A 288358-nucleotide genomic window follows, 5' to 3' on the forward strand; every position below is an offset into this window, starting at 1 on the left:
TTCCCATGTGGTAGGCGGACACTATCCATTGAGCCAAGTCTGCTTGCCGCTTCTAAGCTTCCTTATCACCAGTCACATTAAGATCTATTCTGGAATATGAAAAGGTAACAAAAGTATTTTTCAGAAAAAAAATAACATAGATAACCTTTGCTACTATGAGAATACCCAGATACTTAATACTCCTACAGCTTTTTATTTGTACTGTGTCTAGTCTTCAAAAGCTTTTTGGAAGATGGCAGTGAGGAAAGACAACTTCTTATTGATGTTGATTCTTACGGGATGTTAGTACAAATTTTTATAAATATTTAGTGATCCCTTTTTGGGGAAATGTTTTTTCTTACTATGGTTAGAAAGTGAGTTAGAAATTTAAGCTCAGTATTTATTTTATTGTTCAAGATTGTGTACTTTAAACATACGTAAAAATCAGAGCCACCACCACTGTAGCCCTTGGGAGAATAGATGGTTATCACGGTTCATTAACATTAAATAATCTTGTGCTAGAGCATGGAGAAATGTTTACATTACTCAATGGAATGGTAGCTTTAAAAAAAATAATAACTTCAGGTTTGCTCTGCTGCTATAAGAAGCATGAAGCTTCTGGGTAATGTAGGATATGTGGGGTAAGTATAAATTGGTCTACTAAGCAAGACTGAATTTAACCAGAGGCTGAATCCAGATAGTAAAAATAATGCACATGTGCTTAAAATTGTCTTAAATAGATGTGTTTTTCTCCCTTTTCCTTCCCACTGAAGTTTTACTTTAGTTTTCAAACTTAAAGGCCTTCCCTAGAACCTTTTAAGTGAAAGAATTCAGATTTATTCGAATATTTCTCAGTAATAAACTTAAATAGAATTACATTGGAATTATATGCTGTGGTATTGAGCTTTGGTGTTTTCCTCTTTCTGGTTTTACATTGTGCATACTAAACCGGTAATTACAAGGGAAAAAATCATCTTGTGTCTTTTATAAATTAATTTTCCTTTTTGAATTTTTAACTATTTTAGGAACTAGAAAGGAGCAAGTACTTACATTGTATCTACCTGATCTATTGAATAGAATTGCTGAATGATACTCTAGTATTTAAGTAACATTTTAAATATCCACATTTACTATGTGAAAATAAATACTTAGCTCCTAATTGTGTATCCTAGATAATTTGCTTTTACTTTGGTTCAGTAGTATTTCAACTCTTTGTTCATTCATTCAGTAATTCCGAGTACTAAACATGTGCTGTGGGGTTTGGAGCTATGTACCCCAGAAAAACATAATTCCTCTGGGATTCGTCTTTGTTAAGAGGGACCTTTTTTTTTCTGAAGGTACCGGGCCAGAGATTGAACCCAGGACCTCACATGTGGAAAGCCAGCGCTCAATCACTGAGCCACATTGGCTTTCCTGAGTTGGTTTTTTCGTTTGTTCTGCTTTTTTTTTTAATTCAGGAGGTACAGGAAACCAAACCTGGGACCTCCCCTGTGGAAGGCAGGTACTCAACCACATGAGCCACATTGTTCCCTAAGTAGGACATTTTGATGGGGATACTTCAGATAAGTTGTGGTCCAGGATGGGTCTTAATCCTATTATTGAAGCCTTTATAGGGAAGGTAACAGAGAAGACTCAAGGAGCAGCCAGAAGCTGACAGTAATGGATCAGCAGCAGCCAGCCCCAGAATGCCAGCCTTTGGAAGAAAGTATCACCTTGATGACACTTGATTTGGAATTATAGCCTTTAAACTGTGAGCCAATAAATTCCCATTGTTTAATTAAGCCAACCCATTGCATGGTATTTGGTATTTGCTTTAGCAACAAGAAAACTAAAATGTGCCAAAATTGTACTAAGCTCAGTCATGATAAATAGTTCTACCCTTTTAGAGCATCAAGTATTATGATCAGTGCTGTGGTAGAAATTTGCCAGATGTGCTAGATATCTCCATTTATCCCTCCAGCACCATTCTCAATTCTTCTTTCTGCCTTACAAGATTGACCTAAGAGACCGTAGTGGTGGACTCATGCCTCATGGCTTCTGGGTGAGTGGGGTCAAGGGGTGCCCTGGTCAAAAATCATTCTGGGGACAGTCAGGGTTTTTATTCTCTTGGCTCTCTCCCAGTGAGGTTGCCTTGGCAGCCAAAGTTCACCACTTCTCCCATACTTCCCTTCACTACTTGCCTTCCAGTTACCACTCCTTCCTCTCTGCTTCTGGTCGAGGGGCGATGAGAGCTCTGCTGTTACTAGCTTTGAGTTGTTGAAGCTACTCTCCTTCCTTTTGTGTTTCCTTTACACCCACACCTTTGTAAGTATCCCCTCAAAGTATCTTAATTTTAAAACCATCTGTTTCCTCTTGGAACCCAGGTAATAAACCAAGGAGAAATTCCTGGATAGCAATAGTTCCAATGAAGACCATACCCACTTAGATAGTTCCTTGTCACCAAACATTAGAAAGGTTCCCACAACCTTACAGAGTATGTCCTAAGAGTTTGGATAACCAAAATCCTATTCTAGTAGACATATATGTAGGTAACTGCACAAGATGAATTAAAATGCTTTTTCTCTGGTCAGTCCTTAACCAGTGTCTGCAGCATTTCATTGTGAGTTTTGAGAAGGTCCAAATGCACTCACTCTTCTTCCCCCCAAGAAGATATCTTTTAGGTTTCTAGTTCTATCTCATGTCTGAATTTATTAGCATAAATTTAGCAAGATGCATGTGTTATTCGAGGCAATAGTTTATATCTTACTCCTACAAAAATCCAAAAAGTTTTATAACAAACTTTTTTAAGTGGGGAAAGAGGAGAGGGATTTTATGCACACTGAGATTTACCTTTCAGTCATTCAGCAGTCTGTTGTGAGTTGTTTACTATGTGCCAAGCATTGTGCAATCACTGAACTGACAGAGCTACAGTTTAGTGAGGGAGAGACAAGTAATTGTGCAAACATTTGCAACAGAGTGTATCTATGACTTGCTTCTAGAAATGAGTACCCAGCCCAGATTAGGAGGCTGAAGAAAGGCTTACTATAGAAGTATCAGGAACTATATAGATCTTGAAGAATGAGTTAGCATTAGCCAGGCAAAGGATAGAGGAAGGCTAGTCTGAGCCAATGGAGTAAGATGTGCAAAATAAGAGACAAGGGAGTGAGTGATGTTTTTAAAACTGAAAATAGTTCAAGTGCAACTAAAACAAATGAGTCTGGAGAGGGGTAGAGGAGACAGGTCAGTGTTTGCTTAGAATTCTTTCCTTTGGAAAACACCCCTTCCCCTCCGTAGTACTCTTCATTCCATTCTAGGGTAACTGGCCCCAAGAAAGGTACATGAACCAATCTAGGCCAGTCAAAGTCATCTTACTTCCTCCAGGATCTAGAGTTCTAAGGACCACATGGGCATAGAGATGCCAATGCTATGTTGTCTCCACATGGACAGAACTGCCTAAAAACAGAATCAATAAGAAGAGAGCAGAGCCAAGAGGGTGGATCAGGAAAGACTAGGCCTTTATGTCATTGTTGAGCTCCTAGATCTAACCCTGCCTAAAGCTACCCTGGACTTTAAGTTACATAAGTCAACAAATTCCTTATTTTTGCTTAAGCTATCTTGAGTTAGATTTCTGTCACTTGGAACGAAAGATCACTGACTTGTACACACTGGTAAGTGAACAGCGGCACTGACGTACTTTTGCAGGATATGACATAAATCAGGAAAGTGACAATCAGATTTGCATCTTAGACCACACTAGCCATGTAGTGAATGTTGGCAAGTGGTAGTGAATATAGTGAATGTTGGCAATCTAGAAGGAATGAGAATGATGTGGCTATAAAAGTAATCATCAAATTCCTCCCATTATTTCTAAATTCTTAGATTTCCACTTTCTAACCACCACAATGCTCTTGTTTTTAAAATAACTAAAGTTTTTTCTTACTACAGAAAAATCAGAAAATGGAAACAGAACTTTCTTTTTAGAGTGTGATGGTTAATTTCATGTGATAACTTTGGCAAGGTTATGGTATCCATTTGTTAGGTCAAACATTGGCCTACTTGCTAGTACAATAGTATTTCATAGATGTGATTTGCATCTACAATTAGTTGACTGCATCTACAGTCAACAAAGGAGATTGCTTTCAGCAGTGTGGGAAGTTTCCTCATCCAATCAGCTGAAAGTCTTAAAAGCCAGAACTGAGAATTTCAGAAGTCAGAAGTAGAATTTCTACTTGAACTTCAACATTGGCTCTTGCTGAATTTCCAGACAAGCTTCATCTGAGGAATTTGGACTAAGGACTTTTATCAGAGTTTCCAGCTTATGGTCTGCCCTAGAGAGTTGGACTTGCCAGCCCGTTGTGTAAACCAATTTCTATTTTAATCTCTGTTGGTTCTGTGTCTCTGGAGTACCCAGAATAATAAAAACCCCCAAACCTATCCTCCAGAGATGATCACTGTTAAAACTCATATATCTTTCTAAGCTATTATGTGTGTTAATAGAGGTGGGAAGACATTTCAAATAAATGGGATCATACCATTCTTACCTTGCATTTAGAATATACAGAAATTGATGATCCGGAAAAGGAACACATTGTGAAACCAAAGACCACATTTTTCCAGCTTATGATTTTAAATTATATTTCTGCCCATCAACTTCATGTTTTGAAATGAGAACTCATGTTCTCATAGGCTAAATATTTGCCAATGCATGTTACCAACCAAGTATTTTACATTATAATCTATGCAATGTATCAACATATGGGGGAAGGGTAGTATAGGAAGATTTCATGATTAACTTTTCCATATCTACAAATAGAATTATGGCACTTTGCACTGCAAAGAAAAAGTAAAGCTCAGTAACAAGCAAATTAGTCTACCACTGAGGACAAGGGCAATGAGGTATGTAGAAACATCTGCATTTATACAGAGAGTCTGTGTGAGGCCAAAACTTTGCTTGTGGCAAAGAAGCATTATGAATTTACTAGCTAAGAGCTTAGAAAAATTTAAATAACAATAGAATGTAAAACATACAAAGGCTGTCACCAAATAGTACTTGATTATGCCTCAAGTGAGTGGTATAGACAGTATCCTGTGAGTTTAAATGGTCACAGTAAGTTTCATAAAGTATATTAAAATGTACCCCAGAGAAAAATAGACTTGCTTGGATAGAGGGAGAGTAGGAATGTGAGCAAAGATCTGGGATCCTAAATGTTTCTCTTCTCTCAGCGCCTTGCAAACATTTGAGACCTACTTCTACAGAAATCATTCACAGTATGCCCCACCCTACTCTAAGACTGGAAGAACTTAAGGAGATGGGAAGAGAAGGAACACAAGAGGCTGGCAGGTCTAGGAAGAGGCCTTAAGTCGCTCACTGAACAAGATTATTTGGATTCACAGATTATACTCAAGAGGTAGTTTCTAAGCCTACCTAAGGAGGTAAAGAGCTGTTGGGTGCCTCACAAAGCAAGGAAGGTAAATGGTGTCAACATCGTTGCTTTCTAGTTGCATATCCTCTGCAGGATTTACAAAACTGAAATCCTTATTTTTAACTTTTTTTTTCCCCATGGACCTTCAATAAAGGAATCTCTCAAGGTTTTCATCTATTTTCCACTTCTCAAATTCTAGTGTTTTCTATTTTCACCTTTCTTCCCACCCTCAACTTAGTCTCCTTCCAAAGGACTGATTGCAAATGTTATTTCTTAATAACAAACATCTACAAGGAATCTGAAGCTGTCTGGTGCTTCCCTCAGTCTCCAACAAATGTTATTTTTTAAGTAACAATATTGAAGGGGGGGAGCATGGGATGTTTGGTTTTAAAGGACCCGTCAGTGCAAGTCACAGGTGTACACAGGTAATTTCCCTGTAGCATGGGAACTAACTCCTGGGAAATATGCCCAAGTTTTCATCCCCATTGCCCCCTCATATTTTTTTTTTCCTACCTGATATGCATTGAGAGAAGTATTATGATCAGTAGAGTAGGGGTTATGGTGTTTACATTCCCAGTATAGACCATTGACTGCTTTTTTCAGGAGGTAGAGTTTTCTGCAGCCATTCAGGAAGTGGGCTCTCTGAAGAATCTTGAAACTCAGAGACCTGATCCACCATCCCTTTCTTTCTTCAGGCAATATTTGTTGAGGCCCCAGAAGGTGCCATACGATAAGACTACAAAGATAAGGAACCTATAATCCTTGCCTCAAGCAGCTCAGAGCCCAAAGAAGGAGCAAGCAACCAGTCTGCTCACACACAAATATGAAGCAGGAGATCTTTCTACCCTAAGAAGTATAATCTCTCATCTAAAAGCTCCAGCCTAACAGGGGATAAGACAAGTAAAAGAAGAACATAAGATAAAGAAGCAAACAAAGAACTGTAAAGCTTTGAGAACTGTAAACCTTTGAGAAATTAAGGCTTTTTGAAGGAGAGATTGGAGAGGCTAAAGAAGACATAGCTCTGCCCAACAAGCAAGGATTTTACAGCCACCATCACTCCTTATTCCTCATTTGTCCTTTTTGTCATTAACAGATGATATCCATGACTGGGAATATTGCCCTCTAGGAATCCATAAATCAAAGTAAAAAATAACCCCTAACTATTGAAGTGGAAAGGAACAGAATAAAAGAATAATTCATTGGACCTCTTTGTTTTAAAGGCTTCTAGAAGAGAAACCTAACATCCAGGATAACAGATTACCAGTCTGTTCATTCATTCATTCATTCATTCATTCATTCATTTATAAGAACCTTTAGATTACATTAAGTGTTACATCAAAATATAGGGAATACCCATATACCTCACCCCCTCCCGCTCCCACACTTTTCCCCATTAACAACATCTTTCATCAGTGTGGTACATTTGTTAAAATTGATGAACACATAGTGAAGTATTGCTACTAACCATGATCTATTATGGTTTACACTGCACTACACTGCACAATTTTCTATAGGTTTTGACAAAATGTATAATGGCCTGTACTCATCATTACAGTGTCATGCAGAATAGTTCCAGTGTCCCAAAAATGTCCCATGTTAAACCTGTTCTTCTCACTCTCCCCCTTGAATCTCTGGTTACTACTACCTTTATATCAATGTTACAAGTTCCTCCATTACTAGAATAAAGATAAGTCTACGTTAGTCCATAGTTGCATTCCCCCCCATTTGTTTCTTCATTCCTCAGTCTTGAGGATTTTGGAATGGTGATGCCCACTCTGCTGCTGATTGAGAGGGGGCTTATATCCCATGGAGCAGGTGGGTGGAACTGTCTTGCTTGCAGTATACTCTGTTTTTTGGGTGAGTGTTGTCCATCATCATCCTTCTATTGTCATGGGCAAGTCTGATGAACTGGAGAGTAGATAGGTGTTGGCTGCAACTCTTCTGAGATTCAGGGCTCAACTGGCATATCAACAGCTAGAAGATGTAAGCCTCTGGGACACATATTTAACAGGTTGAGTGCTCATTTTAGGTTCATATAAAAGGGACAAAAGAACCATGTGTAGAAAAGTTATAAATGAGTCTAACTCCAATATATTCGGAGGTAGGTTATCATATTTTCCAAGTTAAGGCCCACTGACAGGGTGCTGAATTCCTGGGGTTGTCTTCCCTACCTATAGTGTCTAGATGTCTCTAGAGCCCACAAGAGCACCCTGCTTGAGGCACTGTTTACTGTGGTAGTCAGTGATTTTCTTGAGACATGCGTAAGTGTAACCTCTGGAATGACCACCTGACTCACTTTGAAATCTCTTAGCAATAAAAACTCATTCGTATTTAATATTTCCCCCTTTCAATCAAGGTCTTTTCCAAATGCTTTGCTAGTTGGCACTTGGGAATAATCCCGCAGTGCCAGCGAGGCTTATCCCTGGGAGTTATGTTCCATGCTGGGAGAAAGGTAGTGAATTAATATGTTGAGTTTGGCTTAGAAAGAGTCCACATTTGAACAAGGAGACTTTCAGGAGGTAACTCTTGGGCAATATCTATTACTAGGCTAACTTTGAATTTCACAAGAACAAGGTTCATAAGTACAAGCATCATTATCAAGGACCTGACATGTTGATCTGTCCTCCTTTGCTAGGAAACTTTATTTCTTAGTATGTCTTGTGCATATCATGGTTGACGTTAAACCTAAAGTCATGAGAATGCCTATGTCTTCACCTTACAAAAAAGGACTCCAGACATTGTTCATCCCACTGAGAACAATCCCATTTCCCTCCTGTTGGCTAACTTTTCTTTATAGAACATCCAGACATTGTTCATCCCACTGAGAACAATCTCATTTCCCTCCTATTGGCTAACTTTTCTTTATAGAACATGTAATTGTGGGTATGTTTTTCTTAATTTGAAACAAATTAAGCTGTCCCTCCTGTGGCAACAGTAAACTCACCTGTGCAACCTCAGCAACCAGAGTTTGCTTTAACATCATGTGTGACTAATTTCCTGTTATCTTTTAATGCCCTTCTCCTACACATACACCTTAATTAGATAATTAGAAATATATGTGGTACTGATTTTGTTTCATTAAAACATACAGAAGGGGTGGCAGACTTGGCCCAGTGGTTAGGGCGATGTCTACCACATGGGAGGTCCGCGGTTCAAACCCCGGACCTCCTCGACGCGTGTGGAGCTGGCCCATGCGCAGTGCTGATGTGTGCAAGGAGTGCTGTGCCACGCAGGGATGTCCCCCGCGTAGGGAAGCCCCACAGGCAAGGAGTGCACCCCATAAGGAGAGCCGCCCAGCGCGAAAGAAAGTGCGGCCTGCCCGAGAATGGCGCCACACACAGCTGACACAAGATGATGCAACAAAAAGAAACACAGATTCCTGGTGCTACTGATAAGGATAGAAGCAGTCACAGAACACACAGCAAGTGGACACAGAAAGGGGGGCGAAGGGGAGAGAAATTTAAAAAAAAAAAAAAACCTAGTTGATTTTTTCCTTTACTGCAATCTGTTTAAGGGCATGACACAAGCAGAGCTAATCAATTTTTTTAAAGATTTATTTCTTTTTAAATTTATTTCTCTCCCATTCCCTGCCCCCACCCCAGTTGTCTGCTCTCTCTGTCCAGTCGCTGTGTGTTCTTCTGTGTCTGCTTGTATTCTAGTCAGCAGCACCTGGAATCTGTATCATTTTGTTGCATCATCTTTCCACGTCAGCTCTCCATGTGTGAGGCGCCATTCCTGGGCAGGCTACACTTTTTTCGCACTAGGTGGCTCTCCTTTCAGGGTGCACTCTGCACATGGAGCTCCCCTACGCGGGTGACACCCCTGCATGGCAGGGCACTCCTTGCGCACATCAGCACTGCGCGTGGGCCAGCTCATCGCACGGGTCAGGAAGCCCTGGGTTTGAACCATGGACCTCCCATGTGGTAGGCAGACGCCCTATCGGTTGAGCCAAATCTGCTTCCCGTCAATTTTTTTAAGTAAAGTGCAACATACCTACAAAAAAAGTTCACAAATCACAAGTGTTTGGCTCAGTGAGTTATCACAAAGTGAACACCCCATGTATCCATCCCTTAGACCCAGAAGTAAAATACCAGCACCTAGAAGCTCCTCTGGGGCCCCTCCCAGTCACCTGACCTCTCCCCTGCTCACTATCCTCACTTGTCACACAACTTTTGCACCTTTTTAATCTTCATGTAAGTGGAATTATATTATGTACTCTTTTGTGTCTGATTTCTTTTTCTCAACATTGGATGATCTATATTGTGTGTAGCAGCAGTTCATTTTTCTTTGCACAGATCCATCACAAAGTGGATGGAGGAGAGACCTACACAGATGAGCACGAGGTGTCCCACAGATGGGACTCCAAGTGCAATTCCATTTCTTCATCTCCCAAGTTGGACGAACAGAGCCATCATTTTATGCTGTGGGCACATCTCGTAGTTAGAAGAATAATTTCCAGAGAACTCTGACCATTGTACCTCAATCCTTATTAAGAATTTTTCGGTTCCCTTCACTTCAGCTAGTAGTTGCTGAGCACCTCCTAAATGTAAATCCTTGTGCTGCAGGGAAAACATTCCGAGTCTTCAATGAGAATTTAAAGGTAAGACCAGTACACAAATAAATATAGCTCAAGGCATCTGATTAAAGATAGTAAGAGAAGATACATGGGGCTTTGGGAATTATAAAGTCAGAAAAAAATCACATCCTCTTAAGGAGTGAGGAAAAGGCTTCAAAATGGTATCTGAACCTTGGAGGACTTGTGGGATTAACAGGATGATCTCTGGAAACATTGAAGGCCAAGGCTATACCATGAATTTAGAAAACAAAAAACAGAAGAACAGGGCATTTTGTGGAAATATGCTGTATCCTGAGTTGTCTTACTCATGTATTGGGATTTGAGTCTAGAAAGCCAGAAGAGCTTTGCAGAGACCTTAAATGTCAAGGTGAGGAAGTTTACACCATTCTCGGGCAGGTTCTTCCACTGGTTTCTGCCCAAAAATGTGCTCAATTCTCCCCTTTCCAGCAACTAGCTTTGTCTACCTTGTTTCTCTCTCAAGTGTCTTTCTCCCTCCCTTGTCCTTCCCTTTTCCTTTTTAAGGATTCTTATTCTCCACTTTGAATTAATCCACTGCAAGCGGGTTTCTCTGCATACCATCTTATGTATTTCTGCTGAGATCTCTGAATGTCTTAAGAGTCCTTGGCTACAAAGAATTGAGCCAACTCTAGCTAGAGAAAGCAGAAATGGGATTTATGGGAAATGATGTTGGATGGCTCTCAAGTTTGAAGGGAAGTCCAGAAAAGGCTTAGAAAACAGGAAGGAATGACAAACTATCTAGCAGACTGATATCTAGCCACCAGAACAAGCTAGTCAGTCCTTCATTTCATTTGAGTCCTCCCACTACATCTTTCCTGAGATTGAGCTGACTGCTCCAACCCTTTTCATCACTCAAAAATCAATGTCCAGGGAGTGGATGTGACTTAGTAGTTGAGCATCTTCTCATGTATGAGGTCCTGGGTTCAATCCCCAGTACCTCCTTAAAAAAAAAAGTCCTGGGTAAGGAGTATCCTGGCTGAGCTTGGATCATGGGCCTAGCCTCTCATCCAGGGACCAGGAAGAGTAACTATTTTACCTCTGTCTCTCAGCTTTTTAGTGACTGGCAGAGTTCCCCAAATAGTGAAGTGTTTAGATGAGTAGTACAGCCTTTCCCATCTGCCAAAACAAATGGCCTCTCAATTTTCATCCCACTTTATTTCTGCATCATCCATCTCCATCAGTCAGCCAATCTCCACTCACACCTTAAATTTCCTTCTTCTCTTAGCATAAAAAACAAGGCTTTTTCATAGGTCTTCCTACTTCCAGCCACTCTTTATCCTCTATCTACCTCTTAATTGTTGGGCCTTCCAAAACACCTTTTATGGTCCATGTTTATTTTATATACTCTCTCTGGTGATTACATTAATTTCCTTGACTGCAACCATAACCCTAAGCCTTTTGCCCCAGCCTTGACTCCCATCTTGGGCCCAAATCCAAGTCACCTCAAAATCAATATATCCCAAATACAATGTTACTCTCCATCCTTGCAGGTCTGTTCTCCTTACTAACCTTAAGTTACAATCGACCCACCTAGAAATTCAGTCATCCTCTGTCCCCATGAAGAATCAGTCACCAATTTCTATTCATTCTACCTCAAAAATATCTATTTACTGAAGTATTTTTAAAGTGTCTTTATGCTGCCATTCTGCTTCTCAATTACCTCAAACCCTTATCATCTCAGGCCTGGTAGTAGTATGAGGGATTGAGACAAGTTAGGTGCAGGAATGACTAAGATTTTAAAAGATGCAAATATAGATTGTTTACAAGAGAGAGAGGACAGAGTCTAGGATGATTCCAGGTTTCTGGCCTGAGCAAATGGATAAAACCAAAAGGAAACAGTGGACTTAAGAATATTTGTGTGGAAGGTAGGAAAAGATGGTTCAGTTTGGACAAGTTATGTTTAGGAGGGACATCCAGTTGGAAATGCCCAGCAGGCCATTGATATAAGAATGTGAAGTTTGGGAGAAAGGACAGAGTTGGAGCCCAAGATTTTGGAGGCATCAGATCAGATGTCAAGTGATGGGTAAAGTGAAATTTGGTGCATTTAACAACAGGGAGCAAACACAGAAGAGCAGTGAGCCAAGGTTGAACTCTGGAAACACTACTACTTCAGGACAGGCAGAGAAGGAGGAGGAAAAGCTCCAGGAGGTAGAAGATAACCAGGAACCATAGTGTTACAGACGTCAGAGAAGGGAGAGTCAAGAACAAGTCTGCTAATTAGTAGAGTCCAATGCAACAGGGAGTTCAGCTTTGCTATATGGAGATCAATGTGGCATGCCTACAAGAGCAGTTTCTGCAGAGGCTAGAAAAGACCCAGATCACAGTGAGTTCATGAGTGAATGGGAAGTGGTGAGCAGCTAGTGCAGTCTTTCAAACGCCTGGCTGAGAAGGAAAAGAATTAATAGGGAAATAACTGAGAGGAGAGTAGGACTGAAAGAGCCCCCTTTTTTCAAGGATGGGAAAGATAAACTTTTTTAGAGTGAGTTTATTTTTGAATTTCATTTTTTATCATTCACATGGTTCAAAGCTAAAAAATTATAAAATTTATACAGTAAAATAAAATATCTCCCCCTTACCCTCCATCTACCCAGTTTCCCTCCCACCCCTGCTTTAGGTGCCCCTCCAGAGTTTCTTTATGCATACACAATAAAGTACACGTTATTCTTATCCACTCCCACACCCACCCCACACCTTTCTTTACCCAAAAACTATTCACTATATCCTCTTTTATATCTTACATTTTGTTACCTAACAATTTACCTTGGAGAATCTTTCCTTATCATTTCATGAATGGCTGCCTTATAGCATTTTCTTAATGCATTAGTGTTATAAATGCCTGAAAAAGTTGAGTTATACGTATCTTTTCATTCCATCTGGTTGAACTGCCTCATTTAATACTGTAATAGGCATTTCTTTTCTTTCTTTTTTCTTTTTTTTTTAATACAACAGATTGGACAATAATTTGATGGAAATATTAACCAGCTTTGGTCTTTATATTCCAAATCAGCTCATTACAAACCCAATCACTTATAAGAGTAACAGAATTTAAATATCAAGGACTATTTTTCCACAGGAGAAGACAGGACCCTATAACATTTCAGGATAAATATTCTGTTGAAGTGGAGGGCAGAGGAGGTGGAATGAGGAAAATATGAAGAAATCAGTCTTTCGGTTAACACAAGGAAATCAGCAGAAAAATGAGGCTGATCGTGATCAGAACTTGGGATCTTGGAGAGATGGAACCAACAATTCAGTTAAGCTACTAGAAAATGTCACCATGAACCAAGGGCAACTGCAGAAGTGGATCTGGTTAGAGCTAAGTAAAACTCAGAGCTGTCAAACACCTTAATACCTACACTGGTGACTTGTTATTTTCTTGAAAGAAAATAAGCAGAAGCATTAGTTGCCTCTCCAGAAATGTTTGGATGGGAAAAGATTTATTTGAATTGGACTTTGTGTTTTGAATAAAATTTTAGGATTATATATCAATTTTAGCTACTGTAACAATAATGCTGTGTAACTATCACAATTCAGTGGTCAGATGTGTATTAGCTGAGCTTGGTCAGGCTCATGTAGGTGGCTTTGCTTCAAGCTGCGGGCCCTCTGAGCTTGACCTCCCTCGCTGCTCCACCTGGGTTCATTCTGGGGCAACCATCATGCAGGGGAAGCTCTTCTCACAGTGTTGGCAGAAGCACAAGAACGCAAACCCAACCATCCAAGCATATGTCAAGCCTCTGCTTGAGTCAAATCCATTAAAGTCCCATTGGTCAAAGCAAGTCACAAGTCTGACTCCATAGTCAAACCACGTATAATCTGCCTCTTGTGGAAGAAGTGCAATCATATCTAGAAGGAGGAATGAAGAATTGGAACCAATAATTCAGTCACCCACAGATACCTTCTCTTTTTTAGGTATCCTTTCTGTTAAATGGCCAGTGGACATTCTCATTATTCTTCAGTCTATACCCTTCATATATCACTGCCATATTTCACTGATTCTAGGAAATCACCTATTGTAAAGCATGCCCTTGTTTATATACCACTAAGAAAGAAAAATTCTGCTGATTAAATTATGATACAATGCCTTAACAATCGTCCTGACATTTGGTGGTTAATTCTGTTTTCAGCTGCATTGGTTAGTATGTAATAGGCAATCCTTCCGTATGTATTTCACTAACAATATGTAATCCAGCTTCATCCACTTGTAATATCTTCCTTTCATAGGTCATGGAAAACACCTGGTTCTTGCTTTGCAAAAAAATACAGAATTGCAATCATTCCTCCAAATACAATTTACTTTATTAACTAATATCAAATTTATACTTTGCTCATACTACCATGCTTTCCTGCATACCAATAACTTTTCTTTTCAGTGCTGAATCAAAGCATCAGCTTTTGAATATCTATCAAGTTCTAGACAAAGTCAACACAGCTATTTAGAACCAACAATACAAATTTATTGCATTTGTGTACATATACATATTTGTAATGATAGGCAGAATTTGTACTTTTTTGCTCCAGGCAATTATTTTACAAGAAAAACAAACAGAAAGATGAAAGAATAGTATTTCCCAGGTTGCAGAGAGGAACTTACATAATCTTAATGAAATGGACAAATTTCTAGAACACCATAACATACCAAAGTAAACACAAGAAAAAATAGAATATGTGAATATTCTTTAATCATTTAAAGAAACTGAACCCAATATTTTAAAAACCTTCCCACAAGAAAATTCCAGGGTCAGATTATTTCACTAGTAAGTTCTTCAAAATACTTAAGGAAGAAATAATACCAATCTTACTGTCGCACTTGGCAAGGCTGCTATCACAAATATCATATACTGGTTTATCCATTGACTCATAGTTTCAGTAGCTAGACGTCCAAAATCAAGGCATCAGGTTGGCCATACTTTCTCCCAGGAGCCTGTGGTGGTCTGGCACTGACTTGCTGCATCCTTGTGATTCCTTGATTTGCATCTCTGCCTCCTGTCACAGGGAGATCTCTCTCTCCTTGTGTCTGCTCTTCCAGTTCCTTTGATTTCTGGCTTCTTCCATTTGGCCTTCTCTTGTCCAATGTTTTTCTCTCATAAAAGACTACAGTAATACAGATTAAGGCCCACCTTGATTCCACTGGGCTGCAATTTAAATAAAATTAACATCTTCAAAAGTCCTATTTACAAATGAGTCCATACCCCCAGGAACACAGATTAAGAACAAGTCTTTGGGAAGCGAACTTGGCCCAGGGTTTGGGGCATCCGTCTACCACAAGGGAGGTCTGCGGTTCAAGCCCCAGGCCTCCTTGACCTGTGTGGAGCTGGCCCACACGCAGTGCTGATGCACGCAGGAAGTGCCATGCCACGCAGGGGTGCCCCCGGCGTAGGGGAGCCCCACGCGCAGGGGGTGCGCCTGAAGGAGAGCCACCCAGTGCGAAGGAAAGTGCAGCCTGCCCAAGAGTGGTGCTGCACACACAGAGACTTAACGCAACAAAAAGAAACACAGATTCCCGTGCAACTGACAACAGAAGCGGACAAAAAGAAGAACACTCAGCGAATGGACACAGAACAGACAACTGGGGTGGGAGATGGGGGAAGGGGAGAGAAATAAATAAATCTTAAAAAAAAAAAAAGAACAAGTCTTTGTTGGAGTACCTGAGTCTACCACACTTCACACACTTTTCCAGAAAACAGAAAAAGAGAAAACATTCCCCAATTAATTTTATGAGGTCAGCATAACCTTGCTATCAAAATGACAAATACATGAAAAGAAAAAGTACAGACTGTTTTTATCACATATGCAAAAACGCTAAACAAAATTTTAACAAATCAAATCTGGTGATGCATTATGTATCTATAATATGTATGTGTATGTACATATTATATCTGTAAATATGTATATTAACATGTGTGTTTATATAATCACAAAAAAGTAAGTTATTCTAAAAATGCAAGGATGATTTATCATTTGAAAATAAATCAGTGTAATTCAGCATTTTTACCCAAAAAAAGAAAATTTTACCATCATCTCTGTACACTGAAGTAAAAGCATTTGCTAAAACTCAACTCTATTAATGACTTTTAAAAATACTCAGAAATATATGAGAAGAAAATTTCCTAAATCTGATAAAGGGTATATACAAAAATCAGTAGCAAAAAATATATTTAAAGATGAATTTTGGGAGCAGGTATAGCTCAGTGGTTTGAGCGCCTACTTCCCATGTATGAGGTCCTGGGTTCAATCCTTGGTACCTCTAAAAAAAGAAAAAAAAAAGAATTTTGAAAAAATTCCCCTAAGATTGGGAATGAAATAAGAGTGCCTGCTATTGAACTTTATACTTGAAGTCCTAGCCACTGCAAAAGGAAAGAAAAAAGGAATGAAAGGTATAAGTATTGGAAAGGAAGAAATTATCTGCAGATTGCATGATTATAGCCAAAAATATAATAGAATATACAAATAAACCTTTGGAATTGGGAGTGCTATTGGATAAAGTTTAATATATAATATTTTAAAAATAAATGAAATTTTGGGAAGCGGCTATGGCTCAATCAGATGAGCTTCCATCTACCGTATGGGAGGCCCTCAGTTTGTGTCCCAGGGCCTCTTTGTTTTTTTTTTGTTTGTTTGTTTTTGTTTTTGTTTTTGTTTTTTTTAATTTTTTTATTTTTTATTGACTTTGTAATAATATTACATTAAAAATATATATGTGAGGTCCCATTCAACCCCATCCCCCCACCCCCCCCTCTCCCCCCCCCAACAACACTCGTTCCCATCATCATGACACATCCATTGGATTTGGTAAGTACATCTTTGGGCACCTCTGCACCTCATATACATTGGTTCACATCATAGCCCATACTCTCCTCCATTCCATCCAGTGGGCCCTGTGAGGATTTACAATGTCCGGTGATTGCCTCTGAAGTACCATCCAGGGCAGCTCCATGTCCCAAAGACGCCTCCACCTCTCATCTCTTCCTGCTTTTCCCCATACCCTTCGTCCACTATGTCCACTTTTCCCATTCCAATGCCACCTCTTCTATGTGGACATTGGATTGGTTGTGTCCATTGCACCTCTATGTCAAGAGGAGGGTCAGATTCCACCTGGATTCTGGATGCAATCCTCCCATTTTCAGTTGTAATCACTCTAGGCTCCATGGTGTGGTGGTTGTCCTTCTTCAACTCCATCTTAGCTGAGTGTGGTAAGTCCAATAAATCAGATTGTAGGTGCTGGAGTCTGTTGAGGCTCAGGATCTGGCTATCACATTGTCAGTCCAGAGATTCAAATCCCCTAAATATATCTTAAACCCCAACATTAACTGCACCTCCAGCACATTGGCATGAAAGTCTTATGAAGGGAGATCCCATCTGAGTCCAGATTCATCACACATAAACACCATTTCCAAAGAGGGGCCATCTGCCCTGGTAGTTAACCTCATCGGCCATGACCATAACTCCCGTGGGTCTCTTTAGCCCTCAAAGGAACCAATATCTGGGGGTTGTATCTGCTTTATCTGTCTCTCTGACTCTGCTCAGTTGTGCATGAGGGCAATCCTTCTGCCAGCCTCCAGACTCTTTTTTATAAACTCGTAGCCATATAAACTCATTTCTCCTTTCCATTTCCCCCTTACTTTAGGTCAAACAGCATTTTAAAGTCATGGTATTTTATGTAGACATGGATATTCTGCTGATCCGCATTGAACCTTCCGTATAAGGTCATTTTCCAGTTGCATCATCAGTTGGTAGTTGATAGTGGTCCCTCGTTGCCAGGGAGGCTCATCCCCGGGTGTCATGTCCCACGCTGGGGGGAAGGCATTGCATTTACATGCTGAGTTTGGCTTCGAGACTGGCCACATTTGAGTAACATGAAGGCTGACAGGAGGAAATTCCCAGGCACAAAGTTGTTCTAGGCCTTGTTCTTATTTTGGGTTTATCAGCTCACAAGCATAGTCATTAGCATCAGGGGCTCACTGTTGAACCCTCACTCCCTCCCGGTCCCCGCCACTGTACCTGGGAGACTGTCGCTGCTCCCCTAGGGACCACGACAGAGCACCACTGGCCAGGAACCCAGTACCCCCCCTACTGTGGTTTTTAATTGTTGCCACTATGAGTATATCCAAACATTACCATGCACCCTGGACATATGTTCTGTACAGCTCCCTGTCAGCCATATATCACCTGTCATTGGTACCCCATACCAGTATCCCTCCATTGCCATTGTTGAAACACTCTGTGATCCAGAACTCCCCGAAATTTGAAGGCGGGGCCTCTTTGTAAAGGCAGGCTTGCCCACATGCTGTGGAGCACTGCCAGGCCCGCAGATGCCGCAGAGAGCCAACTCAACAAAAAGGTGACGCAACAAAAGAAGGGAAACAAGCAAGAACACAAAAGAGCCCGCAGCAAATGGAGACAGAGAGCAGACAGCAAGCAAGCTGCAATGGGGGAGGGGAAATAAAATAAAATACAAACACAGAAGAACATACAGTGAATGGACACAGAGAGCAGACAGCATGGAAAAAGTCACAAGGGGGGGATAAAAAAAATGAAATTTCTATATACTAACAACCAATAGAAACTGAAATTTAAAATAATACCATTTACAACAGCATCAAAAAATATCAAATTGCCTAAGATTAAATCCAACAAAATGTTTACATTTACAACGTCTACACTGAAAACTGGAAAACATTGAGAAGAAAAGATCTAAATAAATGAATTGATATACCATGTTCATGAGTTAGAAGACTCAATATTGTAAAGATTTTGGTTCCTGAAGTTGATATTTACATTCAATGAAATTCTAGTCTGTGAGCTGCTATTCCAAGTTAGCAACCCCTGCTGTGGGCTGCTATTCTAAGTTAGCAACCCCTGCTGTGGGCTGCTATTCTAAGTTAGCAACCCCCGAGGACCGGGCGGGCTTCCACGGCTCGGCGGTGAGCCCCTAGGCCAGCGCATAGGCCTAGGTTCTCCAGGCATGGGGGACGCGCGGTAAAAACCACGGAGACAGCCTGTGAGAATGAGCTAGTCCAATTTATTGCGGAAATACACTTGATTATATAAGGTCGGGTCAAGGGAGGGGTAGGAATTGGGGCGGGTAAACTACGGGGCGGTAGTGGATAGGCGGAACTGTGCAGGCAGCTATGAAGTAGGCGGTGATTAAGAAAGGGGGCAGATTATGAGTTGGCTAAGTGGACGGGACTGGCGGGAAGGATAGCAACGGCTGGAAAAGGGAGATAACAAAAGGGAGATAACAAAGGCAAGGAGGAGGGGTGAAGGGAGGCAGCAACACTAGTCAATATCTCAACAGGGATTTTTTTAAAAATGGAAATTGATGAGGCTATTCTAAAGTGTTTATAGAAATATAAGGGCCAAAAATATCCAAGATAAACTTGAAAATAAATAATCCCCACACTTTTACAGTCACGTGATTTATGACAGAGGTGACACTGCAGTCCAGGGGGTGAAGAATGTGGGTCAAATGGATATCCATATGGAAAAAAGTTCATCTTGACTCCTGAATCACATGATACACAAAAATCAATTCCAGGTGACTGTAGATATCAATATGAAAATAAAATGAAAAGTTGTATGAAGAAAATAAAATATCTTCATGACTTTGGGGTATGCAAATCTGTCTTTAATAGGACACAAAAAGCACACCATAAAAGAATAAGAAAGATACATTACTTTAAAAGTAAGAACTTCTCTTCATCAAAAGACACCATTAAGAAGGTGAAAAGATAATCACTGAGTGAGAGAAGATATTCCTATCCTTATATCTGACTTGTATCCATTTCCCAAAAACAGGAGGAAGAGATAGGCACTGACTTCAGCTACTAATTTGTAATTTTGACCAGCTAAAGTATAATCCAAAGAACAGCTAAATTTTGAAACTTTCCAAGTCAGAAAAAGGCTGGTAGCTGCCATTTTAACTCCACCCTTGGCATGAGGAGAAGCAGAGCTGATTGAAAATCACAGTGGTGGTAGGGACCAGCTTCTTTCCACCTAGATTGGATTGCAGCCTTAACCAAGACTCCAGCCCCACTTCAGGCAGGGAAGAAGCTGCGGGGACCTGCACAAGCCTCTCTGAGCAACTGCAGGCACTTTTGGCCAGCACAAAATGCTTAGTCAGATACCTGGAGCTCCACCCCACCCCCTAGAAAGATAGGGGGAGCTATGTATTCTAGGCCTTTCTGGGAAACTGCAGGTGCTTTCAGCCCACAAGAACTGGTTTGTTGAGTGCTTTTGATTCCATCCCACCCCACTCCCATAGAATAGGAGGGGACTGGTGTTTCCTCAGCCTCTCTGGGCAATTGCAGGTGCTTTTAGCCCACACAGATTGGATCCTTGGACACCTGTATCTCCATCCCCACCCCCCAATAGGATAGAAGGGGGACTGTGTTTCCTCAGCCTTTCTGGGCAACAGCAGGCACTTTCAGCCTGCACAGACTGGACTGTTGGGTACCTGTGGTTCCATCACAACCCCTTAAAAGGCAGAGGGGACAGTACTCCCTCTCCCTCTCAGAGAAACTATAGGCACATATGGCCCACATGGATTAGATTGTTGGACACTCCAGCAGGCCCATTCCCACTCTGGTAGGGTAGGAATGTTACCATAAGTACAGCTCTTTCCAATAGACAGGCCCACATAATCCCATGCTACAAAGGACAAACATCTTTTAATGAGAAGGTGACATATTGCCAGTGCACAAGCAAGGAACTGGGGGAATCTTCCCAAAACCAGATCAAGGTTAAAATGGGAGCTAGGGTTTTAAAGAAAACAAAATTAGCTGCAAAGAAAACACAAATTAAAAAACAAAAACAAATGATGCCAGAGGTCTTATGAGGTGGGTATGTGCAATTTCTCAGTTCTGTGTTGTTTCAAGCATGTCCAACTTGTCCTTGATTTCAGTAGGTGCAAGGCCTTCATGGCTCTTTCACAGACAACCGCTCAAGGATATCAAACTTTTTGTCTCTGGGAAAAGTTAACAGATTTAAACTGTTCTGTCTGGTTTTGTTTTGAGACATTATCTTATTCCTATAAGAAACACTGAGACGGTCTGGTTAATATCCTTCCGGGAACTAAGTGCAAAGAATAAACTTCTAAAATTAGATTAATAGAAAACCAACTCAATTAGTTTTAGAATTTTCAAAGCTACTTAAGTGAAGACATTTTAATAAGCACATTTTCCAGCTATCAGGAGGGTGGCCAGTGCTATGTCACTCTACCTGGGCAACTGTGGTAAGTTTTGACACCCATGGTTTAGTTTGCTGCCCATACCTGCAGCTCCATCCATGACCCAGGAAGGAGAGAAAGGGGTGTGAAGATGCATCAGTCTTTCCAGGCAATTACAAACTGTCTGGGCCTACATGGCTTGGATTACTGCACACGGCTGCAGCTCTGTCCCTACAGAGAGAAGCTGCATCAGTTCCTGGGGCAACATGGGCAACTTGAGCCTCCACAGTTTACAGCACCAGCTGCATCCTCACCTACTACACAACCAGTGAGAGAAAAATGGCAAGAAAGCCTAAACTAAAGAAACTGCACCCAGTATGTATACATCTAGTAAGCCGGATGCCAAGACATCAACAGTGTCCTTTTTTTTTTAAGATTTATTTTTTATTTATTTCTCTCCCCTTCCGTACCCTCCCTCCCTCCCCAGTTGTCTGCTCTCTGTGTCCATTTGCTGTGTGTTCTTCTGTGTCCACTTGTATTCATGTCAGCGGCACCTGGAATCCGTGTTTCTTTTTGTTGTGTCATCTTGTTGTGTCAGCTCTCTGTGTGTGCGGCACCACTCCTGGGCAGGCTGCACTTTTTTCGCCTGGGCAGCTCTCCTTACGGGGCAAACTCCTTGCACGTGGGGCTCCCCTATGCAGGGGACACCCCTGCATGGCATGGCACTCCTTGCACACATCAGCACTGCACGTGGGCCAGCTCATCACACAGGTCAGGAGGCCCTGGGCTGGACCTTGTACCTCCCATGTGGTAGGCGGATGCTCTATCCGTTGAGTCAAATCCACTTCCCAACAGTGTCTTCTTTTTTTTTTTTTTAAAGATTTATTTTTATTTATTTAATTCCCCTCCCCTCCCCCGGTTGTCTGTTTTCTGTGTCTTTTTGCTGCGTCTTGTTTCTTTGTCCGCTTCTGTTGTCGTCAGCGGCACGGGAAGTGTGGGCGGCACCATTCCTCTGCAGGCTGCTCCCTCCTTCGCGCTGGGCGGCTCTCCTTATGGGTGCACTCCTTGCGCGTGGGGCTCCCCTACGCGGGGGACACCCCTGTGTGGCAGGGCACTCCTTGCGCGCATCAGCACTGCACATGGGCCAGCTCCACACGGGTCAAGGAGGCCCGGGGCTTGAACCGCGGACCTCCCATGTGGTAGACGGATGCCCTAACCACTGGGCCAAAGTCCGTTTCCCAACAGTGTCTTCTTGATGTCCTTTATTTCTTCAACCATATTGTCTTTCAATGCATTAATTTGATTTTGGAAATTTGTATAAATCTCATTGATTAGTTTTCTCAAATCTTGTGTCTCATCTGGGGCTTTATTCCTTTGCCTGGGCTACTTCCTCCATTTCCTTAGTATGGCTTGTAATTTTTTGCCAATGTCTAGGCATCTGATTATGATGGTACATATATTCTGATGCTAAGTTTCCTCTCTTTTCTAGGAATTTAGTGGTGGGAGACTGTTATTGCCATTCTTTGATTCTTTGTTCAGCCTATTCTAGGTCTTTAATATTGTCCCTGTTGGTTGTTCAAATCTGGGCTCTGGACCCAGTAAAGGGTTGCAGACCTGCTTCCAATGGCCTTGGGGAGGGAGGCTGTAAAGGCCGGAAAAAGCCTCTCTTACTTATTTACTTTTAATTTCCTCACATGCCCTCCCTTGGTCAGCAGCAGATGGTGCTCTTCCGCAGGCCTCTCAGTTCAAAGTCTGCTGAGATGGATGTGGGCATTACTGGAAGGTGCAGGTAGGAAGAACAGGAAATGGATTATCTAATGAGAATCACTGTGACAAAGGATCCTGCCTGGAGGCTAAGAGCCTTGCAAATCAAACATTCTCAGAGACAGTTCTCCAAGCTTTGCTGTCAGCCCCCTCTTTTTTCTCCAGTTAGGAAATAGTTCCATTCCCCTCTGCATCCTCAACATCCAGCCCTGGTCAGTAGAGAGGGAGATTGAAAGTGTCAGATGTCTTTAGTACCCAAGCTGATTCCCAGGGCAAAAAATGGTGTGGCCCCTCCCAGCCTGGAAGTGCTCATGGAACACAGCAGACCAAACATGTGGATCAAAAGCTGAATCAGCCTTATGCTGCATCTCTCCCCTTTCCAAGAAGATGGATCCCTGTGGCCCTCCCTGTGGCCATGGCCTAGAATTCAAAGCTCTCAACTCATAGGGGATGGGAGGGACACACAGTGACTGCAGCTGCAGCTTCTTCTACTGATGGGCTTATCACCAAGTTTCTTTTCCTGTGCCCCTCTCTTTTCTAGTTATGTCCAGACTTCCCCTGGTGTCCTAAACTCCAGACCTTTTTATTTTCCAGGCTGTTTCTGCCTGTCCTCTAGCTATTTTTCTGGGAGAGAGGAGTCCTTTGTCTTTCTAATCTTCCATCTTCTCAGAAGTCCTTATGATTTGTTAAGTGGGACCAAAACAGCATTTAGTCTAAAGCAGGGGTTCTTAACCTTTTTTGTCCCATGGACTCCTTTGCCAGTCAGGTGACAGCCGCAGGCCCCTTCCTAAGTCCACACTATGCTGTGTATTATTTAATAAATGTATCACACCTGCACCAACATGTCCCCACAAGAATAATGGCTTTTTTGTTTCAATTCAACCTCACGACCCCTTGTTAAGAACCTCTCGTCTAGAACTAATGATTTTCCATTACGGAGGACCCATTAACTATGAGGTTTTCACACCTGGCTAAGGGGACAGGCACTCTTCTAGCCCCGTGTTGTGAGCTCCTTGATACTGCTCTTTAAAATCCTTTGTGTCACCCATCTCTCCACCTGCAGGTAGTTTTTTCACACACTTCTGCTAATCAGGACTCTACTGAATACTCAAGGTGGAGGCTTTGCTGATGTGTGAGGTTTTCTCTCTGTGCAGCTCTTTCCTGTCCACTTGGAGTCACATGAACTCCAAGTGCCTTGGTCTCCCCAAAATTCCAGTTCTATCTCCTCAGCGCAGTCTGCCAGACTCCACCTGGATTTGCCCTCCCTACTGTAGCCTGAAAACTCTGAAAGTAGTAGGACAAGATATTCATCAGACTCACTTTGTTTCTTGTTTCTCTGTGATCATAGTCCTTCAATGCTGATTTCAAATTTCAGTATGCATCAGAATCACCTGAAAAGCTTGTTATAAAAAATATTCCTGGTCCCTGCCCTCACTTTCCAATTCACTAGGTCTATATTTGGGCTTGAAATTTTGCATTTCTAACAAGTTTCTAGGTGACCACATTCTGAGAAACACTATTTTAGAGTTTGGAGGTTTTTTCCTTTGCGCAACTCTATTTCTCAGGTGTTGGTTAGTAATTGGGATTGGCCTTTTTTTTTTTTTTTTTGGTGTTGATTTTCCTCAGATGTTTAATTTATTCTTGGCTGTGTGTTTATCTGAGTATTAGAGATTGTTTGAGAGGCCATCTGTGACTGCTTTAGCTGTATACACAGCTTGCACCCAGTGATTGTGTGGGGGAGGAACATAAAGTGCTGCCAGGTGGGGTGGGCCAGGCCCTGCCCTTCAGAGTGCTGGGGCTCCATGTGCCTTCAGATGTCACCAGCCTAACAGTGTTACAGATCCTGTCTAGCTGGTTGAGGGCCCACCCCATTGCTGCTCACTTCTTGTATAGGAGACGGTGGGAGGGGAGCGATGAACCAGGTTGCAGCAACTAATGATAATCTAACAGTCACCAGATTATTCCTTTCCTGCTCTCTCCCCCCTGCATCTTCCAATAATGCCCCCTCCAATAATGCCCCCATCCATCTCAGCATCTAAGCATACATTTCTCTGCTGCCATCCTTCAGTCCCACACTATTTGGTTTTGGTGTTTTAGGTATTCCACATAGAAATACCACCTTTTCTCATTTTTTAGCATTATAGACTTCTAAAATATATACACATTTTTATTGTCATATTTAGAGATTTGAGATGGCAGAGAGGGAAACGTATGCTTAGTCTGCTGCCACTACTGTATTTTTTAAAAATTAAAGGGATTTCTAGTTGACCAAGATGGTGGTGTAAGATGCTCCAGCCTTCTGTTCCTCTACAGAATCTTTGAACAACTAGCAAAAAAGCTGAGCCATCTTCCTCTAAACTCAGGAAATTCTTAATGGCTGCAGTAACTGGTAAAGTGCTGAATCAAGAAAATACAACTTACAAATGATAGGAGAATTTTATGGTATACCCCAAAGGTACCTCCCCTGCCCCCTCTGTCATGTGGTGTGGCGCCAGGTGCACTCCCATTGTGGGTCTCTAGCCTAGTCCAGAGAAAGCAGAGTAACTTCCATATGCATCCTGAAGTGACTGTATGTCAGTGACAGCCTATCAGGTGGCAGCCTGAAATATTGCACTAGGATACCAGTCTCTTCCCCTAGAACTAGCCCTCCAGGCAAAAGTAGCTTGCTGACAACTAAGTAGTATAAGAAACAATTAAATCAAAGTAGCCTGGGGCAAAGGATTACCAGTTTTAAGACACAGAATAGAATATGGAGAATGTCTATTTCAGAGGGAGGCAAGGGTCATTTGGATTCCTGTAAATGGGGAATTTATTAAGGCCATGAATGCAATCCAGGACAAGATGCAGGCTTAGAAAAGATGGAAAGAACCCTGCATTTTCACCTTGGGATGATTCTTCTTGAGAAGAGGGCTACACTCTGAAAGATAGCACCAGACAACACAGAGCCAATTTGCAAAGACTGTGAAAGGTATTTTTTTTTGGCATTGATTTGTTTGTTTTTATTAGCTCCTGGTACTCAAATAGTTCTCTGTTATATCACTAGCTGTATACAAACCTAAGGAAGAGCCATCACAGAGACTAAATTCCAGAGTTAACACATTAAAATATTAAAATGTACCTATGTACAACAAAAGATTGCAAGACAAAGAAACAGTAATGATGGCCCATCCAAAGGAACAAGATCAAACTTCAGAAACTATTGATGAAGAAGACCATCCTTTGGCTGTACAAAACAAAAACTAAAAAACTAAAAGCAAAACAAAACCAAGCAGAAAAACCCTTTCAATAAGCAGAAAGAGATAATGGAAATTGAACTAAACTGTCTTAGAAAAATTATAAATGAGCAATACGAGAATCTCAATAAAGAAATAGAAATGTTTAAGAGGAATCAAACAGAAATACTGTGATTAAAATCCACAATAACTGAAAGATTCCCTGGAGGGTTTTTTATTTTTTCAGATTTATTTTATTTATTTATTTCTCCCCATCCCCTCACTGTTTGCACTTGCTGTGTCTTTTCATCTTCCTTGTTTCTTTAGGAGGTACCAGGAACCAAACCCAGGCCCTCTGATGTGGAAGGGAAGAGCCTAATTGCTTGAGCCATATCCTTTCCCTACTTTTGTTGTGTCCCTCATTATGTTTTCCCCCTGTGTCTCTTGTTGTGTCATCTTATTGTGTCAACTTGCAATCTTGCTTGTCTTCTTTAGGAGGCACCAGGAACTTCTGCTCCCTGCTTTGTTGTGTCTCTTATCATATTTTTCTTCTTGTGTCTCACGTTATGGCATCTTGTTCTGTCACCTTGCCATGCCTTCCCATTGCACCAGTTTGCTGTCTTCTTTAGGAAGCACCTGGAACCAAACCAGAATCCTCCCATGTGATAGATGGAAGCCCAATAGTTTGAGCCACATCTGCTTCCCCTAGAGTGTTTTAATAACAGATGAGAGAAGACAGAAAAAAGAATCAGTGAACTTGAAGATAAGTCAATTGAAATTATTCAGGCTGAAAAGCAGAAAGAAAAATGAATGAAAAAGTGTATAGCCTGAGAGACTTGTGGGACACCAAGTACCAATATATGCATTATGGGAGTCCCAGGAGAAAAGAGAGAAAAGGGCAGAAGGACTATTCAAAGAAGTAATGGCAGAAAACTTCCCAAATTTAAAGAAAGGCAAGAATATACACATTCAGGAAGCACATCAAACTCCAAGCAGAAAAAACTTGAAGAGAACTGAGAACTCTAACAGTTGAAAGCCTAGGACAAAAAGGGAATTCTGAAAGCTGCAAGAGAAAAGCAACATATTATGTACAAGGGAGCCCCAATAAAATTAGATGCTTGCTGATTTCTCATCATATCCCAGGGAGGCAAGAAGGCAGTTAGATGAAAATAACAAGTGCTGGAAAGGATGTGGAGAAATAGGAACCCTAGTGCATTTGTTGGTGGGGTTGTAAAATGGTGCAGCCACTGTGGACAACACTTTGGCAGTTCCTCAGAAAGTGAAATATAGAATTAACATATGACCTAGCAATCCAACGTCTAGGCTTATACCCAAAAGCAATGGAAAGCAGATGCAAACAGGTATTTGCACACTGATGTTCATAGCAGCATTATTCTCAACTGTTAAAAAGTAGAAACAATCCAAATATCCATCAACAAATGAAGATGGCTAAACAAAATGGAATATTTTCAGCTGTAAAAAGGAATGAAATTCTTATACATGTGACAACATGGATGATCCTTGAAGACATCATGTTGAGTGAAATAAACCAGATACAAAAGGACAAATATTTCATCATCCCACTTACATGAAATAATGAGGATATGCAAATAAAATAATGTTTCATCAGTTTTAACAAAGGTACCACACTAATGCAAAATGTTAGTAATAGGGAAAACTGTGAGTCCATGTGGTGGGGAACAATATGGAACTGTACTTTCTGCATGATTTTTCTGAAAACCTATGACTGTTCGAATTAAAAAAAATTAAATGGACTGGGTATCAGTGACTTGTGGGACAGCTTGAGGAGGCCTAAAATGTGTGTACTTGGAGTCTCTGAAAGGTTTGGCATGTGCAGAGACGGGCAGGGTGCTAAAAAATTTTAGAAGAAATAATGGCCAAATTTTCCTAAACTTAGTAAAAACCTTAAACCCTCCAAAGATCCCAACAAATTTCAAGCAGGAGAAATATGAAGAAAATGACACCAAACTGATCATAGTTAAATTGCTCAAAAACAGGGAGAAAGAGAAAATCTTAAAAGCAGCAAGAGAAATAGACACTTTTACAGAGAAACAGAGATAAAGATGACAGCAGATTTCTTATTAGAAATATTGCATGTAAGAAGACAGTAAAGGAATGTCTTTAAAGTGAAAAACAAAACACAATTGTCAACCTAGAATTCTACCCCAGTGAAAATAGCCTTCAAAGGTAAAGACAAAATAAAGTCTTTTTCAGACATGCTGAAGCTAAAACAATTCATCACTAGCAGATCCATATTACAAGAAATGCAAAAGGAAGTCCTTCATGTTTGAGGAAAATTATGTCAGCTGGAAATATGGATCTACATAAAGAAATGAAGAGTACTGAAAATGGCAGCTGTTCTTAAAGTATGGTTTGGAACTCCTGGTTGTTCCCTTCAGGAGATTATCAAGGTCAAAATTATTTTCATGATAATGCTAAGATATTATTTCTTTTTCACTCTCCTGTCACAAAGGCACAGCTGCTGAATTTTTCCATGTGATATGGCAACAGATTGAATGTAGAAGCAGATTTTAAAATGTCTTCTACTAAGGCAGACATTCTAGAGGTTAGAAATGTAAAATAGTGCTCTTCTCACAAAAATTTTTGTCTTGAAAGATATATGTATATTTCAAAGAACATGTTATTTCTGTTTACCCAAAATCTTTTATTGTTATTTTAAAGTAATAAATATTTTAAAACTTCTGTTTTAATTTCTAATGCAATAAATATTGACAGATAAAATTCATATAAGCAGAAGCTCTATAGGGTCCTGAAAAATTTTTAAGAATAGTAAAGAGATCTTGTGACCAAAACATGTGAGAATTGCTATTCAAATGCAGCTTAGCATTAAAAGGTCTTTAACAAATATGACTGAAAATAAGGAGGACTGGATGACCCATAGAGATCTTGGGTAACAATAAAGACTGAAGGATGGGCATTCAAAATGGAGACAAACAGAATAAGTCAAGAAAACCCCAGATGAAGGTTTCTACAAAAGGCAAGAAAGGTAAAAACTTTGAAGAGATTGTCTCTGGAGTGTAAATCATTTACCTGCCCACCATGGACCAGTCGTGCCTGGCAAATATAATTGCCAGGCAACCTGCACTCTTAGTTGCCTGAGACACAGATATGATTGTGGATTATGGCTGCTTTTAACAATAAGACAATTTAACTTGCATCCGGCACATAGGGACATTCTCCAAAGCCCAGGTGGCATCAATATTGTTATCTTTCTGCAATCATGTGTCCATTTTACTTATGAAGCAACTGAAAACTTGTAGAAGAGAGACTGGGGGACTTTAGATTCAGGAAGCCTTGGAATAAACATCCTGTCTAATCCTGTCTTCATCTAGAAATTGTTGTGTGAGATCATAACCATTTCAAGCTGGCACCACTGAAGGTACTTGCCCTGGAAGCAGCAGTGTCTACATCAAACATCTCCCATGTCATGACTTTGGCTTTGGGTCTGTGTGTGGCTTCTGTTGTTACTGCCTGAAATATGAATCTAATTCTCCAGCTTTTCCAACAAGTCTTGGAGCCACTCAAACTTTTACAGTAAATTCCTTTTCCTCTTACAGTGATGAATGAGGGTTCCAGTTTCTCCACATCCTTACCAATACTTGTTATTGTCTCTCTTTTTAATTATAAGCATCCTAGCCAGGGTTGATTTCTATTGTTTGCAACTAAGATGGCTGAATGTGGATGACAGTTTGAAGCTGGGTGGACCCCAGAAAATCATGTCCTTAGAGCGAATCCATTCCTGGGCATGTAAGCCTGTTATAGGTGGGAAATTTTGATTAAATTACTTCAGTTAAGGGCATTTGATTAGATTGCATAACCCAGCTTGTGTCTTAATTCTCTTACTGGAGCCCTTTATAAATGGGAAAAACATACAAAGATATTAAAGAAGCTGAGAAAGAAGGCCCTGGGAGCCAGAAGCTGAAATCAACAAAACACAGAAGCTGAGAGGAAGCCAATGAAGCCAGAAGCTGAAAGCAATGAGGCCTGAAAGAGAGAGAAGAGACCAGCAAGGAGCAGACACCACCATGTGCCCGATCGCCCAAAGCTGAAGCTCAGGTAGAAATCATTTCCTGTTGATGCCTTGATTTGGACACTTTCACAGCCTCAGAAATATAAGTTTATAAATTAGTAAATCCCCATTGCAAAAGGCAACTCATCGCTGGTATATTGCCTTGGCAGCCTTTAGCAAACTAAAACTGTGGAAATCTCAAATGAATTAAATCATAAGCACTTCATGGAAAGCCCTCACTATATAATGCTTTATCTTCCAAATTTAGGGAATTCTTTGGATTTGTGTGAGGACAGAGCAGCAAGATGTCAATTTGTTTAACTCCAGAAGGCAAGTAGCATTTGCCCATAAAGAACTTTCCACACTTTTGGAATAGATAGGTCCTGAAAATATCTGGGCTCAACTTCCAAGTGCTGACACTTGCAACTCTATGCGTGAAGGCTCTCTCTGGCTCCTGGAGGCAACACACAGATTAGAACACAAGTTCCAGAGAATTAATACATCCCAGGAACAACCTTCAACCAATTACTGTTGGGACTCAGTGGATAAATACTTCAGCTCCCTTGCCCCTCAGGTAGGATATTTTTAAATTAAGCTTTATCTCTTTCTTTTTTTATTGAGATATAATTCACATACCATAAAACTCACTTTTAAAGTGTACAATTCAGTGGTTTTTAGTATATTCAAAGTTGTGTAGCTAACACTACTAATTCCAAAATACTTTCATCATACCAGAAAGAAAACTGTATACCTGTTAGCAATCACTCCCTTCCCACTGTATCCCAGCCCTTAGCAACCCTATGGATTTGCTTGTTATAGAAATTTCATATAAAAGGAATCATATAATGTGTGACATTCTGTGACTAGCTTCTCTTACTTTGCATAGTGTTTTCAAGGTTCATCCATGTTGTATTGTGTATTGCTGAATAATATTCCATTGTGTGGATATATGTTCATATTTTATTTACCCATTCATCAATTAATTGACTTTCCCTACCACCACCACCATCATTTTTTTAGCTATTATGAGTAATGATACTATGAACCTTTGTGTACAAGTTTTTGTGTGGACATATGTTTTCATTTCTCTTGGGAAAATACATAGGAGTTGAATTGTTGGGCCATATGATAATTCTGTTTAATATCTTGAGGAACTGCCAAAGTATTTTCCAAAGCAGCTGCACCATTTTACATTCCTTGAGTGGTAAATAAGGGTTTCAATTTCTCTAAATTCTCAATAATAGTTATCTCTTTTAAAAACATTTTTTAGCTTTTTATTTTAAAATAATTTCAAACTTACATGATAGTTGCTTTCAAATTCTTCTCTGTGCTCATCCGATGTCTTCTTAATATCCCTAATCTCTTTAACCATCCATTGAATTTATTAAGGAGATTTGTTTGAACATCTATGATTAGTTGTCTCAACTCTTTCATGTCATCTGGAGGCTTATCTTGTTCCTTTAACTGGGTCATATCTTCCTGTTTCTTGGTATGAATTGTAGATTTTTGGCAGTGTCTTGGCATCTGGCTTACTATTAAGAGTTGTAATTATTCTGGGGGCAGTTTCTCACTTTAGTTTAGGACTTTCTTGCCCTTTTTCCCTTGTTGGTTGTGTAGTAGGAGACAAGGATGTAGTTGGTACTGTAAGTTGTGGAGGATCGAACTGCCCAGGTTGCCCCAGGAACAGATGAAGCTTCTCCCAACTTTCTCTTTTGCCAGGGGTAGGGACAGAGTCACAGCCATGTGTAATGATCCAAGCCATGTGTAATGATCCAAGCCATGTAGGCCAAGACCATCTGTAGTTGCCCAGAGAGACTGATGACACATCATACCCCTTCCTCCTCTGTCTGGGGCAGGCATGGAGCAGGTGTGGGCAGTAATCTATGCTGTACAGGTCCAAAATGACTGCAGTTGCCCAGCCAGACTTCCTACTATTCATTCTGTGCTGGATGAATGTACCTGCAATTATCCGGAGAGGCTGGTGCAGGTCCCACCAGCTTCCTCCCTGCCAGAGGTGGGGCTGAAGTCTAGACTAGGGCTGCAGTCCCATCTGGGTAGAAAGAAGCCAGTCCCTATCATCACTGTGATTTTCAATCAGCCTTGCTTTCCCTCATTGCAGGGGTGGAGTTAAAATGGTGGCTACTGGCTCTTTCTGACTTGAACAGTTTCAAACTTGAGCTGTTTTTAATGTTATATACTTCAGCCAGCCAAATTTATTAATCAGTAGCTGAAGTTGGTGCCCAACTGTCTCTTCTCCCCCATTTTTGGGAAATGGAGCTTCCAATTCCAGCCACAGAATAGCTCCCAAGGGGCCTTGCACCACCAGTGGAATATGGAATAGGCCTCAGCCTTGTCAAGTGCTCTACTCACGAATCTTCTGTGCAAATGCACAGTCTCCTCCTTCCATTTTTTCAAGGATATTGCAGGATGCTCTTCCAGTCTCCTGGAGCCTCTGTAGCATAAGCTGACTCTAGGAGCTCCTTACTCTGCCACCATCTTGCTGGTTATCTGAATGGTTTATTTTTGGCTCTATGCTATGATCTAATCATGTACTTGTATCTGGCCTTCCATGAGGTGATTCAGGGACTTTCACCCCTTTTATTTAGTGTATCTACCAGCCCCTAGGAACTTAGGGTCCTCAGCTCTGCATCTGGCAGCTGAAGAGCAAATGTATTTGTCTTATTTATAATTATCTTACCAGGTGTGAAATGGTATCTCATTGTGATTTTGGTTTGCATTTCCCCAATGACTAATGATGTTGAGCATCATTCATGTGCTTCCAGGCCATTTGTATATCTTCTTTGGAAAAATTCTATTCAACTTCTTTGCCCATTTTTAAACTGAGTTATTTGTCTTTTTATTGTTGAGTTGCATCTAGGAAGATAGTTTTTGAGGTACCAGAGATCACTAGTAAGGTTAAGATCCAGTTGTACACAGTGGTAACTTGCTTGATAACACACACTGTGTTGGCTGCCTTCCTTTCCTTGTCCGACTTCTACACTTTCCCAGTTGTTGTTTACTGAGATCACCTCCCAACAAACTATATGCAGCTGAATCCTTATCTCAGGGCCTGCTTCTAGGGAAACCACATTCAAGACAGACACAAATTGTCAGGGTCTTGCTAGGTTTAAAGGCTATCATCACTTCCATGTCCTCTGGTTGCTTTCTTTAGACAGGGTTGAAACTTCCAATGACACAAACACCTCTTAAAAGAAGCAAGGACTGGAACTATGAATTCATTGGCCACTTTGTTTAAGACTTTAATATTACTTGGTAATCCTGGGAAGGTGGGGGGTTGAGAGAAGAATTTGTCTGTCAATCACATTTTTAAAAATTCATTTCTGGTGACTTTTTCAACTCAAAAAAAAATAGGTACCAATGATTTTTGCTATTTATGTGGATTGAGTATAGGCACTGTCTAAATTGCTGGTTGAAAATGGGGTACTTCACTATTTGCCTTCCCCAGAACCCACATCAGTTGTTTTTGATGAACTGACGTCTTGAACTTCTCAGCACATGCCGAGCTCTCATATATATGCCTTTGTCCTGGCCATTTTTTCTATCCCATCAACAATTCAAATCCTCATATGTCCTTTACGTTTCATCTCAAATGTCACTTCATATTTTTAGCCATTCTCAAATTGATCTCTTCAGAGTGAATTCCAGGACCTGTATAGTAGCTACCAGTCCAGAAAGGCCAGACTACTGGCAGCCATTTTCCCACCATGTGGAGCCTGAGAATGAAGCCAACATGTTAAAGAGAAATGGAGAGAAGCCAAGTCTTGGAAACATCATTTGAATCCATGGATCAAACGTTGCCAATGACTTTGACATTTCAGTGACATAACTCAAAATATTTACCTTTCACTTAATTCAATTTGAGTTGGGTTATAGATTTTTTAAAATTAATCTAATACTCTAACACTGAATTATCCATGAAACATGACTTCTAAGACATGGGCAAGAAAACTGGGGTCTTTCAGCATTACACTTCATCATAGCAGGGTTCTGCAATGACACAACACCTAACTCCTAAGTCAAGTCTCTTCTGGGAAGAACATTTTGTGAATTAAATCAAATAACATGGAAATTTCTTTTATGTAATGACCTCCAAAGCAATAATCCCTAATGTTTTAAACAAGGGACTTGGAGTAGCAGATATTCAATTAAGATCTCTAGATGTGATTTTTTTTCTACTTCTTAGAATATAGAATTTTGGAACTGGAGGAGATTTTAAGGGTAACAAAATCTGCTGTGCTCATGTTATAGATGAGGAAATATTTGCCCAGAGAGGTTAAATGACTTTACTAAGGTCATGCTGCTAGCTGGAAGAATAGAATCCAGGTCTCCCAATTCCCACTCCAATGCTTTTTCACTATTCTTCTACTCAAAGCACCTATCACCAAACTAAGCACATTGTAAGTGCCCAGCTAATGAAGAAAGAGTTGATAGCCTGCATGGCCTGCAGTTCAACTCAGGTGGAATTCTGAGAGGGTCAGCCATGAGACTTCTCTAAAAGGACGGGATAACTGTTTGAAGGGCTTCCTAGCTGTGTAGATTAGGAGATGGAAATGGGAAAAGGGAGCAGGTTCAGATTATATTTTTAGAGGTAACAAGATTTTCTTAGAAGCATATCCTAAACACTTTCAATAGAGTCTCCTATGCCTTGATTTGTAATGGACTCATTATTAACTTGCAAAGAAATTAAGGTGAGACTGTCCAAATTTTCTGTTAGTTTCCTACTGCTGAGACAGCAAATAACAAACAACTCAATGGCTTACCACAACACAGATTTATTAACTTACAGTCCTGGAGGTCTAAATGAGACTCACTGGGCTAAAACCAAGCTGTCAGCTTTCTGGAAGCTAAATGGGAGAGCCTTTTCCTTGCCTTTTCCAGCTTTGAGTCTGCCTGCATTCCTTGGCTTGTGGCCCCCTTCCAGCTTCAAAGCCAGCACTTACATCATTCCTACTTCTGCTTCTGTTGTTAAATCTTCTCTGACAGCTGCCTCCCTCTTTCATTTATAAAGACACTTATGATTACACTGGGACCATCCAGATAATTTAGGATAATCTCCCCATCTCAGGATCCTTAATTTAATCACATCTGCAAAACCCCTTTTGCTATATGTTAAGGTAACATATTTGTAGGTTCTGGGGATTAGGATGTGCTTTTCTTTGGCAGACCATTATTCTTCCTACTCCAGTTTTATAAATTATCAAATATCCATTGATATACTAAAGAAACACTACATACCAAAACAGTACTTAGAAGGAACTCCATTGGCTTAAACAATTTCATTTTTAACAAGAATAATGAAATTAAGGAATTGAAAACGTCATCTACAAGACAGAACAACTATATAAAACAAGGGAAATTAGAAGTAAAACACAAAATAAAGCTGAAATTCAGGAATTTCCCCCTTGTTGCTTTGCTTATTATCACATTTAACTATCTCTAAAACTCTGGAGTTCTTTCAGTTAGTTGTTCATTCCTTCCTCCCCTCTTCCTTTATTTATCAACCATTTTCTGAACACCTACTATATGCCGAGCACTATGCTGTGTATAGTGTAGGTACAGCTATGTATCTAGACTCCACTCTCAAGGAATTTAGTGTTCCTGGATAGCCTTGTTGGTCCAAAGCAAAATGAGCTACGCTTTATGAAAGGACACTCCAAATGAACAGAGGTCTTGCAAATGGCAATTGCCTTGTTTACACTGCATTTCTACTGCTGTGGTCACTAAAAATACCATCTAAGACTCAGAAGGAAGAATAAATCAATCCCCCAAACCCTGAGTAAGCTAACAACAAACAGTATGGTCCAAGATTTGAAGTTCTTGTTTTCACAAAGTATCGGACCCGGTAAATGGACCCTGAGGCTCCAGTACTGCACATTCTTCCAGCTCTTACCATCTTTTATCATCTACTCTTTCATCATCTCTCACCACCCTTTATAGGAAAAATGCAACTTTCTAGAAAATATTAGAGTCATTTTTTGGCAAATGTCCCCACAAACCAGTCACAAGCAATGCTTGCCAAAATAATTGGTTCACAGAGAATTCTTATCTTTTAGAGATACATCCTGAAATATTTACAGATGAAATAATACATAGGCTGGGATTTGCTTCCGAATAAAACAAGGTGAAAGTGTTGGAATATAGATGAAACAAGACTGGCCATGAGTTAGTAATTGTTGAGGTTGGGTGATGGGAGCACAAGAGCTCATTATACTATTCCATATTTTATATAATAAATGGGTAATAGATTATATATTAACAATTAAATATTACTTAAATATTTAAATTTTCCCATAATAAAGAGAAGTTAAGGGAGAAAAAGGCCCTACCTTCTATCTTATGTTATTAAAACAAAACTTACCATTTGGATATATTTTATTGACTAAATACTTGGCTAGATATAAAAATACATAAATATAGGTATGTAAATATGTGTCAAAGCAGCATTTTCTGTGGTCACTGGAGTTAGAGCAGGGATGAGAAAATGCTAGATATTTGAACTGCTGCTTGCCTTGAAACCAAATGGCCCTGTCCTCCAGGGAAGGAACACATAAAACTCTTGAACATCATTCTAGTAATTGGATTTAATGCGCTAAAGATACCATCTGGGAATGGAGAGTGTAAATTCATTAAGAGATAATTATGGTTCTTTATTTTTATTTTTCATTTCTCTCCCCTTCCCTGTCCCGCAACCCGCCCCCCCCACCCCAAAGTTGTCTGCTCTGTGTCCATTCACTGTGTGTTCTTCTGTGTCTACTTGTATTCTTGTCAGTGGCACCCAAAATCTGTGTCTCGTTTTTTTTTTTGTCGTTGCGTCACCTTGCTGCGTTAGCTCTCCGTGTGTGCAGCACCATTCCTGGGCAGGCTACACTTTTTTCGTACTGGGCGGCTCTCCTTATGGGGCACACTCCTTGTGCGTGGGGCTCCCCTATGCGAGGACACCCCTGCATGGCACGGCACTCCTTGTGAACATCAGCACTGTGAGTGTACCAGCTCATCACACGGGTCAGGAGGCCCTGGGTTTGAACCTTGGACCTCCCATGTGGTAGGCAGATGCCCTATCCATTGGGCCAAATCCGCTTCCCTTATGGTTCTTTATGATGGAGGTGATAAACCAGTTCAACCTGTCTCAGAATTTCCATACATTAATTTCCAGGCAGCATTTTAGCACCAGAGATCCTTTGGATCATGAACCTGTTGTTTTCAGTATCAGTACAAATTTGAGCAAAACTGTGAAATGTATAGTATTTTGTTTGAAACTTCATCTCCCTTTTTAGCATTCCCTCCAGGTGACATTGTATAGTATAGGGATTTTTTTCTTCTTCTTTTTTTATAATTATGAAAAAATTTAAATATAGATGAAAGTAAAGAGTATAATGAACTCCTATATACCCATCACCCAACTTTAGCACCAAAGAAGTTTACTTCTCTCTCAAATACTTAACTGCTATGTGATGTTGGGCAAGTTACATAACTTCTCTGAACCTAAGTTTCTTCAACTATAAAGTGGGCCCAATGTGGTATAAGATAGACTGTGGTGAACAGTACAGATATGAGTGTTCTCTCATGAATGATAACAAATATACAATACTAATACATAGTGTTAATAATAGGGAGTGTATGGAAAAAATATACCAAGTGTATGGTATGGGCCATAGTTAGTGGTAACAGTCTGATGATATTCTTTCATAATCCGTAACAAATGTTTTACAACAATGTAAGGTTTTGGTGGAGGGGTATTCTGTACATTGTGCATGATTATGTTGTAAGCTCACAACTTCTCTAATTTAAAAAATGAAAAAAAAAAAAAGGGCGCAATAACATTCACTTAGCAGGCATGCTGTGGGAGTTATGGGTATTATATGTAAAATGCCTTTCCTGTTACAGAAAATTAATTATAACTTATTGTATTTATAATTGCGTTTTCTTACCCCACCCCACATCTCCTAATTCAGCTCTTGGCACATAGTAAGAATGCAATAAATGTTTGCTGGATGAAATTAAACCTTTAGATGGTAGGTAGAGAGAGTTAGTGGGAGGAAATAGTAAGACTATGCCAGAATCCTCCCTTGGCAGAGAATTCTTCCTCATGAGGGCTTCTCCACTTAACTGTTCATGCCAAAAAGCAGTGACTTATTGCTGACATCTGCCTCGTCCTCATCCTTGCATTTAATCAATGATCAAGTTCTATCTCTTCAAATTCCCAATATTGCTAGTATCTTTCCACTTCCCTCAAATACTGTTACCACCTTAGCTCAAGACTTTATCTTCTCTCTTACCTGGTCTGCAGCAAAGGCTGGTCTTCTCATGTCTGTTCTTTCTCCGCTCCAATCCTTTCTCGTGACTGTAGCTTGAGGGGGGTTCTTTTTTTCTTCTTCTATTTTAATTTTGAAAAAAATTCTAAATATTCACAAAAGTAGAGCATATACTGAACTCCCATATACCCATCACCCAGTTTCAACAATTATCAACGGAGGGCCAATTTTGTTTCACATACACCCCACTCACTTCCTCCAATGCTCTTGGATTATTTGAAGCAAATTCTAGATACCATAACTTTTGGGGAGTGGGGTGGGGAGTATCTTTTAAGACCTTGTCACATCCCCACGTAAAACCCTTCAATGGCATTCCATGCAATGAGAGTAAAATCCTAAATCCCTTGCGTGGCTTCCTTGCAAGACTACATGTGATCTGGTCCCTGTTGACTTCTCTGACTTCAGATCATGGTTTGCTATTATTCTCTCTCACTGACACAGTCAGACCAGGCTTGTTTTAGTTCCTCCAATGTTTTATGTTTTCTTCTTCCAGTCCTGAGACCTTCAAGCTGTTTTCAATGCCCAGAAAGCCCATTCTTCACCCTCATTCACCCTCTTTGCTCAGCTCCTCTTCTGTTAACATCCTCAATGTCACTTCCTCAAGGGGCCCCTAGGCTAAGGTTAGGTGACCCCTTGACTGCTCTCTCAGTACCCTGTGCTTTTCCTGCAATTACCTCTATCTATATCTGTACTTACATCTATTAATATATCTATATCAATATCTATATGACAGTCATCTAATTATTTGAAAATTGCTTATTTCTTCATACTGTATTTAGAACCAGAATATTTAATTAACCAGATAACCTATAAAGTGACAAATAACTAAGAATAAACAGGAGTTTGTTGTTAAAATGATAGCTGACATTTACTAGGTCTTTCCTTTGAGCCAGGTATGGTGCAAAGCATTTCTCATATAATGAAACCTTATGTAAGAAATGAAGATTAGTTTAGTTTTCACATAAAGGAAGAAAATATTAATTAATGTAACTTGGCAGGCTACTGCCTCAGTCTCCCACTCCTGGGTTAAGCAGGAACAAAGAAAACCAGCTTAAGCCAGTCCTATACACAGTAAAAAAAAAAAAATGCCCAAGAAAGAGCTAAGTCAATACCAATTCAGCACTAAATTCCATTCCTTATTTGGCAAAGGGGAGCAGGTAAAAACTAAAATGGTTGGAATGTGATGTGGGAAGCGGTTAATCACAAACTTTTGCACAGGAAAGTAAGATCTTCTCGGATAGGTTGTAACCTCTGAAGTGTCCAATCTATGGAAAAACAAAGGAAGTGCTTGCGTGCTAGGCTTAGAGGTATAAATTGTGTCATTCTTCTTTGTTCGGGGCGCCAGCCACGTTTTCTGGCTGTGTGCCCCTTCTTGCAAGATTGAGAATAAATTCTTTTCTTCTTCACAATCAGGTGAGCCTTATTTTCTTCCAGAAGATTCCTTTCTTACACCTTACAACACCTTTCAGATATGCCTTAGTATTCCCATTTTACAGATGAGGGAAACGGACTTTGGCCCAGTGGTTAGGGCGTCTGTCTACCACATGGGAGGTCCGCGGTTCAAACCCCGGGCCTCCTTGACCCGTGTGGAGCTGGCCCATGCACAGTGCTGATGCGCACAAGGAGTGCCCTGCCACGCAGGGGTGTCCCCCACGTAGGGGAGCCCCATGCGCAAGGAGTGCGCCCGTAAGTAGAGCCGCCCAGCGCAAAAGAAAGTGCAGCCTGCCCAGGAATGGCGCTCCACACACTTCCCGTGCGGATGAAGACAACAGAAGCGGACAAAGAAACAAGACACAGCAAAAAGACACAGAAAACAGGGAAACGGACTTTGGCCCAGTGGTTAGGGCCTCCGTCTACCATATGGGAGGTCTGCGGTTCAAACCCCGGGCCTCCTTGACCCATGTGGAGCTGGCCCATGCGCAGTGCTGATGCGCGCAAGGAGTGCCCTGCCACGCAAGGGTGTCCCCCGCGTGGGGGCCCCACGCGCAAGGAGTGCGCCCGTGAGGAAAGCCGCCCAGCGTGAAAAGAAAGTGCAGCCTGCCCAGGAATGGCGCCGCCCGCACTTCCCGTGCCGCTGACGACAACAGAAGCGGACAAAGAAACAAGAAGCAGCAAAAAGACACAGAAAACAGACAACTGGGGAAGGGGAGGGGAATTAAATAAATAAAAATAAATCTTAAAAAAAAACTAGTGAGGCATTATAATGTTACGTAATTTTTTTCTAAGTCTACCTGGATTTGAAACCAGAGATTTTGACCCCAGAAGGAGCACCCTTGCCCTCTAGGCTAGTTTGATGAGTAATATTTGAATATGACTGCAAGAAAAAAAAAAGGTCACATTTCAATTAATCAGTGCTTTCCTCTTAGTGTCCTGTTTCAGAGCTTTGTGTGCACACATCCACAGGAAAACAGCAAATGTTAAGAAATTTTACGCATAAGGTCAGGTTCTTATGTGCCCAAGGCAAAAACTATTGAATTTGGACTTTATACCAAATTTATAGAGACAAATAAATTAGAAACTCTCAAGCTTAAATCTACTGCTGTTATGGATTGGGTTATGTACCCGACAATGCCATGTTCCAGTCCAAATCCCTAGTCCTGTGGCTCTTCAAAGTTAAGATGAGACCAAAATAAATCAGGGTGGACCTTAAACCAAAATGACCAGAGTCACTTTAAACAGAGGAAATGGGAACACAGTAGGAGGAGATAGGGAGAGACATGGCCAGGCGCCAGAGGCAGAGTTTGAGTTACAGATTGTGGGTAAGTCAACACCAGAATGCTACGGACTTCAGAGAAAGCGTGATCCCGCTGAGGCCTCTTTCTTGGACTTCTAGCCTCCAAATTAAATTCCTGTTGTTGAAGCCAACCAGCTGGTGGTATCTGAAATAACAGCTCTCACAAACTGAGACAACGGCCTACCATGAACTTAGTCTGTCCTCTTACCCAAATCGAAAGCTCCCATTGTTCTCCTTATTGTACAGTGTATCTATCATGTTTGCTTACCTACTATTTGTACAGATGGGTTCTGACTAAGAGGAAATAAATTACATTTCAAAAGACAGAAATTATTAGGATAAGGTATAGGTGTGGAACCCAAACCATGAAAATTTGGGAAATTATTTTTTTAATTATTAAGGAAAATTTCAATTATATAAGAATGTAGACTGAATAGTATAATTAACTCCCATGATCCAACACCCAACTTCAACAATTATCAATTTATAGCCAATCTTGTTTCATTTATTTGGCATCAACTTCTACCCATCTTATTTTATTTTGAAGCAAAGATGTGTTTGGGAATATCTGGAGTGTTATACTCTGTTGATAAGGAGCAGACTACAAGGAATCAAGAGAATGAAATAAATATGACATGGTCAGCAGGATATTTGGGGAAGCAAGAACAAGAAAGAGGAATATACTGTGTGGTTTTGACCACAGAAAAGTAGGTCTATGGGCACTGGAGACATCTACATTGACAGACAGAACACAGATGATAAAGAATTTCTGTAAAATCTGTGAGAGTGACTCACCAGATAACGTACAGTGAGCAGAACATATGTCAGCGGTTCCTAAGAGGTTCTTTACTAACAACAAGTGTGGTAAAGTTCAGTGGCTCTAAACATTCAAATCCTGGTTCTGTTATTTACAAGCTGTGTGACTTGGCAAATTGTTTAATCTCACTGTGTACTGGGTTCCTCATCTATAAAATGAGGATAATAAAATTTAGGATGGCTATAAACATTAAATGAAGTAATACATGTAAAACATTTAGAACCATGCCTGACCCATGTTAACCTCTCTAATAAATTTTAACCATTAAAAACAAAAACAGGTAAGAGGATTTGGCCCAACGGATAGGGCGTCCACCTACCACATGGGAGGTCCAAGGTTCAAACCCAGGGCCACCTGACCTGTGTGATGAGCTGGCCCATGAGTGGTGCTGATGTGGGTAAAGAGTGCTGTGCCCTGCAGGGGTGTCCCCAACATAGGGGAGTTCCACGAAGCAAGGAGTGCACCCTGCAAGAAGAGCCACCCAGAGCAAAAAAGGTGCAGCCTGCCCAGGAATGGCACCGCACACACGGAGAGCTGACGCAGCAAGATGATGCAACAAAAAGAGACACAGATTCTGGGTGCCACTAGCAAGAATACAAGCAGACACAGAAGAACATACAGCGAATGGACACAGAGAGCAGACAACTGGGTGGGGGAGTGGGCGGGGAAGGGGAGAGAAATAAATAAAAAATAAATCTTAAAAATAAAAACAAAAACAGGGAAGGATATGTGGCTCAACCAGTTGGACATCTGTCTACCACATGGGAGATCCCAGGTTTGGGTCCTGGCGCCTCCTAAAGAAGACAAGCAGATGCCTGCACCCACCACAATGAGCCAGACACTGCAATAAACTAGATGCCACAATGAGCTAGAAGCTGCACTGCCACAATGAGCAGACACCTAAACAAGCAGATACCACAAGCTAGCAGACACTGCAGCCTGCAGGGAGCAGATGTGGCTCACGCCATTGGGCACTCACATCCCATGTGAGAAGTCCTGGGTTCAGTACCTGGGGCCTCCTGGAGAAGGTGAGCAGACAGATGAGAAAAGCATCTGGCTGGGGGGAAGAAGGGGAGGTAAATTTTAAAAATAAAGTAAAATAAAAAGTAAACAAATCTTAAGAAAAACACAAGCAAAAACAAAGCAAAACCAACAACAGAAATGTGGGCAAAGAGGGAAATGAGAACTGAATAAGAGCATGATAGGACTGATGATAAAACTGAATTCATACCCTTTTATTTTCTCTGGAGTCTGAGTTCCAGCTTAGTGGAGTTGCTTGGAGGTGGGAGGTAGAAGAGAGAGGAAACCAATCTGACTTTGCATGTGCTGTCTAAAGTCCATGAAGCAGAGTTAAAACACAAAATCACTAGAAAAAGCATCTATTGTCTGGGAATCTTTAAAGGTCCCTGCAATATCCTCCTACCTGAGTGATTTGCTTACTCAGTGGGAGTTGTACCATGAGTAAAGTATAACATAGATAACTTGGAGAAAGTACTCTGAAACAGTGTTTTCATTGTAAAGCTGTCAACTACCCCCCAGCTCACTGTACTGATCCTCTCCAAATTGTTTCACATATAGAGATGCATTAAGTACAGAAAGAATGCAACTTAAGTTGTTTACATAGTACAGTCAAAAGAAAAAAAGACAGATATAGAAGAGTATTTCAGAAAAAATACTTCTCTCTCAAAATAAATTTAAAAGAACCTATAGATTCTTTGCAAAAGAGGTCCAGAAAGAAATATGAGAGATCAGAGGGGGAAAGACATGAAAGAATACATAAAAAAACATTTCAGAAATGAAAACCACAATAGAAGCAGTAAATATCACAGATACTTCCAGGGGGAAAAACATCAATGACATGGAAGATAGGCTTGAGAAAATACACAAGGCAGAGGAAAAGAAAAGTCAGTAATTAGAGATTATAGAAACGATCAGAGGCTGGACTCAGATAATATGCCACCTATCAACCCTTCTTGAAAAGTTACTTCCAAAATTAAGGCAATCGAGAGAGAATTCAAGATAAAGAATATGAGAATAGGGAAAACATTGCGTTAATGGACTGTTGGTGAGTAAGCAATCCATTTAAAGATCACACTAAGGTAAACAATAGCAAGATTTATAATGACAGAGCAGAATGAATTGCAGGGTTTGCATGGTCAGTGTAAATGTTAATAATTAACGATGTGGTCTATGAGGGCAAGCTGGGCATCTGGGCAAAGAGACACCAGGTGTGGTGCCTTTGTCGGAACAGCCACCTAGGTGTGGTTCAGCATTGCTCCTATCTGCAGAGGTGTGCCTGGCTCTCTAGCCTGCACACCGGTTCTAGGAGTGTCCCAATATTCTTTTAAAAAAATTTTTTTTCCCTTAAACTAGTTAGAGTCAATTCTGTTGTTTATCATTAAGAAATCTGATTAATAAACCAGTCAAATAAAATTTAGGAAAGAAAATCTAATGTTGTTCCAACCCTTTGAAAGGGTGATTTGGTGGGGCAGATTAAAAATTTAAATATGAAATCCTCTAACCCAGCAATTCTACTTCTAGGAACTTATCATCCAGATTTAATAGTACTTTTGTTCATTCAACAAGTATTTATTGAGCACTCTTCTAGGAACTGATACTTAGCAATAAATCAAAGAGTCCCCACCCTCTTGTAACTCACATTCTGAGGTAGAAAGACAGAGGCAAGACAGACAATAAAGTAGGTAAACATATAAAATTACTATTTGTTAGCAAGTCAAGAGTGCTGAGGGAAAGGAGAAAGCAGAGAAGAGGTCCAGGGGCTGTCCAGCACTTCATAATTTGAGATCAGGTGGCCAGCAAAGATTCATCTGTGAGTAAAGACCTGAAGGAAGTGAGGGGTTAGGTTCCATGGTATTTGGAAGAAGAGAGTTCCAGAGAGGAAACAGCAAGTCCAAAGGCAGAAGCAAAAGACAGCAAGCAAGCTGGCGTGGCTGGAGCAGACAGTGCTGTGGAAGGAGATGGTTCAGAGAGATGACAGCAGGCGGGCAGACAGCATAGCCTCATAGCCCGGTGCAAGGACCTAAGGTTTTATTCTGAGTAAGAGGTAAGTCATTGAAAGGTTTTGAGCAGAGAGGGGTATCATCTGACCTACATTTTAACAAAATTATTCCAGCTGCTGCATTGTCAATGGGTTGAAAGAGGGGAAAGGCAAACAGAGGAGACATTCAGGAGGCTACTCCAATAATCCAGTCAAGAAATAAAAGGTGGGGAAAGTGGATATGGCTCAAGTGATAAGGCCTCTGCTTACCATATGGGAGGACCCCGGTTCCATCCCTGGGGCCTCCTGGTAAAAAAGAAGAGAAAGCATGCCTGCGCTGCAAGCGAGGGCCCACATAGCAAGCCAAGTGCCCACGCAGTGAGCCAGTGCCTGAGCAAGTGAGTCACACAGCAAGATGATGATGCAACAAATGAGAGACGAAGGGGAGTGTCAAGGTGAAGCGCAGAAGAGACCAGGAACTGAGGTGGTACAATTGACAGGGAACCTCTCTCCATTATCAGAGGTCCCAGGATCGAATCCTGGGAAATCCCAGAGGAGAAAGACAAGAAGAGAAGACAAAAAGAGAAATAGATATAGAAGATCACACAGTGAATAGACACAGACAGCAAAAATAGCAGGGTGGGGGAGGGAGGGGAAGAAAAAAAATCTTAAAAAAAAAAAAAGAAAAGGTGGCTTGGACCTGGGGGAAGCAGTGCAGTGATAAGAGGTGCTCAAATGGACAAAAGTGTATGGACAACGATATTCAAGGCAATGCTGTTTATAATTGGGAGATGCTAGAAATAACCTAAATAGCCATTAATAGAAGAAAGGTTAAATAAATTATGGTACATCCATGATTATTTTTTACTTATAAACTTCTGTACTGATTTAAAGCATGCACTGTTTTATAAATTCAACTCCTAATTGAATACTATTTATATTTAATTCTATTCAACGTCAGCCTAGAGGGATATGTTATAGTTTCAAAAGAAGTATGTTTCTGGACCATTAAAAGATCTTGTTTGGCAATTGAAAATATAAACCTAGAAGCACTGAAATTAGAGTTCTTATTTTTTTAAAAGTTATAAGTCAAATAGAAACATGCACCTGCACCTGTGAAGCTAATGTATCAGTAATAATTCATGCAGGTCACAACAAATAATGCACTTTTATTCTTTTCTTTTTTAAAAAAAGTTTTTAGTAAAGCAGACATCATTTAGGACACAAAGATGCTAATAAGATGCTAGATGAGTGGTGCTTTTGTAGTTTTGTTGTTATATAGAATTTAAGATCTGAAAAGGCAAAAATATTAGTCGAAGGGATCAATCTGGAAAATGAATGTGGCATTCTGAATCTACACATTAGGCAGGGATCCATTTGTGGGAGGCTAGAAACTTAAATAATAATAAGAGCAGGAACTGAAAAGGAGGAGAAAAAGGGTGGCATCTGCATCAGAAAGGCAAAACCTTTACCAGGACTCCCCCCTAGACTTCCTCATAAATCTCATTGGCCAGACTTATGTCATGTGACCACCCCTAGTGCAAGGACATCTGGGAAAGTAAGCATTTTAGCAGTGCAGACTGACTTTCAACAAAATCTGGGTTCTGTGAGAAAGGAAGAAGAGGAGAACGCATATTGAGGAGGCGGCTGGCAGTGTCTGCCGCAAGATTATCTGACAGGTCAAGGATGTTGAGGGAGAAGCCTGCTGCCCCAGGATCAAGTGGATTCTGGAAGCTCTGGGCACGACTGTTGACGAATTATGCTGCAAAGGAGGTTGGAAAATGGAAACTTTGTTCAAAGCAGCCCTGTGCTCAGCTTCAATTCTATTATTATACAAGAAAGAGAGAATGACTACTGGGGACCGCTCGGGAGGGAATCTGGCGGGCTTCTGGATCTTCTCTAATCAGGAAGGGTATGGAAGCAATTGTCGGCATAGGTTCTGGCAAGGGAGAGAGTGCGCTGGGCGCTCTGGGATACTTGAGGATGCTGAGAACATTTGAAGAAAACAAATCCAGCCTCCCGGGCTGAGCCTGAGAAAGGAATTAGGAGTGCAGGCCTGCTCCCCAGAATCACCTCATTTGGGCCCTCCTTCCTGGGCTTCATTTTCCTCTTCTGTAAAAGGGGAGTAATTACGCTGTTGACACAATGGCCCCCTGCCCACCCTTCCTTGCTAGGGAGATGGGCAGATCCTTTGGCTGGGACTCGGTCGTCAGGGCCCGGCACAGGGGTATTGGGAGTTTTCCTTAAGCCCCTGGCAGCTCCTGCCTCCCGAGGCGTCCCAACTGCCAGTTATTGCCCCCAACCCTTCCCGCAGGCCGGGGGTGGCGGCCTTGGTCACCTCTCGCCGCCCAGCCGACAGGCGGCGCCCTCCCGCGGGTCTCCCACAGGGGTCGCGACGGGGTGTGCGCGCTCCAAGATTGCCCCACGCGAACCTCGGCACTTCCTGGTGGCCGACGGGCAGAGAGCAGCGGCGGGGTCCGGGGGGCCGTCCCCTCCGCCTCCCCTCCGCCCCCGGGGAGCGCTCCGCCCCGCCCTCGGGCAGTCACCTGGGGACGCGCGCGGCCGGTGCTCGGGAGGCGGCCTCGCTGTCGGATGGGGCGCCCAGGGCGGCGGGAACGTTAAATTTGAGGCGCTGCGCGTGGGGTGAGTGCAGGGGCCGGGCGACGCGGGACGCGAGTGCAGGTCCCCCGGCGTGCTCTACACTTGCTTCCCCGCTCTGGATCCGGGTCCTTAACCTGTACCCGCGCGCCTCGGGGCTTCCCCGGCTGGGCGCTCAGGACATCGGGGAAGGAGAGTAATTACCTTTCCTGGAAGGACAGAGGACCTCTGGGAGTTCAGGGGCTGGGGCTACGCTGTTACTTGAGGGTCCCAGGAGGTGGGGCGGAAGCCCGAGCCTTCACGCTTTGGTTTGGGGTTATCGCTGAGCCTCGACCGTGGAGATGTGGCGTGCGTCGGGGGCGGGGGTGGGGGGATGCAACCTGGTGCCCTGGGCTGGGCGAATACACCCACCACAAACGCCACGCCCCGTTTCCAGGTGAAATGATTTTTAAGCATTATAAAACAAGTGATGATGACGTGGGTGATTTTTAACTCTCCTTCCTGTACACCGAGGTTGGCGTAACAGTCGCGCGCGCACACACAACGGGTATTCCTCGGAGCCAATTTGCCTCCCTTAGCGCGCTGGGCGCAGGGATTAAGCCGCAGGGATTTGCCGGGCTGTTTGTTCTCGGAGGCCGTGGCGTCCTGGTTGTTTCTTCGGTGGCCAGGCTGGCTGGCTCAAAATTACCTCTAGATTATGTGGGACCGCACTCCGGAATTTGGCGACAAGCTCATTTTCTTACCTGGGCAGGTGGCGTTGGGAGGTGGCGGCAGAGCCCGCCCCTCGCATTCCGGAGGCGACCGCCCGGACCTGGCCAGCGAAGGACGGTCCTGCTAGGTCCGGAGGAGGGAGTGCGCCTGCTGCGTCCCCACTTGTGTAAATGACTAGCGTAGGTGGAGGGTGTTATTAAAATCCGGGAGATAAACCCACACCAATCAATTTCAAAGTAGGTGAGGAGTGTTTGACTCCCAGGAGTGCTGATTGCTTCGAGGTAACTCGTTTCGCGTGTACTCGTAAGATTATTCAAAAAACAAACATCTTCGACCACTATTTGATAGCCTCTGGAATTTTCTTTGTGGTTTCTCCACAATTATAATTTTTGGAAAGAAAGGGCCAGTGGGGTGATCAGCCTGGCAGCAATGAGACTCAGAGCCGGGTAGTTTTTAAAGGCGATGCAGTGTGTGCACCTCGGCTGGATCTTAATTTGATCAAAAATGTTTTTTTAAAAATTGAGAGGATAAAGGAAATCTGTAGTGTTTTTTTAATAGCATTAAGGATATTTAGTTAGTTGTGATAATGGTATAGTGCTTATATTTTTTAAGACCCTTTATCTTTTAGGTATATATATTGAAGTTGAAATAAGAAGTTGGGGATTTGCTTCACAATAATCTGGCTTTGGGGGCTCTGCTGGGGGGAAGTAGGGAGGAAGAGATGACAGCAGATTGGCCATGAGATTAATTGTTGCCCCTAGGTCTATGAGTGTGTAAATTCTTGTGCAAATGCTTCTACTTTTGTATATGATTGACATTTTCCTTAGTAAAACTAAAATCTGTGGAGCGTTTTAGAAACCGAGGGTGGGTATGGCAGGCACCACAAGTGAGTGCAGGATTTGTAGTTTGGGTTTCAAGGTTGCCTCTTCATTTCTTTTTTCCCTCCTCCGGATATTGCTCTATTTTGCTCGGAAAGCACTGGGTGTTTGCTGAATGTGATAAAGTTGTTGCCGGATCAAGTTGATGCAGGTGAATGCTTTGTCAGCTTTTTTTATACAAAGGGTATTAGCAAGGTCTGGGACTTGAGTTGCCTCCAACCTGAGCTGGTTGTGTGAAATGTGTTAGCAATTTTTCTGAACTGCCCAGATCTCTTCGAAGTTATGCTCATCAAAAAAAGAGCCCAGAGTAGTGAACATGCCCTTGTGCATTTAAGATTTGTTTACACTTCTGAATGTATTATATACATCAAGAAGTTTATATTTTAAAAACAGCACAAGGTGAGTGTAGGTGTACTTATTACTTGAAATGGATCTTATCTGTGCGTGTAGCCCTTTCCATATCTTTACCTTGTTTGCTTCAGGGAACATGGCATTCCTTAAATATTTAGCAAAGAACCAACTCCTAAAATTTTTGCAATATTAACACTGTTCTTTGCCTTTTCAAGAACCCTGCTTTGTGTGTGCATGTGGACGGGATACATATCTATATATTCTTACAACTTTTTTCCTTCTGATTTATTGTACAATTAACTCATACTCTTTCTGTGATACTTGCTTAGTAGTTTGAACAAGTAATGATTCTCAGAGGCAGCTATTGAAATTCTGTAGAGGGAGAAAGAGCAGGCATACTCTCGAAAGATAAACCCATATTTCTGAGAGGCTTCAGTGCAACTGAATTTAATGCCCCTTTGATTTTAAGAGAAAACAAGCCAAGTAAATGATATCTATGACCAGCGAAAAGTTGAAATGTCAGATGAGATGAATCTCCTCTGCCTGGATCTTTCCTGTTTAAAAGAAGTTGTGAAGTCATGAGTGTTTGCTACAGTGTATGGGAAAATAAGGAAAGATGGACAAAAACCCCTTACAGATGGGTAGTATCATAATATGATTTCATGGTTGTATTTGAGTGAAAATTATTGGCTCGTAGCTCAGTTTTCTTTTTATTCATCAAAGAAGTATGCAGCTGGGTATTGACTTTATTTTCAACCTCATTTTCCTCACTAGTTCTCTAGAACAAGAGCACGGAGAGAGAAAGAAGGCTTGCCTGGCCCTCAGTGGCCAGGCATCACCTAATGTTTCCTGTCCTCTGTGTGAGGATGGAGAAACTGGACTCTTTGGAGGATTGACCGCTAATAGCTATTTGAAGGGATTACCACAAATATTTGACACCATCTTCTGCTGCATTTTATTGAAGGGTATAAACACATTAGAAACCAAATTGCTCTTGTGTCTGGAAATGAGAGGATAGGTTGTTAGCAATCAAAACAACTATTTCTGCATTTGTACAGTACTCTGCTTTCATCTACATCACTCCATCTTGTTAGGTGGGGTGGCTTTGCTGGAGGGTTAGTTTGGTTTTTAACAGATTGGAACTTTGAAATCTAAAGAAACTTGCCTTAAGATATTTCTTTAGAGATAAGGGGGAAGGGAATTTAACAAGTATTAAGTCCTTGTAGCCTTTCCACACTCAGGTTTGATGTTTGTTCGTTTGACCTTGTGCTTGTATGTGGGAAGCCAAGCCAGAGATGGGAAGCCAGCACTCAAGCACTGAGCTACGGAACTACATCAGCTCCCCTGAGTTGGTTTTTTCCTTTGTGAGCTTGTTTGTTTTTACCAAGGATTGAACCTGGGACCTCCTATGTGGGAAGCAAGCATTCAACCATTTGAGCTACATCTGCTTCCCTCCACACCCATGTTTTTAATTCTCACACATCTCTGAGTTGGGTATTATTAACCATTTTGCAGATGGGAATTGTTGCTTAGAGTGGTGAATCCTTCACCTGAGGTCTCACAGCTAGTAAAAGTAGAGCCAGTATGCAAACTCAGGTCAGTCTGGTTTAAGAGTCTACACTCTTTCCAGTGCCTGCTGTTCCACTCTACCTTCAGCAGGTAGCAGAGCTACATACGAGAATTATTCTAGGCAAGAGTTTGAAGCTAGCTTTATGTACCCCAGAAAAACGTGTTCTTAAATTTAATCCATTCTTGTGGGTTTAAACCCACTGAAGTAGAACCTTTTGATGAGGTTACTTCATTTAAGGTGTGGCATAATTCATGCAAGATGGGTCTTATTCAATTACTGGAGGCCTTTATAAGCAGAAGGAAATTCAGACATGAGAGAGAAAGCCACAGAGGGAGCAGCCAGAAGCTGAATTCAACAGACCACCAGCTAAGGACCAAGGATCGTGGGAGCCAGCCCCAGAATGCTACAGTTTTCAGCATTACCTTGATGATGGCTTGATTTGGACTTTTTTCTTAATCTCAAAACCCTGAGTCATTAAATTCCCCTTGTTGAAGCCAACCCTTTGCATGGTATGTGCTTGAGTAGCTGAGGAAACTGAAACAGCATGCTGTTTTTCACCACACTCTACTGCCCTGGCCATATTTTGGGACCACGGCCTATATCCACCCAACATATTTTATTGGGCCAGTGTAGAGTTGAAAACTGAGCCAGTGTTGAAAATTGGGAGACTTCAGATAGTCTACCCTATAGAATTCCCAAAGGCAGTACTGGGGCTGCCTCTTCTTTAGAGAGGGGTAGTGCGCTCTAGTTCTCCCCATCTCCACCCCTCCCTAAAGCCTCCCCCATCCTTGAGGGTGGGGTGTTTTGCATTTGCACTGTCGTTTCTCTCCTGCCTGCTATATTCATTTTCAAAGAACTTTGGAGTTTGCTGTCCCTGCAATGAAACAAAAATGCAGTACATGTGTGGGCAGGCTGCTGTAGCTGGATTTTATCTAGGTTCTTGACTATGCTACAGAAAATGAATTTCAAGAGCATGTTGGGTTAGTTAGGCCAATAATTTATTAAGGTATGGAGGAAAGAGAAATGGGAGAAATTAACATCATGACTCCCAGGTAGAGAGGAACGGACTGAAAACTGAAAGCAGGCTGATTTACAGACTACAATTTCCCATTATAGACTTATAAATGCCCAGGTTTTACTTGTGTGGTGACCATGGCAGGGGAAAAATGGTGAGAGCAGGGCGCAGAGGGCAGGAACAGGCACCGGGACAGGACGAAGGCAAGAGGGCAAAAGGCCTTCGTGCTTGCTTTTTTTTTTCTTAAAGATTTTTTTTTACTTATTTCTCTCCCATTCCCCTCCTCCTCCCCTCGTTGTCTGCTCTCTATGTCCATTCACTGTGTGTTCTTCTGTGTCCACTTGTATTCTTATCAGTGGCACCGGGGATCTGTGTCTCTTTTTCTTGAGTCATCTTGCTGGGTCAGCTCTCCGTGTGTGCGGCACCATTCCTGGGCGGGCTGCGCTTTTTTCGCGCATGGTGGCTCTCTTTATGAGGCGCACTCCTTGTGCATGGGACTCCCCTACGCAGGGGACATCCCTGCGTGGCACGGCGCTCCTTGCGTGCATTAGCACTTTGCATGGGCCAACTCATCACACAGGTCAGGAGGCCCTGCGTTTGAACCTGGACCTCCCAAATGGTAGGTGGGTGCTCTATCAGTTGAGCCAAATCTGCTTCCCTTGCTTTTTAAACCATTGAGTATTCCACGCCTTTGCTAATGGCATAGGAGGAGTCCCAGCTGTTTGCTGTTTTGATTGCTTACCCCTCACCCCATCAATCCCCTGGGAGGGCTCAGTGATAAAGTCCTTGGGGAATATCCAGGGCTTCTCCTGGCTTCCAGAGGAAATCTCATTCCACATGGGAGAATCTCGTGAGGGTCTTCCAGCAGCCACCTTGGCAGGTATTGATGTCTGCATGGACTTTTTGCCAGGTTCCAGAGCCACTGTTGATTCTCTTATTTTACTAGCTGGTTTCATTACAGTAGAGAAAAATGCCTCCCAAATCTCAGACCATTTGCTCTTTGTGAAGGGAAGTCCTTGCGCACCAAGATGCCTGCCCCCCACTTTAAACAGCCCGACTTTGGGTCCAAATGGATCCAGAGGTTGTGCATGAGTTCTCTTAGCTGATCTGACCTGGACGTCAGCCACTTGGTGAGTTTCTTGGGGTTTGTAAAAGGCTTTTCCTTCCCCGATTCCCTTCTCTGCTCACCCCACGCCCGCTAAAGAAAGTCTCTTCTAACACGCTGCCTCAGCACAGCCCGGTAGAATGTTTTGCAGGGATGAGGAACTGCGGCCTCACAAGGCTTCTGTGGCGCAAGTCCAAGGGTGGCTTAATATCCTCTTTATCATGAAACTTTCAGTTAAGGGTTAGAACAGATAGACGTTAGAACAGATAGATGTTCTCACCTCTGTGTGTATATGTCTGGGGTGATCTGAGTTTATTACAGATGAAGCTTCTGTTTAGATCTTTGTTTCCTTCCCCCTAAGTCTTGAGTGTTCAGAGCCCTGTATGTGTGTCGGGGGAGGGGAGTTGGGTAACAACAGGGAAGAAATACCACAAATGTGGCCTTGTGGGGTGGTTTCAGGGAATCAGATGCTGTTTTGGGGCCTTTATCACTAGAACTGTCAGTCTTGGTGTGTATATCCCCCAGGGTGATGTGAAAAATAGAATAAACGAGGGGTGCAAGTGATACGTCTTGTTTTGGGTAAACGAATTAAGTTTAAAGGCAAGACCAGGTCCCGCGAAGACGCCGGCCCGGCGGAGCCGGAACGCTGTGGAGGCGGGGGGGGGGGGGGGACACGGCGCGCCAGGCGGCCAGGCGGCGCCCTGAAGGGAGGCCGTGGCCGCGCGCCCGAAAGGGTCTGAGCCCCGCGGCCCCTACCCCGAGCTGTCGCTGGCGGCGGTGCGGCCAGTGTCTGCGCACGTACTTGGACCTGCGTGGGGAGGCGCGGACGCGGGAAGCCGGCGAGAGAGACCCCGGCGGAAGCCTGCCCGCGAGAGGCGCGCACCATGAGCGGCGGCGAAGTGGTCTGCTCCGGATGGCTCCGCAAATCCCCCCCGGAGAAGAAGTTGAAGCGTTATCAGAGCTACTGTATGCAAACTGCACATGAAGATATAAGTTGCAAAGGAATAGAGCCTCTGAGGAAATGCATGGAAGAGGAGATGGTTTGTGTTACGCAGTGGCCGTTTAACTGGAGATCCAGATGTCTTGGAATATTACAAAAATGATCATGCCAAGAAGCCTATCCGTATTATTGATTTAAATTTATGTCAGCAAGTTGATGCTGGATTGACATTTAACAAAAAAGAGTTTGAAAACAGCTACATTTTTGATATCAACACTATTGACCGGATTTTCTACTTGGTAGCAGACAGTGAAGAGGAGATGAATAAGTGGGTTCGTTGTATTTGTGACATCTGTGGGTTTAATCCTACGGAAGAAGATGCTGTGAAGCCACCTGGTAACTCCTCACAAGCACCAGCTGATTTACCATTAGCTATAACTACAGCCCCACCATCCACCCAGGTGGATTCTTCCTCTGCTACTCTACCTCTTCCATATCAGCTAATTAACCTTCCAACACACCTGGAAACTTGCCATCCAGGAGGATCCTCAAGACTACCTCTTGCTAATCAACTGTCAAAGCAAGAAGCCTGAACCCATGAGCCAAGGGTCATCTTTTGTTTCTGAAGAAGGAGAGGAATACCTGCTACTAGAAGACTTTGAAAGCAAAGCGATTTCATTGCAAACACATGCTGATTCTTCAAAATCCACCTCTTCTGAAACAGACTGCAATGATAACGTCCCTTCTCATAAAAATCCTGTTTCCTCCCTGAGCAAACAAGGAGTGAATGGCTTTTTTCAGCAGCAAATGATGTATGACTCTCCACCATCACGTGCTGCATCTATTTCTGTAGACGCCAACCTGTATAACCTGCCCAGAAGTTACTCTCACGATGTTTTACCGAAAGTATCGCCATCGAATACTGAAGCAGATGGAGAACTCTATGTTTTTAATACCCCATCTGGCACATCGAGTGTAGAGACTCAAGTGAGGCATGTGTCTATTAGTTACGACATTCCTCCAATACCTGGTAATACTTACCAGGTTCCACGAACATTTCCAGAAGGAACCTTGGGACAGACGTCAAAGCTAGAGACTATTCCAGATATTCCTCCACCTCGGCCACCGAAACCACATCCAGCTCATGACCGATCTCCTGTGGAAACGTGTAGTATCAAACGCACGTCCTCAGACACTGACAGTAGTTACTGTATACCTACAGCAGGAATCCCTCCATCACGTAGCAATACCATTTCCACTGTGGATCTGAACAAATTGCGAAAAGATACTAGTTCTCAAGACTTCTACGATATTCCACGAACATTTCCAAGTGACAGATCTAGTTCACTTGAAGGCTTCCATAACCACTTTAAAATCAAAAATGTGTTCACAGTGGGAAGTGTGTCAAATGAAGAACTGGATGAAAATTATGTCCCCATGAATCCCAACTCTCCACCACGACAACATTCCAGCAGTTTTACAGAACGAATCCAGGAAGAAAATTATGTGCCAATGACACCAGGGACATTTGACTTTTCTTCATTTGGGATGCAAGTTCCCCCTCCTGCTCATATGGGCTTCAGGTCCAGCCCAAAGACCCCTCCCCGAAGGCCCGTTCCCGTTGCAGACTGTGAACCACCGCCCGTGGACAGGAACCTCAAGCCAGACAGAAAAGCCAAGCCAGCACCTTTAGAAATAAAACCTTTGCCAGAGTGGGAAGAATTACAAGCTCCAGTTAGATCTCCCATCACTAGGAGTTTTGCACGAGATGCCTCTAGGTTTCCGCTGTCCCCCCGACCAGATTCAGTGCATAGTACAACTTCAAGCAGTGACTCACATGACAGTGAAGAGAATTATGTTCCCATGAACCCAAACCTGACTGGTGAAGACGCAAATCTTTTTGGCAGTAATAGTCAGGATGGAGGAAGCAGTCCTATGATAAAGCCCAAAGACAAACAAGTGGAATACCTAGATTTAGATTTAGATTCTGGGAAATCCACGCAAAAGAGCAGTGGCTCCAGCAGCAGTGTAGCAGATGAGAGAGTGGATTATGTTGTGGTTGACCAACAGAAGACCCTGGCACTAAAAAGCACCCGGGAAGCCTGGACTGATGGGAGACAGTCCACCGAATCTGAAACACCAACCAAGAGCTTGAAATGAAACTATTTCTTTACCATTTCTTAATACCAGAGAACAGAATTGTTAAAAAAAAAAATCCTGATAACAGAACCACATCCATAGCAGTGTTTGACTGAAGGTGACTTGAGACTTCTACTCTAGGTAGATCCTCAAATGAGTAGAGTTGAAGTCAAAGGACCTTGGAGACATAATCAAGCAGCAGCGATGCTAAATGGTGCTATGTGGTATCTGAACAATTCATAACATGTATATAATGTACAAAAATAGTATTGTTTAGCTCCCAGAGAAACATTTGTTGCCCATTTAACACATTTGTACTATTATTACTGTATTTATGCACTTTTTCATTTAAAATATTGGTTTGGGTATTTCCAGTGTACCTTAACATAATTCCTTTGGGAGTACTGCTTCTCCTCACACTACTCTCTATAACAATAATAAGTTAATTAAGCTACTTTTAGATTTGGAAATTGTTGTTTAAACTACAGTTTAACATTAAATGAGAAGTGGATTTACAATTGAACTTGCTACCTGAAACATTGGGTAGCTGAAAATACAGAGAGTATAGTTGGACTTGTCATGCATTGCTGAGGATAATGTACTGATTTCAGGACCTAGCTCTCTTGTTCGTGTACATTTAGGTTTTAATGGTGGAATTTTATTATATTTTGTTAATTACAGTGTTTTTGGTTCATTGGGTGAAGATTCTGCCGGGTGGGATCTTGCACTCTTTAAAGGCTGAAGAGTTAAACTATCCAGTAAGCCTATAAATCACTGCTGGCATGCAGTGATGATATGCTTTCACACTTGTTAACATGTATTAAGCTTTATATTTACAAAAGGTAGATTATATAACTAATCAGGTACGTACCAGGCACTCAATGTGCTAATACACTGATCAGGTTTAGACAATGAGCTTTAGTTGTGTTCTTGTTAGTCCTAATATTGGTTTCCAATTTGGAATTAAGGAAACAGTTGGCATTCACTGTTAGTTACAGCAACATACTGTGATTTTTAATTAGGCAGTAATTCAGATTTATTACTATAACAATGAAAATTCTCTTTTGACACCATAGTGCCCTTTTTGTGATTTTTTTTTTTTTTTTTACTTAATATTCTTCTTGGCCTTATATTTAAATCCCTATGCAATTAATACTTTATATCTTCCTTTTTGGAAAAAATAGAGGTTATATAAGTGATTCTTATATGTAGCACCTGTTGCTTTTCCAGTAAAAAAATTAAGGATTTTGTACTGTGATTATATTCACTGCCCCAATTCAACAAACATTGGAGCCTTGGTATAATGTGAAATCTTATAGTCATGGGCCCCTTCCAACCGTATTTCTGAAACCACCAAAGGAATCTTATAATTCTTTCTCACCTATAGCATGGTCCTGTGACGTATGGGTAGCAAAACCATAAATTAGAGTGAGGCTACAATTTTGTTCATCTGTTTTGGCTTTGCAGTGTAATTTAGAAAGCAAGTGTAGTTGTTCTCTTTTGCTTTGTTACATAGGATCTCTTCTGCATTGACCTAGTGCTTATACGTTTTGGAGGGGCCACAGAGTTGAATGCCCCCAGCAGAGGTGTGACTCCCTCAGATCAGACCTTTGAATGTTGCCTGAGTACACAGACATGCCCTGATTTCTGGCCTGTTGGACCAGAGTACTGTGCCTAATCAGTCTAGTGGGTTTATTTCCCCAATCCACAAACTAAAAATGTTCGTAGCAAGATGAATTGTAGACTAGTAACATTTGATGCATTTAATGTTTGCTTCTTTTAAACAAAAACTAAAACCCAGAAATGAATTTTGAGGTGGATTTTTAAATAAAAAAGATTGTTTGAGTTTGGTGTATAAGCTGTTTTATAATGAAACCACAAAATAAAAATTAAAGTCATTGAAAAAAAAAAAAAAAAAAGGCAAGACCAGCTGGTTGATTGGCTCCTTTCAGGAGAACTCTGGGACTCAGGTTTGTGGATTACCCCTCACTTAAGGGGTAATTACTAACTTCCCTGCCACATGGGCAGGCTACAAGGACCAGTGGCTTGATTATTAGCCAGAGCAAACAAAGGCAAGGCAGAGTGGTGATGTGTGGACTCTTTCCAGATCACTGAGTTTTATTTTTGGTTCTTCCACCACCTAGCTGTGTGACCTTGGCCTATTTTTTTTTTTAAAACCTCTCCATCTCAATTTCATCATATGTACAATGGAATTAATAGCAATTGCTACCTCGTTATATCAAGTGTTTTGTTTTTTTAAAATTTTTCTCCCCTCTTCCCCGTTGTCTGCTCTCTGTGCCCCTTCAGTGTGTATTCTGCTGTGTCTGCTTGCATTCTTGTCAGCGGCAACAGGAATCTGTGTCTCTTTTTGTTGCGTCATCTTGCCACGTCAGCTCTCTGTGTGTGCGGCGCCACTCATTGGTAGACTGCTCTTTCTTAGTGCAGGGTGACTCTCCTGGCGGGGCACACTCCTTGCATGTGGGGCTCCCCTACACAGGGGACACCCCTTTGCGGCACAGCATTCCTTGCATACCTGAGCACTGCGTGTGGTCCAGCTCACCACATGGGCCAGGAGGCCCTGGGTTTGAACTCTGGACCTCTCATGTGGTAGATGGACTCTTATCAGTTAAGCCAAATTTGCTTCCCTGTTTTTAACAGTGCCCAGCATGGCAGAAGTCCACGGGTTGGCTGCTGTTGTCATTAGAACCCTTTCTCCTTCACTTTTGCTTTTATTTGAGAGAATTTAATTTTTCCCCTTAACTTTAGAAGGAAGCCTGCAGGATGGAAATGCTTTCCAGCTGACCTCCCTATTTTCAGACTGAGCCATGGGCTGCCTGTCTCCATGACAAGTGCTAACAGGGCATTTCATAGAGCAGCAGCTTTGGAATCGATGAGGAGAGCTAGGCCAAAACCCATGGCTTTGAATCTAGGGCTTTGGCTCTGTTATTTTGGGATTAAAATCCACACTGACTATAGAAAGAATGGAAATCCTTGGCATTCTGTGTGGGCATGGGTGTCATCATGGAAAATGGGGCTAATACAGGCTTCCAACTGAGATGTACCTTCAAGGCAGGCTGCGTTATCTGGACATCCGGTGCCTCTTCTGTCAAAGGGATGAGCTGCCTCATAGGCATACAGGGAGGGGCTAACAACATTTTGTGAAGACCCAAGAGCTTTAAAAATCCCATACAGACACAGCAAAGTCCTGTGTTTGACTTGTTCCTCAGTGATGAAATTATACAATGGATACACCGTGAGTTTACTTTTTAACTTGGAGAAGTGATGTAGATGCTCTTAACAATTTTTATATAGTATTGTTTAGTTTTTAAAAGGGCTGTCTAATTTGATCTTTTTTTAAGTAGTAATGCTTCAGTATTTATTCCTAATTGGTAATAAATATACCACACTATCGTAAGATGTCATTAATAGGGGAAGATGTGGGGAGGGTGAAGGGTGGGGTGGCATCTGCTCTTCTTCTTTTAGGTGGCACACGGACCTGAACCCAGGACCTCCCATGTGGTAAGCAGTAGACTAAGGGTTGAGCCACATCTGCTTCCCTATTTTCTTTTATCATTTGTGCTTTTAACATCATATCTAAGAAATATTTGACTAATTTTGTACAAGTCTTTTTGTGGACATATTCCCATGCATCATCCCTCCACCAACACCTTACATTGTTGTGGAACATTTGTTAAAGATTGTAAAAGAACATCATCAGACTATTACCACTAACTATGGTATGTAGCATACATTTGATATATTTTTCTATACACCCCCTATTATTAATATGTACTAGTATTATACATTTATAGTTCATAAGAGAACACTCTGATATTTGTACTGTTGACCACAGTCCACCATCTACCACATGCTTTACTGTGTTTTACAGCCCCATTCTTTGAACAGTCTATCCAAAGTGTACACTCAGTGGCTCTCACTTTCATCATAGAGTTGTGCAGTCATCACCACATTAACCTTTGAATGTTTTCCTTAGTCCAAAAAAAAGAAATCCCTTACCCACTTATTATGAACCCTTAGTGTTGACATTGATGCAAGAATATTACAATATTACTGTTAACTATAGCCCATAAGTTACATTAATTGTATTTTTCTATGCATCACCATATTCTTACTACCTTGTAATAATGATATACATTTGTTCCAGTCCATAGAACATTCTTTTATTTGTACTATTAACCGCAGTCCTCTTCCACCTCCAGATTCACTGTGTTATTCAGTCCCTAGATTATTCTCCAGCTTTCTTTCAACTGACATTTATATCCCTAGACTACCCCCGTTTAGCCACAATCCCATTTATAAACCAGCCATGTTAATTATACTCACTATAATCTATTACCATGAACTTGATTCATTTCCAGACTTTTACAATCAAGCTAATTGAAAATCCTGCATACATTAAGCTGCAGTGCCCCTTCTTAGCCCTCATCCTATCTCCTAGTAACCTATACTCTAGGTTTTAACTCCATGTGTTTATTCTTTGTATTTAGTTCATATTAGTGAGACCATGCAATAATTGTCCTTTTGTGTCTGGCTTATTTTACTCAGCATAATGTCTTCAGGGTTTCTCCATGTTATCATATGTGTCCAAATTTCATTTCTTCTTGCAGCAGCATAGTATTCTGTCATATGTATATACCACATTTTGTTCATTCATTGGTTGATGGACACTTGGGTTGTTGCCATCTTTTGGCAGTTGTGAATAATGCTGCTGTGAACATTGGTGTGCAAATGTCTGTTTGCATCAGTTTTCAGTTCTTCTGGATATATTCCAAATAGAGGGATTGGTGGGTCATATGACAGGTCTATGTTTTAACTTCCTTAGGAACCTCCAAAATGTCTTCCACAGAGGCTGCACCATTCTACATTCCCACCAACAGTGAAGGAGGTTCCTATTTCTCCACATTCTCTCCAGCACTTGTTTTCTGTTTTTTAAATAATGACCATTTTATGAAGTGTGAAAGGTATCTCATTGTAGTTTTGATTTGCATTTCCCTAATACCTAGTGATATTGAACATTTTTTCATATACTCCCTGGCCATTTGTATTTCCTTTTTGTAGAAATGTCTGCATTTTTAGCCCATTTTAAAAATTGGATTGCTTGCTCTTTTATTGTTGAGTTATATGATCTCTATATAGCATAGAAATCAAACCTTTATCAGATATGTGTTTCCAAATGTTTTCTTCCAGTGAGTGGGTTGCACTTTTACCTTCTTGGCAAAGTCATTTAAAGCACAAAAGTGTTTTAAGTTTGAGGAGGTCCCGTTTATCCATTTTTGGTTTTGTTGCTCATGTTTTTGGTGTGAGGTTTAAGAAACCACCATTTACCACCAGTTCTTGAAGATGTTTCCCTACATTTTCTTCTAGGAACTTTATGGTTCTAGCTTTTATATTTAGGTCTTTGATCCATTTTGAGTTAATTTTTGTATAAGTTGTGAGATGGGGTCCTCTTTCTTTCCTTTGAATATGGATATCCTGTTCTCCCAGCACCATTTACTGAATAGACTGTTCTGTACTAGCTGGGTGGGCTTGAGAGCCTTGTCAAAATCACCTGATGATAGATATGAGGCGCTGTTTCTGAACCATCAATTCAGTTCCATTGGTCTAACTTTTAGTTACTTTACTGATATAATCATCATTTTTAGACTCTCTTCCAAGTCTCTCTTTCCTGTCTTTTCAGGCTGTAGCACTCCCTTTAGTATATCCTGAAAAGCCGGTCTCTTGGTTACAAACTCTTAGTTTCTTTTGATCTAGATATATCCTAAAGTTGTCCTCATTTTTCAAAGGCAGTCTTGCTGGATTTAGGTTTTGTTTTTTTTTTTTAAATAACACTTAGCTCTTTTTTTTAAGATTTATTCTCCCCCCCCCCCACCCTGCTGTGTTTTTTTGCTTTTCATTTTCTCTTGTCTATGATTCACTGGGATTCAGACCTGGAGACCTCTGATGGGGAGAGAGGTTTCCTGTCAATTGCACCACCTCAGTTCCTGGTTTCTGCTGCGCTTCACCTTGACACTCCCCTTGTCTCTCTTCTGATGCATCATCATCTTACTGTGTGACTCATTTGTGTGGGCACTCAGCTCACTGCATGGGCACTCATGTGGGCACTGGCTTGCCACACAGGCACATTTTCTCTTCTTTTGCACCAGGAGGCCCCAGGGATCGAACCCTGGTTCTCCCATATGGTAGGCAGAAGCTCTATCACTTGAGCCACATCCGCTTCCCTGGATATAGGTTCTTGGTTGGCAGTTTTTCTCTTTCAGTATCTTGAATATGTATCACTGTCTTTTTGCCTCCATGGTTTCTTATGAGAAGTCAGCACTTAATCATATTGGGAATCCCTTCTTTGTGATAAGGTGTTTTTCTCTTTTTGCTCTCAGGATTCTCTTTATCTTTGGCATTTGACATTCTGATTAGTATGTGTCTCAGACTAGGTCTATTCAGGTGTGTTCCAATGAGAGTACGTTGTACTACTTGGACACATAAACTATGCCCTTCAATAGGGTTGGGAAATTTTCTACCATTTTTTTCCTCATATAATTCTTCTGCCCCTTTTCCATCTCTTCTCCTTCTCTGACACCTATGTATATTTGCATGTCTCTTGCCATCATTTAGTTCCTTGAGACACTGCTCAGTTTTTTCCAATTTTTTAATCTGTTTTTTTTAATGTTTGCTTTTGTAGGCCTTGTCTTCAAGCTTACTCATCCTTTCTTCTGCCTCCTCAAATTTGCTGTTATGTGCCTCCTTTAAAAAAATACAAAACATTTATCCCCTCCTCATATGAATCTTTCCTCTTTCTTCTCATTGTCTGCTTGTCTTTTTTTTAGGAGGCACTGGGAACCAAACCCGGGACCTCCCATGTGGGAGGCGAGTGCCCAGCTACTTGAGCCACTTCTGCGCTCTGCTGGTTGCATCGTCTGCTGGTTGTGGCATCTGCTCATTGCAGCATATTGCTGGTTGCGGCTTCTGCTCATTTTCTTCAGGAGGCACTGGGAACCAAATCCAGGACCTCCCATATGGGAGTCAGGCACCCAGTTGCTTGAGCTACATACACTACCTCCAGTGTTTTGTTTTTTTTTTTATTTTAAGGATTTATTTTATTTCTCCCCCACCCCTCGTTATTCGTGCTGTCTGCTCTCTCCAATGTATTTTTTAGTTTCATTTATTCTGTCTTTCATTTCCATAGGATCTGCTATTTTTCTGTGTATACTTTCAAATTCTTTGTGATGTCCTTAATCTCTTTAGCCATCTCATTGAATTTATTAAGGAGATTTGTTTCAACATCTGTGACTAGTTGTCTCCACTCCCTTATGTCATCTGGAAGCTTAGTTTGTTCCTTTGGCTGGGCCATAGCTTCCTGTTTCTTGTATGTATTGTAATTTTCTTTTGTTGGTGTCTTGGCATCTCATTTACCAGAGGTATGTATTCTGGACACAGTTTCATTCTTTAGCCTAGGACTTTTTATTTGATTGATTTAGTGCTTCCACCCCTCTTTGATACTTGGCTCATCTTAATTTGTAACTTTATAGTGGCCCATGTTTAGCCAATCTGAAATTTTTTCAGCTCCTTTTCATGTTTCTGGCCCTTTCTCCCTTGCTGGTTGTGTAGTAGGAGCCAAAGATGAAGTTGTACTGTAAGCTGTGAAGTCTGAAACTGCCTGTTTTGCCCCAGCTACTGATGAAGCTTCTCTTCCTTTTCTTCCCTGCCCAGGGTAGAGACAGAGCCACAGCCATGTGTAGTAATCTAAGGCATGAAGGCCAAGACCATCTCTAGTTGCCCAGAGACACTAATGAAGCTCCAGCCCCTTCCTCCCTTGCTGGGGGCAGGGATGGTGCCACAGGTTGGGCAGCAAACTAAGCTTGCATGCCAAAACTGACAGCAGTTTCCCAGGTAGACTGAGGAATCTCTGCCTCCCCGCCTCCAGGGGCAGGGATGATGGAGCCTCAGGTGTGCCCAACAATCTAGTCAGTGTGGGCTGAAAGTGACTGCAGTTTCCTGGAGAGGGTGATGGAGCACTGTCTCTCCTGTTCTGTCAGGGGTAGGGGTGGAGCCACAGATGTGTCTGCCAGTCTAGTTCTTGCAGGCTGGAATCAGCTGCAGTTGCCCAGAGAGGCTGAGGGAGCATCGTCCCTTATACGCTGTCAGGGGTGGGGAGGAAACCACAGGACTGCCCAACACTCTAGTCTGTATGGGCCAGAAGCACCTGTAGTTGCCCAGAGAGGCTGGTTGGTGCAGGTTCCCCCAGCTTCTTCCCTTTTGGAGGTGGGGCTGGAGCCTTGCTAGGGCTGCAGTCCAACTTGGGTGGAAAGAAGCCAGTCCCTACTATCACTGCCATTTTCAGTCATCCCAGCTTCCCCTCATGGTAAGGGCAGAGTAGAAATGGGAGGCTACCAGCCTCTTTCTGATTTGGACAGGTTCAAACTTAAGCTGTTCTTAGGATTGAACTTCAGCCAGCCACATTTACTAATCAGTGGCTGAAGTTGGTGCCTGATCTCTTTTTCCCATTTTTGGGAAATAGAGCTTCCAACTCCAACATAGAATAGCCCCCAAGGTGTCTTGTGCCACCACGGGGCGATGGGCACTGGCCTCTGCTGTGTGGAGTGCTTGATTCACAAATCTTCACTGCAGATGGGCAATCTCCTCTTTCCATTCTTCAGAGGATGTTGCAGGATGCTCTTCTGGTCTCCTGGGCCCCCCAAACAGGTGATTTAGATAGATCTGGCTGATTACTGACTGCACTGTAGGGCAAGCTAGACTCTTGGAGCAACTTTCTTTGCTGCTGTTTTGCCCCTCTCTCCACCTCTAGTTTCTTACACTCCTTTTCTTATTTCAAGCTGCTTTCACTGGAGGGCAAATTCTGGAAGGAGGGGCATGTCAAAGAGGAGTTTCCCAATTCAGTCTTTCCCAGATGAAGCAGGGCCAGGGAGCCACAATGGGACACAGACTGGCTCCCAAGTGCCCTGGGGAGGGGTTCGGGAGGGGCACCGGGAACTTCTTCCACGGGTCCCCAAAGCTGAGCTTTCCTGACCTGACTAGCAAATACAGCCTTTCAGCTCACTGTCCCCCACAGCTCTCAGGAAGTGTAGTGTCTTTTACTGCTGCCTTTGTCGGAGCAGGATGGAACCCTGACCACCCTCGAAGCTAGGCCCCAGTGATCCAAACATGCTAATCAGCAGCTGTGCGCTGAGATTGGCCATGCTCACCCCTACTCTGGAGGAAGAGGATTGTTAATCCCCTTCTGTCACCTGGGAGCTAGGCAGGGGCTGGATGCTTTGGTGGCTTGCCATTAGGGTGGGGATGGGTGATGCTAACTGCTGCATAGAGAGAACAATTTACTGGTCTTTACCATAAGTTAGGAGCCTCTTCTTCCCACTCTTCCCTGTATGCTCTACAGTGTTCTGCTGGACTCTGGAGTTTAAAAATAGTTGTTTCAGACTGTTCCTGCCTGCTTATAATAGTTGGTTTGGTGGAACAACTAAATTCTAAAGCTTCCTACTCCACTATCTTCCCGTAGTCTTCACATCAGGCTGCTGTGATTTGATTCTTACACTGATTTGGTTGTCCTCAAGCTGCTTCTCTGTGTAGGGCAAGTTCTAAGACAGCAAGCCAGAGGTGAGTGTTCTAATTCTGTCTTTAGGCTCTTACCAGATTGAAGTGGCATAGAAGTGTGCACCCCAGTATGTGGCTTGGCGTTACTCTACTCCCTGTGGAACTAGGACCAGGACCTGCACTGAGAGCATGGGCTGGCTCCACACTGGGCCAAGGAGCAACAGCACCGGGAGAGTTTCTGTATTTAAGTTACCTTTTTCTTGTTTCAGTACTTGCCCAGTTGTTGCAATCCTTTAACTGTTTTCTGAAATTCTGAGAAAGATGGGCCCGCCAGATTTTGCTAGTTGTCGAAGATTCTATGGGGGAATGGGATCGTGGAGACTCTGGCTTCACCATCTTGGTTGGCCACAAATCCTGTGTCATTGTGGTTTTAATTAGGATTTTCTGGATGACTAATGATGTTGAACACCTTTTAAAGTGCTCTTGACCATTTGTACAGTTCTTTTTGAAGTTTCTAGGTGTTTTGCCCATTTCTGTTCTGGGTTTTTTATTTTTTTACTGTTTTTAGGTACTCTTTATATAGTCTGGACACAAGTCCTTGGATTTATGTATATGTGTCATGTATGTTTTCTCCCAATCTGTTTTTTGTCTTTTTGTTTTCTTATGATGAGTAGGAAAAAAATGATTCCTCAATTTTAAAAAGTCTACTTTATCCATTCTTTTCTTTTTATGGGTGGTGTTTTTTGTGTGTTCTCCTTAAGAATTCTTTACCTGCCTCAAGGTTGCAAAGATGTTTACTGTGGTTTACTTCAAGAAACTTTATAGTTTAAGCTTTTATGTTTAAGTCTGTGATATATCCTGAATTAGTTGGTGTGAATTATGGTTATAGTGTTGAGATTCTGGTTTTGTTTTTGTTTTTCCATACAGTTATCAAGCTTTTCTAGCATTATTTGTTGAAAACACTTTCCTTTACGCCATTAAATTGCATTGGTGCTTTGTTGTAAATCCAGTGTTTGTCCATTCTTAAGCCAATACCACACTGTCTGAGTTCTATATTTTATAAGTCTTGATATTAGATAATGTAATTCCTTCAACTTTGTTCCTTTTCAAAAATTTTTGGCTTTTCTTGCCCTATGCATTTCGATATACATTTTAGAATCACCTCAATTCCTATAAAATATACGGTTGAATTCTGGAAAAGACTTCATTGAATCTATAAATCAGTCTGGGGACCACTGACATCTTAAAAAATATTAATCTTACACATGAACATGGTATACCTCACCATTTATTTAGGTCTTCTTTAATTTTCTCAGCAGTGTTTCATATCTGTTAGTGTATATGTTCTGCACATCTTTTTTAAATGCTTATTTTTAACCTATTGTAAATGGCATTTTTATTTTGTTTTCAATTTTTGTTATATATAAAAGTACAATTTTAAAAATTAATCTCATATTCTGTAATCTTTCTAAATCCCCTTATTCTAAAAAATTTTACGCATATGCCTCCGAATTTTTGATATTTATAAATATTTCTATTAATAGTTTTATTTTATCCTTTCCAATCTGCACCCTTTCCCCCCCCCCCTTATTGTACTGGCTAGGACCTCCTAAAATGAGTAAGAAGTGGTTAGAGCTGATATTCTTGCTCTGTTCCCTATGTTAAGTGGGAAGTGTTTGTTCTTTCACCATTAAATGGGATGCTTGTTCTAGATTTTTCATAGATGTCATTAGTTGGATTGAGGAAATTTCTCTTCATTCCTACTTTTGCTGAGAGGTTATTTTTTTCTTTTTTTAAAATCATGAATGAATGATGAGTTTGTCCAAAGCTTTTTCTGCATCTCTCAAGATGATTGATTATATGTTGTTGTTTTTCTGTATTCTGTTCATGTGAAAGTCTCTTCATCAGTTCACATTTTCTCCTCACCTCAAGTTAGGAGAAAAAATACTGTTACTCAGTTTTAATATTTAAATATGTTGGCATAGTTCATTGATCTGGGAACTCCAGAGCATGATTTAGATACTTTGAATCGGACTATCTTCATAAAATACTTTATGAAGTAACTAGAGAGTAATATATGTATATGAGATAGAATTATTTGGCTTGAGGGTCCTGCCAGTCCTCCCAAACTTCTCTTGATCTCTGAAACTCTTATCATTAGTCTCATGCTTTAAAAATCAATCTGAGGAGATATGTATGTTATATTTTCTAAACCCTGAGGGAATGGAAATAAAACGGGTAAATGTTTAGGGTGGTGGAGCAGCGGGTTTCGGGTCTGGATCCTGCTATTCAAAGACTTTTGGGAGCCCTGGGCCCTGGCTGGTTGGTGGGTGCACTGGGTTTTGTGATGTTGAAGAACAGAGCTCCCTCAGGTGGTTGTTCAGCTTCACTTTCTCAGCAACGGCAAACAGCCAGGTTCCAGCAACCAGGAACAACCGAGCATGCGCACGAGCAGTGTCTTACGCCCTTTGGTGGTTGAGTCATACCACCTTACGCCCAGTTAAGAAGCCAGGGACTGAAAGTAAGGTCTTAGTAACTATTGAGCATGGATTTCTGATTGATACTTTTTTAAAAAAAATTTTAAGGTACCCAGGGAATGAACCCAGGACCTTGTATGTGGGAAGCCAGCACTCAATCACTGAGCCCCATTAACTTACCTGAATTGGGTTTTTTTCCCTTGTTCATTTTGCCTGTTGTTTTTGTTTTTTCAGGAAGCTCTGAGAACTGAACTCAGGACCTCTCATGTGGGAGGTGGACACTCAATTGCTTGAGCCACATCTGCTCCCTGATTGGTACTTTCTAAGTCATTGTATGGTTAAGTCCATTGTTTTTTTTGCTTAAGTGCAAGACTAAAGGAGATGATGATAATATTGACAAGTAGGAGACAAGCCTGAATTCAGATGTCTTTTTGAAGACTAAACTTCCTTTGTGAGCATGTTTGCTAAGTAGTCATTTGTATTAGTCAGCCAAAGGGGTGCTGATGCAAAATACCAAAAATGGGTTGGTTTTTATAAAGGGTATTTATTTGGGGTAGGAGCGTACAGTAACCAGGCCATAAAGCATAAGTTGCTTCCCAAAATCTGTGAAGGTTCAGGCTTCCTGGGTTCCTCTGGGCTCAGCTCCTTTGTTTTCTCCACAAGGTCAGCTGTAGACTATGAGGCTCTCTAGGCTTTGCCTCTCTCCACAAGGTCAGCTGTAGACTATCAGTCGAACGGCTCTGTCTCTTTCCCTGGGGTTTCTGCCATGTCTAAGGAGCCATCTCTATTCCTCTGTGTTCTTCGGGCTCAGGTCCTCTCTTCCCAGGGCTTGCTTCTGTTTTCTCTGCGTGCTGACTTCCTGGGGCTCCAGCTTAAGACTTCAGCATCAAACTCCAACATCAGAAACTCTCAACTCTGTCCTTTGCCATGCCTTTATTCTGTGAGTCCTAAACATAACTTAATCACGCCCAGGTACAGACCAGATTACAAACATAATCCAATATCCATTTTTGGGATTCATAACTATGTCAAACTGCAACATCATTCCATATGTATTTATATATTTCCAGTCATAATGCAAGCTAACATTGCCTACTTTGGGTTCTTTTTATCCTTTAACTATTGCTCTGTGACATGGTTTTGAAAATTTCCCATATTTGTTGAATTCTTTCTTTTAGACATATTCCTCTACATTGATATCCTTCTTAAAGTGTGGTTACCAAAAAACTGAACAACTAATACAAGGTATGGAACCCCTCCCTCCTTAATTCTGAACATTGTACTTGTATTAATTATCTGTTCCCACCAAAATGATGAAGAGGTAAATATCACTGTAGATTTTGCAGTGAATAAGAAGTTAGTGGCGGCGGACTTGGCCCAGTGGTTAGGGCGTCTGTCTACCACATGGGAGGTCCGCGGTTCAAGCCCCGGTCCTCCTTGACCTATGTGGAGCTGGCCCATGCGCAGTGCTGATGTGCACAAGGAGTGCCCTGCCACGCAGGGGTATCCCCCACAGGGGAGCCCCACGCGCAAGGTGTGCGCCCCGTAAGGAGAGCCGCCCAGCATGAAAGAAAGTGCATCCTGCCCAGGAATGGCGCCGCACACACGGAGAGGTGACACAACAAGATGACGCAACAAAAAGAGACACAGATTCCCATGCTGCTGACAACAGAAGTGGACAAAGAAGACGCAGCAAATAGACAGAGAACAGACAACCAGGGTGGTGGGGTGGGGGGGAAGGGGAGAGAAATAAATAAATAAATAAATCTTTGAAAAAAGAAGTTAGTAAGATCCAGTCACATTGAGGGTGAGATTATTAATTTTGCAAGCAAACATAAGAACCTGTATCTGAAAGAAGCAGGGCACATGTATCTTAATTTCTCCAGTCTACTATTTTATTATAAACAATATAATCAACAACAACTCAGGGAAACTAAGGTTAGCTCAGATAATACCACAGTTAGATGGTAGACAAGTCATACTGAGACATCAAGGATATAGTGCCAGTGGATAACTCTCATCAGTTAACCTTTCAGAAGTCAACTTGTAACCCAATTCTGTTTAACAGTTTTAATCCATGGGTGGTGATGTATTAGTGTGTATGTTTGTGTGCCAAACTTCTACTGGAAGCAGAAGTGAAAATGGCCTTGATAAACTGAGTATTTATAAATTGGACAAAGTGTATGAAGGGTCAAATAAAGATTAGTTAGTTTTATAAGTAGGAAGTTCAAATTGGAGAATACTTGGCTTTGTGCCTTTTCCTGGCAGGAAAAGCCCAGGGCTATGGCCAGTCACAATATATGTGAGCCTTTGCAGAATACCACAGTTCACACATCAGTGCTCTTGTTAAGAATACTTATAGGAGGCTGAGAGCAGACAAAAGATAGGTGAAGTTATCTCATAATTTGCAATATTAAGGCTTAGAAGGACTATGTTTACATTGAGGACACTACATAAAGAAGGCATTACAAGACTTACATAGGGGACCAGGGGAGAGAGCAAGAGAGATATTAATATTTAAGATTACATATCTAGTCAAGATGGCACAGGAGTTCAGCTCTGAACACCTAACAAGTGGTTATAATATAAAAAGTAATAACCAAATAAATAAATCTGGACTATAGTCATCCTTATCATCCAGGAAGTGAGCAGAAATACAAACGGGTAAGCAGGCTTAAGCTGCAGGACTGTCAGGCAGGAGCAGCTGGGCACTCAGATTCCTTGGAGTAAGAAGATGTGAAAATGTCCACATGAGCTGATCCCAGGGAGATGGAGCCAGGCTCCCTACTGGGAGCCAGGGACTGGAGTGTTCTCCTCCAACTCCAGTAAAGACGGTTGTCCGCCTGCGTCACTGGAAGTAATCAGCTTCTTGAAGTTGTGGAGACAAAGATACAGCCATAAAATAAGAAGCTAAGCCACACTGCCTTCTCAGCCCAGGGTCCAGAGCTACAGTATCATTGATGTCACAATTGAACAAGAGCACCAGGTGTCATTTTTAAAACCTGGTTTAGAAAAAGTCCTGGGGACAGGTAGAAAAGGATGAAAAACTACCTTAGGGTGGTTGTAGAGGGGGGAAAAATAAAACAATCTAAAACTAATTACTTAAAATGAGCTTGCAAACAAAAATTTCAAAATACAACAGGAAATATTAAGAAGAAAATTTCAACAAGCAGGACATAAATGAACTATAAGTTAAATTAATTTTTGGAACTTCTGAAAAAGACATTAAAATAAGTATGCTTAGATTTCTTGAATGAAAGCTTACAATAGATAAAAGTCAGGAAATAGGAAAAATCAGGAAATGTGAAACAAGAAGGGTAGGGATATGAAAAAGAACCAATTAAAAATATTTTGTATGAAGTAGAGTGGGCTAAAATGCTGTAAAAATAGATCTAAAATGTAATGAGTCAAAGGCAGCATACAGGTTTACTTCTGTCATGTTACAGTCTAGGGTGGGTATTTGAAGTCATCGATTGAATTTTATTTTCTTGGTTAGTTGTTTGCAGTGGTATCAGTGTAGTAATTCTGAAACTAGTGTGTGTATTGTATGATAGAACAAACGAATCAATATACTGGTATAGTTAGGAACCAGGTTCTCACTGGAAGAAGGGAGATACAAATATGGGATGGGATAAATGCAGAGAAATCCTGTGGTTAGATTTGAATTGGAGGTATCAGTTTCAACTCTTGAGTTTTGAAATATATATATTTTCTAGCTCTGCGTACAAAAAAAGCATAGATGAAATGATGCCCCAATAGCAATTTGCACACCTAGTGCTCAGGTCCTGGTTTCTAAATTCCATATTTTACTAAAAGTTTTCCAGGGCAAAGCAGATGTGGCTCAAGCAAATTGAGCTCTCATCTACCACATGGGAGGTCCCGAGTTCAGTTCCCCATGCCCCTTAAAGAAGACAAGACAGGCGGTGGACTTGGCCCAGTGGTTAGGGCATCTGTCTACCACATGGGAGGTCCATGGTTCAAACCCCGGGCCTCTTTGACCTGTGTGGAGCTGGCCCATGCGCAGTGCTGATGCGTGCAAGGAGTGCCATGCCACGCAGGGGTGTCCCCCACGTAGGGGAATCCCACGTGCAGGGAGTGCACCCCGTAGGGAGAGCCGCCCAGTGCGAAGGAGGGTGCAGCCTGCCCAGGAATGGTGCTGCACATACACAGAGCTGACACAAGATGATGCAACAAAAAGAAACACAGATACCTGTGCCGCTGACAACAACAGAAGCGGACAAAGAAGACACAGCAAATAGAGAACAGACAACTGGGGTGGGGGCGGGGGGAAGGGGAGAGAAAGAAATAAATAAATCTTAAAAAAAAAAAAAGACAAGACAGCAAACTGATGTGATGGGCAGGCATGGGGAGCTTACACAATAGATGGCACAACAAGGAAACAGTTCCCTGTGCCTCCTAGAGAAGACAAACAGTGAGCTGGTACAACAGGCAGGTGCGATGAGCTGCTGCAACAAGATGGCGCAACAAGGAGACACAGGAAACAAAATGAGAGACAAAGTAGCAAGCTGAGGTGGCTCAAGCGATGGAGCGCCTCTCTCCCACATGGAAGGCCCCAGGTTCAGTTTCTAGTGCCTCCTGAAGATAAGATGAATGGACACAGAGAGCAGACAGCCAGTGCAAAACAATGGGTGGGAGGTGCGTGAATAAGTTTTCCAGGGCTCCTTGAAAAACTGTGTCTTAAATTTCTTCATCTTTTAGGGTTGATGATATAATTTATTGTAGAAAGCAAGTTGTTCGTCCTTAGTGTACTAAGGTCAGAATTTTGGTGAGTGCATCCCATGAGGTCATTTAATGTGTTCTTCTGTTTTTCTTGTAAATCAGTTGTTGACTCTACAGGCTTGACCAGGTTCTAATATTTTTGCATGTCTACTTCATAGGTTGTGGTGTATTCTTCTATCTCTCTATGTTAGTAGCTGTTGACGACCATTGTCTACACACTTCATCGTTAGGGGAGTACAAATTGCGACAGTCCTTATTCCTTTATTAGCTAGAATATTTCTATAAAGGGACACATCCCCTCACTTACTATTATGTCACCTAGTGGTACAGTTGGTATAGGAAAGGCAGGGAACAGGCTTGAATCTTACCCTGCCTTTACCAATTTTCAAAGTTAATGACCTGGCACCCTTATGTCTGCATTACGACAACTTCAGTTTATTTGCTCATTTTAGAACCAAGTTTATTCCTTTAAAAAAATCAGATTATTGTTTTAGTGGGGTTATCAAAGGGAGCATAGGTAAGTGCATTTGTTGAGAAAGCCACCTTTTATTGGAAGTTGTATATTAATTTACGTAGCAGATTTTCTACTGTTGGGCATTGAAGTTGATTCCAGGTCTCCACTTTTATATCCAATACTGTGAAATGAACATTGTTGAAAATTAACTTAATAAAACTCTTACTTTAGTATGTAGTTTCAATGTTGACAAACGTACACACCCATGGAACCACCACTCAGATTTTTATATAGATCAAAAGATTTATATCCAGGTATAGAAAATTTCCAGGTCTGCGAAAAGCTCCCTGGTGCTCCTGTGCAGTTAATCCTCTCCATCCTGGTCCCAGGTTTCCACTGATGGGCTTTTTGGTCTTAAGGATTATTGTCTGTTCTAGATTTCTTAATAATTGGAATCACACAGTCTGTACTTTTTTGTCTTTTTTTTTCATTCAGCATGTTTTTGGGGTTTATCCATGTGTAGTATGTATCAATACTTCACTCCTCTTTATTGCTGAAACTGCTAACAATTTAAGAAACTGCCAACCTCTTTTCAAAAGTGATGGTTCTGGGAAACGGTTGTGGCTCAACCAACTGGGCTCTTGTCTACCATATAGGAGGTCCAGGGTTCAATGCCCAGGGCTTCCTGGTGAGGGCAAGCTGGTCCACACAGAGTGGCAGCCCACACGGGAATGCTGCCTAGCGCAGGAAAGCCGCCCAGTGCAGGAGTGCCAGCCAACGCCGAGAGCTGGCGCGGCAAGATGACGCAAAAAGAGACACAGAGGAGAGAAAATATGAAAATATAGCAGAACAGGGACTTGAGGTGGCACGAGAGTAATTGCCTCTCTCCTACTCCGGAAGGTCCCAGGATCAGTTCCTGGAGGCCCCTAATGAGAATACAGGCAGACACAGAAGAACACACAGCTAATGGACACAGAGCAGACAACGGGGGGGATGGGAGAAGGGGGAGAAATAAAATAAATCTTTAAAAAAAGTGGTGGTTCCATATTATACTACCGTAAGCAATGTATGAGAGTTCCCGTTCTACTTCTTTGCCAACACATGTATTGTCAGCCTTTTTCATTTTCTCTAGTCCTAGAGGGTGCTCAGTGGTCTTCTCATTGTGGTTTCCATTTACATTTCTCTGATGTGTCTGTTTAAATTTTTTGCCCCCCCCCCCCTTTTTAACTGGGCTATGTATTATTAAGTTGTAAGAGTCCTTTTATATCCTGGATCCAAGTCATTTCTCAGATTTTTTTTTTTTTTAAGATTTATTTATTTAACTCCTCCCCCCCCCCCCCCCCCGTTGTCTGTTCTCTGTGTCTTTTTGCTGCGTCTCGTTTCTTTGTCCGCTTCTGTTGTCGTCAGTGGCACGGGAAGTGTGGGCGGCGCCATTCCTGGGCAGGCTGCACTTTCTTTCCCGCTGGGCGGCTCTCCTTATGGGGTGCACTCCTTGCGCGTGGGGCTCCCTGACACGGGGGACATCCCTGCGTGGCACGGCACTCCTTGCGCGCATCGGCACTGTGCATGGGCCAGCTCCACACGGGTCAAGGAGGCCCGGGGTTTGACCCATGGATCTCCCATGTGGTTGGCGGATGCCCTAACCACTGGGCCAAGTCTGCTTCCCTTGATTAATATTTTATTGATGGTCTAATTTTGCAACTCTTTTTTCTGCTTTTATCAGCATAAAAATGAAACTTGGGAAAGGGAAAATCAAGGCCTTGCTAGTTGCACTAACAACATATGGAAATATCAAATTTCTCTTTAGAAAATCATCTCTGGAAAGATACACAAGTAATCCAAACTGGTTGTATCTAGGGAGAGAACCTGGACTTGGATAGGAGGAGGGAGCAGAGTGGGTAGGAGGGGCAATTTTAGTGTATAAACTTATGTAGTTTAACATGTAAATTATAATTCCAATTTAAAAACTAAATTCAATAAAAATATTCCTTTTCTGTATTTCCTTAATTTTCTTATTTTGAATCTAAGTATACCATGTACTGAACAAAAACGTCTACTTCTTTAAAAATTATTAGATAATGTGTTTGTTCACTAAATTTTGACACATCATCAAGTAAGGACCAGATTTTGAAGAGTTTATTTACCTTTTGAAAGAATAAAAATACACTATCAGGAGTGTTATGTGGCTCAAGCAGTTGAGCCCCCACCTTCCACATGGGAGGTCCCATGTTCAGTTCCTAGTGCCTCCTGGAAAAAAAAACAAAGGAACAAGCAAAACAAACAAAAAAACCAACTCAGGGAAGCTGATGTGGCTCAGTGGTTGAGTGCCGGCTTCCCACATATGAGGTGCCGGGTTCAATCTCCGTTCCCTGGTACCTCAATAAAAACACTAGGGGAGTGGATGTAGCTCAAGTGGTTGAGCATCTGCTTCCCATGTACAAGGTACTGGGTTTGATACCTGATACATCCAAAAGCAAACATAAAGCCAACTCTCATTGGGGAGCAGATGTATCTCAGTGGTTGAGCACCTGCTTTCCATGCACAAGGTGCTAGGTTCAATTCCTAGCACCTCCTAACAAAAATACACTAAATGAACCAGTTAGTCGTGTTATTATGGGTACCAATAATCAAAATCCTTATCTTTGGATGTTACTTTTAGAGAGCTCTTTCACAGATATAAATTGGGTCCTTTTTTACATTTCCATTTGTGAGTTCACCCATAATTGTGGCTTACAAAGAACAGGAGATTTGAAATCTGACTTGAAGTTGAACTTCAGCTTCAATACTTACCAGTTGTGTGACCTGGAGAAATTAAGCTTGTTTCCTCAAGGGGCAAGATAATATATACCTTTTGTGATTGTTGTAAGGATTAGTGCAAACGGTTTATAAAACAAGGATGAGACTCAAAGCATTATTTCTCTCACGGGCTTTCTCAACGCATCAGGGTCAGCAAATATAGCTGAGTGCTAATTCCACTTTCTACACCACATTAGACCAGTGTGTTACTGTCACCTGTGCTTATTTCTCATTCTGCAGCTTAATGCAGATGGTTTTGTTAAACTCTTCTAGATTACATATGAAGTGGAACAGCATAGCTATTTGATAACTGTTTTAGAAGAGAAAGGGACTGGTCAGAGCAATGATTCTGAAAGTGTGGTTCAGGTAACCTTGAAAAGGTGAAAAGGTCCTTGGGATTTTTTCAGGGAGCTCCAAGATCAAAATTATTTTCATGATACTACTAAGAAGTTATTTACCTTTTTTAAAAAATTACTTTTAAACTCTCAAAATATAGAGGACTTTTCCGGAAGCTATGTGATATGTGCTATCGTGACTGATTATGTATAGATAAGAATTCATTTGTGTTAAGCCAAACACTGAAGCAATTTGTAAAAACGTAAAACAGTGTCACCCGTCTCTCTTGAATTTGTTTGGGAAAACATAGTAATTTTTCATTTAATAAATACTGTTTATGTTGACATGCAACGAGTGTTAAGGGGTCCTGAAACCAGAGTATCTCCTTCTTCCTTTTGCTAGAAAGGCACGTAGTGGCACTTTGTTACAGCCTCAGTCCCACAGAAAGGTTTCCTAACAGGAATCTGGAGCCAGCTACACCATACTCCAGTCACGGAAATGGTTATTGATGGTTATTTTCTGTTTCTTTCACACAGAGCTTACTCACATAGCATTTGGTATGGCAAAATGAAATGCAAGGAAACAAAAGTAAGATAACTGAAGGCTGTAAAACAAATAAAATAGAAGACAAACAGCCAAGAAAGAACAACCGGAGAAAGCATGGTACGTATGGTGTGTTAAAAATTGTTTTATAAATAGAAAAGCAGAGACTGGCTCAGTGTAAAGAAATCATGAAATCATGATTTGTTTCCCCTAAGCCCTGCTAATAACACTCAAATTGGTCCTGGTTCAGGCTGATCACAAAGCCAAGCCCATGGGAAATTAAAGTTTCCATATGATACAATAGAGTTGATTCATAAGTAGTTTTTAAAAATCATGCAGGAAAATGACCTTATCTTAAAAATCTCTGAATCCCCACAGTAACTGTGAATATTTTTCCAAGGAAAATTTGGAACAGGTAGCCTATTGTAGCATTTTTGTCCTGTCCTGGCGGGCAGCTTAAAGTCACAAATATTGGAATTTTGAAGACATTTAATGGTTTGGGAGAGGGGGAAGAAGTGGTAGAACATATAAAATTGGTATCATCTAAGAATGTCTTCACTGGTTTCCATGATCATGGTATTCAGGAACCTTTATAAAATGACCAAAGTGTTATTTTTCAGTTTACTTCCTTTCAATTGCTTTTTATTGCCACAAGTTGCCTATTTCCTTTGGGCCTTGTTTTTCACACTTCTAAACTCTCTGTTCAGCTCTATGTTCCCTTACATATTTCCCTTTCTGATTTGTCTTTTTTAGAATCCTCTTCTGTAAAGGTTCTGCCTTCGTGCCTGGAGGCTGTGGTTTTTGATCCCGCTCCCACTGTCCAATGATGGCCTTCCTTAGCCCCTGGAAGGTATTCATGGTTATATCCCTTCTTCAAGGACGAACCTGCTTTTCTGGCCCAATTGGCTCCATCCCTGAAAGTCAATGACAAATGGAAATTTGGGAAACTATCCACTGACTTAAACACAGATTCTTTAACTTTACTTATTTAATTTTGGAGTTATAAAAGCAGTATTAATTAAGGTAAATGATATTTCTCTTTTATCCTGAAGATAGTATTTTTTAAAATAGAGGTTGGTAAAAACCCACATTATTTCCCTTCCTCCCTCCCATTATAAATCATCATTTGCTGTTTAAAACTAAACCTATTATTTTTCTTGGTACAAAGACTTCATATGGTCTTATCATTTTATCTAGGCTTCCTTATGCAAGGAGCACCACTTATAAGGCCAAAGGTGTTTTTCATAGCGCCTGCTATGTTTCTACGCCCTTGTATATCAAAATCTGAAATAGAACTTTTTGGGAGAGAAGGTCAAGTTAAACTATAGTATGTTTTAATGTAGGAAAAAACTTGATTATTTTATACTTTTACTGATGTATGATTTTTTTATAACTACCTTTATACATATATGTATGTAAATACCCGTATTGTTTGTATACCTTAACTGAGTTTATGACCATTAAGATTTATGGCTCTAAGAATAAGGGTTCAATCTGTCAACAGAGCCAAGAGTGGCAGTCTCTTTCTCTCACTTTTTTTTTTTCTTTTTTTTTACCCTGACAATATCCTTACTACTCACTTGAAATTTAATCATCAGCAATCTGGTGCTCTCAGGCAAATTCAGAGTTTTCACTTTTCAGATTTGATACTCTTATTTTTCTCAAAGTTTGGGAAATACAGAAAAACCTACAAATATATTACCAAATTGATAATTTGATATATACCTTTTTAGTCAGTTTCATGCATGTATAATTTTTTCTTACAAAAACTAGATGACATGCTGCAGTTTTCTAACCTGCATTTCACTGAACTAAACATATTGTGGAAATTTATATCATTTTTTAAAACATGTATCAAATTTACAAGGCTTAAAACAAAATATAGAAAATGTAGAGTGAAAATTAAGTAGAAAAACATTTTTAATGGCTGTGAAATTGTACAGTAAGGCTGTGTGCCATATATCATTTTAAACTCACCTCCGGTTGGAATTGGGGAGGGGGGTTATTATTGTTTGGTTTTGGTTTGCTTTTTATAAATGCTGTTCAAACAGTCTTGAAAAAACAACTTAGAGTAAACCATGTTTTTCCCCCCTAAGGATAAATTTTTGAAACTCCTTCTTTACCTTTTTTTGCTCTCCTGATTTCCTCCTGACCTTTTTCTGTCATACTCTCTTCTTTCCTGCTTCCAATTACATTTATCACTCAAGCCTCAATTCCAGTTCCTTCGCCTTTACCTACTACTTAACTTTCTCTTATCTCCATACCCAGTCCCTATTCCTTCCCAACATTCTCTTCTCTCCAGGTGTCCCATCTGAAAATCATATCCAGAAGATAAATCCTTATCTTTTTTCCTTTTACCAGTATTCCTGTTACGTTCACTTGAACAATTCGTTTTATATCTTTGCGCTTTAGAAAGATTTAATCTAAATGATGATCCTGCAGCTAAAACTCTCCAAAATCTTCTATGCCGAAGGACAACCCATAAGCCTTGCCTTTAAATTTCACTAGTCAAATTGCTGTCCCTTGAAAGTATCTGATTGTTTTTATTCATGGTAGTTATGTTCCATAAAGTTGCCACGCTCAATTAGTAAATACTGAACCACTACTCCTAAGGGATATACAGGGTTAGGTTCCTGAGAGCCTACTTTTATCACTCAGTCAATACATAACCTTGTTTATATGTACTTCTGTTTAAAGACACCTTAATATATACTGTTGATTCATTAACATTGAACTCTTGGCCAACAGCACTGTAACTTGTGCCTGAACCAAACTTACCTAACCACAAGTATTTTCTCTGGAAGGCACATCACATTCTTCTTGCATTTAGAATCTCTAGACAGTACTTCAGCACCAGGCTTGGGGGCCCCTTTAAATAGTAAAATCAGCAATAAAAAGCACAAAAATACAAATAATGTGGCACTAAATGTAGTAAAAAAGGGTGCTTGTTTATGGTATGAGAGCTGAAACAAGAAGGCAGAATGTGGCCTTGGTTGACCTTAGCTGGGACTGTGAGCATTGGGCGATTTTTTTCTGCCTTTCCTGCTTTGTGCGTGTATGTGAATGACCATGAAAGCACCTGGAGTATTGATTTTGGGGTTACAAATAAATTTTAGTGAATAGGATAACTTCCAAATACAAAATCTGGAAATAATGAAGTTCCACTACTGTAAAAGCAAAAAAGGAGGGTGGATTAATGCCTGGTGTCAGAGGGCACTGCATTAAAGCTTTCAGTAATTGCTCTTAGTGTTACAGTCAATCTTCTGTTTTAGGCATGTGTTTTGGCTCCTGTATGTAATAGAGGTGCTTGTTTTTGTAAAGTTTCAAAATAGAGATAGCAAGATAACATAAAAGTTTTTTTCACTCTTTTGCAGGGACGGAAAATAAATTGAAGCAGTGTTTTACCATGTGTATATCAGCAGACCTTCTGAAATCTAACTAAAATATGACTGCTCTTTCTTCAAAGAACTGCTCTTTTCAGTACCAGGAACATCAAACAAACCAGTTCCTAGATGTTAGCTGTCTGTTGTTCTTAATTATACTTGGGAAAACATTATTAAATATCCTTATGCTAGGAATGAGAAGAAAAACCACATATCAAAATTTTATGGAATATTTTTGTATTTCATTAGCATTCATCGATCTTTTACTTTTGGTAAACATTTCCCTTATATCCTACTTCAGGGATTTTGTATTTTTAGGCATTAGATTTACTAAATATCACATCTGCCTCTTTACTCAAATTATTTCCTTTACTTATGGCCTTTTGCCTTATCCAGTTGTCCTGCTGGCTTACATAGATTATTACCTGAATTTATCTAAAACCACCATGTTTCCTTGTAAGTGTCAAAAATTCTTTTATTTCTTTATAATAATTTTTATTTGGATTTCAGTACTTGCTTATGTTTTGAGAGATCCAGCTATCTACCAAAGCCTAAATGCACAGAATGTTTATTCTTGTCAATGCCCTTTCTATGTCAGCATTCAGAGTTACTGGCTGTCGTTTTCCATGGTGATGATTTTATTTATTGCTTTTCTAACCTCCTGGTCAGAAGTTGTTACCTTGGTAAGGGCTGTAAGGGTAACTTCATATATGAATGTAGCTATCTTATATTTTCCCTTTTCCTCCCAATCTAGTTACATGATGAGTTCGAAAAAAATACTGTTGCCCAAGCTCATTATCTGTTTTCTTGGTACCTGGTTCCCATTTGTGCTACTTCAGATACTCATCCTTTTACTTAAAGTACAGATTCCAGCTTATATTGAGATGAACATTCCCTTGTTATATTTTGTGAATAGTTTTCTCATTGCTACAGTTTATTGGTTTAATTGCCACAAGCTTAGTTTAAAAGACATCGCATTACCTGTGGATCCATTTGTCAGCTGGAAATGCTGCTTCATTCCACTTACAATTCATAATTTTGAGCACACTGAAAAGCCCATATCAATAATAATTTATTAATATGTTGCATGTTAAAACTAATCAAATCTTACAACTACAATAAGAACCACAATTTTAAAACAGGATAGAATGATATTAAAAAAAATGCTTAGTTGCATAATGGTATAGCAGTGTTTGGGAGTTTGCTCCTTAATGATTTTGAAGCCCTAAATATGAACTTAACTCTGAAGCTTTTTCCTTTCAGTTTTCATACCTTTACAGAATGTCTTTTGGCACTATGGGCTTTTTTTAATGTTTTCTTTTAAAAACAAGAATCCCAAGAGAAGTTTTTAACATTCAGGAATGTTGCATATTATTAATACAAATATTGTTATTAACACAAACGTAGAATGAGTTGTCATTTAGCCATATTGATGTTACCAAAAAAGTAACGGGTAGAAACTGTTAAGTAAATCTGAGAGTCACTGCTAACTTTAAGACATGAACTTTAAAAGTAAACATTTTTATTAACCTCGGAGCAACAAAATCCAGATCGTTTTCTTAAATCAATTTGGTATAAACTTTAATGGGAAGTAGATTATCTCAAATTAAATTTAGTTTAGAACATATCCCTGTTCTTCTGACTATATCTGAATATTACTGGAAGAAAAAGAGTGAGTTGCTCACCTGACAGAGTTGGGGGTAAGAACTAGGTACCTTGCGGTTATAATTTGTCACATACTTGCATGTCACATCATAATCAGATTAGCAATGAGCCATACTCTAAAAGTGAAGCAGAGTTTTTCAACCTTGGCACTGTTGCCATTTGGGATCAGATAATTATCTGTTGTGGGAACTGTCCTGTACATAGTAGGATGGCTAGCAACATTTCTGATCCCTACCCACTAGATGCCAATACAATTCCCTCCCCCAGTAGTGACAATCAAAAATGTCTCCAGACAGTATACAAAAGTAATTTAAAAACTTTTAATTTAAACCCAGCATTTCCTAAACTGATGGCTTTTCATCAATTTACATCATTACCATAACAGTTATATATGTATGTAAGTGTTAAATGTCATTAACAATCCTTACCCTTACATGGTATACACAGATATTCTATAGTGTATTTTTTTTACAATGATAGTTGTGATTCACTAAATCAAGTTCATGATCAACAAGTGCTATGGACAACTAATATAGCAAAAGCTTAGGAAATATTTCCTGTGGGCCAAGCACTGTTTTTAAGTGCAATAACTTTTAATCCTCACAGCAGCTCTATGAAGTGGGTACTGTTATTATCAATCCCTTCTTACAGGTGAGGAAATTCAGACACAGAAATTACATAACTCAAGATCATACGGCATTATACTGGGGGGAATTCAAACTTAGTTAAGTCTGGCTCCAGGGTTCATGCTCTTTATTGCTACCACTACACCACCCTGCTTGTCATTAGTCCCACTCATTGTTCCTCAAAAGAATTGTTTCATAGTCGAATGTGAATACTTTTCCTTTATTTTTCACTTGAATACACGTAATGCCCATGACTTTTGAAGGTCTCTAGTAAAGAAACCTGTTTAACTTTACTTGACCCCACAACCCTTTTTCAGTTAACATTAGTCACTTATGAAAGACAGTTTGGGAAGTGCTGCTAGAAAATTAGCCAGGAGCTCTTTGAGTTGCAAGTAATACAAACTTAACTCAAGCCACTCAAGAAAAAGCTGAGTATTGGAAAGACAAAAGGGTAACTTAAATCTTTCTGGATATGTTTTGGTTTTGCTTTTTCGAACGATGGGCATCCTGCCTGCCAACAGTTCAGGACTTTATTTTTCCAGTTGAATGCATCTCTCTCCTAGTTTCAAATGTAAAACTCCAGGATATGACTGCTTGGTCTAACCTGAATCATAGGCCCAAATCTGTGGTCAGGGTCAGTTAACAGAAGACATTACAGGGCAGAGAAATAACCACTATACTGAGAGATACTAATTTAAAAACTGCTTAGAGAAAACGGGGATAAAAATCAGGTTAACCAAATGCATATATTGAGCCAATTGCATCAAAGGCCAGTAGAAATACAGATATATTTGAGGAAACAACTGGTACAATGCAACAGTTTAGAAGTCTAAACCTGGCTTCTTATACTTTTCTGTTTTGTTTTTTCCTTTGACTGTCGTTCTTCCTAGGTGGCCATAACATGGAATTGAAATATTTTAAAATATACTCAATTAATAAAGGTTGATACTCTCTTTACACATTTTAAATCAAGATAATTTAGAACTATTTCAAACTCCTTGTTTTGTTTTTTTTTCCAAACCCCTTAAGATTTTTTTGTTTACTACGAAAGAGGCCCCTGCCTCAACAACTAAAAGAAAAAAAAAATTCAATAGACCAGTCAAATACAAGAGGCTTTTATTTGCAAAGAAATGAACTTACAACTGGTCTACAATATATTATTGTAATATAAACAATATAAATAAATGATCCTGTAGGCCCACTAATCTTTCATCCAGACCCACATGAAGCAATGTTACGACAATATTCTATGTGAAAATGTGCAGATAACAAAGGTGCAATTACAAGCAAATTTAAGCAGCAGAATATAAGGTGCTTTAATTTAATAGTTAATGTTGCCAACAACAAACATCTGAATGTTCATTTTTACTTCACTTGATCAGACACAACAAATATGAAAATCTGAAATTCATACACATGCTACTTGTTAATATGAAAGTGCTTTCTCTTTTTTTTAAAAAAATACACCAAATGGACAATCTTTTTACATAGATCATGGTGTGCTCTTATAATGTAAAATTAACTTCATTTTTCAGGTTAATACATGTTAAAACTGTAGCTATAGACACCAATTTTGGAACTCTAATGCTCTAAGTGTTCTAAAACTATATCCTGTAAGGAGGATTCTAATACAATATCCTATGTAAATAATACACCTATATATAATCTTAACATCTGTTTCTGTAAAGATTAAAAAAAAAAAAGCTTCTCCTTGGTGGTGCTTTTTTCATCTTGGGTGGGTCATCTTTTTAAGATTTTAATAATATAAAAGTCCTATTTTAGAACAATGGGAGGAACCAAAAGGAGGAATAAAAAATGTTAACATGCACTGGAAGCAGCCAAAAGCAAACCAAAATAGTTTATCCCAACAATTTGCCTTTGTTAAATTATTTTTTAAAAGTACTAATTCACCAAAGAAACCTGAAAAGCTTCACACACTGTCAGTATCCATCTCCTTGCTTTACACTGCTTGCCTACAACATCAAACCTTAACTACAAGCATAATCCTTACTGTGAGGATAGTTTATAGAATTTATTACAGGTAAAAACAAAAAGACCAAGCCTCTGAATGAGGTGACTGATTTCCGAGATATTCAACCAGATTCCTATTCTTCAAAATTATTCTACCAAAATGTATGCTACAGATATTTTAACAGCATGAAATATTTGAAAAATGAGAAAATAAAGCATTTAGAAAGTACTTTTAACCAATGTATTTAATGAACAATTTTAAAAACCCAGAGTGACTACTTATTAGTTCCTTTTGTCAATTAGTTTGGTATAAATACTAATCTAAGATTTATTTGGACATTTTCCTGTTTTTAAAAGTTATAACTATGAGGCAAAATGATTTTCTTAATATTAGTTTGATTTTGCATCTTGATGGAGAGAGAATGTAAGGTAAGTATCAACTAATGTTAAATGTAAAGTGTGTCAATAGAAATTACAATATGAATCAGAATCCCAAAGTGGTAGGGGACTTTTACCCAATTGATAATCCATTCTCCTGTTCAGTGTTTACTCCCCAAATATTTGTCAACTGACGATTAGAGCTCTTTTACGTTTAACAGCTCTTCATCTTAGAGGATACCCTTTCACTATGCAATGCATGTCCTCTCTGTAACAAATTCTTACAAATCTTTTAAATGTGGATATATATTTTAACCTTAAAAAGATAATAAAATTTATTTTCTATAATTTTTCTTTAAAAACTAAAAATTAAAAATGAATAAAATATAAAAAGCAAACTGTGCTCCAGTTATCTCGAGTTTTTCAATTTCAAATTTTTTTACTACTAAGCATAAAGTTTTTGTAGTTAATGTACAAATCAATACCAGCTTCTTTGCATTGTTCTGCCACACCCTGTATAGATTCTGCAGTAGATTCAGGTATCCAAATAATTCTGTGAAATATGGACTGCCGTAACAGCCTCAAAATATGTCTTTGTTAGTTACCCTTAATTTTATAAATTACGTCACATATATGATGTTTAGAATGTGAAATGTGCTATAATAACTGTGATATGATTGCTCAGACCCCTTAGATATCATCTAGCTTAATCCTCTACCCAATACTTAAATTTTTGCTCAATTCTCTATTCAACACATGAAGTGGTAATATTAATAACTATGTCCATGTGTATTTAAGCCATAATCAAAATTATGTCTGGGAAAATTTTCTTTACTTCTTAAACTAGTTCCTTAAGTCATATACAGGTACACAACTCAGAGTAAGAATAAGTGCTCAAATAGTTTGCTGAATAAATGAATAAATGCATGAATGACTGTGTTCACTGCTTAACTAGCAATTAGCATTTAGGAAAATGTCCTCATATGCTTGTCTGTATGGATCTTATACCTTAATGTAGGAAAACAAAAACACTGTGATCCAGGAAAGGGATCCTTTAATAAATATCTTTTAGTGCTTTTAAGAATGAAAATGAAGCTTTAAAAAGGGCAAAAGAACTACATAGAAGCAACTTTTAAAATATCCCACCTATGTGGTCTAGAATCATAGTTTTAGTGCTGGAGAATACCTTAAAGATGATTTAAATCAAAATCTTAGTTGTGTGAGCCCCATACTGTATATTCAGAAGAGGAAATTAAGGTAAAAAGCTAACTGCCAAAGGTGTCACCCAGAGCTAATTAACCAATTGGAAATAAAATTTCTTTCTCCAGGCCAGTGTGTTTTATCCTCACTCTTGATGCTAACTGAATGATTATACTAATTTGTTGTTTACTATTTAAGAGGACTCATTATTTAGTATTACCTAAAATAAAGAAAAGGAATTACTTTTAAGAAAAGCATTCTAAGCAAACATTTTAAACACCAGATACTTCTGGTTGACTTGAGGCGAGACTTAAAAGTATCTTCTTTCCAGAATGAATTTTTATTTCACAGGTGACAGTAAGCCCCACTGCTCTATTATAAACACCAGCTTTTCGCCTCTGTTAATTAAAGTCCCTAAAAACACAGATTCTGTTCCGTAGAGTTCTGTAGAATATAACCTCTGAAGTCCCTAAGTGATGGCTGCAATCAATCCTTAAAAACATTACTGGAGTCAGTTTAAATAGGTGGTCTAAAAGGACTTATATTGCTTTTATATTTAAAATCATGCCATGTTAGTATAATAATGTTATGAATTTACATATTGACTTTTTCCCCCCAAATTAAAATTCATTCCTTACTACACTTTTAAACACCATATTTAAAAATCCTTTCTATGGGTTCATACTGAACACCAACAACGTCACTGATAGCAATAATTGTGCTGTGAAGAGGCAGTAGAAAAAAAATTTTTCTATAGCATAAAGCTTTGGCCAAGAACCTCATTTTGTACCTCTTCTTCAATCATATGAAATGAAAATTATCATTGCTAGTTCCCATAAAATGTTCAGATGCCATAAGAAGAGAGCAAAAAAAATTCTTCAAAAGAATTCCAAAAGTTGCCATAAACTTGAGAGGTGTATAAGTTTAAATCTAAGTTTGAAAGTAAAGAGTAGAAGTTTTCATTAGAGAAGCTGGGTTTTAGATTTAAAAAGGAGGGAATGGATTCCCTTTTAATGCATTTCAAATACACTGGAAGTTCAAGTTCAGAAAAAGTCAAATGGTTTTCTCTGGAATATGGTTATATTTGTGTTAGTGCTGTGCAAATATCCCCAATAAAACTAAAAGTTTAACTGTAAAATAGTTTAAGCTCTTAAAAATAACGTGGGGAGCAGATAGATGTAGGTCAGTGGTTGAGTGCCTGCTTTCCATGTACAAGGTCCTGGGTTCAGTCCCCTGTACCATACCTCCTTTAAAACAAAACAGCAACCAAAAAAACATGTAAAACTGAAATTTCTGAGAAGTTTGGAAAACTTTTTCCAAAGAATATAATTTTAAAACACATTTTACTGAAGAAATGGCTTGCATTGCTGCTATTAAGGAAACTACACTTAAAACATGTCATCTAACAGAAAGGAACATCTTCCCAAAGAAATTTCTAAAACATGTACAGCTTTAACAGGTTGAAATTAAATTTTAGGAAGATTGCAAATTTACTTTTCTTAATACTGTATTTGTGTTTATCTAAGCTGAATCACAATCTCTGAGATGAAATCAAATACCCTAAAGAAATGTACAAAGTACCAGTATTATTAAAGAATTAAACAGTTCTCTTCATGATACAATCATTGCTGTGTATGAAAGAAATAGAGATAGGCTTTTTTTAAAAATTGAAATCCAGACTAGTAAAGAGAAACCTGTAGCTCTTGGTCACCAAATTCTGAGACTGAAATATTAATATAACCTAACAAATAAAATCCTATCTTAAAAATGCCTTTATTTATAACAGTCTACAAGGTTGTTATATAGATTGTCTTCCCCTTTCCCATTCCTGAGTCTCTTCACTAACATTTCTTTCCTCTCATTCCACCTTCTTTACCCCTAGGTGACAGCCTTTAAACTGGGACTAGATTTGAAAAAAAAAAAAAAAAAAGTTCTGTTTAGTGGATGCCATAGCAAATTAAGAGTACCCTCACAGAAATAGTTAAATGCCACAACAAAAGCTACTGTTGGTACAACACTGTCTCATGCTATATTGATTACATCAGAGCTACATAAGGCTTGATGAAAATTAGTATCATGTAGAAAATAAAAATTTCTACCAACCAACTTTTTTACTTTCCTAAGAATACAATATTAAAAAGCAAATTAAATATCAAACTTGTGTGTGTTTTCCCCCAAGAGGAAAAGAGTGCCTTACTTGAAGTCAGAAAATGCAAACCTGGGTAGCAAAAATAGGAAGATTCTCTCATGTCCTTTCCTGTTTGTTATTCCCTCTACCTAGTCAAAATCCAAAAATAATGTGAAAGAAAATATAAATAACTACATCCTCCCCACCTATATGACATACTAAATTGCTGAAACTTGCTTACAGCTCAGGAGAGAGGTGGACATTTTAACTGTTATCTATATATTCAGTATATATAACTGAAGCCTTGATATTACGACAGTTAAATCATTCAGGAAAAAGCTGCTTCAATGGGTGACCTACCAGTTGAAGAAAGCAAATGAGCAAAAAAAATATATTTTCTGGGTATGTTTGGAATGGGGACAACAGAAGACCTGGACTATCTTTAAGATTACATATTATAAAATGTTCTCAAATAGAAGCCCCTCTTGGATATAAATGCTAGGCTAGGCACAAGGGCTTTCATTAAGTACATAAAGACTGATAAAAGAAGAGGGAGTAAGTAAAAAGAGAACTTACAACACAGTTCAAAGTTAATATCTTAAAGCTACAGATAATATAGGCGATAATTATTGCTAAGGGAGTTCTTCCCCAAATAATGAATTTTGTACTAATTGTGGGTTTCTTATATTAAAGTTTCAAATCCAGAGAGATTTTCCTCTGCTTCCTGCTCCCCTTACAGTGGGCCATCTCCTCCTGCTTAGCCTAAATCGTGTTCTGAAATTGACAAGATGAGGACGGGAAGATCAAGCATATGGCAACTCTGTCACAATGATTAACTGCTAAACAAAAAAGAACTAAAGAGTACCTACCCTTTCCTTGAAACTTTAATCCAGTAATTTGGGATATAAAGACATGTGTAACATAAACTACAAGCTATTGTAGGTCTGGAACATGAGCCTTACACTAAAATACACATTCTAATCCTACACATAACTATAGTAAAATTTTTTTTAACATTACTACACAAAAGAATCTCACAAAGCATACATTCAAACAAGGCATCTAAAAGATTAAAAAAATTACCCGCTGTATCTTTGTATAAAAATAATCAACATTTTCTAATGTACCCAAAGCCAAAAGATAAATACCTGACGTCTTTAGTGACCTCTTTAGTCTTCTACTAGCTCAACACAATCTTTCTGAAAAGAGCAGTGGAAACTACGGAAACTCATATGTCCCCCCAACATTTACTGAACTTCTACAAAATATCTGTGTATGTTCCTTCAACTATTAAAATATCTTAATAATGTGGTCAAGATAGAAGAAAAATTAAAACCTAATATTCTCAAATTTTGATGTCCAGGACTGTAAAGCTCTCAGGGCTCCCACAAATGATTTTGTTTCAGTGTCCTAATTCTACAGAACGCTAACTTTGTTCATTAAAGGTTTTGCTTTAATTTCCCCACTAAAGACTGTATATCCAGTTATTCAAGAGTAAGTGCTTTGCAGGAAACACGCAAGGGTTTAGTAAAAGAAAAAAGAAGGTACACTCTAGCTAGACCCAGCATGTTCAACAGTTGAAAAATTCAAAGAGCAACCACATATCATCTACAAACTACTTCTTGCCGGCAAAGATTGTGCACTGGTTCGTGAGGTATAATCATATTTATGCCTTCATCATCAGTAAAGAGGAGTACAGAAATATGAAAGATAAATCAGTTCTTTTCTGAGAGTCAAGGCATAAAATTTTATGCTAAAGCCCTTATTTTTGTAAGCCAATTTAATGGAGGTTAATTTTCCTTTTTCTCGTATGCTGATAAAACTGGATAAAATACTTTAGCAGAACATTAATGTTATCTGAGTATTCCATTATATATGTTCCTTTTTATACATCATCTTTTCAAAATGTCCCCCTGGGTGTGAAAAAGTAACACTTGTCACTCTTCCTCCTACACGAGGGTTTCTCAATCTTGGCGTTATTGACCTTTTGGCCAGATAATTCTTTGTTGGGGGTGGGGGGTGGTCCTGTGCATTGTGGGATATTTAGCAACATCCCTGCCCTCTACTCACTGGATGCCAGTAGCAACTCCCCACCCCTAGCTGCGACAACCAAAATTTCTTTAAACATTGCCAAGTGTCCCTTGGGGAGCAAATCTCTTCCCACCCACCCAACCACTGAGAACCACTGCTCTACATGTACAAAAACAGCAAAGCCTAATTTTTTTCAGTCAAATCAAACTTTTGGTCAGGTATAGAATAGAAACTCTTCTGACTTCCTGATCAGTATTGTTCATGCTAGAATGCAATCCTTTGTATAGATAAAACATTTGCCTAAAGGACATGTTTTTTAAAATGTACACTCATATTGCATACAATTCTTGTCACTGGACTCCTGAATTATTCCATAATATCTCTTATGACAATCTTTAGAAAAACTAATAGGGTACAAAAATGTATAAGAAAACTGAATCAAAAGAGGAGAAATGTAAATAATTAAATTACTTTTAAAAGGATTCTTTATATTAATGATAAAATTGCCTTTAAAAAAGTTTGAAAAATATTATGACCCTCTATAACAAGTCTTTCAGTGTTGCATTGTAACCTGTAAAATTAATTTCACCAATGTTGGCAAATCATGAAACTGTATGATGAATTAAAGATCTCAATGTGCTTGGCTACCCATCACAAGTGTAATGTAGGTAGACTTGGGCCTTTACCTTACGAGTCTAGAGTAAAACTCCTGTTTTATTTATGTTCCTGTTAGGATTCCTTCAAAGAGTTGATGCGTGCACAGATCTTTAGGGCAGGGCCTAGCTTGATATTCATTGCACTCATGAGGTGGTCTTCTTTTAGCAAGAGAAGGGCCTGTCCATCAATCTCCTGTGCTCTGAATTCATCTGCAATATCCTGGCAGCCTGGAATTCGATCAGAGGAAGGAAGTTACAAGTAATAGACAACCTTTAGATGTTACTCTTAAAAGTCACAGTTACGCTTTCACTGGGTCTGAGTATCCAAAATACAGGCTGAGGAATAAATGAAATGTATTTATGGTAGTCTTGGGTTCACTCCTGAAGAAGAGAGTATTTGCTGGCATTCTGAAAATAAGGATTAATTTGAAATCCAGATAAAGCAATTTACTTGAAATTCTTGTTCTAAAACTACTATAGAGCTAGTTAGTAAAAGGTAAAATATACACAGTGATCAGCCTGGACAAAACATCTCCTTCATGAAAAGGACTATGGTGTCACCTCAAAGCATGCTACAACATATAGTAGGTATGAATTAACTAATTATAATACTTCATCTTTGTATAATATATCCTTCACATATAGGTACGGATGAATAAAATATTCTTCCATTTAATAATCTAAAAATATTTTCTCAAGTACCATATTACCACGTTCATTATTCATACCTTATTTTAATTTATGACTTCAATTGCCAAGCACATCTGAAACATTTTTATTCACTCAGGACAGAACAAATCCATCAAGACTGTACTATCTATTGCAATGTTGCTGAAATGTATTACACTGCTCAACTTGCAATTATAACTTAAAATCTTAATATCACTCATGCTCACTGGCAGGAATTACACTCAACTTTTGATAAGAAAAATTCTCACTCAAATTATGTGCTTCCAGATGAATCTCTTGCCAAATAACCAATATATTTTCCCTCTTAGTCTAAACCAGGTGTTTTAGCAACTAACAATGTTAGCATCCACCCAAATGCTTACTATATTGTCTATCAAATTCTGCATGTCAAGGCTACTCACTCAATAAACATCCCCACGAAGGGTAAAAAACCAGTAGGGAAGTTAATGAATTAAAAGCCAAGAGAGAAAAAATGCAAAAATATGGAAGCTTCTTTATAAGAGTAAGATTATGAAATGAATTTAAGACTAAAAACTAACAGCCTAATATCTTTCTTATTCAGGTCAATATTCTTAAGGAAAACACACATATGGAAAAAAAAAAGGTAAGGGGAAGGGATATATAGGAACTCCATACTTTCTATCAACCTACAACTTCTCCAATAAAAAAACAATGTAAATGTAAAAAAAGAAAAAGAAAATGAAAATGTTAATTATATCCCTGGATACTACAACTTTGTTACAATGATTATTGCTTCTATTTTAAACGTATCATCCTTTTGCTTTACATAAGTATGACATCTCCCTGTACCACGTGCACCAAGCAGAAAGTAGATGGTGCTAAATATATATTTTTTAATAAGTGAAGGACTGAATGAACAAATGAATAAACAATAAACAAACATAGAATCTACTATAGAAGAGCTACCTGTAAGGGGAATACAAATTTTTTTTTCCAGAGTTCAGTTGTGTGACCACCTTTTCTCTTGGTACTTGTTTCCCCATCTCTTCTGTTGGTTGTATCTTTCTCATTTCCTATATAGCAGCCAGCTCTTCAATTTCTCTATATTAATAATTTTTCATTAAAAAAAATATTTTGGTACCTTTTACAAAATTGTCATGGCTTTTGCTCATTTACCACATAAAAGAAACTATGTACTTAAAATGGGATTACTCACCATAGAAAAGCCCCTTTTCTTTTCCCAGAGGTAGCTCTCAACAAAACTGGGCAGACAAAACTGACTAATCTTGCATCTAGTTGTGACTTCATCCTTTTTTTTATGAAAGAACTAATATTCTTCTCTCTTCAGTCTTACTTACAAGAACACAGAAAAGAAAAGAAGAGAGAGACAGATAGGGTAGGACTTACTAAGATTCAGAAAACAGGAGCAATGAGAAGTAATGAGGACCATAAAGAGCTACATTTGGGAATAGAAACAAGGTATCTCCAAAAGGAAAATACATAGCATGTTACTGTTTCTCTGTTTGAAGAGATCTCTCTTTCAATGTGTTCATGTAGGTGGACATGATCAAACTAGAATACATTATCTTTGAAATTTTAGACCCAACTTTCTAAAGCTAATCACAGAAAAAGGTAGTTATATTAGTATAGAAATGAGAAAATAAAGTGACAAAAAAAAACAAAAACAAAAACAAAACACCAGAAGCAATTATGCTTCCAGAAATTCATTAGAGAAAAATAAAACGAAAATTTTAGGTGCTCAAGGTATATTGAACTGGTAATGTTCTGTTAATTTCTGACATGAGCGTTTATTTCTGTGAAATGGCTCGAGTTCTGAGGACATGTACAAAATGTGTACCATTTAAAGCAACCTTTCAGCTCAGCTGGCTTTACCGCAGCAGAATCAAGTACAGTGAACCATCAGTATGGGTATGGCCCTCTGCACATGGATGCAGAACCCTGCAAGTGTCCAGAGTCACTTTTCCAACTGAACACATCCAAAACTAACACGTTTCACACAAAAACTGACTGAGCTCAGTAAGGCTGATGAAAAAATACCACCTGTCCCTAAATAGTACAGAATAAAGATAGTTCCAATATTAGTATTACAAAAAACAGTGATATTTTATATTTTTGAGACGAATCCTACTTTATATGCCTACAGAGAAACCAAATCTACTTCAGATGCAAAGATCAGTAAATACAAAATAAACTGATCTTTGCAAACAGAGTTCACTGTATCAAGAAAGAGTTAACAGAGATAAGCTACAGTTAGTTGAAAATAAGATAATTATTCCTACAGAGATCTAATGCACAAAAATTAGAAGAAAATTGTTCACTCAGGTAGCAAGCAGCTCTGAGACTCAGATGTACGCCATACAAACTTTAACACAGTTCCCTATAGAATAGTTCACAAGATGGCATTTTTCAAAGAAAAGAGAAAAATGTAGGAGTAAATATAGGTATCTGGTGAAAAGAGGGAAGCCTATCCTTAACTGGAAAGAAAGAAAATACAAGAGATTACAAAATTTACAGACTTGTTCTGTGAGAAAAGTTTGGGAGAAGATGATGACTTCTCAGGGTAAAAAACAGCCCAGAATAAGCAGAAAGCAACTCAAAAGGAAATTTATAAAAGACAGAAGAATATTAAGAAATGAAGATAAAAGTATTTTCTAGTATCAGATTTATCTTAAGCTACAGGCATTGTTCAGCAAAAATCTTTAAGACACAAGAGATAACTGATCACAAATAAGCTTGTAATTGGGCCTATCAAAGCAGTTTGGAAACACTGCCATTTAATCACTAAAGAAATGGAGAGTTATATTAAGCAGACTGTTAAACAGTACCAAGCAATTCTAAATTATAAAGCTGTCTCCTTTAATGATATTTAATCTCAAAATAACTGGCAGCAACATTGTCTAGTTGAACTCAATAATACAAATATCTCAAATTACAAGCAATAAGAAGGCTTTAAAAAAAAATGAAGCAAGAATGAAGAAAAAAAAAAAAGAAGAGTTAGCTTTTGTTCTAATAAAGCAGCCAAGAGTAGTCTCAAGACAAACAAGATGCTGGGGAAAATTAGAAAATTAATACTAAAAAGTATGCTAAGTGATACAAGAATCAGCAATACCTATTATTTGTTAATTATTCTGGCAACTACTTTCCGCAGAATAAACCAACAACCCCCCAAAAAAGAAAAGTATTTTCCCCCAAATAAGAAAAGAGGTTCACAGACAGATAACATGCCTCCTTTAGAAACTAGACTACTTCTGAAGATGACAGAACCAAAGCCTAGCCACAATGTTAATTCTTAAGATATCTATACTGATCTAAAAACCAAAATTTGTTTCTTTAAATATTAAAACCACAACCAGTGAAGACTCACTTTCCTCTAATACATCAGTTTTAAAGCAGACTCTGAAAACACATCGCCAGCACTTAACTCTGACCCTAATTCTCATGTGTGAGCTTAAAAATCTTCCCAAGAAGAATATATCCTCACTTTAAACAATTCCATCTTTCTTTGAAAGTGACCATATCTTGTAAAATTTAACATTTCTAAAACAAGCTATAAATAAATAGATGATAAAATAATTCAATAGAATTTCTTACGGGAGCGGATGTAATTCAAGTGGTTGAGCACCTGCTTCCCATGTACAAGGTCCTGGGTTCAATCCCCAGTACCTCCTTAAAAAAAATTCTTAGTTCTATATATAAGGTAAAGTATCCGACACCCATTTTGAAAAGCAGTGATATTTCTGAATATATTTTCTTCACTAACATAGCACATTAGCTATTGGTCACCTTCACAGAAAGATTAATTAGCAGTAATAGCTGGATTAATTTTAATAAGTCTGGTAAAGAAGTTCAAATAGGATGTTTTCTTTTGAAAAGCTCATATCAAGAAAAACAGTACGATTCACAAAACCAAAAGGAATAAATTTTTAAAACTCAACTTGATTTCTATTATTCATAAGTTCAAAGTGAGTAAGATTTGCTGATTTAAAAATACAAATTGCCATAGTACATATAACCAGTGTGGGTCTCAGCATGAGCAGAAGTGCAGCTGTCTTTAGTAGCCAGCCCTTTGGAGAAAGAGGATATGAAAGATTACTGTTGTATTAAAGAAAAAAGATAAAGAACATAAAGACTTAAGTTGATGGAAAGAGTACCAAAATGAGAATTAGAGCAGGGAAACATAAATAAGAAAGTTACCCTCAATACTGGAATGAAACATCATAATGGAATTTCAGCTGTCTACTTAAAAAAATAAAATTTCAGAAGTGTTCTTGATGCTTATTTATGGTAAAGAAACTAAGAATGCAGCTTCCTTAAAAAGAACCAGCTTGATTTAAAAAAACAAAAACTAAATTTTACCATATTCTAAAAGGTTTAGATTATCTTTTAAAAATGAAAGGAAAAAAATCTCACTTCATTAAAAAAAAACAAAACGAAATGGTTAAATTAGGAAATGAGGAACTAGAATAGAAGAATAGAAGGCCAGAAGGGAAGAAGTGTCTGATTCAACCTCTCTACTGACCTCTCGAGAGAAATCAGACTGAAGAGAAGAAAGCACCTTTAATATCTTCACCGGCTGAGGTGTCACAGCAGAAGCAGGACTAGTCAGTTTTTATCGACTTGGGGGGTATGAGAAAATACCCAGTTGTGCTGAGGGAATAAGCAAGAGGAAACAGATCACATTTCAATAACAAATGCCATTTAATTAACACATATACACAGTACTTTTCTAGCCCTTGTGTGCCAACAGATGTGAATGGATCTAATATCATTCCTGCACGTGAATGCACAAGAAAACTATTAAGGACAAAGTAGTAAATTACATACCAGGCAAAGAATGGATGAAGGCCCAGACATCATCAACTGTCCATATTGATGGCTCTGTTTGTGCAACTGGGAGCAAGTCACTGTTCTCAGGCATTTTCCTAATTCTCACATCCCGAAGCTCACGTTCTCTTTCCCGCTCACTCTGCCTGCGCAGACGAGTTGTCATTGCAGATGGCACAGAATCTTCATGAGAAGCCAAGTCTTCTTCTGCAGATGGATAAGTAATTGGAAGCTGGAAAATGTAGTACAAGTAAAATACAGCATTGCACTTTCCTTGCATTTTTGAAAAGGGTATTGTATATTGAAGCAAAGTTTCTACAGACCTGCCTAAGAATATGTTCTCTTGACGCCCCATCAGGGCCACTTGGACGACGACCACGATGCCCAAGACTCTGATTATCGGGTTTACGATTCCAACGACTAAGTGCAAATTTTTTAGAACAGCTAACATTATACCTAAGAAATTCAAATAAGGAAAAAAAAATTAAGTGACACATGGAACACTCCATTTAGTATTTAATTATGACTTTACAGTGCAACTGGGAATCATTAAATGCCATATACTTTATAAAGGATTGTAATATCTCATTAAAGTAAACCACAGTGTCCAACAGATTTACATAAGAGTCAAATTATGGCCTCTGTGTACATTATAATATATCTCTCGGTATAATGCCTATATTTTTTCATGATAGCATGATGGGGAAATCTTTCTGCAAAATACAGAGGATAGGCTAGCTTTTTACACAGCAGCAACATAATTCAGATCCCAGAAGCAAAAGAAGTTGTACTTTAACTATTTAGATGCTTATTCAAACTAATATTTTTCCAAGTAACCATTTCTGAAAAGAGTAACAAAAGAAAGAAGCTAGGGAAGCAGATGTGGCTCAAGCAATTGCGCTCCCGCCTATGACATGGGAAGTCCAGGTTTGGTTCCTGGTGCCTCCTAAAGAAGACAAGCAAGATAGTGAGCTGACGCTATGGGCTAGTGTGGCAAGCTGATGCAACAAAGAAACAAAAGGAGGAAAGCACAATGAGAAACAATACAAAGTAGGGAGCAGACATGGCTCAAATAATTAGGCACTTCCCTCCCATATGGGAGGTCCCAGGTTCAGTTCTGATGCCTTCAAAAAGATGAGCACATGATGAACAGACACAGCAAGCACAAACAACAAAGGGTTTTGGGAAAGGGGGGGAGAAAATGAATAAATAAATAAACCTTAAGATGCTAATGCAGGGATGAGGAAATCTCAAACAGCTAGTAAAATAATTTTCGAGTATTACTGGAATCAGAGTGAAAATGTAAAGTTGAGATTTCAAAGTTATACTAGGAATTTATTGTTCTCTCTATTCAGGAGATTCAGAAGTACACAAGTCTTTAAAATTGGCTGAAAGATTATTTTCTTCTATCAAAATACATTATCTAATAGTTTTAAACAGAGCTTTCTAAGGCATGATAAAAACTCAAAAGTGTTATGGCATTTGTTGAATGCAAAGCCCAAGAACAAGTCAGCAATCTTTTTCTTACAGGGGCAAATCAAATGTATTTTTGGCTTTCTGGGCCATATGGTCTCTATCACACCTACTCAATACCACCACTATAGCGAGAAAGCAGTCATGGACAATGCATAAACAAATGAGCATGGACATATTCCAATAAAACTTTATTTATGGACTTTGAAATCTGCATTTTGCATAATTTTCACATGTGGTGAAATAATACTCTTCTTTTGATTTTTTCAAGAATTTAAAAACCATTCATAGCTCATGGGGCTTACAAAAATAGATGGCGGGAAAGATTTGGACTGTGAGCTGTAGTGTGCTGACCCCTTCTCCAAAAGGAATACATTTCTGAAAAGCTATGTATAATGTATGCAAAGACTAAACCACATGTAGTTCCTTTTTTACATATATGAAACTACCACCATAATTTCATATTTTCAATACTTTTTTTTCTCTAAGAAGATTTTTCATGTGAATGACAAGAACAAATTCCAATTCACTTTGCCATTGACAACTGTTTTAGGATCCGTGTACTGATATCAAATAAGTTTTCTTCATCTATGTTTTATGAAAATATCATGGGGGGAAGGGGATAAAAATGAGAATGAATAGGCTATTTCACCCCTGAAAATATAAAAAAAGAAACAGCACCTTGATGGCCACTTCATTTTACCCTTAAACAATTAACATCCTCCCTGCTGTGTTCATTATGCTCATCAGCAGACTCAGCTCTTACCGGTTCTAATTTCCATGTATATCAACTGAAAAAACTTCTCTATGGAGAAAAGAAAAGAAGCAAAAGTAGCTATACACTCAATGTTTAGTCACTAAATACACTGATGTCTGAGACAGATGGCTAGGTAGACATGTAAACAGCAGTTTCTTCCCTGACCTACTTTACTCTCTCCCTTTTCCTCTTTTGTCCACATTTCTCTAAAGAGGCTCACTTAAAGGTGACAACTCAGTAATCATCTCGGGAAGAGTGATGGTGTTAAATGTTCTGAAATATAATATTCAAAGTTTAAAATAGTCTAAAAAGTAGTCCCTTTCCCAAGTTTTCAGAGTTTTTACTCATAGAGAGTCACTCTTCCTTCTTTCATGAGAAGTGGAAATAGCTCAAGTTAAAACAGAAGTCACAGAATTTGATTATAAGTTTATCAATAAGATGAAAATATATGAATAACAGTTTGACAATTGAGAAACCAATGAACCAGATTTTGGGTTCTTTTATTACCTACTTTTTTCCCCCTATCTCTTCCTTTTTTATTTTGTTTTATTTTCTATTATTTACTTAAGCTTTACTAAGTACAGTTTAGTGGCATCCATACCATACCTAATAAAATGTTTAAGAAATTTCCTGCATGTATACAATCAAAATCTTAGATTCTATGTAAGAATAATCACTCTTAAAGAATAAATTTCAGGGAAGCGGACTTGGCCCAATTGATAGGGCATCCGTCTACCACATGGGAGGTCCACAGTTCAAACCCCAGGCCTCCTTGACCCATGTGGAGCTGGCCCATGCACAGTGCTATGTGCATGGAGTGCCCTGCCACGCAGGGGTGTCCCCCGTGTAGGAGAGCCCCACGCGCAAAGAGTGCACCCCATAAAGAAAGCCGCCCAGGGTGAAAGAAAGTGCAGCCTGCCCAAGAATGGCGCCGCACACACGGAGAGCTGACACAACAAGATGATGCAACAAAAAGACACACAGATTCCCGGTGTCACTGATAAGGATAGAAGCGGTCACAGAGGAACACATGGCAAATGGACACAGAGAGCAGACAACTGGGTGGGGGGAAGGGAAGAGAAATAAATAAAACATAAATTTTTAAAAAAAGGATATATTATTAGAATCAGTGGATTTTTTTTAAGGTAAATGAAACTTGAAAATTATAAGATTAATGAAAAAACTCAAGATTCTTTATTAATACTATTTACTTATATAATAATTACTATTAAAATACTGATTTAGACAAGACAAATTTTGCTATCTGATGATGTAACAATGTGGAGAACTACTGCTACAGCTGTCTCACTTAGAAACCTAAAATAAATAGGAAATGGTTGAAACAAATAGGATATGGTAAAACAAATGAAAACACCTCAAAATCCATGTATCTCAATGTTGGCAAAATAATCAGTTGATAAAACATTGTTTAGATAACTTAAGGACTAGTATTCTATTATCTTGACCATTTCACAGGGCACATACTCCTAAACATATTCTTACCATGAAGAGATTTCTACTTTGATATTAGATTATACTGTAAAATTCACTGTTATTATGAATATATAATTTTCACAGAGAATATTTAATTTTAAATATATAATTTAAAAATTAAATACCAAAGTAGCTCGAGATAATGTTTATTTTATATTATTATTCTATATTATATTATGTTGTATAAGTTTTATAATATACCATACCATATTATAGCTATTGGCAGACTGTATGAGGGCTTTTTGGTCTTTTTCGCAGTGGTGTTTTTTTGCGTTTTAGGAAACGCAAGAAAACAGAAATACCTTTTGGCACATGACATAGTGCAGAATCTTTTTGACCGAAGAAATTCATTAGCATATCCCATCTTCCCACAGAATTCACACTTGAGTAACTCACTGTCCATTTCTTCTAATGTCTCTAAAAAAGAAAAGAAAAGAAAACAAAGGTGAAAAATCCCAAAAAGTTAATTGTAGCAAATTTCCCTTTAACCTCTACTTTGGTTGGATGCTGCTAGTTCAGACCAATGGTTCTTTAACTTTTCAATCCATAGCCACTTTGGCAGAGTGAAATCCTCCGTAAACAAACGCTTCCACCAATTACCTCTCACTTCTGCACTAAAATTTTATGTAGTTTTCTACATATAAGAATAAGAATTACATTTTTAAAGGGTCATTTTGCTAAGATTCCATGTCTAAAATGTGCAAATAAATATATTAAGCACTGGAAGAAACAAGGGTTACTGCCCTCCAGCAGGAACTCTTTCAAAAAGAAAGCATGGGATATGAATTTAGGTATATTGTACTATGACAACATATGGCAGGGAACACTTAATTTTAAAGAGAGAATGAGGATGACTTCAAAAAGGTCAAATTTTGATATGTTTGAATTTAGAGAAGCATACAAAATAATTAGCTCTTCTTCCAGTGTTCCCCCTATTAAGTCAGAATGTCTTTCCCTCACCTTTACAGCCATTATTTTCTTCAAGCCATAAAAGAGGACCCAAAGAAACTTCCTACCTAAATCCTCAAGTACTAAGCAGCAGTCACTTATAAACAAGTAACTCAATCTTGAGTTATGATTAACTTAACTTTGGGTTATGACCCAAAGTTTCAACATCTATAAAATGGGATTTATAATACCTTTCCCAAGAGCTGCAATGAAGATTAAATGAATATCCAACAGGTAGTAGGGATAAAAAATGTGATAGTTCCATTTCCTATATTCCACCTAAGAACTAAAAAAGTACTAATACATGTAATAAGTGCTCAAGAAATAAGTCAATGAAAACTGTTAAATTCTTTAATCCACCAAATTTTGCCATTTTCTTGCATCATTATAATTCCTATGCCAAGTCATATAAAATATGCAACAAAAACACACCACTAACTAAAGCTTTTAGCTATGAACTCCATACGTGCTCTTTCAATGTTAAAATATTCATTTCATGAAATCATGTTAAGATGGAGATAGGGACTCAAATGTAGACATGGATGACATATCATTAAGTATAGGGATTCATACACCAACCCAGTTTTACTGTAGGAACAGATGGCAAAGTACCAGATCAAGTGAAGGTAGCAAGAACTACTATAAAAAATACTATGAAATAATATTTTAAGTTCCAGGAACAATTAAATACATTATGATGACTGATAAATATAAGCTAACAAGTGGCCATTTTAAGGAAATTCTTAGGACTACCTTCACAAGCAAAGTCATCAACTCAGAAGTAATGAGGAAGAGATAGTCTCTAAGAAGTAAAATTAAAATCACCCATCCAGGGAGCAGATGTGGCTCAAGTAGTTGAGCGCCCACCTCCCACATGGAGGTCCCGGGTTCAGTTCCCGGTGCCTCCTAAAGGAAAAAACAGATAATGAGCAAAAACAAGAAGTAGACAGCAAGCACAAAGGAGCAGAAACAGCGAGCAAAGAAAACAACAACAAGCAAACAGACAAGGGAGCCATGGTGGGTAGGGAACTGCCCATTCAGATGAGTATCAAAACTCCCAGGGGCATAGTTTTTCCTTTGTACTGTTTGTAACCTGACCTGAACTTGGAAAGGCTGCACCTGAGACAGCACCTCTCACTCAACCACCACTGCTATCAATCCAGCCCTGAAGAGTCCTGAACATTCAAACTGTTCCATGTCTATGTTATACTAGAAGCTTTGTTATAAAAGTCTGTCTTAATTAGCATAACAGTGTACAATTAAACCTGATAATAGGTTAGAATACCTTATGGTGGAGAAAGAAATGTCTTTGCTGGTGCAAGGGGAAATCCCAAACACATATGGGCTAAGAGTAAGCACCTAATGAAAATAGAATATCAGTTTTATATCTCATAAAGAAGAGGAACAGAAATAGATTTTAAAAATCCTATTTTAATGTTTGGTCAGATTTTTAACATATGGGTAATATTATCAAGGCTACTATTAATATTTTTGAATAAAAAACCTATAGAACCAAATGAGATTTAAAGAAAAAAAAAAAACCTATTGATTCAGCCATTAAAGGTGAGGGATTCTATGGCGGAGATAGCTGGTAATTTTCTAACATCCATTCTTCACTTTTCTCCCATAGTTATGAAATCTTAATTTTTAGCTAGATATATGGCCACCCAAAAACTACAGTTTCTGCCCTAGGTGTGGCCAATTGCTGATCAATGGGAGGTGAATGGCAATATTTGCAAATTCCAAATAGTGTCCTTTTCCCCATCTCATTGGGTAGACTGTAATCATGAAGATAAGATATCTTGGAAATTAGGACAACATTCCAGGGCTGGGAGAGCCATAAGACACTTGGAGCCTGGGCATCCAACAGTATGGAATCACCATGGAAACCTTGGATTTTTTATCCTTGGGCAATGTCAGAGAAAATTAAACTTCTATCTTATTTAATCAAATATTATTCTGAGTTCCTATCAGACTATTCAAACCTCTTTCCTAACTAACACAGGTTCCTCCCCGTACCCTGTACCCCTTTTTTCTGAGGAAGTTACTTTTCAATTTCGCTGAAGACCTGGGAAATCATTAGGAACAGAAGCAGAGAGGCAATGAAATGGAAATCATGATCAGTTTGACAATTTACTAGGGAAGACATTAAGATATTTTCGTAAATCTCAATTTTTTGGAGATTCTGGTAATAGACCCAGTCCAAATAGAACTACAGTTTATGCCTTAAAAAGGCTGTTTATTATTTGCTTACCATGAAGTTTTTTAACTTACCAGTAATTAAACTGTATACACTACTAAAACCCACTAAGTGACTTCACCATTTCTCCCTATAGCACTTCCCTTAAATATTGAAGTATGCAATCATCAAGACTTTGGAATTATAAAATTAGTTGCCTTGGAAAATTAAATTATGAAGTATTTAAAATTTTACCATATTTTATGTAAATATTTCTCCACTATGAAATATAATAATTGTCTTTAAATCTTCTGTTTCCTTACTCGAATAACTTGTCCTGTTGAATTACCCTTTGCCTTGTCTCAAATCATTCTTTGCTTCCTTTTCCAATCCTGACTGCAGATACTGACTATATGTCAAAACCTCTACATTCATCCTACAGATGACCAGCAAGATTTCTAAATACATTCTTTGTTCATGTCACCTGCCTGAAAGTCTTCAGTAACCATTCTCTTAAAAAGATAACTGTGAACTCCTTAACCTAATATCCAAAGTACTCTATAAATTTAACTGTTATTCTTACTGCCTACTATTCTCTAACGAAACCCTCCATTCTTCACTGCCTCCTAAAGTCACCAGCTACTTACACATCCTTTGTGCATTACTCATGGCATTGTAACCTGAATGTTCTTCCTGTTTATCTTAAACCCATGTTTTATTATCCAAGACCCAGGTCAAACCCCATCACTATAGGAATTCACCAAACTTGAAACAGTCTCAGCCCGTTTTAAAGTTTTAGGTTCTTACTATCTATATAGCTCATTTAAAATTTACCATTCTCTTCTTAGTTATCTTTTATTATGGAGATTCCTCAGTTCCAAACTAGATTAAAAGCTCCCTGAGAGAAAGAAGGTTGTATTTTACTTCTACATATACCTTTAATGTTATACCACAGACCATAATACACTAAATGTCTGTTATATTCTAAACTATGAGCATCTGAAATATGCTTGAAGCTTCCTAAGCAGTCTTCCATGTTCTTCAATATGTGTACACAAGGGGGCATATTATAAACACTTTTTAGCCCTGAGCTTTCATTTATATACCCATGTAGACACTACTTTTCATTTCAAAGGAAAAATATTTCTCAGATAAAATGGTATGATGCATAAAGAAATCAAATGAAATTAAATTCACAATAACAAAAGACAAAATATAGACCTGTTTGGATCCTGATTTGAATAAAATAACTATAAAAGGGCAATTTTTAAATAATTGGGGAAAAAAGAATATGAAGTAGATATCAGATGACACAAAGATTTGTTATTAATATTAGTAAGTGTGATAGGGCATTGAAGTTATAGAAGAAAAAGTACATACTTTTAAAAGCTGCACAGTGAAGGATATAGCAGTGAAATAAAATAAGGCCTATGATTTTCTTTAAAATGGAAGGAGAGAAGGAGAAAAGGAAGAATAGGAAGGAAGAAAGAAGGTAGAGAGGAAAAACAAAAGGAATGGAAAAAGCAAGTGTGACCAAAAAAAGTTTAAATTGGATGATAATACTGTATTTGGTGATTGGGGATTCATTACACAATTCTCTCTAAATGGATGAATGTTTGAAAATTTTCATGACTAATATTGTTTTAAGTTAAAAAAAAATACCAAATTGAACTACATATAAGCTAGCGCTAAAAATCAAATTTTATACTACTATTCTTGCTGTTCAAATAGGAAGTAAAACAGTGATGACAAAACTGCAACAATCTATAAAGTACCAACAATGACAGAGATGCCTTTCTTTTTTAAGACTTAGGGAAACTATGGGCAAAGACAATACCTATTTTGCTTAACACCATGCTCTTAGATGCTTAAACTGAACTATATCTATTTCAGAGCCATGATCAAAATAAAAGTGTATAGTATCACAAAGATGCTACCAGTGAATAAGATATTTATTTAATCAGAAATTCAAAACTTCATCTGATAAAAATAGTACAATTGTTTTCCGACTCTAAATAGCAAACTCAAGGTCTATATATAATTTTCGTGTGTATTTGTTTGCTTGTTTTTATGTCATTTTATATACCACTTTGACTTCATGGGATAGTCACTATTAGAATAAAGTCAACTAAAAACAATTATTTTTTATGACATTAAGGAGATTTTGAACAAACGTAATCACCAACACATCCCTAATATAAATGTAATACCAATCTGACGCCAAACATTAGAATGTGAAACGTCTAAAACCAAACAACTTTGAAAACTCTTGCATTTTAAGCAAATGTACTGAAATAACCATCTGTTTCTTAAGTCTGCTTAAAAAGAGAGAGAATTGGCTATTTTGATGCTAGAAATTTTTTTATTTCGTATATAATGGAATTTTTCCCATCCACACTCCCCCAAAAGTCAAAGTAACATCACAGAAATTAACACTGATCTTGCTATATTAGTTATTTGGCCACTAAAAGTCTGGTTAATTTTCCCATCATTTTAGTCAAATAGTACAATGTATGAGACTTAAAAAAAAAGAATACTTCCAAGTGAAAATCTGTATAGGATAAAAAATCCATGTTCTTTTTCAAGCAATAAAAGCCAAAGTTAATTTAAAGGGTATCATGAGTGAAATCCACACACCTTCAGCAATCATGTCTTCCATTTCTGTGTCAGATGAATTATCTGCATGCTTTGTATTATTCTGTAGCTCTGGCTGAACACACACGGAATTCACCACCTGATTATCCAAAAGAGGCCTCTTTTTCACAGGCTGTTCTAATAGTAAAGATGAACGACTCACCTTTAAAAAGGAGAAACAATAAAATTAAATAATCTTTAAAAAGACATTGAGAAATAACTTGGTTCAAATAAAAAACCTCTTGAAATGAGTGGTATCTGAGATAATTTACTTGTTTAATTAGCCAGATCCATTCATTAGGGGGTTTATTCCTTGAAAAAATGTTAAGCAATATGACATAAATACTTCCTTTCAGGTTAATAGAAGTATAGCTGTTTCAAAGTCTCAGTCAAGTGGAACCTAGTGTCCTAATTCAGGCAAGAAGTTAAAATTTAGCATTTCATTATGTTCAGAATTAATACTAATCATCAAGTTATCCTGTGCCATGAATATTTCAGTAGCCAAATCCAACAATGAAAACAAAGGCAACAACTACCAGTATTCTGGTTGCTGGGTTTTATTGCTGTTGTTTATAACATTTAAAAGCACTACTCACTAAGCAATTCCTCTCTCAAGTTCTATGTGGTGACTAATTTTTCTTTCAAAAACTTTAGTTTTATCCATATGAGTGCAACACAAAATAAAAGAGCCACAATAAATTTTTGATTAACCAGTATCCTCAAATTAATTTTCTACAAATAACTTTTAAGATTTATTTTTCATGCACAAAACTCTAATTTGTAGGGTTATTTCTTCAAGATAGATTCTCTGCAGAAGAATTACTAGTTTAAAGGTTTTGAGTTCTCAGTTGACTATTAGTACATACTGTTAGATGTACTACATCAACTAAAAGAATAAATCACCCACAAACTTTTTAACTTGGTCCATTTTGTTTAGTTTATTTGTCTTAACTGGGATTTATGGAAATTATTGCCAGAAGAACTATAATAGTGAATGCTGCTACGGTCATACCTTTCTGGAGGGTGTTTAATAAATTTACATCTTTTCAAAAAATAATTTGGAAATATGAGTATAAATGGAATGTGATTCTACTAGGAATTTATACCAAGGAAATTATTAAAAATGTAGAGTGATTTCTAGACAAAGATTATCCATTTTAGCACTCTTTGAATAGTATAAAATAGAAAACTAAATGTCCAATAATAACGGGAGAATTACACAAATTAAGGTTGTCCATAAAGTGGAATATCATAAACTTTCAAAATGTTTCCAATGTACTATTAATGATATGGAGAAATAAATGTTCAAGATATATACTAAGAGAAAGAAGTAGAACTACATAAACAGTACTACCTTTGATCATATTGGGAAAAAAAAGTATAGATGCACACACACATTGTAGGATTGTTGGGGATGATTTGTTCTGTACATTTTCCAAATTTTCTATTTAGAACATGTATTACTTTTATAATTGTGAAAAAAGCAAACATTAAATTTGTCACTAGCACTAGTGATAACTGGAATAATAGCCAAGACAATTAAGTGCCAGACACTACATAAAGTAATTTATACACATTTAATCCTCAAAACAATCCTAGGAGCAAAGTATCATCTCCATTTACCAGATGAGCAAAATGAAGATCAGAAATCTTCTGTTAAATGACTTGACAAAGTCAAGGCTACACATTTAGTATGTGACAGAACCCAGTTTCAAACACTGAAGGGAGAAAAGACTGATCTTAAACTGACTATACCAAAATTCTTATAAATCCAAGTTTAACACACACACAGTAAACTGAAAGCAAATGCCCTATACTGGGTAATTAACTATCACAATGCATGATTTTCACTACCCATTAATCTGAAAATTAGGTGAATCAAAGGCCTTCAGAATAATAATGTTTTAATGTTTTTATGTTGACTTCTCTTTATTTTCTAAGGAAAAAAATGTTCATCTCCATAAATTAGCATATAAATTATGTATAGCTAGTCTCAAACTATAAAACTTTTAGTGAGAGATAAAGCACCCCCATTTTGAGGTGAAAAGAATTTTTTAAAATCTGATTGAAGGCTAAGATTTAGGAATAATGAGAAAATCTATTTGCTAACTACAAACCATCAATTGGGTAATTTCAGATAAATGAAGTCATTAGGAAGTTAATACTGCTTGGATCACAAGCATCACATTATATAAGAAACACCATTTTAAAAATAATTCACATTAAGTGTCATTTCAGGACTCTTGAAAGAAAAATGAAAAAGCTGATTTCATTAGGATAAACTTCCAACTACATTTATCCAAAAATTAAAGGTGATACCCTTTAACCTGAAAATGTTTTCATTTTTTCCTTAGTTTATACAACTAAATAGCTAGTATAAAATTTTAGAAATATATTTGGCAATACTTAAAGGATATAAAGAGATAAATTCTAGATTAAAAATCAACAACTTTTTAAAAATAAAATTATATGATTTTTATTAGAGAACAACAGACCAAAAACTTAAAATTAAAGCTACAAAGTTTTGGTGATGGATGATGGCATAATATTGTTACTGTAATTAATAGTACAGATGTATACACATGAAAGTGGTTAAAATGGGAAAAATGTTGTAGTGTATATACGTCATTGCAATAAAAATAAATCAATGAAGTTCTAAGAATTAAAATTTTTTTAAAATAAAAATTTACTTGCTACTTACAGGAAATGGTTCCAATCCCTCCTGAATCACAAAGCCTTCAATAACATGGGTCAAGATCTGTGGTTTAACAATAGCCTGTGGAGGTTTGTTTTCTATATTGGGAATGCTACTGGGCATAGATGTACTGTTACTTCTTGTGGTGGCAGCTGGAAGTAAAAGTGGAGGCGGAGGGATAGAAATATGTGAAGGATCTGATGGAGATTTAATTACTGAAGCACTGACTGATGCCACAGCAGGTAATTCCACTTGCTCTGGAAAAAAAAAAAATTGTTGTTGTTGTTCTTTAGCATTTTTCTTAGGCAAATAAGGGAATAAAAACTAGTAATAACAAAGCCCTGAACCAAGTGTAAACAATAAAGCTTTTTGCAGCAAAAAAAAAAACAAAACAAAAAAACTAGTAACAACAAAGCTAACATCTGATGCTTTAAAAAGCTTGTGATAGTTTGATATTATTGATGAATTCCAAAGAAATACTGATTATGTTTGTAAACTGTTCTGTTCCTCTGGGCTAGTGATACCCTTAGATAATACTGAATTCAGAGGTTTCACTTTTACTTGATTAAATAATGACTTTGGCTTTGAATGGGCCACATCAGTCCCCACCATGGGGGTGGGGACTCACAGAGAAAACGACAAGGCAGAGGAGACAGTTTTAAGGCTGGAGCCATGGGAAGTAAATAGACAGAAAAACAGATAACTGAGGAAAAAGAGAAGGTTCCACTAGATACAGCAAAGGCCTTGGGAAGAGAGACGAGCCGTTCACCTGAGAGTTCACAGCTGGCCTTGTGGAGAAAGCAGAGCAGCTGTGCCTGAAGAGAATCCTGCCCAAAGAGAATCAAGCTCCAGGGAGATAGACAAAGCCTAGAGAGACTGATAGTCTGCAGCTGACCTTGTGGAGAGACCAGAGCAGTCAAGCCCAAAGAGAAACAAGCTCCAGGAGAGAGACCAGACTGATCCCAGCCTACAGCTGATATTGGAAGAAGCGGAGACCACAGAGCCTTAAGAGGAAGAGGAAGGCTGAACTTCGGCAGCCATCTTGCTCCAACACATGGCAAAGGAAAGTAACTTATGCTTTATGGCCTGATTATGGTAAGCTTCTATCCCAAATAAATACACTTTTATAAAAGCCAACAGATTTCTGGAATTTTGCATCAGCACCTCTTTGGCTGACTAATACAAAGCTGCTCTAAGAACTTTATTTATATTATCTTTTTTATCTATAGTAGCCTTATGAAGCAGATACTACTATTATCTCCACTTTACCAAAGAAGGGTGTTACTTGCTCAAAGTTATCATTCTGACCTCAATTAAAAAGAACTGTCCCATAAAACAGGAAACGTTTTAAACTGTCACCTTAAGGCTAATTACTAAACTGGTTGCTTATTTTCTTTTTATATTAAAAACACAGATATTATATTCCCTATGCTCCTGTTTATGATTCCAAATGGTGGTAGGGAGAGAATACTTTGAAAGTATGCTTAAATAAAAAAGGATCGACATGAGTCCACAGAATAAGCAGGGACTTTAATGGGTTACACACAGGTCATGACTCTTAACTTCAAGCAGAAAGACTACATCCAAATACACACAAAAAATTGTTAACTCTTCAGTAGCACTCTATTTGTCAATTTTGGGGAACACTGTACCACCAAGCAAGTGCAAAATGTTGGGCTGGATTGCTGTGATTCCTCCCCTTCAAACACTGAGGACCATAATAAGACCCAACAGCCAAAGATAGAGACTTTTACCTACCCAACTGGTCACACCAACCCTTTACTATCTGTACTAAAGTAGAAAGATGGAAGCAACTAATACCTAAGAATGTCACTGAGTACAGATGTCTGATTAAAAAAAAGCACATAGTGTATAGGTAAAAATAATGCTTACCAAGTGTTTGTTATATGCCAGGTACATGCTATAATGCATTTAAATCTACACGACTAGCCTTTGAGTAGATACTGTTTCTATCTCTATTTTATAGATGACGAAACCAAGGCACAGAAAGTTAAGTAACTTGCCCGAGGGCACACAACTAAGTCATGGAGCTGTGGTACGAACCCAGGCAATCTGATTCCAGGGACCATGTTCTTAAAGGCTATGCTAAGTCCATTCCACTAATATGAAATGGATTGACACTGCCTATCAAAGATGCTCAAAATATAGTCCATAGGAAGTAGATTTGCCTCAACAGATAGAGTGTCCACCTACCACATGGGAGGTGTAGGGTTCAAAACCAGGGCCTCCTGACCATGTGATGAGCTGGCCCATGCGCAGTGCCCCATGCACAAGAAGTGCTCCCTGTAAGGAGAGCCACCCAGGTGAAAAAAGTTCAGCCTGCCCAGGAGTGGAGTCACACGGAGAGCTGACGCAGCAAAATGACGCAACAAAAAGAGACACAGATTCTGGGTGCTGCTGACAAGAATATAAGCAGACACAGAAGAACACACAGCAAATGGACACAGAGCAGACAACTGGAGGGAAGGGTAGGCAGGGAAGAGGAGAGAAATAAAAAGTAAATCTTAAAAAAAATATATATATATATATATAGTCCAGCTAGGTAGAGAAGAATAGGAATCCTTAAAGAATAAAAAACTCAACTAATAGGACAGAGATCATCTTTGTAGTCTCAGAAATAGAAAAGCTAACGGTTCACTTAGTAATAAATCTGATGTGATTAATATCATCATGTAGTTTTTATTTGTTTTTCTTCCCCTCCCCTTCCCCCACCCGGCTGTTTTTGCTGTGTCCATTTGCTGTGTGCTCTTCTGTGTCTATTTCTCTTTTTTGTTTTCTTTTCTTGTCTTTCTCCTCTAGGATTCACCAGGATTTGATCCTGGGGACCTCTGGTGTGGAAAGAGGTTCCCTGTTAATTGTGCCACCTCTTTCCTGGTCTCTGCTGTGCTTCACCTTGACTCTCCTCTTTGTCTCTCTTTTTTTGTTGTGTCATCATCTTCCTGCACAACTCATGCAGGCACTAGCTTGCTGCACAGGCACTCGTGCAGACACTAGGCTTGCCACATTGGCACTTGGCTTGCCATGCAGGCATGCTTTCTCTTTTTTTTTTTCACCAGGTACTCCCATATGGTTGGCAGGGGCCCTATCACCTGAGCCACATCTGTTTCTCATCATGTACCTTTTAACAGCACTGTTATAGTCAGAAATTAACTTTGTTCCACCAAATAATCCACCAAGATAAACTGTACTGAAAAACCTGTTTAAAGTCATGCAATCCCTTTATAAATAAACTAAAAGAGAAAATCAGTAGAAAATTCTCATTTGCTGATTTCTGGGAACAAATGTACATGTGTATCACCAAACTGAGGAACTCCACAAAAATCATATCCCATTCACCAGATCTCCACATATACTCTTAGAGGAAAAACGATAAAAGATATAAAATTCTGACTTAAGACTTGAAGGCAATTTTCTATTGGAAGGAAAATAATAAATCTATGGGGGATTGAAACATAAAATAAAAACTTAATGTCTCTTACACATTTATAGATACTTTACTACTTCAGACATAGAAAACTGTATTAAGTATCATTTGTTTTGTTCAGAAAACACTGCCTGGCATATGTTCTAATTAATTTTTAGATCATACACACAAATTTGTCAACCCTATGTAGCAGAAGGTTTTGCTAAAAATAGAGCTATGGAGAGTCATATCAGAGTCGCTTTAGAATGACTTTGGCTCCCTCTGCAGACATAATAAATGTTGAGTTCTGCCTTAAAAAAAAAACAAAAGAGCTATAAGTTACTTTTTGAAGAAATTAATAGCTCCTATTTTCGCCAGTTAATAAGATGTTAAAATTGAGATCACAAGAAACTCATGTGCTGCGGAATAGCCAAACAATTATTACAGGGGAGAGGTATAGCTCAGTGATTGAGTGCCTGCTTCCCACATACAAGGTCCTAGGTTCAATCCCTGGTACCTCCTATAAAAAAATAAAATAAAATAAATTATTTCACTCTCTAGATTTAAGGCAAGACTGACAGAAAATCCAAGTATGCAGACACAATTCTGCCACAGTTTGCTTTACTAATTACAGTCTCATCTTCTGAGCAAGATCTATTTTTTTTTTTATCTTCTTTTATGGATGTTCCTTTTAAAGAATATTTATAGATTTATGAAAATTGAATCCTAGATGGAAATAAGTCTCTCATTTTTGGAAGTCAGGAATATTCTAAAGTATACATTTTACTTAGATAATTTAGCCCAAGAATATGCTAAGAAAATCTCATACTATATTTCTGAAGAAAAGATATGAAGATATTCTTGAGTCCCAATATTTAATTAAATCACAGTCACAATGCAAGTTTAGTGCCTAGTTATAAATATATTTCTGCCTTTAAAGAAAAATTTAAGAAATCTGTAGCAACATAAATCCATTTCAGTGTACAGAAACTACAAAGATTTGATACTATAATTAGATTTTCCTAAATCTATCTCTGAGGTATTATTTTGAATAAACAAAGGCCAAAATATTAAACTTTTCTTAAATACTTTATATAATTTGGTCAACTAAATGTTTTCTATTTTTGAGAACAGGGAAAAGGTTTGGAAAATACTAGTCTTCCCCCATTTATGCTGTTCAGAGGCTCACATTAGTAGGAAGGGAATTAAAGCTCAAGAGAAAGGAAGGGCAAAAGAGGTGGCATGCTGAAGAAGAGAGAGAGCAAGAGTTACTTCAGTAGTGGAACAACAAATCAGTGTTCCATTATAATCTGTTTCTCTGCCTATTGCAGTGGCTCTTCTTAACTGAAAATGATCACAGGGGCCATGAGATAGCCAAAAGAAGAGAATACGTACAACAAAGTCTGAACCAAAATTAGTATTATCTAGATCAGGGGTCAGCAAACTGGAAAGGGACTTATAACTACCCAACTGTGCCAATGCAGCACAAAAGCAGCCAAAGGAAATATTTAACCAAATAAGCATGCCTGTGTCCCACAAAACATTATTTATGGACACTGAAATCTGAATTTCATGTAATTTTCACAGGTCACAAATATTACTCTTCTATTGACTTTTTCCCAGCCATTTAAAATTTTAAAACCATTCTTAGCTTGTGGCCATACAAAAGCAGGCAAAAGATTAAGACTGTGAGCTGAGCTTGCCAACCCCTTATCTAGACTCACATTCATACATTTAAAAAACAAACAAAAAAAAAAACCCCCACAGAGCATTTCTTTAGGACCTAGACAGTGGGCTATAGATTATAGTAATGTTTTAGTAAAATTCTTAGGATTTACAGTAATGATATTGTGAGGAAGAGTATACAGAAGATTTACTTGAAGTAAATAAGTGAATAAGTGAAGTAGTGAATAAGAATTTAAGGGGAGCTGACATGACTCAGTGGATGAGCACATATGAGGTCCCGGGTTGAATCCCCAGACCACTGTACCTCAAAAAACAAAAGAGAATTTTCGAATGCTTGAGCTCCATAACTTTCTTTTTAAACCTGTCTCTTACAAGAATTAGTAAGGCTTAACTTAATTCTGGCTGAGAAAGAACACTTTAGAAAGTATTTACTTAGTATGAATCACAAACACTTGTGAGGAATTGTCAGGTATGACTTAGAACACTTCCTGATTTTTTGCAAAAAACGGTTTAAATCTTTCACAAGAACGTCAATTTATTCTAATTTTTTTAAGCTAGAAAAGTTTGACACATGAATCCAAGTGGGCATATGAAGCACATGTATACCAACCACTGAAAGTAGACAACTAAAACATATGTTTTTCATTTCGGAGATATTTAGAAGTTTATAAACTACTGGGCCTCCCTACTATTCAATAATTTTTCAGGAAGGCAAAGAGTTCTTCATTATTTAAAACTAACTGTCCTCATTTAAAAAAAAAAAAACTAATTGATTCTCTGCTGCAGTTAACGACAGCTAACAAATTAGTTTAATATCAGCGCTAATGAAAAAAAGATGAGACTTTTCCCATTACTAACATTTAACAAAAATAAAATTCCAACAAAATTTAGGTATTTTCTCACCTAACAAAGGATGTTCAGAAGTCAAATCTTCTCCTCTCCCCACAGTTATAGCTGCTGGAGACAAAGTGGGTGGTGGTGGTGTTCTATCCATCCGGACACATTCATCTGATTCTTCTGGCATTTCTTCTTCACAAACATCTTCTACTTGATAAACCTGCAAAGACAAACCAAACTGGCTTATAATGTTTTCAAAAACAGATTTCACAATGTGTACTTAAATTAATTTTTAAAAATTAAATTCTAAGTGTTTTAAAAAAAATCTTTAAGTCAAAGTGACTACTCTGACAGAACTGAAATCAAACACAGGTTTTTAAAATACCACTTGACAATATTTCTCTAAATGCAAGCTATGGATCAGTATCTAGACTAAAAATCACTATGGTTTCCAGAAAGATAAGTTAGGACATATTTTTAATTTTGAGAATAAAAAAAGTTTTGATTTGCACAAATAACAATTTCAGGAATTGTACTACTGTTTCTGTTAACTTCAAATTATCATAAATCAAAATAGATTATAATATTTTTCACAAGCACACTAAGTAGATCTTCAGGAAAACACAATATATCAGAAAATCTGCTGCTTTATGGGCTACTATCCAGAATCTTCTTTTTTATTTTTATTATTATGTGAATTAAAGATTAAACTAAGTAAAGTAATGTCTGAGTGCCTACAAAAAAAGGTATGAGGTTTTATTTTTTCCTCTCTATCTACTTGGGAATCTAAACAGAAAATTTATAAATAATTATCAGGAAAAAAGAGAATATCTGTCCTTCAAATAATACCTACACACAAATCCTAAACCATTTGACACATTATTTTTTAGTTCTTTACTATGGTTCCATACTTACAGAAGAAAGTTTCAAGTCCTAACTACCTTGTTATCTGATTGTAAAGATTATACTTATGAAGAAAGAGAATAAAAAAGCACTTTTGAGAATGAGCTACATGACTTTTTTTAAACAAAATCAATTTTATTGATACATACTAATAAAGCATAAATCCATTCAAAATATAAAATCAATATTCATTGTAATCACTTAGTTGTGCATTCATGACTTCATTTGTAGAGCAATTTCATTATTCCAATAATAATAAAAAACAAAGAACAAACAAAATTATCACCTCTCAATCTCCCCATGCTTCCCCTGCCGTACACAGCTGCTTTTTTTTTTCCTTCTCTCTAGTATATTTGTACTTATATTTTGTAAAAAGTCTTATATATGCAATATCACCCATATTCGTGTTTTATAAGGTTTTACTACCTTACACAGTATATGACTAACTTTTCATTAATGCTTCATTACATTTAAGGCTTAATTTTTAAAATACGCTTCTAGAAATTGACATGGGTATTTTAATTTCTCATTTTTAATTTATTTAACCGTTATTTAGGAAAAATGGTAGGTCACTAAAAGCAAAGCCACAAAAAGTCACCTCAGTTATTTTATTTACAATGCTAATTACTAAAATTTACAAAGATCATGAGTTTTTTAAGGTAACTGAATTAGTATTTCCAATAAATGTTAGTGAAACGAAAAGCCTTCCAATATTCACAAAAATCACTGTTTGATAGCTAATATTTTTTGTATTTTAATCAAAGTGAAAAAGTTTGATGATTTTTAAGTATATGAAAATATAAAAATGACCAAGACTTCTAAAACTAGCATAAACCACGTTATAAAAGAAACTATGAAATTTCACCTACAAAGGTCTATCCAATAACAGGAGATGGAGCTTAAAAAAAAAAAGTTTCCAAGGCTCTACTAAGAGTAAAGCATCTTTTTTTTTGCCATTTTAAAACTTGTCTACTGCTACTGATAATTTTACATCAAATATCTAGAACTGAGACTCAAACTATTAAGTAAACAACACTTTAAAAAGCTATTTTTTACAAGTCTGCTTCTGGAAACCTGTTTCACCAAGAGAAATTCCTTGCCTCATGTAAGTATCCTCAGAAGTGGAAGCAGTCATTGAACAGTGCAACGATGATAGCTGCTAATATGTTTATGATTAAAAACCAAAATGATGGTGATGATAACCTCCACAACAAGCTCTCCCCAAAAATGTCCTGAGGGAAAAAAAAAAACCTTCTAGTGAGGGGCATTAATCCATAATTACATTTATTTGACAAAAAGTGGTAAGGATATTGATTCAGAAATAATTAGACAGCTAAGATTTTATCAACCAGTGTAACTGTTATCTATGTAGCATTATTAGATACTATTTTTCTTCCAAAGATCATTATATTTTCTTAAAATGCTGAAAATCCTTTAATCTTTTATTTTTTTTTAAAGATTTATTATTTATTTATTTCTCTCCCCTTCATTCTCCCCCCAGTTGTCTGCTCTCTGTGTCCATTCACTGTGTGTTCTTCTGTGACCGCTTCTATCCTGATCAGCGGCACCGGGAATCTGTGTCTCTTTTTATTGCATCATCTTGTTGTGTCAGCTCTCAGTGTGTGCAGCGCCATTCTTGGGCAGCCTGCACTTTCTTTCATGCTGGGCAGCTTTCCTTACAGGGCACACTCCTTGCGCGTGGGGCTCCCCTATGCGGGGGACACCCCTGCTTGGCAGGGCACTCCTTGTACGCATCAGCACTGTGCATGGGCCAGCTCCACACCGGTCAAGGAGGCCCAGGGTCTGAACCGCGGACCTCCCATGTGGTAGGCGGACGTCCTATCCATTGGGCCAAGTCCGCTTTAATCTTCATGCTATTCATGTTATTCAAACATCTGCTGCAGTGTCTTTTAAGGAATCAAATTTGATCATGCATTTTACAGATAAAAAAAAAACCCACAAATTTGATCATGCATAGAATTCTAATGTTAAAAAATGAAAGAGATTTACAGGATGGAAAGAGTAAAAAAAAAAAAGTATTTTAAAATAATCCATTAAAGAATGTGTTAAAATACTTTTCACTCTTTACAGTTAAGCTTAACTATACATACTTTCTTCCAAATCTCCCATGTAAGGCAAAATAAGTTAATGAATACAAGTAGGCAAACAGATCTGTCAGACATTTTTGATTAAAAATTCTGAGTGCAACAACTAAAATATTGAATACACAGAAGAAATGGAAGGTCTTTTCACAAGATCATTAGGAAAACGCACATCACAATTCTGGTGAGTTCATAACTGTAACTATTCTAAAGATAGCAAAGACTGCCAAACTTGCCTCAATAAAGTGCATTGTTCCCATCTGTCTCTCTTTCCTAAATAAATTTAGAAACATTTGCTTATTAGTTCTAAAGTATCTATCTCACTGCATCTTACTTATCATACACAAATGTCAATGAAAATCCTTATTTAAAAATGAATTTTGCAAAAAATTGCACTTATTTTACATTAATAATTCACCCTTTCAAAATTCCACACCTCAAGAAATAAATTTATCATTCTACCTTTCAATATATTGAAAAAACCAGAAAAACATAATTAATAAAGATATGTGTTTTGATGAATAAAAAAATATGTGGCCAAAGATAATAAAAGAAAAATATAGTAACTTAATAAACAAATATGATATTCAAAGAAAGATAAAAGATCATACAGCAACATTTATAGCAAGTATGACGATCATAATGGTGGTAGTAGAGAAAGTTATTATTTTCAAGGAAAAAAAAAATTCCAAAACGAGATAACATAAAATTTCTTTAAAAATTACAAAGGGAGACGAACAGGAAGCAATAAAACAGGAAATTATTTTTTAGTTTTAATTTAGTTTATACTGATATTATATTTTTTTATATTTCTATCCCAAATACCTTCTTCTGAAGTTATCCTAACAGAAACAATTAGACAGGTAAAGATTATAACAGATGTTAAAAAACTAAATCCCTAAACCAGAAAATGGGAAAATAAATTTTAATTAAATCTGATTTCTTTAAAGGTACTATAGACTTCCTAAGCTCATGGTGGTTATATTACTGTCTGCATTTTAAACTCTTAAAAAAACCAATAAGAGACCAAAAAAAGTACCTGATTATTAATTGACAAATATATTTCTAAATTTCCACTATGGTTTTGTCAAGTTCTGATTTTAAAAAAAGTGATTAGAAAAGTGTAGTTCAATAATAATATACCTATTAAGATTAGTCAGAATGACAGCAAGACTTAGAAACTCAGTTTTCTGAGTCTGTCTTTAAATGAACACTCTCCTCAATGATGTTTGATAGAATAATTCCCCTTGGAAAGATTCTTTTCTTCAGTGAGAAATTACTTACGAATTTGATCACTCTGAGTAAATATTTAGAGGCCTTACTTCAATTTTTATTGTAAATTATTTTAAAAATAAAAAAGTCCTTTAAATAATGTTTAAAGAAAAATATTTTTCAAGATAATATTCCTTTCTAAACAATTTGTACCATTTTCAAGGTTTATTCTGATAAATTTCATTACAATCTCAATTATTCAAAACTTTTACTCCTGCCCACAGATATTTTCATCCTATTAAATTCATCCATTGAAATTTTTGAGCTTTTTAAATAAAAAATATTGTACATATTTCATCTTTGTTGGAAATAAAAAATAAGTAGTTTAATCATGCTAGAAGGTCCACAGTTTATGTTTTTTGCCAAGCTGGACCCTTTCTAGAATAAATGTTTTTTATAAATTACAATTACAAACTGTAATTTAACCAAAAACTTACATCATACAACCATACCTCCACACTGTGAAACAAAGGCTACTAGAGGCCTAGGATTTCAGAATGCAAATAACCAAAGAGGCTAGTTAGATAAACCATATGCTCAGGAACAAACAAGTCAACAGAAGGGATCTATGAAGGATAATCACCTTAAGAGAAAAAACTTTGTGCAGATGACACTGGTTCAAATGCATTCCCTTGGGGAAAAAAAATCAACTCTGTAAAGATAGCAGATGGATTTGTTTAAATAGTAATAAAATTAACGAGGGTCTTCAATAACCATCACAAATTATCAAGCATGCAACGGCACTACAACAAACAACAGCTTTTTTTTTTCGGCCCATACCGCATGTTTGTAAGACACTGACATCTGGAGATTTCAAGCTTTTTAAACTCAAAGGCATTTAGATCTAGCAATAGCACACAGTATGGGAAACAATAGCTTTTACTTTCAGTTGTTCAGCAAGAAAGTCAAAGAGCTTCCAAGGGCTTACCACTGGTGGATCAACAGGTGCTGGTGGCTGTACTTGTAGGTTTACCGCAACAGTCTGTGGAGGAGGAAGAGACTGAAATGGCAACTGGACCAATGCTTCTGCAGCAGGAAGCTCCTCTTCTGACACCAAAGCATTCTGCACCAAAACCTGGCCCTGGGATAGAATTTCAGGCTGCACTTGTAAAGACTGCATAGACTGCAAGGGTAGTGGTGGAATCTGAGCTGGAGGAGATGTTGACATCTGTGGAGAGGTTGCAATTGGGATTGGAGAAGACTGCAGGGTTGAATATTGCGGGTGTGATGCTGGAGATACAATCTGCTGACCTGGGGACATCAAGGCAGACGGCTGAACTGGACCAATGTGTACAACAGGGGAAGCAGGAAGTGGAAGATGGGATGGAAGATTCAGCTGTGCTGGAGGTTGTAACTGATTAGCAGTAGACTGCTGCAAGTTTGGCCCTGGCTGGAGAGCTGATGACACGAGAGGGTGTGGCTGAATAAGGGCTTGTGGATGAATAATTATAGTAGGAGACTGACTTGGTGAATGAGGTGGTGGAGGAGACACCACTACTGACTGCTGAGCTGACTGTGACTGGCTGGGAGACACTGTTAAAGGAGGAGGATGACTCTGAATTGGTGAACAATGCTGAGGCTGAGCATTACTGGGAGCTGGAGGAAGGCCATGGTTTTGGAGTGGTATACAGTGTTGGGATGGGGGTGGCTCTTGAGTTGGATTTTGAAGTGTAATTGGCTGAATTTGCTGTTGCTGCTGTTGTAGAATTAGCTGATGATGGGAAACCTTAGGAGGTGGTGAATGAAGAGGAATCTGCTGATGTTTTATTAGAGAATGAGGCTGAATTGGAGAATATGAAGCTGTGAGAGAAAAAAATGACAATTAGTATTTATTTCAAAAACATAAAAAATTTTAAATAAATCTAAAGGAGGAAAGTTTTCACAACAGAAGGTAATAATCATCAGAAATTATTACAAGTGTTCTAGACAAGAGAGATTTAAAACTTAGTAACAAACAGCTTTTCCATGGAAAACTATAAAAAAATTTAATAAAGTAAACTGCACTGTGATAAGTTCCAAAAGAAAAGTGCTTAAAACAATTGATTCATAAATCTGAATGTACCCGTGATTTATTCTTATTACATTTTATAGGTTCCAGGAAATATGCATTCACCTAGTTGAATTTTTTCTTCGGGGGTAGAAGGCTATCACTGAACAAATTAAAAAAACAAACATACATACATACATATATATATATATATATATATAACTTCAAAACCCTAAAAATATACACTAAAATCCATAAAATAAAGATCTCATTATTAATATATGTCTTAAAATGCTTTCAATAGTCAAGGTAATTACTTATAAAGTTTCCCAAATAACTTTTCAAATTTGAGCTTAGATGAAGATGAAGAGTTTGCATTATTTGAACTAAGAAGAGAAATGTTTTATATATAAAATTAATTTAACAAATTAAGCAAAACATATGTGTGAATCCTCTGGCAAGGTTAAATAATCACTCTAAGAAATGAAACTTCAGGGGCCATTCCAAAGGCATTCCCAATCTAGAGACCACTAGTCTTGCTTACAGAGAGAATGTTGCAATCAGAAGCCCATGCTTCCTGAACAGAGGATCTTGTTTACTCTGCCTCCCCTCCCCTCAATTCCTCTCAAAAGACTCTACAGTAACCTATAAATGATGGCATCATTTTCTTTGCAAGGGAGCCACTCACGACAGGACTAAATATATTTAAGAATTAGCACAATCAAGTTGTAAGTTGTTTCTCCTCATTATTTCTCTTCTGTACACTGGTGACATGTTTACACAGAGAGAGATACAGGTAAAATCCTCCCTATCTAATTAAGAATGGAAATTGGGTTCACTAGAAGATAAGCAGAAATGACTACTTACTATTTAAATATGCACTTTTAAATATCACATAAAAATCATATACTTTAAAATAGATTTAAAGACAAGGCAAAATATTTTTGTTAATCTCAGAATATGATAAAGACTATAATGTCTTGCACCTATTTTTATATTCAACAGCATTGGCCAAGAGCCTAAAAAAACCTCCAACAACTTTAAAAAAATATAATTTTGCATTTGGTTGGTATTACTAAAATTTGGGGAATTCTTTAAGGAAATAAACATCTGATCTACATCTCCAGAAAGAGAAATTAGAAGGTGCAACAGATATCCACTAATTGTCAAAAAAGATGGGAAAAAAAAGGAAATTAGGTCTAAAACTTCATCTAACAAAATAATATTCATTTCTAACCTAGAATAGCACTTTAAACCAGTACTAGAAATTTCATGTCAGCACTTTATAAATGTTTTGATATATACTCTATATTATAAAGCATTTTTTAAAAAGCAAAAAATATTTTAAAAAGGTAAATTGATTAAAATCTTATATTTCTATAGATTGTTTTCCTCTAAGGCAGGGGTTCTTAATCTTTTTTGTTCCATGAACCTCTTAGCCAGTCAGGTGAAAACCACGAACCCCTTACTAAGTCCACACTATACTGTGTATTATTTAATAAATATAGCACACCCACACCAACATGTTCCCACAAGAATGTTTTTTTGAATTTCAGTTCAAGCTCACAGTTCCCTGGTTAAGAACCCCTGCTCTAAGGGGCTCAAGGTGCTTTCAATCTATTTCACATACAAAATGCCTATGGAGGAGGTATTACTACCTCCCTTTTAGAGATAAAGAAATGGATTTTTTGCAAGCATAACAGCAAAGGCCCATTTTAATTCAATTGTTTCAAGTATAATAATTAAAATTTACCATATTTGTGAAGTACAATATATAATCTAACAGAATAATTTTCTGTGCTTTAGAGCAAGTAAACAGTCTTTATAGTCTAGAGATGATAATTTAATTGTATCCTTTCCCTAAATTAAATTTTTCTTTAATTAGAAATCAAAGTGAGTTTACATGTTTTATGTTAGTCTGTAAGTCCAACTGTCAAGTATATATATTGATGGAATAAGTATGTGGCTATTTGTATACTCTGTACAGAAAAAGCGATAGTGCTGTAGACACTCCTATCATGTTTGTTAATTTCTCTAATTTTAATAAACACTTATTGTTAGAGTGGCCTTATATTTGGAGAATTAATGATTAGCATCACCTCTCTCATATGTTTAATTTTTTATAATCTAAAATAATACATTATTTCGTTCAATAGTTACAATAACTTTATAAGGTAGACCAGGTATCATCCAACATATTCCAGGTGAACAAACTCCCAGAAGTTAAATGATTTGCCTAAAATCACCTGGCAATCAAGGGAACAGAGCTGGTTCAAAAAAAACCTACTGAGTCTACAGCCCTTTTTACTACATAATGAATTAATGTCTGCAAAAAGCAGTATATATTTTATCCAATTAGAATGATTTCATGAATGTTCTAAAATATGCTATTAAAAACCTTCAGCTCAAGTAGAGTTCTTTATGATCTGCAGACATTTCACTAAAGTTTACCTTTCTTTCTTATATTAAAAATACAAGTATTAGCGATCAGTTAGGAATGCCAACTTCAAGGAGAAATGGTGAAGAAAACCAAATACTTTTAGCCCTCTAGAAATATATTTAAAGAAACAACATTCCAATATGCTATGCTACACTGGAATGCAAGTAGATTTTTTAATATTTGAAAATTAGCTTTAGGAAGAGTCATTTTTCTAACTGGGGAAGAGGATAAAAATTACCAACTCTAGAATCTCCCAAAAAATCTTAGCTTCAGATTAACTTCCTAACAATGGGAGTAGGAAAACTAAAAGGAAAAATATATAGCTGTTGCCTCACCAGAAGATATGAATTGCTTTGAAAAATTGCTGTGTAAGGTTTAAAAAGACTTGTAAGTTTGGTACCTGCAAAGGTTTATGTGGTTTAGAGTATTCTGTTTGGTTCTGTTTCTAGTCAGTGACATCAGAGAGAATTGGAGTTTGATTAACACATGTAAAATCTAAAGTTGGAAGAAATCTTACATACAATGCCCGACTCTTTAATAATTTTTTAGCTTACCGGAGCTTAATGGTCTCCTGCATACCTCATAGAATACTGGCAAACGGAGGAAGGAAACTATAAGAATATTATCATACTATCAATTAAAGGGGGAAGAATAAGTTGCAGCTTCGAACCAGGTATTGGGAGTTCAGGGATACCGCAAATCTGAAAGTCGATCTCCTTGCTTGAACTAACCCTGAAAGTTTCCAGCTTTCCCTGAGGGGTAGCACTGACTCTGGTTGGATATTAACCTATCTATCAAACTATAGGAATCACTAGAAATTGTCCCCTGAGTAGTCATTCCAAGCACAACTGCTCCACACTGATTCTGTCAATACTGGCCAGAGGCTGGTTTCAGGCAGAGAATACTTTGGATTTGGTGCAGTGCAAAAACCCAGTTATTTAGCCATATATAGAGTCTAGCACACAGATGTTTATACAAAAGAATTCAAGCCTAAATATACTATGAATGGATTTATTAATTTAAACATCGTAACAAAACTGAACTTATCTAAGATTCTGATTTAACAATTCTAAGCAGATTAGTGTGAATGGAAAAGACTATGCTATTATTTCCAAAATCCAAACGGAAAATACAATCCTGAACTATTAATCTAACAAATATTTACTACCCACTATTCTAAGTACATAAAAGGGAGGATACAAGAATATAAAGATGAACGTGAAAAAGGATTAAATGAGTTAATGAACGTTAAGTGTTAAAATAGTACCTGATACATGATAACTACTCAATATTATTCTCCTACCCTCAAGGAGTTTACTGTCTAGTAGAGAAGGTAAGATCAATAAGTATATAAATAACTATGAAAGAAAAAAGTGCAAGGGAAGATAAAAATGCTATAGAAGTTAAGAGTGATGAGAAATTTCTAACTAGGAAAATCAAATAAGACCAACATTGAGAGTAGGCAATGCAGAGAATGAGGAAACATGAAAGAGAAATAGGTTTAGGTGGAGAAAAAAAGACTTCAATAGTATAAAATGAATCTTTAAAAAGTTGAGCAGTGTCATATAAGATACAAAGATGCTTACCTGAAAAGACTGTGCATTGGAGGAGGATTCTTTTTTAATGAAATATGTATGAGATGTCTAGTCCAGTACATGACACACACACACTCTCAATAAACAGTAGGTATACTGGTATAAAACTATATGCAGATATATTAAGAATAAGGGAGATTTAAGTAAAGGATCCAGCGTAAGGCAGATAAAAGATGTTATAATAATACCTGAAGGTCAGGAGCAGGTACAAGATGATGGAATTAATGACACAAGCAAATGGTGTTAACTTTAAGGAAGAAAGCAGATAGTTCTTTATCTTATTATAAGTGAAGAAAGCTCAACAGTGAGAAATTCTGAGATGAACAAGAGACAGTAAGGAAGCTCATCCTGGATGACCCCAACATTTTTAGCATGAAAACCATAAGGCAAGGCTATCTGCCAAAAGTGAAAGGCAGCAAAAGGTGGGATTCAAAGTTTGTTGAAAACGAAAAAGATTTAGATGGATTCCATGGCATCTTTCTCTAGAGATGAAATTAGAGATGGAAAAATAACACTCTAAGGAAAATAATTACACTTATTTTTGAAAAGTGACAAATTGCTCCCACTGATGACAACTTTAAACAAAATAATATACTTGCATTTAGAAGCTTTTTAACTTCATTCCACTAAAGCATATTAAATAAATTACAGGCAAATCTTTTTTAAAGCTAAAATGATTTATCATTATAATGATAAATTGTGTTAGCTCTTACAAATGTGCAACCAGCACATAATGAAGATGTTAATCAAATGTCAATTTCTAAAAAAGAAGTCCACTTTATTGTTATAATTATTATTGTCTTAGCTGTTGGGTTTTCCTAATTTCTCTTTTTTCAAGCTACAGTACTGAGCTGTTCTTTTTTAATTTATGAAATTCACATTTTAAATGTTTTAAAAGTGTCATTCTTCTTCAAGTAATGGACATCCTTTATTTTGCTCTGCCTGCAAAGAAAATGAATACCACAATCATTTTAAAAGAAATTTTATCCCACCTGGTGCTATTAACTGGTGAATACTTGATGTCCGGGTGACAGCTGTGCTTCTTGATTCCAGACTTGGACTTTCTCCTTTCTTATGACTTTCTGGAGAAGGATCTCGTTGGCTGATTTTAGAACTGGTCACTGTTGTTTTGTTATGACAAATTGTCAATGACTGAGTTTGACTAGTGCTTTTTGGCGGACCATTCTGGGAGCTAGATAACACACCCAACTTCTGGCTGCGTAATGTTAAATTCTGAACCTAAGAACCACGTAACAGAAGATTAGAATGAAAACAGATGGTTTTAATCAATGTTATAATCATTACCAATATAACAACAATGACAACACATTTATAAAGCTCCAAGCACTTGAAACAACTGATTAACCATGAAGGAAAAGGGAGCTGTTATTCTAAGTAATCACATCTTAAATATTAAGTGGCAATTTTTTAAAGACATCTTAAAAAGCGAAAAAAGAATAAATTTTTGCAAACGAACCATGAATATATATGAGGAAACTACTCTAAACACACTGTATTTTAATGTTACCATCTCTAGCTACAGAGATTATAAGGGAGCACTAATGTAAATAAAATAAGAAAACATTCATTAAATCACCTCCCCCATTGTGATTTCTGAAAAGCATTTTCAATAAACTTTTTGGTGGTTAAATTTTGTTGCTATTGAACACTCACTTGCCTTTAAAGGACTAGATCTCATGAACTGAAGAGCTTGTACATGGTCTTGAAATAAGTTTGTGTAATGGCTCCTTCTGTCTACATCTGGGACAAATCTAAATATGTGGCCAGTGTGGATGGTGGCAAGGATCATCCCCACTACGATCACCTAAAGACCTGCAGCATTTTTAAACAGCAAGGCAGAAAATGCTTCTCCAATATGCCTTTTTACCTATCTGGAAAGATGGCACTGAAATATATTTATGCCCTTGGAGGGAGATCAAAGTACAAGAGATTCTAAGTTGACAAAGCAAATGATTTATTTCTGCTTTGTAAATAATTCTTCATTTTCATGTGTTCTGACTCTACACCATTAACTGATGCTCAAAAACTACACCTTCTCTCTCCAAGTGCCAATTGTAGGTACTAAATAAATATTCATTTCAGGTCAGTAGAGGTTTTAATATCATTCTAAACCCCTGAAAGAAAGAATTTTCTATGTGAGACCATATGGAAACTCTTTTCGGATTTTTCTCAAATATTTCAGAGCAATGTAAACAAAATGGACTACCAACTGATGGAGCATCTGTATTAATGCAATTTAATGCAAAAATAAAATAGAGTTCTCAGATTACACTAAAAGCCTTCCACAATCTAGGCCAAAACCACTTTGAGTCCCACTTTCTACCACTCCAGTCCACAAGTCTCATATTCTACCAAACTGTTCTCCAAACATACCCTGCACAAATTCCTCTAGTCTAAAACACCATTCTTCAAAGTTGTCTCCTGAGGCCCAACCTATTCTTCAAGGCCCAGGAAAAATCCCACTCAGCCCCTTATCTCCCAAGAAACCGTCCCAAAATCTCTGGTTAGAATAATTCCTCTCTCACCTCTATGCTTTTCCCACAGGATTTGGGTCACACTGGCCTAGAGCACTGACAAATGTCTAGCTCATTATAGAATTACTAATGTATGTATCTGTGAAATACAGAGTCTCTGGATGACAGGCTCTCATCTCCAACATTCATTTTATTACTCCCCACAGTTTGCTGCTGCAGATGTAATAAAAGTACTGCAGGTCTGCAGAATTCTCCTGTATCTAATTCTGGAGGAACTATTACATGGTTATTTTTTGGTAGGTACTTAATTCTATTTGTGATTTTCTTAGGCTGACATTAAAATCAGTTCATATTTACCAAACAAATCTCAATAGATATCTGATGGAGCTATAGTAAAATCTGCCATGAAGGAGAGAGAAGGTATAATTTTTGAGCATCAGCTAATGGTATAGAGTCAGAACTCATGAAAATGAAGAATTATTTACAAAGCATAAAATAATAAGAAAAACTTGAAAACTTGAGAGCTTTCCTTCAAATGAAAAGCAAATTTACAACCAGAATTTGATACAATGAATCCATAAAAATTGCAGCACATCCACTTCTACAAAATATTGTTACAATAAAACTCAAATTTGGTATTTCTCATTAAAAAATAATTTTTAAAAAACTGCAAATGTAATTTTAAAAATCAACAAATAAAGCACAAATTTTTCAAACCTAATATAATCCTGTACTTGAGGAAAGTTACTCCTAGAGTGTACAAGGTATGGGAATCAAAACAAAGCAGGTTTCATTTACCACCACATCAAAAGCATGGCAAAGGTTGAGCCCTGAATCTCAGAAGAGTTACAGCCAACACCTACTCTCTAGGTCATCAAACTTGCCCAGGAAAACAAACAAAATGATGATGATGGACAACATCCATTCCAAAAAACAAAGAATATCTACAACTGCAAGCAGAACAGTTCCTTCCATCTGCCCCATAAGATCTAAGTTCCCTCTCAATCTGAGGCAGAGCGGGCATCATCATCCTATAACCCTCAAGGTTGAGGAATGAACATTAAGAGGGGAATGCAACCATGGACAGAGTAAACATTAATATTGTAGTAACAGAAGAACATCTAACATTGTTATGAAGACAGTGGTTACCAGAGGTTCTGTGGGGAGGGGAAGAGAATAAAACGTGGAACATAGGACATTTTTAGGGCATTGGAATTAAGTGTAAACCACAATGTAAACTATAGACCTTGGTTAGGAGCAATGCTTTAATATTTATTCATCAACTGAAACAAGGGTATCACACAACTGTAAGATGTTTTTAATTGGGGAAGATGTGGGAAGGGAAAGAGCAGTGGGTATATGGGAACCCCTTATACTTTCAAAGTAACTTTTCTGTAATCTAAAATTTCTTTAAAAATAAAGTTTATTATTTATATATATGTGTATGTGTGTGTGTGTGTGTGTATTTAAAAGCACGGCAAAGAAAAACAACATCTGTAGAGAACTTCCCAAAGTATGATCAATTCTTCTAGTTCCTCTAAAGTCCATCCTTGAATTAAGCCAGATCATTATAGAGCCACATACCTGGATCACACAAAATGAACCCAAAAGAGCCACTTTTATAAATTACTTTGACTATGGTGACAGTAAATATGCTGTTAAAGAAATTGTAAGATGTTTTCTCCATGAGAACCCACAAAGCAAATTATGTTCTAGAGAGCACATTAGAAATAGATGTTTTCCTAAGCAACTGGTTGGTTTTACCTTGCAAACTATAAAACCTGTAAGTGGGTGTGTTTCTCCATTTACTATTAATTACTTGAAAGCTAAGATGCAAATATATAACTCATCTATAGCCAATATATAACAAAAATAGTAATTAGTAGCAAGTGATATCCTATTACGTACCAGAAACTATGCTAAGTAGTTTGACTATTGTTTCATTTATTCTTTATAACAACTGTGATCTGTTATACCCAGTTTACAATTAAGAAACTGAGGCTAAATAAAGGTAGCAATAGCTAACATTTAGTAAGTGTTAATTACGTATCAGACCCTGTTTTGCTTTATACCTATTAACACAGTCAATCTTCACAACAATTGGGGTGGAGGGGTGGGAAGTGGGGTATATGGGAACCTCTTATGTTTTTTAATGTAATGTTTTGTGTGATCTATTAACTTCAAAAAAAGATAATTAAAAAATTAAATTTAAAAAAAAAGAGAGAAAAAGAGGGGAAAAAAAGAATTAATGTCTTATTATCCAGAAAGCTTAAACTGAGTATCCTTCATTAAGATGTTACATCTTGGGAAGCGGATGTGGCTCAACTGATAGAGCGTCGGTCTACCATATGGAAGGTTCAGAGTTCAATCCCCAGGGCCTCCTGACCCATGTGGTAAGCTGGCCCATGTGCAGTGCTACTGCCGCGCGCAAGGAGTGCTGTGCCATGCAGAGGCATCCCCATGTAGGGGCACCCCACGCACAAGGAGTGTGCTCTGCAAGGAGAGCCACCCTGTGTGAAAAAAGCACAGCCTGCCCAGGAGTGGTGGAGCACATACAGAGAGCTGACGCAGCAAGATGACACAACAAAAAAGAGATGCAGAATAATGCATGCAGAAGGGAGAGGAATAAATATAAATAAAAATCTTAAAAAAAAAAAGATGTCATCATCTCGAGTAACTTGAGTGCTAATTTGAATGTTGGATAATGTTAGATAGCATCTTCACCTGTTTCTGTTTAATAGCATATCTGTCCTATGACTTTCGGGCAGGGAGAGGGAAGCAGAGGTGTGATGTGGGGGCATTTTCAGGACTTCGAGTTGTCCTGAATGACACTGCAGGGACAGATGCAGAACATTATATAACCTGCCATAAAGCACTGAATGTCCAGGGAGTGTAAACTACAATGTAAACTATAATTCATGCTGTGTAACAGTGTTCCAAAATGTATTCATCAAATGCAATGAATGTCCACACCGATTAAACATGTTGTTGATGTGGGAGGAGTGGGGGTGGGGTGGGGAGCGGGGGTATATGGGAATTTCTTATATTTTTTAATGTAACATATTGTGTGATCTATGTATCTTTTAAAAAAAGGTAATAAAAATTTAAAAATTCTCTATTAAAACAAATCTTCACAACAACTCTGGGAAGGAAGCATTATAATTACGCCTATTTGATAAATATTGAAACCGAGGAAAAAGGTTAAGGATATATAAGTAAATGGTACAGCAAGTATTTGAGCCCATAGGGGTCTGGCTCCAAAGTCCACACTTTTAAATACTACACTGCTATATTATGATTTTATCCAAAATCATTCAGCGGTAAATGACAGACCTGGGAAATGTGCTTCTGAAGTCAGAATTTAAACCCACGGTGCTTTACCCCAAAACCATGAACAAAAGCACTATATGATAATGTCTTCTTATTCTCCCTTTTGCAAAAATGTATGACCGACTGCCTATAATGTTCTAGACACTAAACATAAGTATTACTTAATCTTCAACTTACCCTGCAAGTATGAATGAATCTTAGAGATGTCTGGAAAATTGTCTAAAATGAAGCAATTAATAAATGGCTGAAGTTGGAGTTGAACGTAAATCCATATAGGACTTCAGGCAAGTAATTTCAATAGCAACCACACATCTAGCTCCATGCCAATTTCATACACTAATCTATGTTTGTTCTTACAGTCTTTCATTTTATTTTATCTTGTTTTATTGTAGCCATCTTGTAAGTTAATTAAAATCTTAGATGGAACAAGGTCAAATAAAAATGGGGGGGGAACCTCTAGAAACTTGATGATAGTCTAGCTCTACTTATAAAACCTACTTATAGGTCTTATAAAGGTCTACTTATAGGTCTTATAAAACCAAAACAAAAGAGAACAGGGAGATCATTACTGCAACAAATTCATTCCACAAGATTATAAATGTTTAGAGCTCCCAAAAATCTTAGTAGAGTTCATAATCTAAGAATTTCACATTTTATAAAAATGGAAACTAGAAGTCCAACAAAGTTAAAAAATTGTGGAAGGTCACAAAGTCAGGAAAAACCTAAGTTTAATTGGTCACCATCTCTATATACTGATACACGCATATTAGTCTTTAGTATTAAATAAAACAGTACATGTAGAGGTTTTTTGAACAGTACCAAAGATTATTACTATCTCATTTCTTATTTTTTACCAGAAAGTGATACTTTAAAAACAAGAAAAGACAACATTATTCAAAACAGCCAAAAGGTGGAAACAACCCAAGTGTCTATCAACAGATGAACAGACAAATGAAATGGGGTATAGACATACAATGGAATATTATTCAGTCATTAAAAGCAATGAAATTCTGATACATGCTACAAGACAGATGAACCTTGAGGACATTATGCTGAGTGAAATAAACCAGACACAAAAGAACAAACATTGAATGATCTTATTTATATGAATTATCTAGAATAAGCAAATTCATAGACACAGAAAGTAGATTAGAGATTACCAGGGGCTAGGGAAAGTTGGAAATGGGGAGCTATTTCTTAATGGATAGAGTGTCTGTTTGGGGTGATGAAAAAGTTTTGGTAATAGATGGTGATAATGGCAGCATAACTTGGTACAAGTAATTAAAGCCATTAAATTGTACAGTTAAAAATTATTAAATGGCAAATTTTATGAGATATATATATCTCATACAATGTTAAAAAGAAAGCAACACTAAAAAATCTAGTAGCAAAGACGATCCTAAGATACATCCGTTTCTGGCGTAGGCAGTCAAAAACATTTACTATGGAAATAAATAACAATATCATACCAAGTAATATTCTACTCAATAACTTTATTTTAAAATTTACTCAGTTTAATTCATCTTTATCAATTTTACTGAGAAATAACGTACATACAAGAAAATAAATGAACCACTTCTGACACATGTATACACAACGTAATCCCATCCCAGTCACAATACAGAACATTTCCATCACCCAAAAGTTTCTTCACACTCCTCCAAAGTCAATCTTACCTCCTGCCCCAGGCAACAACTAATCTGACTTCTTTAACCACAGATTAGTTTTGCATATTCCAAAATTTTATACAAATGGAAGCACAGAGTATGTACTCTCTTATGTCTGGTTTCTTTTGCAAAGCGTAACATTTCTGAGATGCAACCATGTTCTTTTTGTATTTCTTAGTAGTCCACTGTAAGAATATATCTCAATTTGTTTTTCCATTCACCAGTTAAAGGACATTTTGTTGTTTCCAACTTGGAGCTATTCTGAATAGGGATGCTGTGTACATTCATGTACATGGTTTTATGTGTCTATATGTTTTCACATATCTTGGGGTAAACATCAAGTAGTGGAATTGCTAGGTCATGTGTTAAATATATGTTTAACTTCACAAGGAACTGCCAAATTGCATTCCTAAGTAGTTATATATTTCACATATTACTACCATTCTTACCAATATATAGTACACATTCTTACCAATATATAGTATTATCACACATTCTTACCAATATATAGTATTATCAGTCTTTTTCAATTCAGCCATTCTAGTGAGTATGTAGTGATACTCACTGTGGTTTGATTTGCATTTCTGTAATGACTAATGATGCTGAGCATTTTTTCATGTGCTTATTGGCCTTTTGTATATTTTCCAAATCTTTGCCCATTTTTATTTTGCTTGTGATTTTATTACTGAACCGAGTGTGTTCTTTATATATTTTGGATACAAATTCTTTGTCAGATATATGTATTATAAACATTAATTATCAGTGCGTGGCTTGCCTTTTCATTTTTGTAACCATGTCTATTATAAAGCCCGATTTATCATTATTTTCTTTTATGGTTAGTGCTTTTTGTGTCCTAAGAAATCTCTCTGCCTCCCCTAAAATCATGGTGAGATAATATCCTATGTTCTATTCTAGAAGTTTTATATTAATGGTTTGGCTTTTACCTTTAGGTCTACATTCTACTTCTACTTTATTTTTGTGAATGATGTGTGCAAAGAGTTAAGGTTCATTTTATCCATTGTGCCAAACAAAGCAGTGTTTTAAATTTTTTAAAAATTTTAAGTTGACCCAATTTAATTCATTTTTTAAATTAAATTAATTCATTTTTAAACATAAATCCATCTTGACTTAGTTATCAACTATTTGCAAAGGAATCTTTACAAAATGAACATCTCACATAGTAAGAGAAGTAAACCTGCTTTAATTAAAACATACAATATCATGAGCAAAAATTCTCATTAATTCTCTTCACTAATACCAAATTAGCACATAATGCTAATTTATGTGCTTAAAGACACAATTTCCATAGAAGAAAAACACTTTCTTGAAGTTCTCACGGTACTTTATCTCAGTCTTAAATGCATGACACAGACCATCAGTAACTTTAACACAGATACATGTTTATCTTTAACTAAATATCCAGACCTCAAGTACCACATTATGAAGACAAGCTCACCTGAGTAGCTGCAGACTGACAGGAAGATGATGATGACGACGAGACAACAGGAATGTCAGACGGTACAGCAGCCACAGTGGTAGCGGGAGTGAAAATCAGCTGTACAGACAGAAAACCAAAAAGATACCCTAAGACAAAAGAACATGCCTCACATACAATGTACAGAAAGCAAGTGAGACTGAAATTTGTGACAGAAAGACAATGCAGTTTAGGATTGTCTCCTAAGCAAAAGGTTCTACATGACAAAGAGAAGTTTCTGGTACTAAAGAACTCAAATAAAATAAAAAAAAACAGTTTTGAAACAGCTCATGAGTCTAATGGGTAGAAAAATAAATCAGCACTCTAAAAATATATATATATTTTGGCAACATAAAATCGTCAGACTAATTTTTGCCCAGAAATAATACGCTATTACACATGAACTTGTCCCAGCTCAAAACTACTGTGGCAGAATTCCTAAAATGAAAAGTTAAAATAGACAACTACAGTCACTATTCTCAGACACAAGTTAAATTTCAGTGAGAAATATGACAAGAAATACCAAAATGTCTTTTCAATCTACTTACTCCAAAGGATAACTCTGCCAAATACTACACTACAATACTTCACTCAGCTACACAAAATTATAGGACAAATCTAGGTGGCTTTTAAAACTAGCTGAGAAGAAATATTCATTCTAAATGTAAATGCCACAACATATCAAAACTCAACAAGAAAAAAGCCTGCAAAAAATCTTCACATTAAAAAAAAAAGAAAAGAAAAGGAGGGGAGTGAATGTAGCACTAGTGGTTAAGCACCTCCTTCCCATGTACAAGGTCCTGAGTTCAATCCCCAGTACCTGCTTTAAAAAAAAAAGGAAAGACATACCCAATTTATTTACTCATCATTACCATCTCTTTTCAAATTTTTTTTTTCAATATTGAAACAGAATGGTATTAATTTTTAAGGTAATTTAATCCACTCAAAGATTCTCCTATTCAATTTAATAAGTTTTTACAGTTGTTTCGGAGAATCTGTAAATACTCCATTTCAAAATGTTATCAAAAGTTATTCATCCAAGATAAAAAAATTTTTAAAACAACACAAAACTCTGGGGATGTTGTGAAGGAATAAATGCATTTTTGCATACTGTTAGAGTTTAGAGGTTAGAGTGTGGTGATTTGAAGATGTATATATCCCAGAAATACATTCTCAATGTGGTTTACAAAGTCACTGTAAGTAGGCCAAAAATAAAAAGTAGCAAAAACTCATTGCTATTTGAATTTAAATTACTAATTAAGGTATCTGTTTTAACTTCAGCTCTTTAGTATTCTAAATGTAAATGAATTCAACAGCAAAATATAAGTTTCACAAAAAGGTACTTCCCAGTACTGCCTGAAAACACTAGGTTTACATAGAAGATATTCTACTTAGCTTGAACCATGTAAAACTGCCAGTTTTAGAAGTTAAAAAAGTCACATAACAACCATTTCAAATGGTGTGACCTAATTTTAAAGCATATTATTAAATAAGAAGTTCTCAAGGTGAAAAAAAAAGAAAAAACCCAGAAATATGGGAATGTATACTGACTAATCTGTGAATCAAAGGTAGAACATGTCATTATTTCGTTAGCAATGTGAATGGAAACTTTCTACCTAACTTTATGTGGGAAGCTGGAGATCCAGGTATATATTCAGTTCATTAGACAAAAAAATAAATGGAAATAAAAATATATTAGGGCCAAAGTTTTTAGACATTAAATAAAATAAATATCAATCAGCTTTTACACTTCTTAAGAAGTTGAATAGTTAAATTAGGAAATCAAAAGGCACTCAAATATAGAAAAACAAAATTAACATTCCTAAATTAAGTAAAAGATCAAAGTGAGCATAAGAACACAAACTTGCAGAATTTGATATGAGAATAACCAAAGCTAAGAATCACCTGGTAAATTATCAGGAACTCCAATCAAGATTTCAGAAGATCCCAGAGTGTAATTTCTAATTTATAATAATTAATAACCAAGTTTTTAACGTTTCTATCATATTTCAACAAACCAAAGATGACAAAGATATACAATGATTTTTGTACCACTATAACAATTATAACTGAAAGATGCCATCAATTATAAAATGCATCCCAATTTCAGAAATTAAAAAGTAAAGTTTATAACTGATGAAATTTGATGTTAAAAAAATAATGACTCCTACATTCCAGAATTTCTGCTAGCTTCCCAATATTGCTGATTACTTTATGATATGCCAAAGAGGCCTACCAATTAAAGGTAGAATTTTTTATGACATAAATGTAAGAGACCTGAGCAATTCTCAAATATTAAAAATACCTCTGATTGCATTAAATCAAGAAATGTTACTGAGCTTTCTCAAGTCCTTAAACACTGAAAAAATTTCACAGCTCATATCTTACCATTTGGGCTCGGAGATACATTTGAGCTTGACTTGCTGTTAGGGTAGGAGAGGTACTCCCTAGTAACATAGTCTGTTGGGTAATACTGCCGCTGGTAGAACTGGAAGCCTGGGAACGACTTATTAACTGTGCAGGTGTAGGAGAAGTGGAGAGGTTGATCTAAGGAAGAAAAAATATTAGATGATAGGCTCCCATTTGCTTCCATGTCACTGAACTTCACCAAGCTGCTGTTAGGCATTCAATGTTATAAACTGTGATTAAGGAATCCAAAGAGAAACCATCATCTTTGGGAAACCTCATCCCTTCCTTGGACAATTATTTGCACATACGCAAAAAAACAAAACAAAAACAAAAACCAGCATGTAGTGCTATGTAAGCAGGTCAAAGGCTACCCACAATGTGTTTAAATAAAATTCCCAGAATCTCAAAATGTCATTTCTGCTATTTTCCAAAAATTACTGCTAAAGTTCCATTATTTTAATATTCCACATAATAATGTAAAACATTCTAATCAACTGCACTATTTTGTCATATTGTCACATTCTGAAGGGTTTCTAAAGTGATCAAAAATTAAAGTATGTCTTCAACATGGCAACATAAGACATTCCCTGAAAAGGTCTCCCCAGAGAAAGAGCGAATGAAAGGACAAATCCAACCGCCTTAAAACTATGGTGGATGGTAGGAACTGGAGAAGGACTCCAAATGTGGAATCAAAGGAAAAGAAAGATAATCTCCAAAAGCAAGTAGGAAATTTCCATCCCCAACCCTCCAGACCACATTGCTGTCTCTCGTTAAGTCTTGCACAGCTTGGACTCGCACAGAGGCAGCAGCCAACCACAGACAGACTACTGAGCCACTCACAGCAGCAACCTATAACCCGACACGTATACAGGCACATGGACCAAAGTCAACAGAGACCCAGGGGAGAACATAATCCATTAAGTCACAGTGCATACAAAAAGGGCCCCCAAAGGAACAGCAAAGAGAGAAATTGTGGCAGAAATGTTGGTAAGAGATATACTCAATCCAGTTCTGTGGCTGGACCACAAAACAGACTATTCTGGAGTGACCCACCTTTCTGAATAGACCTCATCTGCTACTCTGGAGTAGGATACTCCAATGGGGAAGAAACTGGGGGAAGAAAAGGTCTCCGAGGGGTGGGGGGGGACGGTGGGGAGCCCTTTTTCCTTGGCAAGATGGTGGAGCACGACCTGACTACTCGCATCACACACTTTCTGGATCAGCATCTAGTCTTTCTGCTGCTTGAGTTTCTCTCCGTAAAGGAGATATATAATGAAAAAGAATTACTACAAGGGAAACTGGATCTTCTTAGTGATACCAACATGGTAGACTTCGTGATGGATGTATACAAAAACCTTTATTCCCATAACATTCCTCATGCTTTGAGAGAAAAAAGAACCACAGTTGTTGCACAACTGAAACAGAACGAATTGTGAAGATGTTTGAAGATCCTGAAACTACCAGGCAAATGCAGTCAACCAGGGATGGTCGAATGCTGTTTAACTACCTGGCTGACAAACATGGTTTTAGACCGGAATATTTAGACACACTCTACAGGTATGCAAAACACCAGTATGAAGTGGGAATTACTCAGGAGCAGCAGAGTATCTTTACTTTTTTAGAGTGCTGGTTCCAGCAATGGATAGAAATGCTTTGAGTTCACTCTGGGGCAAACTGGCCTCTGAAATCTTTATGCAGAATTGGGATGCAGCCATGGAAGACCTTACACGATTAAAAGAGATCATAGATTATAATTTTGTGAGTTCTCCACTCCAGTCTCTTAAGCAGTGAACATGGCTTATTCACTGGTCTCTTTGTTTTCTTCAACCAATCCAAAGGCCGAGATAATATTATTGATCTCTTCCTTTACCAGCCACAGTATCTTAATGCAATCCAGACAATGAGTCCTCATATTTTCCGCTATTTGACTACAGGTGTCATAACAAACAAAAGATGTTCGAAAACGCTGGCAGGTGTTAAAAGATCTAGTCAAAGTTACCCAACAGGAGTATTACACATATAAAGATCCAATTACAGAGTTTGTTGAATACTTATAATGTTAACTTTGATTTTGATGGGACTTAGAAAAAGCTAAGAGAATGTCAATCAATTCTTGTGAATGACTTCTTTTTGGTGGCTTGTCTTGAGGATTTCATTGAAAATGCTTGCCTCTTGATATGTGAGATTTTTTGTCGCATCCACCAAGTGTATCAGCATTAACATGTTAGCAGATAAGCTGAACATGACTCCAGAGGAAGCTTAAAGGTGGATTGTGAATTTGATTAGAAATGTGAGACTGGATGCCAAAATTCATTCTAAATTAGGTCATGTGGTTATGGGTAACAATGCAGTCTCACCCTATCAGCAAGTGATTGAAAAGACCAAAAGCCTTTTGTTTAGAAGCCAGATGTTGGCAATTAATATTGAGAAGAAACTTAATCAGAATAGTAGGTCAGAGGCTCCTAACTGGGCAACTCAGGACTCCCACTTCTACTGAAGAAGTGTTTACCAAAAAAAGATGAAAAAGCTATAAAGAAAGATGAAATAATAAAACACTATATAAAGTGTGACATTCATTTTAGAAAAAATTAACATATTGGTTATAAATTTTGGAGAATTTGAATAAAATTGAATGTTTCATTAAAAAAGGGATGGGGGGCGGGGAGGGACTGAACTGCTTAAGCCAGGATGGATCCCAGAGCTTAAAAGTATAAAAAAAGGAGGCACTGAGTGAGGGAAAGAATTTAAACAAATCATAGGACCTGGGGGGAAATTTTTGCACAAAAACAAACAGAACTGATCAAGATTTCCAGAAAAGGTACAGAGGAAAGGCAACTTACTCTTGGAGGTGAAACAACTGTACCAAAAATGCAATCTTAAAAATGGTACCATATAACCAGGGTAAGAATAAGGTGAAGAAAAGCTAAGAAAAGATGAACAGTTAAAGATAGGCTATTCTAAAGGTCCAGAATAGGTTGGACCAAGCATCAAAGAAGAGCCTTAACACAAATCCAATCAACAATAAAACCCTACACAAGAGAAATGAACTTCCAAGTTTACTCAAGATAACTGTCCAGACATCAACAAAAAATCACAAGACATACTAAGAAACAGGAAGATATGACTCAGTCAAAGGATCAAATTAAAACTTCAGAGGAGACTAAGAATTAGGAACAACTAAGAAAAGTTCAAACAAATCTCCAAAAATCATTTCAGGGAGATGAAGCAAAATATTCATAAAGGTATAAAGGATATTAAGAAAGCAATGTGTGAGCATAAAGAGGAATCTGAAACTAAAAAAGAAACCCAATAGAAATTACGGAGGGTGAAAGACACACAGTGGAGATTAAAAATACAATAAAAGGATTGTGGGAAGATGGCATCAGAGTAGGCAGGCAGGGTTCAACTCTCTCAAAAAACAATGCAGAAAGAGGCAAAAGCTATCCAAGGGACCTGCTTTGGGAGTCAGCAGAACAGAACAGTGCTACACAACTCCCGGGAGGGAGAGGGAAGAGAGATGAAGAACCCAGACGAAAATGCGAGCTACACACACCCGCAGTGGCCAGGAAGGGCTCTCCTCCCCCACTGCCAAGTGAACCCTGTTCATTGCAGCTGACTGAAAGGGGAAGAGATATCTTCTTCCCTCACAACTGTTACAAGGCAAAAGGGAGGACGAGTCAGTGGAGCTTTCCTTCAATGAATTCAACCATCAGAGCCTGCTTTGAATCTTGGCTCTGGCCAGACGGAAACACAGGAAAGCAGAGACTGAAACCCATCTGTGGAAAGATGCACCAAAGAGCACGATATGCCAGCCAATCTAGATAATGTATGGATAAAAACTGCTTTTGGGGAAAGAGACTTGGCCCAGTGGATAGGGCATCCACCTACCACATGGGAGGTCCGCGGTTCAAACCCCGGGCCTCCTTGACCCATGTGGAGGTAGCCCATGTGCAGTGCTGATGCGCACAAGGAGTGCCCTGCCACGCAGGGGTGTCCCCGTGCAAGAAGTGAGCCTCGTAAGGAGATTCACCTAGCGCGAAAGAAAGTTCAGCCTACCCAAGAATGGCCCCCCACACATGGAGAGCTGACACAACAAGATGACACAACAAAAAGAAACAGATTCCCATGCCACTGACAACAACAGAAGCAGACAAAGAACACACAGCAAATAGACACAGAAAACAAACAACTGGGGCAGGGGGGAGAAGGGGAGAGAAATAAATAAATCTTTTTAAAAATAAATAAATAAATAAAATAAATAAAAACTGCTTTTGGTTCTCTCTCTACCCTAATTCATGGAAGAAAATCTGCACCTCATTAGTGAGTCCCTGGCACAATTTTGATAGCTTCAGCAGGCAATTTTAAAGACTTAGAATAAGTTGAACCAAAAATTCAAAAGCTGTGGAAAAAAAAAGAAAATAAGCAAGAGAGAGAAACTGGCCATCAGAGTAAATTCACCGATATATTAAGATCCCTAGACATTAGCCAAAAATTACAAGATACAGTAGAAACAGAAGAGATGGCCCAGCCAAAGGAACAAACCAAATATCCTAAAGAGATACAAGATTTAAGACAATGAATCAATGATTGATAAAAAACTCTCCTAAATCAATTCAAAGAATTGAAAGAAAATATGACTAAAGAGATAAAGGATATCAAGAAGACACTGGAGGGAAGCAGATTTGGCCCAATGGATAGGACATCCACCTACCACATGGGAGGTCCAAAGTTCAAACCAAGGGCCTCCTGACCCATGTGACGAGCTGGCCCATGTATAGTACTGATGTGTTCCAAGGAGTGCCATGCAACACAGGGGTGTCCCCCGCGTAGGGGAGCCCCACGCACAAGGAGTGCACGCCCAGTGCGAAAAAAGTGCAGCCTGCCCAGGAATGGTGCCACACACACGGAGAGCTGATGCAGCAAGATGACGCAACAAACAGAGACACAGATTCTGGGTGCTGCTGACAAGAATACAAGCGGACACAGAAGAACACACAGCGAATGGACACAGAGAGCCGATAATTGGGGTGGGGGAAGGGGGAAGGGGAGAGAAATTTAAAATTTTTTAAAAATCTTTAAAAAAATAAAGACGACACTGAGTGAGCATAAAGAACAATTTGACAGCCTGCAAAGAAAAGTAACAAACCTTATGGGAATTAAAGAAATAATGGGGAAGTGGACGTGGCTCAACTGATAGCATGTCCATCTACCATATATAGAAGGTCCAGGGTTTGATCCCCAGGGCCTCCTGACCCATGTGGTGAGCTGGCCCACACGTAGTGTTGCCGCGTGCAAGGAGTGCTGTGTCATGCAGGGGTGCCCCGATAGGGGTGCCCCATGCACAAGGAGTGCATCCTGCAAGGAGAGCCACCTCATGTGAAAAAAGCACAGCCTGCCTAGGAGTGGCGCCGCACACATAAAGAGCTGACACGGCAAGATGAACAGCAACAACAAAAAAGACGCCATTTTCCAGTGCCGCCAGATAATGCAAACGGACACAAGAACACACAGTGAATGGACACAGAGAAGAGACAATGGGGGGGGGGAGAAATAAATAAATATCTTTAAAAAAATAAATAATGGATGAGATTTAAAATTCATTATATTTGATATTATAAATATCAAATACCAATGATTGTACACTTTGGATGAATTGTATGTTTTACTAATGTGTACTGATAAAATGGTTTTTTTTTTAAAAAGTGACATCTTAAAAAAAATACATCAGATGGGGAGCAGATGTAGCTCAGTGGTTGAGGGCCTGTTTCCTACTGTTTCCTATGTACAAGGTACTGGGTTCAATCCCCAGTACCTCCTGAAATAAATAAATAAAATTTAAAATACCTTAGAGTCCTATAAGAGCAGATTTGGATTGCTCGAAGACAGAATTAATGATTCTGAAGGCAGAACATCTGAAACAGAAAAGACAGGAGAATAGAAAGAGAAGAGAATGGAAAAAATGAAACAGGGTTTAAGGGTCTTGAATGACAAAGCAAAACACACAAACATACACATTATTGGTTCCTAGAAAGAGAACAGAACAGAAAAGGGGCAGAAAGAACATCTGAAGAAATTATGAAGGAAAACTCCCAACCCTCAGTTCCTGGTGCCTCTTAAAGAAGACAAACAAACAACAAACAAAAACAATAAGCAAGAAAATGAGTAAACAACAAACACACAGTAAGTGAAAAGAAAATAAGCAGGAAGCAGATGCTGGGCGCCTGCCTCCGGCAAGGGAGGGTCCTGGGTTTAGTGCTAGTGCCTCCTAAAGAAGAAACAAGCAGACAATGAGCAAGAGCAAATAGACGAGGGAGCCACCTAAGGGGGGGTGAAAAACTTTAAAAAAGACATAGAATGGATAAAATGGATAAAAAAAATGAGCCATCTATTTGTTGTCTAGAAGAGACTAAACTCAGATGTAAGGACACAACTAGATTAAAAGTAAAAGGTTGGAAAAAGATATTCCATGCAAATATTAACCAAAAAAGAGCTAGAGGAGCAATACTAATATCAGACAAAATGGATTTTAAATACAAAACTGTTATAAGGGATGGCTCCCTCATCTAAATGCCAGTATGTCAATTCTACCCAAACTGATTTATTTATTTATTTTAAAGATTTATTTAATTTCTCTCCCCTCTCCCCCCCAGTTGTCTGTTCTCTGTGTCTATCTGCTGCATGTTCTTCTTTGTCCGCTTCTGTTGTTGTCAGCAGCACGGTAATCTGTTTCTTTTTGTGGCGTCACCTTGTTGTATCAGCTCTCCGTGTGTGCGGCACCATTCCTGGGCAGGCTGCACTTTCTTTCATGCTGGGTGGCTCTCCTTACGGGGTGCACTCCTTGCATGTGGGGTTCGCCTACGTGGGGGACACCCCTGTGTGGCATGGCACTCCTTGCACACATCAGCACTGCGCACGGGCCAGCTGCACATGGGTCAAGGAGGCCCAGGGTTTGAACCGCGGACCTCCCATGTGGTAGACGGACGCCCTAACCCTGAGCCAATTCCGCTTACCCCAAACTGATTTATATATTCAACACAATCCCAATAAAAATCCAACATCCTTTTTTGCAGAAATGGAAAAGGCAATAATCAAATTTATTTGGGAGGGTAAGGAGCCCAAAGAACCAAAAATAGCTTTAAAAAGAATGAAGTTGGAGGACTTTCAGTTCCTGGCTTTAAAGCATATTACTTAGCTACAGTGGTTAAAAAAAAAAAAAAGCATGCTAGTGGCAAAAAGGCAAACAGATTGACCAATGGAACCTAACTGAGAACTCCAAAATAGACCCTCACATCTACAGTCAAGGGATTTTTTGACAAGGCTGTTAAGTCCACCCCTCTGGGCCAAAAACAGTCTATTCAACAATGGTGCTTAGAGAACTGGATAGCCCTACCCAAAAGAAAGAGGACTCCTGTCTCACACCTTATACAAGAATTAACTAAGGGAAGCAAATTTGGCTCAATGGATAGAGCATCTGCCTACCACATGAGAGGTCCAAGGTTCAAACCCAGGGTCTCCTGACTCATGTGGTGAAGCTGGGCCACGTGAAGTGCTCATGCGAGCAAGGAGTGCTGTGCCATACAGGGGTGTCCCCCATGTAGAGGAGCCCTATGCACAAGGAGCGCGGGCCATAAGGAGAGCTGCCATGTGTGAATAAAGTGCAGCCTGTCCAGGAGTGGGGCCACACACAAAGAGAGTTGACACAGCAAGATGATGCAACAAAGAGAGCACAGATTCCCAGTGCTGCTGACAAGAATACAAGCAGGGAAACGGACTTGGCCCAGTGGTTAGGGCGTCCGTCTACCACATGGGATGTCCGCGGTTCAAACCAGGGCCTCCTTGACCCGTGTGCAGCTGGCCCATGCGCAGTGCTGATGCGCGCAAGGAGTGCCCTGCCACGCAGGGGTGTCCCCCACGTAGGGGAGCCCCACGCGCAAGGAGTGCACCTCATAAGGAGAGCCGCCCAGCGTGAAAGAAAGTGCAGCCTGCCCAGGAATGGCGCCACCCACACTTCCTGTGCCCCTGACAACAGAAGCAGACAAAGAAACAAGACGCAGCAAATAGACACAGAGAACAGACAACCGGGGGAGGCGGGAATTAAATAAATAAATAAATCTTTTTTTTAAAAAAAGGATACAAGCAGACACAGAACACACAGTGAATGGACACAGAGAGATGACAACTGGGGGGGGGGGATAAATTAAAAAAATAAATTAAAAAAAATTAACTCAAAATTGATGAAGGACCTAAATATAAAAGTGATCACCATAAAACTCCCAGAATGTAGGAACAATCATCAAGATCTTGTGTGACACAGTAGTTTCTTAAACCTTAAACCCAAAGCACAAGCAACAAAAGAAAAAATAGATAAATGGGACCTCCTCAAAATTAAAGACCTTTGCACCTCAAAGGACTTTATCAAAAGGGTGAAAAGGCAGCTGACTCAAAGGGAGAAAATATTTGGCAATCACATATCCGATAAGAATTTAATATCCATGATACATATAAAGAAATGCTACAACTCACAATAACAAGACAAACTACCTGATTTAAAAATGGACAAAGACATGAAAAGTCAATTGTCCAAAGAAGAAATAAAAATAGTGAAGAAACACTTGAAAAAATGTTCAACATCACTAGCGATTAAGAAATGCAAATTAAAACTACAATGAGGTATCACTTCACATCTATTAGACTGGCTGCTGTTAAAGGGTCAGAAAACCGTAAATGTTGGAGAGGATGTAGAGAGACAGGAACACTTATTCACTGTTTGTGGGAATGTAGAATGGTACAGCCACTGGGAGGACTGTCTGGCTGTTCCTAAGGAAGTTGAATATAGACTTGCCATGTGACCTGGCAATACCATTACTAGGTATATACTCAGAAGAACTAAGAGCAGAGACACAAACAGACATCGGCACACTGATGTTCACAGAGGCATTATTCATGATTGCCAAAAGGTGGAAACAACCCAGGTGTCCATCAACTAATTAATGGATAAACAAACTGTGATATATACACACGATGGAATATCATGCAGTGATAAGAAGAAATGAAGTTGTGAAGCAAATGGCAAAATGGATGAACCTGCGGGACATTATGTTGAGTGAAGCAAGCCAGACACAAAAGGACAAATACTGTATGACTGCATTACTATTAACTAAATAAACTGTGTAACATAGTGTTAAGATTCCACATATATAAAATATAAATATTAATCAATTTATAAAGGTGAAATTAGATAAGTGGTTATGTAGGGCTGGGGAAGGCCTGCTAAGGGTAGAGAGATTTTCTTTTTGAAGAAATGAAATTTTTGTGGTGATGAATGTACAGCATTGTGATTATACTTAAAAGCCACTGATTATACACTTTGGATAAATTGTATGGCATATGAATATATCTCAATAAAACTGCTTAATAAATAAATGAATAATTGTGCAAGAATAGCCAGAAATAGCAACTATGTACAGCAGAGAAAATACAGATTGAGAGGTGAAGAATTTTCTTATTATTATTACTACTGAAATAAAAAATATGCTCTAATAGCGATTGAAGTAATAAATGCACAACTACGTGAATATATCACATACCACTGATTATACACTTTGGATGAATTGTATTCATTATTAGTATGTACCAATAAAGTTGACTTGTTTAAAAAAAATTAAAACACAGATAATCCATTCGCATATATAAAAACACAATTACTCCTTGTCAAATAGATGGAAAAATCCTGAATACTGGATATGAAGTTAAATTATAAACACTACTTTAAAGTTTAAAACTGCTGTCATAGAACAAACTAATGCATAGGCCACTATGAAACTGGTAACTGGCTGTATATGGGAAGGGAAACTAAGGTGGGTGGGGTACAAAGCTAAAGGAGACTATGTATATACCCTTTTGTATCTTTCCAGTTTCACATACAAGCATGTATTACCCATTTTTAAAACAAATAATATTTTTAGAGAGAATAATATAATCTTACCTCAAATCCTTTCTGTGGAACAAGGCACAGGATATAATTAAGGAATAGTTTATAATTTCTGAGACAAGAAGGCAGAATATAGTAATACATTCATGTGCCCCGACACAATCACTGAAATGCTAAATCAATATGAAAAATCAGAATACAGAACTCAAAGAGGGGGGAGGGGTAAGGAAAATTCCCAAGTGCCAGAAAAGAACCCAAAGCCAGAGTTGTAAGCTTCAGCTACCACCAAGGCAGTCTAGGAGGATACTGGGCCTACAGAGACAGGAGACCTGACTAATGAGCTGGAAATGAAACCCCTAGTATAGAGCCAAGATCATTAAAAAAGCTGTTCAATATTTGAAAAAGAATGTGGGAAAGCCCCACCCATAAATCCTAAGACTAGAAAGGAGACTTGCAATCTGCCTTGCCCCGGATGGGGTGGGGAAGCATGAGGAGAAGGCTCCCATGAGAAATCAAAACCCCAGGTTTGAGGCATATGGCAGCGTAGAATCCAAATTTACACTTTCCACATAGTTCTATAATCCACCCCAAGGCATTTAAAACTGAACAGTGATTGAAAGAAGCTAAGTGAGGGCTACACAGGACTGCTCTGTACTATTTTTACAACTGCCTATAAGTCTATAATTACTTTTAGAAATTTTTAAATTCTTTTTTAAGAAATTGATTATGTAATTCTCTAAATTTATTTTTACCTTTTAAATATTTCATAATTTTAATAAAATATTTAAATAAATACATACATAAACACAATTGATAAAATACAGAACTGTTCTGCAATCTGACTTTTACTCCTACCAAATCACTGAAACCCCATTAGCGACAGTTACCAGTGACCTCAAACCAACAAATTCAGTGGATTCTTTTCAGACCATTCCTTCTTAGTATTCTTCACTAGCTGCTCTTCTTGTTCTACACCCAAAACATTCATGCTCTGTCTTTCTGGAGGTCTCATACCAACTCAAATTCAACATGTTCAAATGCCAAACTCATTATTATTCCTTCTAAATCAGCTCCTCCTCCTATTTCCCATCTCACAAATGGCACTGGCATCTTCTAAACTCCCCCAAGACAGCTTATTTGGGAGTCATCCTTGATTCTTCCTTCTGCTTCACCACATGCAAAACCATGTGTCTTATTGTTTCTACATCCTTTATTCTCATTTCCATTTTTATTTTTTAATTGCTTGGTTTGAGAGTATGAGCCCATGTCATTTCCAGCTAGATTACTTTAACTGCTATGAACTGATCTCCCTGCCTGGAATCTTATCTTCTCATAATTGCCAGATAACTTTTCCCTGATTTTATTAATTACCCATTTAAAAATCATCTACAACTCCCCATAAAGGATTAAGTTCATCTTCCCCTGACTACCTCTCCTCTTCTCACATTTCCTTCAAATTAGTCATATGAAGCTATTTGCAGTATCACAATGTGTCAGCTCTCTTCTGCCCTGGTAAAGATGCTGCTGACTGTACTGAGCAGTCTTCCCAACCCCATTCTCACCCGATCCCCTCCTAGGTAAACATCTCCTCCTCAAAAATCATCTGCCCTACAAGTTTTTTCAGGCATCCTATATCCCAAAGTAGAACTGACTCTCTACCCCTCCTTTATACATAACTATATTCTTCCATATACTTCCAGCATATACTTCTGTTTATTTGGCCCTTCTAAACTTATGCTGTTTTTTTTAATTTATTCCTCCACCCTCCCCACCCCCATTCTCTGCTATGTGGGTCCATTTGCTGTGTGTTCTTCTGTGTCCACTTGCATTTTCTGTCAGTGGCACCGGAAATCTGTGTCTCTTTTTGTTGCATCATCTTGCTGTGTCAGCTCTCCATGTGTGTGGCACCACTCTTGGGCGGGCTGCACTTTTTTTGCATGGGGCGGCTCTCCTTATGGGGCGCACTCCTTGCGCATGGGGCTCCCCTATACAGGGGACACCCCTGCGTGGCACAGCACTCCTAGCGCACATCAGCACTGCACTTGGGCCAGCTCAACACACGGGTCAGGAGGCCCTGGGTTTGAACCCTGGACCTTCCACGTGGTAGGCAGATGCTCTTATCAGTTGAGCCAAATCCGCTTCCACTCTAAGTTCTTTAAGAGCAGGTAAGGACCTTGTGTTTATTCATCATATATCCAAAATCTATGAAAGTGTGTTCGTTCAATAAAAGTTTACTAAAGTTAATGAATGCCATGTTACTCTAAGGTATATTTCATAGTTTTAATGTAATATTTTAACCCATAACAAAGTGGGTATATGTGTGCACATGTATGTGTGTGTGTATGTATGAAAGCAAACAGAAGAAAATAGAAAAGTAGTTTTGGTAATGATTCAAGAGTGAAAAATGCAGAGAGGATGTGATAATAGTTGCTCAACTCTATTTTTGATGTACTACATAAAAAATTATTAAGTCCCCAAAACTATTCTTTTTTATTCTTTTTTCTGCACATAAGGACATTTTGAATAAAGCATTGCTCTAAAGATGAAAGCTGTCATAACAGGGTAGAATTTGGCCCAGGTTTTCTGACTCATTAAATCTTGGCATTCAAAGCACCTTCTTATTATACCCTGATAGCTCTTTAACTGGGGTCCCTCTGAAATAATATTGTCTTAGCATTATTACTAGCAAAAATGTCTTTTCTTCAGTGATTCTTAAAAAAACAAAAAACAAAAAAACAGAAGAAAAAGTCTCTAATAAGAATAATCTACACACACTTTAAACAAAAACATAATAAAGGTCTTCAAAAAAAAAAAGATTGGCTGGTAGCTAATATGCCTAGTACTCCTTAAGAAAGCAGAACACAAAGTACAAAGAGAAATTGTGCACTGTGTATTTTTATACAAACTGTACAGAAAAAGAAAAAAAAGGAAGAAAACTAAATAGTAACTTCCTGACCACCTGTATTTCACTTTGTCTATACTGTGAAATGAAGAAACAGATGTGGGTTTTTTTTATCTTTTTATTGTTTTTGCTCAGTTTTACTAAATTTCATCAAGCGGTAATATATCAGGCAGCATCTACTAATAAATGCCCAACCCATAGGGCCAGTAGATAAGTAGACATCTCTGCAAGAAATCCATCTTCCCGGCTAAAGAAAAAAAACCTTCTCTTCCTTTTCACAACTAATAAGGCTGTCCTTTGTTTTCTGCTTTGCTCAGTTGACCTGAACCAGATGCCCATAAAGTTTTCATTATTTTCTCTGCCAAAGCCATCCCAACACTCTTAATTCACTTTCACTTTAAAGCCTGTATGTAAGCTAACCTTGTCACCTCATATCTCAAGCCCCACACTCCACAAAGGTATTCACTCCCGGAGCCCTATAACTGGAAGTTCTCTCCCCAGTGACATTAATTCCAAAAGTCACCAGAGAAAACCTAGTCTGACAGTAAAAACCAGCGAACTTGCAAACTCCCCAACCATCTCTTCGTGGCCCCAAAATGAGCTGCCACAGGTCTCAGAGTACTCCCTATAGCCAAAGCTCATCTAAGAGTTGCCTCTGCCATTTCACTGATCAGATACATGCAAGTATATCCACATAGAGAAACACTATATAGATTTTAAAAGGATGATTTACATTTATATTCCATGGCATGAAAAGATCTTTATGAGCCACTTTTGAATGAAAAGGGCTGCAGAATAACATTTAGAGTACAATTCCATTTATACAGTGTATTAGTCAGCCAAAGTTGTGCTCATGCAAAGTACCAGAAATCTGTTGGTTTTCATTTGAGGTAAAAGCTTACAGTTACCAGGCCATAAAGCATGTTACTTCCTCACCAAATTCTGTTGCCATGTGTTGGAGCAAAAGGCTGCTGACATCTGCAAGAGTTCAGGCTTCCTCTTCCTCTTAAGGCTCCATGGTCCCAGCTTCTTCCAATATGAGCTGTAGGCTGGGGTTAGTCTCGTCTCTTTCCCGGGGCTTAGTTTCTCTCCAGGCTCAGATGCTCTGCTCTCTCCACAAGGTAAGCAGCAGACTATCAGGCTAACAGCTCATCTCTCTTCCCAGGTCCTCTGCTGTGTCTTTGGAGCTGTCTCTATTCCTCTGTATTCTTCTCCTGCATGTTTACTTCCTGGGGCTCCAGCTCAAAACTTCAACCTCCCTTCTCTGCTGTGTGGTTTCTCTGTAATTCCCCACCCCCTCAAGGGAGCAGGGACTCAACATCCTACAGACTTGGCCCAATCAAAGCCTTAATCATTACCTAATAAAGTAAAACTGAAACCTTTGAATCCAATATAATCTAATATATCAGAAGGAACAGATCAGTTTACAAACATAATCCAGTATCTATTTTTGGAATTCATAAATATCAAACTGTTACAGTCCACCTTCTGAATTCCAAAAGACATGACAATATTCAAAAAATCTTATTTCAGTAGCAATACTAAGTACAAAATCAGTTTTTGAAAATACAGTTTGTCTTGAGGCAAAGTCCTGTGCTGTCTGCTGTAGACCTCTGAAACTTACAAAACCATTTATCTGCTTCTAATACACAAATGGACAAAGGATAAACATTCTCACTACAATAAGGAGAAACCAAGAGGAAGCAAGAGTCATGGGTGCTCTACAGTTCAGTAAACCTGCAGGGCATACTCCATTCCATTTCAAAGCCTGAAAGTCATTCTCAAGACAATGGTTTCCTCTCCTTGGAGCCTCATGAGGACCCACCCTTTCCACGGGCTTACCCAACAGCCATTTTCTTGGTTCCACCCTCATTAAGAATCTGGGTGGCAACCAAGCTCCAGACCTCACCCTCCGAGAGCACTGGGGTGATTGCCACAGTTTACCCAATCTTTGGGTTAGATTCTTATCTCCCCTCTTACAGTGGAAGTGAAGATAACATTCTCCCTAACATTATGCATATATAGGCCCAACCCTCTCAGAGCAACAGGTTGGTGACCTGGCCTTCCCTAATCCATGAAGGACAGGCCCACCCCTCTCAGACCTATGGGGTAGCAACCTCAACCTCTCTAATCCTTGAGGAAATGTGCTCCAGGCATTCTGTACCATGGGGTGGCAAAACTCTCCCCTTAACATCAGGCAGGAACATCCACCCATTTCAACTGCTGGGGCAAACCTGCCCTCTCTGTACACATGGGTGGGGTTCCTCTCTTGTTCCAAAGAGCTGTCTTAAGTCCAGATCTCAGTTTCCATGGTTTTCCTCTTGAAGTTGTTTCCCCTTCAATCTCTCCTTTCCACGTCCCTTTTAGTCCAAGCTGACAGTGGTTTTTTTCATATAGCTCTCTCAAAAAGCTTGTTGGTTTAACATGTAAGAAGCAGGGGTCCAACCCATCAGACAGTAAGATTTCCCTTAAGTCTTTTCTGGATAACTTCAATCCTGATTTACAAGTTCCAAGTTTAGTTAAGTCCTCAAACGGGGCATTATATTCTGGGGGCTTGATTTCTAGAGGCTTGGAATTTCTGGAATCAGTTTCTAATTTTTTTCTGCCCAATAATTCAGTCCTCAGCGTATCTCTCTCATCTAGCATTTTGCTATAAGCTACAAGAAGTCAAGCCACAACTTTACTTCAGAAAGTTCTTCAGCTTAAATGCCCAGGCTTGCCATTTTCAAATTGTCTTCCATATAACATCAGGAGTCAATCTTGCTAAGTTCGCTGCAACTTTAAAATGTGAATCGCCTTTCCTCCAGTTTTCAATAATAGTTTCATCATGTACTTATAAGGCCTCAAAAAAGTCTCTTTAGAGTCCATATTACTATCAACAGTCTCTTCAAAGCACTGTAGGTCTTTTCTACCAAGCATCTCGCAATTCCTCCAAAAAATAACGGTTACCTATTTATAAAACTGTTCCAGCATTTTGCTATTGCAAAAGCAAGTCCCCAGTCTCCAGTACCAAATTCCATATTAGTCAGCCAAAGGGTTGCTAATGCAAAGAACCAGAAATCTGTTGGTATTCATAAAGGATATTTATTTGGGGTAGAAACTTACAGTTACCAGGCCATAAAAACCAAGTAACTTCCCTTACCAAAGTCTGTTGTTACGAGTTGGAACACGATGGCTGCTGAAGTTTGCAAGATTTCAGGTTTCCTCTTTCTCTTAAGAATTCGTGGTCCCAACTTCTTCCAATATCAGATTAATCTTTCCCAGGGCTTGTTTCTCTCTAGGCTCAGCTGCTCTGCTCCCTCCACAAGGCCAGCTATAGTCTATGAGGCTAATGGTTCGTCTCTCTTCCTGGGGCCTCTGCTGTGTCTATGGAGCCAACTCTATTCCTTTGTGTTCTTCTACTGTGTGTTTACTTCCCAGAGCTCCAGCTCAAAACTCCAACCTCCCTTCTCTGAGGTGTGACTTGTGGGAAGGGACTCAACCTCCTACTGACATGGCCCAATCAAAGCCTTAATCATTATTTAATCAAGTAAAAGTGAAACCTCTGAATCCAATATAATCTAATATGCCCAGAGGAATAGACCAGTTTATAAACATAATCCAATATCTATTTTTGGAATTCACAATTTCAAACTACATACACTTACAAGCAAATGCCTAAGTATGTGTGTGTACCTCCTAAAATAGATAAGTGTGTGGTAGTTTGAATTCTTTTGTGGACACCAGAAAATTATGTTCTTAAATTAACCCATTCCTGTGGGTGTGAACTTCTTACAGGTGGGACCCTTTGATTACATTACTTATTTACTGGCTGTTAGATTAGATTGCTTAAGTAAGGCATAGCCCACAGTAGAGTCCTTTATAACTGGGATGAAGGAAGGCTGCAGAGACAGAGAAAAACTCACAGAAGCTGAGAGAGGAAACCAGAAGCTGAAATCAATGGAACCCAGGAAAGAGAAAGCCATAGGAGCTCAGATAAAGCCAGAGGCAGCTAGAAGCTAAAACCAACTGAGCCTGGAAGAGAAGGCAGACTGTCAGATGCTACCACTGTGCCTGCCATGTGTCTGACCTCCTGCAGCTCAGGGAGAAAACATCTCCTGATGATGCCTTGATTTGGACATTTTTCTCAACCTTGAAACTGTAAGAGTATAGGTTAAGAAATCCCCACTGTAAAAGTCAACCCATTTCTGGTATACTGCCTTGGCAGCTATTTTAGCAAACTAAAACATAGAGTATGAGGACATAAACAAGAGAACACTGAATTTAAGTAAATAATTTTCTACCAGATAAATTCATAAATGGCTCAGCAACAAAAAGATAAACAATCCAATTTTTAAAACTGGCAAAGAACTTGAATAGACATTTCTTCAAAGAGTATATATAAATGGCTAATAGGCATGGAAAAGATGCCCAATATCATTAGCCATTAGAGAATTGCAAATCAAAACCAGAAGGAGATACCATTCATACCCACTACAATGGTCATCAATAATATTAAAAAAGAAAAACAAAAAAACCCAACATAACAAGAGTTAGTGAGGATATAGAGAACTAGAAGCTCGTGTATTACTGATAATATAAAGTGGTACAGTTGCTATGTAAAACAGCGTGACGGCTCCTCAGAAAGTTAAGTCAAGAATTACCCATATGACTCATAAATGACACTTCTAGATATATACCAAAATATTTGAAAGCAGGGTCTCAAACAGATATATGCACATGATGTTCAGAACAGCATTATTCACAATTGCTAAAAGTGGAAGGAGCCCAAGTGTCCATCAACAGCTGAATAGATTAAAAGCATGTGGCATATACATACAATGGAATATTTTATGGCCATAAAAAGGAATGAAGCTGTGATACATGCAAGAACATAGAATTTTGAAGACACCATGTTGAGTGAAATAAGCCAGACACGAAAGGACAAATGTTTTATGGTCTCACTGATATGGAATAATTAAAATATGCAAATTCATAGTCAGAAATTAGAATATAGGTTAACAGGGGCAGGGAAGGGGTAGGGAATAAATGCTTAATTGGAAAAAAATGTTTGGATGATGGAAAAGTTGTGGTAATGGTCAGTGTTGATGGTAGCACAACACTGTATATAATTAACACTAATGAACCACATATCTGAAAGCGGAAACTCTTAGGTTGTGATATTTTACCACAATAAAAACAACACAGAATAGAAGAACACAAAGAGTGAACCCTAATGTAAATTATGGACTACAGTTAATGATATAATTATAATAATACTGTTTCATTAATTGTAACAAATGTCCACGCCAGTGCAAAATATCAATAGGAAAATCTGTGGGTGGTGGTTGTGGGCAAGAATACGGACACTTTGTACTTTCTGCATGATTTTTCTGTAGACAACAACTCCTCTAGTTTTCAAAACAAAACAGATTCATTTGCTCTCTGGTTAATCTAATTTATAAGTTTAAAGAGAAAATATTTTTAAGGTTCTTGATCTGAAAACAATCTTAATGACATGATAAGTAAACTCAAGAAAAGTCTTAAAAATGAAAATAACTAGCAATGTATACAATAATATATAACATGAGTATTAATAGCAAAAAAAGCAAAAGGAACATAGTTAAAATGGTAGGCTATTATGCATCCATTAAAAATATTCTTTATAGAATAAATATAGGACATGGTAGTCTGAGCACACCCGTTTGCTTCTACCTCCTACTCAACTGAAATGGTAGTCAATACAATAACAAAAAGGAAACAGACAAATGTAAACTATAGGAAATTCCATAAGACAAGTAACCTGAAGTCTTGATATTAAAGCAAAATACCACCAAACAAAGTAAAGACAGGAAGACTTTTTAATATTAAAAGAAAAGAGGGCGAAGGGGATGTGGATCAACCAGTTGGGCAACCACCTACCAAGGAGGTCCCAGGTTCAGGTCCTGATGGCTCCTAAAGAAGACAAGTAGATACCTGCATCTGTGGCAATGAGGGCTATACACCTGCACCCTGCCACAACTAGAGCTAGACACTACACCCCACTGCAACCAGAGCAAGATGCCTGCACCCCGACGCAATGAGAGCTAGATGCGGCACCCCAACGCAATGAGAGCTAGATGCCGCACCCCACCGCAATGAGCAGGCGCCTAAATGAGCAGATGCCGCAGGCTAGCAAGCGCCACAGCTTGTGGGAAGTGGGTGTGGCTTAGGCCACTAGGCATTTACCTCCCATGTGGGAGGTCCTGGGTTCCAGTCCTGATGCTTCCTGGAGAAGGCAGGTAGACAAGACAAAAAGAACCATCTGGTAGATGGCGGATAAATTAACATTAAAAAATAAATAAATCTAAAAAAAGGAAGAAAAAAGAACAGCAAAATACAATGTGTGATACTTATTTAAATCCTGGATAGGGAGAAGAAAGGCTTTAAATGGTATCTGGGAACTAATGAGGGAATCTGAATATGAATGATATACTAGATAATATTATTGTCTCAATATTATTTCTTGGGTTGATAATGGTACTTCTGTTGCATAGGAAAATCTCCTTATTAGGCAATATATGCTAAAGTACTTAGGGTCAAAGTGTCATGACATCTGCAACTTATTTTTAAACGTTTCAGGAAGAGAGTATATAGAGAGGAAGATACAGCAAATATGACAAATTTAATAAGCAGTAAAACTTTATGTAAGGTATACAAGCGTTTGTTATACCAGACTTTGCATTTCATTTTTCTATGGGTTTAAATATTTTCAAACAAAAATCAGGAGGATGAAAGAACAATATCAAACAAAAAGGACATAAACATAAAGCAAAATGAAACCTACAGAAGGATATCATCTGTATCAAGACATTTCATCACATTTCCATAAGACTTAAAGAAGATAGGATCACAGTGATGGAAGAAAACAGGGAAAGGAATCTCCAGTTCAGAATACAAAAGAAAATGGACCAGAGTAGATTTTTACCCCATTTATAGATACAGAGGCAGAGGTGAGAAGCAGAGCTAAAAATTGGAAGATTATCCAAGCCCTTACTTTCAAGTAAGTAAGGACTCTTCTCTAAATAAAATCAAAGAACTGCTGGGAAACAGTAAGGTTTCTAGAATGGATAATGGTACCTTAAAATAAGCCCCACATTCTTTATTCTAAAGTTGCCTCTCCACTCCCAGCCTACTGCTCAGCTCCCAACATATACAACTTCAAGTCTAAATCTCCCAAAGATATATCCTTACCCATTGTCACCACGATTGCTACTCCCACGCACAAACACAGAAATTTCAATCAGCCTTTCCAGTAAGGAAGAAAGATCTACTGGGGGCAGACCTACATTCACAGCATTGGAAGAAACCCAACTTTATTCATCTATATAATCATCCACTCTTAAAAATAAACAGAAAAAAGGATTATTAACTATTATAAAAGGAAAACCATCGGCATGATAAGAAGATCAAGATATTATTCAGGACATAAAGGAAAATTTTTTTAAAATGTGACAAACAGTATCATTAACAGATCTAAGATATTTCATCCACACAGAAAAATAGGATACAATGAAAGAATAACAAGAAAACAAGAAAAAGCTCTGAGAAATCAAAAATAATTAAGAGTTGAAAATAAACACTGGGACTTCTGGGAAGATGGCATCGGAGCAGGGAGGCAGGGCTCAATTCTCTCACAAAAACAACAGAAAAAGGACCAAAAGCTGGCTGCAAATCTGCTTTCAGGATGAAGACAGAGAGATGAAGAATTCCAAACAACAACTGAGAATTACTAAACTCTGGCAGCAGGCAGAAAAGGCACCCATCCCCTACCTTCAAGGCGTGCAGACTGGACAAAACACCTGGTCTGCTGAGGTCAACTGAGAGGGGAACAAACGTCTTCCTCCTTGGGAAGAGGGAGGGTTTGGTGTATGGCAGTGAACTGTTTATCTTCAGTGAATTTGGCCACAAGAGCCCACTTTCAATCTAGGCTGGCCACACGAGAAACATGGGCAAGCTGAGGGTCAAAGAAACCCTGTGGAAAAGTTTTCCAATAGCACCATCTGCTAGTTGGCCAGGAAACTGCAAGGAGAAAAACTTTTAGTTCTTAGTCCTTACTCATGGCAGAAAAACTTAACCCATAAGTGATTACATGGCCTGATTTTGATGACACAAGCAGGAAATTTTAAAGATTCAGAATACATGGAATCAAAAATTAAAGAAGAGTCGTGAAAAGGAAAAAAAAAATTAGGCAAGAGAGACAAAGTAACTGTCAAAGTAAATTCACCAACATATTCAGATGCCTAGACATCAGCAAAAAATTACAATACTAGGAAACAGGAAGAGATGGCCAAACCAAATATTCTGATGAGATACAGGATTTAAGACAACTAACCAATGATAACCATATAAATCTCCTAAATCAAGTCAAAGAACTGAAGAAAAATTGGCTAAAAGGTTGAAGGATATAAAGACGACACTGGGTGACCATAGAACAATTTGAAAGTCTACAAAAAAAAGTAACAAAGCTTATGGAAATGAAAGACACAATGGATGAGATTAAAAATACATTAGGGGGAAGCGGACTTGGCCCAGTGGTTAGGGCGTCTGTCTACCACATGGGAGGTCTGCGGTTCATACCCCAGGCCTGGGTGGAGCTGGCCCACACGCAGTGCTGATGTGCACAAGGAGTGCCCTGCCACACAGGGGTGTCCCCTGCGTAGAGGAGCCCCACACACAAGGAGTGAGCCTCATAAGGAGAGCCACCCAGCACAAAAGAAAGTACAGCCTGCCCAGGAATGGTGCCGCACACACAGAAAGCTGATACAACAAGATGACGCAACAAAAAGAAACAGATTCCCATACCGCTGACAACAACAGAAGCGGACAAAGAAGAACACACAGCAAATAGACACAGAGAACAGATAACTGGGGTGGAGGGGGAGCGGAGAGAAATAAATAAAATAAATCTTTAAAAAAAAAATACATTAGGGAAGTGGATTTGGCTCAACTGATAGAGCGTCCACCTACCACATGGGAGGTCCAGGGCCTCCTGACCTATGTGGTGAGCTGGCCCACGCATAGTGTTGATGCACGCAAGGAGTGCCGTGCCACGCAGGGGTGTCCCCCGTGTAGGGGAGCCCCACGCACAAGGAGTGTGCCCCATAAGGAGAGCTGTTCCGCGGAAAAAAAGTGCAGCCTGCCCTAGAGTGGCACCACAGACAAAGAGAGCTGACACACCAAGATGATGCAATAACAACAACAAAAAAAAGTGAAAGTTTCCTGGTGCCACATGACAAGAATTCAAGTGGACAGAGAAGAACACACAGCAAATGGACACAGAGAGCAGACAACAGGGGGAAGGGGAGAGAAATAAATAAAACATAAATCTAAAAAAAAAAAAAAAGATCAGAACAGAAAAAAATGAAATTGAGAACAAAAAAAACCAACACAGAGAAACAACAAAAGTTGGTTTTTTGAAAATAACCAAATCAACAAACCCTTAGAATGAAAAAAAAAAAAAAGAGCGAGAGAAAGAAGATGCCAATAAATAAAATCAGAAATGAGAGGGAGATATTTCTATTAACATGCAAAAATAAGAAAGATCATAAAAGGCTACTATGAACAACTGTATGCCAACAAACTAGACAACATAGATAAGATGGACAAATTCCTAGAAACCACAGAAACAACTACACAGACCCCAGAAGAAACAGAAAACCTCAACAAACCAATCACATGGGAGGAGACTGAAACAGTCATCAAAAACCTCCCAGAGATGAAAAACCCAGAACCAGATGGCTTCATAGGTGAACTCTACCAATCATTCAAAGGTGATCTAATACCAATCTTGCTCAAGCTATTCCAAAAAACTGAACAGGAAGGAGCAATACCAAAAACATTCTATGAAGCCAAGATTATCTTGATACCAAAACCAGATAAAGATACTACAAAAAAAAAAAAATTACTGAATAATATCTCTAAAGAATATAGATGCAAAAATCCTCAACGAAATAACCTGCAAACCAAATCCAAAAGCACTTTAAAAGAATTATATACCACAATCAAAGGAGTTTTACCCTAGGGTTTTTCAACACAAGAAAATCAATTAGTGTAATAAACCACATTAAGAAATCGAAGAAGTAAAATCACATGATCTCTCAACTGATTCAGAAAAAGCATTTGACAAAATACAGCATCCTTTCTTGATTAAAAAAAAAAACCCTCCAAAAGATAGGAATAGAAGGAAGCTTACACAGTAAGTGCATATATATAAAAAACCCACAGCATGCATTGTACTCAACAGTGAATCACTGAAAGCTTTCCCACTGAGAACAGCAATAAGACATGCCCACTGTTACCACTGTTACTCAATATTGAACTAGAAGTTCTATTAATAGCTTGAGCAATTAGGCTAGATAAAGAAATAAAAGGCACCCAAATAGGAAAGGAAGAGGTAAAACTTTCACTATTCGCTAATAATATAATCATATATCTAGAAAATCCTGAAAAATCCACAAAAAAGCTACCAGAAGTAATAAGAGACGAGATGAGCAAAGTGGTGAGGTACAAGATTACTATGCAAAAATCAATAGCATTTCTTTACACTACTGATGAGCAATCTGAGGAGGAAATCAGAAAAAAAATTCGATTTATAATAGCAACTAAAAGAATCAAATATTTAGGAATAAACTTAACCAAGAATACAAAGGACCTGTATTCAAAAAACTACAAAACATTGCTGAAAGAAAGGAAAGAAGATATAAATAAATGGAAAGGCATTCCATGTCCATGAACTAGAAGAATAAGAAACATTAAAATGTTAATTATACCCAAATTGATTTACATATTTGACAAAATCCCAGTAAAATTTCCAACAGCTTTTTTTGCATAAATGGAAAAGCCAATTATAAAATTTATTTACAAGGGTTAAGGGTACCCAAACAGCCAAAAACGTCTTTAAAAAGAACCAAATTACATCACTATATTCCATTTTACTATTAATGGAACCTGGCAATATATTGGGCTTCCTTTTTAAAGAAGTTTTGGATCACAGAGAGGTTCAACAATGGCAGGGGAGGAATACTGGTGTGGGATGTTATTGACAGGGGACACATGGTTGGCAGGGAGTTCTACAGGGCATATATCCAGGGAACATAAAAACGTTTGGATATTTTCATAGTGGTTACAATTAAAAACAACAACTGAGAGAGTGCTGAGTTCCTAGCCAGGGGAGCTCTATCACAGTCCCTAAAGGAACAGAAACAATCCCCCAAGTGCAACGGCAAAGACCACAAAAGAAGGAAGGTCCAACAATGAGCCCTTGATACTGACTATGGTTGTAAGCCTGTGCACCTGAAATAAGAACAAGGCCTAGAGCTGCAGGGTGCCTAAGAGTTGCCTCCTGAGAGCCTCCGTGTTGCTCAAATGTGGCCAGTCTTGAATCCAAACTCAGCATGTAAATGTATTGCCTTCCCCCCAGCGTGAGACATGACTCCCGGGGACAAGCCTCCCTGGCGCCGAGGGATTACTACCAAGTACCAGCTGATCATGTAACTAGAAAATGACCTTGAATAAAAGGGTCAACACGGACCAGTAGAATATCTCAATCTACATATAATATCAGGAATTAAAAATGCTTTTTGACCTGAACAAAAGGGGGAAATGGAAAGGACAATAAGTTTATATGGCTATGTGTCTCCAAAAAGAGCCGGGAGGTTATCAGAGGGGTTGCCCTTATGCACAACTGAGCAGAGTCCCAGAGACAGATAAAGTAGATACAACCTCAGGTATTGGTTCTGAGGGCTGCAGAGACCCACAGGTTCTATGGTCATGGCAGATGGAGTTCAGTGCCATGTCAGTTGGCCCTACTGTGGAGTTTGTTTCTGTGTGATGGAGCTGGACTCAGATGTGATCTTTGTCCACAAGCCTCTCCAGTTACTTTTACTGAAACTGTAGTTGGTGCTGGGGTTTAATGTAAACCCAGGGGACCTGAATCTCTGGACTGACCATGTGAGAACCAGGCCCTGAGCCTCAAGAGACTTGCAATTCCCACACTCTGGTTTATGGGACTTACCCACTCAGCTAACATGGAGGTGAAGAAAGTCAACCACCACACCAGGGAGTCAAGAGTGCCTACAACTGAAAACAGGAGAATTGCACCCAGCATCCATGTAGAATCTAAGCCCCCTCTTGATATAGATGTGGAATGGACACAACCATTCCAAGGTCCACAGGATGGAGGAATAGAGTATGGATTAGAGTGGACTTACTGATATTCTATTCATGACCTATTGTGATAAGTAGTCAAAAGAAAATGTGGCATTGGTGTGGAGAAAGTGGCCATGGTAGCTGCTGGGGGTAGGGAGTGGGAGGAAGAGATGTGATGTGGGGGCATTTTCAGGGGTTGGAGTTGTCCTGGGTGGTGCTGCAAGGACAGTTACCGGACATTGTATGTCCTCCCATGGCCCACTGGGTGGACTATGGGAGAGTGTGGGCTACGGTGTGGACCACTGACCATGAGGTGCAGCGGTGCTCAGAGAGGTATTCACCAAATGCAATGAATTTCTCATGATGATGGAGGAGGTCGTTGTTATGGGGGGAGGAGTGGGGAGAGGGGAGAGGGGTATATGGGGATCTCATATTTTTTTAATGTAACAAAAAAATCAAATAAAGAAAAAAAATTTTTTTAAAAGAACCACAGAAAGTGAGGACTCTCACTTTCTGACTTTAAAGCATATTACTTAGTTACAATGGTTTTTAAAAAAAACAGCACGGTACTGGCATAAACACAGGCAGATCAACCAACAGAACTGAATCAAAAACTCAGAAATAGGTGTTCACATCTATGGTCAAGTGATTTTTGACAAGGCTCTCAGGCTCACCCAGTTGGATATGGTAGTCTATGCAAATGGTGCTAGGAAAAAAGAAAGAGGACCCTTATCTCACACCTTACACAAAAATTAACTCAAAACAGATCAAAAAAGTAGTTGAATTTAAAAGTTACAGCCATAAAACTCCGAGAAGGAATTGTAAGAAAACATCTTCAAGATCTTGTTAAGCGGTAGTTTCTTACACCTTACACCCAAAGCATGAGCAACAAAAGAAAAAATAGATAATGGGATCTCCTCAAAATTAAACACTTTCAATCTTCAAAAGACTTTCTCAAGAAAGTAAAAAGGCAGCCTACTCAAAGGGAAAAACTGTTTGGAAACCACATATCCAATAAGGGTTTGATATTCATGTTATATAAAAAGATCACACAACTCAATGATAAAAAGACAAACAACCCAATTAAAAAATGGGCTAAAGATTTGAATAGACAGTTCTCCAAAGAGGAAATACAAATGGCCAAAAGCACATGAAAAGAAGCTCAACATCACTAGCTATTAGGGAAATGCAGATCAAAACTACAATGATCCCGGGTCTCGGCGCCAAAAAAAGAACCAAAACTACAATGAGATACCATTTCACACCTTACAAATGGCCATTATTTAAAAAAAAAAAAAGAAAAGAAAAAAAAAAAAAACAGAAAAATACAGGGGCTAGAAAGGATACGGAGAAACAGAAATACTCCTTCACTGTTGGTAGGAATTAAGAATGGTGAAGCCTCTGTGGAAGACAGTTTGGCAGTACTTCAAGAAGCTGAATATATAACTGCCTGCCTTAGGATCCAGTAATATCATTACTGGGGATATCATCAGACGAACTGAAAGTAAGGATGAGAACTGACATTTGCACCCTGATGTTCACAGCAGCACTATTCACAATTGCTAAAATACAGAACCAGACCAAGTGTCCATCAACTGATGTACGTATAAACAAAATGTGGTTATACATACAATGGAGTACTATTCAGGAATAAGCAATGAAATTAATGTATATAACAACCTGGATGAACCTAGGAGATACTATGTTGAATGAAATAAGCCAGACACAAAAGGACAAATATTGTAATGGTCTCATTAACATGAACTAAATACAAATAGTAAACTCACAGAGGTAAATTCTGGAGTAAAGGTTACCAGGAAATAGAATATGGGAAAATTACAACTAATGTAACTAACGGACAATAGTTAACAGTGATATTTGCAGCAATGGCAATAAGGTATTTCAATTCTAAGAGAAACCAAGGATATAAGGAGATATGAGATTTTTCCTTTTAGAGTAATTACTACACTCTAAAATTGACTGAGGTGATGACGGCGCAATTGTGTGATGAAAATGACAGCCAGTCAGTGTATACTTTGAGTGAATTGTACAAAGCATGACAAAGGGAATCAAGTGATGGAAGATGGACATTGGTTAACAGGACAAAAGTGAGGATGTTCTCTCATGAACGATAACCAATATATGATACTAACACAGGGTGTTAATAATCAAGTGGTTTTGGGGGGGAAATACACCATAGAGTTAGCAATAATACTTTGACAATGCTTTTCCATAGTTTGTAACAAATGTTTCACAACAATGCAAGGTGTTGGTGGGTAGATGTATAGGAGCCTTGTATTATGATACCCATGTTTCTTTTGTAAATTTACAACTTTTACTATACACTTATTGTTTATGTATGTTGATACATGAATGATATACTTCAACAAAATTTTATTTAAAAAGTAGTATTACCATTTGGACAAGGAAAAAAAAAGAGCTACAAAGGACATTATTGGGATCGTTCAACTGGGGGCAATTTTGCTCCACCCCCGCCCCCAGGAGACATTTTTGGTTTTCACTTTGTGGGGGAGGGGGGCGGGCAGAGTCTACTGGTATCTAGTGTATAGAGGCTAGGGATGTTGCTAAACATCCTATAATGTACAGGACAGCCCTCTACAACTAAGAATTATTTGACCCAAAATGTCAATAGTGATGAAATTGAGAAACCTGGGGTTACTGATAAAGTTTGAATATGAATGGCAATGTATGAATGTTAAATTTCCTGAATTTGATAATTTTCCTGTAATTTCATAAAAGAATGACCAAAATATATATATCAAAGTACTTACGAATAAAGGAGCATGTTTCAATTTACTCACAAATGATTCAGAAAAAAATAATATGTACATGTATGCAGAGAGAAAGAATAAATGATAAAACCATGGGGCAAAATGTTAACAACCATTGAATCTGGGTAAAGGGCACACAAAACTTCTTTCTCTTTTTGTTGCAATTTGAGATTTTATTAAAATAATAACTTAAACAAGATTACTGTGCACGTGATTTTCATTTAACTAGGCAAATTTGTGCAATTTCCAAATATATACATGTAATACAGGGAAAGAGTTTTCTTTTACATCTTACCCAAAATAAATTACTCTATCTTGAGTGGATATTTGCAAATTTGACTGAGATTACTCAAGTAAGCTCAAAAGTATAATTTCTAAAATGTGAATTATAAAGACTAAGCTAGAAACATTTAGATGTGTACTAAGAACCATCACAGTAAACACATGTATATCACAATAATTGCACGACTAATACCCCTATATTGTTTATTTCAGACTTTCAATATGCACTAGAAACTGAAATCATTTAGAATCACTTAAGATCTGAACATAATCAGTAGAAAAGATTGTATAAAAAATGCAAAAACATTTTTACAATTCAGAATTTCAGAGGTTTAACATTAGTTCTCAATTCTTGAACCTCATTATACTTATTCTTATTACTTAAATAGCAATCAACAAATAAACAAGAGCTTCATAAATTTCTACAATAATCTAATTTTTTAAAAACAATAATTAAATGTTATTTACATCCAGGGAGAAAATTAGGCCACTTACAGATGTCTGAGACATACTTGACTGTTGTGTGACACTTCCTGTTGGGGATGTAGGTGGTCTTCCACTGGACAAACTTGCCTAAAATAATAAGATGCGTATAGTATTTCTGTAAAAACCTTAAGTTAAAAACTTTCTGGTACCAAGATAACATAAAACACCGGAACAATAAAAGTCAGAAAGTCTATGTATGAGCCAATTCATTTTAAGGTCAGCATGGCTTAAGCTTTAGCCAAACAGAATTTTTTAAAAAAGAAAAAAACTGAGTGGTGAAAACAAAGGATCCAAAGGCTAATTTTATTTTATTAGCTGCACCCATAGTCAGTTTCACTTTACAGGTCTCTGTCATCTTTGAAATGGAATCCCTACTCTAATCCTATGAAAATAAATTGGAGCTAAATCAAGAGTCGGTGGGTTTCAGTTTCTTAACTCATATCATGAACATAATATTATTTAAAATTACACTACCAAGAAGAAGCATTAGCTGGGGATATGTTGGTAACAGAAATTAGCCTTCTTCAGATTCAATCAACTGAGATCCCTGATGAATCTGGTGAGAAGATTTAAGATTAGACCTCACATATCACCTCATCTAAATAGACAATACGACAATAATGAAAATCTTTGAAATGTTTAATTATAAAATTTTATCAGTAAGAGTAATACGATTGGGTTTCAGAAAGGTGCATAGACACATATTTGTATAGAAAATTTCTGGAGATGTACATATTAAACTATTATAGTGGTCACGTCTAACAAGTCAGAAACAGTGTTGGATGTGGAGAAGAAACTTTTTACTTTCTGCACCACTTATAATTTTATAGTTTGATTTTCTAAAATGAGTATAGATTACACAGTAAAAAGTCTTTTTTGTTGTTAAAATGTAAATATGACCCACGTAACCCTGAACATTCACTGGTGTACCTAGAATTTTACACATAAAACTAAGCCACTATCATAGCAGTGAGGACGGAAGCTACCAACACAGTAACTTATTATTTTTAACATAACCATTACTTTTTTCTGAATTAATTTCAATTGGCAGGCTATTAATACCTTTCCTTAAGGAAAATAATTTCAGGACACCTGAGAACTCTGAAACATATATTTATATTTATTTATTTTCAGTAATCATCTGGAGAAAATTTAAAGTTTGGCCCATAAGTTCTTAATGTATTGCAGTCTCACCTGAACAGCCGCAAGGCTCTGAAGCTGGGAGCTGCTTAAATGCTGCTGCTGAAGAGCTGCAGTGTGCAGCATTAAGTGCTGCTGCTGGGCTGCATACATCTGCTGAAGGTACTGAGCAGCTGAGCTGGGGGGACGATGCAATGCCTGTTGAATTACCTGTGATAAGTCAATTGAACCAATGTCAAACTATAATTATAACTTCAATAAAAAAGGAGCAGTTGAAAAGTCACTATTGAATATTACATGTCATCAAGTTTATTAATATATTTCTCTTCTAGTTATCAATAAATTTCACTAATTTGTACAAATTAAAATTATCCAATACAGAGGCAATTTGCAAAAGAAATGACCTATCTGCATTTAAAAAGATTTTCAATCTAACTATAGTCAAATTTTACATATTAAAATAATATATTTTCCAATTTTCAGATGTATAAGGATTTAAAATACTACTAATAACTGGGGAAACAAGATACTGTTAGTAAGAAAGTAAATTGGCACACCAATGTTCACAGCATTAGTCACAATTGTCAAAAAAGAGAAACAAAGTGTCCATCAACAGATGAATGGATAAACAAAAGTCTTTTTTTTTTTTTTTTAAAGATTTATTTATTTATTTAATTTCCCCCCCTCCCCTGGTTGTCTGTTCTTGGTGTCTTTTTGCTGCGTCTCGTTTCTTTGTCTGCTTCTGTTGTCGTCAGCGGCACAGGAAGTGTGAGCGGCGCCATTCCTGGGCAGGCTGCACTTTCTTTTCACGCTGGGCGGTTTTCCTCACGGGCGCACTCCTTGCGCGTGGGGCTCCCCCACGCGGGGGACACCCTTGCGTGGCACGGCACTCCTTGCGCACATCAGCACTGCGCATGGCCAGCTCCACACGGGTCAAGGAGGCCCGGGGTTTGAATCGCGGACCTCCCATATGGTAGACGGACGCCCCAACCACTGGGCCAAAGTCCGTTTCCCAACAAAATGTAGTCTTAATAATACAATGGATTATTATTCAGCTGTAAGAAGAAATGAAGTCCTGATAACATGCAACAAGGATGAACCCTGAAGACATTATCTTGAGTGAAATAAGCCAGACACAAAAGGACAGATATTGTTATGATCTTACTATGAACTAAGTATAACAAACAAACTAATGGAGTTAATATCTAAATTACAAGTTACCAGAAAAAGAATGATGGTAAAGAACAGGGAGCTGATGATTAATTTTTGTAGAATTTATATATATATATATATATATTTTTTTTTTTTTTAAATACTTTTTTAAAAAAAGATTTTATTTATTTCTCCCCACTCCCTCATTGTTTGCACTTGCTGTGTCTGTTCGTTGTGTGCTCATCTTCCTTTTAGGAGGCACTGGGAACTGAACCCTGGACCTCCCATGTGGGAGGGAGGTACCTAATGACTTGAGTCACCTCCGCTCCCTACTTTGTTGAATCTCTCATTACATTTTCCTCCTTGTGTCTTTTGTTGAGTCATCTTGTTGTACCAGCTCGCTGTCTTGGTCATCTTCTTCAGGAGTACCAGGAACTGAACCCAGGACTTCCCAGGTGGTAGCTGGGAGCTCAATTGCTTGAGCCACATCTGCTTCCCTTAAATACTTTAGATGACATAAATATTACATAAAAAACAAAGGGGATTCCCATATGCCCCACTCCCTACCCCTCCCACACTTTTCCACATTAAAAACATCCTTCATAAGTGCAGGTACATTTGTTACAATTGATGAACATACAGGAGCATTACCATTATGCATGGATTACAGTTTACATTACGGTTTACACTCTGTCCTATACAATTTTGTAAGTTATGACAAAATTTATAATGGCCTGTATCAGTTTTTGCAATGTCATTCAGAACAATTCCAATGTCCTGAAAATGCTCCATATTACGCCTGTTTTTTCCTCTCCCTCTCCTCAGAACCTCCAATGGCCACTGCCTTCACGTCAATAATAAAAGTTCTCCCACTGCTAGAATAACAAGTCTACAGTAGAATAACAGTAAATCTACTCTACTCCATCATTCATTCCCCAATCCTGAGGATTCTGTAATGGTGATACCCACTCCACCTCTAACTGAGAGAGGGCTTAGATCCCCTGGGGCAGATGGATGAGACTATCTTGCTTGCAGCTGCAGACTCTTTCCATTCCTTGGGATGGGCATTATCCATCATTATCTCGTTAGCGGTCTTGGGTGAATCCAATGAACTGGAGAGGTGTTGCAACTCTTTTGAGATTCAGGACCCATCTGGCACATGGACAGCCCAAAGATTTAAGTCTCTTGGATATACTCCTATCAAGTCTAGCACTAACTATGGGTTCAAATAGAAGGGGCAGAAGAGCCATGCATAGGGAAACCACAAACGAGTGCAACTCTGTCACAGTGAGGAGTATTAATTCCAAAGTAGAGCCCACTGGCAGGATGACAAACTGAGCTGTCTGCCCTGCCCATAGTGTCTGCATATCTCTAGAGCCCTGAGGAACCACACTATTTGAGGCTATATTTACTGTGGCAGTCATTGAGATCCTGCTGAGATGTGCGAAACCATAACCTCTGGAATGACCTCCTAACTCACTATGAAATCTCTTAGGTGTAAAGACTCATTTGTATTTACTCTTTCCCCCTTTTGGTCAAGATCTTTTTCCAGGTGCATTGCTAGTCAGCACTTGGTAATAATCCCTCAGTGCCAGGGAGGCAGAATTTTTAATAAGATTGATTATAAATGTTTGAAATGGATAGAGGTAATGGTAGCACATTATTATGAATGTAATTAACAATGCTGAAATGTGTGTGTGAAATTGTGGTTGAAAGGGATAGTTTGGACTTGTGTACACCACTAGAAGGGAAGGTAGAGAATAAAACTTGGGACTATATAACATAGTGAACTCTGTTGTAGACAACAAATGTAGTTAACAGTACAAATATAAGAATGTTCTGGGAAGTGGACTTGGCCCAGTGGTTAGGGCGTCCGTCTACCACATGGGAGGTCCGCGGTTCAAACCCAGAGCCTCCTTGACCCGGATGGAGCTGGCCCATGCACAGTGCTGATGCATGCAAGGAGTGCCATGCCACGCAGGGGTGTCCCCTGTGTAGGGGAGCCCCACGCGCAAGGAGTGCGCCCCATAAGGAGAGACGCCCAGCACAAAAGAAAGTGCAGCCTGCCCAGGAATGGCGCAGAGAGCTGACACAACAAGATGACGCAACAAAAAAAAACACAGATTCCCGTACCGCTGACAACAACAGAAGCGGACAAAAGAAGACTCAGCAAATAGACAAAGAAAACAGACAACCGGGGTAGGGGGGGGAAGGGGAGAGAAATGAAATAAATAAATCTTAAAAAAAAAAAGAATGTTCTTATAAAATAGCTGTGGCTCAAGTAAACTCCCATTTATCACATGGAGGACTGGGGTTCAATCCTGGGGACCTCCTGGTAAAAAAAAAGAAAAAAAAAGGGTGTCCCAGACCTGTGCAGAGAAGCACAGGCTCCCATGTGGCAATGAGAGGTATAGGCCCTCGCATGGCAAACCAACACACCAAAAAGATGATGATGCAATCAGATAGGGAAAAAAAAAGTTCTTACATGAGTTAGAACAAATGTATATCACTCTCACAAGGTATTAGTAATAGATAGTATACGGGGAAAAAAATAGACCTAATGCAATCTATGGATTTAGTTATAAGAGTCGGGGACTAAACCTGGGACCTCAAATGTGGAAGCCAGCACTTAACCACTGAGCCACATCAGCTTCTGATTTGGTTTTTCTGTTTTGCTTGTTGGTTTGTTTTTTCAGGAGGTAGCAGAAACTGAACACCAAGATTTCCCATGTGGGATGGGGGCACTCAATGACTTGAGCCACATCCACTCCCCACAGTATAGTTCAGTTTTTTCCAAAAGATTTATTTTCATTTATTTCTCCACTCCCCCTCGTTGTTTGTGCTCACTGACTGCTCCCAGTGTCTGTCTGTTGTGTGCTTGTCTTCTTTTCAGGAGGCACCAAGAACCAAACCCGGGACCTCCCATGTGGGAGGGAGGTGCCCAATGGCTTGAGCCACCTCTGCTCCAACTTGTTGTGTCTCTCACTGTGTTTCCTTGTTGCATCTCATTATGTAATGTCATTGTATCATCCTGTTACATCATCTCATCACACCAGCCCATCACATCAGCTCACTGTCTTGCTTAGGAGGCTCTGGGAACCAAACAGGGACCTCCCGTGTGGTAGGCAAGTGCCCAACTGCTTGAGTCACATCCACTTCCCAGTCTACAGTAATGTTTTAATATTATTTCATCAATTGTAACAAAAGTACCTCAACAATGTTAAGTGGCAATAACAGGGAATATATGGGATATGGGGTTTTTCTTTCTGAAGCAATGAACATGTTCTAAAATTGGTTGGGGTCATGAATGTACACTTCTGTCACTATACTGAAAGCTACTCATTGTACACTTTGGATGGACTGGATTGGATGGATTGGATGGTGTGAACTGGTATAACCTTTTTGGAAACAATTTGGTAGAATTCAGGACTTGTATATGGAAAGGAATAGTTTTACCATGCAGCCATTAGAAATTATAATGTAGATCAGTATTATCCAATACAATAGTCACTAGCCACATGTGTCTACTGAGCATTTAAAATGTGGCTAGTGCAACCGTGGAACTGAATTTTTAAGTTTTATTAAATTTTAATTAATTTTAAGTTAAATGTAATTAGGGAAGTGGATGTAACTCCAGTGACTGGGTTCCCAGCTACCATATGGGAGGTCCTGGGTTCAGTTCCCAGTGCATCTTGCAGACGGCAAGCTGGTACAACCAGCTGGCAGGGTGAGCTGATGCAACAAGATGTTGCAACAACGAGACAAAGAGGAAAGGCAATGAGAGACACAAAAAACCTGGGAGGTGAGGTGGCTCAAGTGACTGAGCACCTCTCTCCCACATGGAAGGTTCCAGGTTCAGCTCCCTAAAGAGAAAACGAGCAGACACAGAGAGAACACAGCAAATGGACACAAAGAACAGCAGCAACCACCAACAGTGGGGGTAGGACTAAATAAATAAATCTTTAAAAAGAAATAAATCTTTAAAAGAACAAAAAATTAAAAAGTATAAATATAGGGCAGTGGACTTGGCCCATGGTTAGGGCGTCTGTCTACCACATGGGAGGTCAGCGGTTCAAACCCAGGGCCTCCTTGACCCGGATGGAGCTGGCCCATGCGCAGTGCTGATGCATGCAAGGAGTGCCATGCCACACAGGGGTGTCCCTGCATAGGGGAGCCCCACGGGCAAGAAGTGTGCCCCGTAAGGAGAGCCACCCAGCACGAAAGAAAGTGCAGCCTGCCCAGGAATGGCGCCACACACACAGAGAGCTGACACAACAAGATGACGCAACAAAAAGAAACACAGATTCCTGTGCCGCTGACAACAACAGAAGTGGATGAAAGAAGACACAGCAAATAGACACAGAGAAGAGACAACCGGGGTGGAGGGGGAAGGGGAGAGAAATTAATAATTAATTAAAAATGTAAATATAAGTAAACACATGTAGCTAGTGGCCATTATATGGGACAGCACAGATGAAGATCCATCCTTAGTAACAGGAAAATGTCTCCAAATATACCACTAAGTGAAAAAAAGTATGTTACTAAATAGTATATAAAAGCAAGACCCCATTTTTATATGAAAATATCTAGAAGAATATATAAGAAAACATTAGAAGACTACTGCGGAGTGTTGGATTGAAGGTGATTTTTTTCCTTCTATTTATACATTTCTATGACAGTCTGAGAATCTTAGGTATTGTATTAATTAGCATATAAAACTATAAGTTACTTTTTTAATCATTAAATAATTATTTTAAAATGTTTTAAATGTTTCTGCATTTTTTACATTTCAATAATTTCCACATAAAACAAAACTATTCTTAGTAAAAAAATATCCCCAAAGTGGTAATCACTGTAAATATTTATTAGTAAATGTAAAAACTGAGCCTGAAACATCATAACAGACATACATAATAAAAAAAAAGTCTATTATAATAAAAACAGAGCAAAATCTTATATCTGTTTAAAAGGAAAGTCAGACTATTGCAATCCTTTGCAACCATATCCCAAAGTCACATCATGCCCAACTGAGACTGGCACAAAACAGAACTTATTTCAGTGTCAAATCACAGAATTCCCAAGTCTTCAAAGAACTATGGGAGTAACAGAGACATAAGCAGACAGCTTGAGGATCTAAGAGTCAGAACATCTTCAATCATAAAGCCATGAATCCCTATATCCAAGTTCCAAAAAAAATATTTCCTAGTATTTTCCTTTACTTTCATGTGTTCATACCTCAGCTCTGCAACTACAGATTATTATACTTAATAGAAACTCCTGTCACAAAGTCATTGTAGGGGAAACGAACTTTGGCCCAGTGGTTAGGGCATCCGTCTACCACAGGGGAGGCCCGCAGTTCAAACCCCGGGCCTCCTTGACCCGTGGGGAGCTGGCCCATGCGCAGTGCTGATGCGCGCGAGGAGTGCCGTGCCACACAGGGGTGTCCCCCGCGTAGGGGAGCCCCACGCGCAAGGAGTGCACCCATAAGGAGAGCCGCCCAGCACAAAAGAAAGTGCAGCCTGCCGAGGAATGGCGCCGCCCACACTTCCCGTGCAGCTGATGACAACAGAAGCGGACAAAGAAACAAGACGCAGCAAAAAGACACAGAGAACAGACAACCGGGGGAGGGGAGGGGAATTAAATAAATAAAAATAAATCTTAAAAAAAAAAAAAAAAAAGTCAATGCAGGCAACTGAACCCTAACTGGAGTCACCATTAAGTGATTTAGCATTATAACAATATGTTTTCTTGGCCAGACAAATATCAAATGAATAATATATTTGACATTTTTGTCAGGAGAGAAATTTTTTCTTGCTTTCAGGTGTAATTTTCTTCACCACTGACAATGTTCTACTTACAGGAGAGATACTCTTTAAGTACAAGTTAGAGGTATAGCACCTTATTCAAATTGTGTTCCTCTAAGGAACAAGAAGGGAAACAAGAATTCACAGGACTGAAAAAGAAAGCTAGAAGGTTAAAGATCTACTTAGACACTTCAATAAATATTGATTTGATTGCATTCTATGGTCTCACAGGAACTAAAGTTAGTGCTATTTGTGACATACATCTATATATCTCCAGTAAGACATTATTTTTTATTAACACACCCAACTTAAGTAAAAACTAGAAAACAAAATGACGCATTAAAATATCACATCATCTGTATGCTTGAAAATCTGGATTTTCTTCCCTATTTCCCTTGCCTCAGAGAAAGATGAAGAACACTAAAATCACACTCTGCATTCCAGCCTGAATTTCTTCTGAACTAGCTAGGGCTCCAAGAGAACAGATTCTACCCCACAGGGACTTCAGAAAACTAAAACCTCAATCACACAACGGTAAAATAGCCATTTTACTGTAACATCTACCCCAGAAGCGGGGGCAGGGGGGGATGAATGTATGGTAGACAGGTATATTTTTGTCAGGGCATGATGCAATTATGGGGATTCTAGAGAGAGAAAGCAGGTATAAAGGAAAAAAATAAGAACTCTCAGTGTGCTTAAGGATCCAAACCCTGGAGTCAGAGAATCCAATAGCTGTGTTAGTTTGGGAAAGCTCCTTGCCTATTTTTTAAATAGGCATTTTCCTATCTTTAAAATGAAGATAATAATTGTATCTCATATAAGTGTGTAGGGATTAAATGAGATAATCCATGTAAGCACTTATCAAATTGCTTGGCACATAAAAATTTTCAATAAATATTAGTTATTATTATTCTCTGGGTATCCATAATGTGCCTTACACCATTAAAGATACTTCATATAATCCTCCTAACAATTAAAGAAGTAGATGGTGTCCTCCTCATTTTATAGTTTGCCTTTATCTCTAAAGGAGATTATGCCTCTCATCAAAGGCTACATAGCTACTAATGATAATGAAAATGGAATTCAAACCAAGGACATCTCAGACTGCAATGCGATATTGGCTCAATCTCCATTATTATAAAGGTAAACTAAGTAAAACTTTACTTCCTAAATGAAGAACCTACAACTTTTTTTAAATATTTCCTTCCCTCCCCACCCTGTACCCAAGACCTTTAGACCTGCTTAGGGTTCCTAAGCCATCAAGGTTTAAAATGAACCTAAAAAAAAAAATTTTTTTAAAAAAGGAGGAAGGGGCGGAGGAGAAAAAACAACCAAAGGAAGCAGGGGAATCAAACGAACCTAACACATCTATTGTCCTGAACAGATATCCCTAAGTCTATATTTTCGGTTCAGATATGTGTTCCTAAAATAGCCCAGAAAAATCCAGAGCCATTATGTATCTGGAGCTCTGGGCTGATTGTCTCCACATTATAGTAGCGCCCAGAGACCTTTCAATTATAATTTTCCTGACACACAGTCTTATAAATTACATGCTGACAAATGTAAGCCCTCTCAACAATATCATTATTAAATAACTTTACTAGTTTTTTCAAACACTAACAAGTCTTCTAACTGTGTATTTCAGCATATGAAATAATACATGTGTCTGGCTTTAAAAAGTACTGTGGCATCCTAAATCTTAGCCTACCATAGCTTAAATACCTGTACAGCATGTCGATCTGAGCCACTGTAGACAGAGATCTGTGGTTGCTGCATTCGAGAAGAGGAAGTGGTAATGGTGGTGGTAGTGGTGCTGCTGGTTGTTGTTGACACAGAAGATGTTCCAGGGTTTGGTTCACTATCCATAGCTGTACTATGGTCCTTAAATCTGGCAGATAAGACAAGAGGTTTATATTGGTAAAAGCATTATTTTGTGAGTTTTAAAGAATACCTAATTATTCCAAAGAAATAACCAGCAATACTCTAAATTTTTAGATCCTCATATAATACAGATAGCACACAATTACCATAAACACTTACAAAGGAAAAGTACCTATATATATATATGCACATATACATAGCATATTTAGTAGTTAATACCTAATAGTTTGAATTCAAATGATTTAGGATACGTAACTCAGTAAAGCACGGCCTAAAGTTCATCTTTGCATTACTGAAAGAAGGTGAGGGCTTTGAAATCTATTCAGGTGATAAAAGAATATTAGACTATACAGAAAAATAAAAATTTAAGCAACATCAAAGTACTTTAAAAATGTCTTTACAATCTTTTGACCATTCTAATTACAAACTATGATCATTCTTATCTATACATCAAAATGGAACTCCTAATAACTTGTGCTAACTAGCTTAGTTTTGAAATGTTACTATATGTACTTTGCTTGAAAAATAAGTTCTACATTATTTACTAATTCATACTGGCTCTTCTCTAATCAATCTACAAAACTTCTTTACTACATCTAATAGCTTTGATATTATACTTATAAAAAGACTACTCCGACTGGGGAAATAAAGAAGCAGATGACAGTGACTTATACATTCTCTCAAAATCTCTTTTTACAAAGAATGACTCCAAATTTTGAAAACAGCATTAATTATGTCACTTTCCTCATGTATGCAGAGTAAAGCATACTTTTCTATCAGACTTTGATTTTTCCCTCCAATATTACAATCTTGCTTACATATATGATATAAAATTCTACCAAATACAGAATCTAACAAAGTCAAACAACATATTATTTTAAATCAATTCTGAGAGACTCAATCTGGTTAGAAATTATAACTACAGTAGTTTTTATAGAGTCAGAAATGTACCACAATGGTTAAAAACAAACTTGAGGTTATACTGGTTTTTATATGCCTTTTCTTACGGGTCTTTTCTTCTGAAAACAAAATCTGGCCCATATCACATCAGCACCATTGACAAGAATGTAACAAGAACACTTTCTATTTTACAAAAAGACAAAGGAATCTGGTAGTAATTGTATAAGCTTCTCCCATATGGTGTCCTTTTAAGTACCAATTTTGTTATGTCACGTATGTAAACAGTATTCATATGCTCTTAAAGGAACCAAACGCGAAAAATCTCCATTTATTAAGAGGAAAAGTGAAAGGAAAAATGTGGAATAGGGAAGAAGCTGACTCTTCACTTACTAACCTTTCAAAATTTGTAAATTATTTATACATCCTTAGGCTCCCCTGGTATATATTTTCAGTTTTTCAAACTGCCTTATAATCATCAAATCACAGCATCAAATGGTAACTGTTCATACAGAATTAGTGGTAAATAAGATAAGGCTTTTACCAAACTACTGCTTGTCATATGGTGATATGCAACAAGCCAGCTTAATCTGGGGTCGTTTTAGAGCGCTAATCTGCTCAACCATGCCCCCAAACCCAAACCTCCCTACTAACCAAAAATGGTTACAAAGAAACCAAATTCCAGAGAGAAGTCTAAATAAACACCAGGAAGCGGAACTGATCAAACCATCACATTACACTTGGAGGCCCGGCACAAAAGAACAATTTTGGTAACTCCACCTTCTATGCATACCTGGAAAATACAACCAGTAGTTCTGGTGCACAAGAGGCCTACCCGGGAAACAGTAAGTTCTAGAGTCTGTTAACTAAGCATACCATCACACTGCCACACAAGATTGTGTCTCTCTAGGAGGCATCAACGCTACAGTCGAAGACCCGAAGGACAGAGCTTTCCTTTCGGGGTGTTTTCAGTTTCACCAGACACCCTGTAGCCCACGCCGCTCTAATACCCGCGCTGGCACACCTCCTCCACACCACCAGAAGCAAGGCAGTGGGCAGCCTCACTACGCGGTTTCTGCGGCTGGGGAGAAGTGGTGTGGCGCCGGCGCGGGAAAGAGCGCGCGAAGCAGGCCTGGGAGTGCCCGCCCTGCCCTGCCCAGCCTCTGCGAGCCCCGGGTCTCGGCACCGTAACAACGCTGCCCACGGGGCCCACTTGCAGTGATGACAGCGCCTGAGCCGCCCACCTGGACTCATCTCCCGGAACACCCCAACGGCCCGGGTCCCAAAGGTGACACTGCGCACCAGACACTACGGATTGGAGACCAACGGTGGGCGCTCGCGCCAAGAGGCTAACTGGACCCTTGCGGCTCGCTCTGCCCCGCCCCCCACCCCACGGGCCAAGACGGCTCCTCCCTGATAAGGACGCTCTTGGGACTTCCTTTCCCCGAAATGCCGACGAACGACCCTGAACTCTCCCCACCAGGGACGTGTGGGGGCCGCCACTCGCCCCCGGGTTACGACATCAGTCACCAGCAAGTCACTCACTCCGCTTCCGCCATCTTCTCTCCTCCATCACTAACACGGGCTGCGCATGCGCCCCCTTGGCCGCGAGCGGAGGGGCGGGTCGACTCAGTCTGGGCCCCGAGGTCACGTGAGGTCTTTTTCCCAAGCCGCCCTTCCACTCGAGGCCTTCTTCACTTTGATTAGCGGCTAGGTTTCTTCAGTTTAAATACCAGTTTCTCTTCTCTGTGTATTTCGCCTGTCCGAGACCTTCTTCCTCTGGGGAAGGGGTCTGTAACCAAGATATTAAAAGTTCTGCTTAGACTGTTTAATTAAAATTTCAAAGAACATCTGAAATACACCAAAGTCTCTGCCAAGTGCTAAGAGTGCGGTCCAGGAGGATTGGATGCTGAGGTTTGAGAGAAAAACGAACAGTTTTGGTGACTGCTGGGCTAGATACTTGGGGCATATTGGAGTTTGGGGCCCTAAACCAGCAGCGCCTCTCTCAAGCTTCAGAAGGTGGTGGTCCAGATGCCAGTAAGGAAGTAAGGTGACCCTGGGGAAGTCACAGACAATAGCGGCCATCTCCCAGCCCTGGCCTCTTATCCGTATCTGCGCCCCTTTCCCCCTTTTCTATTGTGTGCCAGTTTTCCAGTCTGTTTCGTTCCACAACCTAGGCAAGCAGATAGGTCTAATGAAAAGACTCACCAAACCTTAAACCTGGAAGCCAGGAACCAGCGGCTCCAGATGCTTATCAGGGCAGGAAACTCTCAGAGGCAAGGCTCCCTCCCCCTGGGGTGAATAAATATCCCTCAGCTTGAACGGTACAGTCTCTCTTCAACAATGCAAAGTGGGGGTGCGGAGCTCCCACCCACTAACCCTCCCCACCCAGGACGAACCACACTGTAATCTCTTACATTGCTCTTTTGTACCCTTCGTACTGTGTAAGTAATAAAGTTTCATTTGCTGGAAGTTCCCATTGTGTGAGAGCCTGTTTTCCCACAGCCTACTGCACAGTGTAGCTGCTGGCAGCACAGGTGGTGAAGGAATCATCCTGATTACTCTAGAACTGTAGGCCTATCATTCATGCCTTGGACATGAATTTACTGAGTGCTTATGTAGAGATGGCAAACTTGAATATTATAGGAACCAAGCAGGAAAGCCCACCAGTGTGCCACGTGTGTTTACTATATGCCAACTACTCCAGTGTGGGGTAAGGTAACCTATAAAGATGAGTAAAACAACTCACTGTCTTCCAAAAGTCCTAACCTGGAGAGTGGAGTGAGTTTTCTAGAGCGAAGTTTGTAGGCAAAATAATTAGTGTTCTAAAACAGATGCATTAAGTGCTTTGGAAACCTTAAGCTCAAGGAATAATAAATCTTTACCACCCTTCATTGAAAATTGCATTCTGACCATATATGATGTCTTTCTTCGTTTTACATTTCTCGAGAAGGTGGAGTCACTCCAGTTTCAAGAACTGAGAAATGAAGTATTGATATCCATCTTAAAGTGTGATATGATCTAATGAATAGTATACTTACTCATGGAAATCCTGTGTTCCAGAATCTGCCTAGGGGAGGGAAAAGAACACTTCCTATGTAAGCTTAAATTGTCCTACTGTCTCCTTTCTTGTCTGATCACTATGTTTTCGTTACCTTATTTTTCTGTCTAATAACAGTGCCCTTCCTACTACTCCTGGGAAAACCCACTGAGAAAGTCCCCTTTAAAAAGTCCCTGTAGATGCTTAAAAATAGTACTATTTTTCCCTTTCTTTTTGACTTTCTCATATGATGTCATTCCGTGCTCAAGTATCACATCTTACTGAAACTATTTTTTAAGTTTAAAATAACTCCTATTGCACCTTATAGATAATAAGATTTCTTGACTTATTACACATACATACACATTCACAAATACAAATTCTCCTTTGGATATTCAAACTAAATCACAAGTCAAACTGAATCTTTTTTTTTTTTTGAGGTACTGGTGCCAGGGACTGAAACTGGGACCTCATATGTGGGAAGCCAGTGCTCAACCACTGATCCACATCAACTCCCCTGCATTGCTTTTTTTTTTCCATTTGTTTGCTTGTTTATTGGGGTTTTTTTAAACAAATTGAGGTCTTATTCTTTTTTTTTTCCCCCTTCCCCCCTCCAGTCCTGCTGCTTTTTGCAGTCTGTGTTGTCTTCTCTTCTCATTTTCTCTCCTTTAGGATTCACTGGGATTCGATCCTGGAGACTTCTGATGGGGAGAGAGGTTCCCTGTCAGCTACGCCACAGCATTTCCTGGTTTCTGCAGTGCTTCACCTTGACTCACCCCTTGTCTCTCTTTTGATGCGTCATCATCTTGCATGACTCACTTGCGCAGGGCACTGGCTCACCATGCGGGCACTCATGCAGGCACTGGTTTGCCATGTGGGTACTCTTCCTTTTCTTCTTTTTCACCAGGAGGCCCCAGGGATCAAACCGGTAGGTGGAAGCTCTATCAATTGAGCCACATGTTGTTTGTTTTTGAATTTAGGAAGTACTGGGGACTGCTTGAGCCACATCCGCTCACCAATTATACTATTCTCTCTTTTTTTTTAGGAGGTACCAGGGATTGAACCCAGAACCTCATACATAGGAAGCAGGCGCTCAACCACTGAGCTACATCTGCTTCCCTGAAATTTAAATTTAATAAGACTTCATATCTTTTTCTAAAAAAGGGGTAATTTGGCAATACATTACCAGGTATATACCCAGAAGAACTGTGAGCAGACTCCAAGAGGCGTCTGCACACTGATATTCATAGCAACATTATTCACAATTGCCAAAAACTGGAAACAACCCAGGTGTCCCTTAACTGATGAATGGATAAACAAATTGTGATACAATGGATTATTATGGTGAAGCGGATTTGGCTCAATGAGTAGAGCACCTACCACATGGGAGGTCCAGGGTTCAAACCCAGGGCCTCCTGACCAGTGTGGAGCTGGCCCATGCGCAGTGCTGATGTGCACAAGGAGTGCCGTGCCACACAGGGGTGTCTCTCATGTAGAGAAGCCCCACATGCAAGGAGTACACCCCGTAAGGAGAGCCACCCCGTGTGAAGAAAGTGAGCCTGCCCAGGAATGGCACCACACACACAGAGAGCTGATGCAGCAAGATGATGCAACTAAAAGAGACACAAATTCCAGGTGCTGCTGACAAGAATCCAAGAGAACACAGAAGAACACACAGCAAATGGACACAGAGAGGAGACAACGGGGTGGGGGGTGGGGTGGAAGAGAAATAAATAAAAAATAAATCATTTTAAAAAATGGATTATTATGCATCAGTAAGAAGAAATGAAGTTGTGAAGCATATGACAACATGGATGAACCTGGAGGATGTTATGTTGAGTGAAGCAAGCCAGACACACAAGGACAGATACTGTATAATTGCACTACTATCAACTATTTAATAAATGTATTATGTAAACTGATGGAGGTAATAATTAGAATACAGGTCACCAGAAAATAGAATGATGGTAGAGAATGGAAAGCTGAGGGTTAGTCTGTACAGAATTGGTTAAAACGTTGTTTGTAAATCTTTGGAAATGAATGGAAATGGTGAGAGCACATCATAGTGAGTACAACTAGCAGAACTATGGGTATGACAGTGGTTGAAACGGAAAGACTAAGGTCGTGTATACTACCAGAAGGAAAGCTAAAAACTAATATGGGAATGTATGAGATAATGAAACCTCATGTAAAACAGGAATGTGAGTGATATTGCATATATAAGATGGTTTTACAAAATTTAAAAACAAACATACTAGAGAGAAGGAAAAAGAATAGCAGCTATGTATGGCAGGGGAAAGCACAGAGAGATTGAGAGGTGATGAGTTTTGTTTTTTTGTTTATTATTAATATTAGAATATTGAAGGTGCTCTAAAAATGATCTAAGTAATGAATACATAATCATGTGATTACACCAAATTTATGGATTTGTGCCTTATTAATATGTATCAATACAATTGATTTATTTAAAAAGGGGGGTAGCCTCAGTCTTTAAGTAAATCTGAAATTCTCAAATGGAGAATTGTTTTTAATTGTTTATTGTAGAAACATGTATACAACTAAAAATTACCCATTTTAACCACTTTCAAGTGTACAATTCAGTTGTATTAATTACATTCATAATATGGTGCTTCCATCACCAAGATCCATGACCTTTCATTCTTTTTTTTTAAGATTTATTTTTTATTTATTTCTCTCCACTTCCCTCCGCCCCCGCCCCCTGCCCATTGTCTGCTCTCTGTGTCCATTTGCTGTGTGTTCTTCTGTGACCGCTTCTATCCTTATCAGCGGCACCAGGAATCTGTGTTTCCTTTTTGTTGCATCATCTTGTGTTAGCTCTCTGTGTGTGCGGTGCCATTCTTAGGCAGGCTGCACTTCCTTTTGCGCTGGGCGGCTCTCCTTACGGGGCGCACTCCTTGGGCATGGGGCTCCCCTACGCGGGGACACCCCTGCGTGGCAGGGCACTCCTTGCGCGCATCAGCACTGCGCATGGGCCAGCTCCACACGGGTCAGGGAGGCCTGGGGTTTGAACCGTGGACCTCTCATGTGGTAGACGGACGCCCTATCCACTGGGCCAGGTCTGCCTCCCTTTCATTACCTCTTTCGTCACCTCAAAGGGAAACTCTACACCCATTAAGTAATAACTCCCTCCACCCTCCTCCTCACCCTGAGCTTCTAGTAACCTATAATCTATTATCTATCTCTAGAAATTTGCTTCTTCTAGGTATTTCATATAGACAAAAACATGGAATGAAGTTGGGCCCAACCTTACACTATAAACAAAAATTAACTCTACGTGGATCAAGGACCTAAAATAAGAAGTAAAACTATAAAAGCCCTAGGAAAAAACGTAGGGGGAACATACATAACCTTGGATTTCTTGGCTATGACACCAAAAGCATATGCAACAAAAGTAAAAAAAAAAGATAAAATGGACTTCATCAAAATAAAAAATTTTCTTCACCAAAGAACACTACCACAAAAGTGAAAAGACAACCTCCAGAATGGGAGAAAATAATTGCTAACCATGTGTCTGATAAGAGCTTAATAAGGAAAATGCAAATTAAGGCCACAATGAGACACCATTTCATACCACTGTTCCGCCTATTAAAGAAACATGAAATAATGTGTTGTTGAGGCTGCAGAGAAATTGGAACCTTTATATGTTCCTGGAGGCGCTTTATTTTTTGTGGTTGTTGTTGTTTTGTTTTGCTTTGCTTTTGAGGATCCATGTGTGTTTAATGGGTGCCGTGTGCCCAGCATCAGGGCTCTCAGCCCCAGGGCAGCCCTCAACTGCCCAGCCAAGAGGAGGCCAGAGGTCTTGCAGGCCAGCAGAGACCCGGCCCTTTCAGAAGGGACCTGCGCCCCTTCCCCAGGGCAGCAAGTGGCCAAAGAACACTTTTCCAGGGAAAGCTGATGCGGAAAAAGCTCTCCTGAGGAAGAAACGTGACAAAAGAGTTACGGACTTGGCCCAGTGGTTAGGGCGTCTGCCCAGCACATAGGAGGTCCGCGGTTCAAACCCCGGGCCTCCTTGACCTGTGTGGAGCTGGCCCATGTGCAGTGCTGATGCGCGCAAGGACTGCCCTGTCACGCAGGGGTGTCCCCCGCATAGGGGAGCCCCATGTGCAAGGAATGCGCCCCATAAGGACAGCTGCCAAGTGAAAAAGAAAGTGCAGCCTGCCCAGGAATGGCATAGCACACACAGAGAGCTGACACAACAAGATGATGCAACAAAAAGAAACACAGATTCCCGTGCTGCTGACAACAACAGAAGCGGACAAAGAAGACACGGCAAATAGACACAGAGAACAGACGACCGGGGTGGGGGGGAAGGGGAGAGAAATAAATAAATCTTAAAAAAAAAAAAGTTATGGAGTGTTGCTAAAATCAAGTGTTGTACCTAAACTTCATGTCAAGTAAAAATACTTCATTTTAAAAGGCCTTAAAAAAAAAGGTGGTGGTGTGGTAAACTTCAGGAAGCTCTCACATGATGTGGTCTGAAGTTCTGGGGGGCCATGTGGCCGCAGAGGGGTGGGGGTGCCCCTCTGGGCCCATCCACCCGGCACAGACTGCCAGGAACCAAGGGCAGTCTTGGCAGAGAGATCCCAGTGGGGCCACCAGCCCCACCTGCCCCTCCACCACCTGCTCTGACCAGGACACCCATGGGAACGGCCAGGGATGGGGACACCACCAGCGCGTGGCGTGCCCCACAAGACTCTAAGGCCATCCACCTGAGGCCTCTGACCTGGAGCCCATCAGCTCCCCGGAGCCCTCCTCCCTCCCTGTCCATGCAGGAGGGCCACGGCCACACCTGGCCTTCTGGACTAGAGCTGCAGCAGCACCTTGGTGGGCACTTGTCCAGCTGCTCGCGCGGCGCCGTGGCTCAGCAGCCAGCCCGGCAGGTCCTTGCTCGTGGGCATGGGCCCCAGCAGGAGCTTGGCGCAGCCAGGCTGGCCCTGGCTCCTGGAGACGTTTTAAATAGTATAGCTACTGTGGATATCAGTTTGATAGTTCCTCAGAAAGTTGAAATAGAATTACCACGTGACCGGGCAAACCCACTTTTTGGTACATTACCCAAAGAATTAAAAGCAGGAACTCAGACAGATAGTTGTACACCAATGTTTACAGCAGCATTATTCACAATATCCGAAAGGTGAAAGCAGCCCAAGAATCCATCAACCGATAAACAAAATACGGTATACTTTGTATGTATGTGATACATGCAATGGAATATTATTCAGCTGTAAAAAGGAACAAAATTCTGATGCAATGTCACAACATGGATGAACCTTGAAGACATTATGTTAAGTGAAACAAGCCAGACCCAAAAAGACAAATAAGGTAAGGAATTATTTTGTTTAAGAAAATGAAAGTGAAGAAAGCACAATCTTAAACCTAAAGATGGAAAATGCATAAGTAGAAAGGGGTATTTTTAATAAATAGGCCAAACTTATTCCTTTTTATCCCCCTTTTCCTTGAACATGTAAGACCTATTCCTATATTGTTACTTCACACAGATTGGCTATAAAGTCAGGCTACATAAGATGTTACATAAAATCAGACCAGTATTGTTTTTTGGAAACATTTCAAAATTCAGTGTTTATTATGACAACAGTTAACATTTCTTTATTTCTTTACTAAGTGCAAAGGATTTCCACAAACTCATTTGGTATTCATAACAAGTTCTCATCATTCCCATTTAGCACAGAAGCATGCTGAGACTTAAAGTGATTTACTTCCTGTGGTCCCTACCAGAAGTGGGATTCTAATTTACACTTTCCATCTCCAAAACCAAGTTTTCTACACTGCATCATTTGGCAAGCCACTGTGTGAAATTCTAGCAGAGACAATATATGATAAGGGACTATCTGAAGAAATGTATAATCTTTTATCTGGTCAAAGAGAGGAAGGTATTTTACTTCTTTTGTTATTTCCTTAGGCAGGGATTAAATGGCATACCAGCAGTTGGGACTTCTCTCTAAAGTTTGCAGGGACCATTGCCTTGGGGAAGTCATAGGATCCTATTTGATTTTACAAAAATCCCCCTAGCTTTGTGAAGAATGTTTTGAATGAGGCTGGGAAACTACTTAAGAAACTGTGCATTAATTCTTAGGGAAATTATAGGGCTACAGGAATGGAAGGGAGGGCTAGATAAAATTTTTAGTTTCTTCATTTAGTTCATTCATTACAAGTGCTTTAAAGCTGCTTGTGGCTGCTGGCTATTATATTGGACAGTGCAGATAGAGAACACTTCTATCATCACAGAAAGTTCTACTGGACAGCACCAGACTGGAATGCTAGATCAGAGACTGGCAAACTACAGCTCACAAATCAATCTAATCCAGCCTGCCACTTGTTTTTGTATACCCACAAGCTAAGAATGATTTTACATTTTCTAATGGTTGCTAAAAAATCAAAAGAATAATATATCAAGAAGTGAGAGTTATGTGAAATTCACATTTCAATGTCCATAAGTAAAGCTTTATTGGAACACAGCCATGTTCATTCATTTATGTATTGTTCATGGCCGCTTTAATGCTGTAAGGACAGAGCTGAGTAGTTGGACAGAGACTATCATGGTCCACAAGCCTAATATATTTATCATCTCACCCTTGACTGAAATTATTTGCCAGCTGTCCTTTAGAGCAACAAGCGGTGAGCCCCTTCAGAGTAGGTAATTTGGCACACACACACACACACACACACACAGAATCCCAAACCCCAACTGGACCATGAATGCTATTATAGGATGCTATGTGGTGAGACAAAAGAGTCCTGACTTGAATCCTGGGCACACTACTTTACAAAATGAACAAAAATGCCCAAGTGATTAACTGTTTCCAGTCTTAGTTTTATAAAATGAAAAGAAGAGGACAAAAGTAACTTGCAAGATTGTTGTAAAGTCTAAAAAAATCCAAGTCATGTGAAAGTCCCTTTTCTTTTTTCACTTTTTATCCAGGATCTTCCTTTATCCAGATTTGCTTAATAAATGCTATTACGTGTTCCTAATACCCCATAGGTTTTTTTTAACAATACACTTTAATTTTTTAAAGATTGATTTATTTATTTCTTCCCCTTCCCCCCTCATTGTTTTGCATTCACTGTCTGCTCTCTGTCTTCTTCTTAGGAGGTACTGGGAACCAAACACAGGATCTCCCATGTGGGAGGGAGGCACCCAATCACTTGAGCCACCTCCATTCCCTGTTTGTTGTGTTTTTTCATTGTGTTTCCTCACTGTGTCTCTTCATAGCATCAGTTCGCTTGTCTTGCTCATCTTCTTTAGGAGGCAGTGGGAACTGAACCCAGGACATCCCATGGGGGAGGCAGGTGCCCAACTGCTTGAGCCACATCTGCTTCCCCCCATACGTTTTTTTTTAAGATTTACTTTTTTAATTTATTTCTCTTCCTTTCCCGTCCTGCCCCCCCCAATTGCCTGTTCCCTGGGTCCATTTGCTGTGTGTTCTTCTGTGTCCGCTTGTATTCTTGTCAATGGCACTGGGAATATGTGTCTCTTTTTGTTGTGTCATCTTGCTGCGTCAGCTCTCCGTGTGTGCAGCGCCACTCCTGAACAGGCTGTGCTTTTTCATGCGGGGCAGCTCTCCTTATGGGGCACGCTCCTTGTGCGTGGGGCTCCCCTACATGGGGGACACCCCTGCGTGGCACAGCACTCTTTGCACACATCAGCACTGCACATGGGCCAGCTCACCACGCGGCTCAGGAGGCCCTGGGTTTGAACCCTGGACCTCCCATGTGGTAGGCGGATGCTCTATCTGTTGAGCCAAATCTGTTACCCCCTCCCCAAAAGTTTTAAATACTTGTTGAGGGAATGAATACTTGAATATTTGGATGAATGAGGCATAAAATTTCAGTACATCCTTTAAATTGGAATGATGCAATCTATGAACTTGCTTTCTCTTTTCCTTAAAAGTAACATGCTAAAATTTACTTTTACTAAAACCAAATAATATTGAAACCAAAAACACAGCCTCTAGTCTGGCCATTTCTCACCTACTCTTAGAATAATCAGAATATTAATCACATGCTTATTTGGTCTTATCTTCCTGTGTATGCCTGTGGGTGGCACTGTACAAGGTGTGCTCTATCTCCCCCGATGCTGAATAGTAGGAACACAAACATTAAAGCTGGAAGGGGCCTTAGACTTCATGTGACCCATACTGAAGAAACAGAGTCCAAGAAAGGAATCCATGGCACAAGCAGAAATTGAACCTTGATCTCCTATCTACTCAGTCCAGAGTTTTTTGTCAAGGACCACAAATCCTTCCTATAAGTTTTAGTAAAAGTTTGCCAGTATGTTCCTAATGTACTAAAATTACATTTCATATCAACTCTTAGTCAAAATATGCTTTTTATGATAGATAAGTACCTCATAATTACATAAAATACAAGGGAAAACAAGAGGAACAATGAAACAATAGGGAGAAAACAAAGTTAAGGAATGTGGGTGAAACATTAGGGGGAAAGTTAAGTGTTAAAGTATACAAAGATACAGAATTTGCTTTTAATATTTATCTTTAGCATTTTCTGAATACAAAATTGTGAAAAAAAATTTAAATAGGGCAGAAATATATATGAAATAGAAAATAAAAGCCCACTATAGTCCCTTCTTTCCATGCACAGAAAAGTACCATTATTAACAGTTTATTGTATATGAGTCAAGATTTTCTATGTAATGATATACTTTTAGCATATATATGTATATATTAATAAAAAATGGTATTGAACTACTGGAATGGTTGAAAGCACATGGACCCGAGGAAAATCATGTTTTTCAAGCTAAACCATTCCTGTGGGTGTAACCCTTTTGAAAGTGGGGTATTTTGATTAGGTTACTTCAGTTAAGGCATGGCCCAGGAAGGGTCTTAATCCTCCTGCTGGAGTCCTTTATAAGAGAAGGTAATTCAGAGGGAGAATAGAGAAAGCCATGGAAGCAAGAAGCTGAAGCAATGAAACCCAGAAGAGAAGGGAGAGACCAGCCAATGCCGCCATGACCCTGGCCATGTGACAGAGGAGTCCAGGGTCACCGGTAGCCGGTCTTCAGAGAGAAAGCATCACTTGATAATAATACCTTGATTCGGACATTTTTCTCAGCTTTGGAACTGTAAGCTTGTAAGCTAATAAATCCCCATTGTAAAGGCCAACCCATTTCTGATATATTGCTCTCGGCTAGCCTAGCAGACCACAGCAACTACACATACTCCTCTGCAACTATTTTCACTTAATGGTATATTTTTCCATATTAGTGTGCATGGTTTCCTTTCAGTTCCTCAAACAAACCAAAGTTTGCTTACCTTTGAGCCTTTCCCCACACACTTGGAAAACTCTTCCCCATATTGTGCAAACCTCGTTTTTTGCTTTCCTTTATTTCTTTGCATAAATGACATTTTCTTTCCCTGACCAAGCAGTTTACAGAACACTCCCACACACCCCTGTCATTCTCTATCAATTCTCTACAATTTGCTCTATAATCTTTTTTTTTTCTGTTCCAATATAGCATACCCAGAAGCAATCTACTCATTGTATCAGATACGGAATATTTTGTAGGTAATTGATTATTTTTGGTGTGTGTGAATATTTGTCTAGTTCAATGAGGGATAATGTGAAGGACCTGAAATTTGGAGTTAAGAGAAACTGAGTCAAATCCTTGTCCTGTCCATTTCCAGCTGGGTGATCTTATCCTCTCTGAACATCAGGTTCATCATCACTAAAACAGGAATAACATTAATCTTTACCAGATGTGCTTATTGGAAGAACTCAGTTTGTTTAAATGTGATGATATATGTCAAAGTGTTTTCTAACTGCAATATACTATGTATATGTTTTAAAAGTTAGTTCTTACTACAAACCAGCTATCTATATGCAAAAGAATGAAGGAGGATCCCTACCTCCCATCATATACAAAAATTAACTCAAAATGGATCAAAGACCTAAATATAAGAATCAGGACTATAAAATTCCTATAAGAAAACATAAGGAAGCCTCTTCAGGACCATGTGTTAGGCAATGGCTTCTTTTTTTTCTTTTTTTAAAGATATATTTATTTATTTCTCCCCCCCTCTTCATTGTCTGCTCTCTGTATCCATTTGCTGTGTGTTCTTCTGTGTCTGCTTGTCTTCTCATTAGGCAGCTCTGGGAACCAATCCTGGGACCTTCCAGAGCGGGAGAGAGGCAATCATTCTCTTGTGCCACCTCAGCTCTCTGGTCTGCTGCATCTCTTATTGTCTCTCCTCTGTGTTTCTTTTTTTTTTTTTTTAAGATTTATTTTTATTTATTTCTCTCCACACACACACACCCCCAGTTGTCTGCTTTCTGTGTCCATTCGCTGTGTGTTCTTCTGTGACCGCTTCTATCCTTCTCAGCGGCACCAATAATCTGTGTTTCTTTTTGTTGCATCATCTTGTTGTGTGAGCTCTCCGTGTGTGCAGCGCCCTTCTTGGGCAGGCTGCACTTTCTTTTTGCGCTGGGAAGCTCTCCTTATGGGGCACACTCCTTGTGCTTGGGGCTCCCCTACACAGGGGACACCCCTGCATGGTAAGGCACTCCTTGCATGCATCAGCACTGCGCATGGGTCAGCTTCACACAGGTCAAGGAGGTCCAGGGTTTGAACTACAGACCTCCCATGTGGTAGGCGGATACCCTATCCATTGGGCCAAGTCTGCTTCCTGTCTGTGTCTCTTTTTGCTCTGTCATCTTGCTGCATCAGTTCTCCACGTGGTCCAGCACTCCTGCACAGGGTAGCACCCCTGCACGGGGCAGCACTCCACATAGGCCAGTTTGCCACACAGGACAGCTTGCCTTCACCAGGAGGCCCTGGGCATAGAATCCTGGACCTTCTATATAGTAGACAAGAGCCCAGTTGCTTGAGCCATATCCACTTCCCCTAGGCAATGGCTTCTTAAACTTTACACTGAAAGCATGAGCAACCAAAGAAAAATCGATAAATGGGACTTCATCAAAGTTAAAACTTTTGTGCATCAAAGAATGGTGAAAATAAAAAGACAACCTACAGAATGGGAGAATACATTTAAGAACCATGCATCTGTTAAGGGCTTAATATCCAGAATAGATTTTTTTTAAATCTACAATTTAACAAAGAGAAAAACAACCCAATTTTAAAATTGGCAAAAGATTTGAATAAACATTTCTCCAAAGAAGATATAGAAATGACCAAAAGGCATATGAAAAGATGCTCAATATCATTAGCCAATAGGGAAATTCATATCAAAGTCACAATGAGATACTATTTTACACTCACTAGAAGGGTTATTATTTTAAAAATGAAAAATAACAGTTGGAGAGGATGTGGAGAAATAGGAACACTCTTTCATTGTTGGTGGGAATGTAAAATGTACAGCTATTGTGGAAAACAGTTTTACAGTTCCTTACAAAGTTAAATATAGAACTGACATGATTTAGCAATCCCACTTTGGCCATATTCCACCCTCCCCTCCCCCAAAAGAAGTTAGTTCTTACTGCAATATACTGTAGGGACATTTTTCAGACTAAGAATTCATGTTGATGTTGCAATGATAGAAATGTTCAAAGCCAACGTTGGTGGAAGGAACACTAAAAATTGATTCAGGAAAAAGAATAATTCACTGCCTATTTATATAATGAAATGTTGAGTTTAACAAGTACATTCCATCGATGAACTTTAAAGAGCTTTGAAACACTTATTTTCATAAAATTTTGAAGTCAGTTTAGTTAAAGCTGTCGCCATCTGCTCTCTGAAAAGGAAATAAATGCAGAGCAAGTTATATAACTGGCCTGAAGTTACAGTCAGTGGCAAAGTCAAAATTAGAACCAAGTCTCTTGATTTTGCCACGTGGTGCTCAGACTTTGGATTCCACCTCTCTTAATGATAAGTATCTTCTTTTGCTGGAATGTCCTAAGGTTTGGTTTTATCACAACACTTGCTAAAGCAAGCAATTAAAATACAGAAAATCTGTCATCACATAATTCTTATCAATTCGTTATTAGCAAATAGCTGCATTACGTGCCTAGAAGATGGAGAGTCAGATTGCAGTTAATGAAGTTCAGAATCTGCGTCCTGTCTTAAGATCCCAGACCTGCCATTTTTGTCTATTCTGGGCTTCCCTTCTCACTGTTATCATCTAAAGAACCAACATAGTTACATCCCTCTCTTCCTTAAAACTTCAGCAGCTTCCATAGATTATAGAACAAAAGCCAAAGCTCCTACATAGGCTTATAGTGTATTTTCTAACTCTAAAACACCTTCCCACTTTCCATTGCTCCCAAATGCCTTTATACACCAACCTCTTTGGACTTCTCACCATTTAGGCACAAGCTAGATCTTTTCACTGTTCTGCCTTTGTCCTCTCCATTAATTCCACCTAAAACAGCAAGAAGAAGGGGTTGGGGGAGAAAGAGAGTTTACCACCTGTTGAATGTTTACTGAATGCTCTATGTATATTATCCCAACGAATTTGTACAGCAAAACCATAATGTAGATTTTAATATCCCCCATTTTGCTGATGAGAATACTGAGATTGGTGAGATTAAGTAACCTGTCCAAAGGTAACACAGCTAGTAATTAGCATGACTAGTGTTGGAACTAAAATCAAATTCTAAAATATATTCTAGCCTCTTCCATATGTGGATTCTCTCTACCCACTGTCTTCATCTGACATTATTCATCATAGTCTCTCTCAGATGGGATTAGCTGTTCTCATAATACTCATTTTACTCCTCTAATAGTACTGTGTATTTTATATACTGAGATATAATTCACATATCATTCAATTCACTTATTTAAATTCTCCTATCATACAATTCACCTATTTAAAGTGTGCAATACAGTGCTTTTTAGTATATTCACACAGTTGTACAACTATCACCACTGGCTATTGCCAGGACATTTTTGTCACTACTTCCCTTAACAAAAAACACATACTCATTAGCAATCACTCTCCATTCTCCTTCCCCTTCTCCCCCAGCCCCTGGTAATCACTTATCTGTCTTCTGTTTCTATAGCTTTGCTTATCCTGGACATTTGATAGAAATGGAATCATACAGTATTTGTCCTTTTATGTCTGGCTTATTTCACTCAACATGTCTTCAAGGTTCATGTATGTATCAAGTAGCTTGTATCAGTACTTCACGTTTTTTATGGTTGAATAATAGTCCATTGTATGGATATCCCACATTTTATTTATGCATTCATTAATTGATGGACAAGTGGATTGCTTTCACTTTTTAGCAATTATGAATAATGCTGCTCTAAGCATTTGTGTACAAGTTTTTATATGGACATATGTTTTCGTTTCTCTTGGATATATACCAAGGAGTGATATTGCTGGGTCATATGGTAACTCTATGTTTAACATTATGAGGAACTGCCAGACTGTTTCCCAAAGCAGCTGTACCATTTTACATTCCCACTAGCAATTTATGAGGGTTTTAATCTCATTACATCCTCACCAACTCGCCTGTCTTTTTACTATAACCAGCCTGGTGGGTATGAGGTATTATCTCATGGTTTGGGTTTGCATTTCCCTAATGACTAATGAGTATCTTTTCATGTTTGATTAGCTTTTTGCCTATTTTTCTTGGAGAAATGTCCATTCAAAACATTTGCCCACAAGGTAAAGTTTTTCTTCTTATTGTTGAATTGTAAGAGTAATTTATATATTCTTGACACTAGTCCCTTATCAGATATATGATTTACAAATGTTTTCTCACATTTTGTGGGTTGTGTCTCTTTTTTATAATGTCCTTTAAAGCAATAGCATTTTTTATTTTGAAGAAATCGGTTTATCTATGTTTTCTTTTGTTACTTGTGCTTTCACTGTCATATCTAAGAAACTATTGCTTAATCCAAGGTCACAAAGATTTACTACTATGTTTTTTTCTAGGATATAATATTAGTTCTTATAGGTCTTTCATCCATTTTGTGTTTTTACATAAGATTTGAGGTAGGGATCCAATTTAATCCCTTTGCATGTGGATATCCAGTTGTCCCAGTACCATTTATCAAGAAGAGTATTCTTTTCTCCATTGAATTGTCTTGACATTTACCATGCTTTTGAAATAAATGATGACACATGTCCAATATTGTGAGCTCCTCAAGGGCAAGGTTTTTGTCCTCTTACTTTCATGCCTAGCATAGGACTATGACATAGTAAACCCCCAACGAACATGCCCAATCAATGAAAAACTATTTGGAGATTCCTAATGTGACCCAACAAATCCCAAGGGTCTTAGATTCTGCCAAATGCTGGGAAAGTATTTACACAAAGTTCACAGTCTAGTGAATTTTTCAAACCGAAAGTTTCCAGTAGTCCTATAACTTATAGTGCTAGACTGGAATGGGTCTTGTAGATAATCAGCCGTTTCATTTTCCACTGAGAAAAAGCAGACCGGAAACGGCTAAATAGCCCTGTCTCTTGTAAAATTGCCAGAAGGTTCCAGATCTCTCTGAAAATTACAACCCAAGCTGACATTCTGACTATTACAAGTTAACAAAGGATTTTTTTCAGTTAGTCCTTGATAAAGCATTTTTTCAGTTTGTCTTCAATAAAGGCCTCTCCAGATGAAAGACAATTGCTTCTGTTTCATACCAGGCTTATCTCCTGAGATAACTGCTATCAGAGACTTAAAAGTAGAAAAAATTCCTCGACCCTAGTAGTACATAATTACTCCTTTCTCTGACTTTCTATAGTTCTTACTTGCTCTTCCCCTAAATTAGCAATTTGTTTTGTACTGCTCTATGCTTTGGATTGTTATTTGCTTTGCCACAGATTTATGTGTGACATAAACCTTCCCAAATAAACTGTCCCATCTAGACTCAGGAGCAGAAACTGGATTTTACATTTTATTATAAGAAACATAGAACCTTACATACAGTGGATATGAGACAGATTTTTCTCAATATTATTTGTGTATTCAAATAATTGATTTTTAAAATAGGAAGCTATTAGCCCTAGGTTGCATTTTGTTTTCCCCAATTCTGTAGAATAATAAGGCAACTTACTCTCAGATTGCTCAGTGCGAGAGGCTCTAGAGGAGAAGCACCTCCTCTCATTTGAAAATGTTCTAGTTTTGAACTATTTGCTTTCCTAGAAGATTAGAAAGACTAGAGGCTTAATAGAACATATATTTTGTTTATTTTTTAACTTTACTTAAAATAACTGAAGTAATCACAACACATTAACATTTAAAATTCTGGTAAGTAAACAGGTATTTGTTTGTTGTATTGAGGTAAATATATTTTAAAGATACTTTTAATATTAATATTTTAAATTCTATTAAAATTGGGGAGGGGAGATTGGCAGCATTCTCCAGTAACAAACTAAATTTTAAGGGGGCTCTGAGTTGTAGTTTTAAATTACTGAGTCTAAAAGTAGAGTGGAACATCCCACGTTTCTTTTCATAGCTCAAGCTTGCTTTCTAGTTATGAGGTGGAGGAAGGAAATGGAATAATCCAATCTCATATTGAATAGTGCCTTGCTGAACAAAATCAGAATCTTTGGGACTGAGTTAATGTATAATATTTAGATTAAATAAAAGTTTGCTGAATGAGAAAGAATATAGTATATCATAATATGATACTAAGTACACGGTCATGTGTCTATGGGAATAGAATGAGCCTGTTAATTGATTTTTTAAAAAATATTTATTTTATTTATTTATTTCTCCCTACCCCCTTGTTGTTTGCATTTGCTGTGTCCATTTGCTGTCTGCTGGTCTTCTTTTTAGAAGGCAAGGAGAACCCAACGGGACCTCCAATATAGGAGGGAGGTCCCTAATCAGTAGAACCACCTCTGCTCCCTGCTTTGTTGTGTCTCTCATTGTTTTCCTCCTTGTGTCTCTTGTTGCATCAGCTCACTGTCTTGCTCATCTTATTTAGGAGGCACCAGGAACCAAACCTGGGACCTCCCATGTGGTAGACAGGAGCTCAATTGCTTGAGCCACATTTGCTTCCCCGTTAATTGATAATGATAAGAACAAATTATTTGTCACTTAACATGATCCTTTAATAACAATCCAGACTGCAATTTAGCAAGTGGTTAAATCATGGAAAACAAACAAAAACAGAACTAAGAATTTTATGAAGTTATGGAATTTTTTCCTACCAGAAATCACTCAGCCGTGTTTGATTCATATTGTTTGATAATTATGCTAAAGAATGAAGAAAAAAAAAAAAAACCACACTGGAACAATTATAAAATCACTAAGTCATTTCACTTCTCTGGACCTCCCTTTTCTCATTTGTAAAAGTGATGGAGTTGACCTCGATTTTTTCCTCTCTCAGTTGTAATCTGTGGAGCAGCAACATCAGCATCACATTGGACCTTGTCAGAAATGCAGAAGCTGGGGGCCCATCCTAGACCTACTGAATCAGAATGCACATTTTAACAAATCGTCACCAAATTTATATGAGTATTAGAGATTGAGAGGACTGACCTAAAAGATTTCTAAAGTAACTTCCAGCTAGAAACATCTACCATCCCATGATCCTATTGAAAGATTCCAAGTTAGAGAAGATGACAGTTACTTCCTTTGGAATTGTGTTTGATTTGAGTAAGACTACTCAGAAAGCTGAACTAGGTTTTCACAGCTTTAACAAGGGAAGTAGAAAATAACAAAAATCTGCACTTCTTGTTGGGTTTGATGGCTTATTTCCTGTCACATTAAGACTGATTTTAGGAAAGCAGATATGGTTCAAGTGATTGAGCTCCTGTCTACCACATGGGAGATCCCAGGTTCGGTACCCCATGCCTCCTGGAGAAGATGAGCAAGACAGTGAGCTGATGCAATGGGCAGACATGGCAAGATGATGCAACAAGGAGACAGAAAGAGGAAAGATAATGAGAGACACAATAAAGCAGGAAGCTGAGGTGGCTTAAGTGATTGAGCATTTCTCTCCCACATGGGCAGTCCCAGGTTCAGTTCCTGGTGCCTCCTAAAGAGAAGACAAGCAGACACAGTGAGCACACAGAGAATAGACACAAAGAGCAGACAGCAAGTGCAAACAAGAGGGGGAGATAAATAAATAAAATCAATCTTAAAAAAAAACATAACCACTGGATAATTTAATATTTATTGAATACTTGCAATGTTTTAAGAGCCAAAAAGAAACTTAAAAAGTAAGATTCCTGTTCTTATAGAGGATGGTAACTTTGCTTTAAAAGGCTCAGTGTCTGGAGTCCTATGGATTTAATTATAGTCTGCTTCATAATTTGTTATTATTGTCTGGAATACAAAGCCCTATCAATTCATTAAAAAAATCTCGTCCTTAAGTAGCTGGGTGATAAGTACCATATGCGGGTGAAGTAACAGACCACTTTATCTCTGGAGGACTTTGGATATTGTATGTAAGACCAAGCAGCCAGAAATCGCCATAGACTATGATCCTTGCTTTTCCCCCTGATTACTCTGTTCCCAAAATAGGATATGGTTTAACTCAAGGTAAGTAGAAATTCAAGGTGAAAATATTTGAGTCCAATGGGAAGTAGAAGGGGTGGTGGAAAAAAAATGAGCTAGTCTTCTGTGGGAGGGAGGAGGCATTAGCATCCTTATGGAGGAGAAAAGTTTACTCCAGAAAGGATGAACCCTGCTCTGGGGGACAACTTTCTGGAAGACTGAAAGACACTGATGCTGAGGTAGGTGAATTGATGGTGTGGGGAGATTTTTTTTTTTTTTTTACTTTCTTGCTTGCTTTTTTAAAAAAAAATTTATTATTTTTAATTTTTAAAATTTTTATTGAAAAGATATCATTCATACATGAACACACATAAACAATAAATGTATAGTAAAGATTGTGAACTTACAAAATAAACATACATATCACATAGGGGTCTCATACATCACCCCTCCATCAACTCTTTGCATTGTTGTGAAACATTTATTACAAACTATGCTAGAGCATTGTCAACGTATTACTACCAACTATATTCCTTATCTTACGTTTGGTGTGTTTTTCTCCAAACCCATACTATTTTTTTAATGTATTTTTGTTACAGCTATTGTGAACTTGCAAAACAATCGTACAGATGTGTAGATTTCCCATACAACTCCACACACTCGTGGAACATTTGTTACAGATTATGAGATAATATCATCAGACTATTACCACCAATCATGGTCTATAGCATACATTTGGCACACTTTTTCCACACACCTCCATTATCGACACAGTATAGCTTGGCATTAATGCAAGAATATTATAGTATTGCTGTTAACCACAGTCTATAGGTTACACCAATTGTAGTTTTCCCATGTTTCTCCATATTCCCATTATCCTGCCAATAGTGATGTTCATCTGCTCTAGCTAACAGAAGGACTCTCTTGCATTTGTACCCTTAACCACAATTCTCAACCGCCTCTGGGTTCACCGTGTTACTCAGTCCCTAAATTATTCTTTAGCTTTCTTTCTACTGACATTTACCTTGGGGTGGGGAGATTTTATTATATAAGATTTACACTTTCATTTGAATATGCCATCATCAAAACAGGTTTGCCTTTTCAAATAGGATGGTAATAACATATTTAAGGTGGATAACAGTTAGTGACAAGTAGTTAGTGTATGAACATCATTAAACAATGATATTTCTAAGTGAAGTTTCTATGTTTTCATGGAGGCTCTTTCAATACATGTCATTTTACAATTTGACTTTGTGCCTTTCAGTCTGCCAGACATAAGAAGTTCCTTTTGGTTCCCAAAGACAACTAGTTGGTACTCATATGCTATTGCAATTATTTATTTACTGGAACATAGCAGGTATAATTCTCCTTATAGGTCTATGTTCTGACATCCTATCTGAATTGTAATTTTTTTGGAGAGGAAGAGAACACAGTGCCTGGCACCAAGAAGACATGCATAAGAATTAATTATATTGATCTGCTTCAGACCTCTTTGATTATTCAGTGACTTTCATTAAAGAAGAGCTTTATGATTTTTTTAAAAAATGCTGTTTCCTCTAGTTAATGGAATCTTCCAGTAATGGTTCATTAAAAACAAACCTCTTCTTTCACCTTTTAAAAAAAATTATTGTTGTGGTATACTGTTTCCATTTGTACTGGTACTGTGCTACTTTACATTTTAAGAATTACTTAGTTCAAACTTAGGAAATTCTTATCAAGTAAAGAATTTTTATTATCCTTGGTTTACAGGTAAGGAAAATGAAGCAAAGTTGTTAACTGCTATTGTTTGGTGTCAACAGACATTATTGTGCACCAACTATGTGCTAAGTACAGAGTACACAAGAATGAACAAATCAGTTCCAACCTGATGAGCATGCCAGCAAGAAAACAAAATATTATGATACAGTGCAATATATGCTGTAGTCAAAATATGAACAAGACACAGAGTAGGAGTACAGGAGAACAAGAAGAGTGCTGAGAATGCATACCTAACAGCATGGGAAGCAGAAGCAGATTTGGAAATGGTTCCTAAAGAAAAAGAATGGGGGAAACGGACTTTGGCCCAGTGGTTAGGGCGTCCGTCTACCATATGGGAGGTCCGCGGTTCAAACCCCGGGCCTCCTTGACCCGTGTGGAGCTGGCCATGCGCAGTGCTGATGCACGCAAGGAGTGCCGTGCCACGCAAGGGTGTCCCCCGCGTGGGAGAGCCCCACACGCAAGGAGTGCGCCCGTGAGGAAAGCTGCCCAGCGTGAAAAGAAAGTGCAGCCTGCCCAGGAATGGCGCCGCCCACACTTCCTGTGCCGCTGACGACAACAGAAGCGGACAAAGAAAGAAACAAGACGCAGCAAATAGACACCAAGAACAGACAACCAGGGGAGGGGGGGAAATTAAATAAATAAATAAATCTTTAAAAAAAAAAAAAGAAAAAGAATGGAAGGTGAGCAGGGAGAGTGGGGACTGACTTAGAGAGGGCATTTCAGACTGAGCAGAGGGCACCATGTATACAAAGATGGGAGTATGTCATTGGCATCAATGAATGGCATCAGTAAGTGAGTTTCCTTTTCTGTGACTATCAGGGAGTATACGACATTAACTTAAAAATTATTCTAAATTCAAAGTGAATAAAACATATTTCAAAGGCAAATAGATGAAGGCTCAAACTGGAAGTGTCATTATCTGTAGTACGGGAATGAGATTGGGGAACTATAATGGAAATAAGTCTGCATGGTAGGAGTGAAAGGAGTACCCACAGAAGAGTTGGAGATAAAGTTGGAAATGTCAGTCAAGCCAAGGGTGAGGTGGGGGAGAAGGAGGTGGGTTGAGCTGTGGGGACATTGTTTGATATCTGTGCTGAGTCAGTAAGAGTAATGAACCAGAAAGAAATCTAAACTCTCCCTTATCTCAGCGGAGGGGACTCCAGTCAGGGGTTTTGGTCATAGCTGCTACTCTTGAAGGGTAAATAAATCAATTAATATGATATTAGGAAATGATCGCATAGGACCTGTGTCTCCTATTACTTATTTCCTCATTCACCATTCTCCAAATAACTCATTTCATTGTTATACATTAGGATAAGCTCTTTAATTACAAAATGAGAGAACATTGACCAAAGATATTTCAAATCCATTAAGCTTGTGAATTTGAACCTTAATTAATTTTCTCCTTTTAAAATTGTTGAGGTGAGTCAAAAGCAAATATAATTCAGCCCAGTGCCCTATGCATGTCCCTATAGGTCACAAAGTCCTTCCAATTTAAACCCTGTTCTTGCCTTCAGCATAATGACATCACATGCTTGGTGTAACCACTGAAGAATGCTGGTTGAAGGGTGGCAGGGTTACCCAAAGTTGAGAGCATTAAAAACCACCATTTAAAATACAACAGAGGGAAGCAGATTTGACCCAAGGGATAGGGCATCTGCCTACCACATGGGAGGTCCAAAGTTCAAAGCCAGGGCCTCCTGACCTGTGTGATGAGCTAGCCCATGCGCAGTGCTGATGCATGCAAGGAGCGCCGTGCTATGCAGGGATGGGAGTCCCCCGTGTAGGACAGCCCCACGCTCAAGGAGTGCACCCTGTAAGGAGAGCTGCCCAGTGCAAAAAAAGTGCAGCCTGCCCAGGAATGGTGCCACACACACAGAGAACTGACGCAGCATTATGATGCAACAGAAAGAGACACAGATCCCGGGTGCCACTGATGGAAATACAAGCGGACACAGAAGAACACACAGCAAATGGACACAGAGAACAGACAACTAGGGGGGTGGGGGGGGAGATAAATTAAAATAAATTAATTAAATAAAATACAACAGAGGAAGCAGATGTGTCAAGCAGTTGGGCTCCTGCCTATCACATGGGAGGTCCTGGGTTCAGTTCTCAGTGCCTCCTAAAGAAGATGAGCAAGAAGCAAGCTAACATGATTGGCTGATGCAAAAAGATGACTCAATGAGATAACATGATGAAGAATAACCATGAGGAAACACAATGAGAGACACAAGAAGTCGGAGCAGAGGTGCCTTCTTCCCACATGGGAGGTCCTGGGTTTGGTTCCCCAAGCTTCCTAAAAAAAAAAAAAAAAGGATGAGCACATAACAGACCGACACAGAGAGCAGACAGTGAGTGCAACACAATGGGAGGCGAAATAAAAAAATGAAATAAATCTTAAAAAAAAAAATAAAATGCAACAGAAAAAAAAAATGGGGCTATGGGAGGCTTTTTACAGGGAGGGTCTACCATTGGCTTCCCATTTTGTATTATTTGATTTCTCATAGAAGAACAAGCATCAAAGAGCCAGCAGCAGGATTTATAAGATAATATAGAAAAACATGGCAAATTAATCTTCATCGATGACTTTAGCTATAGGGCATGCTAGTGATTTTAACTAAGACTTAATATAAAGGTCTGCCCATTCTGATTAGCCATTTACATGTTAAAGCACCTCAGTCTGTGGAAAAGAAGCCAAATTTCCTAAACACATTGTAAATGATTCCATGTTCCTTTTTTACTTTTAAAGAGTTCTGTTTTCTTTAAAGTGGTGGCTCAATAGTTTCCAGTGTGTTTTTACTAAAACATGCCGAGAAAACTTAATGCTCCACATACTTGTCAAATCTTCATGACCTTTAGTTCTAGTTTTTGTAACACCCCTTAAATGTGTTAAGCTGAATTCCCTTAGTTATGTACGTATCATTGTTGGGAATTACATCCACAGCCATGCAAATTAGAATGGTCATTAGTGTCCAAGCGTTTCATTTTTTGTCAAAATATAATTCAAAATGATTGTTACTGTTGTTATTTATATTTACTGCTGTGGTGGCCTGGAGATATGTGCACTAGAAAAAAATGTTCTTAATCTTGATTCATTCCTGTGGGTGTGAACCCATTCTAAATAGAACCTTTTGATGGAGGTTCCGTCACTTAAGGTTTGGTGCCCAAGTGCATCTGATGGGTCTTAAACCTATTACTGGAAGCTTATCAGGAAGGCCACAGAGAGAGAAGCCATAGGGAGTAGGCAGGAGCTGGAAGTCAACGGAGCCCAGAAGAGAAAGGAAGCACTGACACCAAGTGCATTGCCATGTGACAGAAAAGCCAAGGAATCCCAAAGGTTGCTGGAACCCCAAAGACACCAGTCTCAGGAGGAAACGAGCCTTCTAGCCTCTGAAATGTCTTTTTAAGATTTTATTTTTTTAAATTTATTTTCCTCCTTCTCCTCTTCCTTACCACCCCGGCCCTCCCTCCCCCCACCTGCTGTTTTTGCTATCTGTGTCCATTCACTGTGTGATCTTCTTTATCTATTTCTCTTTTTGGTCTTCTCTTCTCATTTTTCCTCCTCTAGGATTCACTGGTATTCGATCCTGGGGACCTCTGATGTGGAGAGAGGTTCCCTATTAGCTGTGCCACCTCAGTTTCTGGTTTCTGCTGCACTTCACCTTGACTCTCCCCTTCATCTCTCTTTTGTTGCCTCATCATCTTGTTTAGTGATTCACTTGCACGGGCACTGGCTCACCATGCGGGCACTGGCTTGCTGTGCAGGCACACTGTCTCTTCTTTTTCACCAGGAGGCCCCAGGGAACAAACCTGGGTCCTCCTATATGGTAGGCAGAAGCCCTACACTTGAGCCACATCCACTTCCCTAGCCCCTGAAATCTTGAGCCAATAAATTCCTGCTGTTAAACCAACCCATTCTATGGTTTCGGTTGTATTTTTTTAGCAGTCAAGATACTAAAACATCCATTGTAGGCATGCAGCCACAGCTCTTCCTAAAATGGCCGATAATGCCAAATGGCGTCAGTCTGCATTACCTTCCTGCGCGTGCCAAACTGAAACCTTCCTCTTCCCCTGGCAACAAGAATCCGGCAGCCTATCAGCATTGCACCTGGAGCTCAACCTATGAAAACTCACCACACTATATCAACCCCCTCTTCCTCCCCATATAAGCTGTAGCACTTCCTCAATAAACCAGACCTGCACCACTAGCCTGTGTCTCCAGAGCGGTCGCTGTGTGTGAAAGTCTCTGCGTCCTTACCTGCTTGGCTCTTCTGGGCCCTCCTCGGCCGCGGCAACCTCTGCACAGTGGTGTGCCCTCTCCAGTCCGGTTCCTACAGACCCTCTCCACGCGCCCTCTGTCTCCCCGGCTCCAGCGGGGTCCAGCAGGCGGCATAAGTGGCTGAGCAGGAAATAGGTAGCAACCGTACGTTGAGAGAGCAAACCCGCTAGCCCCGCCCGGCGAGGCCCCGAGGAAAGGAGCAAGACCGGGAAAACAGCAACAACCCACATTTCCCTTTTCCAGGATTTTTCATTCCTTCCTGCTGTTCTGTGCTTCCTTCTGAGATTATGTCCTTGATCCTCAAGAACTTCCTTCAGTATTTCATGTAGTGCAAGTTTTCTGGCAATAAATTCTTTTTATTGCTCCTTCATTGTAAAATGATTTCTCTGAGATTATAATTACAGGTTGGCAGTTTTGTTTTGTTTTTTCTTTCAGCAGTTTTATGTATCATTTCATTCTCTTCAGGCTTTATTAGTTTCTGTTGAAAAGTCAGCCATCAATTATACTGTTGCTCCTTAGAAGGTAAGAAGTTTTTTTCTCTGGCTGCTTTTAAGATTTTTTCCTTTGACTTTGTTTTTTAGCAATTTGACTATAACAGGCCTAAGAGTGATTTTCTTTGTGTTCATCCTATTTAGAATTCACTGAACTTCTTGAATCTTTGGGTTTACGTATTTTATTCATCTTTGGGAAAATCTTAGTCACTATTTCTTGAAATATGGCTTCTGCCCCACTCTCTCTTCCCTCCTTCTGGGTCCACAATTTCATGCACGTTAGATCATTTGTTTGTGTTCCATATGTTTCTTATATTCTATTCCATTCTATTTTTTTATTTCTCTGTGCTTTGCTGATATATATCCATCCACCGCAGATGACTCCCTTGTCTGTTTGCCCATTGTTTTTTCTTGTTGTTCTTGCTTGTTGTCTTCACTCATTGTTTTTTCTTCATTGTTTCTTTTTTCTTTAGAAGGCACTGGGAACCAAACCTGGGACCTCTGTGTGGGAGGCAGGCACTCAACTGTTTGAGCCACATCTGCTCCCTGATTGTTTTCGTTGTTGTTTTTTGCTCATTGTCTTGCTTGTTGTTTTTGCTCGTTGTTTGTTTGTTGTCTTTAGGAGGTACAGGAACTGAATCTGGGAGGTGAGTTCTCAACTGCTTGAGCCACATCCATTCCCTGCTGGTATATTTTTATTCATCTGTTCTCATGTACACAAATACTATCTTCTCCTTCAGCTGTTGTTATACACTGTCAATTAAATTTTTTAAAAGATTTATTTTATTTATTTATACCCCTCCTCATTGTTTGCAGTTGCTGTCTGCTCTCTGTGTCCATTTGTTGTGTGCTCTCTGTGTCTGCTCATCCTCCCTTTAGGAGGCACTGGGAACCAAACCTGGACCTCCCATGTGGAAGATAGGTATTCAGTCATCTGAGCCACCTTAGCTCCCTGGTTTTCTGTGTCTCTCATTGTCTTCCTCTTTTGTTGCATCATCTTGTTGTGTCAGCTTGCTGCATCTGCCTGTGATGCCAACACGCCGTCTCTAGGAGGCACCAGGAACCAAGCCTGGGACCTCCCATGTGGTAGGCAGAAGTCCAATAGATCAAGCCACATCTACTTCCCTGTCAATTAATTTTTTAATTTCAGGTATTCTATTTTTAGCTTCTAGAATGTCCGTTTGATTTTTTTTAATAGATTACAATTCTGGGTAAAATTACTCTATTTTTTTCATCCATTTTGTCCATATTTCCCTTTACCATAGGTCTGCTGCTTTTTTTTTTTTTTAAAGATTTATTTTATTTATTTCTCTCCCCTTCCCCCTCCCACCCCTGCCCCAGTTGTCAGTTCTCTGTGTCCATTTGCTGCGTGTTCTTCTTTTTGTCCGCTTCTGTTGTTGTCAGCAGCATGGGAATCTGTGTCTCTTTTTGTTGCATCATCTTATTGTGTCAGCTCTCTGTGTGTGCGGAACCATTCCTGGGCAGGCTGCACTTTCTTTCGCTCTGGGTGGCTCTCCTTACGGGGCGCACTCCTTGCGTGTGGGGCTCCCCTACACGGGGACACCCCTGCGTGGCAGGGCACTCCTTGCGCACATCAGCACTGCGCATGGGCCAGCTCCACACCGGTCAAGGAGGCCCGGCTTTTGAACTGTGGACCTCCCATGTGGTAGATGGATGCCCTGTCCACTGGGCCAAGTCTGCTTCCCCAGTCTGCTTCTTTTTTTTTTTTTTTTTTTTTTAAAGATTTATTTATTTATTTAATTTCCCCCCCTCCCCTGGTTGTCTGTTCTTGGTGTCTATTTGCTGCGTCTTGTTTCTTTGTCCGCTTCTGTTGTCATCAGCGGCACGGGAAGTGTGGGCGGCGCCATTCCTGGGTAGGCTGCTCTTTCTTTTCACGCTGGGCGGCTTTCCTCATGGGCGCACTCCTTGCACGTGGGGCTTCCCCACGCGGGGGACACCCTTGCGTGGCACGGCACTCCTTGCGCGCATCAGCGCTGCGCATGGCCAGCTCCACACGGGTCAAGGAGGCCCGGGGTTTGAACCGCGGACCTCCCATATGGTAGACGGACGCCCTAACCACTGGGCCAAAGTCCGTTTCCCCCCAGTCTGCTTCTTTTATCTGTGTTTTTTTTCTTCAGTGTCAAATGAATTTTCCTGGTTTTTAAAAAAAATCTGTTAATTTGCTAAAGAGTATGTATAAATTAAACTAGATGCTGAATATGCTGTTATTTTCTCCCAGATAAGATTTGCCTTGCCTTTTTTCTGTTGGGTATATAGGGTGATGAGACATCACCTCAGTTCAATCTGAGCTGGGCCATTGTCTTTTGTTTTGTTTTGTTTTGTTTTGTTTTGTTTTGTTTTGTTTTGTTTTAGGAGGTACTGGGGATCGAACCTGGGACTTCATACACAGGAAGCAGGAGCTCAAGCATTGAGCTAAACCCCCTCCCCTGCTTTTGTAAGACTTAGATCACCTCTGATTTGTTTGTGTTCCCCAAAATCCAGAACAGTAGTGAAAGGTTTCTGCCAAAGCACAGAAGTACTCCATAAGACGAGATAACAGAGGGAAATGGATGTGGCTCAACTGATAAAGTCTGGTCTGCCTACCATCTAGGAGGTCCAGGGTTCAAACCCAGGGCCTCCTGACCTGTGTGGTGATCTGGCCCACATGCAGTGCTGCTGCGCGCATGGAGTGCCATGCCACCTAGGGGTGCTCCCCATGTAGGGGAGCCCCATGTGCAAGGAGTGCACCCCATAAGGAGAGCCACCCTGCACAAAGAAAAAGTGCAGTCCACCCGGGAGTGGCACTGCACACACAGAGAGCTGATGCAGCAAGATAACGCAACAAAAAAGTAACACACTTTCCCAGTGTCACATGATGAGAATGCAAGAGGACACAGAAGAACACACACTGAATGGACACAGAGAGCAGACAATAGGGGAGAAAAATAAATAAATAAATCTTTAAAAAAAAGACGAGATAACAGAGAGCTCCATAGTTCTCATTAGGGGACTGGTGTTATTTGGACCAGATTAAGGAAAGTTCAAGCCTAGGGCTGTTATTGAAAACAATGGAGATTTTGGTGGTGAGCAATTAAGAGGAGACAGGTAGCTCTATGATAGCAACAAATAAAATGGTAAGCCAGCTAGAAGAGAGAACCAGAGAAAGAGACAATTAAGAAGAGCCCTCCTGAGATCAGAGCAAGTCTCAAAAAGCGGCCTCATGCAAGAGAGTATTTGTCTCTCTCCCACTCCAGAAGATTCCAGGATCAGTTCCTGGAGCTGCCTAATGGGAATACAAGCATTCACAGAATGGACACAGAGAGCAGACAACAGAGAGAGCAGTGGGGAGGGGAAGAGAAATAAAATAAATCTTAAAAAAAAAAGTGGCCTCAGAACTATCCCCACAAAGAGACTGGACTGTAATTTGGATCAGACTGTGGAGGAATCTACGCCCCAGCACATTGTCAAAAACAATGAAGAAATAAGTTAGCAATTAGTGAAGGTTAACCTAACACCTGGGGCTCATATCCATAAGGGCAAATCAGTCAAAAGCTTGACAGGGAGATGCAGGAGAGAGACAGTAAAAGAAAGCCTGACTAAAACCACTGCCACCCCAGGAGATGGGTTGGAGAATCAGGGTGACAAAGTGCATGCATATTCTAAGGAGCAACATCAGAAGTGGCACACTGCAAGGGAGAGCAGACAGATTTCACTAACCTAGTCCAGCCAAGTCACTGAACAAATAAACAGACAGCAATTACAATAAACCCCTGAACCTGGGATTAGTATTAGTATCCACAATTGCTACAATTGAAGTATACAGTTGGCAACAACAACAAAATTATGAGACATGCAAAGAAACAGGAAAATACAACTCATATGCATATTATTGAGATGTGACTATAATCAAGCTTTTTCATTTTTTTCATTAACAAGGAGGCCTTGGTCATGTCATTTAACCTATCCGTGCTCATTTATTCATCATTCATAACCCTGGAGAAACAATTGAGTTTGTATTTAGGATTAAGATAAAGGTGCCTGGACAGGATTTTTTTAGAGTAATGCCTTCATAATTTGTTTTTTTGTTGTTGTTGGTTTTTTTTAAAGATTTATTTTTATTTATTTAATTCCCCTCCCCTCCCCCGGTTGTCTGTTTTCTGTGTCTTTTTGCTGCGTCTTGTTTCTTTGTCCACTTCTGTTGTCGTCAGCGGCACGGGAAGTGTGGGCGGCGCCATTCCTGGGCAGGCGGCACTTTCTTTTCACGCTGGGCGGCTCTCCTCATGGGTGCACTCCTTGCGCGTGGGGCTCCCCTACGCGGGGGACACCCCTGGGCCTAACCACTGGGCCAAAGTCCGTTTCCCTTCATAATTTGTTAAGGTACTTTTTGTCTGTTATTTTTTGAAGTTGAAATAAGTATAAAAAAATAATTAAAAAAGAAAAAAATTTTAAGTAGATTCAGACAAGCACTTATTTAAGGCACTAGAGCAACCACTAAGAAAATAATTCAAAAATATAATTTAGAGAAGCGGAATTGGCCCAGTGGTTAGGGCATCCACCTACCACATGGGAGGTCCGTGGTTCAAAACCTGGGCCTCCTTGACCCGTGTGCAGCTGGCCCAAATGCAGTGCTGATGCGCGCAAGGAGTGCCCTGCCACACAGGGGTGGCCCCCGCATAGGGGAGCCCCACGCGCAAGGAGTGTGCCCCGTAAGGAGACCACCCAACGCGAAAGAATGCAGCCTGCCCTGGAGTGGTGCCACACACACACAGAGCTGATGCAACAAGATGACGCAGCAAAAAGAAATACAGATTCCTGTGCCGCTGATAAGGATAGAAGCAGTCACAGAAGAACACACAGAGAATGGACACAGAGAGCAGACAATTTGGGGGGTAGGGGGGAAGGGAAGAGAAATAAATCTTTAAATATATATATATAATTTTAAAATCACTGAAGGATTAAAATGTTACACTAGGGAAGTGGATGTGGCTCAATTGATAGAGCTTCTGCCTACCATATGGGAGGACCTGGGTTCAATCCCTGGGGCCTCCTAGTGAAAAGAAGAGGAGAAAGGTAGCCCGCTTGATGAGCCAGTGTCCTGTGCAAGTGAGTCATGCAGCAAGATGATGACGCATCAAAAGAGAGACAAGGGGAGAGTAAAGGTGAAGCACAGCAGAAAGCCGGAACTGAGATGGCACAATTGACAGGGAACCTCTCCCCATGAGAGGTCTCCAGGATCAAATCCCAGTGAATCCTAGAGGAGAGAAAATGAGAAGAGAAGACAGCACAGCAAAAACAGCAGGGCAGGAGGAAGGGAAGGGGGGGGAATAAATAAATAAATAAATCTTTTTTAAAAGTTACACTAGAAATATTCATTTGGTGCGAAAAAAAAAACAGTAAAGGGGTAACAGGAACAAAAAAGATGAGACATAGAAAACAAAACAGAAAATTGTAGCTGTTAATCCAACTCTATCAAAAATAACATAAAAAGTGAATGTGTTGGGAAGCAGACTTAGCCCAACGGATAGGGCATCCGCCTACCACATGCGAGATTCGCGGTTCAAACCCTGGGCCTCCTTGACCCGTGTGCAGCTGGCCCATGTGCAGTGCTGATGCACGCAAGGAGTGCCATGCCATGCAGGGGTGTCCCCCATGTAGAGGAGCCCCACGCGCAAGGAGCGCGCCCCATAAGGAGAGCGGCCCAGTGTGAGAGAAAGTGCAGCCTGCCCAAGAATGGTGCCGCACACACAGAGAGCTGACACAACAAGATGATGCAACAAAAAGAAACACAGATTCCCCATGCCACTGATAAGGATGGAAGCAGTCACAGAACACACAGCAAATGGACAGAGAGCAGACAACTGGGGAGGGGAGAGAAATAAATAATAAATCTAAAAAAAAAAAGTGAATGTGTTGAAGTGGGTGTAGTTCAGTGTTTGAGTATCTGCTTCACTTGTATGAAGTCCTAGGTTCAATCCCTGGTACCTCCTTTAAAAAAAAGTGAGTGGATTAAACATTCAAAAGGCAGAAACTGTCAGAGTGGTTTAAAAAAGAAGTTCCAACTATATGCTGTCTACAAGGGATGCACTTTTTTTAAAAAATATTTCATTTTTTATTTATTTCTCTCCCTTCCCCATCCCCACCTCCAGTTGTCTGCTCTCTGTGTCCATTTGCTGTGTGTTCTTCTGTGACCGTTTATATTCTTGGTGGTGGTACCGGGAATCTGTGTCTCTTTTTGTTGCATCATTTTGCTGCGTCAGCTCTCCGTGTGTGCAGCACCACTTCCGAGCAGGCTGCACTTTTTTCGCCCTGGGCAGCTTCCCTTGCAGGGCATGCTCCTTGTGCATGGGGCTCCCCTATGTGGGAGACACCCATGTGGCTCGGTTCTCCTTGCATGTATCAGCACTGCGCTTGGGCCAGCTCATCATATGGGTAAGGAGACCCGGGGTTTGAACCCTGGACCTCGCATACGGTTGGTGGACATTCTATCTGTTGAGGCCAAATCCGCTTCCCAAGAGATGCGCTTTAGATTCAAAGACACAAATGGGTTGTGAGTAAAAGAATGTGAAAAGTTATGTCATACAAACAACCACCATAAGTGAGCTGGAATGGCTATACTAATAATGGACCAAATAAATTTTAATACAAAAATGTTATTAGAAATAGAGGAATATTTTATAATAATAAAAATGTTAATTTACCTGGAAGATGTAACAATTATAAGTATATATATACTTAACAACTAACAACACAGGCCCAAGCACAGCAAACAAAAACTGGCAGCATTGAAGAGAGAAACTATTCAACAGAATTGGAGACTTCCACATTCCACTTTCAATATGGATAAAACAACTAGACAGTAGATCAACAAATATATAAAAGCCTTGACTAACAATATAAACTATACCTAAGAGACATCTATAGGACACTTCCCCTACCAATAACAGAATATACATTCTCCCATGCACAAGGAACATTCTCCCTGATTGACCATATTTTAGACCACAAAACAAGTTTTACTAAACTTAAAACATTGAAATCATACATGTTCTCTGACTGTAATGGAATGAAACCAGACATCAGTAAGAGAAGGAAATTTTGGATATTCGCAAATATGTAGATGTTAAACAAAACACTACTAAAAAGAAGAAATAAAATACTGTGAGATAGATAAAAATGAAAGTACAACACACCAAAACATATGGAGTGCAGTTAAAGCAGGGCTTAGAGGTTTTCCATCCATAGCTGTTGCATTAGTCAGCCAAAGGGGTGCTGATGCAAAGTACCAGAAATTTGTTGGCTTTTATAAAGGGTATTTATTTCGGGTAGAAGCTTACAGTCACATGGCCATAGAGAGTAAGTTACTTCCCTCACCAAACTCTGTTCTCCCTAATCTCTGGCCTAAAGGCCCAACCCTCTCAGAGCAATGAGTTGGCAAGCTAGCATTCCCTAATCTATGGGGGGCGGGGCCACCCCTCTCTGACCTATGGGGTGTTGACCTTACTCTCCCCAACCCTTGGGGAATGTGCTAGACTCTCTCAGTAGCCTGGGGTGGCAAAATTCTCCTTGAACACTGTGCTGGAACATCCACCTTCAAATGCTCTCCGTACACACAGGTGAGGTCCTTCTCTTGGCCCAAGGAGATGTCTTAATTCCAGATCTCAGCTTCCATGGTTTCCTCTTAAAGCTGTTTTCCCTTCTGTTTCTCCCCTGCATGTCCCTTTTAGTCCAGGCTGACAGTGATTTTGTTCATACAGCTTTCTCAAAAAGCTTGTTGGTTTAGCCTGTAGGAATCAGGGGTCCAAGCCATCAAACAGTAAGACTTTCCACAAGTCTTTCCCAGATAACTGCCTTTTCAATCCTGACTTAAAAATTCCATGGTTTAGTTAATTCCTCAAATGGGGAATTAGCATCTGGGGGCTTGATTTCCAGAGGCTTGGAATTTCCAGAATCAGTTTCTGTTTTCCTTGTGCCCAGCAATTCAGTTCTCAATTTATCTCTCTCATCTTGCATTTTGCTGTAAGCTGCAAAAAGAAGCCAAGCCACATTCTCCAAGTTTACTCTGGAAAGTTCTTCAGCTAAATGCCCAGGCTCACCATTTTCAAATTCTGCCTTCTATAAAACACCAGGAGTTAATCTTGCAAAGCTCTCTGCAACTTTGAAACACAGATCGCCTTTACTCCAATTTCCAATAATAGTTTCATCATTTACTTTTTTTTTAAGATTTATTTTTTAAATTTATTTCTCTCCCCTTCCCCCCCACCCCCAGCTGTCTGCTCTCTGTGTCCACTCGCTGTGTGTTCTTCTGTGTCCACTTGGATTCTTGTCAGTGGCATGGCAATCTGTTTCTTTTTGTTGTATCATCTTGCTGCATCAGCATTCCACGTTTGCGGCACCACTCCTGGGCAGGCTGCACTTTCTTTCGTGCTGGGTGGCTCTCCTTGTGGGGCACGCTCCTTGCGCGTGGGTCTCCCCTATGCGGGGGACACCCCCGCATGGCACAGCACTCCTTGGGCACATCAGCACTGCACGTGGGCCAGCTCATCACATGGATCAGGAGGTCCTGGGTTTGAACTCTGGACCTCCCATGTGGTAGGTGGATGCTCTATCTGTTGAGCCAAATTTGCTTCCCCATCATTTACTTCTAAGTACTCATAAGAAGTCTCTTTAGGGTCCATATTCCTACCAAAATTCTCCTCAAAGCACTCTAGGCCTTTTCTATCAAGCATCTCACAATTATTTCCTTCTAAGTCCTTATCAAAAGTCTCTTTAGCATTCATATTCCTACCAACAGTCTCTTCAAATAAACCTAGGCCTTTTCCATCAAGCATCTCACACTTCCTCCAAAAAATACCCCTTACCCATTTATAAAACTGTTTCAGCATTTTGGTAATTGCAAAAGTACCACCCCACTCTCTGGTATGAAATTCTGTATTAGTCAGCCAAAGGGGTGCTGATGCAAAGTACCAGACATTTGTTGGCTTTTTTAAAGGGTATTTATTTGGGATAGAAACTTACAGTCATAAGGCCATAGAGAGTAAATTATTTCCCTCACCCAAGTTTGTTGCCATGTGTTGGAGCAAGATGGCCACTGACATTCAGCCTTCTCTTCCTTTTAAGGTTCCATGGTCCCAGCTTCTTCTAATCTCAGCTGTAGGCTGCCATAAGGTTCAGATCTCTTCCTGGGGCTTGTCTCTTTCCAGGCTTACTCAACTGCTCTGCTCTCTCCACAAGGCCAGCTGTAAACTATCAAATGAATGGCTTGGCTCTTTCCCTGGGACTCCAGCATCAAAACTAAGCTCTCTTCTCTGCTGTGAAGTTTTCTGTGTGAATGTCTGCCCACCAAGGGGGCAGGGACTCAACATCCTACTGATGTGGCTGAATCTTAATTTAATCAAGTAAATGGGAAACCTCTGAATTTAATATAGTCGAAGGGTCTCACACCCAGAGGAACAGACCAGTTTACAAACATAATCAATATCTCATTTTTGGAATTTATAAATAATACCAAACTGCCACAACTGTAAACACCTATATGAAAAAAGAAGAAAGATATCCATAAAATAATGCTCTACCCAAATAAACTGGAAAAAAAGGAGGACAAAGTAAGCCAAATCAAAAAAGAAGGAAGGAATTAATAAAGATTAGTACAGAAATTAATGAAATGGAGGACAGAAAACGATAGAGAAAAATCAATCAACCAAAAAGCTGGTTCTTTGAAAAACTCAATAAAATTGACAAATTTTAGCTAGACTGATCAAGAAAGAAAGAAGACTCAAATTACTGAAATCAGGAATGAAAGAGGGAATATAACTATCAAACTTAAATAAGGGTTATAAGGGAATTTTATGAACTACATGCAAAGAAAAACTGACTCAAGAAAAAATAGAAAATATGAATAGACCTATAGCAAGTATACAAATTGAATTAGTAACTGAAAACTTTTTCACACACCACACAAAAAATAAGGCCCTTATGGCTTCACTGGTGAATCCTACCAAATATTTAAAGAAGAACTAATATTCTTCACAAACTTAAAAATAGCAGAAGAGGAGGAAACACTACTCAACTAATAATATGTTAATACTATGAGGCCAGAATTACCCTAATAACCCAAACACATCATAAGAAACAGACTGATAACCAAAATCTCTTATGAATATCACTGCAAAATTCCTCAACAAAATAGTAGCAAACTGAATCCAGCAACATGTAAAAAGGATTATGCACCATAAGTAGGTGAGATTTATCCAGGAATGCAAAGTTGGTTTATATCCCAAAATTAATCAATGTATGATTCCATATCAATAGAATAAAGGAAAAAAACGCATGAATATTTCAGTAAACACAGAAAAAGGATTTAACAAAACCAAACACCTTTTCATAATAAAACAATTAGCAAAACAGGAATAGAAGAGAACTTACTCAATCTGATAAAGGGCATCTACAGAAACCTACAGCAAACATTGTACTTAATAGGGAAAGACCAAGAGCTAACCACTTAAGATTGGAACCAAAGCAAAGATGTCTACTTTTACCTCTTCTATTGAACATAGTACTGGAGGTTCTAGTCAATGCAGCAGGCAACAAAAAGCATCTAGTCTGGCAAGAAAGATATAATTCGATCTGTATTTTTAAATGACAGATTCCTATGTATAGGAAATTCTAAGAAATCCACTAAAACAATATTAGAACTAATAAATGAGTTCAACAAGGTCACAGGATATAAGATCAATATACATGAAAATCAGTTGTATTTCTATACACTAGCAATTAATAATCCCAAAATTATATTAAGAAAATAATTCCATTTACAATAGTATCAAAAAGAATAACATTTAGGAATAAATATAACAAAATAAGTGCAATATTTATACTCTGAAAAACAATAAGATATCATTGAAAGAAATGAAAGAAGCCCTAAATAAATAGAAGATATCCCACATGTATGGATTAGCATACTTAGTATTATCAGCTGATAATACTCACAATCTGACCTACAGATGCAAAACAATCTATCAAAATCCCAGCTGGCTTTTTTGTGGAAATTGAGAGGTTGATCTTAAAATTCCTACAGAAATGAAACTAACCAAGAATGCCAAAGCAACCTTGAAAAAAAGAAAAAGTTGTAGGACTTATACTTGCCCATTTTAAACATTACTTTAATGCTGCAGTAATAAAGAAGTGTATTTCTGTCTAAAGATAGCCATATAAATCAATGGAATTGAATTGAGAGTCTAGAAATAAACTTATATTTGTAGTCATCTGATTTTCAACAAGGGTACAAGGCATTTAAATGAGGATAGAACAGTCTTTTCAATAAATGGTGTGTGGACAGTTGGGTAACTACCTGCAAAAAAATGAATTTGGACCACTTCCTTCCATGACACACAAAAATTAAGTAAAAATGGATCATATACCTAAATATAAGAGTTAAAACTATAAAACCTTTGGAAGAAAGAGAATCTTTGTGACCTTGGGTTAGACAAAGTGTTCTTAGATAAGACACCAAAAGCATAAGCAAAAACTAAAACAAAATAGATAAATTTGACTTCATCAAAATTAAACACTTTTTGGCTACGAATGATATCAAGAAAATGAAAAGATAATACATAGAAAAGGAGAAAATGGGAAGTGGATGTGGCTCAAGAAATTGGGTGGCCACCTACCACATGGGAGGTCCTGGGTTTGGTTCCCAGTGCCTCCTAAAGAAGGCAAGCAAGACAGTGACCTAACATGTCAGGCTGGTGTGGTGGCAACCTGATGCAATAATATGGCACCACAAGATGACACAATGAGGAAACACAATGAGAGATATAATAAGCAGGGAACAGAGGTGGCTCAAGTGATTACATGCCTCCCTCCCAAATGGGAGGTCCCAGGTTGGGTTCCCAGAGCCTCCTAATGAGAAGATGAGCACACACAACAACCACACACAGAGAGTAGACAGCGAGCACAAACAGCAAGTAGGGGAAGGAGAGAAATAAATAAATCTTTAAAAAAATAAAAGGAGAAAATATTTGCAAGTCATCTGATAAGGGACTCATATCCAGAATATATAAAGGACTACTACCGCTCAATAATAAGGAGACAAATAATCCAATTAAACAGGGCAAAAGATCTGAATAGACATTTCTTCAAAGAAGATATTCAAATGGCCAATAAAAATATCAAGAGTTGCTCATACTCATTACTTATTAGGGAAATACATATCAAAACTCCAATAAGATACCACTTTGCAAAACTAGGATAGCTATAATCAAAACGTCAGGCAAAAGCGAGTATTGTTGAGTACTTGGAGAAACTGGAAACCTCATATATTGCTAGTGGGAATGTAAAATGGTATAGTAGCTTTGGAAAACAAGATGTTAAACACATAGTTACCATGTGACCTAGCAATTCCATCTCTAAGTATATATATAAGAGAATTAAAAACATATGCTACTCAAAAACATGTTCATGAATGTTCATAACAAGTATTATTCATTACAAACAAAGTGAAAAATCCCCAAATGTCCATTAATGGGTGAATGGATAATGAAATGTGGTATATCCAGACAATAGAATAGTATAAGAAATGAAGTATTGATACATGCTGTAACATGAATGAACCTTGAAAACATTATACTAAGTGAAAGAAGCTAGGCACAAAAGGCCATGTATTGTGTGATTCCATTTCTTTGAAATGTCCAGAATAGGCAAATTCATGGAGACAGAATGAAAATTAGAGGTTGGCAGGGGCTGGGAGGAGAGAATGGTAGTGATTGCTAATGGATATGCATTTTATTTTTGGGGTGATGAAAATGTTCTGGCATTAGATAGTAGTAAAAGTTACACAACTTTGAGAGTATTATAAAAACTCTTCAACTATACACTTTGAATGGGTGAAATACGTGGTATGTGAATTGGGAGGTCAATCACGAAGGATCTTCAAAGTGCCAAGGAATAAGGATCCCCCAGAAAAGTTTTTCAAGCCTTACCTTTCACTTATCTATAAATTCTCACTTCCATATAAATTTCCTTTTATAGAGCATTATGTAATCTTTCAAACTTCCCACAAGCATACTAATTTTTCCAAGAATCAAATTGAATTCTCACCATCTTCATTTAGAGATAATGTATATCTCATAATTTACGGATCCATTTAATATGCCGACTCATGTCCCCAAGTATCAAAAACCTGATATAAGTCTTTCAATGTGAATTTTTATTTAAACATGTAATCCAAGTCTGAAGCAGGTGAAGAATGTCATACCAGGCTAAGTGTCACATAACTCAGATGAGTCAATTCCCCAAACCTATTTTATCGTAGTAAGAAAACTATTTACTTGACTATTCCAACTCTTTTAGCCTGTGTTGGTACCAAGACTGATTTACGGGCTACATAACTGCTGTGGAAGTTAGGCGACAGCGCCAAGACCAGAGGAAAGTCAGTGGCTGGACAGGTCCTTCTAATCCTTGGCTAACCGGTTTTGACAGAACACACGCCAATCAGAGTCTTTATTGGATTGATTTGATTGTTTAATTTATTGGATAAGTATTCATGGTGCATCTGTTCCACAAGAGGGACCAGGTACGAGGCCGCGAAGGAAGAAAAGTCTGTATTCCAACATATCTAGCTGAGTTTCCTTTTTTATTACATTAATCACATTTTTTACATATATTATAAATTAATTTCATAAAAGAGGCTATGCAGAGTACGAAACCAAATTACTCCCAAGAAAGGCACTATATAATATAGATGATTTATGCAATTGGGAGAATTCATCAAAGAACAAAGTCTAAATTGTGCTGAAGCGCAGCCATTTCCAGGGCCTTCTGATGCCCAAACTGGATTCAAGATTTCCTCATCCACCCCTCCCGGGGTGCATTCTCAAGACCGACTGGCCAGGGAGAAGTCACGACTCTCAACTAGCAAGGAATGTAAGTCCCAGAATCCCACGGGAACTCCAAATCCCAGAATCCCGCACAGCAAATCTACCCCGAGCCCCAAATCGGCCTGCCGAGGGCGCGACCAAGTTGAGGAATTGGGTTGAGATACCGCAGCATTTGCCCTCTACCGTTTTCCCTGTAGAGAAGAGTTTTTTTTACAGAACGATAACTGCTTAAACATCGTATCCTCTCAGTCACAATTCCGAGGAAAGGCCCCCTTCCGACGTCTTTGGTGTGATGGCCAACCCCTTTACTTTTCTCTCCCCCTTTTCCCTACCCTTCATGAAAATGGTTCGGCCGGCATTGAGGCTCCTTGAGTTGGCTGCACGGTTGCGCCCGCCCTCGCGGGGAATGTGGGCTTCGAAGCCAGAGAGGTGGGAGTGACGCAGGAGGGGAGGAGCGCGGGCCGGGGGGTGCGGTAGAGGCGGCGGCAGCGGCAGGCGGTGGGAGGAGCCGCGCGGTTCCGGCTACCCCGGCGAGGCCACCCTTGGGTCGGCACCGCGAGCCGGGATAGCAGATCGGCAGGCAGGTGGCCGCGGCTTACGGAAAGGCTCGGGCGGCGGAGTCCCAGCCGGCGCCCAGCGCGCCCTTCGCTCCCTCGGCCTCCGGCACTGAGGCGGGGGAGAAAGGAGATGCCGACCCAGAGGGACAGCAGCACCATGTCCCACCCGGTCGCAGGCGGTGGCGGCAGCGGAGACCATTCTCACCAGGTCCGGGTGAAAGCGTACTATCGCGGGTGAGTGGCGTGGAGCAGAAGTGGGGACGGCCGGGGAGGGGAAGGCCAGCGCAATTTGTCCTGGAGAAGGGGAGGCAGAGGGGCTTGGAGGTGTTGTAGGCGACTTGGCCCGGGTGGGTGGTCCCGGGGACTTGGGGTGGGTGACGGAGCGATCGGGGGCGGGGCATTAGGGCACCCCAGGTGTGGCGCAGGGTGCTCAGGGGTCAGGAGGTTGCGGGGGTGGGGGCTGGGGAGAGTAGGTTCCGAGGAAGGACCCTTTGGATTGAGTAGGTACACCTGGTGGGTGCCTGAGACTCTTCTATGGAAAGATTTGTAAGAGCTTTTACGTCATTAAGTCTGCAAGTGTTTGGGGTTAGAGTTGAGGGTTTCGAGTAGTGCGTCGGTTAACTGTTTGCTATGAGCTTGGAAGACAGGACTAGTTCAATTAGCTGACCCTTCCTTTCAATTACCAGCAGGCCTAAAGCCTCTGGTTCTCTAAGTCAGGTTTATCTTTATCGCCGGAGAAGAGTTCACGAAGTGTATCTGGGCTATAGTCAGGCTGCCAGTATTTTAGGCATGCGAGTTATTACTTAAGTAAAGTTGATGGGTTTTCAGAGATGTGCATTAGGTACTTTTGTCTCCTCAAAACTAGGTTGCACACGTATAAATAAAAATTTTGTGAACCCTTTGTCAGTGTTGCTTCAAGAACCATCCTATAGGGTAGATATTGCAAGGTGATGAGAGGACAAGCTAGGCACAAGTCATTATTTATGATCTTTATGCATATAACTACCTAAGTTATAACTCTCATTGTAACCAGAAATAATCCATCCCTAAGATCATTGTATTAAATCATATTCTTTATCAGTGACTTGATGTTTCCCTCCTTCCTTTTTTTTTTTTAATTGGAGGTAATTATTTAGGAGCTTTAGAAGGGTGAAAAGTGTGATGATAAAGGTTAGAGATAAAGGGTTAACAGAAAACCCAGCTGCTCTTGCCTATCTTACTGCTTATCCAGACAGAAGTAAATTGCTTAAAAAAAAAAAAACAAAACCTCTAGCACTTTAAGGTTTAAACTTCTGTACCTACTTTTACGTTCCTGAGAGGATCAGTGAAGATAGAAAAATCTCAAATTGCCTATGTTGTTTTGATTTTAAAGAAAATATAAGCCCCTCAACATCATAATTGACTTGATGTAAGGATTTACTAGTTTGCTGCAATAAAACCTCTGGCTTCTTTTACTTGGCTTGACTGTATTCAGGAGTAATTTACCAGAGTTGTATTGGATAATGTAATACCTGTGTTTTTACTAAAATTGGTCGGTACCAAGAAGTGCGTGGACATTTTTTAAACGTTTGTAGTTGTCACAGAAACTGTTTTGACTTGAGAATGGTCAGCCATGAACTTTTGCCCTGTGGGAAAAAAACTTTGCTTACCTTTATTGTGATACATGAGATTTCACTTTAGAATATGCTCTGTTTTATAAAGTTGACAGTTCATCAGTTATTAAGTGCAAAGAATGAAATATAGTACATACTCGAAATATAGTACATACTCTTTATAATTTTTTAATAAAAGGTTTCTATTGAAAGTTTTGAAAAACTAGATTAAAAATAATACATACATGCACATGGTAGAAAAATACAGATTGTCCAGAGATAGAAAATAAGAGTCTTCTGTCCCATCCCCCAGCCTCCAGAGGTAACCTCTGTTCACAGTGTATTTCTGCTGCTTTTGGAGGTTTTGCCATTTTTACTTTAAAAGTTATACTTCTGGGGAGCCAGTGTGGCTCAGTGATTGAGTTCTGGCCTCCCACAGTAGAGGTCCCAGTTTTAATTCCCAGTCCCAGTACCTAAAGAAAAAAAAAAGTTCTGTTTTAGGTAATAATTATTGATTCCCTCCCCTGAAAGATGAGAAATTGTGAGCACATTACCTTCTGCTTCCTCTCTTCCCAGTGCCTCTCAATTTTTTGTTGTTAAATTATAATTTATAGTTCTCTTGATTTCTTTTATGGCTTTAAATAATACAAATTTTGACTTAATAAATTTGGACGACTTGCAATGACTTCAGCTATGGAGGATAAAGAAATTAGCACTTCTTCCTTTTTTCTCATTCTTATTAGTTTGACATAAGTAAGTAGACCTAGTTACTAAATTAAAATCATTGTAAGCTTCTCATTTTGAAAAAATCAAATTCTGCTATAAGAATTAAGACCATTGCTCCAATTTTTTAAAGATGAGAAAAGTAGCCTTTTAAGTGCTAGACCAAAATTTCTCAACATTCAAGTTAACATTTCGTCTTTTAAAACCTGTGAATTTTTGCTATGAAAAGACAGAATCAATCCCTTGCCCTTTAGTGTTTTTTATCCAAGAAAGGCTTTCTAATCATGCTTTCATTTCAAGCATTTAAAGATAAAATCAGCAGTCTAAATTGTACCAATTTCTATGCTATGAAATTAGATCTAAGATTAGGTTTATTAACAGTAGTCTAAACTGAAAGTTGTGATCTTATATAGCTGCTCATTACGACAGATGAAACTAAAATGAGTCACCAACAGTATAGTTAATAAGCTAGAACACCTTTCTGATTTTAAAATAGAAAATCCTTCTCTTTCTAAAAATGTAAAGGCTATCTACATTTGAAAAGTTTTCTTTTCCTCAGATGTCTGAATGGTCATTGATAATCTTTTCCTTACCCTTTTCTAAGAGTATTTTTTTCCCAGTGGATATTAAATCTTGGAATAGCTGAAATAATTTTTTAGTAAGTTGCCCCCTCCTTTCAAAGATGTATATATAATGTTCTCCTTTTGTTAATTTTGGTCTTAGTGAAAATGTGATGGCTCCCTAGATAAAAGAAACATTAAATTTGATTTCTTGTAGTTTTTAAGCAGGAGGTTAATAGATTAATCAGATTGAGAATCTGATTTTTTTTTTAGGTACCAGGGGCTGGGGATTGAACCCAGGACCTTGTATGTGGGAAGCCAGCACTCAACCACTGAGCCACATCAGCTTCCCTGAATTGATTTTTTTTCCCTAGATTTTTTAAATTATTATTTTAAAACTTATTCTCCCCTCCCCCTACCTTGTTGTTTGTGCTTGCTGTCTCCTCTCTGTTTGTTGTGTGCTTGTCTTCTTTTAGGAGGCACTGAGAACTGAACCCAGGACCTCCCATTTGGGAAGGAGGTGCACAATCGCTTGAACCACCTCTGCTCCCTGCTCATCACATCAGCCTGTCTTACTTGTTGTCTTTAGGAGATACCGGGAACCAAACCAAACCCGGGACCTCCCATACGTGAGATGAATGCTCAGCTGCTTGAGCCACATCTGCTCCCGAGAATCGGATTTTATTGGAAACCATCTCAGGGTGCTTGTCTGACAGCTAATGTCCCCTCTCCTCCCATGGGAGCTTTTCAGTGAATGGCCTTTTTCAATCATTACCTAGTGGTGGTAGTTTGGAGGAAGACAAACAGGTTTTGTTGGTTAGTGATTGCCTTTTGTGCTTATCCTTATATAAAGTTATCTTGTTATTATGGGATGGAATTTAACAAGGAAATGCTTACATTACTCATTTCTTTACATTTACAAAAGCTTGTAAGACTGCTTTTTAAACCACTGTTGTTGAGCAGTTTTAAAAATCCAGAGGATCCCTTCTGTGCACATCTAGAAGTAAGAAGAGATTAACTCCTTGCATGTATGGAATGTATAGCTGGTTCTGTGAAGAAGTATGCAAGATTTTTCTTACTGTGAACAAGTCTTGGCAAGACTTGTTTTCAAAAGAGTTGTGTAATTATTTTAAGGATACTTTAGCAATGGTTCTGAGGAAGTAAAAATGAGTATCTTGAGTTGAGGGTTGGGGGGATGTTGATTGCCCGGAGAAGGCAGCAGCTCTGTACAGAATAATTCTCCCTAGAAGTTCTTAGTTCATAACTCCCACCCCCACCCACTGGTTTAATATAACTTCGATGTTAATTTTTATGGTTGAAACAAGACTAATTAAAACATGAATTTTTAAAATTCCAGTCATGCTTAGAATTTCACATATAATTAAAGAATGTTTAAACTCAATTTAACAAATGTTTATTGAATAGCTCTTATAATAAGTCAGACACATGGTGCCAGGTAGGCCCAGAGAATGTGGAGGTACATAATATAAGGCTCTACCCTTGAGAAACCAAGAGGGCTGCGAAGGGAAAGATTTTTTAAACAGTTATACAATAAAAGGTTAAATTTGATAAATGTGCATGTGTATGTAAGGTACCTGCAAGGGTGGATATTGGGAAGGAATGTAGGGTGAGGGATGCCTTCCTAGAGGATGAAATGTATGAGGCTTTTAAAGGGTAAACAGGAGTTTGTTGGATGCTGGTCTGTGAGGGCATTGAACAACTGCATGATGTATTTGGGCAGCTGAGATTCTTTTGATTGTTATTCCCATATTCGTTAGTCCATATTACTGGGACATAAAGTATGAAATGGGCACTGAGGAAAAGTGAGACTTGTTCACAGGGGCTATAATCTGAAGACACTTGATTATCATACTGCAGGCTTCAGACTTTTTCTCATTGGTGAAGGTTTTTTTTTTAAAGATTTATTTTATTTATTTCTCTCCCCTTCCCCCCACCCCAACCCCGGTTGTCTGTTCTCTGTGTCTATTTGCTGCTCTTTGTCCGCTTCTGTTGTTATCAGCAGCACGGGAATTTGTGTCTTGTTTTGTTGTGTCATCTTGCTGCATCAGCTCTCCATGTGTGCGGTGCCATTTTTGGGCAGGCTGCACTTTTTTCGCGCTGGGCGGCTCTCCTTACAGGGTGCACTCCTTGTGCATGGGACTCCCCTATGTGGGGGACAACCTTGCAAGGCACGACACGCCTTACGTGCATCAGTACCGCGCGTGGGCCAGTTCATCACATGGATCAGGAGGCCCTGGGTTTGAACCTTGGACCTCCCATTTGGTAGGCAGATGCCCTATCCATTGGGCCAAGTCCGCTTCCCTGCACCTCTGCTGATGTCATCCATGATATCATGAGGATGGTGGCCATTAATTAATATTGCAGCCCACAGACTATGCAGTCCCCGGAATCCCTTTATAGTTCCAGAGAGTTCTTTGGCAAAGATTAGTGCCACATCTATGGGACAATGTTAACAATCTCATCAGCAGTGATATTTCTAATGTGCTTAATGTTTTTCTGCTTCTTTCTGCCTGTGGATGATTCCTAAGAGGCAGAAGGTACCATCTCAATCTGGGCCTGTTCGTTTTGAATGGTTAGTTTTATCATAATCTTTAGAAACTTGCAGTTACCAGTTGCCTTGGTGATATCATTACCAACCATTTTTGGAGACAAATCCAGGGGGATGATCTGGGAGTCAGGTCAGACATGGTACCGACTTTCCCACTGGTGTACCTCAGGTACATGACTTTGATCTTTATTTTCAAACTTTGGCATCATGGGGGAGACAGTTGATATCGGATGAACCTGGATATGGTTTAACTTGAAGAAAGTTGCACCTTGGCCAGCCGTAAGCCAAAAGCTTAAGGTTCATTTCATTACATTTTTATTTCTAAATTTTTGTACATTTTTTTTCTACCAGATGAATTTTAGGAAATCTTTCTAGTTTCCAAAGCAGGGGAAACTATTGGCATCTTGATTTGGAGTTGAATTTAGAGATTAATTTGAATTTTATAATACTGAATCTTGCCTTCCAAGTATGTGAAATATATCTGTTTATCCAGTTCTTTCATGTTTTTCAGTAAGGTTTTATAATTTTCTCATAGGTCTTTCCTATTAGCTTGTTCCTAGATAGTTTATAATTTTGTTGTTTTTGTGAAGGGATGTGTTATATTCTCATAGACTTATTAAACAATCTATTTTTGTATGTTTATCTTGAACTGGCCACTTGATTAGTTCTAATAATTTCTTGTCAACTATCTTAGGTTTTATCGGTATATAATGTTATCTGCAAACACTTTGCCTATTTTCCATATATATCTTATTTATTTTTCTTAATCATTTGGCTAGGATTTTCCAGGCAGTGTTAAATGATGTTTTATCATGAAGAAGTATGATCAACAGTGAGAAACATTTCATAAATTATTCAAAGATACCCAGCCTCATTTTTTCATTTGAAGTATGTTAAAGAGCATAGAAAGTGTCTTTTTTTTTTATTAGGAACCTACTTGTTCCAGGAACTATGCTAAAAGTGTTTTACATATTTTACTTTTATTCAATCTTCACAATAGTCTTCAGAGTTAAATATCATTATCTCCATATTACAGATGCTAACATTGACAGTAAGCCACAATGCAATGATGGGTCTTACCCTTTAGGGAAATTTCTCGTTTCCATTTTACTATTTTGAATACTGCTGTTTTGCTTTATTGTTGAATTCAAATTTTTCAGTGGTTATTTTTGAGTCAATCTTCTATCTCCCTGATTATGAAAACATGGAATTACTTTTTCTCCTCAATTACTAGCAACAAATTAGCAGGATAATTCTATTGTGACATGTTGAGGATTATGATTTTCAGAAGTGTACTCTAGTCTTGGTTTAGAGATTTTCTAAATGCATCATATCTGATGTCTAGATGTCCCATTCCTGCTTGGCAAGTGAAAGGAAGTGCTTTAACCAGTAAGAGAGTGGAGATGTCATGCAAAATGTAACTCTTATCCAAAACACATTGTGGGGAAGTGGACTTGGCCCAATGGATAGGGCGTCCGTCTACCACATTGGAGGTCCATGGTTCAAACCCCAGGCCTCCTTGACCTGAGGCAGCTGGCCCATGCTCAGTGCTGATGCGCTCAAGGAGTGCCCTGCCATGCAGGGGTGTCCCCCGCATACAGGAGCCCCACGTGCAAGGAGTGTGCCCTGTAAGAAGAGCTGCCCAGCGCTAAAGAAGGTGCAGCCTGCCCAGGAATGGCGCTGCACACACGGAGAGCTGACACAACAAGATGATGCAATAAAAAGAAACACAGATTCCCAGTGCCGCTGATAAGGATGGAAGCTGTCACAGAAGAACATACAGCAAGTGGACGCAGAGAGCAGACAACGGGTGGGGGAGAAATAAATAAAAAATAAATCTTTAAAAAAAAACACATTGTGTACAGTGCAGTTTCTCCTCTGGGTAAGGTAGTTCACTGTAATTTTTCTGGCATTTACATTTTTTGATGAGTGATGGTGGATACTTTGGGAGTTGGCAGAGATTTTTTTGTGGTAGTGGTAATGGGGATATTTGAATTGGCAAGACTCAGAGGAACTAAAAGACAGTAGTTATTAGCAAAATAAAATTGTGTTTACCTGAGGTTTCTATGTAAAAAGCATGTAATTGGACTTCTTGCAGAAAGTGATCACTAAGTGAACATATACCAGATAAAACGCTATACTTTTATAGACAACTTGTAACCAGACCAACAAGCTTTGTTTCTGTGAAAAATGGTAATCACTTTGACATATAGAATACTGAACTGTAGTATTTAATATTTTTTTATTTCTAAATATGCTAAAAAGTAGCCATCCTTTTCCATGCTTGTTCCGTCTGTGTTATGGAATGTTATTAATGTTATTGAATGGTCCAGGGTAAATAGGACAAAGTTGGGTTTTCAGATACCTGGATTTATGTATTGAGAACCAGATTACCTTTAAAACTTTCTTTTATTTTGTTTGGCTTGTAAATAACTTTTCTCCAGCTTTTTTTTTTTTTTTTTGAGAAGTTTTAAACCAACAACAACAACAAAAAAAACAAAAAATACGATGGACGTCCATATATCCTTCACCTACCTTCACCAATTACTAGTACTTGCCCCATTTGTTTTAATCCCTTTAACTCTTTTTTTAAAATAAATATTCATCGTTTGGGCTGAATCATTTAAAAGTAAGTCATAGAATTCATGTCCCTTTATTCCTAAATAAGTAGGCATGAATCTCCTTAGGAGAACATTCTCTTATTCACCTATAATATCATTATCACTCTAAAAAATTTAACATGTGTATAATACTATTATCTAATACATAGTCCACTTTCAGATTTCACCATTTGTCCCAAAAATGTCCTTTAGAGCCATTCCCATCCTTAGCCCCTCTATCCAGGATTCAGTCAAGATCCTGCGTTGCACCTTGTTGTCATTTCCTTTAGTCTTCTTTTATCTACAGTTGCACTAATAATAGTAGCCATTAGCCATATATGTCTATATAAATTTAAATTAACTAAAATTTAATAAAACAAATTGACTACCTCAAATCATACTGGCCACATCTTACATACTCCATAGTTACATATAGTTAGTGGCTACCATATTGGACAGCACTCATCTAGAACATTTCCATCATTGTAGAACATCAGACAGTGCTAATTGAGAAAATTCTCCTCTTGTTTTTCTTTAACTTTGAAGGCACTGATGGGTCCAGACCAGTTGTTTTGAAGAATGTCCTCCAGTTTGGATTTGTCTTGTTGCCTCATTAGATTCAGATGAAATGTTTTGGAGATGAAAACTCCATTAGTGATATGGCTTTCTCAGTACACCACCTGAGGAGGCATGTGATGTGTCTTATTGTTGGTGATGTTAACATTGATTTCTTAGAAAATATGGTATTGGCCAGATTTTACATGCTATTCCTTATTGTTGTTATAATTAATAACTAAGCTGACAAGTGGTAGTTTGAGATTGTGTAAATATATTGTTTCCCCATAAACTTTTCAGCCATGGTTTTACCATCCATGGATAAATAATTCCTGTCTAAATCAATTGTCTCTTTGGTCATAGCTAACACAACTTTTTTTTTTCTTCCCCTGAATAAACTATTTTTAATTTAGGAGAAAAACATGTTGAGATAGCAGAAAGATTGAAAGTGGTTCTTTTCAGATTTATTTTTAAAAGCAGTTAGTCCTAAGGAAAAACTTTAGGTTTTATATTTTAGAACCCAAGAACATATGCTTAAAACAGTTTGTTTTCTAAAGTACAATAGAACTTCGGCAAAGTTGAAAACTACTTTTTTTCTTTTTAAAAAAAATTAGCTAAAACTGTTGTAGCAGTTTGATATGGTTATGAATTCCAAAAATAGTTATTGGATTATGTTTGTAATCTGGTCTGCACCTTAGCATGATTAAGTTATGATTAGGGCTTTGATTGGGCCTCGTCATTTTGCCATTGAGTCCCCACCCATTGGTGGATGGAGACTCAGATAAAAGGCATGGCAAAGGACAGAGTTGAGGGTTTTTGATGTTGGAGTTTTTTGTTTTTTTATTCCCTCTGTGTCCACTCACTGTGTGTTCTTCTGTGTCCACCTGTACCCTCGGTGACACCGGGAAACTGTCTCTTTTTGGTTATGTCATCTTGCTGCATCTGCTCTCCATGTGTGTGGCGCCACTCCTGGGCGGGCTGCACTTTTTTTTCACGGGGCAGCTCTCCTTACAGGGTGCATTCCTTGCACTACCACATGGGGGTGCCCCTGCGTGGCACGGCACTCCTTGCACACAGCGGCTCTACGCGTGGGCCAGCTCACCACATGGTCAGGAGGCCCTGGGTATCGAACCCTGGACCCTCCCATATGGTAGACGGACACTCTATGTGTTGAGCTATGTCCGCTTCTCCGATGTTGGAGTTTTGATGTTGGAGTTTGATGCTGAAGCCTTAACCTGGAGCCCCAGGAAGTAAGCACACAGAGGAAAGAAGCAAGCCCCAGGAAGAGAGGAATGCTGAGCCCAGGAAGAAGAAAGCCCTGGGAAGAGAGGAACCCAGAGCCCAGAGAAAAGCAAGACCCTGGAAGGGAGGAACCCAGAAAGCCTGAACCCTCGCAGATGTCGGCAACTGTCTTGCTCCAACAGTGAAAATAGACTTTGGTGAGGGAAGTAACTTATGCTTTATGGCCTGGTATCTGTAAACTCCTATCCCAAATAAATACTCTTTATAAAAACCAACCAATTTTGGTATTTTGCTTCAGCTCCCCTTTGGCTGACTAATACAACTATTTATCATTTTGGGAATCTTTGTGGTGAATCACACTATGTTCTGTTGAAGGATAGTAGTAAGATAATTTATGCTATCATGGAAGTTAAAACAAGAAAAAAATTTTCCGTACATAATTTGTGTTATATCTTTAGAACATAGTATCTTTATTTTGCAGCTCATTTTAATAAGGATCTGGTGACTGTGAAGTGTATGAACATGGTGCTTTTCCAATTACTTAAGGAAATGTTTATATAAAACTCCTTTAAATATTTTAGTTTCTGGAATTTATGGAGTGGTACTTGGTAAGGCAGAACTTCTTCACTCAGTCTCTTTAGGTACACACATGTTTTTAGAATATACGTATGTTCTGATAAATATCTTTTAGCATTTGAAAAAATGAGATTTCTTAAAAATTCCTACTATTTACAGATTACATTTGTGTTAATTTTAACGCCATGTGAACCTTAATAAGGAACTCATATTTTGATCATGTCTGATCATAACAACTTTTTCCCTTGAATTGAAAAAAGATAACTTCACACTTGTTCTTTGCTGGGAAAGTTCTATTGAAGCCTTTCCTTTTCCTGATTTAATTCCAAAACATGTTCATCTAACCCATACTAGTGGCCTAGAGGGTACTTTTGAAAGAAAGATTAAGATAAGCAGAGTCTCTTTTAATGTCATTAAAAGAAGGAACTATTTTTAATTTTTTAAAATTTTAAATACTTAAAAAATAATTTTATAGTCAAGTCATACCTTAACATGGTAGAAAATTAATAAAAATCTGTACTCTTCAGAAGAGTCTTTAAGTACAAAGTACATTTTTATTCTACATCCAGCCTTTTTCCCAATGTCCAGTTCCAGTTTCAAAGTTTTGTTTTTTGTTTTTGAATCTGTTGAATAATATGAGAGATAAATTTAGCATTTCTGCATTACCTCCTCTCCTATGTTTAGTTCTTCTTATGGCTACATTTATAACCTTAAATAATAAAGTTTTTTAAGTTATTAATGTTAGTAAGTTGACTTTCTACTAGGAAAAACAGACGTTTTTGAATTTATACTTCCTTTTACTTCTCCACATCCTGATTTTTAAAAGTAATTTTAACTTTGTAAAAGTTTATAACATATTACTCCTTTTTTTTCCTTAAGATTTATTTTATTTATTTATTTCTCCCCACCACCTTGTTGTTTCTCACTTGCTGTGTCTGTTCATCTTCCTTGTTTCTTTAGGAGGCGCCAGGAGCCAAACCCGGGGCCTTTGATGTGGGAGGGAGGTGCCTAAATGCTTGAGCCACCTTCACTCCCTGCTTTGTTGGATCTCTCATTCTGTTTCTCCTATCTGCATCTCTTGTTGCATCGTCTTTTTGCATCAGCTTGCCGTGCCTGCCCATGGAGTCAGCTTGCTGTCTCCTTTAGGAGGCACTGGAAACCTCTGCTCCCTGCTTTTGTTGTGCCTGTCATTATGTTTTTTCTTCTTTCATCTCTTGTTGCATCAGCTTGCCACACCTGTCCTTCATGCCAGCTGGGATCTGAACCAGCAACCTCCCATGTGGTAGGTGAGAGCCCGGTTGCCTGAGCCACATCCTCTTCCCACTCTATTCTTTAACTGATAAGTTTTCTTTTAAAGTGACTTTTTTATTATTATTATTATAATGAATGTTGATGTGTTTACACTTTTGAAGAGCCAAGTAGTATGATTAGATGCTTAGAGAAGGAAAAGTAATCTTGTGTCAATAAAACTTCTTTTAAAGGTTCCTCCTACTTTTGCTGGTATATTTTCTTGGTCAATTTTATTCCACCTGTTTTCAGTCATCAAGGATTTTCTTGTATTTCTTAGTCTACTGCTAGTGCCTTGAATGTTAGTTCTAAGTCTGATAATTTGTCTATGTCAGTTTTCTAACATTTCAGTGGATTTAGGAAGGGATTTGGATATGTTCCTTCTACAACAAAATGTTTCTTGAACCAGAAACATCCATGTGTTGCCTTTAGAAGGTTGGATTATTTTTATCTCTGTAATGAAATTTTACTTTTTTTTTTTAAACATTTATTTCTCTCCCCTCCCCCACTCCATCCCAGTTGTCTGTTTCTCTGTGTCTATTTGCTGCATGCTTTTCTTTGTCCGCTTCTGTTGTTTTCAGTGGCAGAGGAATCTATGTTTCTTTTTGTTGCATCATCTTGTTGTGTCAGCTCTCTGTGTGTGGTGCCATTCCTGGGCAGGCTGCACTTTCTTTCCTGCCAGGTGGTTCTCCTTACGGGGCGCACTCCTTGTGCATGGGGCTCCCCTACGCAGGGGGCACCCCTGTGTGGCAGGGCACTCCTTTTGCGCATCAGCCCTGCACATGGGCCAGCTCCACATGGGTCAGGGAGTCCCGGGGTTTGAACCGCGGACCTCCCATGTGGTAGACAGACGCCCTAACCACTGGGCCAAGTCCACTTCCCACATTTTACTTCTATTTAAAGTATTATTTGACTATAAAAGTTTGTGTCTTTTAAAAATTTTATTAAATACATACAGAATGTGCTATATGCATAGAATAGGAGTTCTAAATATTACAAATATTAATTCACATAATTCATTATATATTTATAACACCTTAAGTTTTATTATTCATATTTTATAGCTAAGGAAATTGAGCCACAGAGAAGTTAAGTAACTCACCTAAAGTCACACAGCTGGTGAAAGAGTTAGGATTCAAACCTAACCATCCTGTCTTTAGTTCTGATTTTAGCCATTATGCTGTGGCTAGCTCTTCTATGCCATTCCTGCTTTCAGGAATGCTTTTTTTAAATCTACATTTCCCCCTTCTTTCTTTAGAGTCCAACATGACACCTCCATTTACTCAATATAAATTAATCAAAAGCTCACCCTAGACTAGGCACTGTTTCAGATATTGGTGATATAGCAAAGAGCAAAACAAAGTTGTTGATCTCATGGATTTTACATTTACTCAGGGCAGACAGACTATACAAAAATGTATAGTTTATATGTGCTAGTAATGTATTGTCTGAAGAATAAAGAAAATTACCTCCAAAACAAGGATTATCTTTTTATCAACTAATCTCTTAAAGTAAGATTGACTGTTGGGAAGCGGTCTTGGCCCAGTGGTTAGGGTGTCCGTCTACCACATGGGAGGTCCGTGGTTCAAACCCCAGACCTCCTTGACCGGTGTGGAGCTGGCCCATGCGCAGTGCTGATGCGCGCAAGGAGTGCCCTGCCACGTGGGGGTGTCCCCCGTGTAGGGGAACCCCACGCACAAGGAGTGCGCCCCGTAAGGAGAGCCACCCAGCGCGAAAGAAAGTGCAGCCTGCCCAAGAATGGTGCTGCACACATGGAGAGCTGACACAAGATGACACAACAAAAAGAAACACAGATTCCCGTGCTGCTGACAACAACAGAAGCAGACGAAGAAGATGACAAAGCAAATAGACACAGAGAACAAACAACTGGGGTAGGGAGGGGAATGGAGAGAAATAATAAATCTTTTTTTAAAAAAAAGATTGACTGTTTATACCCATTATGTTTTTTTGTCAAAAAATACCATTTGATAATAGGTATGCTGTTATCCATGCTGTTGCTTGGAATTTAGTAGTCTCAGAGATTAACATGCTTGGGGTTTATTAGGTAGTACTTTTGGGATCAACACCTAAAGAAGGGGAGGAAAGGAGACGTCAAGTTGCACTGAAGTCTCAACAGAAACCTCAGTTGACCTCCTGGGAAATCTGAAGATAGACAGACAGGTCAGTTCCATCTAGGACCTTCATACCCCTACATTGACTCATTCATTGTTTATGGGCTGCTCCAGGAAGGGGGTGTGATCATAAGTGAGGGTAGGGGTGGAGGTTAGAGGCGGAAGGAGAGACTGACAGTTGAAGGTTGGCAGCAATCCCAGCAGCTGAGATAATAAATCCTTCATTGAAGATGTGTGATCCCTGGGAGGAAGGACTTTCCCCCAGAACCTGAACCTTAACCTGAGGGAATGTCAGGATTAAAGACTTGGATGATCAAGGTGTGGAATTTGTAAGTAAATCACTTATTTAGTAGAGTATTTGTGTTGGGAATAGCGAGGTTATGTTGAGAATAAACATTGGAACCAGATTATCAAGAGTCTTAATTACCACACAGAGCTGGAAGATTTGGGAGACCACTATGTTAAGATAATAGTTAAAACTTTGTGAATTAAGTTTCAGAGAGAGAGAGAAGGTGGGGTAGAGCAATCTGAATATGAGAGAGAGTTTAAAGGATGTCTTTTGATTGAAGACAGAAAGAGACTTCAGAGTTTGAAACAGAAAGAGTCAGGGAATCATACTATAATGAAAGCTAGAAGAGGAGAGTGCTAAAAGGCAGGAGCAAAACTGACAGACAAATGTGAGATACTTAGAGAATGATAACCAAGAAAAAACTATTTGATTTCTATACCTACATTGCTCTCTTCTTAACCTTATATAGCTCCTAAGACTGCAGTTTTAACTTATTTTGCAGATGCCTAAATTTTTAAATTCTTATTTCCTACCCTGTTACTACCACCCATGTCTGTTTACAGTGCTTAATACATTGTCATTTCCTTTCTTCATTCCTGTCTTCCTTTATTTAATCAATAAATATTTATTGGGTACCTATGCTGTACTAGGCACTGTAGTGAGCCCTAGTGAAAAAACAAAGCCTCTTTTTTCACCAAGCTCATATTTTAGTTGGAAAAGATTGTGCAATATAAGCATCTGTTTATCTGTCCAGTGGTAGGAGATGAGGTCAGAGAGGTAGCCAGGACTAAGTCACATAGGGTCTGTAGACCCTGATGGGGACTTTGGATTTTACTCTGAGTGGTGAGGCCTTTGAAAACTTTGGAGTAAAGGAAATACATGAACTGCGTTAATATTTGTAATGTTCTTAGATTAGAGTCTGACACATGGGAATCACTACATAAGTGTTTGTGAAATTAGAGCCATTCATTATATCTGACATTTGAAAGGATCACTATGGCTGTTGTGGAGCTTAAATCAGTGGGATCCTTCTCATGACTGCCTGGGGGAAATCCCAGGCCTCTGCTTTAGAATGTTTTGTTGCAATTTTTAAAAATGTTTTAAGTCTTACAGTGAAAAACTTAGATTTATCTAACACTAATACAAAATAAATACACATTTATGTCCATTCCTCTGGTTTTTCCCCTCTCCCATCCCCACTCTGCTGTTTTTGCTGTCTTTGTCCATTCACTGTGTCATCTGCTGTATCTGTTTCTCTTTTTGTCTTCTCTTCTTGTCTTTCTCGTTTAAGATTCACTGAGATTCAATCCTGAGGACCTCTGATGTGGAGACAGGTTCCTTGTCAATTGCGCCACCTTAGTTCCTAGTCTTTGCTATGCTTCACCTTGACTCTCCCCTTTGTCTCTCCTTTGTTGTGTCATCATCTTGCTTCTTGACTCACTTGCGCAGGCACTGGCTCACTGTGCAGGCACTCGGCTTGCTGTGCAGGCCCTTGGCTCGCTACGCAGTCACTGGCTTGCCACGCAGGCACTCGGCTCACCATGCCAGCACTTGTGTGGGCACTTGGCTCACCACACAGGCACTTGGCTCGGTGAGCCACATGGGCACTGGCTCACTGTGCAGGCATGCTTTCTCTTCTTCTTTTTCACCAGGAGAACCCAGGGATTGAACCCGGGTCCTCCCATATGGTAGGCAGAGGCCTTATCACTTGAGCCACATCCGCTTCCCTACTCCTCTGGTTTTTGAGTACCTTCCTTAAAATATGAATTATATTTTTTCTGTCAATTTTTAAAATAAAATTTTATTGGCATGTATCATATATGAACATACATAAATAATAAATGTATAATAAAATTTTTGAATTTACAAAACAAACATGCATATCATCATACAGGGCTCTCATACAGCTCCCTACCATCAACACCTTGCATTGTTGTGAAACATTTGTTACAAACTATGATAAGTTATATATATATTTTTGTCTGTATTTATTTATTTTTATTTCCCTCCCTTCTTGCAGCTTGCTTGCTGTCTACTCTCTGTCTGTGTCCATTTGCTGTGTGCTCTTCTGTGTGTGTTTTTGTTTTTGATTTTTGTTTTTTGTTTTTTTGCTTATCTCCTTTTTTTGTTGCTGTTGGTTCACCTTGCTTAGTTGGCTCTCTGCAGCGTTTGCAGGCCAGGTAGTGCTCCATGGCATGCAAGTGAGCCTGCCTTCACAAGGAGGCCCTTGGATGCGAACTCAGGGCCTCCCATATGGTAAATGGGAGCCCAACTGATTGAGCCACAGCCATTTCCCTATGATAAGTTATATTTTAAAGCCAACTTTGACAAAGAGAATTCTTTTGAGAAAAGGTGGAAATGACAATGTGAGATCTAGAATCATGCCAAACAAAGAATGACAGACTCAAGGGTGACCAGTCTATAAAAGTGAAGTCTAGACGAGAGGATATGACAGATCTTTGCCAAATTCTTGAAGGGCCATTTCTTGGATGAAGGGTAGATACTGGGGGAAGAAGAGATCTGGATCTAGTGGTTGAAACAAATTTCAGTTAAATGTAAAGTGGAAACTTAGTTAAGGATCTATTCATCTGTGGAAGGATGCCTCACAAAGAAGTAAACTTCTGATAACTAACATTGAAGCAAGAGTAGGACTACTGTCTCTCAGGGTGGTTGGGCTGGGCTTCCTGTATAAGGCAGGGAGATTGAATTAAGTATCTCACACAACCAATATTTTATTTTTCAGTTATAATTCAACATTGATTTTTGTTTTTTACTTTGCAGAAATAGTAATTTATTAGAAGCAGTGCATGTTGATGCACACACAAAATAAGTTCTATCATATTTTCAGGCACTTGGTAGTACATAGAACATTATTAATTTTAATAATTGCCATACTTAAACCTCCTTTTCTCTTTCAGGGATATCATGATAACACATTTTGAACCTTCGATTTCCTTTGAGGGCCTTTGTAATGAAGTTCGAGACATGTGTTCTTTTGACAATGAACAGCTTTTCACCATGAAATGGATAGATGAGGAAGGTGAGTGAGAAAGAGGGGGCTGGGCTGTCTGTAAGCATGTAAGGTATTCTGTCATTTGTCCTTAAAATATGATGAGTCTTAATAAAGTTCAGGGAGAAAGATATGTTAGAAATTTGATGACTTTTTTTTTTTCAAGTGTTTAAATTAAAAGAGTACAGTCTTTGTTTTGCCCTTTTTACACCAGAATGGAGTAAAATTAACTTGGCTTACTTTCAGCAATAAGGTAAACATCTCACCAAATAGTGTGGCGTTTTTAATATCGGGTTATCTTATGTTTCAATTTAAGAGATTGTTTTGGCTAATCTTTTAAACATTGAACATTAAAATGTTACTGAATTAATGTGGTCATGACATCCATTATTTCAAAGGTGATAGAATCTCAATATCTTAATGACTTTTACTCAGAAAAAAATGATTGAAATCTCTGTGCTGAGGATATGAGGCATTTCCTACCCTTAATTATAGCCTCCTAGGGGAGATGGTCATGTGTATAACGAATATGATAAATGCTTGAACATAAATGCATAGGAACCTTGGAGAGTACAAAAGAAACAGCATCTACATCTGCCTAATATGTCTGCAATGTTTAAACTAAACTTATAACACAGAATAAAAGATTTTGTTTTGGAGGAGGTAAGGGGAAAACATGCAGGTGAATAAGGCATAAAAAGGCACAGAGGTATGAAGACAATGATGGGAGGGAAAGAGCAGTAATTTACTGTACTTGAAGCGGGGGAGAGTGGTGATGTATGAACTAGATCCTTATTACTCAAAGCGTAGTCTGTGGAACTTATTGGGAATGGGGACCGCAGGCTCCATCCCATGCTAATCAGAATCTGCAATTTAACAAGAGCCATGGGTGAATTGTATGGATATTAGAGTTTGAGGAGGACAGGAGTTGATCCTGAAAGAACTTGCAAGCCATGCCAGACCTGTATTTTACATGATGGAATGTCACTGAAATGTAATTAAGATATATCCCAAATATGCTACTTTTGTGTAATGGTTTTTTGTTAATGACTATACAAATGGAATTTTGTTTTAAGGAATGTCATTATTTATTTTGCTTAATATTTGGGACCATTTCGATGTGATATGAAGAACCTGGAAAGGTATCATCCCAACTCTAAGCTATAGGTAAATTGAAACACATTTTCAGTTTTTAAAAAAGTTTTTACAAGTTTCTCTAAAGTAATCCATGTTCATTCTTTTTTTTTTTTTTTTTTTTTTTAATTTATTTATTTATTTATTTAATTCCCCTCCCCTCCCCCGGTTGTCTGTTTTCTGTGTCTTTTTGCTGCGTCTTGTTTCTTAGTCCGCTTCTGTTGTCGTCAGCGGCATGGGAAGTGTGGGCGGCGCCATTCCTCGGCAGGCTGCTCCCTCCTTCGCGCTGGGCGGCTCTCCTTATGGGTGCACTCCTTGCGCGTGGGGCTCCCCTACGCGGGGGACACCCCTGTGTAGCACGGCACTCCTTGCGCGCATCAGCACTGCGCACGGGCCAGCTCCACACGGGTCAAGGAGGCCCGGGGCTTGAACCGCGGACCTCCCATGTGGTAGACGGACGCCCTAACCACTGGGCCAAAGTCCGTTTCCCACCATGTTCATTCTTTAGGGACAAAAAAGTAGTATAGGTGTTTATGACATTTAAAAAAGAAGTCTTTTGTTTCCTCCTTCTTGTCTCTCCTCCCGCATTGGAAGGAGGCAATCCTTGCTTTAAAGTGGTAGAGAACTTGGCAAAATTCACTCCTGATGTTAGATGGAAGGCAGAATTTCAGAGTGATGACCTGAGAAGATCTCCAAACTAAACATAGAAAGTGCAGTCTGTCTTCTCCTTCTAGCTTATAGCAAAATGCGAGAAGGAAGGGGTAAACTGAAAACTGAGGGCACAAAGAAATCAGAAATTGATGTTTTGGAAAATTCTGAGCTTCCAGAAGAGAAGTCCCCAGAGAAGAGGGCCCTATGTGAGGCCTTAACTGAACTTAGAATCAGGCAGCAATTTCCTTGCAAGTCAAGATTGGAAATGCAGTTTATCCAGAAAGGATCTGAGGAAGGTTTTACTGTCTGACGGCTTGAACCCCTGTATCCTGCATGCTAAACCAAGTCTTTTTTGAGATCTGTATGAACGGAACTATTGTCAGCCTGAAGTAAAAGGGACAAAAAAAGGGAGCGATTGAAGGAAAATGACTTCAAGATTAAAACCGCGGAAGCTGAGGTCTGGACTTAAGACACCTTCTTGGGCCACAAGAGAGACCCTACCCATGTATGTGGAAAGGGTGAGTTTGCCTCGGCAGTTTAAGAGGGGGGCCTTCTGCCCCCTGCCCCATTATTCAGGGAGTTACCACCCAGGCTTCAGAGAGGATGGGGCACAATCCCCAGGGGTTGGGGAAAGTTAGGTCCTACCCCACTGTTCTGATGGAGTTGGGCCTATGACCCATCTGTTGGGGAGAGTGTAGCTGTCAATCCCAGTGTTCTTGGAGGGTGAGGCCTAGAACTTGATGAAGGTGGAACTGAGAAGATGGCCACTCGGCAAGCCCTTGAAAGGGATGGTCCTTCATGAAGCCCCAAAGAGAAGAAACCATGTACTGTAAAGGATTCTCAGACTTTGAAATTTAATGGAGTATGCACTGCAGGTTTTCGAAACTGTTTGGGACCCATGACCAGTGTTTTCCTTTCAGTTTCTCCCTATGTCAGTGGAAATGGTATCCTTTTACTATCCCTCCTTTGTATATTAGAAGCAGATAACTTGTTTCTAAGTTTCACAGGTCTACAGCCTGAGGGGAATTTTGCTCCAAGACAGACTGCCTACTTGTAACAGATTTTTATGAGATTTTGTAGTTGGCATTGTTTCTGAACTGATTTAAGACTTTTGAAATATTATGATGGAATGAATGTATTTTGCATATGGAAAGGAACATATATTTTGGGGGTCCAGAGGGTGGAATGTCTTGGTTTGAGTCTTTTGTGAACCCCAGAAAATCCTGTTCTTAAAGCAAACCCACTGCTGTGCCTATAAACCAACTGCAGGATGGACCTTTTAATTAGATTCAGTTAAGAGACCAGGCAGTGACTTTTCTCTAGCTATCAAAGTCCAGATGGCATGTTTTTCCAATATAAGGCTGTGTTGTCTCTGTTGAAAATCTGATGTTTAGTGTAGTCAATTTATCAATTATCTTAGCTAGATCTTCTGGATAATTTGCTGCAGCTTGTCTATCAGCACTTGCTGCTTCACCTTGTACTTTTATATTATGGAGATATATAATATAAACCTCATGAACCAACCTCTGCTAACTTTTCTTCTGCAGCTTTCTCACCTCTCTCTGCCTTCATAGAATTGAAGATAGTTAGGGCCTTGCTCTGGATTAGACTGTGACTTAAGGGAATGTTGTGGCTGGTTTATCTTCTATCCAGACCTCTAGACTTTATCCATATCAGCAATAAGACTGTTTAGTTTTCTTATCATTAGTGTGTTCACTAGAGGAGCACTTTTAATTTCCTTGGAGAACTTTTCCTTTGTATTCACAACTTGGCTAATTGTTTGGCACAATGGGCCTAATTTTCAGCCTATCTCAGCTTTCAACACACATTCCTCACTAAGCTTAATCATTTCTAGCTTTTGACTTAAAGTGAAAGATGTGCTACTCTTCCTTTCACTTAAATACTTAGAAGACACTGTAGAATATTGACGGGGTTTCAATATTGTTTTATCTCAGGGATTAGGGGAATGGGAATAGCTAGTTGGTGCAGCAGTCAGAACATACACAACATTTATCAATTTAAGTTTTCTGTCTTATGTAGGCATGGTTTATAGTGCTCCAAAACAGTTATAGTAGTGACACCAAATACTGCAGCCCTCTATAACATATATAATAATAATGAAAAAGTTTGGTTTTGCAAGAATTACCAAAATGTGACACACAGACACTAAGTGAACACATGCTATTGGAAAAAATAGCTCTGAAACACTTGCTCCATCCATGTAGGGTTGCCACAAAGCTTTATTTGTAAAAAAACACTTTATCTGCAAAGCACAATAAAATGAGGTATGCCTGTGTTTTATCTTCCTTATGGATACTCATATACATTCTTATTAAAGATACTATTAAAAATAATGTGTGCTTTTTAACAAAATACTAATTTGAGGGGATCCTTTCATCACCAGACGAGGTAGATGCTATAAATAAATTGATAAATCTTTTTCTGTAAATATACAACTAGAAGGGATAAGATAATTATGTTTATTTACAAACAGGGTAATACTATAAATACTATACAAATAGGGTAATACAAATAGGGTAATACTATAAAAGCTGTTATTTAACCTGCTTTTTTTCATTTAACATGTTATAGATATCTTTCTTTTTTTTTTTAAGATTTATTTATTTATTTATTTCTCCCCCTGCCCCCCCACCCCGGTTGTCTGTTCTCTGTGTCTATTTACTACATCTTCTTTGTCCGCTTCTGTTGTCAGCAGCACTGGAATCTGTGTTTCTTTTTGTTGCGTCATCTTGTTGTGTCAGCTCTCCATGTGGGTGGCGCCATTCTTAGGCAGGCTGCACTTTCTGTCACGCTGGGTGGCTCTCCTTACGGGGCGCACTCCTTGCTCGTGGGGCTCCCCTACACAGGGGACACCCCTCCTGGCATGGCATTCTTTGCGCACATCAGCGCTGCGCATGGGCCAGCTCCACATGGGTCAAGGAGGCCCGGGGTTTAAACTGCAGACCTCCCATGTGGTAGACGGATGCCCTAACCACTGGGCCAAGTCCGTTTCCCTCCCACTGCTTTTTGATTGTTAGGATTGTCCCTGCTGATTGCTCAAAACAGGGCTCTGGACCCATTAATTGGTTGCAGACCCCCTGCCTAAGGCCTTGGGGGGGGGGGTTGCTATAAAGGTGCGAAAAAGCCTCACTTATTCTTAATTTTCTCATATGCACTTCCTTAGTCTGCCAGAAGATGGCTCTCTTTGGCAGTTCTCAGTTCAGTACCTGGTCAAAGTGTTATTTGTTGCTACACAGACCAGATCAATGTGATAAAGCTTCCTGCCTGGAGGCTAAGAGCCTCGTAATTTAAATTTTCTCAGAGACAGTTCTCCAGCCTTTTCTGGCAGCCCGGTCTCTTTTCCCAGGTAGGAAATATTTTCCACTCCCCTCTGAGTCCTCAGCAATCAGTCCTGGTTAGGAGAGAAGGAGATTGGGAGGGTTATATATCTTTAGCTCCTTCCTGGCTCCAAGGAAACAGTAGTGTGGCCCCACTGGGCCTGGAAAGGCTCCTGGGGTACAGCAGACCAAATCTGTGAGTTAAAAGCTGAGTCAGCCTTAGGTTATGTCTCTCTCTCTCTCCCGTTTACTGGAATGGTGGAGCGGTCGAGCTCACTTCTGAAGAGTCTTTGTGTGGGGTAGGTTGCCAGCGGCAGCAACAGCCACTGGTTTCAACTCACAGTCTGTTGGCAAGATTCTCCTCCTTTGTCCCTTTCTCCTCTAGGTGGTGTCCATCCTTTTCCTGCTGTCCTAAACCCTAAAGATCTTTTTCCAGTCTGTTTCAGCCTATCCTGTAGCTATTTTTCTGGAGAAGAGATTCTCATATCTTTCTTCCTGGAAGTCCTAGATCACTCTAGATATTAAGAAAACTTGTTTAACTATAAAACATGATAAACCTATGATTAATAAAACTATTAGGCGACAGACTTGGCCCAGTGGTTAGGGCATCCGTCTACCACATAGGAGGTCTGCGATTCAAACCCTGGACCTACTTGACCCATGTGGAGCTGGCCCATGCGCAGTGCTGATGCACGCAAGGAGTGCCGTGCCACGCAGGGGTGTTCCCCACGTAGGGGAGCCCCACGCGAAAGGAATGCGCCCCATAAGAAGAGCCGCCCAGCACGAAAGAAAGTGCAGCCTGCCCAGGAATGATGCCGCACACACAGAGAACTTACACAACAAGATGACGCAACAAAAAAGAAACACGGATTCCCGTGCCGCTGACAACAGCAGAAGCGGACAAAGAAGACAGCAGCAAATAGACACAGAGAACAGACAACCGGGTTGGGGGTGGGGAGGGGAGAGAAATAAATAAATAAATAAATAAATAAATCTTTTTTTAAAAAACTGTTAAATTTAAGTAAGGTAAAAAATTGAAGTCTCCACCCCTTTTTCTTTCTCTTCTTCTCACCTACCTCCTTAGTTTCAATCTACGGTTTATTCTTAAGCCGTGTGGCTACTGAATGGTTGGAATATCAACCTGAGTGGGAGAGAGATTTTTGATGGGAGATGCAAACATGCCTGTACCTGAGAAGACCTAGTAGAAATAAAGAAAAATAGGACATGGAATAGAGAAGGACTAATGGAATAACTCCCAACCAAGATTAAAGGAAGTAGAGATTTAGTGGCCAAGGTGGAAAAAAAGAATAGAGATATTCATATGATAGTAGTAAAGGGGAAGAGATAACTTCATTTTTCTCAAGTAGGAGACTGAGTTTTCTCCTGAGAATGATTCAGGATTGAATAGAGCCCGTGCCTTCTAATGTGTGGGAAGATTTGGTGTAACCACAGGAATGAGCAAAAGAACAGCCGTGTGGAGGACCCAACTCAAGCCCCAACTATGTTCCAGATGGCTGATTCATTGAGGAATGGCATCATCCAGGATGATGTGCCACCTCAGTGATTGCCAGAGATGACTCAGTCCTTTGGCTGGTTTGCTAAACAGGGTATTTCTTGCTTTTCCTCTCTATGTGTGAGTTTACTAAAAATGTGCATTTACATTTAAAAGTAACTCAGGTAGAACTGGTCTTCAGTCAAGGGTTTAGTAGCAGTATTTCCTTAAGTGGCCACTTTAAAGGAGAAAATTGAAAAAAAAATCTGTAGCTAAATCTAATAATGATTACTAACCGACCATACATTTGCAATGGAAGTACTTTCACTTCCTCTGTTAAACAGGTAACAAAAGAAAGCTTGTTCCTGGTGGTACCCATTAGTCATTTTGCAGTGAAATTTTAAAATGTGTTCAGGGTAGGATCTGTTTGCCATATTCTGAATATACACTCTTAATAACATGGCTTTTTTATATGTATAAAATTTGGTACCTTTGAGCCTTAGGTAATATTTTGTAGAAATAGAAATGGTGGTTGTAACATACTTCAAAAAATAGAAATTTCTAGATATCTAAAGATTTCTCCTTGTCAACTATATCTCTGTGTATACATAAAATTGTTTCTTTTTAAGATTTTATATTATATAGATTGTTTATTAATCATCTCATTTAGAGGTTCTAAAAACTAAGCTTTACTTTTTGTATTTTTTTTAGGAGACCCATGTACAGTATCATCTCAATTGGAATTAGAAGAAGCCTTTAGGCTTTATGAACTAAATAAGGATTCTGAACTCTTAATTCATGGTAAAGTAGTCATTTCTAATTCTTCTACAACTATAATTTATTGAAATAACTCTATTTTCTTGACCATTTTAAAACATAATCCTGATGTTGTGTTGTTAATCTCATTGGTATGTAATTGTCCTTATTCAATAGTTTCTCAATTGAAGGCAGAATTGATATGCTTCTTGTAGTCTTAAGAAATGTATCTTTTGCATATACCTTCTTGGACAATGCAATGTGATTTCAGTGTTTCAACAGCAAAGTTTAGGAGAGGATTTAAGAATTAAGAGCCTAGTGAACCTAATGTATGTAGATAATGATCTTCAAAGGTAAGGTTTTTCAAATATCCTTTCCTTTGTTTGACAGTTAATAGTGAAACCACTTACATTGTATTTTATAAACCTGAGTGTTTTTAAACCTAGCAACCCAAAGAGGTAGGTAATGGTATATAGAAGAAACCTGAATTCACTGATCACATAACTGGAGTATTATAGACCTGGGTTGTGAATCTTAGGTATTCTGATTCTAAATCTGTGTTCTTTTATTCTACCATTTAACCTCTCAGATTTTTTATATTATGTAGATTCTACTTAATATACTGCTTATAATTATAAAACATTGATAATATTTCATATACCATTTTGGGGAACTGAAAAGGACCAGACCTAGGGAAAATTGTCCATCTTGGGACAAATATAAATCTTCCCCCAAGTACAGTGAATCATTTTAATACCTACTTGATATTGATATTCTGTTATACTTTTCTTTACAGATTTTTTTAAAACAGTTCTTTGATTTTTTTCTACCTTGAGAAATTGACATGGTAACTCCTAAGTGATCCATAATTTGGTTTAAGATTTTTGAAGAATCAGAAGTCATCCATTTTTTTCCTGTCATTTCTTTCCTTACTTTTTTTTTTTTTTTTTTTTTTTGAGGTACAGGGGATTGATCCCAGAACCTCATATGTGGAAAGCCAGCACTCAACCACTGAGACACGTTGGCTCCCCTGAGTTAGTTTTTTTCATATGTTTTGTTTGTTGTTTGTTTTGATTTTTTGTTTTTAGGAGGCACCAGGAACTGAACTTAGGACCTCCCATGTGGGAAGCAAGTGCTCAAATGCTTGAGCCACATCCACTCTCTAGTCATCTCTTCTTTCTAGAATAAAACTTTGTAATGATGCTTAAAGAAATGTTTGTCAACTATATAAAATTCTTTTTGGTTTTAAGTTTTATTGCTTTTTATACTTTATCACACATGTGTTTTCATAAACTAGCTTATAAAATAATGTAAAGAACCATGATTCCCATACTCTATTAAACCATGTCCTTTAGTACATCACAGACTACACATAATTGACTGTATTCCACCTCTTTATAAAAATGATTTGCATTAGTATGTTTATCAACTTATAGTACTTAAGATCAACGTGTATTTTGGGGATTTTGGTACTATTTCCAGTGTTAATTTATTCCTAATGTATTGTAGAAAACATGTCAACCTCAACAAGGATTAAGGAAATAGTAATTAACGATTTCTTTAAAGACAAAAATCCAATTAATGATATAATATAATGGGGACTGGAATTAGAGCTTCTAATGTATTGTTTTAAACATGTTTCCTTTCATCAAAAACTTTTTATATAGCCATAGTAAAATGGATTCCTTCAAAAAATAATATGCTAAGTATCTTGTATCTTGTGTCAAGTAAAGAGAAGGTCAGATTGAAATTTTGGTCAATTTTTTTAAAATTTGAATTTAATATTCTATGTAGTTTGTGTGTCTTCAAAAATGTACTATAATAATTTTGATTTATTTTCTTTTAGTATTTCCTTGTGTACCAGAACGTCCTGGAATGCCCTGTCCAGGAGAAGATAGTGAGTCTTTATATGCTTCATACCTTTGAAAAGAATTGTTTATGATATGATGGCACAGATTAAAAGAAAGAAATAAGTAATAGAACTTATATTTGATTTTTCCCCCTTCTTCAGTCTAATTTAGAATATATTAGCAACTTCTCATTTTGCTAAACTCTCTACTTTGCCAGATCAAATTCACATAGCTCTTAGTCACACAATTGCCTCTTGCATATATGAAAGGCAAATTAAGTTAGTTTTAAGTTGTGTTTTCTTCCCAGTTATTAATTTTTGAAAATTTTCTGACCTCTGGAAAAGACGAGATAACATTAGAAGGAAATATAATCTTATATCCTGCTCCCAGATTCACCAAATTGTTAAATCTTTTTTGTGTTTGCTTTTATCTCTGCACACACATACACACGCACACACAAATGTACACGTATATATGTAATACGCACACTTGTTTTATTTTTTTATTTTTTGCTGTACTGTTTGAGAGTAACTGATGTGACACCTACCTCCAAATACTTAAAGCTTGTGTTCTTATGAATTGTAACAGGAGTTTCTTTTGAATGTCTAAGATTATGCTTTCCATTAACGAGGTAAGCTGAAACAAACAACTATTCAGTCTAATATAACTTAAATGTGCAAACTTAATTTTGATTATTAAAAAAAAATTACCTTTCATATGTGGGGTATTTATTATCCGTGGCTATTAGGCTATTCATTTTCATTTATGGTTTCTGCACATATTCAAGACTTTAGTGAATTAAGTGAAAGTAGTTCTAAACTTTTTATTTTATGATTCTCCATGCTCCTTGCTGGGAAAAAAAAGGGAAAAATTTTAAAACTATGGGTGAGATATAAGAAATGGGTAGAATCCTGAAGTAATATGAAAAATGCAAGTTTAGATTCAACTAGGAATATTTCACTGGTGTTCCTGTGGCACATGGATTATAGCCATGTGTTATGCTGCCCTCACAGAGCTATTCAAGAAGCAGTTTATCTTCTCTTTAACTAGAGCTAGAGTTTTGTAGCAGACCTTCTTGGTTTCAGAGTTCCATCTCCAAATCTATTGTGGATCTGTAACATGCCTCCCAGATAAAATCTTTCCTACGTTTTAAGTGTACTTCATACTCATTTTCCTTCTTTAAAATTTATCGAAGATTTTGATACCATCCCCTTCTCGCAGTGTAAATATTTCTGAACTGGAGCATGGAGGAAAGTTGATAACCACTAATGTGGTCTTTTAGCCCCCTTAATTCGTAGGCAATATTGAAATGTTTCAAGTGAAGTTATGTCCACTTGCATTTATTTCACGAAAGCCTCTGAAATAGGATGTTCTTTTAGGTTGAAACACTATCAACAGAAACTTTCTGCTTTGGCTACTGCTAACAAAATAATTTAAAAAATAAGTCATCTGTATTATTTTTATTTATTTATTTATTTATTTATTTATTTTTGCTATCTTTATTTTTGAGGTACTTGGGCCAGGGATTGAACCTGGGAGCTTGTATGTTTGAAGCTGGCACTCAACCACTGAGCCACATTGGCCTCCTGAGTTGGTTTTTTGTTTGTTTTTGCTTGTTTTTTGCTTTTTTGTTCTTCTCAGAAGGCTCCAGGAGCCAAACCCAGGACCTCCTATGTGGGAGGTGAGCACTCAACAGCTTGAGACACATCCACTCCCTATTATGCTATTTTAAGATTTCTAATTCAGAGCATTGGGATTGGTCTTTTCTGTCTTAATTTTACACAGTGAACACAGTGCTACCTTTGCTTTGAAATATGAATTTAAAAACCTAATGGAATCTTTCCACAGAATTAATATTTAATGACTAATATACGATGTATGTAGTAATGATTGACTTAACCAATATTACAAAGGTAGACTCAGATTTGATATTTTGAACCTCTTTCTATAAGTGTGTTTAAGAAAGTATTAGGATAAAAATATATATATTGGGTGAAGGGTTGTTAGGGAAGAAAATGCTGTCATAGTCACAAAATATCACTTTATAGATTTCTTACACAACAGCATCCCTTTACAATGAACAGAGCTGGCAATCTCTGCTTTTAGCCAAGTGATCAAACAGTAGTAGTGGGAGTTTACAATCTGACATGAGGAAACAGACATATCCAGAATTGAGACATTTTACAGGACAACCACCTAGACTGTTCTTTTTTTTTTTTTTTTTTAAGTAAAAGTCAACATTATGAAAAGAAATAAATAACAAAAAAAGCACAGAATGAATGTTGTAGGATATGTTAAAGAGAAAAAAGACATAACAGCCAAATGCAATGACTGAATCTTGATTGGATCCTGACATGGGAAAAAGAGAAAAAGCTATGAAAGACACTTTGAGGGACAATCAGGGAAATTTGGACTGTATGTTAGGTGATATTGAACTAATTTAATTTTCTGAGACATGGTAACGATATAGTGGTTATATAGAATTAGGGAGAACTTCCTTAATCTCAAGCAGTGGACACTGAGGTATTTAAGGGTCAAGTGTCACAATATGATATAGTAATTTGTTTCAAATAATTCAGAATAAAACGGTACGTATAGAGAAGAAAGTAGATGTGGCACAATGTTTAGAATTGGTAGATCTAGGTGAAGAATATTCTATTTCAGCTTTTTGATGGGCTTAAAACAATTTTATAATAAAAGGGGGAAAATTTTTTTTAAAAAAGCAATGCTAGTTTTTCGGCATTTTTATTCCATGAACTTTGTTTTCATCTAGTCCATCGGATATATTTTCTCTTTCAGTTTCAAGTTATTTGTGTATTTTTCTTTTTCTTACAGAAAAAAAGTCACAATTTTAAAAAGAATTTTATTCACACTCTTGTTTTTAATTTTTATTCTCTCCAGAGTCCATTTACCGCAGAGGTGCACGCCGCTGGAGAAAGCTTTATTGTGCAAATGGTCACACTTTTCAAGCTAAGCGTTTCAATCGGGTAAACTTTGATGCATGTTCATAATTTGAGACATCTTTTTTTTCTTCTCTACCATAAAAGATAGGTCTTGTTTTTAAGTCTTGTCATTTCCTTTTAAAAGAGGAAGTAAGGTAGCCATGTATCTTCCAGGGTGCCCAGGGCAATATGCCTGTTGTCCTGAAGGTAATTTTTAATAGCATATCCTTTCACTATTAAAAATATTCCAGATTGGGTGATTGGTTATATGTTCACCCTAACTGCAGGAAGGTTGGGTTTTTAAATATAATTCTAGGCAGCTGGAAAATAAGCAAGATTTATTTTGCAAACCATTTAATGTAATTTAAATTTTCACTGTTTAGAAAATAATAATAGCAAACGCTTATCTAGCTTTTACTGTATACCAGGCACTTTCCAAATGCTTTACATATATTAACTTATTTAATCCTCACAATAATCCTGTGAGATAGGTACTATATACTTCCATTTTACAGATGAGCAAGGTTGTTCAAAAAACACAGAGCCAAAGTGTGAATGCAGGCAGTCTGACTCCAGAACCCCAAGTTTTTAAACTTGTCTTGATAACTACAAGTTTATGGGCTCCATTTCAATGCTAAAACTAATGTCATGTTCTAAATTCATTCATTTAAATAGAAGCCACCACCTGAGATTCCCAGTGTTTTGTTACTAGTAGCACTGATAATACAAAGGCTGTGAAATGAAAGGCACTTTAGTATTGTTCTCAAGAGAGCAGGGCTTTGATTTGACCTTGAACAATCTAGAAGGTTTGTATTTTTTGTGAGTTTTTGCATGGCTCTGCACCATGCTTTTCAAGTTTAATTCAATTTTTCTGCTTTTTTTTTTTTTTTTTTTTAATTTAAAGGAGATACCAGGGCTTGAACTCTGTACCTCACACGTTCACACATGGGAAGCAGGTACTCAACCACTGAGCTATACCTGCTCCCCACTTTTCTGCTTTCATTGCTCTGAATGTGTGTGAAGACTGAAAATTCTTGGAATTACAACAGAAAGCAGCATGGTTTCAAATTTCACTGTCTCTTTAAGACAAGCTCTCTTATGTTAATCTTTTCATAACCTTCATAGTTTTTGAAAAATTATACACGAGGAAGTTTGTTTTGTTTTGTTTTGCCATAGGCTGGCAGTTGACACTGTGATGAGAGGAATGGGGTTGGAGAAGAAAGCCACTTATTTTTCACTATTTTATGTGCAAATGTTGGAAAATAATTTTGACCTTTTTGTTAATAAAATGTGTTTTGAATTACTCTTTCCAGCGTGCTCACTGTGCCATCTGCACTGATCGAATATGGGGACTTGGACGCCAGGGATACAAGTGCATCAACTGCAAACTATTGGTTCATAAGAAGTGCCATAAACTTGTCACAATTGAATGTGGGCGACATACTTTGCCACCAGTAAGACTATTGTCTATTTTTTTTAATAGAGCATTATATAATAGAACTAATAAAACAAAGAGTTAAAATAGGGAGATGTTTTAAGAATGACAGCTCAACAAAGTTGTCACAGAATGGGAGTAGAAATACTTTACATGCCAGTTAACAGATTGTGAATTTTGGAATTGTTACACAAAAACTGTAGTGATAATTGGTTTGTAGGCTGTAGTTAACTTTGTTAAACCTACTACAAAATCCTCTGTGTAAATTTAGGAAGATATAGGGAGAGCCATTTAAGAAATTTTTTTTCTCCTCTTTAAGTTTAAAGTCATTGGTTTATCTCATTTATTCTAGCATTTATGTTCTGTAGAAGTTAGTTATGGAGAGTCAGAGGTATTGTGTGGCTCATAAAAGTGTGACATCCCTGGGTGGTGTTTGCATTTTAAGATTGGTTTCATAGAATAAAATTAAATAACAGTAAATGGAAATAAGCTACTTTAGCTAATGAAGGATAAATGAAACTGTGGTATATCCATTCAATGGAATGCTATTCTGCAACAAAAAGGAATGAAATACTGATACAAGCTACAGCATGTAATTAAAACATGTTCATTGATTTCATAGATTAAAATTTTAAGAATTTAATATAGTAATATAATTCTCATTTAAGTTATATTTCAAATTTAAATTTTAATATACTCTCTCATTGAAGTAATGCTGTTTCTGCATTTAAAGAGATATTAGGATTTAAAAAGAACCCACTGAGTCATTGTATTTTGGAAATGTTTGTAGGAACCAATGATGCCCATGGATCAGTCTTCCATGCATTCAGAGTCATCCATGCATGCACAGACAGGTAAGAATGATGTGGCATGAACCATTGTTCACTAACAAAGTAACATATAAAGAGGTGATTCTTTTACCCAAGTTTAAAAACAGACATATTTTCCCAAATAAAAATACATAACCACATTTTGCAGTGGTGATATCAGCCCCAATGTTTAACCAACACAGTTGGCATTTTAAAAAGACAAGTATGTTAACTAAAATAAATATTTATTTTCTCTAATTAACATAAATTTCTTTCTGAGACACTTTCAAATTCAAACCTAGTTTTTTTTTCAATTATGAAAAAATATAAAGTTGACCTGATGAGTCATATAAAATGATATTGTGACTCTTCAAGTAACTAGTTTTTATTAAAGTTTTTTTTTTATCAGAAGTAGAACTTATGTAAAAGATGTAGAGATGGAGTCTAGAAAATTGAAAAACAATCATGAGTTAAAATGTCACTTACGTTCAAAACCTTTACTATATAACTGAAAAATTTAAACATAATTGAACAGAGTGTGGAACAGAACAGCTCAGTGTGGAGCAGAACAGCTCAATCTGGCCTGAATCAAAAAAGGAAGGCAAGGGAGTTTTTCTGGAAGGACAGAGAGAAGTCTCTTGGTTGTAGAGGAAGCTGGTTATATGAAACATAGGCTTTTCTGCCCTAAGTAGCTTAAAGGTACAGAAGACTAGCGTCCCAACTTTGTCAATTCTTTATTTGACCTGTGTGATAGTAAGGGATACTTTGAGTATGAAGAGAGTAGGAAGTAAAACTATAGACCCTTCATCTCCATGGTCCAGGCTTACTAAAAAAATTAAATAGGTTTTATAGAGGAATTTCTCCTTTATGGAGGAATTGTCTGGTTAATCTATAAAGAGGAGAAGGATTTAAAAATAGGACAAGTATTTTTTAAAAGTAGTTAGTGGCTGCCAGGTTGATGCTTGTTCTCTTTCCCCCCAATAAAGATTGCTCTTTGACTCATATTTAAATATGATTTGTTATTACTAGGAGAAGTATTTCATTTTAAATAATAAAGACTTCTTTAGAAATTAAAAAAAAATCAAGAAGTTTTTTATGTCAGATTCAATTAATGAATGCTATGTTTTTTTCCCTCATCCTTTTTTTTTTTTTTTTTTTAATGTTTGGGATTGGGTTTTTAGTAATTCCATATAATCCTTCAAGTCATGAGAGTTTGGACCAAGTCGGTGAAGAAAAGGAGGTAAGATAATTTGTCCTATTATACGTTATGTCATTTAGCTTTTTAATAAAATTGACAGTTTAAAATAATGACAAACCGACTTGTTTAAATCTTGGATTGTAATGATAAAATATAAGAATGATTTTTAATGATTCCTGAGCTTTATTCTGATTTAATTTAGTAATTACGAATTAAATTAGCAAATAATTTAGTGGGATAACTTATTGTCATTTTAAGTTAATATAATCTAAAAATTATAATATGTTTAAGAATGGTGCTTAGAATAGTTGGTAGTATTTTTTTTTAACCATTTTATTCCACACAACATACAGTCCATCCAAAATGAACAAGCTGTCAGTACAGAGTTGTGTATTCATCACCACAATCAATTTTAGAACATTCCCTACCCCTTATACCAACACACTTCTAAATAACCTGTGGGTGAATAAGATATCTGAAAAATTAAGAAATATTTTGAACTAAATGAAAATTAAAATGTAACATTAAAATTTGTAGAATGCAGTAAAAGCAGTGCTTAGAAGGAAATTTGTAGCATTAAATGAATGTGTTTAAAAAGATGAAAAATTAATAACCTAAGTTTACAGTTTAGTATCAGTTTGTTATACTTTGATGCTAGAAATTGAAGACAAATGGATAAAATACAATATATTTAAGAATGGTGTTTAGAATACTTGATAGTATTCTTTAAAATATATTGTATCATGTATGAATGATATTCTTCAATTAAAAAAATAAAAATAAAACAATTTAAAAATATATTAAAAAAATAAAATAAAATCTATTGTAGACCCTTCCAATTTGTGAACTTTGTTTATTTAAACAAGAGGCAAAAGTAATCTGTGGGGTTCAGACAAGTTATTTGATGGGAGGAGGTATGTTAGTGACTGGAAGAAGGACCAAGATGGGCATCTGGGATGCCGGTGAATTTTATTTCTTGATATGGATGGTCATTATATAGAGTTCACATTGTAAAAATTTATCTAGCTACATGTCATTCTTCAATTTAAAAATGTATTAGAAATCTTGAAGAGAAAGGTCTTTGGTGAACATTAAAGAAATGAAAAAACAGTAAGGGCAAAGAGATACTTCAAAGTGAACAAAAATCTCTATAAGAATATCAACGAGACCAAACAGAAGGAAACGTTAACAACTCAGAGTGCAGAAGAACAGAGAATCATTCCTTACTGTAAGGAATTTCAGCCATGTTGCTTCATCTAGCAGCAGTTTTTCATTTATTTCACTATTGGCGTCAATTTATTCTAGTATTGTTTTTTTCCCTCCCAGTTTGGGGCTATGATGATATGCTGCTATGAACATTCTTGTGAATGTGATTTGGTGCACACATTTCTGTTGAAACTGCTAAGTCATATAGATAATGCCAAACAGTTTTCCAAAGTGTTTGTATCAGTTTGTAACACTTTCACCAACAATGTGTAAGAGTTACATTTGCTACACATCTTCGGTAATACTTTGTGTAGTAAGTCTTTTTAATTCTAGCCAATCTTTTGAAGTTATAATGATAGCTTATTATTTTGATTTGCATTTCCTTGATGAACACCTTTCATATATTTATTGGCCATTTGGATATCATCTTTTGTGACGTGACTTCATGCTATCCATTTTAAAAAGAATGCATGGTCCCCCTTTGTTTTATTGATTTGTAGTTCTTTATATATTGTCAACATTAACCTTTTATCAGTCACTTATTGAAAATAGCTTCTTCCACTCTATGGCTCTTTCTTTTCTTTTCTTTCAGATTTATTTATTTATTTATTCCCCTGCCCCCGCCGGTTGTGTGTTCTCTGTGTCTCTTTTTTTTTTTTTTTAAAGATTTATTTATTTATTTAATTCTCCCCCTCCCCCGGTTGTCTGTTCTCTGTGTCTATTTGCTGCGTCTTGTTTCTTTGTCCGCTTCTGTTGTCCTCACCGGCACAGGAAGTGTGGGCGGCTCCATTCCTGGGCAGGCTGCACTTTTTTCGCGCTGGGCGCGCACTCCTTGCGCGTGGGGCTCCCCTGTCCCCCTACGTGGCACGGCACTCCTTGCGCGCATCAGCACTGCGCATGGGCCAGCTCCTTACGGGTCAAGGAGGCCCCGGGGTTTGAACCGCGGGCCTCCCATGTGGTAGACGGATGCCCTAACCACTGGGCCAAGTCCGTTTCCCTCTCTGTGTCTCTTTGTCTGCTTCTGTTGTCAGTGGCGCGGGAGTCTGTGTTTCTTTTTGTTGTGTCATCTTGCTGTGTCAGCTCTCCGTGTGTGCGGCATCATTCCTGGGCAGGCTGCACTTTCTTTCGCGCTGGACGGCTCTCCTTACGGGGCGCACTCATTGCGCGTGGGGCTCCCCTATGTGGGTACATCCCTGCATGGCAGGGCACTCCTTGCGCGTATCTATGGCTTGTTTTTTCACTCTCTTTTTTGTGTCTTTTGATGAACATATGTTCCTGATTTTTAGCATAGTCCTATATGTTAGTCTTTTCCTGTATGCTCATATTTAAGAAGTTTTCGCCTCTCCCAAGGTTGTGAAGATGTATTCCTATATTATCTTCTGAAAGCTTTATTGTTTTATCTTATACATTTAGATGTATATTCCACTTGGAATTTATTTTTGTAATATTAATTCTTACAAAATAAGATTGTTTTAGTTTGCTAAAGGCTGCCAATGCAATGTAAAGAAATGAGTTGGCTTTTACAATGGGATTTATTAGTTTAAAAGCTTACAGTTCTCTGGAAGCGAATTTGACGTAATGGATAAAGCGTCCGCCTACCACATGGGAGGTCCACGGTTCAAACCCAGGGCCTCCTTGACCTGTGTGGAGCTGGCCCATGCGCAATGCTGATGTGTGCAAGGACTGCCATGCCATGCAGAGGTGTCCCACACGCAAGGAGTGCTCCCCATAAGGCAAGGCACAATGGTGGCATCTGCCCAGTTCGGGTCTCTATCTTCTCCTCCAGGTCTACTTTCTCTCCAGGCTCAACTGTTGGCAATCAAACACATGGCGGAGCACAATGCCAGTCCACTTATTTCTCCCCTCCAGGCCTTGTTACTAGTTCTGCTTCGGGCTGCTTTGTGGTGTTTCTCTCCCAGAATCCTCTCTGAGCTCCTGGGTTCTTTCTCCACCTTTATGTCTTTTTTTCTGTGTGTGTCTCCTTGTTTCTCCTGTTTATAAAGGACTCCAGTAAGAGGATTATAACCCACCCTGACTTACACCATACTGGAACAGTCTAATCAGATGACCCTTAACTAATCTCATCTATTCAAAAGTTCACAGTAGGTTTGATTTAAGGACCCCATAATTTTCTGGAGTCCACATAAAAGACTCAAACCAACACAAAGAGAATTAAATTCATCTTTTTTCCCTATTTATATTCACTTGACTCAGCACCATTCATTGAAAAAGCTGTTCCCCCATTATGCTGCAGAGCTATCTTTTCATCAATTACATGACTGTTTTGTTACCTATTTCTGGATTTTCTTTTATTTTTCATGATTCTTTTCATTGTGCCAATACCACTATCATGATTACTATAGTTTTATAACAAGTCTTAATATCCAGTATAGTAAGTTCTTCTACTTAGTTTTTCTGGGATTATCTTGGCTATTCTTAGCTTTTTAAATTTCCATGTTAGTTTTATAATTCAGCTTGTCAGTTTCCGCAAAATCAAACAAATAAACATTGTGGGGATTTTGACTGGGATTGAATGTATTGTATGGATCAATTTCAGAAGAAATGATACCTTTACAATATTACGTTTTCCAATCCATGAACATGGTATATTCCTCCATTTATTTGGGTCTTTTAAAATACCTGTCAATAATAGTTTGTAGTTTTAGGGTACTGCACCATGGATATTGGATGTAAATGGTATTTTTGGATTAATTTTATAGTAGTTTATTGCTGTTATCTAGAAATAAGTTGCCTTTGTATCCTGAGATCTTGCTAACTTATTACTTCCAATATTTCATCAAATTTAATGTTTTTTATAGGGTTTTTTTTTGGTAGATGCCAGGAGGGCAGGGAACATTAGGGGCCATCTTAGAAGTCGGCCTGTCACCGTCCAGTTAGTCTCACATTAGTTTAGCTACAACAGCTCTCTTTTGGTTAGTGATTACATGGTGAAAAGTTTTCTTTCCTTTTTTTGTAACCATATATTTAAGGTGTGTTTTATTAACTGCATAAAGTTATTACTTTCTTCTTCTCTAGTCTGTCTTCTAGCATGTTTATTGGAGAATTTAGTATGTTTTTAATATTTAAGTATTTTTTACACTTAATGAACTTGCCTTTAAACTAATTATTGACTTGTTTAAATTTAGCATCTTTTTTAAAACAAATCAATTTTATTGATACATATTAACAAAGCATATAGTTAATCCAAAATGTACAATCAATGGTATAATCAATGGTATAATCATATAGTTGTGCATTTATCAGTGTAGTCATTATTAGAGTGTTTTCATTATTTCAATAATGATAAAAAACAGAACAACAAAATTCTTCACCTCTCAATCTCTCTATGTTGCACACAGCTGCTATTTTTTATACTTATGTGTTACCTTTCTTTTTTTTAAAGATTTATTTTATTTCTCCCCCCACCTTGTTGTTTCACTGCTGTCTGCTCCCTGTATCCATTCACTGTGCGCTTGTCTTTTCTTTAGGAGGCACCGAAAACCAAACCCAGGACCTTCATGTGGGAGAGAGGCACTCAGTCACTTGAGCCACCTCAGCTCCCTGCTTTGTTGTATCTCTTCTTGGTGTCATCTTGTTGCATCCACTCACGATGCAAACCCATTGGTTCAGCTTGCTGTCTTGCTCATTGTCTGTAGGAGGCACTGGGAACTGAACCCGGAACCTCCTGTGTGGTAGGCGGGTGCCCAAAGGCTTGAGTCACATCTGCTTCCCTGTGTTACCTTTCTTCTTTTGGATTATTATTCCTTTTTCACTTCCTTTAGATTATTTTGCTGTATTCTTAATGATAATTCTAGATATTGCATGTTGCATCCTTAACTTATTAATGTTGAATACAAATTATTATTAATACTTTTACCATTTCCCAGACAGTGCAAGGACCTTAGGACAATTTAAATTCATTTACCCACCTATCCTGCCTTTAGTGCCACTTTTGTTATATTTTAAAATCTTTGTGTATTAGTGTTTTCAACAGTCAGTGCTTATTTAGGTTTGCTCACATTTTATCCTTTTTGTTTATCCTTCCAACATCTCTGTCCTTCCTTCTCAGGTCTTCTTTAGTCTTCTTGAAGACCTCGATTTAGTATTTCCTTTAGTAAGAGCCTATTTAGTGATAGATTTTCGTCAAAAAAATGTTTCTCATTTTCATTTTCACTTTGAGGAATATTTTTGCAGAATATTAGGTCAGCAGTTATTTTCATTAGGTCCTTTGAAAGTGACATTCCACTGTTATCTGGCTTCTGTTGTTTCGTTTAGTCTTTATTCAGTGAAGTTACTGTACTTTTGGTCCATTTGATTGTTTTTTTATTTTTTGTTTATTTTTTTTAGGAGATACCGGGTATTAAACCCAGCACCTCATTCATGGGAAACAAGCAGTCATCCACTGAGCTATGTCCACTCCCCTTGCTTCAAGGGGACTCTTTCATCTTGATGTAGCATTGTAACTTCCAACTTATGTATAGAAAATCAAGCTCATTATCTCCAACCTCTGATAATCTTACCCTCTCCCTATGCTATATTTTCCCTCTCAGTCATACTCTCAATCTCCTATTCATCAAAGCTTGTGTCATTTTTTTTATTCATACATCTCTGTTGTACCCATACCCAAAAATTATCAAGTCTTTAAGACATCCTTAATATTTTTCAGATTTCAGCCCCCTCTCTATTCCCATTCCCATCCCGTCCCTCTGGCCCTAACTCTTGAATTCATGCTACCTCTTCGGTAGTTAGATTATATGGTTTAGAATGATGTAAGAAAATAATTATTAAGAACTTAAATCAGAAAATATTTAGAAGTCATTAGAGGTACAATTAGGTGTTAGAAATATAATGTATTATACAAAAATACTTCCAGGTATAACTCTTTCATGTGAATGTTTTCAACAGGCAATGAACACCAGGGAAAGTGGCAAAGCATCATCCAGTTTAGGTCTCCAGGATTTTGATTTGCTCCGAGTAATAGGAAGAGGAAGTTATGCCAAAGTACTCTTGGTGCGATTGAAAAAAACAGACCGTATTTATGCAATGAAAGTTGTGAAAAAAGAGCTTGTCAATGATGATGAGGTATGCACAGTGATGAATTATTACTTCTCAGCTTAGTATAACTTGTTAAAATGGCTTAAGAGTACTATTTCAGAGAAAATTTCATTATGCTTTATTTATCTACTTTTCTAAATGTATGCTTCTAAACAGATTATGTAAGAGATATTTAAAGTAGTATGATTATTAGATTTTTTAAAACTACAGATCAAACCACATTATCAACAGGGGAAAGTACATGAGCATTGTAAAAGTTTTCTAGACCTTTTCATAATAAATTGAAATATTTACTAATGGTGTTTTTCCACCTGTGTATAAATTATGTCATGTTTTCCATTGGTTTTGATATTTAACCTAGTTCGTTAATGATTGCATTTGTGATAAATTGAATTGCTAAGAGTAAATTTATCATTGGTTTTAATGATACCAATTCAGTTTAATATCATAGATTTCTTTCATATTTTAAAATAGGATATTGATTGGGTACAGACAGAGAAGCATGTTTTTGAGCAGGCATCCAATCATCCTTTTCTTGTCGGGCTGCATTCTTGCTTTCAAACAGAAAGCAGGTAAGATTGAAAGATAGTGGAATGATTACTGGCTTTATACATTTTAGGATATTATACAATAAGAACCCTTTCTGCATAATTTATGGAAGAGAAGTATACAACAGTGTAATATACTTACAACTTCCTGCTCTACATACTCCAATCAACGATATCATTTTGAAATTGGATCGGCATTAGAAAATTACCTGCTCTGGACACACCCCCACCCTCCAAAAAAGACAAGTCATAACTGTGGCAGTAGAAGTCTACCCTTCTACATGGTCCCAGGATTCAAGTTTTAGGACTTAAATTGTTTCTAAAGTTTGGCAAGAGGGAAAAGCATAACTTCTCCACCGAAAGTGGCAGTTAAAAATAACTAGGTAAAAGTTAAAATTGGGGTGGAAGTGAATGGCTCTGAATTGCAAGTGGTAGTACTTTAGAATAGAAATAATAGGAGTAGATTCCAAAATCATCATGTGATTTGCTTTTTCATATCTCCTGTGATGAGACAGCTTTCTACTCCAACTACCCTTTATTTCCACCATCTTTGTTAAGGGTAAATCATATAGAATGCTATGTTGTGACTGGTTTCTCTGTTGTTTAAAATGCAAAGTTATGCTACCTTATTTTGGATTTTGATTTCATGGTTTCTTTTCTCTGTTTAGATTGTTCTTTGTTATAGAGTATGTAAATGGAGGAGATCTAATGTTTCATATGCAGCGACAAAGAAAACTTCCTGAAGAGCATGCCAGGTACTGCTTGTTTATTGGATTTTTTTGAGGGTGGGGGTGACTTTTTATGTGCCAGTTGTTGAAAACCGTAGGTAATTTATTTTAAGTCATGTGGAGGCTGTACTAAAAATTTACATTATAAGATATATGTAGTATGGCATATATCACATACAATGTAATTGTAACTATAAAATACACATATGGTGCTTCCTAATTAAAAGAGAAAGAAATCTTTACTCAAATCAATTATTTTAAGTGTTTTATCTATTCCTCATCAGCCACTTACTTGATTGACGTATTTATAAATACTTCTTATTAATTTTGTTAGGTTTGCAGTGACTCTTATAATTTTCATTAGAAGATTGTTATGCATATATACTTGAAAGTAATAAAGCAATTCCTCCTTAGCTATTATGTAATTCTGGCCTTGCTCTGATTATAATTTCTGAATTGTTTTGCCTTTGCTTTTTCCCTCTGATCCCATACATATAAATGAATAATAGAAAAGAGTGTTTAATACTAATTGCATGCCTTTAATCAGACCCAGTGATAAAAGTTTGTGAATCGTTTATGTTAGAGGACATAGCAGGTGGGACTATGACCTTGGATAAGCAGTTTAATCCAAGAGTGCCATGTTCATTTGTTTTACCAGCAAGTCTTACCCTTCCTGATACACAAGGGTAATGCCAAAATGAAGCATTGGTCTTGTATATGTATGTATTTATTAAATGGAGAACAAATATTAGGGATTTCATTTTTAAAAATAACTTATTTAATGGAGTTCTCTAGTTCAGCGATTATTTCTTGTCAAAAAGAGATAATGTTCTTGAATTTCTTAAAAATCTGTAACTTGTACTAGCCTAATCTTGGGCCCAAATCTCTTTCTTTAAATTTACTGTTTATTTACGTTCATTGTTTATTTAGGTTTTATTGAATGATTGCCCTTCACAGCAAAGCCATAAATGATACTGTGAATTGTGAGCATAGTCAAGATTTGTTCCTTGTTTGTTCCAGGCTTGGGGAAAGTTGTTTGGTTTTCACTGGTTAAAAATGCCAATTCTGGTTTTATACCATCTTTATTTTTCTAGGAACCAAAGCATGAAATAAGAACTCCAGCTCCCTCATCATAGATTTAAGTAGCAGGAAGGTGCATTTATTATGTCCCTCCAAACATGACCATGGTAAAACGCCACCAAAGCAGCCATAAACTAGCTTGGTGTTTCTTTTTTTAATGTATTTATTTATTTTTTTAAAATATATAGATCACACAAAATGTTACCTTAAAAAAATGATATGGTTCATTTTTTATTAGGCTAAAATTTCTTATCACCGATGAATTGGTGATGGTTTTAAAAAGTTCTTTCTTTAATGTTAACCTTTATATTTGTAAAATAGTTTCATTCAATTCCTTTTCTAAAATCTTAGTATAGGTTTTTATAGTTTGAATGGTGAACTTAGTATTCTTTCTGTTCTATACCAGTCAGTGGTTTTACCCATTTTGATGATTATTTGTACCTTGGAGAAATAATGAAAACTATGAAAACTCTAGAAAATGCATATATATTCAGGTATATATGACTTTACCTTCAGTTGTAGGAGGAGTATTGTCTGCCTGAAGGTCATCCAAGAGCCCAGATAAGAAGCCTTGTTTTACACTTACTTTTTTTTTTTTTTTAATAGGAGGTACTGGGATTGAACCTAGGGCCTCCTTTATACAAAGCAGGCCCTCAACCACTGAGCTATACTCACTCCCGTTTTAGACTTTCAAATCAGTAAATTTATGAAAAATGTGAGTTTAAGTTAGACTGGAACTTTAGTGACTGTGTTTTGTCTCAGAGGTTTTACAATGGTACTTCAGTATTGTTAGTTCCTAAAAAAAAATAGGAGAAAAAAATCTTTTAACATGATTTTATGTTTCCATTTGCAGATGGGAGTAAAACCTAAATACCTTCCTCTGGCATCTAAGCACAATTAAAAATTTTGAATCAAATGGGTTATTTTTTATTTTATTTTAGATTTTACTCTGCAGAAATCAGCCTAGCATTAAATTATCTTCATGAGCGAGGGATAATTTATAGAGATTTGAAATTGGACAATGTATTACTGGACTCTGAAGGACACATTAAACTCACTGACTATGGCATGTGTAAGGTGAGGAAAAATTATTTCTAATTATTAAAAAGGTCATTAACAGTTAATAAAATTGTCTTATTAAACTAGCTTCTTGTTTAAAAATGAGGAAATTACTACTTGATATAGGGTACTTTCTGGAATTGTACCACAGAGACAAATGTACTTTTTTCTAAAGTATTTGCTAAATTCTGTATCTTCTGTGTGTGTTACATGGGCTACAGTAAGAATTAATTTCTTTTTATTGTCTGTAACTTTTCACCTTGAGAGTTGTGACACTATTGAAGAAAATTTGGAAATAAAAGTTGCCTGCGATCCTGCTACCTTAACTACTTGCATATCACCTTCCAGTTTCTGCCATTTAGTAGTAACTCTTTAATTAAATAATGCACTCAAGATTTTTCAAGGAAGTCTAACAATATATTTTTAAAATTTAAGTATCTGATCGAGAGCACAGTAGGATAAAATAAGAATTTTAATTTTTCAGTCATATCTTTATTTCTTCATGTTTTATTCTTATTGTAAAATTCATTTTTATAGAATTTAAAGGTTGATCTTTTCCCACAAAATATGTAGAAAGCTATTCTCCTTGATAGTTGACTCAGTACAAAATTATCCTCACACAGTTGGTAATAAGACAACAAGCATGTAATTGTGTGAATTGCATTCCCCATTCACCTGAGTAAAGTGTCAACTCCAGAGCCTAGCTGGAGATTATGTAAATGCTAACATTTTGTTAGACAGTGCAGTAATACTGAATATTTAACCCTTATTATCTGTTCATTGTACATTAAAAAATTAATATTTAAACTTTTTGCTTTTATGTTCAAAACTTAAAGGCATTTTTCATTTTGTATGCTACCCTTTATTTCTTAGTACACAACTTTTCAACCGTAAACTTTTACAGAAATTTGTAAGTGAACTCCTGAGTACTCATTCACTCACATTTGTGATCCCTTTTTGATCCCTGTGTTGTTTTTCCCCCAGTGGATTTTTTTCCCCAATTCAAAAGAAATGTAACTATCAGTAAAGGTTGTTTTTTAATTCTTAAGAGAAAACAAAACTGTCCAAAAATACAAAGAATACTAACTGTGTTAGAGTGTACAAATTAAAATCATAATGAGGGAAGCGGACTTGGCCCAGTGGATAGGGCGTCCGTCTACCATATGGGAGGTCCGCAATTCAAACCCCGGGCCTCCTTGACCCGTGTGGACCTGGCCCATGCACAGTGCTGATGTGCACCAGGAGTGCCGGGCCACACAGGGGTGTCCCCCGCATAGGGGAGCCCCATGTGCAAGGAGTGCGCCCCTTAATGAGAGCCGCCCAGCGCGAAAGAAAGTGCAGCCTGCCCAAGAATGGCTCCGCACACACAGAGAGCTGACACAGCGAGATGACGCAACAAAAAGAAACAGATTCCCAGCACTGCTAGTAAGGATAGAAGCGGTCACAGAAGAATGCACAGCAAATGGACACAGAGAGCAGACAACTGGGGTGGGGGAGGGGGAGAAATAAAAAAAAATCATAATGAAATCTTTTTGACATGTCAGATACTGGTTTTAAAATTGTAATTGTAGGGAAGTGGACTTGGCGCAGTGGATAGGGCATCCGTCTACCACAAGGGAGGTCCACAGTTCAATCCCCAGGCCTCCTTGACCTATGTGGAGCTGGCCCATGTGCAGTGCTGATGCACGCAAGGAGTACCGTGCCACACAGGGGTGTCCCCTGTGTAAGGGAGCCCTACGTGCAAGGAGTGCGCCCCATAAGGAGAGCTGCCCAGCACAAAAGAAAGTGCATCCTGCCCAGGAATGGCACCTCACAAAAAGAGAGCTGACAGAACAAGATGACTCAACAAAAAGAAACACAGGTTCCCATGCCACTGACAACAACTGAAGCGGACAAAGAAGAACACACAGCAAGTGGACACAGAGAGCAAACAATGGGGGGGGGAGGAAGGGGAGAGAAATAAATAAAAAATCTTTTTAAAAAAATTGTAATTGTATTTACAAGAGTTTAATGAAATATGGGTATTCTCATATGTTATTAGTGGGGTGTAAACTTTTGAAAAGCAGTTTGGCGGACTGTGTCAGAAACCTTTGATCTAGTATTCTTCCTGTGGGATATTCTGAGTAAATATTTTAGACTATAAGGACAAATGTTTTATTGTAGTTTATAATGAATATTAATATTATAAATGACTAATGATAAGAAAAATGATTAAATAGATTGTGGAATGATTACAAAACATGGCATTATGAAGCCATTTAAGCTATTTACAAAAAATTCATTACAACGTAAAGTGCTTATAATATAACGCTAAGTAAAATTTTGAAGTAAAGAGTTGTCTATAGTTGCAATACCATGACACATTTATTCTATTCACTTTTTTGTATTTTCTTATTGTAATGAGCATATATTACTTAAATGGTGAAAATATAATTATAATCACACAAAAAAAATTAAAGGCTTTTCCCTTTTTCCTTTGTCCAACGAGCTTTTGGGGATTCTGTTTGCCTGCCAATTCTTAGAGAAAAATTACTTACTATTTTATTAGTGGAAAAAGGCACCAGGACTGGAACCTCTGTCCTAAGACTTTACTAATAGTCTCTTCCCTCACTAATGCATGTATCCCCTTGTGATGTAATGTTTATGGGAATTGAATCCCTCAAAAGATTGGATGCTCCTGTCTTATAACTTAAAGTCAATAGTCAAACTTTCCTGAAGTCTGACTTCTGCAGATATTGGATAGATTTCTTTTGTTTATAACATTTCCTTGGGAAATAGGAATCACTAAAATTTCTTTTCAGAGTTTCTCCAGAAATAACTTCCTTTTAGGTTTAATTAATTAAATTAATTTTTTGGGTTCTCACTAGATCCCTCTGTATAATAAAATTGTTGTTGCACATGTTCAGTTGAATTATATGTAGTCAATAATAGGAAACTGTAATTGTATATATAATATTATTCAGCTTTCTTTTTTAGACTACATTTTGTTGTTCATTTCTTATTTAATTGCCTTGTGGCCAGAGAAGGTCTGAATGATATCTGTTCTGTACAATACATTGAGATTTCCCTTTTGCAACTTAATATTTGGTTAATTTTTGTAAATCTCTCGTGTGTACTTAAGGATATATATTCTTTGTTTTATGCAGGGAGTTTCTTGCTCTTTTGCCTCTTTCTCTCTCCCTACACATGGACATAAATATTCTGTATGTGTTTATATATATATATATATATATATATATATATATATTTTTTTTTTAAGATTTATTTTTTATTTATTTCTCTCCCCTTCCCCCCCGCCCCCCAGTTGTCTGTTCTCTGTGTCCATTCACTGTGTGTTCTTCTGTGACCGCTTCTATCCTTACCAGCAGTGCTGGGAATCTGTGTTTCTTTTTGTTGTGTCATCTTGTGTCAGTTCTCTGTGTGTGCGGCACCATTCTTGGGCAGGCTGCACTTTCTTTTGCGCTGGGCGGCTCTCCTTACAGGGCGCACTCCTTGCGCGTGGGGCTCCCCTACGCGGGGGACACCTCTGCGTGGCAGGGCACCCCTTGCACGCATTAGCACTGCTCGTGGGCCAGCTCCACGCGGGTCAAGGAGGCCTGGCGTTTGAACCGCAGACCTCCCATGTGATAGGCAGACGCCCTATCCATTGAGCCAAGTCCACTTCCCTGTTTATATATTTTTTTAGCTCTAGCTTTTGTCCATATCTTTCTCAGTGTACTAATTTTTGTTCATTTGAGCTATCATTTTCTGCTGTATTAAAGTTTCTAACTATGATTGGAGGTTGTTAAATTCTCCTAGTAATTTTGTCCATTTTATTTTTTGTTTTTTGAGGTTGTATTGTTAGATACTATAGGTCTATATTTGTTATACCTTCTTGGTGATTATTCCTTTTTTATTATATAGTTTCTTTATTTATACCCATTATAATTTTTATCTTAATTTTATCTACCCTGTTGCTAATAAAAGCCAGAAGACTTGTGCCTTAAGCAAAAAGACCAGGAAGCTAATGCTGTAATATCAGTAGTGGTTGTGTTACGTGAGATTTAAAGTGATTTTTTAATGACCTATTCATTTTACTCATATAATTTGAAATTTTGTATTAAATTTTACTTGAAGAATATGAATTACTTTAAATGCAATTTTTATCTTAATTGAACTGAGTTTTAGCAACATTAACAGGGACAGATTTTCTTTAAGATACTTAGCAGTGATCCTTGATTTTAATCATAAAGGCAGTTGTAATAATGATATATCATTTAAGCTAATAAATTGCCTACAAATGCTTATTAATATGCTAGATGAAATAGAAGAGGTGAATTTAAAACAGAATATTGGATCTTATTTTCTTTCTTTCTTCCTTCTTTCCTTTTTTTTTTTAATTAAAGGAAGGATTACGACCAGGAGATACAACCAGCACTTTCTGTGGTACTCCTAATTACATTGCTCCTGAAATTTTAAGAGGCGAAGACTATGGTAATAAATAGGTGGCATTTTAGCTGTGTACTAGTAAATGGGTAGCTAAATGTGCTATCAATTGCATTATAGTACACTATAGTGTTTTAATATTGATCTTATTAGTATAAGCTTTCTTGATCCCCTAGAACCTAAATGAAGATCTCAAACTCTGAAATCAGAGGCAGTAGGTCCTTGACACCTTTAGGAATATAAATTTGAATAATACTTTATTAGTGGCAAACACTAAAGGGTGCCAGGCACTATTCCAAGCATTTAAGCTGTATTAATTGAGTTACTTCTCTCAACAACCCTATGAAGTAAGCACTGTTAATCCTCATTTTACAGATGAGGGAGCTGAGGTACAGAAATTTTAAATAATTTGCCCAAGGTAGTGGAACAGAGAAGAAACTTAACCAAAGCAGTGTGACCGCAAAGTCATGAATCTGGAAGATTGTTCAGATTTCCTGGGATAGTTCCCTGAGAATCTGAATGATGATGGAAGGATTGACTGCTTGTCAGGAACCAAGGGTACATTTAAGCTTAAGAAAGCATTTGACTTATTGACTTCTTGCCCTCTGATTTCAGCAAATACAAAAAGAGGATGCAATCCTTCTGATAGCTGCTGACAACCTGACTCCAGGATCCTTCAAAAATCTTTAATCATCTAGCAAAAAATCAAATTTGAGACCAAGGGAGATTATTCTCAAGTACAATTTAATTATATCTTCAAAACAAAATGTTAGATATAGGGCATGAGTCTGAAATTACAGACATATTTGGGAAAAGAAATTTATGTTTTAGTTTCCATAATTTTATTTTAAAGTTTATTTTTAAAGGTATCCACCCTTCCATGATATAATGTTTTTTATATTTTACTTTTTTTAATTATGTGATAAAATGAATCTCGAATTACTGACTTTAACGAATAGAAAGCCAATTTTTTTGTTTTAATTTTCTCAAGGTTTCAGTGTTGACTGGTGGGCTCTTGGAGTACTAATGTTTGAGATGATGGCAGGAAGATCTCCATTTGATATTGTTGGGAGCTCTGATAACCCTGATCAAAACACAGAAGATTATCTCTTCCAAGGTAATGGACAGTATTTTATTCTATAAGTAATCTAGAGCACAAATGAGGGTGACTCAAATAGTATTCTGAGTAGGCAAAAGGGAGAATAATCTGGACAATATTCCTGATTTAATGTGTGTGATTTCGATTTTTTTCTTAGATCCTTTCCATCCCTGTAGTTCTTAGTCCCATTTACCAGTTATTGTCTTGAACTGAACCCTGAGTGCTTAAGTTCAAGACTAGTATGGGGGAAAACTAGAGTACCAAGAAGTTAAAGCGTCAAAAAGTGACTAAAAGTCCCCACAATTGGGACTGCAAATAATTGACTAGAACAGAAACAAAGCAGACAAGCACAAGGATCCCCAACACAAAGTCCAAAGGAATGCTCACACTGTGTGCCACAAAATTCAACCTTTAGTAATTAAAACCATCAAGCTGTTTGAATAGATAACTTCATATAGTATGAAATCCAAATGGCCATCCTCAGAAGTAATTTGGAGTATGCGCAGTTTTTTAATTAGATGCCATTTCTCATATGTTTGGCAGAAATTTTTAAGTCTGATAATGCCAAGTTCTGGGAGGATGTGGAGCAACTGGAACTCTTATAGACTGTTGCTGGGAATGAAAATTGGCGTAACAACTTTAGAGACTAATTTGTAATGCCCTTTAAAATTGAATGTAATATTACATACAATACCAAGGACTGTTCTAAGCATTTTACAAATACTAACTCATTTAAACCTCATAACAACCCTATGAAGCAGATATTATTTTTATCCCAATTTTATAGGTGAGGAAACAATAAATTAGGCAAAGAATAAATTTTTTAAAATGCTGAGGTTAGAGATTATCTCTGAGAAAGAGGGAAAGGGATAGGATTGAGAGGGTCCACAATGTGCTTCTCTTGTGTATACAATGTCCTGTTTCTTCTACTGAAATGTCTTAAATATGTCAAAATATATTAAATCCTTGTAAAAGTTAAATATAATGCCATAATTTATCTTTCTAGTTATTTTGGAAAAACAAATTCGAATACCACGTTCTCTGTCTGTAAAAGCTGCAAGTGTCCTAAAGAGTTTTCTCAACAAGGTATGAACTGTTTATATCTGTCTTTTGTGGTATATGTCTGTCTGTATGAATGGAACTGGTATGTAGAGGTTTATGCAACATAAAATTCCAGAACAGTGAGTATTTAACTTTTTCAATGAGATCTGAAATTTGTCTCTTAACTAAAGGGTAATTGACAGCAGTTAGATCCCAGAATGACTGTCCTTTCCACTTTTCCAATATAGTTTGCCCCCCAGCTGTATATTACATATAGTAATTTTAATGTAAATTATATATATGATAATTAGGAAAAATATGAATCTCTGAAGATAGCCTCAGTTGCACTTGCAGCTCTATTTTTTCATAATTCTTTGGAGTATTATCCATAGAGTCTACTCATCACTGTATACTTTACACTTGGGGGCGTGGTGTTCCATACAAGTTATCAAACCTATAATAAGATAAAATTCAGAAGAAATGAAATGCTGTCTTTGGCTCTTGAAAAATATACAAATTCTTAAATTGTTGCAATTTGTAGATTAGAAAAGTTTTAGAATCTGTCTAAGATTATGATCTTGGCACTCATAAATCTTATTTGAGGTAAATGGCAGGCTAGAAAAAGGTTAATGTGCATTTACCTCCTAAGTAAATAGGATAATGATTCATTTTAACAAAATAATAAACTGAACCTTGTTTTAAATGAATATTTTATATGAAGGAAGGTTTAAACTTGAAACCTGATCTTTAACACAGTGAAAAGTGAAAGTGAAAGGTGTTAATGTGCAAAATAATAAAATGCCTTTTATAAGAAAAATGGAGTTGCAGTCCCCTTCTAGATGTCTAATTATCCCAATGACAATTGCATCATTGTCTTACACAAATTATAATTTGTTGTTGTAATTCGGAATAGAGCTTTTAAATTGAGCTGAGAACAAACTTGTGTTAAAGTTTGGAAGTTTGGGAAATGGACTTTGGCCCAGTGGTTAGGGCATCCGTCTACCACATGGGAGGTCCGTGGTTCAAACCCCGGGCCTCCTTGACCCGTGTGGAGCTGGCCATGTGCAGTGCTGATGCGCGCAAGGAGTGCCGTGCCACGCAAGGATGTCCCCCGCGTGGGGGAGCCCCACGCGCAAGGAGTGCACCCGTGAGGAAAGCCGCCCAGCGTGAAAAGAAGGTGCAGCCTGCCCAGGAATGGCACCGCCCACACTTCCCGTGCCACTGACGACAACAGAAGTGGACAAAGAAACAAGACGCAGCAAATAGACACCAAGAACAGACAACCAGGGGAGGGGGGGGAATTAAATAAATAAATAAATCTTTAAAAAAATAAAAAAAAGAATAAAGTTTGGAAGTTTGCATATTTTGACTATCACTCTAACTCATGCCAAAAAAATAGCTGGATTGGATGCTGCTCAACTGATTCTCCTGCCCTCTTTTTCCTCCCATTATTCTTTATCAAGGAGTGATGTCAATTTTCCACTTTAATTAGATGATATGTGAAGAGAGAGCCATGAGGAACTCTTACCCATCAAAAGTTTCAGATAGCTCAATTGGGTATAGTATTATACTTTCTAGAAATAAAGTTAGAATACACCAGCTTCAGAAATAAAGACATTATTTAGTAGGCACAAAACACAGCTCAGGGGAGCAGATGTGGCTCAAGAAGTTGGGTGCCGACCTCCCACATGGGAGTCTCCAGGTTCAGTTCCCAGTGCCTCCTAAAGAGGACGAGCAGACACACAAGGGAGCCATTGGGGTGGGGGGCATAGTTCACTAGATGACTTATTTTAAAGCATGATATACATTTCCTTCCACCATAGGACCCAAAAGAACGGTTGGGATGTCATCCTCAAACAGGATTTGCTGATATTCAGGGACACCCATTCTTCCGAAACGTTGATTGGGATATGGTATGTAAATTTTGGTTGCTTTCTATATTAGGCTACATTATCATCTTGGGCCAACTTTTATTATCTTAAAAGAATATTGAAAAATTAGCAAATCACAGTTTAAATAATTTAAAACCACTCTATAAAGTGCTTTTTAAAAAACTTTTACAACAACAACAACAAAAATTTAGCATATTAATGTAGAGCAGGTTGTTATATTAATGAGGCCTGTGTCAATGTTCAAATTTGTAAATTATGTCTATCATTGTTAATATTGTAGAACCATGCCTAGGGACTCATCTTTGACTGATTAAGTCTGGGAAACATCTGAGGGAAGAGGGGAAATGTAGAGGCAGAATTTTTCTAAGAATACAGGCTTGAGCTGTCATCTAATATGTCTTTGTAGATGGAGCAAAAGCAGGTGGTACCTCCCTTTAAACCAAATATTTCTGGGGAATTTGGTTTGGACAACTTTGATTCTCAGTTTACTAATGAACCTGTCCAGCTCACTCCAGATGATGAGTAAGTAATTCTGTACACTGAAATATTTTAAGTTCTTTGAAAGTCCCATTTAATGGCCATACAATTTTCACTATCAGATTATACTGTAATTTATCTAAGTATTCAGTTATTTTGTATTTGAATCCATTATACTATTATAACATATAGTGGTAACTACCATTTATTTCCTCCTATGCTTTATTTGCATTTATTTGCATTATCTCTAATTTCACTCCTTTGCAAAGAATTTATTATCTTCATTTTACAGATGAGAAAACCAAGGCTCAGAGGGGTTAAGTAAAGTTACATAGCGGTCAGGTGGCAGAGTCAGGATTTAAACCCAAGTTTGAGTAAGGATTATACTCTTCCCACTGTGCTGCACTGTTTCCCAGTTTGATGATGGCCATTTTTGTCTGGGTTCTGATTTATTACCTTAAGAGAGATTCCTAGAAAAGGAATTAGGTTAAAAGGTATGAAATCTTTAAAGCTGTCAATATGTGTTGCCAAACTGCTTTTTTAAAAGATTATGACAACTTATCAAGTCCAACCAGCAGTGATCTGAAGTATTTTTGCATTTATGTTGCATCTTTTTAAAATAGAGTGTAGAATAATTTGGGGGTTATTTTGACCATTTGCCTGTCATTACAGATTCATGCTTTATAATATCAAGGAGGCCCTTACTGCTTTGTAGTCATTTTACTTATTTCTTTTTTTTTTTAAGATTTTTTTTTATTTATTTATCTCGCCCCGCCCCCTTGTTTGTGCTTGTTGTCTGTTCTCTGTCCATTCGCTGTGCGCTCTCTGTGTCTGCTTCTCTTCTCTTCTCGTCTTCTCTTTGGGAGGCACTGGGATCTAATCCTGGGACCTCTGATGTGGGAGAGAGGCAGTCAGTCACTTGAACCACCTCAGCTCCCTGGTTTCTTGTGTCTCTCATTGTCTTTCATCTTTGTCTTTATTGTTGCGCCCCGTTCACCTTCACCAGGAGGCCCCGGGAAACAAGCCCAGGACCTCCCATGTGGTAGGCAGGAGCCAATTGCTTGAGTCACATCCACTTCCCCTTATTAATTCTTATATTCCTCACAGCAGTTGATCCAAACTGTCTCTACGTTTTAGAAGCCTTCAGTCCTACCCCTGCCTCTATTAGTCTTTCTCTTTTTTTTTCTTTTTTCTTTGTGTCCCATCAGTGTTAATGGGTTAACCTAAGCTTAGCTTGGTTGCAGTGGTTGAGACCTCTCTCTTGGCAATGTCTTGCTCCCTTTCCAGCTCTCACTAGACCACCTTGCTTCTCTGAATGGCAGTCTTAACTCTTCTCAGCCTTTTCTTTCCTCCCTACTCTTTTGCAAGGAGTGCCCCTCCTATTTGCCGTCACCTATTTCCTTTGTTTCCTCCAGGATTTCATTTTGTCTGTTACCTCATTGCTCCATCTTCTGCATTCTCTCCCTATCCAGCTTCATTTCTTCTGCATACAAACCTGCTCAGATATCCCTTATCCTATTTTTTCCCTGAATCTTAGCACCTCTTTGATCCACCACATTTTTCTCTTGAAAATTTTTTTATCTTTTATCTTCAGATTTTTGTTTTAATAGTTAATAGATGTCTGTGGTAAGAGAAAAATAAATAAGCAGTATCTATCAAACACCTCTAGAGTACTCACCATTGATTGTCTTGTACTTTCTTACTGCTATCATTTTAACCCTTTACAATGGAATCTGCTCCTTCAGCTTGTAAAAGTTGAATTGACTTCTTAATTGCTAAGTTTAAAAACATTATTTTGTCAGTCCTCATCTCTCCTGATGTCTATAAAGCATTTGCCAATAATGCCCTTCCCTTAGGTAGCACTTCCCATCCTGGTTCTGCTTCATCTCTGTGACTACTCTCTTTTTTTTCTCTGCCCCCTTGAGACCAGGATGCTCCATGGTTCTGTTCATGACTACTTTCTCTTTGCTATATGCAGTCTGTACCTAGGAGATTTCAACCAGCTCTGTAGCATGGATACCAGCTGTTTAACTCCTAGGTAAATCAGCAAACAGTTATTGAGGAAAAAGCACTCTGCTAGACGTAATAACATTTCAGAGATGATCAATCATATTCCTGTGTCACAAAAGGCCTTCTCTCTAGCAGAGAAGAGAGATGTGTATCAAAACATTATTTCTGATGGCATGTATTTTAGAAAGAGTGTTGGATTTAATCAAAAGGTAGGAGTCTGAATGCCAACTCCACCTCTTACCAATTGGGTGACTTAGGGTGTGAATTGCATAATTTGAGCCTATTTCTTCTTGCATTGCCTACCTCACAAGATTGCTGTGAAAAATAAATGAAAGATGGTTTCTAAAGCACCTAGCACAGCTTTGATATCTCCTCTGAGGTGCATTTCCATCCACTTGTTTAAATCTCCCCCAGTTGTCAGAGCAAGCACGTCAAATGTAATATGTCGACAATCAAAGTAATAACCCTTTATGGTCTCTCTTTCTCTTGCTCTCATTCAGTTCCTTATTTTTTATTTACCTTTTCTATTCATTGTATTACTGTGTATCCCTGTTACTCATGTTCAAAATGTCAGTCATTGTTGACTCCTTTCCTTAATAGACTAGTTGCCAAGTCCTTGCCTTTATTTTTCCTTGACTTCATCATTTGCATCAGATTCTTCTTTTCCATTTCCATCACCATAATCCATTCAGATCTCTCTCAGAATGTACCCATGGTATTGCACCAGCCTCCTAATTAGTCTTCTTCATTCCTTTCTTTGCCACCCATTCTGCACACCTTGTGAAATGCAATACAATTTCTGTAACTCCTTTAATCAGAAACCTTCAGAAATTCCTACATTGCCTATTAATTTAAATCTATTCTCTTAAAATCTGTTAAGATCTCCCATCATCTGCTCCAACCTAACTTTCTATTCATATCTCTTATTATAACATAAATACTGTGTTCTTTTTGGTCTCAGTTTCTCACCATTGCTTAACAAATGTGCTTTTACCTTTGTTCATGCTATTCTTCCATATTCCTCCATCATTTTTACCTGTTGAAATCTTTCCCATCTTTCAGACCATCTTAAATGCAACCAGATCATTATTAGATCAAGTTGAAATTCCTTAGTATAAACATTTCTGGCTTCTTTCATTTAGCTGCTATCTTCCTTTTCAGCATTATCTGCCATTTAAGAGCCTCCTATTCCTGTGCTCCAATTCTAATAAATTACTTGCGTTTACCCAGATCTGCCATAATCTTTCATAATTCCATTCAATAAGTGTGAGTGGAGTGAATGGTACCTTCCTTGATTTCTCCAACTAAAGTCACCCCTTTCTTTAGAACTGTGGTTGGAGCAGGACTGTTTGTCCTGTGTGAAACTAAGCAGATATTGCTTTCTTTCATAGCTTTCTTGTATATGAGTTGCCTTGACTCCTGATGGGAGGAACGGCATCCTATGTAACTTGGTGTGCTTTGCATGTGGTATGTACATTTAGTTAGGAGGATATTTGCTAGTACTCACTCTTATTGTATATCAAACTAGAAGCCCAGAAATATCAACCTCCCCACCCTCTGTGACCCAGCATCTCCCTGTGGTGTTCTTTCCTTATTCCAGGTCTCTCAGTGTACTTGTTCCTTTTGCCTTTTCCTTTTGGCAAACTTCTGGGTCTTCTCTTCACCATCTTCCGTCTGGCTGTTGAGGTGACTACTAAAGTGAATGCTAATCAGATCTTGGATGCTCCTCTGTATTTAAGAATGTTCTGGGGTCAAGAGCTAAGATTAATTGGAATTTTGACAACAATTTTGAACTACCTTTTAGTTCTAAGTTTCCTTATGGGATGAATATGTTTTTGGCTTTTTGTTGTTTTGTTTTATTGGGATTAATCTAAGATCTGGTAGAATTTCTAAAAATAATTTGTATAATTAGCCTTATTTTTTGTTTTAAATCTTATTTTACCATTTAAGTTAAAGGTTTAAGAAATTCTAATTATGAAAATGAATTTTTCTTCCAACAGTGACATTGTGAGAAAGATTGACCAGTCTGAATTTGAAGGCTTTGAGTATATCAATCCTCTTTTGATGTCTGCAGAAGAATGTGTCTGATCTCCATTTTTCAACTATGCATTTTGCTTTGTGGCCATTTAATGCATGGATAAACATGTTACCAGCCTGGATACTGTGACATAGATTTTTTTAAAAAACTAACCATTTTCTATTTGCTACCTTCAAAAAAGTGTTCAGTATCTTCTATCGTTGGCTGTAGGAATCAATTATTACATCTTAATTTAGCTGTGAAAAAAATTGAAACTAGTTTCCAGACAATCGTGTCAAATTTTAGTTGTACTGCTTGTTCAGTGGCCTACTGATAAGTAATGAAGTTATCTTTTTTTGTTTAATGGAAATACCACTGCTTTTAAAAGAGACTATCTATTGTGTTAAGGCACATAGTGGGATTACATTACAAACTTCCTATTATTCTTGTCTTTGTCTTAAGTGTTTAATTTTGGAATAAAAGATTAATTCAAAACATAACACCTTTTTCTGTTAGCTATTAGTTTCCAAGATTTTTATGTTTAAAAACTCAGCTGTAAGTTTTATTGCCCTGGATGATTAAATTATGGAGTTTAAGGCAAAACCTGTTATTAAATTGGTAATAAAAGATATTGCTTACTTAGAATCAGAAATAGAGATTATCCTTGTGGATAAACAGACACATTTTATTAAGAATTAGATTTCAAATCATTAGCTCTTTTTCAAAAACTGGCACAAGTGATTTTTTTAATATATTAAGGGGGTAGGTTCTGAGTTTGTCCCTTTAACTGGAAATTTAATTGGAATGTTAATAAATTTAGTTCACAGAATACAAGATGCAGTTGAATGGAAATTTTCTCAGTATATAGAAAAAAGAGAGAAATTTAAAATAGATCTAAAAAAGTACATGGTGATATTTTATTTCTTATTGTAGAATAATCCCATAATTTAAATATTGAGGAGGTACTCACTTGTTACCAAACTTACAAAAGTATTCCATTATGGATTGGATGTAGAACATATTTTTTTCTTACAATTTAGTATATAGGAAAAGAATGTATTTTCCAAGTAGTGTATTTTAACTATGCTCTTATTTTCCAAAAAAAACCCACATTGTCCATACATTTGGATTCTATTTAGGGAGTCTTCAATAAAATCCAAGGAAATAAATAAACATGAATAAATGTTCAGGATACATATACAGTCACTTATATCACATTTCTAGCTTCTTAACTGAATTTTTGTTAAGTAGGTAAAAAAATGTAATTCAGAGTAGAATACATTTCACAACAGAGTATTTTTTATTAATATTAGTATGTAGCAATTTATTATTTAAAGGCGTGCCAGAAATATCCTTCTTTATTTTAAATTTTTTTTTTAATTTAAAAGGAACTTAAGAAATAACCATGATCCCCCGAAATTACTTATATTGTCCAATCTTAGTAAAATTTAACTTTAGGGAAACCTCCTTAGTCTTAAATTTAGAATTATTTAAAATTTGTGGGCATTAAATGAATATCTTTTTGGGAGCTACGTTTCATTAGAAATGTAATTTTTCCAAAGTTTCTGTCCATGTACTCTCTTTTCTTCAAATAACTAGGTCTGAAAGCAATGAAAACCTCAAAGATAAATGTTTATTTATATAATGACATGTTTATTTCAGAGGTATTTGTTTCTCATATACCTGTAACTTGTTTATTATAAAAAGCAGTATTCACTTCAGATCATAAAATTATAAAGTAATCTGACATTTTATGTCAGAAATATGTTTATGGTTTTTCTTTTAAGTGTGGTGCTGTTTTCCCTAAAGCATTACTTCTCAAATTTTAGAATGTGGAATGATCACCTAGGGAGTTTGTTTAAAATGCATGTTCATCAGGCCCACCTCAGAATTCCGATGTGCTTTTGGACCTTATTTTTAGAAACACGTCTATAGAATTACTCTTTTCCTTTATCTATGACTAAATTTTAGAATATTCATAGTAAAGCATTTTGAGAAGGGGTAAGCAGTGAGTTACTATCTTTATCCACAATTTTAAACAAATTTTGACTGAATGACTTCTTCAAGTTAGATATCTTCTCAAAAAAAATCCATCACTTGTACACCAATAATGTTACAAATGATAAGCATTTTTCTATGATGAGGTTTTAACCATTATTCAGGGTGGTCTTTTGTTTTTAAAGCTTTTTTTAACTAATTAAGAGTTAATGTGTATATTTTATACAGAAATGCATTACAACTATGTTTAGTTGTGTTCTGTTTTTGCAGTCTTTAAGTGCCATGCCAATTCTTTTTATATTATATAATAGAAAATATTCACCAGGAGAATAAGGTAGGTAGGTGGTCAAAATGACTGGAATTTTAATGTTCTAAGAAAAAATTTATTTTACATAATACTGATATTTGTGGTCAGATCATTTTATGTATATGCAGCCTGGATTGGATACCAGGTATTGTTCAGTACCAGTACATTTACTTTTTAAAATTTGTTTGTTTGTTTTGTCATGTAGAATACTGCCTTTGCCATCATAATGAAATCTGTATTTGTGTACTTTTTTTTTTTTACTTTAAAATCTTTAAATAAAATGTTTAATACCCATCTAGAGTGGGATCTTTTTATATGTATCATATCAGAAATTTGTATAAGAAGAAAGGTGTATCAAAATTTGTTCAAGAAATAAAATGAAAATTTTAGAATTTGGAATTTTCCTCCCCTTAAGCAGAATTCTGATACTACTGACAATATATTATAGACATTCATTCACTCATAAATCAAAATGTTCTCCAGGGTATTTTTATACTAAACTTTCTTTGTACCTCTTCTATTAGAAAATAAATTAGTGAAAATCAGCTGAACATAGAGCATTGTAACTGATTTTAAAAACTGAAGCAAATTTAAGCAGGCTCAGAACAGATCATTTCCAAATTAGGTTCTACTTCTACCTATTCTGAAGTTCCAGAATTTCTCCCTTCTCAGTTATAGCTAATGTCCATGTATATGTATAAACAAGTGTGAGCCTGGTGTCCCTCTTAACCGTAACTTATTTTTGTCCCTCCACTAGAAGAGTGAAATCTACAGTATTTTTATTTTTTTCTTTATTGACTTACCAGAAAGCAAGGGCCTATACATTTAAACCACTAAAGACTGATCTCCCATGTCTTCTCCATTATTTTATCCTAATTTCAACTCCTGCTTAAAATGGATTTATAGGCAGTAGTAATGAAGTGCTGTCCAGTCAATTCCCACCAGTCAATTGGTAGTTTTCTTTGAGCTAATAAAATCCCAAAACAGAGCTCTAAATGGAGTTTGGAACTTAAAGGTAATTTGCATCAAGGCAGTCAGTGGGGCAGCCTCTAATCCTTGAAATTCAACAGTTTGGTTTCTGGGCTATACCCAATAATGAGCTCTTTGATAAATTTGATGGTTTCCTCTCGTAGGTTTACCCTCTTCTGCTCTAGAACCTACCAGATCTGTTAAGACCCAGATATCCTAAGTGGGTTTAATATCCATAGTTTATTGTTCCAGCATTTACTAGAATTGAGAAATTATTTAACAGACAAGTTCAACATTCTTATCTCACTATCAATAAATCATAACTTAAATGTCTGCCTCTATATTTTACTATGCAGTGTGCTAAATAAAGCTAATAAAAAGAACCTCCATCCTTGACAGTCAAGATAGAACACGAACACACTAAGATGATCATCTCCACAATAAACAGTCCAGTGATAAAAGCCAAAAAAAGGGGGAAAATACACATTATGCGGTCATGACTCTCACTTTCACTAAAGAAATTTGTAAGGGTTTTACTTGACATTCATATGCAATTAATCCATGTTAAATGCACATTTTTCAGACTTACAGCATATTCCACAAAGCTTTCTGAATTCACATATATATAATAATGAAATTTTAGATGCCTATACACACACATACATACACATTAGTATAAGATTGGTTTTGGCTTTTGTGCTTTAGAAATACTAATTTGAATTTTACATGAGAATGGAGAGAAAACTCAGATGCTCTGCTTAGATTAGATTTTGTACAATCTCTGAAATTTATAATTAAAATGAATCCATCTCAGAATTTGAGAGTCATTTTTTTGGGGTGTGAAATGTGGCAGCATAATTGACCTTCATTAGCAACTTGTGCCTTCCTGGCATTAATATAGTATTTTTATTCCAATTATTTTTAATGTTTTCGTTTGGAGAAACCGAAATTACAAGTATCTAGGAATTAAGGAGCTATTTACTGTGACTATTTTACAGCAGGGGTTCTTAACCCTATTTTCTCTGACCTCTAACTGAAATCTAGTATTTCCTTCACTTAGGAATGTATGCGATAAATAAGTTACAGTAGTATTCATTCCACCAGCCTGGCAAAGGAATCCATGGAACAAAAAAGGTTAAGAACTTCTGATTTACAGATATCTGAAAGTTAAAACCTAAGCCAGATTAATTCGCCAGACTTGAAAGAGTGTAGCTCAAGTTTTCATTGACAGTTTAGCTGGTCAGAAGCAAATTCTAATTGTGTGAAAAAGAGCCTGTTGAAAGACTAGGAAAATCCTTGGAAAATTAGATGTTCTTTTCAAAAAAGGGAAATGCTGGGTTTCTGAAAGGAATGCCATTTAACCAGATTTAAGACTTACATGCTATAAAATCTCTGCAGTGCAGGTCACTACACTCAGTGACTTTTTACATTATTCATAATTAGGAATAAAATCATTTAGTTAATTACAGAAGCCTAATTCTAAATCACATTTATGACCTTTTACAGAAATTTGTTCTAAATAAAATTTTTTTCCCTAGGCACTCTAGATCCTAAACAGTAGGATTTTTAAAATTTAAGGATCATGAAAGGATGTGCATTTGTGAGCAATTTGACTCAGGTTTACCCAATCTGAAACAATTTCCTAATGAAATCTGAATCAGTGTGAAAAGGCTTAATATCTTGTTAAATTATTATTTTTTTCAAGTTTTAAATTTTAATTCATGTATGAATTGGGGACTTTACAATGTGTCTAGCACTATGCTATACTACATGATTTGGAAGAGTTATGTCTTAAGGAATCCTTTGATATAAGTTATATATGCATTACAGAAGATTTGGTTTAAGTTTTAAAAATCTGTGTATGTTATCCCTTTAAGTAAGATGTAAAATAAAAATTAACATTTTTCCTCAAATAGTGAGGTTTGAAAAATATGAAAATAGAGAGCAGTAAAGAAAGAGCAGTAATACCCCGTTTAGAATGGTGATTCTATCTGCTTTACCACCACCAGGGGCCAGTCTTGCTATAATTAAGTTTAGCCCTCTGGAAGACAGTATATTCCCTAGAGGCCAGTTACCAAAAGGTTGCAGGATTTTACCAGTGCTGATGATGTGTATTTTGATGCCATTTGAATTGCTCTTCTAAAGAAGTCTTGAATTTATCTTCTGAGAGTCTGGCAAATTTACACAGAATTGCTTTGCCTTTATTTACTCTGGGTATAAAACATCCAAATTCATTCAATACAATGAGTGCCCTCTATGTGCCAGCACTGGGAATACTTCACACAGAAGTCTAGTCATGGCATGCTTCATACTCTCAGGAACTTTTGCTTCTATGAAGAATACCATTAGGGAAGCGGATGTGGCTCAAGCAGCTGGGCACCCACCTACCACATGGGAGGTCCCAAGACCGGTTCCCTGTGCCTCCTAAAAAGGATGAGCAAGACAGTGAGCTGGCATGACAGGCTGACGCAGTGGTGAGCTGATGCAACAGGGTAACACAGTGAGATGATGCAAAAGAGAAGACAAAATGAGACACAACAAGCAGGGAACAGATGTGGCTCAAGCATTTGGGCACCTCCCCCTCACATGGGAGGTCTTGGGTTTGGTTCCCAGTGCCTCCTTAAAGGAAGACAAGCAGACACAGAGAGCATACAACGAGCAGACAGCAAGTGCACACAACAAGGTGGGAGGGATGGTAAATAAAATATGTCTTTAAAAAATCTTTTTAAAAGAATACCATTAGTTGAAAATAAAGCCAGGACTGATTTGGGTAAATAAAATTCATTCAAAAGGAATACAGTTAAAACAAAATCCAAGAAATCATGTACATTCTTTAGTTGTGGAACTTTCTTTTTTTTAATTTAATTTAATTCAATTTATTTCTCTCCCCTCCCCAGTTGTCTGCTCTCTGTGTCCATTTGCTGTGTGTTCTTCTGTGACCACTTCTTATCAGCAGCACCGGGAATCTGTTTCTTTTTGTTGCATCATCTTGTGTCAGCTCTCCGTGTGTGCGGCGCCATTCTTGGGCAGGTTGCACTTTCTTTCGCACTGGGTGGCTCTCCTTATGGGGTGCACTCCCTCCGTGTGGGGCTCCCCTACGCGGGGGACACCCCTGCGTGGCAGGGCACTCCTTGCGCATATCAGCAGTGCGCATGGGCCAGCTCCACATGAGTCAATGAGGCCCGAGGTTTGAACCGCAGACCTCCCATGTGTTAGGCAGACACCCTATCCATTGGGCCAAGTCCACTTCCCAGTTGTGGAACTTTCTGTATCAAATATTGCATGGCCTGAAAATAGTGTCATTCACTGATTTAATCCATGAGTGTTTGCAAACAGATTTTCCATTAAAAACATGATTTCAGAAGTCTTGACTGTTGCTATTTCACAAACACTTTGATATTGGAAGTAAATATATGAAATAATCAATTAGCCAAGTAAAGACATTCTCCTGCTAATCTTTTTGAAAATTTATTTCCCCCATGCCTCAAATCCAGGCAGTTATTTACTTCATTGCCCAAAATAACTGATCGTACAATGTGCCATAAATTGCATTAAACAATATCACACCTTCTCCTTCACAGGTTTTTCATCAACAACTTTTAGATTTGTTGTTTTGTTGACACCGCTTTATAATCTCCACATTGTAACTTGGTAGTAAGAGCAACTGGCAAATATGAAATCTGCCCACTTTCAAAGTAGTCCTGAAAGTATAACTTTTCCTTGCATTTTGAAATAGAGGGAAAGCTTGTATCTTATAACTATAATGAGGCCTGGTGTTTTTACTTCTTTTGATAGGAAGTTAAATTTCCCAAAGAAAGCTGCCCCTTCATTTATGTCCATCCAAATAGAAATATTACTTATGGATTATTATAGCTGACGTGGGCCTGGCATGTGCTAAGCATTTTTCACATCTCATTTAATTGAAAACAATCCTTTGACTGTCTTTCTCATCCCAGACCTAGTGAATTGAAATCTGTAGGTGGGATCTGGAACTGGCACCTCAGGCTAGTGTCAAGATAATTTTGGGGGAAACAGACTTGGCCCAGTGGTTAGGGCATCTGTCTACCACATGGGAGGTCCGCGGTTCAAACCCCGGGCCTGCTTGACCCGTGTGGAGCTGGCCCATGGGCAGTGCTGATGCATGCAAGGAGTGCCCTGCCACGCAGGGGGGTGCCCCGTGTAGGGGAGCCCCACGCGCAAGGAGTGCACCTGTAAGGAGAGCCGCCCAGCATGAAAGAAAGTGCAGCCTGCCCAGAAATGGTGCTGCACACACTTCCCGTGCCGCTGACGACAACAGAAGCCGACAAAGAAACAAGACGCAGTAAATAGACACAGAGAACAGACAACTGGGGGTGGGGATGGGGGTGGGGATTAAATAAATAAATAAATTTTTTTTTTTTTAAAAAAGATGATTTTGGGAACCACTACCCTTTATTAATATGTACTATTATTATTCCCATTGAACAGATATATTTCTAAAGAGGAGATTTAGAGAAGTTAAATAACTTACTCAAGGTCCATATGGCTCCAGTGCCCATTGCCTCTCAAGACACCTAATGTAAAATTTGTTTTAAAATTTTAGTCTCTGAGAAATCACACACAATTAATGCACTATTTTTCAAACTCTGTCTTGCTTACTGCTCAATGGTCATCTTTTGTGGCTTAAATTCCTTCTCAGCAACTATGTTTGCCCATCCCAGATGGAGATACCCCAGCCGGCCTGTCCCACCGGGTGCTCTAGTTCTGTAAGTGCTGGCCTCAACCCTGTTTACCTCTGTACTCTAACTTTCCGTGGTTTGACCCCTCCACTTCTTATACCTACGGAATACACTTTCTTGTCCAGCCCAGGACCCCTCTCTTTCAAGCCCACAGAACTGAGTTAGCCTGTCAGAAACTGTTTTTTGCCCAGCATGTAATGAAAGCCTGTTCCACCAAGTAAAGCCGTTGCTGGCCTCATCTGATTGACTCCTTCAGATGAAGTCCTGCATGCTCCTGATTTCTGGGAAACTAGGGTGCTCCCAAAACACACACACACCCCTCTGGTCTACTAGGTGACTTCTGGAGTTAGGGGCTGATTAAATCTACATGCTGGTTATTTGTGGTGACATCCAAGACGTGCCTCCCATAATCAACCTTCGCCAGAACTCTCATTTTCATTCTGCTCTTCCTAAACTCAGTCTTCCCCCCTTTCCTCCCTCGTAATAGCTCTACTGTGCCCCCTGGAACCCTCCTTCCCGGGTGAATGAACGCCTATTTTCTCAATCTCTTCATTGCACTTTCTTTCTCCCTCTGTGACTGTCCTCTAAAGACATTGCTTTTCCTGTCACCCTTTCAGCTGGAGGATGCACATCCTCTTGTGTCCCAGAGTTTAGCCTCCAGGTTCCTTAATGCCATTTCCATACTATTAAGCCTCCACCTATGTGAAAAGTCTACTTCTCTGGGGCTCATCCTATGCGGCCTCTGTCACATGCCATATTCTTGGTTATTCCACTTCATTTTAGGAAGATTTGGCACCTGGCTCACTGACTTCTCTACCCTGCCACCTCGACAACCTCACTGTCTAAATGAGGCAGGTGTCCAACATCCAGTCAAACCTGTCCCCTCTTTTTTATCAGTATTTTCCCTACCACACTTGTTTCCACTTAAAGACCTTAGCACATGCTGTTCTCCTTCCCTCTTCCCCTTTCTCAGAGTGGGTTCCTTGGGGCTTATGTGTCATTTCCTCAGGGAAATCTACCAAGGCTGGTGCCAGCCCCATTTCCCTCTGCACTCTAGCTTTCAGTGATTTGACCCTTCACTTCATATACCTATGGGATACACTTTACTGAACAGCCCCTCATCTAGTGGACTTCTCATTATTCTTGATTATTGAACTTTCTTTGTTTCTTCATAGCACCTCTCACAATGTGTGATTATACATTTGCTGGTTTATTTGATTATCATCTGTCGTCTCCACTAATCTTTATGTTTCACAGGAACAGGAGCCATGTTAATTTTATTTGCTATTGCGGTTGTAACAGCAAGAACAATGCTTGACACACAGCAGATGCTCTCAAAAAATATATTAAATGAATAAATAAATGAGTGAATGAACACACGTTAGCTCTGTACTTTGGAAAGAGAGAAAGACCACCATGAGTAGAGTTTGGCAGGGAAATTTTCACTGCTCCAGCTTGTTTGGGGTTAAGGAAACAGTATTTGTAATAGACCATCCAGATTATTTTTGAGCTTTGATCAAGTTTGGAAAACTGCAGTAGGGAAAGGCCTTCACCCACACACTTTATGATAAATGCTGACCTAAGCTAGAGAAATTTTTGCTGCAGCCGGGAAGGTGAATCATTCTGGGGTTTTGTGGGATTCCCCAGCACTGATGTAAACGGAAGCTTTTAGAGAAGGCCCCCAATTGCTCAGGTAATAAATGGAAATCAAGGGAAAGTAGACTCCTGAAATAGTGTAGAATGTGAAAAGAATAGTAGTTGATTATTAGTTTTGTTTTGTTTTGTTTTTTAAGAAGAATTTAGGAGAGGAGAATTTCCATATCTAGACTGCCTCTATCACCTTAACCAGGTGAATCCTATTGAAAATACTCAATGGCAGCAAACTTTTGTATTTTGAAAGTGAATTTGGTTCTCAGAAGTAGTCACTCCAAACCACTTGGAGTCAAGCTGAATAAATATTGTAGGTGACAAATCTGGGAAATACTGTTCTGGGAATTTGAACTTTAATCGCCCCTCCCTCCATTACTACCCTACCCCCTGCCATCCAGGAGGAGCCATGAGGTTGCCAAGATGGTTTGGTGACCCAGAAAACAGCTATTTCCTCAAGCACAGTGATTCCCCAAAGCTGTACTCTTTGTCTCCGCATTGAGCCCACGTATAGGTGCTTGTTGTGGGTCAGGGGTGAGGAGTGCTCTATCTCCAAAGCTCTTCCAGGCCAGTATTCATAGAACCCAGAAGACTATTCAATGAGCTCTGAATTCCAGGCTGCTCATGATAGGATTGCACAGAGTTGGGTAGTGGGGATGAAAAGGGGCAAAAGGGGATGAAAAGGGGTGAGAAGGGATGAAATTAGGAAACTACTCCTAGTTTAAAATCATTGTCCCCAGAAGCTCACACAGCTGCAGGTTTGCACACCAAGACTTATAGGTGCTCCCACATTAGTGCTCTCTGAGATAGCAGAGGATGCCCCACAAAATCCCTTGGTGTTTTGGCCCTTTGAAACCTTCTCTCCCCACCCCATCCCCGTGCCCCCCTTCTTACAGAGTAATAGCTATTCTTACTCCACCTCCCATATCTGCTGCTAGGACTGGTAGTGAGGAAATGCAGAAAGAGAAGAAAGAAATGAATTGCCTTCCTTTTATTTCCTCTGTTTTCTTTTTAATTTGGCCACACCTAAGTTTCTAAAAAAATTAAAATCAGAAATCTTGCCTTGTGAGGATTAATGGTATCCTATGTTAGACATCTCCAGGTCTATGTTTTTTAAAAATTCTTTTTATTTTTTATTTTCCGTGTGGGAAAGGGTGATCTTGAGCCTGCAGGGAGCAAGCTGGCTCCAGACTTTCCAAGCCCACATCTCTTTACCTCCAATTCTTATGTGTCCAAGAACAGGAAACCACAGACACGCCTTTGTAGGAGGGTTCCAGGTCTACATTTAAGATTCATTTTCTGGGGAGCAGATACAGTTCAAGTGGTTGAGTGCCTGCTTCCCATCTACAAGATTCCATCTTTGACCCCAGTACCTCCTAAAAAAAAAAATTCATATTCTCCCTGTTAGCATTATTCATGGACCTGTGGGACATAAAAGAGCATCTGTTTCATTCTAAACCTAGGGTAACATTACAAAGTCCTCTTCTAATGATTTTGACATGACAGATGCCATATCTGATACCCTTTCCCAGTTTCCTGGTTTTTTTGTTCCACTTCCCTGACAGGAAAAGATGTTATAAATGAAGATGGACTGTGCTGAACTACTGCTTTTGGTACTATAAGTTAACTATAAGTTATATTTCTTGTGTGAGGCCCTAACTGCCATTTCTAACACCATCGAGATGAAAAAATATTTTCTGTGTTCCAAACAAAGGATATACAAGCAAACCAGTGGACCTATCATTACCATGGAAACAGTCTCTATGTCTATTCATGGGTATGTTTTCCAAATACATATAACAAGAATAAAAGTGATGCCTTAGGCTATTTTCTCTATGATAAACCTTTGGGGTCTTGGCGGCTCAATACAGGGAGTATTGCTTAGAGGAGGCTACGCTGCTCTAACAAACAGACCCAGAAGGTAAGTGAGTTTATTTTTTCCTTTCCTAACAGTCCAGGACAAATGCTCTGGGTGAGGAGCTGGAAGGATGGGGATCTGTTTCCCACGGACATTCAGGTTCCCAGGCTGCCATCTCCAACTCATGACTTCTGGTCAGCTAGAAAGGGCGAAAGCAAAGAGGCATGCTGTAGGAGGTTCTATGACTCAGGCTGGGAAGTTACTTCCATCACTTAGGCTCATATTTCTTTGGCTAGAACTCAGGGCCATGGCCTTTCCTAACAACAGGGAGGCTAGGGAGCATCAGCTGGCTGCGTGCCAAGGAAGAAGATGCAAATCAGTTCGGTGGCCCAACAGCTGTCTCCACCACACTGTGGGGGAGTTTCTTTCAGATGGAGTCGAATCAAATGAGAAACCCTGAACTGACCCTCAGAGGGTCTGTTAGTCAGCCAAAGGGGTGCTGATGCAAAATACCAGAAGTCTGTTGGCTTTTATAAAGGGTATTTATTTGGGTAGGAGCTTACAGATACTAGGCCATAAAGCATAAGTTACTTCCTCACCAAAGTCTGTTTTCATGTGTTGAAGCAAGAGGGCTGCCAACATCTGCCAGTGTTCAGGCTTCCTGGGTTCCTCTCTTCCCAGGTCTTGCTTCTTTCCGAGCTCAGGGTTCCTCTCTTCCCAGGTCTTGCTTCTTTCCGAGCTCAGGGTTCCTCTCTTCCCAGGGCTTGCTTCTCTTTCCTCTGTGTGCTTACTTCCCAGGGCTCTAGCTTACGACTTCAGCATCAAACTCCAACATCAAAACTCCAACATCAAAAACCCCCAACTCTGTCCTTTGCCATGTCTTTTATCATCAAAACCCTTTTATCATCTTTTATCATCAAAACCCTTGAGTGGTGTGGCTCAATCAAAGCCCTAATCATAATTTAATCATGCTAAGGTATAGACCAGTTTACAAACATAATCCAATGTCTATTTTTGGAATTCATAACTATATCAAACTGCTACAGAGGGTCACCAGTGTGTCTTTCAGACTGAGAAGAATCAGGTGGTATTTTTTATTTGCTATATGCTGCCCAAGAAATATACCAGAAATGATTGGCTTTATAATAGGAATTCATTAGGGTAAAAGCTTACAGTTCCGAGGCTGTGAAAATGTTCAAATCAAGGCATCTCACCAAATGTCTGCTGGCAGATCCTGGAGTTCTGCTCTTTGACAAGGCAAAATGGTGGCTGATATCTGCCTTCTCCAGGCTCACTTTCTCCCCAGGCTCAGCTGTGGGCATTTGGTTCATCTCTCCCAGGGCCTTGTCTCTTCAGCTTTGGCTGCGCCGCTGATTCCAGCCTCCAGTCTCTTGGAGTTTCTCTTTCTGCAGCTATGGGCAATCCTGGAGTCCTCCCTCAAAAGGCAGGGCCATAATGAAAAATGGCAGCTCTGTTCTATTTATATATGACTCCAGTAAAAGAATAAGGACCCACCCTGAGTCCCATAATTTAATCAAACACCCTTAACTGAAGCAATCTAATCAAAGGCTCCTTAGAATCTAACCAAAATGTCCCACATAGCTTACATGCACAGAAAAGGTCGCTTAAGAACATAACTTTCTGGGGTCCACAAAGACTCAAACCAGGACAGGTGGGAAGCCTTGAACTGGTGCTCAGAGGGTCACCAACACAACACGTTCTTGGCTCTTGGTTGCTCAGGTGCTCTGTCCCACTTTGACTTCTCTTTGGATCCCAGGCTTAGGCTGCCTTCCGGCTCCCTCCTTTGCTCTTTCCTGTGCGCTGGCCCTGGGTCACCTTGGCCCTGCCTCCAGGCCATGTTTTTTTCCTGGCTACCCAGGACCGGCCAACAAAGTTTCCTGGCCCTTTATTCCTCTGCCTGCCAGGTTCCTTGGCTTTGAGCTCTCCTATCTCTTGCAAGTCCCTCACTGTCCCTTCCCAGGTGGGTGACACCACCAAGGAGCCCTTGTCCTGGTGCCTCACTTGTAGGATGGGGACTCTTTGGCTATAGTTCTCTGGTTTCCTTTCCTGTTTCTCTTACCTCCATCTGACCTCCCTTCTGGCTGCCAGCTAGTTAGGCCTTCTTGGGGCTGCTCTCTCTCCATTTGAAGATACTCAGCTTTCTGCCTCACCAATAAATTAAGCCCATCTAATTCTCTCCAATCTCCCCAAAGTCTAGACTACATCTGTGTTGAGGTCTTGGGACTTTGTTTTTCATTCTTCCTGTGAAGAGTTCCATCGTTGGAAAGCATGTGTGGCCCCGGCCAATTGGCATATTTATGTATAGACATAAAATACACTCAGTAAAATTTGTTCACTTGTCACTTAATATACATTAACATTGCCTTGTTTATGTGATCTGCCATCAGCTCCCCCATCTAAGTTGTAAGACTCTGGTATATATCTAAGGAATTTCTTACTATGTGCTAAGTATTGTGACACATATATTTCTTTATTTATTCCACAACACCTAGCACATAAGGAGGCCCTCATTAGCTAAAATTAATAGTAGCTTTTCCCTCACCCATTGTATTATTTTACAGAAAATTCTTTTTATACTGAAGATTTAGATGTTCTAAAACATTGGCTATTAGGTCTTAAAATAGATATTACCAATGAAGCAAAGATAGAATAATAGAAAAAGACTATACATATAGCACTACTGTGGAAGACTAAATCAAAATCTAAGGAGAAAGGTGTTTTAACGACCGAATAGTGAGAAGCGGATGTGGCTCAAGTGATTGAGCTCCCACCTACCACATGGGAGGTCCCGGGTTTGGTGCCCAGCGCCTCCTAAAGAAAATGAGCTAGACAGTGAGCTGACATGACAGGCAAGCGTAGTGAGCTGACACAACAAGAGACACAAGGAAAACAAAATGAGAGACACAATAAAGCAGGGAGTGGAGGTGGCTCAGGCAATTAGGTGCCTCCCTCCCACATCGGAGGTCCTAGGTTCGGTTCCCAGTGCCTCCTGAAAGATCACAGATACAGCAAATGCAAACAATGAGGGAGTGGGGAAAAATAAATAAATAAAATAAATCTTTAAAAAAATAAGACTGAATAGGGGGAAGCAGGTGTGGCTCAAGCAGTTGAGTGCCCACAACACATGGTAGCTCTCAGGTTCAGTTCCTGGTGCCTCCTAAAGAAGGCAAGATGATGCAACAAGGTGATGCAATGAGATGATCCAGTGAGGAGGCACAATGAGGAAATACAATGAGAGACACAACAAGCAGAAAGCAGAGGTGGTTCAAGTGATTGGGTGCCTCCTTCCCACAGGGGAGGTCCCAGGTCTGGTTCCTGGTGCCTCCTAAAAAGAAGATAAGCAGACACAGAGAACACAAAATGAACAGACACAGAGAGCAGACAATGAGTGGAAACAATTATGGGGGGATGGATAAATAAGTAAGTAAATAAATAAATAAATAAATAAAATCTTTTAAAATAAAAAGAACAAATAGGGAGTGGATGTAGCTCAAGTTGTTGGGCACCTGCAACCCATGTATGAGGTCCTGCGTTCTATCCCTGGTATCTCCTACAAACAAATGAAAAAAACAGCTCCCATTGGGGAGTGGATGCAGCTCAGTGGTTGAGTGCCTGCTTCCCATGAACAAGGTCCTAGGTTCAATCCCCAATACCTCCTAAAAAAAAAAAAGACTGAATATATAGGAGAAAGATAAAACTGGGTATTTACAATTCTGAAGTTTGCTTTGTCATCGTGCTCATAATGTGGGCTTGCCTTTTTTTTTTTTTTTTTGAGTCTTTTAGGAACCATTTTTATTCCACTAATTCCTTTTGTTGTTGTTGTTATTCAGTACTGGGGCTGGGGATGAAACTGGGACCTCCAATGTGGGAAGCTGGCAAGGGGGGAGGGGGAAGGGAGAATTTTTTTTTAAAGATTTATTTATTCCCACACACACACACACACTCGCTGTCTGATCCTCTTCTTTTTAGGGGGCACTGGGAACTGAACTCAGGGCCTCCCATGTGGTAGGGGGGCCTAATTGC

At 38.6% G+C, this 288358-nt stretch overlaps 4 protein-coding genes, 1 non-coding gene and 1 pseudogene across 20 annotated transcripts; 4 read left to right on the forward strand and 2 right to left on the reverse strand.

Annotated features, from left to right (window-relative positions):
- Nucleotides 1–47442: 47442 nt before the first annotated feature.
- On the forward strand, nucleotides 47443–83907 carry GPR160 (G protein-coupled receptor 160). Of its 3 annotated transcripts, XR_011648609.1 has the most exons (4): nucleotides 47443–47691; nucleotides 77259–77385; nucleotides 78019–78288; nucleotides 80640–83907. XR_011648609.1 is itself a non-coding variant. In XM_071214606.1 (2 exons), exon 2 carries the CDS (start codon nucleotides 80711–80713, stop codon nucleotides 81725–81727), a length of 1017 nt encoding a protein of 338 aa, XP_071070707.1. In that variant the 5' UTR covers nucleotides 77258–77385; nucleotides 80640–80710; the 3' UTR covers nucleotides 81728–83907. The 3 variants fall into 3 exon arrangements, 1 of the variants encoding a protein (XP_071070707.1); XR_011648608.1 differs by lacking the exon at nucleotides 78019–78288 and having other exon boundaries at nucleotides 47487–47691; XM_071214606.1 differs by lacking the exons at nucleotides 47443–47691; nucleotides 78019–78288 and having other exon boundaries at nucleotides 77258–77385.
- LOC101440333 (GRB2-associated-binding protein 1-like) lies at nucleotides 54157–56873 on the forward strand. The gene is given in 3 exon segments (XM_058296435.2): nucleotides 54157–54227; nucleotides 54295–54745; nucleotides 54747–56873. Coding segments are annotated over 3 exon segments (2148 nt in total). The 5' UTR covers nucleotides 54157–54160; the 3' UTR covers nucleotides 56377–56873.
- PHC3 (polyhomeotic homolog 3) lies at nucleotides 80061–177653 on the reverse strand. 13 transcript variants are annotated; one of them, XR_009185469.2, is made up of 18 exons: nucleotides 177581–177653; nucleotides 174980–175145; nucleotides 166356–166511; nucleotides 165171–165248; nucleotides 136580–136738; nucleotides 134174–134272; nucleotides 126218–126464; nucleotides 120132–121003; nucleotides 119787–119834; nucleotides 114993–115146; nucleotides 108986–109236; nucleotides 106288–106447; nucleotides 100826–100940; nucleotides 97123–97255; nucleotides 96800–97031; nucleotides 91334–91531; nucleotides 81630–81695; nucleotides 80061–80134 (listed from the first exon to the last, which is right to left on the reverse strand). XR_009185469.2 is itself a non-coding variant. In XM_071214603.1 (17 exons), exons 1-16 carry the CDS (start codon nucleotides 177592–177594, stop codon nucleotides 91377–91379), a joined length of 3039 nt encoding a protein of 1012 aa, XP_071070704.1. In that variant the 5' UTR covers nucleotides 177595–177653; the 3' UTR covers nucleotides 81620–81695; nucleotides 91334–91376. The 13 variants fall into 13 exon arrangements, 7 of the variants coding, with proteins under 7 accessions (XP_071070704.1, XP_058151238.1, XP_071070705.1 ...); XM_071214603.1 differs by lacking the exon at nucleotides 80061–80134 and having other exon boundaries at nucleotides 81620–81695; XR_009185470.2 differs by lacking the exons at nucleotides 80061–80134; nucleotides 81630–81695 and adding an exon at nucleotides 96495–96622 and having other exon boundaries at nucleotides 84039–91531.
- Nucleotides 137776–139244, forward strand: LOC101431428 (eukaryotic translation initiation factor 3 subunit E pseudogene; annotated as a pseudogene).
- Nucleotides 177654–217233: 39580 nt separating the features above from the next.
- On the forward strand, nucleotides 217234–275416 carry PRKCI (protein kinase C iota). Of its 2 annotated transcripts, none has more exons than XM_058295263.1 (18): nucleotides 217234–217674; nucleotides 234484–234605; nucleotides 241902–241991; nucleotides 243793–243843; nucleotides 246698–246783; nucleotides 248052–248192; nucleotides 248964–249027; nucleotides 250164–250222; nucleotides 256292–256468; nucleotides 256916–257013; nucleotides 257658–257744; nucleotides 259739–259874; nucleotides 264242–264329; nucleotides 265273–265398; nucleotides 266387–266466; nucleotides 268245–268334; nucleotides 268720–268835; nucleotides 272801–275416. In XM_058295263.1, exons 1-18 carry the CDS (start codon nucleotides 217571–217573, stop codon nucleotides 272886–272888), a joined length of 1803 nt encoding a protein of 600 aa, XP_058151246.1. In that variant the 5' UTR covers nucleotides 217234–217570; the 3' UTR covers nucleotides 272889–275416. The 2 variants fall into 2 exon arrangements, with proteins under 2 accessions (XP_058151246.1, XP_058151247.1); XM_058295264.2 differs by having other exon boundaries at nucleotides 217330–217648.
- Nucleotides 275417–283596: 8180 nt separating this feature from the next.
- LOC111765459 (small nucleolar RNA SNORA38) lies at nucleotides 283597–283727 on the reverse strand. The gene has a single exon (XR_002797792.1). It is a non-coding gene; the product is annotated as a small nucleolar RNA SNORA38 (small nucleolar RNA).
- Nucleotides 283728–288358: the final 4631 nt, after the last annotated feature.

The sequence above is a fragment of the Dasypus novemcinctus genome, chromosome 4 (genome assembly GCF_030445035.2).
Source record: "Dasypus novemcinctus isolate mDasNov1 chromosome 4, mDasNov1.1.hap2, whole genome shotgun sequence".
Lineage (NCBI taxonomy): Eukaryota > Metazoa > Chordata > Mammalia > Cingulata > Dasypodidae > Dasypus > Dasypus novemcinctus.

What these genes read in the sequence shown, in the direction of transcription:
- PHC3 (XM_071214603.1), bottom strand. An exon ending in AGAGCCTTGCGGCTGTTCAG is followed by an intron (nt 165,249 to 166,355) that starts GTGAGACTGCAA and finishes TTATTATTTTAG; the next exon opens with GCAAGTTTGTCCAGTGGAAG. An exon ending in GGAAGACATGATTGCTGAAG is followed by an intron (nt 100,941 to 106,287) that starts GTGTGTGGATTT and finishes TTTCTTTTTTAG; the next exon opens with AGACATTAGAAGAAATGGAC.
- GPR160 (XM_071214606.1), top strand. Translation starts at nt 80,711, where the DNA reads ATGACTGCTCTTTCTTCAAAGAACTGCTCTTTTCAGTACCAGGAACAT.
- PRKCI (XM_058295263.1), top strand. Translation starts at nt 217,571, where the DNA reads ATGCCGACCCAGAGGGACAGCAGCACCATGTCCCACCCGGTCGCAGGC. An exon ending in AGCTTGTCAATGATGATGAG is followed by an intron (nt 256,469 to 256,915) that starts GTATGCACAGTG and finishes ATTTTAAAATAG; the next exon opens with GATATTGATTGGGTACAGAC. An exon ending in TTTAAGAGGCGAAGACTATG is followed by an intron (nt 264,330 to 265,272) that starts GTAATAAATAGG and finishes AATTTTCTCAAG; the next exon opens with GTTTCAGTGTTGACTGGTGG.